Here is a 259948-nt window from a genome sequence, read left to right as displayed (position 1 = left end):
TGGCTTTCAGAGTGCTCAATTTAGAGTAGTCTCAAGACCCGGGTTCAAATTCTGCTGACTAGCTGTGTGACTTAGGCAAGTTATATGACCCCTGAGGTCCTCTGCTTTTCAACCCTCGCAGAGTCATAGAATGTCCAAGCTAGGAAAGGATCTTCCAGATAACTCATTTTACAGCAAAAGAAACTGAGGTACAGACAAGTGATTTGCCCAAGGTAACAATGGATCAGTAAAGAAGGGACTCCACACCAACTCAAAACTCCTTTCAATTCAACAGACATTTATAAAGTATCTACTGAGTGTAAGGCATTGTGGCTACTAGGCAAAAGCAGCTCCTGTCCTCAACTCCTGTAGCACACACTCTATTGGGTAAAGGAGGTATGCCTCCCAGCTCTTGGGAAGGACCTTAGATCATATCTCACACTGGGGAGAGGAGACCTTGTTCTCTTTCCATTCTCTTAACTCATCCATTTGGAACAGGTTTTGCCAGGCTCATTTTTTTTTTGGACAAGGTTACTAAACTAGCAGATCAGGGGAATGTTGTTCATATAGGAGTTTATCCAGAGTTTAGTAAAGTCAAGTCTCTTATACTAGTCTTGTAGGAAAGATGAAGAAATGTAAACTAGACAATAACACAATACAGATGAAATTGGAAAATAGTTGACTGGAGACGCTTGGCCATTGGTCACTAGGGAAGGGCCTTTTGGATTTGTTCTCAGTCTTGTGCTTTTTAACCTTTTTATCAGTGGTTTGGATAGAGGCCCAGACGGTATGGTCTTTGACTTTACGGATGACACAAAGCCAGGAGGGACAGCTAGCTCACTTGACTGACCCATAGGATCCTTGGCTGGATCCTCATAACAAGAGCCGGCCTTGGCCAGAGAAGAGGACTATAGAGGCCATTGCTCCCAGAGCTGTGATTTGAGAGAAGGGCCTCCATCTGGGAGATTGTGGGTATGTGGGGGCAGAGTATAAGAGGAATGTACTTCTCTACTTTGTACAGATATTCTATTCTTGGACTATCAAGGAGGAGATGACAGGATGCCAAAAGATCTTGAGGTTAGGATACTGGATTGAATCTAATAAGATGAAATTCAAAAGACAAAAGCAATGTCAAAAGTATAAGATGGGGTGGGGGTGGGGAGGAGGCGTGGTTAGACAACTATGTGTAGGAAGAAGTTTTGGGGTTCTTGGTGACCTGCAAGCTCAGCATGAGTCAGCAATGTGATGTAGAGGCCAAACAAAGCTAATGTGAGCTTGGGCTAAACTAAGACATATTCTCCAGAAATATGGTGATGATAATCCTTCTGGCCTCTGCTCTGGTCAAATGACAAGCTAGAACATTGTGCTCAGCCCCAAGGGCCAGTTTTTTACAAAGTTATTGATGTAAGCTCCTTGAGAGTAGGGACAGTCTGTTGCCTCTTTTTGTATCCCCAATGCTTAGCACAGTGCCTAGCACATAGCAGGTGTTTAATGTTTATTGATTGATGAGGTAAAGAGTGCCCAAAACAGAGCAAATTCACCTGAAGGAACTGAGTTTAGTCTGGAGAAGTCTCAAAGGCAAAAGGATAGTTGTTTTTAGGTATCTGAGGGCTTGTCCTGTGGGAACTGGCCCCAGAGGGTAGAATTAAGAATAATAGGGCAGAAGTGGCAAAGGGGCAAGTCTAGGCAATACCAACTTCCTAACAATAAGAGCCGTCCCAGTGGATAGAGCTGGCTTGGGAGCTTGGGATCCCTCTTGTTGTTGTTTGTCCTTCATTCCTGAAGAGCACCATGACATCATGGTGATGTCATGACTTGCACTGAATTGGATTTAGGTGAAGGAGGGCTGTGCAAAGTCACCAACTTCACTCTCTCCTCCAGAGCCATCTGGGTCCAGTGGTGAGATATCTATCAGGATGACTGGAGATGACTCCAGATGTTTGAGGCAATCTGGGTTCATTGACTTGCCCAGGGTCACACAGCTAGTAAGTGTAAGATGGATGAGTGAGAGACCTCACTCTGAGGTGAGATATGAACTCAGGTCCTACTGACTCCAGGGCCAGTGCTCTATCTATCCACTGTACCATCTAGCTGCTCTAGGAGAGCTCTAAGGAGAAGCTGCTTGACCAATGGACTATTTCACAATGGTTGTTCCTTTTGGGTCCAGGTTGGTCCACAGGGTTGCTGAGGCCTCTTTAGACTTCAATTCTGATTCTCCTTTCAGCCTATCTCAGCTAGAGAGCTCTTTAAGACCTCAGCATTTCCAGCTGTCCTCATCTGACCCCGAAACCACCAAAGCAGGCCTTCCCTGGAGAAATCCAATCTCAGAAAACTTTTTTTGTGGTGCCCTGGCTATATCCTGAAACTCCTCTAGGGTCACCAAAGATTACCTAGTATGCAGACATACTGACAGGATGGACAGGGGTGTCTAAAGTGGGCTTGATATGTCAGTGGCCTTTTCTGGACCACCAACTGGTATTTTGTTGCAGCCTCCTTTATCCTACCCTCCTCAAAGCTGGCCTACAAGGTAAAATTTGAGGACCCTGGATATAGGGTGCTGCTAGTCCTCCAAAGACCTTGTGTTATGGTAGAAAGGATATAAAACAGCAGTTAGGAGCTGTGGGTGTAAATTAGCTCCCCCAACCAACGAAATGTGCCATTTTGGACATCATTTCACCTGTTTTGCTCTGGGCTTCTTCATACAGAAAATGTTGGGGTTTAGGCTAGACAACTTCTAAAGATCCTTCCAAGCTGTAGGCAGATTTCAGATAAACCTAGAGAGACTTACATGAACTGATGCCAAGTGAAGTGAGCAGAACCAGGAGAACATTGTACACAGTAACAGCAACATTGTGTGATGATCAACCGTGATAAAGTTAGCTCTTCTCACCAAACAATGATCTAGACAATGACAAAGTATTCATAATGGAAAATGCTCTCCACATCCAGAAAATAATTATGGAGTCTGAATGCAGACTGAAGCAAACCATTTTCACTTGTTTTTTTTTTTTCCTCCTGCTTTTCCCCTTTTGTTCTGATTTTTCTCTCACATGACTAATGTGGAAATACGTTTAACATGATTGTACATGTATAACCTATATCAGATTGCTTGCTGTCTTAGGGAGGGGGGCAGAAAAACTTGGAACTTAAAATCTTATAAAAATGATTGTTGAAAGCTATCTTTACATGTAATTGAGAAAAATACTATTACATTTTTTTAAAGATCCTTTCAGCTCTAACATTTTATGAATGAGCTTAATTTGCCTATCGTGGACCTGAAATTTTATCATTTAAAGATTGATTCCTTTGAGTCCTGCTATCTTTGGGCTCTTTCAATACCCCTGGGAGGGCAAATACCCTGGAAGGAATTAGTTGAAAGCCAGCTGAGCCCAAGGCCCTGTAGAAATTGGAGATGGAGATGGAAAGTGGGAGAGGGCCTCTAACACCAAATGTCAATCCCATACCCATGCCAAGGTCCTCAGGTGGCCAAACATGGTCTGAACCCAGCATCTGAGAACCCCATAACCTCTGCCCCCAGGCTTTGTGTCTAAAAAGTTTTCAACCACAGGAAGAGATGAAATGGGGTCTCATGTCGGTGTTAAATTGTTGAATTTGCTCATTGGTTAAGTGCATACCAAGAGCTAGGTGTTATGGGCACATCTAAGAACCTTGTCCTTGAGAAACTAAACCAGAGGACAGACACACCTAGAGAGATAAGTGGAACCAGATCGGAGGACCCCCACCCTTCATTCTAGTCTCCTTCAACCCTGGGGCGATGGGATTGGGTGTGGCTGCTTCCTTTGTATCCTAAAGGAGATGGCTTGAGAGATCTGCAGCTGCCCCTCACCCAATTCCTCCAGCCACCACCAGTGGGGGATGGTCCTCCCTCACTAAGGGAACTTTCCACAGTCAGAAGGTCACCCCCATCAGTCCTCTATAAAAGTACCTGCCTGCTTCCTGCTCAAGGAGATTGGTATCTCAGAGCCACTCTCTCTGTGCCATGCCTTTCTCCCCATGAGAAGTCCAAGGACTTCTTTCATAGTTTCCCTTCCTCAGCCCCGAAATAAACTACCAAATTATTCTAATTGCTTTTGTGTGCAAGACGGTGTAATTCTTTAAAGAGGAATTCCTAAGGACCCCAAACCCCTATCCCTTCCTAAACCCCTTATCCCATTTTTGCCATGACATAGGGATGTACTAGGAACTGAAGATACAAGCTGGCAACAATAAACATTTATTAAGCACACTCGGTCCTCTGTGGAAAGCTACACCATAAACACAACAATTCTTAAGAATGTGCAAAGTTCAACTCCAGCGTCAGACTTAGAGCTGAGGGGCTCCAGAGGTCATCTAGTCCCTCATTTTTTAGATCGGTGGTTTGGCGGGAGTCCCACAGGGATCCGGGGTCGTGGATTTAGGGCTGGTATGGACCATAGAACTCATCTAGCCCGTAGTTTCTTAAACTGTGGGTCGACCCCGTATGGGGTCGTAAAAAATTTGGCAGCAAATGTTTGACTTATATACTTATTTTATATACCTATATACCCGGGGTCCCGAGTGGAAAGAGTTTAATAAGGCCTGATCTGTTCCATCGCTTTCGTTATTACAGACGAGGAAACTGAGTCCCAGGGAGGTTCAGTGACTTGGCGGAGGTCCACATTGCAGAGCACAAAATCGCACCCACGTCCTGTGGCTGTACGTTCCTCCCGACCGGTGTTCGGGCCGCTGACCCTTCGGAAGGCGCTTATAATCTCGTGGGGGGTGTGGGGGGGTCTTCTCTCAGAGCCCACGCAGCGCAGCCTAGAACGCCGCCGCCGGCTGCCGCCCTCGAACCCGACGTCGGCGGGGCTCCCCACACCTAGAACCCGGCGTGAGGGCAGTGGGTCGTTGGTCCTCGGGCTCCAGCCGCCGCAGCGGCCGCCCCGCCCCGGGGGCGGAGCCGGGCCTTCGGGCCTGCAGTGTTTACATCCGCCCGGGACTGGGACGAGGAAGGGCCGTGAAAGGGAAGGGCCGTCGCTGTCTTCGCCGCCGCCAGAGTCTTCGCGAGCCCCCGCCGAGCCCGAACCCACCGGGTCATGAGCGCCCCGGGCCATGGACACCAGCGATCTCTTCATCAGCTGCAAGAAAGGAGACGTTTGCCGAGTCCGGTGAGGGGGCCGGGGGCCGGGGGCCGCGGGGGAGGGCAACCTGGAGGCGGGGCAGGTGTGCAAGGACTGGGGGATGGGAGAAGTTGGGGGATAGGGGACGAGGTGATGCGAGGGGAAGTAGGGGATGAGAGGAATTGTGCAGACATTGGGAGACGTGCGGGATGGGAACAGTGGCGAGGTGGGGGATGGGAGATGTGTAGGAATGAGCGGAGGTGGGGGATGGGATCAGGTGTGCCGGGAGGGGTGGATGATGCGAGTGAGGGGGATGGGGGGATGGGGGGATGGGGAGAGGCGTGCGGAGATCGGGGAGCCTGGGCTTGGGAAGGAGTGTGTAGATGAAGAAGCGGAGTGTGCAGAGGACAGGTGGGGCATGCCAAGGTGCAGAGACTGGAGAAGTGGAGAGTTGTGGGAATAGTACGCAAAGTTCAAGGGGCTTCGGGGAGGGGGGAGGGCCGCGGAATGAGGGTGGGGGCCGTAGAGCCCTTTTCGGTTGTGGCCTGGAGCTCTGGGGTGCAGAGCCAGGTCGGAGAATGGGGGTGATGGGCACCCTGGTACCTCACCGGAGCTAGAGTTTTGTTCTGCACGGGGCAAACAAAGAGGGTCACGGGCGTCTTCTTCCCCAGAGCCAGTTGCAAGGTGGGGGGCTGGGGCGGGGAGGGCAGGCAGAGGGCAGGGGATGAGCTCCCTGACCACATTCCTGCCCCGGGCCCTTCATTCTCCACACCTGCACCTCATCTTGTCTTCAGGGGGAGCAGTGTTTTCCTTACAGGGAATTCAGGATCCATTTCCCTTCTTTTCCCCCAGTGTAGAGGTGACCACCTGAGTATCTAATGGTAGGACTAGGCCTGTATGTAGGTGAGATTGTCCACCAGGACAATCCCCTTTCCTTCCTCCCTCTGCTGGCCTCCCTGAGCATTGCGTGAAGCTGATGAAATGAGGACGATCTCTGACTTTGCCCTTAATGCCCTGTTCACCGCAAGCCCACCCACCCCCATGAGCCAGGTACAGTCCGGACAGAGCCTCTCCAGCCTGGGGCTGGGCCAGACCTCAAGGGAGGTACCTTTAAGAGGGACCCAGTTCCTGGGGGTTTGGGGGGGTGATATATCTGGAGCGGGGAGCTGGGTCGGCCTTTTGGGCACAGGGCAAGACAGTCCCTTGAGCAGATAAACGTTGGTGTTCAGAGCCTGAGACGGGAGAGACCCTAGAGGAGACCCTTCACCCTAGTTCTTGTCCAATGGGTCCATCCTTATGGCCTCACTTCTCTGGTAGCTCTAACCCAGGCAAAGCCACCACAGGAACCCTCCGCGAGCTCAGGCCCTAGGAACGTGGATCATCCAAAACTGGGGACCTGGGGTTGGGGGGATGCCTAATGCATTGTACCCCAGGAAGAGATTTTGTTGACGTGCAGATGTTCTCACCTCTTGCTTCCCTAAGAGGAAGTGGCCATTGGTACAGACTTCATTTCCTCACCTCCTTTCTACCTTAGCACATTTGTCTTTCTTGCCTTAGGGGCCCTCCCTTCAACCTGCATTCTTGCCCATGTCTTCGTGCACCTCCTCTTAGTAGTCGGCTCCATCTCTCTCTCTCTCTCTCTCTCTCTCTCTCTCTCTCTCTCTCTCTCTCTCTCTCTCTCTCTCTCTCTCTTTCTCTCTTTCTCTCTCTCACTATAGCAAATCCAATCACTCCCTCTCCACTGACTACTTTCTCCAAACTGTCAAAAGTCTCTATAAAGAGAAAAAAATGCTTTCCTTCTATCTATTATTTCTCTTTCTAGCTACCACCCCATTTCTTAAGGAATCCTGTACCCGCCTTGCTTCCACCCACTTTTTTACCCCTTACAAGCAGGGCTCAATCACTGGACTTACAAACGGTTTTCCAGGGCACCAATGACCCACCCAGTCGATGGATTCATTGGCTTTTTCTCAGGCCTCATCCTCCCATATTTTTTGGCTTCATTTGTTGCATCCTTCTTGAAACTGTTGCTCCTCTGCAGTCACTCGGTTCTACTGTTACCTTTGGTGTTTATTTCCCCTTCCTGGCTTCCCTTCTTCCTTTTGGTCCCTAACCATGTGACTTCCTTTGCCCACTTCTGTCTCTTGGTTCCCTGAATTTCTGCTCCTATTTCCCCAGGCTCCAACCCTCCCCTGTATGTAGATAACCATGTAGTAACTGCTTGAGATATTGAGGCTATAAAGAGAAAATGAGACAGCATTATGTGGGGAAGAGATTTCAGACTCAGAACCTGGGGACCACCCAGTTCACATCAGGCCCTGATTTGGGGAGACATTTAACCTTTCTGAACCCATTTCCGCATCTGTAAACAATGGGAATAATAGTAACTAATACCTTGCAGCCTGCTTTCTGTACCTTAAAGCAGTGGTGTCAAACTCAAGTAGAGGGGCAGCTAGGTGGTGCAGTGAATAGAGCACAGGCCCTGGATTCAGGAGAACCTGAGTTCAAATCCAGCCTCAAACACTTAACACTTAGTAGCTGTGTGACCCTGGGCAAGTCACTTAACCCCAATTGCCTCACCAAACCCCCCCCTCCAAAAAAAAAACCAAACAACCCTCAAATAGAACTGGGACCACTGAACTGTACATAGAGATCCCTTCAGGCTACATATTATTATTATTTTTTAAATTTTTTTTGCGGGTCAGTGAGGGTTAAGTGACATGTGGGAAGGGGTGGTCAGGAAGGCCCGGCTTTAAATCCTGCCTATGACACACCTGAGGCATCACCCTGGGCAGGTCATTTCCCCCCAGCAAGGCTTTTAGCTGCAGGGAGAAGGGGCCAACCTGCACTGGGAGAAGGGCTCTCCTCCCCGACTCTCCTGAGATGCTGCCTCTGCAGCTTTTATTATAACCCTGTCTTTGGCACCATCCTCCCTCTGCCACTTCAGGCCTCTTTTTCCATTTAGCTTCTGGGAATTTCCTACTCAGCATTCCTCCAGGATTGTAAGTTCAGCATTTCCCAAACCAGGCTTATTTTATCCTCTGATATCAGCTCTTCCTTCTGCCTTCCCTCTTTCTGTCCTTGGGTTCCCTTCCTTCTTTCTTGTCCCCCATAGCTAATCAGTCACCGAGTCTTATAGAGTCTTTCTTCAGAATCTCTCTCTCAAAGGGCCACTTAGGTGGCGCAGTAGATAAAGCACCAGCCCTGGATTCAGGAGGACCTGAATTCAAATCGAGCCTCAGACACTTGACACTGACTAGCTGTGTGACCCTGGGCAAGTCACTTAACCCTCATTGCCCCACCAAAAAAAAATAATTCTTTCTCTCATCCTCCTCCATCCTTTCTGTTCCCAGGACCGTTATCTGTCCTGTGAGAAGAGGCCTAATCTCTAGTGGTTTTCTACTGGGCCTCCCAGTCTCATGGATCGGCGGAGTCCCCTGTTTTCTCGAGGAGATGGATGACTCCCACTGAGGAGGCATGGCTCCAACCTTTGCTTTCTTCTTTCCCTTCAGCTACCTTCTGGAGCAGAGAGATGTGGAGATCAATGTCCGGGACAAATGGGACAGTACCCCTCTGTGAGTATCCCCGCCTCCCCCAGTCTCCTATCAATCAGTGATCAAGGGTGAGGTACCGAGGATGTAAGTACAAAGGATGAGACCAGCCCTCCTCCAAAGAGCTCACGTTCTCACGGGGCATATGTGAACACATACTTTACACATATAAGGTGAATAAATAGAAACATAGACAAAGTAGTGTGATGCAAGGTATTGTGGGAAGGAACTGTACTACTTGGTGGTGGGTAGGGAGGGGGTGCTTGAGCAGTGTCTCTTTTGTGTGTGTGTGTGTGAGGCAATTGGGGTTAAGTGACTTGCCCAGGGTCACACAGCTAGTAAGTATTAAGTGTCTGAGGCTGAATTTGAACTCAGGTCCTCCTGACTCCAGGGCCCATGCTCTATCCACTGTGCCCCCTAGCTGCCCAAGCGCCACCTAGCTGCCTGAGCAGTGTCTTAAAGGAAGAGGAAGAATGGTATGAAGTCGAGGAGAGTCAGGGATGCACTGCAGGCATGAGGAACAGGGAACAGGCTGAATTGCAGAGTGTGTGGGAGAGAAAGTGATGGCTGATGGACTGGAAGGATGGGTTATGTAGGGCTTTCAAGGCTGAAGAGCAGAGTTTCCGCGATATTAGAGTTGAACGAGTAGGGGAGAAACATACTTTGGGGAGGAAGGATGGGAGGCCAAGCCAAGAGCTGGGGCCTTAAAGAGGGGGCTGGCCACAGCCCTGATAGTATGATTCCAGGGCAGCTAGGTGGCGTAGTGGATAAAGCACCAGCCCTGGATTCAGGAGGACATGAGTTCAAATCTGGCCTCAGACACTTGACACTTACTAGCTGTGTGACCTTGGGCAAGTCACTTAACCCCCATTGCCCCGCCAAAAAAAAAAAGATAGTATGACTCCTAGAGCACTTTACAGCTTACACTGCCCTTTCTGTGACAATCGTGAGGTAAGTTGTTTAAGGGCGACATTTCCTCCCTCTCCCACTGCACCCATTTTAGAGATGGGGAAACTGTCACCCAGCTAGGGAGTGTTAGAGCTGGGATTTGAAGCCCCAGACTCCTTGAGCCCTCTGCTCTTTCTAGTACTGTAAGGGTACTGTTTGGCCCTAGGATGAGGGGAAGGAGGTACACATGCTATAACTTGCTCTCCAGAGTGGATATTTTTTCCCTCACAGATATTATGCCTGCTTGTGTGGACATGAGGAGCTTGTACGTTACCTTCTGGCCAATGGTAAGCCCAGGAGGGGATGAGAGAGAGAGAGAGAGAGAGAGGGTGGGGATATGGGTGTGTGTGTGTGTGTGTGTGGTTCTCCCTTGAGAGAGGGGGACACCTTGAGGTGGGCTGGGCCTAGAGATCAGTAGGGGGCCTAGTGGAGACCCTTCTTTGTGGTCCTTCTACCAGCCTGAGGCCTTGGCCTGGGGAACTGTTACATGCGTGAGAGTTCTAGCTCTTTCTTTTTGGTTTTCACCCTGACAGCACCACCTCCTGCTCATCCTGTAAGCTTGGTTGGGGTTCCGTGGGAGCACATGGTGTTTTATATGCTGACCCGGTCAGCATTTCCACTGATGGGTTTAGAGAGGATGGGGTCCCAGGGAGCATTGGAGCATGAGGTGGTGGGGCTGGGATGGGAGTCTTGGTGTTGGTGGGCCTGGGGTGGGACCAGTGAACTAAGAGCTGGGCTCAGTGTTGGGCAGACAGCAGAGAGAACAGGCCATGCTTATCTCCCATCATCCCTCAGGAGCCAGGTGTGAAGCTAACACTTTTGATGGGGAGCGCTGCCTTTATGGGGCACTGAGCGACACCATCCGTCGGGAGCTGAGGGATTACAAGCAGATCACCTCCACCCGAATGCAGAGGGATTATTATGATGACTTTCTGCAGCGGTGAGGGGCTGGGGGAGGGCCTGAGGCTGCTGGTCTCCCTTCTTCCTTCCTTAGGGAAGAGGAGGAGAGGAAATTCTGGGTCACCAACTCATTTGGGGCATTTTAGTGGGCATCCCTTTATGCCTCCCAACTGTCCCCAGATAGGCCAGAGCTCATGCCATTTCCCACAGCAATGAGGAGGCCAAAGGGTGGCAGAAGTTCCCATGCCAACTTGAGATTGTTTTCTAGTGTTATCTCAAGGCATAAAATTGGACATTTTACTATCTTCCCTTGCCCCCCCCCCCACACACACACACATCAGAGATTAAACTGTACGGACTGAAAAAGAGCCAACTCATGGGCCCAGGAGTGTTGGGGGGAGATAAGCCGTGTCTGGACATAGCTTCTTTCGGCTGCTGTCCTGTTTATAGACCTCGGGTCTTGGCTCTGAGGAGAAGGATCCGTGGGGCCTGGAACCCAGGGAGAGGACAGGGAATGGGGTAGGGATGAGATGATAGCATTTCCCCCTCATGGCCCATGGCCCCTTCCCCTCCGTGCCCCTGCCCACCCAGCCCCCTCCCCCCAGGCTCCTGGAGCAAGGCTACCAGAGCGACATTGTTTTCATCGTCCATGGGAAGTCCTTTTGTGCCCACCGATGTATCCTCAGTGCCCGGAGCAGCTACTTCGCCAACATGTTTGATACCAAGTGGAAGGGGAAAAGCGTGATCGCCCTCAAGCACCCACTGGTATGGCCTGGACCATGGCCCTGAAGAATTACCCTCTGGGCCATGAAAGGGTCTGTCCCTAGTCCTCAGCCCCCAGGAATAGGCAGAGTCACATTGCCCAGCCTGGGTGGACGTTAGCTATGGATGGGACCTTTGGCACCCTGAGCTAGGCATGGCAACCCCCCACCCCCCCAGGGCCTTGATGGTTAAGTACAGGGAACAAGGATTAGAGGAGAACAGTCAGTCTGGACTCAGGGGAGGGAAGCCTGAGGAGGTATGAGGTATCCTTGCCAGGGAGGGGGACGGAGCTCTGCCTGGGAATGCCACGGTTCTCTCTGACATTTCCTTTCTTTCCACAGATCAATCCCATGGCCTTTGGCTCCCTTCTGCAGTATCTCTACACAGGTGGCCCCTCTCCTGGGGGCTGGTGATGGGCAGGGCTGGGGTGGTTGGGGTGGGCTGGTCATAGCTTAGTGATCTCCTGTGACCCGCTTCATTTCTGTCCGTTGAGCCCGTGCAGGAGATGGGCATCAGTCAGAACTCATTCCAAAGTCCCCAGTAACCTTGGCCTTCGATTGTGAGAGTTTGGCATTGTCACATAGGGGTCCTTTCTGGGCATGGTGAGACGGTCCTCTTGGATCATCTGCCGCTGAGAAGGGTGCCCTTCCTTCTCAACCTTGAATGAGGCTTTTGTGTTGAGAAGGGGTTCCATGCATTATGCACTCATGCAGTCCCTTGCCCGAGGTATCCCTGGGCATGTTTGTCACTGCAGTCACACTCCAGGGGACACATCTCTCTCTCTGTGTCAGGGATGACTCGGTTTCTTCTTTGGTCTATTAGGGTCAAGTCCTAATCAAGCTATGTCCTGCCTCCAGGCACCTCAGGAGTTAGTTTCTGAAATTTACTGATGGGGAAACAGGCAGCAATCTGCCTCTGCCGTATAGCCTACATTTGCACAAGTTAGAGGAAGAGGCCGGGAGGCCTCGTTCTGAGGCCATCCCTTGCTTTCCCCCACATCCAGGACAGTAACTACAGCCTGCCCAGTGAGGAAAGCGGAGCCCCTCCCTGACAGCCGTGCTGCTCTTCTCTCTGCAGGCCGCTTGGACATCGATGTGGAACACGTGAGTGACCTGAAGAGGCTGGCCAAGCAGTGTCAGCTGCAGGAGCTTATCACCGGCGTGGAGACCAAGTGCAAGAAGGCCTATGAGTTTGGTGAGCCCTGTTGCTTTGGCCAGTAGCTGCCCATTGACTCTGGGCAGTGGGCAGAGCTGGGGCTTCCCCAGGTTGGGCCAGTCTGGGCGGCTGGAGGTGAAAGGAGCCTGCCTGAAGCTGCGCTCTTCCCTTGGCAGTGGCCTCGAAGCCAGGGACATGTGTGAAGGTGCTGACCATTGAGTCACCCCCTGCCGACTGCCGGCTCCGGGAAGACCTGGCGTTGCTGGCGGACTGTGCCTTGCCTCCGGAGCTCCGGGTATGCTCGGGGTCCCAGCCCAAAGCCCTGTCTTTTCCAGCCCATCCCCATGCCCAAGGGGGTGGTGCAGGGGTGAGGGTGGGATGTCGAGGAGGGCTACTTCTGACCCTTGCCTTTCTTCTGAGGCCCATACTGTGGCATTGGTGGCAGGTGCTTTGAGTCAGGCTGCCCCCCCCCATTGTCCCCCTTCTTGCTTCATTCCCTAGGTGGGCTTCGGAGAATTACCTTTTGATAGTACCGACAATTTTAGCAGCTGTCCTGATGTCTGTTTCCGTGTGGCCGACTACAACTTCTTGTGTCACAAGGTGCCTGCCCTCGGCATTGCCGTCACCAGTGTTCATTAGCCCAGTCTAGAGCTCACCCTATTCCAGTTTCCAGAAGCTGTCCCTGTCCTCCCAACCCCTTCACCAGACCCTACTTCATCTCTTTCTCAACCTCACCTTATGTCTTGCAATTCTTGCCCCTTCCCAGATCCCTCACACAGATTCCCTATCATTAGGTCAGTGGGATGTGGGCGCCATTTTCTTGGAGGTCAAGGAGGCAGAGGTGTGGAGTTTTAGTGAAGGCCGTAGAGAAAAGACCTTTGTTCTTAGGGGGCAAGGAGAGCCAGTATGGAGGGAAGTGCTGGCCTTGGAGGTAAGAGGTCCTGGTTTCAGATCCTGCCTCTGACGTTTAAGTGGCCATGGGCAGATCACTTAACTGGAGGGTGTTAGACTGGGGACCCTCTAAGGCACCTTCTGGCTCCAAGTGTATGTGATTATGTGATGGAGCTGGTGACACCCCCCCCCTCCCCCCCGCCTTCCCTAGGCCTTCTTCTGTGGCCGTAGTGACTACTTCCGGGCTCTGCTGGATGACCACTTCAGCGAGAGTGAAGAGCTGGCTACCTCTCCTGGCCTCCCTGCGGTCACACTGCATGGCATCTCCCCCGACATCTTTACCCGAGTGCTTTACTACGTGTATAGTGACGACACCGAGGTCAGCTGCCTCCCCATGCTCTCCTAGTCATTCACTCACTTCCTTTCACACGTATTGAGCATTTGTGATGTGTATGCAGGACACTCTCTAGCTGAGTGTTAGGAAAGAGACAAAAATGAATAACAGGCCCTAGCCTAGGAAGTCACCGCGGGGAGGGAGGGAGGGAGGAAGACACACTGGTGTGTGTAACAGAGGAGACTGGGACCCTCTATGAGGGATAGAGACTGTAAGAGAGAGTGGGTGTTCACACTAGGCTTTGAGAAGGGGTTGGACCATTACAGAATGACAGAACCTCAGAGCCCATCTGAGCCAAATCCATACTTGACCAATTCCCCTTCAATGACTCCATGCAGCCAGCCTTTGCTTGAAGCCCTCTGGGGACAGGGAGCTCATTGCCTATAGTGGTGACATCAAGCTAAATACCCCAGGACCTTTCACAGGTCTTCCTTCAAACGGCTTGATCTCAAAACCTGTCCTTGTCCTCCTTTCTCTCTGCTGGATGTTCTCTTGATTATTGACGTCTTTCTGAAAATGCAACACTCAGGGTTGAGTATGACCAGTCAGGTGGCCTGGTACTGCTTGTCCCTTCCCTGTATTGGATGCTGCTGACCGTGGTTGGAAGGCCCCAGATTTCCTCTTGCTGCTCTACTCTCATCTTGTTCTTGTGAAATTTTTTTCTGAACCCAGTGTGATTCAGCGAGCATTTTTTAAGCACCTCTGTTGTGCTCAGCACTGTGCCGGGCAGCAGATACAAATACAAAAGAGGCCATCCCTCTCCTCAACGAGCTTACCTTCTACTGGATTGAAAAACAGACTTTTATTGTCCTTTTCTTTTCTTTTCTTTTTTTTTAATGAGGCAATTGGGGTTAAGTGACTTGCCTAGGGTCACACAGCCAGTAAGTGTTAAGTGTCTGAGGCCAGATTTGAACTCAGGTACTCCTGAACTCCAGGGCCCGTGCTCCATCCACTGTGCCACCTAGCTGCCCCTTTTATTGTCCTTTTCAATCACCAAGCATTTTTTGCGTCTCCCACTGACTACAACTCCCAATTAGAAGAAAAAAATCCTTGTAAAAAGTTTGCATTCTACTTTACATTTAAATTTCTCCTTTTTTAAACTTTAAATTTAACGTCATCATCTTAGATGTTACTCTATCATAGGACCATAGATCTAGAGCTGGAAAGGACAGTAGAGGACCAGCCTCCTCATGGTACAAATGAGGAAACTGAGGCCCAGAGAGGTTGGGCAACTTGCCTATGGTCACACAGCTGATAAGCAGTAGCAGATCTGGGGAATAAACTCAACTCCTGCTGTTCTTCCCACTGTACTTTGCTGCCCTCTAGTGTTCTAGCCTGTCATGACTTTTTTGGATCCTAACTGATATCCAGTGAGTTTGCTATCCCTCCTGCTTTGTGTCATCTAAAGATTTAATGGGCATGCCATCTATGTCTTCCGTCAATCTGTAAAATGAAACATGTTCCAAAAGCGCAGGGCCAAGCACAGAAGGAGGCCTCACTCCCAAGTTGTTGGAACAGCCCGTTGGCTGTGATTGTCCTGCACCTACCTGCACTATTATCTGGCCCATGTGACGGTCAAATGCAGAGCTGATATCTGGACAAACTTCTCCTGATTGTCCAGGAAGCCTCTAAGAAAAGGAGATGGAGTTGGTTTGGCCATCCCTTCAATAATACACTCTAGGGGGCAGCTAGGTGGCACAATGGATAAGGCACTAGCCTTGGATTCAGGAGGACTTGAGTTCAAACCCAGCCTCAGACACTTACTAGCTGTGTCTGGGCAAGTCACTTAAACCCCATTGCCCTGGAAAAAAAAAATAATAATACACTCTAGAACGGGGAGATTTTGATGAGTGAAGATGTGGAGGTGGAGATGGGGGAAGGCATTCTGGGCCAGGGGAGTCATGTCAACAGCTACAGAGGAAAGAAAGCCCGGGATAGAAAACCCGGAACGGCCTGCCTCTCGTAACCCCAGCTCCCTTCAGGACTCAGCTCAAGAGGCCTTCCCATTTTCCTCCGGCCCACCATGTTCTCTGAAATTACTTTGGCTCTAGTCGGGCTGTATTTTGTGTTGATTTATCTATGTACTTGTTTCCATACCAGTCTCTGTGCCCCTAGTAGAATGTAAACTCTGGTTGGGCAAGGACTGTTTTCATTTTCGGTTTTTGATCTCTAGTGCCTAGCGTTGAATCGGACTGAGTCAAATCTAAGGCATGTGAGAGGGTGAACTTAGCATTTTCCGTGCCTGGCACATGCTAGGTGCTTTGTAAATGATTATTGATTGGTTGAGAGAAGTCTCACCAGGTAGCTGAGGCTAAGATCGTAGAGTTTTAAGTGCCACAGTAAGGAATATGATTTCGTTCCACTGCTATTTGTTTTTTGGGTTTTTTTGTGTTTTTTTTTTTGGGGGGGGGCCAATGAGGGTTAAGTGACTTGCCCAGGGTCACACAGCTAGTACGTGTCAAGTCGTCCTGAACTCAGGTCCTCCTGAATCCAGAGCTGGTGCTTTATCTACTGCGCCACCTAGCTGCCCCCTTGTTCCACTGTTATTAAAGGCTTTAGAGGAGGGGAATACTTCTGTTGGGGATGTGCTTTGGCATCACATCCCCCCTCCTCATATGTAAGGGAGCCAGTTTGGAGGATCCTTCTGTGATCCCCGTGTAGGGGCATGAGGTCCTAGACCAGGGTCCCCAGCCAAGAGGCCATGCCTTCCCTGTCTGTTCTGCAGCTGTCCCCGGACATTGCTTATGATGTGCTGTGTGTGGCTGACATGTACCTGTTACCTGGCCTGAAGCGGCTATGTGGCCGCAGCCTGGCCCAGGTGTTGGACGAGGATAGCGTGGTTGGAGTCTGGAAGGTTGCTAAGCTGTTCCAGTTGACCCGACTGGAGGACCAGTGCACGGAGTTCATGGCCAAGGTCATAGAGAAGGTGGGAGCCAAGGCTGGAGGGGTTGAGGTTGGGGCCATAGAGAAAGGAAGGCTGGGGCGGGTGGGAGAGTCAGATTTGGGCCCCGATGTGGAAGGCTCAGTCCGAGCTTCCTCTACGGACAGATCAGTGGAGGGGGAGGCTCCCCAGGCTGGGGTTTCTGCCCTACCCCTGCCCCCTGGGACTCCTGGTCAGACCTTTGCCTTGGCTTCCCCTCTAGCTAGTGGAACGGGAAGAGTTTGTGGCGGCTGTGAAGGAAGAGGCTGCAGCCGTGGCTGAGCGGCAGGAGACAGACTCCATTCCCCTGGTGGACGACATCCGTTTCCACATCACGAGCAATGTGCAGACCTACAGCGCCATTGAGGAGGCCAGCCAGAGGCTGCAGGTCCTGGAGGAGCTTCTGGCCAGCATCGGCCTGGACTGTTGACTTGTAGATGCCGATAACTGGGGGACCGAGGGACCCCCTCCCCTTTCCCACGAGGGCTTGGTGTGGCTTCCCCCTTGCTGCAGAGAGGCACCAGCCCGAACACAGGGCTCTGGCCCAGCTGGACGCCGTGGCATCTGGACAGCTTTCTCTAAGTGGCTTTGACGTCGGCTTCCCCCCTTTCCCCGAATCTGGGGGAAGCACTGATTATATCCTTGGGGTCGGAAGCCCCAATCACTATAGGTCTTGAATCTTTGTCTGTAGAAGCTAAGAATGTATTTTTTTGCTAGGCAAAGGAGAGAAGCATTGACAAGATGGACTTCTCTTCTTGACCACATACATATGTGTGGGCAAAGCCCTCCCCCCCAGACCCTCCAGCCATGGGGCAGATGGGCTTTTCACTCCTATGGGACATGGGCGGTGGAGATCATTCTTCCCCAGCCTGCCTTATGCCATCCAGGTTTCCCCTCACTGTGGGGGAAGAGAAGGTGCAGGGATCCAGATTGTTCTCAGCTCATCTCTTGAGGGGAGGGGTCTTTGCTTGTTGGCCTCATTTTCCTTTCCTCTGCTTAGAAGGATCAGAGCCTGGTCCCAGAGGATGCATTGTCCCAGTGAACGTCCCTTCCTTCACCACGTGGGCCCTTGACCACACGTGGGCCAAGAGCCAATCACGTCGTGGTCTCTAGCTCAGGCTTTGCATGTAATGGAGAGAGGCAGGTGGCTCTGTTGGGGGCATCCGAGGCTTCCCCAACTGCCCCATGACACTATCAGAGTCCAGTTTGGGGCCAAACTGGGTACTTTTGGTCCCTGGGGCCCAGCCATGGGTGCTTCCCTCCCCCCCCTCCTCAAAGCACAAACAGGTATCTCCCATACTCTCCTGGTGGGGATGTGGGAGAGTGATTTTTGTTTGGGGTGACGAATCCTGAGAAAGCTGGGGTGTTGGGCAAATGGGGCTCCCCCAAAGGACCCCAAGGCTAGATAAAGCCTGGGAATTGTGCTAAGGCCAGAGAAAACCGATCTGGGCTTGTGAGGAGAGTTGTTCTCCCTCCCCCTCAACTCCCCCCCAGGCTGATTATGGAGGCCTCCCCAGGTAGCCTTGCTCAGAGAGGAGAGGGGAGGGGCTGAGAGCTGCCCAGCAACTTTCCCTCAGAAAAAACAAATGCCCAAACTGCAGGTTTTCAGAGCTAAGATCTATTCTAATATATACTATTTAAAAATAAAACAGAGGAGCATGTGTGCGGCAATAAAAATATATTTCCCTATGATTATCTCGGCGACGGCTTGTTAATTATCTGGGGTTTATTATATCTGGGGCTTGGCTGCGTTTTCTCATCTGTTTTATTTTGGAAGCTGCTCCCTGGGGCTCTGTCTTCCTCATTTCCCAGCCAAGATCTGTTTTCTCTGCCTCCAGCAAATCCACCAGCCTTTGGAGGCATTGCTTTCTCTGCTCTGAGGGCCTGTTGAGACATCAGCTCTGGGGCTCTGGGTCCTAGGCTCCTCCTTCCTGGGCCCCACAGAGGGACTTGATGGGGTTGTGGGGAGGTCGACCTGGCTTCCTCAGGAAGAAGCTGCCCCCCTGACCCAGGACTGTGGCAAGTCCAACCAGGGAAGAGCAGAAGCATCACACTGAGGGAAGGATGGATCCCTGACAGGAGGAGGGGGTGTGGCCGGCTCCACGGCCAAGGAGTCCTGGGATAGTTGGAGAGAGCTGGCTTGGAACTGAAGCGCATATCCCTCCATACCTTGCTGGGATCTGCCATCAGCCCAAGCCGCTGACCTCGGAGGGGTGATGCCTTTTTGTGTGGTGCAGGTGATGGGGGAACTGAGCCCTGCTCCCATCGGGGCTGGAGTCAGGTTTCCAAAGCCATGACCTTGGGCTTGGGAGTTAGACTCCAGAACCCACCGCGTGGCCTTGGGCAAAATCACTTCACTTTGAAAGGGGAGGGGCAATATCCACTCTTACCTAGTCACTGCATCTTTGTCAGGAGAGCTCCTCCTGGGAAACCATCAAGGCCTAATAGAAATGTAAGTTATCGATATCTTCCTGCGAGTCCTTTGGCTCTGTCTCCAGGGGAACTCGCAGAGGGAGGGCATAGTCCTCTTGGCTCATCATTCAGACAGTCTGCGTTTGCCTTCTGGCCCCTTCAGAGGCCAACAACCCTTTCCTGGGTTATTTGTGCCAGAATCTGAATGGATGGGCCTCCCAAGACCCCATGTGATCACTGAGGCTGAAGTCCTTTCTCACCTGTGCCTTCTTGGAATCGCTGGATGTCACCTGGCTAATTCCTTAGCTGTCAGCTCCCCTGCAGCAGCGTGGCTTCACTGGGCATGTGAACCTCTCCTGTGGGGAGGAGCTGGAAAGAAATTCTTCAAATGAGAAGGATGTTATGTGTTCAGACGAGTTAATTATTCAGTCCCTTGCATGAGGCGTCTTTGAAGTCACCAAACCTTCCTTCTTCCTGATCCCAGGTCTCCTCTATCCTGCCCTCTTTTCCCATTCTGTCACCTGCTTCTAACTTCACCTGCCTCCCTACCCAACCAGGAGGAGCTCCCGGGGAATCCATATTAGTGATACTCTCTCTCCCACTAGGATCTTAGAACCAACCCCCCACTGGGGCTGTCATGACGATTCTGCCATCTGCTTTCTCTGCTTGGGCTGCTGCGTTCCTAGAGAAAGAGACACAACTGTGCTTATTGTCTCCATTAAAAATTCCGGCTAGCCAGCCTCAGCTGGGTCTTCACTGCAGCTTCCTAATGGGCTTACTTACCTTGGGCTAATTCCCTGTACCACCCACCAGCTGCTGAGAACCTTCTCCCCTTGAGGCCCCACTCCCTCCAGCTCCGTCCATCACTGGCTCCCCTTCTTCTTGTCTTTGGTAATTCTATTCTCAGCCAAGGTTTCAGAATTAGGGAGGTAATTCCTGGATCTCCACTTCTAACTCCAAACTCTCAAGCTCCAAGACTTCAAATCTTGGCTCTGAAACTTACTAGTTATATGACCTTGGACGTCTCCTTTATCCCTGTTGGAGGCCCAGTTTCCCTACCTATAAAACGGGGCTGGACTTCATTGTGGATGTTCAACACTGAGCACAACCATCTCTTGCAAACCAGTTCCGTTTTCTGGTTTTTCTTTTTAAGAATTAAAAAAAAAAATCATTTCTGAATCTATCCCTCCCCCTTTCCCTGCTCAGCAAGCCTATCTCTGGTAACAAGAAACAAAAAAGCTTTTCAGCAACACTAATCAATCGAGCAGCTAAGTCTGCTCATTTATGCAATATTGCACATCCATAGTCCCCTTGCCTCTGCAAGGAAGGGAGGGAGGGAGAGAAGAAGGAAGAGTGGGAGGAGTATTTTTTGTATCTCTTCTCGTATTTCTGCTGATTGGATGGTAGTGATTCTGCTCCACCATCTTCCTATAGTCTCAAGGCCTTACCTTCTGTGATCAATGTCTTGCTTACCTCCCACATACCTTCAGCAGCCTAGCCCTCTAGTGTTCACCTTTGCAGTCTCTGAAACGAGCCCTTTTGTTTCCAATTCCCACTTCAGATCCTGCTCATCCATCACCTGGACTATTGTAATCATTTCTTAACATGTCCCAACCTTTAATATCTCTTCCATGTTTCAACTCTCAATCTCCCTACCTTCTCAAAAAAAAAAAAATCTGTCCTGTATACCATAGCCCAAGTAACCTTCCCAAGGCAGATCATGTAACCCCACTTTTGCTCCCCTCTATCTTCAGCAGTGGTGTCACACTCAGAAATGGGAGCCATTTAACTTTGTGGACCGCATCATGACTTAGAATATCACATATCAACATCGTCTATGTTTTATTGCGCTTTTATTTATTTTTGTTACATATTTCCCAATTACATTTTAATCTTGTTCAGATTGTGCTGGCCACTGGGTATTTGACACCTCTGCTCAAAACAATAAGATTATAAATTTCAGAGCAAGCACCAATCTGCATTGGTAGAGAGAGTTAGCTCATGCAGGAGTTCTTTATACCAATGATATTGAAGGTCCGTTCCCTATCCCTTCTCTCCTTTCCTAGATAGTGAGCTGCTGGAGAGCAGAGATATCTATTGAACCACTACTATATCCAAGGCCCCAATATGCTTAGAAAAAAATAACCACAAAAATGTAGGTAAATGGCTATTTGGAAGTAACTCCTATATTGCCCCATGAAGAGATTTAGTTAAAGGGACACTCGGCTACTAACATCTGCAACATCTCACATCAGAAAGCTGCTTTGGAGCCTCCACCTGGGGTGGGGAGGGGGACTGTCCCTCCACTGGGATACTTTTTCCCCCAGAATGTCCATCTCTCTGGGTAGACGAGTCCCTGGTTCAGAACTCCATTTCCTGAGGGCCAGATTCACCTCATTTCTAGCTATTGTTGTTGTTTGGTCATGTCTGATTCTTCGTGACCCCATTTGGGGTTTTCTTGGCAAAGATACTGGAGTGGTTTGCCATTTCCTTCTCCAGCTTATTTTACAGATGAGGAAACTGAGGCAAACAGGGTGAAGTGACTTGCCCAGAGTCACACAGCTGGTAAGCATCTGAGGCTGCACTTGAAATCAGGTCTTCCTGATTCCTGGCCCAGCTGCTATCCTCTGTTCCACCGAGCTGCCCTCACTCCAAATCTCCAGGTTTTTCTACCTCCTCAGCAGTAGCCTTATTCCCTGAATGGGCGCACTCTCCCTTCCCAGCTCCCTACTTCCAGCTTCCCCTATTTGAATGTAAGCTCTCTGAGAGGAGAAACCGTTGTTTGCTTCTATTTGTATATCCAGCACTTAGCACAGAATCTAGCATACAGTAAGCACTTAATAAATGCTCTAGCTACCTAAGTACCTCCCTATATATGTGCTTGCTCACTCCCTCTCTCTCTCTTTTCTCTCTGTCTCTTCTTCTCTCTCAGTCTGTCTGTCTGTCTCTGTCTCTCTCTGTGTCTCTGTGTCTGTCTCTCTGTCTGTTTCTCTCTTTCTCTGTCTCTGTGTCACTGTGTCTGTGTTTGTCTCTCTGTCTGTCTCTGTCTCTCTCTCTTTCTCTGTGTGTGTGTGTCTCTCTCTCCAGTCTATCTACCCACCCCATGAACCCATGGTCAACACCCTGGGGGCTCTTGTTGCCATCCATATACACTCTTGTAATATCTCCTTGATGGACAAAGTGGAAAGAACTCTGGATTTTGAGCCAGAAAATCTGGGTTCAAATTCCTGCTCTTCTTTTTCTCTTATATGAATTTGCATGAGTCCTTGGACAATAGAGCTAGCACTGTAAGGGATCCTTAAGGGATTTAATCTTCCTGGGTCCTGGTTTTCCTCATTCACAAAATAAGGGATTTGGACTAGGTTATTTCCAAGATTCCTTCCAACTCTGAATCTATGACTTCATAGTTCTGCTTGTCTTCAGCATCCTGGAATGGTGATGTTCTTATATTGTCGACAGTTCAATAAGAGAAAGTCTCTTAGAACAAACACTGGGGGTGGGCATGATGGGGGAGGGTCTGAAAAAACCCTGTCAAAATCTTCTTAGTACATAGTCTTTCAAACTCCTTTGGGGAATAAAGGCTGGCCATCAAGAGACATGCATTTTTTTCTTTACAATTTATTTTTGAAATTTAACATTCATTTTCTCTCCCTACTCCCTCTACCTCCTTCCCCCAGCTCCTTGGGGGAAAAAAAAGGGAAAATCCCTTGACAACCCTATGCATTGTCAATTGTCCCATATTGGTTATCTTTGATAATGTGTGTCTCATTCTGCCTGGTTAGTTCATTTCCTCTGTCAGGGGATGAGCAGCATTCTTCACTTTTAGTCATCTGGAAATAAATATACATCTTACATGGCTTTTATCACTCTAAAAATTCTAATAATCAGGATTTTTTCCCAGGATTTTTTCTAGGTGGTGGTGGTGAAGTACTTGGATTAAAACAATGCAGAGAGGGGCAGCTAGGTGGTGCAGTAGATAGAGCACCAGCCCTGGAGTCAGGAGTACCTGAGTTCAAATTTGACCTCAGATGCTTGACACTTACTAGCTGTGTGACCCTAGGCAAGTCACTTAACTCCAATTGCCTCACAAAAACAAAACAAAACATTCCTTAGTGTCATGTTCTTCTCTCAGCCCTCAGACACTTTACTAGCTCCAGGTTCTGGTCATGCTTCTGGGGCAGTCTTAGAAGCTGATGCAACAGGAGTCCTGGTTCTGTCCTAGCTCTGCCATTCATTTATTGTATGACCTTGGGCAAGTCACTTTGATGCTGTATGACTTAGATTCCCCATTTATTTATTTCTTTTTTGGGGGCAGGGCAATGAGGGTTAAGTGACTTGTCCAGGGTCACATAAGTGTCAAGTGGCTGAGGCTGGATTTGAACTCAGGTCCTCCTGAATCCAAGGCAGGTGCTTTATCCACTGTATCACCTAGCTGCCCCTGGTTATTTTCTTTTCAAAGGACAAGAGCCTAAAAGTGGCCTTCTCTTTTGCTATTTGCTTGAGTTTAACATTGACCCTGTCACCCTTTCTGGGCTTCTTTTCCTCAAAAATAAAATGCTCCACTTCCTCTGAGCCTCAGTTTCCCCATCTGCAAAATGAGGGAGTTAGACAAGGTCCAGCTAAAAAACCAATGCAGAGGGTTTTCTTTCTGATCCCCCCTTCTGATCTCCACTTATCTCCAAGAAGTAATTAGGCTTAAATGACAAAGTCAGGAATTCTGACACCTCCCAGGTCCAGCTTGAACACTCTCTGATCCTGTGATCCATGGTGAACTCAGGCGAGGCCCATGAAGGCCATGCCCTGGAGAGGAGCCAGGTCCATTAGGTGGGATGGTTTTTATCCCATTGCTGTTTATAGTATTCACAGAATTTGGGGGTTGGAAAGCATCAGGTTTGTCCAGTCCATGCAGGACCTTAAATGTCAGAAAAAGGAGTCTGGTCTTTACTGGGCCCCTGGACCGGGATCTCCTATAGTCAGCTGCAAAATGTGGTCTAGCAGAGGCACTTAGCAAGGAAGAAACATCTGTGTTAAATTCTGTTTTCAATCAGTTTCCTGACTAAGCTGTCTTTCCCATTCCCTTCCCCTTCTTCCCCTTATTCTCCTGGTTCAGCGGAGACAGAAAGGGTTCCCAGATTGAAAGCGGGACTCCAGAGGTGTAAGACAGAGCTGTTGGCTTCTGAGGTTTGGATTCTCTGCACAGGGAAGCCATAAAGTGCTTACATAAATGCAAGCTAATGGCCTGAGGCAGGAGGGGGAAAGAAACACATTATAAAGCTGTTGGATTTTGGAGAGACCAAACATTTGGCTCCCTTGCCTTTTCCCTTCAAAACAGGGAACATGTATGACAGTTGAGGCAAAAAATTAACAAATTAAAAGATCCTTTTTTAGTTTCATGCAATGGTAGGTTATGGGAGAAAGAATAGAAAAAGAGAAAGAATGAGAAGGGAGAGAGAGGAGAGGGAGGGAAGTGGGAAGGGAAGAGGGGAAAGTTAAATTCATCAAATATCAAGGAGACCATAGAAGCATAATCAGAGGCGATCTAGTATGACTCTTTCATCTCATAGATGAAGAGACTGAGGCCTAGAGAGGAAGTGATTTGCCCAAGGTCACACAACCAATAGGTAGCAGCTCTGATTTGAACCCTGACTCAAGTCTAGCATTGTCTATACTCTACTGCACCAGGTTTGTCTTATCATCCCAACTCTCCTTTGAACTCAATTGTTTTGGTTGTCCTTGATGGTGAGGAGGCTGGTAGTGGTGATGGATATACATACATATATATTATATATGTGTGTGTGTGTGTGTGTGTGTATATATATATATATACACATATATATATGTATACATACACATATGTATATACATGGAGAGACAGAGACAGAGAGACATATATATACAGATATATATATGCACATATAAATACAAGTACATAAAAATATTGCTAAAAACACTAACTTTTTAAATGTCATGGGTCAGGTGAAAGTAGGTCAGTGGCCCAGGGGGTCCCCCACCTTTCATATGAAGTTGAGCTGTTCTCCCACCCCAAACAGCTCTCATCAAGCCCTGGACCAGAGGCTTGGGGATTTAGCTAGTGAAAGAGCTGTGATGGGGTTGGGGCAGCAGCTGGAACTGACTCTTGTCTCCATCTTGTCACAGAAGACCATAATTTTCCAGTCTTGGGGAGAAGTGTTCAAGAGCTGCCCACACCAGCATCCAAGCTCTGCTGAAGGAAGATACATGCAGAGACAGACACAAACAAACAGACCCACCATTCAGAAAACATAGGCTTTATTATTGATTAGCAGTAAATCATACACTGTGTTCCTGTAATAGTTCTAAACTTGTACACATTTGCCCCACTAAAAGTCTATATGAGTATATGTCATTGAATTGCAATGGAACATGGCAAGAGGAATGGGCTGGGAATTACTTGAAGGTCTTGGTAGGTTTTGTTAACAACAGGTTAAAGTGCAGGGCTGGGGGGCAGGATAGGGGAAATAGCCTTGAACAGAAAGTGCTTCTGGCCTTTTGTTACACAGGGCCTTTGGGTTCTAGAGTGAGGGGGGCAGGAAGGAGAAAGGAAGCAGGCACAGAGGACTATTGCTCAATCGCTATTGGGCTGTGTTCTTCTTTTAAAGGAAAACCCAGTTTCATCAAATAGTGCCCAAGGCAGGCAGTGCCACTGATGGGTGGAAGTCCACATGGTTTGGAATCAAGACCTGAGGATGCCACCTGCCACCTCCCCATCACCACTGGGGACAACGGGCTTGGTGAGAGGTGAAATTCCCAGGGGACATGGGACCTTCACTAGCAACAACTGGTTTCCATCCCTATACAAAAGCTTTGTATGCACATCCAGTCCAACCTAATCCATTCCTATTCAGTGCAAAACAATCAAGAGTTTATTAAGCTCTGACCACGCTCAAGGTGCTGGGCATCACATGCTCACAAGCATTTATTCAGTGCCAGCCACAGCGCTAGGTGCTGGCAACACAAAGATAATTGAGAGACAGTCCCTGCCCTCAAGGAACTTACATTCTAATGGGTGGATAACATTTCTTCACAGATAGGTCTGTCCTCTAGCTTGGTGGTATCCTTAAGACCTAGTATACTAGCCAAAGATCCCTCTGTCTCTGTCTCTGTCTCTGCCACTCTGTCTCTGTCTCTCCCTTCCTCCTCTTTTTTGACCTTTATTTCCATCTCACCTTCCAGGTGTGGCTGGCTATATCAGTTTGCCCGGATTTGTTTTCATTTCCTTCTTACAGGTTTGGGGATCCTTGCTCCTTTCTGTCCAGTAATAAGCCTGATCTCAGTCCAAGGGGGACTGTCCCTCCATTGGCAGTTGGATGAAATAGCCTTAGCACCTGGATCAGTTTCCCTCTTATACCTTGCTTCAGAAAAATTTGCAGGACATAGCTAAGGCCTCAAAGTGTCCAGTGAAAGATCGGGTCCTGCCTCCCAGGACTCTCTGGGCCCTGGCTTAGGAGGGCTGGCTGGTGGGGGAAGGGGTGCTTTTCAGAGGAACTGCGGAGGGAAGAGAGAGGGTAATGAGTGTGATCAACTGTCTCATCCTAAAGACTAGCTACCATTCATTGCTTAGAAGGGCCGAGGGCCCTACTTAAGATTTTTGCTTTTTTCATCAGCTAAAAAAAAATGCTCTTTTGTTGGATTCTTTGGTCCTGCTAAGCATGTGTGGGTTAATCTCTTGCCCAGAACTCAAGCTCTACCTTATTCCCCACCAAGGCAACTGACTCTAAAGGAGAGAGAATCACATAATCTAGACACGTGAAACCAAATGGACTATGGTGTCTATTAACCCACAGGTGCCTGTCTGCCTCCTGCCTTTGGTAATGATCTGGTTGAGGTGGGTGTGAAATTACTATGTGCTCCTGGTCTCACCAGGGGTCATTTGTCATTCTCTGGATCTTGGTGGAACTGAGCTCGGGAGTAAGACCCTCCTGCCAGCCTAGGGGGTGGCCTTTGAGCTAGGTGACCAAGGTAGCCTAGTCTTGCAGGAGTTGGGTGAAGAGGTTCCCATCTCTCTGAGGTGGCTCATGTCATTGACTCTTCCCTGAGCCTGGGATCTTGTGGCCAAAGCAGGCTCCTGGAGGCATGGGTGAGGCTATACCAGAGTAGTTCTGTTGGTCACCATAACCTAGGCGTATATACTGGTGCCCCACAAAAGTGGCAATGAGCTGAGCTGGAACAGAAGCAAGAAGCACCTTTTTTAGCTCCTGGGAGGCATGGCAGGTATATTTCAGTAAAGGCCTTTTCCGAGGCTCCTCCTCACCTTCAGATCTACAGTGGGGTTTGAGGCCTGGAAAGGGAGGGAAGAAGGCATGTAGCCAAAAGCTCACTTTTCAGCAGGGTGGTAGAAAGTTCTGATTTTCCCTCTCTGTTGTGAAACAGGTGTTGGCATTTCAGTGGGTGAGGTTGGAGTTTTGGAAACCGAAATGAGTCTTGTAGGCTGATTGATGGGCAGGAGGGACCCTGGTGGTGGGGGTTTGCTCCTTGAATTGTCCCTTTCAGAGCTTCATAACAGCTGTGGAATTTGTGTCTGATGAGCCATGCAGAGTTTAAAAAAAGTCCATTTTGGAAAAGACAGTACTGCAGCGTTGTAGCCACATGACCCCTGTTTATTGCTGGCATTCACTGAGGGGAAGAAAAGAGAGAAGGGAGGCAGATGGGAACACCTGAGAAGAGGCAGGCCACTGGATTGGAATCAGGGCAGGAGACCTCCTCTTTCTACCTCCTTTTCCTGGGCTGTCATGGGCCCCAGAGAGAGATGACAAGTTTCCCTCGCTGGCTTAAGGAAGTGATTCCCCCCTGAATTCTGCTAGTTAATTATGCGAAACTCCAATCTGCTTCTGCCTTTCCCACATTTGTATTTTTAGGGCTATTAAATTCCCCTGGCTGCGCTGGGTGGACTGGGGAAATGAGGCAAGTGATTCTGCCACCTCTTCTCTGAGGTCCATTCCCAACGAGCCAGACAGGACTGGGGAGAATGTGCTGGCCATTTGGAAGCACTCAGATCCCTCTGCCAGAAGTCACTGTGTCCTCAGTACTGGTGACTTCTCCCAGAAATGTTTGGTGGCCCTCGTTTCATTCTGAAGGCACCAAATGGAATTTAGGGGAGCAGTTACCCAAGCAGCAACACTGCTGAGTCAATTTTTCTTCTATGCTCTCATATAAGTTCAGGGACTGGAGATGAGCTGAACTAGATCTGGCAAAGCCAACCAGTGCCCTGTACACCATGGACTTCTTGGGAAACCCTGGGGTGAGAAGTGCCCTCCATGCCAAATTGATGAAGGAAGGAAGACTTGTCTCCAGGGTTTGATCATTGCACACACCAACATCACCTTGCAAGCTTCTGCTTTCTCTCATTTTATCCTCTGATTATCTCCTGGGAAGTTCAGACTTACTTTAGCTTCCTTGATGCAGGCCACCCAACAGGGCTCTTGGTACCACTAGCTCTCCGTCCAAACTATCCCATCTCCAATGCTTATATTTCACAAGTCATGCTGGTTCTTACTCCAAGACACAGTTGGGCCTTGGCTGGTGATGGCCATGGGCATAACTGCTCTCTTCCAGAGAGTCAGTCTGGGGGATATGGGTGGGGGGAAGGACCCTGTGGAGGAGCCTCAGATTTTGTTCTTCTTCAGAGTGATAAACATCTTCCAAAGAGCAATGGAACACCTCTGGGCCTCCATCAGCAGAGTCCACTCTTGTCTTCCCCCAAGGCTGATGGGCAAAGCTGGGGGCAAAGATAGCCATCTGGGGCCATGTTAAGAGATATAAGCAATCCCAATGGCACCCTTTGAAGAAGACAGAGACACGAAGAGCTATGCTGGCCAACTGTCTTGGGTCTTGATGGTTTTACCCATATCCACTGTGGACTTCTTTTAGCAAGGTTCTCTCAAACCCTCCTTGGTCTCTGATAATTTAACTTCTCCCACTCACCAAAATACTTTGTCTTATAATATGTATGCATCATATATTAAACATTTTCTATTAAATATGTCTCTTTCCTTCATAGTGTCAGTGGTTAAACAAGTCGAGGCAGATTTTTTGAAAGTATAATAGCAGATCTATCTGTTAACTCTGGGGCTTCTGTCCTTTGAAAGGGGAAGGGTCTATTTGGGGAAGTTAGAGAATTGTCTCTTGGTTTGTTGGTTTGTGTGCTCTTATGTTTCACACTCCTTTGGAGTATTTCATTCTGATTTCCCCCGAAAAACTGATTGTATTGACAAGGAGCTTAATATGCCCCCATGTCCAGCTTTTCTGTGGGATGACAGCCTTGTCCTGGAGGCTCTATGATCCCAGCCAGCTGAGTTAGCCATGAATTAGATCATGGAATGACTTATACTGATCCCATGAGTAGCCAGATCTCTTAGCTGGCTCCTCTGGTTATAGGACTCATTTTCTGTCTATCAAACATCAAATGGGGGTGGGAAGTGGGGGAACAGGGCAGGCAGGAATCCTTCTGCTATATATATTATCACATTAGGAGGAGAAACTCAAACTGTCAGTTATAAAACCACTGCAAATATTATTGCAGCATAGGTTGAGAGACAGAGCCCCTCCCCCCGTGGCATGTAATACCAGGCTTCCAAGAGGAACCACACTGAGGGCTGGGAGAGTCAATGCAGAGGGGCTCCTTCTTATGATCATTGGTATATAGGCCCTATCTTGAGATTTGCCTGTAGCTCTTTCCCCACCTGGTACCCTTTATCCATAAAGGGTTTCTCCCTCCCACCCCCCTCCCCTTAAGGGAAATGTTCAAATAGCTGACAGGAGGGGTCATCCCATGATAGGAACGTCTACATATTTTTTAAAGCAAATTGTGCTAGGAATCCCTCCAATTTGAGAGTTTGGTAAGATGAAGCCAAGAGACCAGCTTCCACCCCTTTCTCTGCCTATTTCCCACAGACCGTGACATGGTAACCAGGTTGATAAGCTTAGGGTTGGGAAGTGGCTCCTTCTGTGGCTACTCTATGGGAGAACCACATTTTTATTTCGTGGAAGACAGAGCTTGTCACTTCAGGGAGTTCTTTGTGGAGGACGTGGTAGGCACCTTCGTAGATCTGCAACCAAGAGAAAACAGAGAGTCAGAACCATTGAGGATAGAGTGGAGAGGAGATACCCTCATGGGCACCTGACATGAATGGGAGGGCGGACACCAATAGTGATAGTCCCACCGCAGACAAAGCCTGGCACGTAGTGGGCTCCTTAGAGACGTCTGCTGAATTAGAGTTCGAATCTTCAATCCGTCTACAACAGTGGCACTGTAAAGACCAGCGGATACTCAGTAAAGGCTTATTGATGGTGATGAATACCAATAGGACGGCCATTAGTGGGTGGCAGCTGGGTATAGGGTAAATGGCTCCGGACTGGGCATCAGAACGCTTGGATTCTCACCCCAGCTTGGAAACATAAGAATGGGGTGACCCAGGATCAATCATGTGACCACCTTCCCTCTCTGAGAATCTGCTTCCCCATCTATAAGATGGCCATTATATATGTATATACATGCAAGCACTTATATACCCAATATGTGTCCACACATGTATAAGTTTCTATAGGTGGGCAATTCTATAAAATATAACATTATATATTGATATAGACACATACATGTACATACAGGCACACTAACAACAATACATGTGTACACATGTGTTGTGTGCACGTGCACACGCACAAGCACAGAGGTGTGTACACTATACACATATGTGCATGTGAATATATGTGTCTGCATATAGATATATAGACACATCTATGTACATGTATATGCATGTATATGTCTATACACACACACCATAGATGGTACTCTCTCCCTCACAGGGTTGTTGTGAGGAAAAATGCTTTGTATACCCATATAGGGCTCTAAAGATGTAGGCTATTATCCCATAGCCCCCTTGTTCTTTTCTTTGGGGCTGTTGTTGTCATTTTCAGAGTCCATCAAGGTTTTACTTTCTGGTCCAGGTCCTTTTTTTGTCTGAACCTTTCCCCTCCCAGTCTATGCCCAGGTCTGCTACAACTACCCCTACCCCCACACCCCTACAGTTCAGCCTCTCTGGGTCTCTGGTGTCTTTTCAGTTCTACCTTACCAGAGTAAGCAATAATCTCTCAGCAGTTTCCATAGGCCTGTCTCTTAGTGTCTTAATGACATTTGTAGCTTGAGAAGAGGATAACATTATTGATGTCAGGAGGGCACAACTGCCCGGCAGGGAGAGACAGAAGGAGGAGACCAGGAGCATCAAGGGGACTGGATCTGGGCATCATCTTCTTTGGTAGGTGCTCTGTAGCCACTGTCATTTTTCCTTTCAGTCACTAAGTGTAGGCCAATATACCTTACATGCACAGAATGACCCAAAAGCCAATTTGGAGATTCTAGAATGCAGTGATGGCTTCTGCCAGCCTCCTCACCTCAAGCTTAGAGTCCCTTTGCTCAGTCAGAACCAATCTTGGTCCTTCCTCACACTGCACTCTCCTAAACCAAGACTGATCTTTTTTTGGTGGGCAATGAGGTGGGCAATGAGTGACTTGCTTGGGGTCACACAGCTAGTAAGTGTCAAGTGTCTGAGGTCAGATTTAAACTCAGGTCCTCCTGAATCCAGGGCCGGTGCTTTATCCACTGCGCCACCTAGCTGCCCCTAAGCCTGATCTTCTAGCCCAAAGACAGGCGGTGTCCCAAAAGTCTTAGTGCATTTTAAAACCTGTTAAAGATGGGAATGGAACTAGTGATGGGGGAGGGGAGAAAAGAGAAGGTGTGGAGATTAAAGGAGAAGAGACAGAGACAGAGACAAAGAGAGGAGGAGGGAAAGAAGAGAGGAAGAGGGAAAGAAGGAGAGAGAAAGAAAGATTAAGACTTTTGGAATACCTTGTATGTCAACATCTCCAACAGGGGTTTCAGGAATACATGCCCCCCCATTTATTCTCTCCTTCCCCCCTACACACATGTACACATATGTGTGTATAGTATATATTTATTTATTCCCTCCTTTCCTATTACACATATAATAATATATAGTATATATAAAAATATGTGTTTATTCCTTCCTTCCCCTATACACATGTATTTCCTCTCTATTATATGTGTGTATCATATGCACACATTCATATATATATATATTTATTCTCTCACATATATATATAAAGAGAGAGAGAATACATTTATATATAAATGTGTATGTAGGGAAAAGGAGGGAATAAACATATATGTCTTAATATAATGTGTGTGGTGGAGGAGGAGGGAATAAATAATATATACTATACACTATATACTGTGTATGTGTGTAGAGGCAGAGGAGAGAATATATATATATGTATCTCATCCATCCATCCGTCTATCCATCCATCCATCGATCCATCCATCGATCCATCCATCGATCCATCCATCAATCCATCCATCCATCCATTCATCCATCCATCCATCCATCCTTCTATCCATCCATCGATCCATCCATTCATCCATCCATCCATCCATCCATCCATCCATCCATCCATCCATCCATCCATCCATCCATCCATCCATCCATCTATCTATCTATCTATCTATCTATCTATCTATCTATCTATCTATCTATCTATCCATCTATCTATCCCCTCCTTTACCTCTACACACACACACACACACACACACAGAGGGATGGACCATGCCCATCAGAAAGGGCTGTAGTTAGTGGTACCCATGTTTCAGACCTCGTCCATGCTGTGGCTCAGAGGTGACACTGGGCTGTGCATCCTCTCAGGCCTGACACAGGACACAGTGAGGTGCAGTAGAGAGAAGGCTTTGGTTAGAATCACAGGACCCAGGTTCAAGTCTTGGCACCTCTGGGCCTCTGTGACATTAGAAAAGTCACTTGAGTCCTGTGAGCCTCCGCTTCTTTCTCTACAAAATGATTGAGGCTGGACTTGACCTCTAAGGTCAGTTCTAACTCTAAATCTAGAACCTCTCGATGGCCCGTAGCAGCATGGCTGGTCCTAGCACCAGTGAGGTGGGTGCAGACAGTCAGAGAAGGTTTACCTTCAGGGTCTTATCCTGACTTTTGGCAGCTTCCATTAGGACGTAGGCTCCCTTGCTGTCACACAGCTTGTCAGCGGACCCCTGCAGCAGCAGAATGGGCAGTGTCAGCCTGGGGAGGGCTCTCTCCACCCTTGACACGGCGTTCAGCAACTGGATGCCAAAGCACACCTTTAGTCCTGTATGGCAGATCAGGGGGTCTGAGTTGTAGGAATCGACCTGCATAAGGAAAGAATTCAAGGTGAGAAGATTCCCTTGGCTGGGTGGGTGCAGTTGGGCTAAGTGTCATTTCTATGGTCTTCAACTCATGCTTTGCAGGCAGCTTGTATTTAGTGAAAATCTAAGAGCTCAGACTAAGCTTCTTGTCTTCTTGACCCCGAGATAATAGCTGTAAAGTACTTAGCACAGTGCCAGGCACTTAGTAGGCACTGTAAAATCTGCATTTTCAATCTATTATTTATTTGTTTCTTTTTAAAGAATGTTTGGTGAACAATAAAAATGGAGTGAAATAAACATTTGTTGTTGTTCAGTATGTGTGTTTGATTCTTCGTGAAGCCATTTGGGGGTTTTCTTGGCAAAGATCCTGGAGTGGTTTACCATTTCCTTCTCCAGCTCATTTTACAGATGGAAAGACTGAGGGAAAACAGGGTTAAAGTGACTTGCCCAGGGTCACACAGCTAGTAAGTGTCTGATACTAGATTTAAACTCAGGAAGATGAGTCTTCTTGAGCCCAGGCTCAGCACTCTGTGCACTATGGCGCCACCTAGCTGCCCCAAATAAAGGAAGATTAAGAGGCCTGGGAGGGAGAAGAGTCTGTGAGTTGTGGGGACAAGACTAAGCCCGAGATAATAAGGGTCAGGACTGTGTTGGTGACAGTGAGAGAGGCTTTCAGGTCGCTCCTGTACACATGATGCTCTAGGCTTTGTTTCTCATTAGCAATTAGCAAAAAGCCATTTAGCAAATGAGCATAAGGCTGTTGTGTGGCTTGCTAGCTGAAAAATCATGGGTGAATCACCCAAGCTCCCCAGGCTTCTATTTCTTCATTTGTAAAATGAAAGGGTCGGGGCAGCTGGGTGGCGCAGTGGATAGAGCACTGGCCCTGGAGTCAGGAGTACCTGAGTTCAAATCTGGCCTCAGATACTTAACACTTACTAGCTGTGTGACCTTAGGCAAGTCACTTGACCCCAATTGCCTCACTAAAAAAAAAAAAAAAAAGAAAGGGTCGACTTGGACGCTCCTGAGACGCCTCCCAGTTCTGGGCTGGTTGTAGTCTGTGCTCCTCCTTCCTGTCTAGAGACAGCTGGGAGGCATGAAGTCCATTAGCCTTGGGGACAGAAGACCTGGGTTCTAATCCCCATTTTGCCACTTGCTAGCTGTGTGACCCGAGCAAAGCCTGCCCCCTTCTCTGACCCTCAGTTTCCTAGTCCTGTAAGATGGAGCTGTTGAACTAGATACTTTCTATGGCCCTTCTAGCTCTAGATTGCTACAATCCAGCTACATTGACTTACTTCCTGTACCTCCATCCATCTCTGGCCTCAATCTTTGCACTCACTTTCCTCCCTGCCTGAAAGAGTCTCCTTCACTCATGACTCCTGGCTTTCTCCAAGTCTCAGTTCAAAGCTCACTTTTTAGAGGAAGCCTTTCTCAGTGTCTCTGTCTCCCTATCTCTTTTTCTCTATATATATCTCTGTGTCTCTGTCTCTGTCTCCCTCTCTGTCTGTCTGACTCTCTCTCCCTCTGACACCTCCCAGGCTGGTGAGAAAGGTGCAAAGGTCCAGTAACACGGGACTGGGAGGCAGGGGTAGGCTTGGGACAGCAGAACTGACTATAAGAGGCTTTACTGGGTTGAGTGGGTGACATGAAGAGGGGATGACGTCAGAACTTCAGAGTAAGAAGGGACTATCTACATCTAGCTAGACCGCACTAGTGGCAGTAGGGCTTGCTTGCATACCTCCAAGGAAAAGAACAAAGAGCTTCAGTGGATTGCAAGCCCAATCAGACCCACATCAAAGGTATGACAGGGCAGGCACGGAAGCTAAATGGGGTCATAGGCAGCATCAACAGGTGTCCAGTGCCCAGAATAAAGGAGACTAAAGTCCTGTCATCCTCTGACCCAGTTCATAAGCATACTAGCTCACTTATTATTTGTCCTTTTTTTTTGAAGAGGACCATGACATTGGACAATATCATGATTTGCAGTGAATTAGATTTAAGTGAGGGAGGGCTGTGCAAGGTCACCAACCTCACTTTCTGCTCCAGAGCCGTAAAATACCTTTCAGGACGACTGGAGATGGCCCCAGATGTTTAAGGCAATTGGGGTTACACAGGTAGTAAATGTCTGAGGTGAGATTTGCACTCAGGTCTTCCCAACTTCAGGGCCAGCGCTCTAACCACTGCACCACCCAGCTACCTGCTAGCTCATTTAAGACCTCACAGAGTATCCTCTTCACAACAATCCTGGAAGGTAGCTAGTACAAGCCTTCTTCCCATTTTACAGGTAAGGACACCCAGAAGCTGTAATTTGCCCAGGGCCGCACATCTAGTGTTAGAACTAGGACTTGAACTTAGAACTTCTGACCCCAAGTCAAAGGTTTCATTTCCCCAGAGAACATCTGGACTGTCATGTTCAGTTTGGCCGTTTTCCTACGTTTCTTTGGTCTTGGTATCCTCAGTGCATAGCACAGGGCCTGGCCCAGAGGAGGTGCTTCATAATCACTCGTAGTCTGATTGAACTCAGGGCACTGCAGTTGAGGAAAAACTTTCATGAGGTCCAGAGGAGGGGACTAGAACAGCAAGAGCTGTTTGGAGAAAATCAGAGAAAGACTGGCTTGGAAACAAGATTCAGCAGGGGCATGAAAACCGTCTTTGGGTGTCCAAAAGGCTGTTGACTACTGACCTCCCTGGCTTCCTTACATTCCCAACAAAATCCCACCTTCTGCATGAAGTCTTCTCCCCTCAATTCCAGTACTTTCTTTTCATTATTTCCTACTTATCCTGTACATAGCTTGCTTTGTATTTGTTTGTCTATTGTCTCCTTAGATTATAAGATCCTTGAGGGCAGAGATTGTCTTTTCCCTCATTTTTGTCTCCCCAGTGCTTAGCATAGTGACTGGCACATAGTAGGTGATTAATAAATGTTTACCAATTGATTCTTGGTTCCAGAGGGCAGAACTAGGAACAATGGATAGAAGTTGTTGAGAAGTAGACTATAGCTCGATAAGCTTCCTAACAATTAGATCTACTTTTTTTTCTTTTTTCTTTTCTTTTCTTTTTTTTTTGCAAGGCAATTGGGGTTAAGTGACTTGCCCACGGTCACACAGATAATAAGTGTCTGAGGCTGGATTTGAACTCAGGTCCTTCTGACTCCAGGGCCAGTGCTCTATCTACTGCACCACCAAGCTGGCTCTAACGACTAGATCTAATTTCTATAATAATAACACTAGTAATAATAATAATGACCAGAATTCATAAATTACTTCAAGATTTGCAAAGAGTTTGGGAATTTCTTTGATCCTCACAACAACCCCAAGAGGTAAGTGCTATTATAAGCCCCATTTTACAGGGAAGGAAACTGAGGCAAACAGGTTAAGTAGCTTGCCCAGGGTCACACAGCTAGGCAGTGTCTGAGGCCGGATTTAAACTCAGCTTTTCCTGACTCTAGGTCCAGAGCTCTATCCCCTGGGCTTACCTCGAGGCCTCTGTCCCAAAGTGGAATGGGGGCATTTTAGGAGGTAGGTAGGTCCCCACTTTGGAAGACATTTCGAGCAGATGCTAGATTCCCGGTCATGTGCCAGGGAGAAGATTCTGCTTAGAAAAGGGTTTGAAGAGATTGACTCTAAGGTTCCATCCAGCTTGAAATCTCTGGCCTTCCTAGGGCCACAACCTGCGTAGCAGATTTATCCCGCGTCCCTTGCTGTGCTTGGAAGTGGTGGAGAAGAACGGGGCTATCTGTGACTTTCCAGGGAAAAAAGAGAGGAGCCACCACTAAGATGATGCCTGTCCTGCTTCCTGGCCCAGGGCTGGAGCCAAGCCATCCATGTGGGGACCCTCCAGAGCTGAGCAGAGCACTTGGGATGGAAGATGATGCTGCATAGACTGATTGGTCCTCTTGTTACAGAGCCTTCCAAGGTCAAGTTCCTAACCTCCCAGGCTGGCCTTCAAAAAATCTCCTCAGGAACTTTTTAATGTCCCAAAAGAGATGCCAAGGGTCCCTCGGGAAGGCTGCTCCCTAGGTTAATGGTTCCAACAGCTTAACCGTTTTCCTGAGAGGCAGTTCAAGTGGTTTCTCGCCCTTGCCTACGTTGGCCACTCCAGACAATGGCCTATTTTGGGTCTGAGTTCCTGCCAAGCCAGCAGTGAAGTCAGCAGATGTAGGGGAAAGGGCAGGAGAGGAGATGGGAGTCGGACTTAGGGCTGTGGGTGAAAGGAGAAGAGAAGAGTGACGTTGCCCAGGACTCGTGGCTTAGAGGGAAGTTAAAGGGTTTGGGAGGAGTTCTTCCCTTACCACATCATCGAGTGCTCTTTTGCTTCTGGAATGGGGGATGACCCCTGGCCTTGGAGTCAGTGCACCTGTCTGTCTGTTGCACATGGCTGTGCTAAGAATGCTTTGCATACCTTAAAGGGCCACCAATATGGGAATTGATCTTATTTCCCAGGGATTTTCAGTTCAACAAACCTTTATTTTTGCAAGGTTTTGTTCAGGCAAGTTTGCTAGTGGGTAGTGTCTGGGCTTTGAGGATTTAAAAAATAAAATTTCTTCGGAGAAAGAACCTTTGAATGATTTAAATGGCAACCAATGATAAGGGCAACTAGGTGGCGCAGGGGATAGGACACTAGGCTTGGAATCTGGAAGACTCATCTTCATGAGTTCAAATCTGGCTTACTAGCTGTGTGACCCTGGACAAGTCACTTAACCCTGTTTGCCTCTGTTTCCTCATCTGTAAAATGAGCTGGAGAAGGAAATGGCAAACCACTCCAGTATCTTTGTGAAGAAAACCCCCAAATGGGGTCACAAAGAGTCAGACACAACTGAAAAGACCAAAACCCAGTGATAATAATACTGTTTCAGTTAATATTCTAGAAGTTTTCAATATGACCTTGACTGAACTCATATAGCTAAGGCATTGTCCCTGCTGTTAAATCTTAGGACTTTCCTTTTTCCATCTTACTTTATAATATAAGGTATAGTATAGTGAATAGAGAGTTGACCTCAGACTAGGGGAATGCAGGTAAATATTTAACATCCAGCTCTCCAAAAGCAAGACAACACACTTTTAATTTTAATCTGCATTATTAAAACTTTCTTTATCACTTTCTTAAATCTCTAAAAAATCAACAGAACAATTAAATCGAGCCTTGATTTATAACTTGTGATTTCTGGGGTGTAAATGCTCACACCCAAAACTTAACATCAGCATGAGCCGGGGACACCTGTGTTCAAGTTCCATCTCAGAATTCTCCCTGTTCTGCCATCTCATGTGCCAGATTCTTCCAGTACTAAGATTCTCTGTTCTAAGGCCCCTCCCAGCTCCGACATTCTGTGATTCAAGTTCCTTTATTATTATAACGTTCTGTCTTTTCAGATTCCCCTTCCAGCTGAAGTATTCTTATTTTAGGGCCCCTACTAGATATTACATGCCTTCCAGTTCTGATATTCTTTGTTTTCAGTTTCCTTCTACCCATAATCTCTGTTCTAAGATTTCTTTTGACTTTGATATTCTCTGTTCCAAGGTTCCCTTCAGCTCCGACATTCCATGTTCTAGGGTCCTCTCCAGCTATAACTTTCCATGTTCTAGAGTGCTTCTAAGCTCTGACATTCTATCATTCTACTTGGAGAAGCTGGCTTGACAAGCCTTCATAGGCATCAGCCGTACTTCAGTATTCACTGGAGTGCTCAGCTTCTGGATGGTATATTGGCAGACAGCCCAGTCTTATTAAAGCTCGCTTTACATTTTTCATGTCGGTGAGTCTGACTTCCCTCTCTGGTGTACAAGAGACAAGAACTAAAAAAAAAAAGAATTTAAAACATCATACCCCAGATAAATTGTGTGAAATATAATAATGACATGGTTTTTTGCAGAGAATTACATTTCCATATTCATGTCAAAGGACTTTGGGTTGTTTCTGGGGGAGTGGGATGAGGATATTCTCCGGGCTGAATTTACCTATAGCCTGAGGACCTAACTTGACACTTAAGAAAGCTCCTTCTACTTAAACAGCAAAGAAAATGGAGTGAAGAAAGCTCCCTGCACAGGGAGAGAAGGTCAAACCTCATGGTTTCCAGGCAGTCTCCAATCCAGAGCAAGGTATGGAATATGCTAACTTGATTGCTCTGCTCCCTCAGCCAACACCAATGGCAACAAGTGACCATAATCCATGGATATGGGATCTTGGGATTTAGAGTGAGAGGTCATCTGCTCCAATCTTCTAATTTTATAGATAAGGAAACTGAGGTCTGGCAGGGTCAAGTGAATGGTCTGGGGTCACACCACTAGAAAGCAGCAGATTTGGGATTCCAAACAATGTTTTTACCACTGTGCCCATGGTCTTTGGTGAAAGAACATCCATTATGAACAAGAGATTTGGCCTGAAAGAATGCTACAATTTGATGGAGGAATATCTGGTCATGAAACATTCCAAGTGTTGATTAGGAAATTAGACAGGGGGGCAGCTAGGTGGCGCAGTGGATAGAGCACTGGCCCTAGAGTCAGGAGTACCTGAGTTCAAATCCGACCTCAGACACTTAGCTGTGTGACCCTGGGCAAGTCACTTAACCCTCATTGCCTCACTAAAAAAAAAAAAAAGAAATTAGACAGGACTAATGTAAACTGAGGGCTTGGTTTTGAAGACAGATCATTTGATCAAACACATAGAATTCATTTATGATTTGTGCAAAACATTGCTTTTTGAAGATTAAGGTTAAAGCCACTGGATAGGCTTATGTTTACTAGAAGGCATCAAGATTTAGCAAAATGCATAGTAAAAACCTGTCATGGAATACTCCAAATAATCTCCTAGAAAGGGATTGTTGAGAGTTGTCTTACCCACAGAGACACAGATCTTGGAGTTGGACGGCTTGTAGATTTCAAGTTGGAGGAGACACTAGACATCATTGTTCAGCTCACCTCACTCCCTTTCTAAAGAGGATGAAGCCTCCTCAGAGAGGTTAAGTGACTTCCCCCAACATTTAGGATTTGAACCCAGGTCCACTAACTGAAAAGCCAATGCTTTTATCACCCTGCCAACCTTTTTTGTTGTTGTTGTTATTGTTCAAACCTATGCTTTCATCACCGTGGGGAGCTCTCGATGAGGACACTTCCTTTACTAATGGAGACCAGTGATTCTTATGCAATTTATCATCTTAAAGAGGTGTCTGGGAAACTGAAAAGTTAAATGGCTTGTTCAGGGTCACACAGACATGTTTTGGAGATAGAACTTGAACTCAGGTCATCCTAACTTTGAGGTTAGTCCTCCATCAATTATACATGAAGTCTTCTCACTTTTCCTTAGAGGAATCTTAAAGATCAGCTAACCCAAGCTTCCATTCCATACAGGAATCCAACTCTGCCAACATTCCTAAAAGCATCTGACCTCAGCTCGAATACTTCCAGTGATGGGGAGGTCATTACCCATTGAGGTAGCCTTTTTCATTATTGGGTCACTGTAATCATTATGGCCAGCTAAGTGGTGCAATGGATAGAATGCTGGGACTGGAGTCAAGAAGACTCATCTTCCTGAGTTCAAATCCTGCCTCAGACGCTTACTAGGTGGGTGATCCTGAGAAAGTCACTTAACCCTGTTTGCCTCAGTTTCCTCATCTGTAAAATGAGCTGGAGAAGGAAATGGCAAACCCCTCCAGTATCTTTGCCAAGAAAACTTCAAATGGGGTCATGGAAAGTCAGATATGACTGAAACAACTGAACACCAACAAAAATCATTAGAGAGAAATGTCTTATACTGAACCAAAATCTGATTTACTAATTAATCCTCTTTCTGACCTTTTGCATTACTCCTTCTTTCATCATGTGGCAGATCTTTCACTCTTTGAAGACAGCTATCCTCCCTCCCCCCCAAGTTCCTGGCCAAACCCCATTGACCGCTTCCTTCCATTGCTCTTCCTTTGAAAGCCTGAATAACTCCTTTCTCACTGAGGCCATTGCTAAAAGTCAGCTGCTCCTCACAATGAATGGTCCCTGATATTTTACCAAAGATACAGAAATGAACAGCTGATGTAGCACCAGCTTAACCACAGAGGACAGGGAAAAATCAACTGCTTGGTTAGTGGACAACCATCTAGGGTTTCCAGCTGTAGTCAGTTGCCTGAAATTGTTCTGGGAATTTATATTACAAACCAAGTGAGGAGCACGGTTTCCCTCTTTCCTAATTCTTGCCCTTAGAATCCCCAAATCAAACAAACCCCAGTTTCTGAATCACGAATTGGTGAAGGACATTCAGGGAAACGATCATCAAGCTATGGGGCTGGGGAACAGGGAGGCCTGGCTTTTAATCCTGGTTCTTTCGTTAACTGGCTATGTGACTGTGGGCAAGTCATTGCTCCATTTTTAGAACCCAGTTTCCTTCTCTCTAAAATGATACAGTTGGTCTAGATGCCCTCTGTGGTCTTTTCTAGGCCTAAAATTCTATATTTTAGGGTCCCTTCCAGCTCTTACATCCTGTGTTCCAAAGTCTCTTCCAAATCTATTCTATTCTATCCAGTGAGCATTTATTAAGGACATACTATGTGCCAGGCACTGGAGAGACAAAAATAAAAATTAAACACTCCTTCTCCTTAAAGAGTTTCCATTTCATGCGGGTGGAGAACAACATGTACAGTGAAAATTCATTTTCACAGGGAAAAAAAAAATCTATGCACCATACTTGGGGGCAGCTAAGTGGCACAGGGAATAAAGCACCAGCCCTGGATTCAGGAGGACCTGAGTTAAAATCCAGCCTCAGATACTTGACACTTACTAGCTGTGTGACTCTGGGAAAGTCACTTAACCCTCATTGCCCTGCACCCCCCCCCCAAAAAAAAAGAATCTATATACCTACTTCCCACTTCTAGACACACCCCCACCAAAGTATCTAACTTGGATGAATCTCATTTTTAGCCTCTGACCCTGTGGACTCCCCAAGTTATTCAGTTTTCACTTGCAATTTTGTCCCAAACACCAGCACATGACTAGAGAATTATGCTGTTATGGATGGAGTATTGAATTTGGAGTCAAGGAAGACTTGGGTTCAAATGCCAGTTCTGACTCTTGCTCTGTGACCCTGGGTAAATCACTCCTGTTCTCTGAGCTCCTCAGATAAGGCTGCTAAGTGGTGCAGTGGATGGAGTGCTGGACCTGGAGTTCAGAAGACCTGAGCTCAAACCTAGCCTTAGACATTTAGTAGCTGTGTGACCCTGGGCAAGTCACTCAATCTTTGCTTGCCTTTACTTCCTCAGGTGTGAAATGGGGATGATGATAATAGCACCTACTTCCTAGGGTTATTGTGAGGATCAAATGAGATAATATTTGTAAAGTGCTTTGCAAACTTTAAAATGCTATGTAAATGCTAGCTGTTATTATCAGGTTACAGAGGCAAAGAGCTTTTCAAACCATAAGGCACTGAATAAATGGGAGCTATTGCCATTATCTGGCCTGATCCACTTCTTCCTTGGAGTTTGTTCAGTTCAGGGAGCAGCAGAACTCAAGGCTGGCTTCTATCTCTTTGATAAAGTCAATAAGGGAAAGGCTCTGGGGGGAGAAACATCAAAATCAGGCAGGTGACTGCACTGACAGACACTCTATTCCCATGGAGTAAAATAATGGAACTCAATTCACATTAGCTGTCTCCCTCTCCCCAACTCCCAATCAGTCACCCCTGTACAACGCAGCACATGCCTGAGATGTTCTGATGGGCTTCAGATTGTGGGACTATGGGTTTTTTTTTTTAAGCAACAAGGAATTTTTAGCTGCAGCAAACAGACAAATCTTTTGTGCGGATTATAAAATATTAATGATGGATGTTTATAAGATCAAAACAACTAAGAAAAATGGCCTTTATTAGAAAGGTAATGATCCTTGCATGGAGGGAGTCTTTCTCTAGAAAGCTTGTGTGAGAGGGGAGGGGTTAGCTTTAGCTGCTGGACTTAGTTGGTTTTCAATATTCCCAGTCTTTCCAATCCACAGCAGAAGCCTTTCTGAAGAGAGTGAGCAGTGACCAAACAGGCCTGAACCCAGGTCTTTGGAAAGTACCTCGTGGACTGGTCTGCGGGAGATGAGGGAGAAAGATCTGTTCTGTGTGGCTGGAAACCCATCCCAGAATGCATGAAGACTATCAGGGCCCTTAGTCTTTTTCACTGGGACCAGAAGGAGGAAGGGGGAAATTTGAGATGGAAAACAAAGTAAGCAAAAGTTATTGACTTATGACTGTAACTTGCATACATAGAACTAACTCACCATATGGCCTGCCTGTTGTGAATATAAACTAGTAAGAATGCTCTTGGAGGACATCCCAAAGATATTTATAGAGGGCAGAAAGTTAGTTCTGGAAGAGGAATATATTTGACATGTAAATAATGGATGTCCCTAGGACACCATGCACTCAGAAACTGTCTTACTAAGCTATGACCAGAGAGCTTTAAAGTCTAAGCTAAAATATCTCAGCTTTGAAACAAAAATTTTAAAAATCAGCGCATCTGACCTTAAAACACTTGGGTATATATTGATTGCTTGAGGCGGGGAAAGAAGCCTTCTCCTTCAAAAGCACCCTTCCTCCAATAAAGTTGACCAGGGTCACCCTGAAACAACCTCATGGGTTCCCAGAAAGAGGAATCGGGCCATTTTCCCCATTCATTACATTCTGTAGCCTGTAAACTCCCTGAGAGCAGAAACTGTTGATTATTTATATATAACCCCCCAGGGACTGGTTCAATATCCTTGTATGTGACAGGTGCTTATGAAATTTATGGTGAGAAGTAAGGCGAATTCTGAAGAACACCCCTACAAACAGGATGCTTCATCCAGGGTCCTATTCTATCTTTCCTGCATTTTAAGAAATGTGAGAGCTGGATGGGATCTTAAAGCACAAAATGCCTGCCCCACAGGGGACTTTATAATGTAAAATGTTAGAGCTGGGAGGAGCCTTGGAACATAAAACATTTGAGCTGGAAGGGACCTTAGAAGACAGAATGTTAGAGTAATGTTAGAAGGGACATCAAGGGCAGCTAGGTAGTGCAGTGTATAAAGCACCAGCCCTGTATTCAGGAGGACCTGAGTTCAAATTTGGCCTCAGACACTTGACACTTAATAGCTATGTGACCCTGGGCAAGTCACTTAACCCTCATTGCCCTGTTAAAAAAAAATTAAAAAGGGACTTCAGAGTTCATCTGGTCCAACTTTCACATTTTACATATCAGGAAACTGAGGCCTATAGAGCTGAATGTTTACCTAGGGTCATATCTTACCTTAAATGTGGAGTCTAATTTTAAAATAACCATGTGGATCATTGTTTATGCAGGGAGACCAGGCTCTTCTCTGGATCCACCATTTTGGTTCTCTCCCACTTTTGATGACTGTTGTTGTTCAGTCATGTCTGACTCTCCATGACCCCATTTTGGGTTTTTGGGCAAAGACACTGGAGTGGTTTGCCATTTCCTTCTCCAGCTTACTTTACAGATGAGGAAACTGAGGCAAACAGTGTTAAATGATTTGCTCAGAGTCACATAGCTAGTGTCTGCGGCTGAATTTGAACTCAAGTCTTCCTGACTCCAGGCCCAACATTCTATCCATTGCACCACCTAGCTTCCCTTTTAGCTCCTATGGAGGCCACAAATATCATTGCCAAGATTTTAATTGAGCCAAGCGGGTCAGCCTCTCTGTGGGTTGGCAGGTATGAGAGCAAGACAGATCACCACACTTGGCTGGATCCCTTAAGTCTGTTGCAAGGTTGCTTGCCACAGAGTTCCCAAAAGATCCCACTTTTGACATTCAAATGACAAAGCAAAATCTGGTCACAAACAGATGGATTTCTAAACATCTCTCTCCTATTTGAAATACCCTCACATCCTCTTTGAGACTTTTGCTTCACTGTGGTGAGTGAGTAGGAGAAACATGTCCTTCTCTTGTTATTTCTATGATCTCTGGGAAGTCTGTCTACAGGTGAGTGGTAGGCTTAGGGAAATAGTGATGAGCGCTTACTTGAATGAGTCTTATTGTGACCTAGTGTTCAGAATGAAAATCCTGGCTATCAGACTTTCCCTGGAATAGCTTCCTTTTCCCATATTCATTCCCTTCAAAGCTAAATCAGAGAATGTTCGAGGGAGACACAAAATTTACAGCCTACTCGCTTACCATCTAAGCTAATGAACAAATTGACGTGGAGGAAGATTCTACAAGTATACAAATGTCCAAAGAGGGGTCTGGGCCAGTCTTGGTGCTAATCCTACTTGGTCCTAATCCTATGCTTTCATGCATAATCACAACTGGGGGATTCATCGGGACGTCTGAACTAATGACACTATTTACCTGGCCAACCACAAAACTTGAGGTGCAGTATGAAGCAGTAGCAAGTGGGGAGAGAGGGATCGATGGAGGATGGCAGAACTTGCCTGCCACACTAATACTTTCTTTCTTTTCTTTTCTTTTTTTTGGTGAGGCAATTGGGGTTAAGTGACTTGCCCAGGGTCACACAGCTAGTAAGTGTCAGGTGACTGAGGCCGGATTGGAACTCAGGTCCTCCTGACTCCAGGGCTGGTGCTCTATCCACTGTGCCACCTAGCTGCCCCCACACTAATACTGTAATTTTACTTTCATCATCATCGTCACCAGCACCACTTCCACCAGCATCATCATCATTACCACCACCACTACCATCATTGTCACTACCACTATCCCATCTTACTCCTGCTCCTCCAGAATTTGAAAGTGCTTTTTGAAGTTCTACAAAGTACTTTCCCTGCAATAGCCCTGTGAGTTAGAATCGATGAAAGAACACTGAATTTGTAGAGGAAGTAGGTTCTAATTCTGTCTCTGTTAGATGAACTTCCAACTTCATAATCCATAATCCTCTAATAACTGAGGGCACCTTCACCTCAAAATCCCATGAAACTAAGAATTCATGAAGTCAGAGGACTTAGGTCTGAGTTCTTGCAAACTTTCCTTTCTCCAGCTCTTGGTTTCCTTATCTTTCAAACAAAGAGATTAATAGGTGATTATTCTAGCTCTAAATCTGATGATTTTCTTATCCTAATTTTACAAGTGAGGAAACTGAGGCTCAAAGAGAGGAAGTAATTTGTGCAGGGTCTAACAGGTAATAAATGCCAGAGCTGGGACAAAAACTCAAGATTCCTGATTCTGAGTCCAAAGGTCTTCCCACTATACTGCACTGCCACTCTGGCTTGCTTCATCAAGCCCGCATTTCATTTTACTTCATGTTGTTGTTCAGTTGTGTACCTTTTCTTCATGACCCCATTTGGGGTTTTCTTGGCAAAGATACTGGAGTGGTCTGCCATTTCCTTCTCCAGCTCATTTTACAGGAGAGGAAACTGAGGAAAACAAGAGTAAATGACTTGCCCAGAGTCACACCAGCTAGTAAGTGTCTGAGACCAGATTTGAACTCCAGGCAAAGCACTCTGTGCACTATGGCTCCACTTAGCTGCCCTTGCCATCACTTGATGTTACAGGAAGGTAAAATCCAGATATGAAGCCTTTTAGTAAGACTACTACAGCTCTTTCATTTTCTTATCTCACCCACATTAAAAAATTTTTTTTTAATTTTTTTTTTTTTTTTGGTGAGGCAATTGGGGTTAAGTGACTTTCCCAGGGTCACACAGCCAGTAAGTGTCAAATGTCTGAGGCCGGATTTGAATTCAGGTTCTCCTGAATCCAGGCCAGTGCTCTATCCACTGCGCCACCTAGCTGACCCCCCCCCCCCCCGTTTTTTTTTTTTAGGTGCAGAAATAAACAACCCTTAGTCTACACCTGGATGCTTCCTCCTCGAGGGTAGGCACTTTTGTCTTTGTGGTGCTATCAGTGCTGTTGCTAAGATAATTGGCTTTAATAGAGATTTTCCAAGAAAGAGCCATTATTTTGAACATCTCCAGGTGGGCCTCCTTTCTTCCAGGGCTCCAGATATGGTCAAGATAGCCAAGTCATACAGATGGAATGACATTTCACTCCATAAAGCTGATCCAGGAGATTAAAGAACTCCGCAGTGGATTGGATAGGGCTGTGCTTCGACTGAAAGGAATCAGAAATATTCCCAGGACTAAATTGCCTCATGTTTCAAGCTCCCAGTTGTATAGCCCTTCAAGAGTCACAAAAGGCGCTTTCTGAACAGTGGTCCGGTAAGGGGGACAGTGTGGACACTCTTACCTCCATTTGACACCGGAGGAGATTGATGCTAAGACGTGTGGAAAGACTTGATTTGCCCACCATCACCCAGATAGGAGTCATTATTGGAGCCCAAGTGTCTATATTCCAAGTCGAGCATTCTCGAAGCCTAGAGTTGAATACTCGCCAAAAAACTGGGCAGATCAATTTAATGGCATTCCATAATGAAACTGGGGCTCAACAGGACTGAGGCACCTGGGAACTTGGGTTCTCTCATTCAAGCTCAAATTAAAAGGACCCTATGAGTTAGAGCTGGAGAGAAGCTCAGCTATCACGCCGTCCAATCCTCATTCTACAATGGAGGAAATAAGCCTGACGAAATAATGTGATTTGCCCAAGGTCACCCAGTGACAGACCCAGAACCCAAACCCAGAGGTCCTTCCATTATGGAATGTGGTAACACTGCTTTACATGTCTACGCTAGCTCACTATATTGTCCTAGAAAGGTAGGAGCTTAGTCTATGGAATCAATCATTTATACCCGGAGTATATATGTGATTTGTAGTCTTCTGCCATAAAATGTAAGTTTCTTCAGAGCAGGGACTATTTCATTTTTGTATTTGCATCTCCAGAGCCTAGCTCAGTTCTGGGCATATGGTAAACACTTAATAAATGCTTACCCATGAGGAGACTGAGGCTCAAGGAGATTAAGTGATTTGCCCAGATTCACACTGTAGTAAGAATCAGGGATGGGATCTGAATCCAGGTCCTCTGATGTGAGAATCAGTGCTCTTTCTGGTGTACACAAATGGTGTTTCCCTCACTAATAGCTAATTATAATAACTACAATAAGAACAACAACAATAGTAGATAACATTTCCATGGTGCCTATTATTTGCAGGGGTTTTACTATTATTATCACATTTGATCCTTACAATAACCATGGGAGGTAGGTGATATTACAATTCTCATTTTACAGATGAGGAAACTGAGATAAACAGAGGTCACAAAACTAGATAGTGCCTGAGGCTGGATTTGAACTTAGGTCTTTCTGACTCTAGGCACCACTTAGCTGCCTCAGGATATAAGCTTCCTGAGGGTAGGGACCATTTTTCCTTTTTCTTTGTACCCCAGCACTTAGCAATGTTCCTGGCACATAGTAAGCAATTTGACAAATGAGAATGGATTGACAGAGCCAACTAACAAGTCAGAGGTAGATGGGTAATTATCTACCCTCATCTATTATCATTATAATTATTATTATTGTTATTAGCAGGGCAATGAGGGTTAAGTGACTTGCCCAGGGTCACACAGCTAGTGAGTGTTAAATGTCTGAGACCGGATTTGAACTCAGGTTCTCCTGAATCCAGGGCCAGTGCTTTATCTACTGCACCACCTAGCTGCCCCATCTATTATCATTATTAACAACCCACAAGCCATCCTCATAAAAGATTCTCAAAGAAGCTCACCTCAGTCTTATTTCGGGAAATCACATTGGAGTCGATGGACCCCAGGGACAGGTTGGGGAGAACAAGGTTGAGAACTTTCGCAGCGAGGACCTGGGTGGGAAGAAACAGGTCAGGGTGAGGAAACAGTGGGACTGTGGCAGGAACAAACATCGCCAGAGTGGCAGTTTACAGTAAATTGTGGAAAATGCCACCAAAGCTGAACATCTGCCAGGTTCACGTCCTGAGACTGAAAACTCTGCAAGCAATGTTCTCAAGGGCTTGGCGCCTTCTAATTCACACAGCTGCGAACCAGCTTTGGCTCTTGGCCACTGTGGGTGAGCTGAGGAGAGAAGCTTTTGCCTGACTTGCTGCAGTTAAATACACACACACACACACACACACACAGACACACACATGCTCCTTGCTAAATTTATTTTCCGTGGTTGCCCTTCCTACAGTCATTCAGCGATTCTACAACCATGCCTGGTCTCTGTGGCTGTGCTCTATATGAGAAGCAATTTCCCGTGGGAGCCTGGCCACAAATAGCAAAAGGTGCATGACCTTGATTTGAGGAATTGATTGACCATGGATCACCCAAGACCACTAAGAACCAGATACCCATAGACCGCTAGAGCTGGAAGGGACCTTAGAGATCACCCAGTCAAACCACCACCTCATTTTATAGATGAGGAAACTGAGATTTAGAGAGATTTACCCAAAGTCTTACCGTTAATATGTAGTTTGCATTTGAAAATCCTGCCCTGAGAAGGGATGACCTTTCCCCCCCCCCCTCCCCATTCTATATAGCCTTGTAGATTAGAGAAGGCAGAACTGTAATGGCCATCTTGTCTAATTCACCCATATTACAGATCAGGAAACTGAGGGTCAGTGCAGGGAAGTGGCTTATCTGAAGTCACCCAAGTAATGAGTTGTAGAGTGACTCACTGAACTCAGTTCCTCTCTGGCTCTAAAGTCTCTGCTTTTTCCACCACTCCCTTGCTGCCTCCAATAACCTCATTTTACATATGAGGAAATGGGATTCAGAATAAAGAAGCTCTAAAATACATAAGTAGTCCTATACTCTTTTTCTTTCTTTCTTTCTTTTTTTTTTTTTGTGAAGCATTTGGGGTTAAGTGACTTGCCCAGGGTCACACAGCTAGTAAGTGTCAAGTGTCTGAGGCCGGATTTGAACTCAGGTCCTCTTGACTCCAGGGCCAGTGCTCAATCCACTGCGCCACCTAGCTGCCCCTCCTGTACTCTTTTTACCAAGCCTTCTGAATCCCTCATCTAAGTCACAGCTGGTCTGAGCATCTCTGACCTTGGGATAGTGGTTTTCTAATCAGATGGTAGTAATGTTGTTGTTGAGTCATTTCAGTTGTATGTGCTCCTCATGACCCCATTTGGGATTTCCTGGTAAAGATACTGGTTTGCCATTTCCTTCTCCAAATTATTTATAGATGAGGAAACTGAGGAAAACAGGATTAAATGACTTGCCCAGGGTCACCCAGCTAGTAAATGTCTGAGGCAAAATTTGAACTCAGGAAGATGAGTCTTCCTGACTCCAGGCCCAACACTGTACACTTGGGTGCTACCTAGACAAAGGCAAACATCTCACTGCTGGTTCTTGGTCTTTTACTCTCCCTTTCCATCACCTCTTGTTTTAAGAAGGTGAAAAAGCACCCTAGCTCTAGATCAATTTTGTTCACATTTTCAGACAGAGGTTGTGTTTAGCTCTGGAGGGTTTCTAGGCTCTTGGGTATGAAAGGTGCTATTTCAAAAGTGAGCTGTGAGAAAAGGAAGCTGTTTTGCTGAAATTAGAACAGCTCTAAGGGAGGGGCATGAAGGAGGAGCAGTGACATTCTTTGCAAATGTCATCAGCCCCCTCTCCTGGAGGCAACCTGCTGTCCTCACTAATCCAGGGAACCTTTCCCCAATCAGGGACCTCAGGGGGACCTTGGGAGAAATAAAATTACTCATGGCTGAAATTTGAATCTATTTCCAGTATTTTCTGCTTGAAATGAGCCTGTATATTTATTCGTGAAAGACATTATGGTGTAGGGGACAATACACTGACCTTGGAATTAGGACACATGGGTCTATGTCCAGTTCTGTTTCTTGTTGGAACATCAGCCTGGTAGCTGGAACTATATCCATCCCTCAGCCCCACCCCTGCATGTCACATCTCACTTATGCCTAGAGCCATCAGTACCCATCAATCAACAAAATAAAGTAGAATTAGGAGTTTACAACATGGATTTTTTTTTTGTTTTGACACTACCTGATTTCCTTTGGATCCTGGGCCCACAGACACTGTGTAAGATGCATACAGAAATATATACTTACCTATTTACTTGTACCTAGGCATGAATGATTCTTAATTGTTCCTTTTTAAAAGCCAAAATGTTTAATAAAGAAAAGTGCCAAAGAATAGTGTCATCTTCCCAAAGGATAGTAAATATATGTGAGTGGACAAAGATGATAATGATAACAAGTCTTAAAGTGATGCTTAACTTCTGCTAAGGTTCAGAAGTGAAGTTGCCCAAACCAAACCATCTGGCTTGTGAATAAATGGGAAAGTGAGTAGGGACATGTGAATGATGACTAGAGAAACATTTCTACTCCCATGAAATTGATTTACTCCCTTGTTTTCCTTTTATTTTATGCACAGGGAAAATTAAAAATGGGAAAATTTCTGCACCACAGGATTTTTTTTAAAAAAGAAAAGATCTTCATAGAAAAGAAAAAAAGCTAATTTTCTTAAGAGAGCTACTGCCATCTAATTCTTTATTACAGCAGAATTAATAATGGGAAGCCTCCATCCCCTATGGTGAGGATATATGAATCCTCATCACCCCAAGATTTATTAGGCTCTGAACAATCCCACTGCTAGGTGGGACATTCCAAGCTCCTTATGGGTGCTCTAACTAGATCTGCTTTCAATGGTCCATTACTTTCTTGAGCACAAACAGAAAGGATAATTATGATAATGCATCACTTGTAGTACGGCAGGGAGAAGGTGGATGGGTCACTGAATCCATTTAAGTACTATATCTTTTGAAAAAGACACAGAGGCAAGTCATTTTGTCTCCTCCCAAGGTGGCGGGTGTGAGCCAATTCCTGGGGGGTGGGGGGTGGGGAACTGCTGAAAGAATTCAGGGCTGCTTCCTTAAGAATGAGGTCATAACAATGAAACTACAACCACAGCTCTTAGAGTTAAAGACTGATGGAAATGCTGGTGTCATAGCAACAAGAACTGCATACTCAATTATATATGGATATGAGAGCTAGCAGCCCTCCATGACTGCAACATGAATGAAGATGTTACAGTATTTGTTACAGGTCTTTCCAGGCAGGGCATTGGGCTGGACAATTCACATGATACATCAGATAAAAGGAAGGAAGGAAGCAAGGAAGGAAGGAAGGAAGGGAAGGAAACATTTATTAAGTTCCTACTATGTTTCAGGCAACATGCTTTACAAATATTCTCTCATTTGATCCTCACAACAATCTTGAGAGATAGATGTTATTATGATCCCCATTTTACAAGTGAGGAAACTGAGGCAGATAGAGGTTAAGTGACTTGCCAAGGTCACATAGCTCATAATCTGAGGCTGGATTTGAACTCAGGTGTTCTTAACTCCAGGCTCAGTATCCTATCAACTGTGTCACTTGCTGCCTCATGATAAGAGAAACTGCTTATCTTCAGAAGAACTCAAGTTTTCAGAGGGAGGGCTCAGTCCTAGAGTAGAATGTTTTTGTCAAATGCAACCAGTCTCCCCCTCCCCTATTTTCCCACACCATTTGAGATTTTATTCTCATAATGTTTTATCTGTTTCATTATCATCACACTCTGGGTAGAAAGCAAATGGATGAAAGTAGAGAGGAGGGAAACTTAAGTGGAACGAGCAGAAGATGCTAGGAGCCACCAAATGGGAGGAGAGACCAAGGAGGGGGCAAAAGATCCCAAGAGGTGAAGAGAACAGTGAGGCAGGATACCAAGAGGCAGGGGGGAAGAAACAGACACCAATGACATTGTTGGTCAGTTTTTCAACAGGCACACACCGCAAAAAGATGAAGTGAACTGAAATCAGATGCAGCTGCAATGAACCCAGTGGTCTTTGCTGCTGCTCCTCTCAAATCATCTCCCTCTGGCTCATCAGTTCCCAATTCAACAGCTGTCCCCCCAGGAGCTCAGCTGCACATTTAAAGAAGAAGGAAGTGTGACAGAGAGGGAAATGATAGAAGGTTTTGTTGTTGGTGAAGCTCACCCAAATAATGATCGGACTCCAATGAGCTGCTTTGGCTGTTACCGAATGCAATATTCCTTTCAAGTCTTGCAATGATTCCTGGAGGAGTTGTGGAGAAATCCCAAAAATCTAAGTTCAGCAAGTGGCCAGCACCATGGATAGGTACCATCTCCTTGAGAAGAGAACCTATCCATAAGGCCAGCTAAGAGTCTAATACAAAGAAATAATAAGGAAGGCTACACATCTTCCTGATTATATCTGTTCATTTCTAGGATCAATTCTCTCTGCCTATTAATAATGTAGACAAGGTAAGAACTGATGATGAAAATGTCGAGATCATTTAGAGCAGCAGCTTGGCGGGGTGGCAAGAGATGTTGGACTTATGTCATTATACCCAATGAGGTCACATCCAGAAGAATCTAAATGTTTTCTTGTTACCCAATTTGTGTATAAAAGGACTGCCATCCATGGAAGGAGAAAAAAATTCCCAGAAGTTACAGAACATATGATTTAGTAAACTACTCCAGCTTTCTGATTAGTGAGAAACTCCAGCATGGTGGGGAGCCCTCATACAGTACATGTTTGAGAAAATGAAGACTAAAAGGATGATTCAGTGGCATGCTAACTTGTTCATGATGTCAGCGAAGCTCCTGCCACTCCAGGAACTGTAGACATTCACAAAAGCCTATTGATCCAAAAGGTTTTAATAGCTCCCTGAGACCATTTTTAAACCTCTGATGGTGAAAGGCTTGACATGAGAAAAGGTAATTACAATAACTATAATTCTAAATGGAGGGGATAGGAATAAATGGACAAGTTACAAAGATGACTATAGGAAGCTCAAGATTTCAAAGGATCAAAGGATCTTGTAGCCTTTGACAGTTATAGCATCATGTAACCTACTATATTATCAGCATTGGAATATCTCAGCATTGGAAGGGGACTTAGAGATTATCTAATTCCATCCAGGAAACTGAGTCCTAGGGAGAGAGATAGATGGTCAGGCATTGAATTCTAGACATGCAAAGAACTGACCATCCAGATACAGAGAGTTAGTGCCAGAGGGTTCCTTGAGAGGTCTTAGGGGAAATGGAAGGCATGGTAGACGCCTTCAAATATTTGAAGAGTTGCCATGTAAATAAGAAATTAAATTTGTTTTCTGCTTGGCTACAGAGAATAAGACAAGGAGCAGTGGGTGAAAGTTGCAAAGAGGCAAATTTAATTTAGAGGAAAGAAAAGATAAAGCAAAACAAAAAAATTCCTAACCAGCCATTCCAAAGTAGAATGGGCTACCTTGGAGGAAGGAGAGGTGGTGGGTTCTCTCTAACTGGAGCTCTTCTTGCAAGGTTGGATGGAGTTCTTATTCAGAGCAGGTTGGAAGAGATTGCCTGGGAAATCTCTTCTAACTTTGTGATTCTATTATAGAATGTCGGAGCTTAAAGGACTAATAGAAGATAGAATTTCAGAGTGAAACAGAGCCATATATCTATATTTTAGATTGTAAAGAAATTGAGATTGTAAAACAGAGTATCTGAGTGGGAAGGATTTCAGAACAGGGTAGAACAGTCAGGGTAGAAAGAGACATTTGAATGTAGAATGTCAGAGTTAAAAGATCTTTCAGAGTCATCTGGTCATCCCCCATCATTTGATAGATGAGAAAATTGAGGAAATTTTTGTATGACCACATAACCCGACTCAGTCCAGTGACCTTTCCATTGGAACTCTTTCTCAATGGAATGGATTACCAGATAGCCAAATTATATGAGAAGTCAAAGTACACTTTGGACTCAAAGCAACAGTTGTCCATTAAGTATGTAGTCCTCAGGAGACGTTTATGTTTTTAAAAGGTCCAGCTACATTCACTGGAGAACCAAGTTGAAGAAAAAAACCACATTCATGGAGATTGTGAAAGCTATATTCAAATCTCAACCGATCAGGACAAATCCTTAGAAAAATCATATTCAAATAGCCCTATACTTAGGAAAACTGGGGTCTAGGTTATAAAACAGGCTCCTAAGGTGAGAGATAAGAAAAAAAATTGTATGTCTCAATCACTTGCACAAAGAGGCTGCCAAAGATGAAAGGTCATGGCCACAGCTGGCCCACTGAGATTACTGTGTCTGAATTCATTGGAAGAGCATCATAGATTGGCAAAGCTCTTGGGTGAAGGCCAATCAGAGGCACAGATCTCAGTGGAGAAGTAACTGACATAGCTGTTCCAGATGGAGTCAAATGGAGTTTAAGTGGGGATAAGAGAAGATGGTTGTGATGAGCATGAAGGTAAAATGAGATGTGTGTTCTCTGCTATCTTTAGGAGCTACATCGATGCTGCTTTTATGGGAGCTTTCAGAGAGTGAACCCACTTTACCAAAAAAGCTCCTAGGCTCAGCCTATCAGTAGAGTGCTGGATCACTGTTCTTCAGGTCATGTTGTAAAACCAAGGTAGAGAGCTATTCCCCAAATTTTCAGGCTGAACACCTAGACTTCTCTGGTCCAATGGCAAAGATTAGACAAAAATAAGGGAGAGACTTTGCATTTGAATGATGAGGAGACTCAAAGCCATATTATATGAGGACAGAGATAGAATCAACCAGTGGAAATTACTGTGAGGCAGCTCAGTATAAAGAGTTTATTGGAATTGTCCAACAATGAAATGGGCTTCCTCAGGAGATGGTGGTTCCTCTATCACTGACACTTGTTGGGGATTTTGTGGAAGGGATTCTTGAATTAGGCAAGGAATTGGATTCCATGAGGACCCTTCCAATTCTGCACTTCTTTTTTTTTTTTGTTTGTTTTTTTATTTTTGTGGGGCAATGGGGGTTAAGTGACTTGCCCAGGGTCACACAGCTAGTAAGTGTCAAGTGTCTGCGGCTGGATTTGAACTCAGGAACTCCTGAATCCAGGGCCGGTGCTTTATCCACTACGCCACCAGCTGCCCCCCTATTCTGCACTTCTTGTTAAAGATGCTGAAAGAAAGAAGGGCCACCAGGAGTGTGCTAGTAAATGTTTAACAACTGGCTAAATGTGTACATGACACACTTTAGAATTTAAACTGCATTATTAATATTTTCTTCATCACTTTTTAAAATCTAGACACCCCATAAAACAATAAATCAAACTCAAGCTTTTACAATCTAGAAAGGTCAACAACACTTGATCTTCCCAGAATTGCATAAAATATATTGGTCTTCTGTACTAAACATGGATGTATATTAAAGGGATTGGGCTATTTTTCAGCCTATGTTTGATAGGTGGAACTGGAGGGTGGATGGCCAAAGAATTGCTTTCTGTTGTTGTTGTTCGATTGTGTCTGACCCTTCATGATCCCATTTGGGGTTTTCTTGGCAAAGATACTGGAGTGGTTTGTCATTTCCTTCTCCAGCTCATTTTACAGATGAGGAAACTGAGGCAAAAAAAGTTAAGTGACTTGCTCAGGGTAACACAGCTAGTAAGTGTCTGAGGCTGGATTTAAACTCATGAAGATGGGTTTTCCTGACTCCAGGCCTGGCACTCTAACCATTGCACCACTTAGCTATTGCTGTATTGTGTGCTTAATGCTCTAACACAGTGGTGCCAAACTTATATAGAAATTGAAGGCCACTATACCTTAAATAAAGGTCTCTGCAGGCCATATATTGTCTCAGAACACCACATAAATGTTATCTATATCCTATTGTGTTTTTATTTATTTTGTTAAATATTTCTCGGTTACACTTTAATCTGGTTTGGGTAGCACTTGGCAATGTTACAGGAGTTAAGAACCCCAGGGGTCCAGGTTCTTGCTCTTCCATTAACTAGCTGCGTGACAGTGAGTGAATCACTGGGGTTTCTGTTTCTGCTTCTTCCAGATGAGATCTTTTAGATCCTTGGAAGCTCACACCTTCTTTATCCTATGAAATGCTAGAGCAAGGAAGGAGTTGGCAGGCATGACTGACAAATGTCTACACAATAAGAAGATAGTCTGTGAGACTGCATGAATAATAAAATCCCAAAGCTGGAAGGGACCTCAGAGGTCATCTAGATTAATCCCCACAGTGAGTCAGAGCTAAGACTAGAACCCAGGGAGATACTGTACTGCCTCATTATTGATATTATCACAATTAATGGATTAAAATATATTTATTCCATCAATAAACCCTTATGAATACCTATATTTGCCAAACCTTGTTCACAAAGCTTCAAGGGATATAATAAATAAGAGTATTCTAGTAATTGTTTAACAATCAGCTCTCAGGATTGGGGGGGGGATGTATGTGCAGGATACTCAAATTTAATTTGCATTACTAACTTTTTCTTCATCACTTTCTTAAGTCTATAAATCAATAAAACAATAAACCAAGCCCAGATCTGTAGTGTTGGCTGACTTCTGAGGTGTACATTTAACAGTTGAACTTCATGAGTCAAATTGGCATGAGCTGGCTTCAGTGTACCTCTGGATACAAATATAGGTCATGGTCCTTGGTCCTCAAGGAGTTCATGGTCTACTATATAATTCAATTCAATAAACATTTATTAAGCACCTACTATGTACCAGGCACTGTGTTAAGTGCTGGGGATACAAAAAAAGAGGCAAAAGAAAGTTACTACCCTCAAGGAGCTTACAATCTAATAGAGCTTACAAAACAGGTAACAAGAAAGTACTATGAAAATGGTAAGGAGGGAAAAATTACATTTCACTGGGGGAGATCAAGGAAGGCTTTACATTTAAATATGGGGAGAATTTGAACTAGCTAAGATAACAAGGGGATCCATCTTCAGTAGAAAGCCCCATGTATGCAAAGACACAGAGACAAGAAAACAAGGGAAGACTATTAGTCCAGTTGGGCTATAGTTACTAGCCAATATAAATTTTGAGGATCCTTATTCCTCCCAACTCCCATTCCTACTGACTAGCCAGGTCCCCACAACTTAGCTATTAACTACCCTTCAGGGTTCTGTGAGTACCCCATGAAGAATCAGGAGTGATTCCCTAATGCCATTGACTCTAGATCCTACTAGGGTGCCCCCTCCCACGATTATCAGTTGAAAATCAATTTAGTCAGTATAATTTGAGCAGCTTTTAGAAAGGAGTATTTTAGAACAATGGGTACCAAATATCTGCCAAAAGTCTATGACAATTTCCCAAAAATACCTAGTCAAAAGGAAAGTGAACCCATGTGACAAGGGGTGACTTGAAACTCTGGATTGCTAGACCCATTGTCTCCCATTTGTGGGCTCCTCAAGAAGTTTCCCTTAAAACTGGCAAATTTGCACTCATCTTCCTTGGATCCTGATGTAGACACTGCTGTTAGCTGATATGAAGACATGGTGAGGGAATTTATGGGAAGGTCAAAGTCCTCTGTAGCAGTCTTTTCTTGGGCACTGTCCTTCCCCACCTCTAAGCAGTTCTTTTTCATGGAGTTTGGCCAAATGCCATGCTTATTCCAACCTTTTGAAAGAATCCAGTTCCAGCTTAGCTTTGTAATTTATATATGACTCCTGGGGCATGGCCAAGTTTCCTTGGACTATACAAAACACATTTCTTATTTAAAGGACATCTTTTGCCCTTAGGCTAAAGACTGATTGATTGATTGACTGAGTCACCTTATTTCCTAGTTAAAGTATTAATGCTAAAATGGGATGGAGAGGTTTTGAACCCACCATATCCTTACAAAAGAGTCTATTAAATAGAGTGGTGGAAAATAAAACTAGAATGGTAGATTGGGGCCAGATCACCAAGGGCCTTAAATTCCCAGCTAAGGATTCTGGGTTTTATTCAGTAGGCAAGGGGTGCCATTGCAGGCTTCTGAGTAGAGGGTTAATTAGGGCAAACATTGACATTTGAGAAATGAATAGGACCTACAAGAAACACCAGATTTTTTTAAGTGAGAAAAATGATATCTTCTGGATCTCTGTGATCTTCTTCTTCTTCTTCTCTTCCTCACAGGGCAATGAGGGTTAAGTGACTTGCCCAGACCTAGTAACTGTCAAGTGTCTGAGGCCAGATTTGAACTCAGGTCCTCCTGAATCCAGGGCTGGTGATTTATCCATTGCACCACCTAGCTGCCCTGTATCAACCCTTTTAATCTAGTACTAATATAGAATACAATTCTGTAAGTCATTAGTGATTCTTTTTAAATGGCACAAAATTAAAAGGAAATATTTTTTCAGATAACATGATTTTTTTTGGTTCTTTAATAAAAGTGTCAAATAATCTGGACCGTGTCCATTTTTTTTCTTCCAGACTCTTTCACTTGAACTGGAAAATCAAGATTTTACAGCATATAATGGATACCCTATATGCCAGGCTCTCATTCTAACACTAATTACTTTAGCACAGAACTCAATATAAGACAGGTTTGCCTTTGGGTCTTTCTGGTGACTGCAAGCATCATGACCTTGTTATAACCTCCCTTCATTTACAATCAAATCTCATCCCCTGGGCCCTGAGGCTCCAGTGCAATACTTGGTCTTTTGAAAGCATTAACACATCTTCTAAAATGTCTCAACCATGAATTCTTAGCATGCCCATGAGTAGGCAGGTGTTGCAATTCATATCACTGGAGGGAGTACCAACACCAAGAAAGTCATAAATCTATTGACTTATGCCACAGGACCAGCCTAACTTTTCTTTCTATCACATATCTTGCCATTGACATCCTTTAGTTACCTTGACTATCCTTCCCTGGTTATATGATGTAACCCCCTCACAAATCTCATTAATTTCTTCATATGATGCTATCTATTCAATAATCATTTTTAATTCTTTGGAATCTACTGTGTTCTATGTCTTGCTGCTATGCACTAAAAGTGGTAGAATGGTGGTATTTACAAGACAGGCCTTTGTTTCCATGGGAAGGTTTGGGTCACTAAAGAAACTTTGCAACTTCCTAAAGGCGAGCCAGGCTGCTTTTCTCCTCCAGTTAAGCTCTGGGTCCAACTTGTTGCCCATCTGTGCTGTGTGTCCTAATAAGTAAAGGCTTTCCAAATCTCCCTTAATTCTAGTGAAATTCTCTGTTAATTACCTCCAGTTTGTCATGTATGTAGCTTGTTTGTACATGGTTGTTCACACTTTGTCTTCCTCATTAGACTGTGAGCTTCTTGAAACCAGGGATTATCTTTTGCCTTTCTTTGTATTTCCATTGCTTAGAACAGTGCTTGGCACACAGTAGGCACTTAATAAATGTTTATCGACCTGCTGTGTGGAATCAGGTACTGAGGCTTGTCTTATTCTGTTGTCCTTCTAAAGAGTTTAACATTACTGCAAAGGCCTACTCAGATTAGACTCAGTTTTGCTAATCTGATGGAACTAAGGGAACTCTTGATGCCTCCAAATAAAGCAATGAAAGGCTTGTTCTGCTTGCTGGTATAATTATTGATTATCCATTGTCTGTGGGGTTTTTTAACCTTTCTCAGAATACTCTGGAGAATTTTGCTAATGGTTCCCCATTGAAAGTATCTATTAATTTTGTGAATAGTTTTATAGATTAATTATTCTCCCCAACTTCTTGATATAGTCACCCTCTACCACATATCCCATTGTTTGATTCTGTGCCTCCCATTTCCTGATTCTTCTTACCCCAAGATTACAAAAAGTCTTCTTTTGTTACACTTATTGAGAGATTTTTGTTGTCTAGACCAGACTTGAGTAGACTGGATTCTCTGATAAAGCTCTATGTATAAGTAATAAACGAAATATTCCATGGCACCCAGTCTTCATAGTACTGGTGGGTTATTTTTCCCACATCTAGACAATAGACAGTCTTCATCCACTTGGAGTTTTCTTTGTGGATGGTCAGAACAAACTCTTTTAAATGGTTTCTGTAGGTATATTGGTTGGTAGCTGCTGATATTTTCTCTATTATCTTTTTTGAGTATTAAGAAGTACTGAACATTTTTTTCTATGACATTTGTTATCTTCCCCTGGCATATTAGTCCCTTGATTCCTTCACAATTGTGTCTTCTCCATCACAGATATTCTCCATATTGGATACTTGGTCCAATAGAGCCACTTTCCCCAGCTTTGTTCTCCTCAGGGTCATTTGTACCTCCCCAACAAGCAAATCTGGGACTGTGATATTGGGGCAGAAGCTTGATTATCTTTAATGGTGAAAACAATTTGTCCTATGGATCTTTATAGATCTCTTTGATTTTCTTCCATTTTATCTTTCAATTCCTTTGGGATGATTTTGTTTACTTTGACCTCATGATAAGCTTTGGCAGGGCCAATCTTTTGCCTTTCTTTGTATCTCTAACACTTAGCATAGAGCCTGGCACACAGCAGGCACTTAAAAATGTTTGATGACTGATTTTAATAACCGTGCCCCTGCCTCTCATTACTTAATGAGATAGGACTGATTATAGCTGTCTATTATTATCCTTCACAATTAAAAAAAAATAAGTTTATGCTCTAAAATGGTACTGCCTTAGGCAGTCACTTCTCTCCACTTCCCAGGCAGGTCAAATGTTTTTTGATTAAGGCTTGTGTAGAAGTATTGACCATATCAGTGTCAACACTATATTTCTTGTCCATTTCCCAATTTTCATGCCAATTACTTACTCAAATCATTCAGATCAAGTTGTTTCCATTATATGCCACATCTTTTCCCCATTGTAATTTCTTCTTGAATATTAGCTTATTGAGGGCAAGGACTTTCCCTCTTAGCACAGTGCTACATTGTGGTTGTTCTGTCTTGTCTGACTCTTCTTGACCCTGTGGACCATAATGTCCATGGGGTTTTCTTGGCATAGATACTGGAGAGGTTTGCCAATTCCTTCTCCAGTGGATTAAAGCAAATAGAGGTTCAATGACTTACTTAGGGTCACACAGCTAGTGTCTGAGGCTAGATTCTATATACCTCCAGTCACTCTAATTCTCTTTTCCTAAATCACTTTTTACCACTTACTTCTTGACATTTTGACATTTTCCTACTTGTATTGAAGTTATGGAGTATCACACTGTATACTGATTTAATTTGGAAGGTCCCATTCAGTTCTGTGTAGAAATCCTTTACTTCCTCATGCTTAGAACATATATCTATGCACATATAAACATGCATAGGTTTATATGAATAAGTCTGCAATTTCATTGGTTTAGGAACCCTTGGTGATGGATAGAGCACCGGCCCTGGATTCAAGAGGACCTGAGTTCAAATCCGGCCTCAGACACTTGACACTTACTAGCTGTGTGACCCTGGGCAAGTCACTTAATCCCAATTGCCTCACCAAAAAAAAAAAAAACCCTTGGTGAGAAAACTTTTATCAGTATTGATTGGGAATTAATTGTTCCAGAACATATAGTCTTAGATACCTAGAGAAAACATTTATTAAGTGCTTACTGTGTGCCAGGGTGCTGGAAGGTTAAGTAGTGACTTTTCTTTCTTTCTTTTTTTTTTTTTGGTGAGGCATTTGGGGTTAAGTGACTTACCCAGGGTCACACAGCTAGTAAGTGTCAAGGGTCTGAGGCTGGATTTGAACTCAGGTCCTCGTTAATCCAGGGTCAGTGCTCTATCCACTGTATCATCTAGCTGCCCCAGTAGTGACTTTTCTATGGTCAGATAGCTAGAATGTATCAGAGGCATATCTTGAACCCAGGTATCCCAGATCCCAAGGTCAGCAGCTGTTTATTCACCATGACTCACTTGCCTAGGTGACTAGGTGGCATAATGGATAGAGTGCTGAATCTGGAGTCTGGAAGACCTAGGTTCAAATCTGATTTCAGACACTTACTAGTTATGTGACCCTGGGCAACTCACTGAAATTCTATCTGCCTTAGTTTCTTCAACTGTAAAATGGAGATAAGAGTAGCACTTACTTTTCAGGGTTGGTGTGAGAATCAAATAAGATAAAATCTGTAAAGCACTTAACACAATGCCTGACACACAGTAGATGCTTGATGAATATTTGTTTCCTTCTTCCTAAATACAAAGTTTGGCATTTGCCCTTAATTAGTTAGGAACTGGTTCACTGGGAGTCAATCTATTAATAGTTAATAATATAATTAATTAATCAAGCATATATAGCATTTTCCTCCTTTAAAAAACAGGCACCAGAAAATAATTTTTCTTTAGTCTTTGAAAAACTTACTTGGCCTTAGACATCTCGGGATCATAGTAGTAGCAATCTAGAATTGCATGTAAAATCAAAGTAAATATGAATGCCAAAGATATTTTTGATTACTCCATGAACCTGCAATAGAGTAATGTTTTACAGAACCATATGCTCTTTTACCTTGAAAGTTGTTGCTGATTCTGGGCTGGCAACCACCAAAGGTGAAATTAACACCATGCCAGAAAAATTATTTGGTCTCTCGGAAGCAGTTAGGATGGCAATGGCTCCTCCCTGCAACAAGAAGTTAACAGGCACCATGAGTTGCTCATCTGTTTTAGGCAACAGGCAATATTTCAAAGGGATGACATTCATGACACCTCTCCCCTAAATCACAGTGTTTACCAGAAGCACTGAATGAGGGACATTACCTTTCACTGGAAGCTGTGGAATGTTGGATAAACTAGGACTACAATTATTTTATTACAAACGTTTTTCTCTGGGTTTTCCAAGAGCAAACACTTCAGCGAGATATAAATAAAGTTCTTGCTTGTGGGCTGCAAGTTAAACAATAACACATTTACACTTCATTTCTAGCCCAAAGCTGGCATGGACCCAGTCAGGGTGGTGTGAGATTTTTAGTAATCAGATCAGAAAAGGGAGGTGCTTACATCGCTCGCTTAGTAAAGATCACAGAAGCTTAGTTCCCAAGGAAAACACTTGGTGAATTTCCTGCTACTTAAGGACCAATGCCCAGTTCGTCTGATGAAATGGAAAGAGGATTCCAAGGGGGCAGGCACTTGGTAATTGGCACAGGATTTTAAAGTGTAATGTACATTTATAACGTGTCAAGGGCTTTCCACTGGTCCAAAGGTCTCCTTGGATCAAATCTGAAAAGTTCCTACAAATGGTCCCTTTATTTCTAGCTCCTACTTCTACTGGGCAACTCCACAATGCCCAGATTAAAAACAATTGCTACATTTAATCTTCTCTTTATAATCAAGATACTTTTCCTTTTTGGTCTGGAGTGATCAGAAAGTATTATCTGATTACAACTCGAGAGTCCTGGTGACTTAGTGGAACCAAACTGTTTTGTTTTTTTTAATGATCTGATTATTCCCAAACAACCAAATCCTACCAGCTCAATGGATACTTGCTGGCAACCTTGTCTGCAGTTTCTGCACTCGAGATAAATAAGCCAGACATTAAAATCCTCTCCTCCTTCCATAGCCAGGACTCTGGGCTCCAGGGCTGTGAATCTGGCACTGACTTACAAGCATTAAACTCTCTGGGAACACAGAATACTAAGGATACAAAGAGAGCTGTACAAGCCAGGAGGAGAGAATTTTGGGCAAGGAGGCGAGGCCTCTCCCTTTCTACTTCATTCTTCAATCCATTTTGTTTTTTCATACAAGGCTATTGGAACCTAGATGCTCCTAGGAGCACAAAACCATACATTCCGAGTCGAGAGGAGGCATACAAGCCATCTAGTCTCTTATTTTATAGATGAGGAAACTGGCATCTAGGGAGGTTAATTGACTTTCTCCTAGTGACAAAGGATTTGGATTTAGGTACCCTGACTGCAAGTTCAACATTCTTAATCCCTATCCCTAATCTTTTCTTAATCCTTATGCCTTGCTGGAGAAAAGAATAGCTATTATATATTGTGAGATAACATATATAAAGCACTTTGTGAAGCCTAAAAACTCTATACTATCTCTCCATCCATCCATCATCTATGTATGTATGTATTCATCCATCCATCCATCCATCCATCCATCCATCCATCCATCCATCCATCCATCCATCCAACCATCCAGCCATCCAGCCATCCAGCCATCTATCCATCCAGCCATCCATCCAACCATCTATCCATCCATCCATCCATCCATCCATCCATCCATCCATCCATCCATCCATCCATCCATCCATCCATCCATCCCATCTATCTGTCCATCCATCCATCCATCCATCCATCTATCACCACCACCACCACCATTATGATCTCAGAAACAGCTTACCATGGAATGCCCAAGAAGGAAGATGGGAAGCCCAGGGTGATCTTTCAGCATGAAATCCACATGCTGGAGCACATCTCTGACGAAAACATGGAAATCAGACACGATCATCCTCTCGCCTTCGCTCTGCCCATGGCCAACTAAAAAGAAAGGGAATAAAATGGAACACAACTGAGTCCCATGAAATTTTGTGGAAAGCATAGCAGCCTTGCTGCTGACTGTGGTGGGAACTGAGTTCTCTGATGGTTTCCTCACTGAATAATATCAGTTGAATAATAATACCAATGAGGAAGCAAAGAAGAAGTTCAAGAGTTTCTTGAAAATACTGTATTGCTGATACAATGTAAAGAGAAAAATGGATTATAGTGTGAACAAAGCATTCTTATCTTAATACATTAAGGATTTATGGTTCTGTGGATGTAGGCATCTCTTCCACCAATACAAGTGAAAAACCCTTTAGGCCTTAGGAGGTGGTTATAGGATCTTAGATCTAGGGAAGAAAAGAAGGAAGGAGGGAAGGAAGGAAGGAAGGAAGCATTTATTAAGTGCCTAACTGTGCCAGATACTTTACAAATATTATCTCATTTAATCTTGACAACAACCTTAGGAGTTAGGTGCTATTATGATGCTCATTTTACATTTGAGGAAACTGAGGTAGATAGCAATTAAGTGACTTGCCCAGGATCACACAGCTAGTTAGTGTTTGAGGCTAGATTTGAATTCAGGTCTTCCTGTCTCCAGGCCCAACATTCTATCCACTGCAGCACCCAGCTGCCTAGGGACCTTTGAAGCCATCTATTCCAACCCCGTCATTTAAACAGATGAAGAAATGAAGTCTACAAAGATGAGGCAACTTGCCCAAGGTCACCCAAGTAGCAGGCTAAAGAGACAGGATTTGAACCTGTGTCCTCCGATTCCCAAACCAGTACTCCTTCTTTTCTTTTCCTTCCTTCCTTCCTTCTCCTTCCTTCCTTCCTTCCTTCCTTCCTTCCTTCCTTCCTTCCTTCCTTCCTTCCTTCCTTCCTTCCTTCCTTCCTTCCTTCCTTCCTTCCTTCCCTCCTTCCTTTCCTCCTTCCTTCCCTCCCTCCCTTTCTCTTTCTTTCTTTCAACAATCAGAGTTACACGGCTTGTCCAGGGTCACACAGCTAGTAAGTGTCTGAGGCTGGATTTGAACTCAGGTCTTTACTGCAGTGATCTATCTACTGTGCCACTTAGTTGTCCCAACCAGTGCTCTTTCAACAATCTCATGCTGCCTCCCAGAGACACTGGTCTTGGAGAGTTCTGGCTAAAGATTTCATCACTCAGTGGACAACCTGATATTGAAACTCTCTGAGTTTAGCTAATCTTGTCCTCAGGAGACAGGCATCAAGTTCACATTCAATGCCTTTGCAGAGTGGCATAGCCTTCAGCAACCTAAGGTTACCTTCCTATCAAAGTGAGACAAGCAGAATGTGGTTTTGGTTATAACAAAAACAACAACAACAACAACAATAAAACATAGTATAGTGGATAAAGAGTTGGTCTTGGAGGAAGGAAGAACTGGGTTCCAATTCTACCTCTAACATGTACTGGCTTTGTAACTGGACTCTTAGTGTCCGGAGCAACTCACTAAGACTAGAAATTGTAGAGAAAATGCCAGTCTTCATTGTTAGCAGGAGGGCCTCCCCAGGAACTCTCTTCCAGTGAAATCACAAGCATGGTACAACATAATAGCAATATCAAGGTCTCCTATGTAAGTCCTAGTTTTCCACCACACTGTGGCACAGTGAAGACCCCAGGTCACCTGAAAAGTTCTACCAAAGAAACACAAACTCTGACAGGTCCTAGCGAGCTGCAAAGGTTTTGAGTAATGGCCAAGCAATAAACAGTGGACATGTGATTTGGGGCTCAGAATACAAATCAGGAATAAGCTCAAGAAAGCGAATTATCCAGACATGGCCAATCATGAAGCATTTGATAGGATGATGGAGTAATGGTTTTTTTGAAGTGCTAGGCTGATGGTAATGATGATGATAACAATAATAATGCTTAAAATTACCTTGAATCTTTCCCTTTGCTTACTCCCAATAGTCCTGTTAGGATATTAACCTCTCACCAGGAGAGGACTCAGTTCTGCCTGCTCACTGGGCAGCTTTAGATGAAGATAAATGAATGAATGAATTAATGAATGAATGAATCAAATAAATAAACACATATCAAAGCATATATACACACATATATGCTTTAATAGTTATATATGTACATATGTATGTGTGCGTATGTATGTGTGTCTGTATATATATATATATATACATTTGCCTTTTATAAAAAGCACATATATAAAAGTGCACATTTGTTTGTTTGTTTGTTGTGCACATTTTTTAAAAAGGCAAGTGTGTTTGAGAAAAGTCTTCCCAAGGAAGTGGGCATAAAACTAGGCTACCCTCTGTCCTACTCAGAGGTTTCTTTTTTTTGTTTGTTTTAATGTCACATATTTGTGCTGTTTTTTCCTCTTTGTCATCTCCCTCTTTTCCCTCTACTCTCCCCCCTTTGATGTACATTAGTTGCTATAGAAACAATGAGGCTGCGGCTGCCTCCCGGTGCCACTGGAGAAAGCCAGTTGATAGGATGGTTTGAAAACTGAAATATGCGAATGGAGAGAATGCTTTTTGGTGAACAGGGGCAACATCTGGGAGAAATCATCCCTTTCTTCGGAATCATTCATTCAAAGATCTTAGAGGGTTATTAACTAATACACATGACATCCCTGGAGGGAGGAATTACTTTTATCATTCTTATTTGCAGAAAAATAAATAAACCACATGAAGGGTTAAAAGATATTTCTAGCCCAGGGGGGTTCTCTGTGTAGACTCTGTATAAACCTCTCTCTCTCTCTCTCTCTCTCTCTCTCTCTCTCTCTCTCTCTCTCTCTCTCTCTCTCTCTAGTATTTCAATATATTCTGTTTCCACTGTAATAGTATGTATTTTATTTTAAGCCTTTAAAAACAATGCTCACTAGACTGCTAGATAGGTTCATGACACAAATTGGGTTAAGAACCTCTGCTCTGGAACAGTGGGTTGGGAGGTGGGAGAGGAAACATTTTCATTCTCTTATAGTTGTTCTTATATACACATATAGACACCTTGTTTCTTATCATGTAAACTAAATCTAACCCATATAACCCATAAATGTTAAAACCCAGAAGAGGTCTCACAAATCGTTTAATCCAAATTCACCATTTTACAGATTAGGAAACTGAGACCCAGAGAGAAGAAGTGATTTGCCCCAAGTCACAAGCTTAATAGACCATGGTAGAGACAGAATTTAGGATCATAGGATTAAAAACTAGACAGAACTTTATAGATTATGTTGTCAAACATCCTCATTTTTTAGATGAAGAGACTAAAATCTAGAGAGGGGATATTACTTGCATAAGGGCACATAGTTAGTAACTGACTGAGCCATGATTTGAACCCAGGTCTTTGAGTCCAGACCCAGTGGTCTTTCCACTAAAGCTAACATTAGTTCAACATAAGCAAGGGGAAACCTTCTGCACATTGTTTTAAATAACTACCAATTTAGCACTATCATAAGTCTTAGATCAAATTTTGTTGGTCCTACCCTCTCAGTCAGCCTCAAAGTCTGAGTACCAAAAAATAACTTTCTTTTTAAAATTTTATTTATTTTTATTCTGAACTTAACAAATACCAATTTAAATAAGCATTTCCATATATGTTGTAGAACAGAAGGGGAAGATTGCACATGAAACTGTGAATCTCTTTTATAGAGAACTTGCTTTTCTTTTTAAGTACATGATTAATTCAATATGTCATTTGCAAAGCTGTCCTGCTCATCTGTGATTCCTTCCTTCCATTCTCTTCTCTTTTTTTGGGGGGGGGGAGTGGGGGTAAGGAGAATGCTATTCCTTGCCTCTCTCTAACCTCCCAACTTTCATTAAAAATAAAAACAAAACCCTTGCAATAAAATTTCATAGTCAAGTAAAACAAAATCCCATATTAATCATGTTCAGTATGTTTCACTCTGCGCTGTGAATCTTTTACCACTCTATTGGGAGGTAGGTAGCATGTTTCAAAGTTGGCCTTTTCACTGATTAGCATTCCTGAGTCTTCCAAAGTTATTTGTCTTTACAATGCTGTCATTGTATAAATTGTGTTCCTGGTTCTATTCATTTTACTCTGCATTGCTTAATGCAATATAGTGCATATATCTTAAGCTCTGATATTATTTTCATTGTCTGTGATGCTTTTAAGCATAATGTAGTTTCTCTATTTATCTTTTTAAATCAAGTCTATTTTTACTGTTACCTTGTGTGAGAACATGATTACTATCCTTTTTTTAGTTCAGCTAAAGCATAATAGATTTTGCTCCAGCCCTTTATTTTAACTCTGTGTGAATCTTTGCATTTCAAGTATATTTTTATTAACATAATCCTCTATTGTTTTATGGGTGAGTTCATTCCATTCACATTCATGGTCATGATGGTTAATTGTGTATTTCCTTCCATCTTATTCTCTTACACTTTTCCCTCTATTTGCCCCACCTTTTGCAGATTGGCAACTCATCTTCATTCTGGAGCCTGGGGCACTAAGACACATGTGGCTTTTCTACTATTACACAGGTAGTCCTTGTATCCAGGTCTTCTTGAGACCTTACCCATTATACCACACTGCCTCTCAAAAAGGATGGCAGTGAAGTGAAAAGATAGCTCCCATGGTTTGCTTCTCACCATGTTCCTTTCCATCTAAAGCTACCTCATGCCTGAAGTGGAATTCTTGATGAATTCAACTAGGCATTTCACACTGAGACTAATTTGCACTTATCATATGGTTTTACACTTTTGGCAGATCAGCTGATGTGACAATTGGTGGTACCATTTTGTAGTTTTAATACATATTTAAAGAAAATAGAACCATAGAAGCTTTTAGCAAAGTGTCTAGCACACAGTAGGTCCTCAATCAATATTTTTTGATTGATGGATTCAATAAATGAATGAAAGCACAAAGAATAAACAGATCTGCTTCAGAACGAAACATCACCTTTCCTTCTTCTTCTTTCCCAAATCATTATTTTGGCATCCTCTGACATTAAATTGGAGCTCATCAGGATAAGGGCTCAGTTTCCTTGTCTTTAAAACAAGGAAGAGGTATGTTGAGGGGAACTAGATGATCCACGAGGTCCTTTCCAGCTCTAAAGCCTTTGGTCATACATAGCACTATGGATTTAGATCTGGAAGGAACCTCAGAGGCATCTATCTAGTCCAGCCCCTTCACTTTACAGATCAGGAAACTGAGACCCAGGACCAACCTTGTCATTTCTGTCTTCATAACATCTTGTCGCTCCAATCACACAGTCACTACCCTCATTCTCTCATATAACATCCCCCATTCCTATGCCTTTGGACTGGTTGTCCCCCCATGCCTGCAATGCTTTCTCTCCTTATCTTCACCTGCTGGCTTTGCTGGCTTCCTTCAAGACTCAGCTTAAATCCTATCATCTGCAAGAGGATTTTCCAGGTGTTCCCCTCCCCAATACGACAAACTCTCTGACATTACCTCCCATTTACACTATATATTGCATCTTCTCTCTCCAATTAGAATGTGAGCTCCTCCAGGTTAAGAGCCATGTTTTTGTCTTTCCATCTATCTCCAGTAAATAGTATAGGACCTGCACATAGTGAGCACTTAATAAATTTCCTGTTGACTAACTAACGCAATAGGAGCTTACTCATTGATTGATGACCAGGTGCTCTCTTTTTGTTTGTTTGTTTGTTTTTGCAGGACAACGAAGGTTAAGTCACTTGCCCAGGGTCACACAGCTAGTAAGTGTCAAGTGTTTGAGGTTGGATTTGAACTCAGGTACTCCTGAATCTAGGGCCGGTGCTTTATCCACTGTACCACCTAGCTGCCCTCGACTAAGTGCTCTCTTTCAGTAGCCTGACTTATCTTGATCAATGTTCTCCTTTGTTTGTTCAACAAACTTCCTAGTTTCAAGACTTTTATTCTTGCTAGGGAGTTAAAAAGCAAAATGGGGACTGAGTAGCTCATCCTTCTGTCACCTGATAGTGACACCTTCCCTGTGGAGTAGTCCTACCCCATTCATGATCCTTTTAGCTACATAGTTGAAAACTACCCTTTCTTTGTAGTTTTTAGAACTATCAGGGAGCTTCAGCTCATTATGGGTTTTAACCTTTCCGACATTCTTTCAGACTAGTGTTGGCTTTATATTTATCCTTGTATGTACATGGTCTCTTCCTCATAGTTACACATTTGTTTAAAGCCTAACCTCTGACACATCTCTGTGTAGCTATATTCATTTCTTTAGATACTTCTCCTTTTCGATTGGAATAGAATTTCTCTGCTCAGATTCTCCCACGTGAGCCACATTCCCACTGAGAGATTCTGGTTATAGGGTCATACCTATTTTTTTCTTTGACCTTTTAGAAATATACCTTTCTAAAACCAAAGTTATAGCCCCAATTATTCCCAGCATTCTTTTTGTTTTTGTTTTGGTTTTGGTTTTTGCTAGGCAATGAGGGTTAAGTGACTTGCCCAGGGTCACACAGCTAGTAAGTGTCAAGTGTCCGAGGCCGGATTTGAACTCAGGTACTCCTGAATCCAGGGCTGGCACTTTATCCACTGCACCACCTAGCTGCCCCTATTCCCAGCATTCTTTTTTTTTTTTTTTTTTGGTGAGGCAATTGGGGTTAAGTGACTTGCCCATGGTCACATAGCTAGTAAGTGTTAAGTGTCTGAGGCCGGATTTGAACTCAGGTACTCCTGACTCCAGGGCCAGTGCTCTATCCACTGCACCATCTAGCTGCCCCTATTCCCAGCATTCTTAATGAAATCCCTTGCTTCTCTTACTACTCAGCTCAAATGTCACATTCCATAGGAAGTCTTTCCAAGTCCTCCAGGTGCCAAACCTTGAATGTTTTTTTTTAATTAAAAAAATTTAAAAATATTCAGTTTCAAATTCTCTCCTTCCTTCCATTCCTCCCCAATCCATGAAGAAGGCAAGAAATATAATACCCATTATACATATGAAGTAATATAAAATGTATTTTTGCATTAGCCATGTCTCTAAGGTTATTTTCCAGCTACCGTGTATTTACCTTATATGTGCCTATTTATTTACATGTTGTCTTCCCATTAGTCTGTGAGGTCCTTGAGGGCAGAGATTGTTGTTATGGTCAGATTTCTATTTTGTTTCATTTGCCATTCTTGGTATCCTTTACACGGGGAAAGCCCAGGACCTGGCACACAGTAAGTCCTTAAATAGATGACAGTATGGTCATATTCTCCCAAGATGGCTGTCACTTCCATGTCCCCAAATCTATTCATCCCAGCTGGCCAGAGGCAATTTTAGAGTGGCAGTTCCCTGAATAGGATAATTCCCTGAATGAGAATCATTTAGCGTCATCCCTTCATTTCACAGAAGAAGCAAGTGAGATCTACAGAGATGGAGTGCCTACCCCACATTCACACAGGTGGCAAAGAGAAGAGCCTAGATGCTAACACTGTGCTAACACAGTGCTCTTTTCTCTATGCCATAAAGTCACAGTGGCTTCCTCTGTCTTCTGAAAGATAAAATTGTGAACAAAGCAAGTATCAGATATTGTGCTTTGAACAAATGATATTTCCAGCAGAGTTCAGGGATGTTGAAACTTCCTATCACTACTATATGCTCCCCCTGCACCTATTTTGTCAACTGTACTATAAAAGAATCACCCATCCCTTCCATCTGGCCAGGTGATCTCTATTTATACTTCTCTGGCAATATTCCATCTGTTTCTCTCTCCTTTAACCCTAATCCAAATTCTTTTTTTTTTTTAACCATCAGTCAGATGCTCAAATTTCCAAATAGTTCTCTGCCATCTCTCATTCCATTAGATTTATTTCTATGGGACAAAGGAACACCCCTCCAGGCACACATTCTTTCCTCCCAAGTGTCAATAATACCTAGAAAATCAGATTTATCTTATCTACTTGGGTGGCCATCTCAATTCTCACCCCTTTAATTCATACTCAAGTTTTTGATCAAGATAAAAAATTAATTAATATTTTTAAAGGTTCTGCTCTTTGAACTTTGTTCAACCCCCTCACACCAGAATAAATCAATGGCATAATTATCGGCTCCTTACAAGGCTGTTTATTCATTTCAGTTGAATGGACAATTCTTTTCCTCTTTATTTCAAGAGGGATTTTTTTCCCTTCAGGGTGAAGGGCCACTGAAGAAAGCAAAGCTACAGCAGATGGGGTCAGAACTGACTGGAACTTGGGCTTCAAATTTCATTGGGGAAATCTGGTTTTAAGAAGGAAGAACCTTCTTGTTGGCTACATTGATTATTGGGTCCTGTATGCTCACTGGGACTCACATGACGACTGAGAAACCTCCAGAAAGAAAGGCAGGAGAGAAGAATCTTGTGCAATACTGAAGGGGAATCTGAATGTAAGGGAGAGTCCCGGACTGCCTGACCTGCAGAACTTTGAGGGGGAACAATGCAGGAACAGAATCTGGACAAATAAGGAAATAACCTCTCAAGTTGAAAGTGAAATTACAAGTTTTCATGAGGTCATGAGGCCATGTTCTAGCTATCCCTGTAGGGTCACAGGGTTCAATTTGATCTCAGTGCCAGCAAGAAATGAGATATTCCAACCTGACATTCAAAGTGGGAATCAAAGGGGGAAATTCTCCATCCTTACCAACGCCTCAATTAACTCATATGGCCAAGTAAGAATTGCTCAAAAAGAAAGCCCACTTAAGGGACACATTAATTATGTTAGAAGAGGCTGTCAGCAAGATGGGAATCACACATAGTGCTGTCATGGCAGATTTAATAAACTGAAGAGAAAGGAAAGGAACTCATTTTTTATTCCCTGCAGGATCTTTGGGAGAATCGGAGGCATAGAGTTTCTCTGTTTTTAGCAGGTGCTCCCAGAATCACAGAAAGTTAGAGCTGGAAGGGTTTTAATTCAATCTCCTTGTTTCCTAGGGGCAAAAACTGAGGGCCAGAAACAGGAAGTAAATCATTCCGGATCATACAGTAAGAAAGTAGCTGTAGGGAATTGGACTCAAGGTCTCCCAGTGCCAAGGCTTGTTCTCAATATACCACATCAGGGGGCAGCTAGGTGGCGCAGTGGATAAAGCACCAGCCCTGGATTCAGGAGCACCTGAGTTCAAATCCGGCCTCAGACACTTGACACTTACTAGCTGTGTGACCCTGGGGCAAATCACTTAACCCCCTTTGTCCCACAGAAAACCCCAAACCAAATTAAAACATACATATACATACATATATATATGTATATATATATATATATATATATATATATATATATATATATATATATATATCACATCACAAGTAGCTCAGAGGGTCAAATGATGATTTCAAGGAATGAGAGAAATCAGATGGTAACCTCCGTGAGGGCAGGTACTATGTGTCTTCTGAATTTTGTATCTCCCCCAGTACTTGCCACAGAAGTCTCAAACTTATCTTAACAATCAAGGATCTGTAATTTAGGCAATGTGGGTGCTCTGGGCTAATAAAGGCAGCAATCTCTCTACATTTTAGTAAATGGTCTTCAGGAAGTGCTATAGCCAAAATATAGCAGTCCCCTTGGGACCACTCAGGTGACAACTGTCTCTAAACTTAGCTAGGCTTACTCTCAGGGATCAGACACACTGTCTATTACCAGGCAGACCCAAAGTCTTTCTAGCTTGGTAGCACCCACCACAGCTTAATCCACTAGCTTTGCCTTGCCCATGACATAATGGGGCATCAGAGGAAGATAGGGGAGGGGAAGGGAAGACTATGTACACAGTAGGTGTTTAATAAATAAATGTCTGTTTTCATAATTAAAGTGTTTATCGAAGTCTATAGAAACACCCTGGAGGCACTTTATTTGCCAGTCTTTACTTACTTTTAAAAAAAATAAGTAAAAGTATTTTATTATTTTCCAGTTATATATAAAGATAGTTTTCAACATTCGTTTTCATAGGATTTTTAGTTCCAAATTTTTCTCCCACCCTCCCTTCCCTCCCTCCTCCCCAAAATGGAAAGCAGTCTGATATAGGTTATATATGTATAATCACATTAAACATATTTCTGCTGCATTAGTCATCTTGTGAAAGAAGAATCAGAGCACAAGGGAAAAACCTCAAAACAGAAGGAAAAAAAACCCAGCCCCCAAATAGAAACAGTATGGTTCAATCTACATTCATAATCCACAGTTCTTTTTTTCTGGATGTTGAGAACATTTTCTATCATGAATTCTTTGAAACTGTTTTGAATCATTGCACTGCTGAGAAGAGCCAAGTCTATCACAGTTGATCATCACACAATGTTGCTGTTACTGTGTACAATGTTCTCCTGGTTTTGCTCCTCTCAGTCAGCATCAGTTCATGTAAGTCCTTCCAGGTTTTTCTGAACTCCTCCTGCTCACCGTTTCTTACAACACAATAGTATTCCATTACATTCATATACCACAACTTGTTTAGCCATTCCCCACTTGATGGGCACTCCCTCAATTTCCAATTCTTTGCCATCACAAAGAGAGCTGCTATAAATATTTTTGTACATGTGGGTCCTTTTCCCTCTTCTATGATCCCTTTGAGATACAGACCTAGCAGTGGTACAAATGGGTTAAAGGATATGAACAGGCAGTTTTCTGATGAAGAAATCAAAGCTATCTATTGCCATATGAAAAAATAATCTAGATCACTATTGATCAGAGAAATACAAATTACAACAACTCTGAGGTACCACCTTACACCTGATTGTCTAATATGACAAAAAAGGAAAATAATAAATGTTGGAGAAGCTGTAGGAAAAATTGGAACACTAATGCATTGTTGGTAGAGCTGTGAACTGATCCAACCATTCTGGAGAGCAATTTGGAACTATGCCCAAAGGGCTACGGGACTGTCCAATCTTTACTTTCAAGAAGGGACAATTAACTAGTGCAGTGGATAGAGTGCTGGGTCTGGAGTCAGGAAGACTCATCTTCCTGAGTTCAAATCTGGTTTTAGATAACTGGGTGACCCTGGACAAGTCACTTCACCCTGTTTGCCTCAGTTTTCTCATCTGTAAAATGAGTTGGAGAAGGAAATGGCAAACCACTCTGGTATCTCTTCCAAGAAAACCCCAAATGGGATCACAGAGAGTTAGACACAACTAAAATGATTGAATGACAACTTTCAAGAAAGCTTTCCTCGGAGTCTATATAATCTCTTTCAGGTTCTTCTTTCAGTGCTCCTGTCTTGGAATTTTCCAACGAAAAGAAATCTATAATAGGCAAATTACCATCTCATCCAATCCCTTATTTGATTAGTTTATTTCCCCTTTAGTCTCCTCAAATAAGTGAGCACTGGATAGAAAAGGGTTTGGGGCGTACAATTCTGGTTTGGAGTTATCAACAAGCATTTATTAGGCTCCTGTTGTGTACCAGCCTCTATGCTCTCTCAGAGACTCTATAGAGAGAGTAAGCTTCTTGAAGGCAGGGGTCGTTTCATTTTTGTCTTTGTATCTTCATTGCCTGGCATGTAGTAGACTTGCTAATTGGCTGATTGATGGTAGTACAATTACCCCTCTGTAAAAACTGGAAGCAACATGGTGCTGTGGAAAGAATGCTAGACCTGACGTCAGAACTCTCTGGCTCCAACACTTACTGCTTGTTCAACCCTGGACAAACCACTTCTCTTCTGTAGTCCTCCATTTCCTCACCTGTGAAATGGATATATTGATACATGACCAATCTTTCAAGGCTCTTTTAAAGGGAAAATGTTTGGAAAATCATCAAATTCCACTTGGGATGTGAGCTCTTCTTTTCATTCAATACCATTGGACTACTTCTGCAGGAGAGTTTGGGCCACCTGCTTGTAGAATTCAACCAGATTTCAGTTGCTGCCTTTGTTTGAAGGGCTTGTTTCTGAGCCCACTAATGAACACATTGGTATAGTTTGCCAGGACCTTTCACCTCCACTGGCATAGATCTAATTCTGAAGTGAGCGCCTGAGTTTCTGCCTTGCATTCCTGAGTAGATCACTTCATTCTGGGTATTGCATTTCCAATGACAAGGATGGAGTAGGTTCGTTGGAGTTAGTCTTTCATTACGGTCGCTTCATTTTGAAATGTGTTTGAATGAAGCTTCCTTTTATCCCCAGATTTTTGGCAGGGAAAACCCGCATCTATGGGCAAAGGGATAAGGGGCTAAGACAACAGGAGAACAACACTGACTGGGACTCTGGCCCAGTGGGGAAGTGTTCATTCCTCTGGGGGTGGGGGATATTTATCTGCTCACATGAAGCTAGTGAGTGCTGTGTGCATATGAACCACATTGGAATCCAGCTCTCTCATATTGTCTTATTTTCCTAATCTTCTATAGGAGAGCACCACTTGCATCACCCATTATTACTCCAAACAAAATAAAATATCTAAAGCAGGGACTAGATTGCTCCATGACAATATCTCCTCCTTCTTAAACCTCCCCATCATCACTGTTTCTAATAGTTAGGATAAAGGTGGGTAGCAGAAATGTGAAAGTTCAGGGAGTGTTGGGTGTATTGAGTGGCTGCAGCATTGAATGTATGATGAGAAGTAGTGTGAGACAAGGCTAGAGAGATTGGATAGCCTTACATTGTGGAGGGTTTTGCTCTTCCTCTCCCAGGCAGATCTAGAATACTTCAATAGTCTCTTGGACTTTGGGGTGGGGGGTACAGGGAAGCAGTAGAGCAGAAAGAATCTGTACTGGAATCTTCAGACAGATGTGCAGATGATACAAAGCTAGGAAGGGATAGCCAACAGACTGGTTGGCAAAATCAGGACAGAGAAGATCCTGATAGGGTAGAGCACTGGACCAACTCTAGCAAAACAAAATGGAATACTTCAGTAGTGATCAATGTAACCTATACGTGGGTTTCGACAATCAACTTCACAGGCTCATGATGGGGGAGGCAATGGCCTGACTGTTGTTTCTAGGGGGAAATCTGGGATTTTTAGTGGATCACAAGCTCAATAGAGATCAATAGTGTGATATGATCTCCAAGAAAGCTCATGAAAACTTGGACTGTATCAAGAAGTGTGTGCAGCATTGTTGGCAGTTTTAGGGGCCACCTTTAAGGAAAGTCATTGGCATACTGGACTCCATTTAAAGTAAGGCAACCAGGATGATGAGGGGGCTGAAGACCATTGCATATGAGGTAACATGAAAGGGACGAAGGATGTTTAGCCTGGAGAAAAGAAGATTGGGAAGGGGGGTAGGGAGAACATAATCCCTGGAAGTATCTTTTTTTTTTTTTTTTTTTGGTGAGGCAATTGGGGTTAAGTGACTTGCCCAGGGTCACACAGCCAGTAAGTGTTAAGTGTCTGAGGTCAGATTTGAACTCAGGTCCTCCTGACTCCAGGACGGGTGCTCTATCCACTGCGCCATCTAGCTGCCCCTCTTGAAGTATCTTAATGGTTGTCTTGTAAAAAGGCTAAACTTGTTTTTATAGCTTAGATAGAACTTGTTTTTATAGCAGATAGAACCCTAGTCCTGGAGTCAGGATGGTGAGTTCAAATCTAGCCTCAATCACTAATGAGCTGTGTGACCCTGTGCACATCATTTAATCTCTGCCTCAGTTTTTTCAACTGTAAAAAGATCATAACAGCACCTACCTCACAGGTTTGTTGGGAGGATCAAATAAGATATCATTAGCAAAACACTTAGCAAAGTGCTGGTATGTGGTAGGCACTTAATAAATTCGTGTTTGTTTTTTGCTTAGATCCAGAGTCCAAAACTAGGAACAATGGGTGGCCAGGGGGTGGGGTGGGGGGGATAGAATTCAGCTTGTTAAGTTTCTAACAATTAGAATAGATGTACAGATGTGGGGAACCATGGGGAGTGTTTGGGGCTCAGAGTGACTGAAGCATTGAATATGTGTGATGGGGAGTAGTGGGAGATAAGACTAGAAAGACAGTATGACATTCCTTTGTGGAGGGCTTTTGAAGGCCAAAGGTGTCTGAATTTTACTTAGGAGGCAGAAGGGAGTGCTATAAGAGGTTGTTGAGCAGAGAGGTGATAAGGCCAGATCTCAGTAGAAGGGGAATTCTAGGAGAAAAGAATCAGCTGAGTAGGAGCTTGGGCAAAGAAGTGAGTGATCCGCTTCCTTGGGAGACTGAAGGGATTCATCCAAATGGCTCAGCATGACCTAAGGGTAAAAGCAGAATGGGACCAGCAAGCTGGGCTCAGGTAATTAAGCAGAGCAATCCAGGATCCAGGGATCTCTTAAGATCATACAATTGCCTTCTTCACTGGAAGTGCAAGGTCCACAGACAAAGGACAGGGCAGCTTACAAAGTGAATTTTGAGTGAGAAAAAAATATTATTTCCCAACTCAAAGAAAGATCGAAAGCAGAATTTGTTTGGGATGTGTGGTGACACATTACTGGCTGCTCTTACTCAGTTATTTGGAATAAAAGTACTAGTTGAAAAGAATGGGTCAAATGGTAAATAAAGTTCACTTTGGAATCGCACGCATGAGGGGGGTGAGTGGCATTTAGTCTGGGTTGTTTGGAAGCTGCACATCCTGAGCCTGCCTTTGTTGAACATGCTTTTAGATGGAAAGTTCACATTTCTCTTCATTAGGTAGTGACATTGCAGCAAGCTGAGCTCTTTCTCTGCTCTGGCACATGAATTCCTTCTAGGAAAAATGAAACCCTCCGATTTGGGAAAGCACTCCTTGTTGTTTACACAATTCTTCTTCATGTTTATTTTGTCTATAGCCTGTGTTTACTCATTGGGGAGATAGCTCCCCCCCAAAAAAAACCCATAAGCTTTTTGAGGGCAGGCACTGTCAATGTAAAGACAACGGCATAGGGTTATTGATTGGTATAAACTGGCTTTCCTTGATTAGAACCAGAGGGCTCTAATGGAAAGAGCTTGGGATTTGGGATGAGATGACGGGCTGGAATCCCAGCTCTGCTATTTTTGTGTGTCTTTGAGCAGTTCATTTAACCCTCTCTTGGCTTCAGTTTTCTTCATCTGTCACATGAATAGGTTGGGCTGGATGACACTGGAAGTCCCTCTGGGCTCTAAGTCTAAGGTCCCCAAAGCCTGTGAATTTCATCTTTCTAGGCCGCCTCCTCTGAAAACAAAGGGTGGTGGGTGGATGATATCTGATGTCTTCTAGCTCTCAACCCCTAGGATCCTCCCTTTCAGAAAACTTTACAGATTCATTGCTTAACTGATTGTCTCTGGGGAAACCTGACCCCAGCCTGGAGGATAATTCTAACTCTTGGCTGAAAAGGAGATTTTTCCTCCTACTTTTGGCAACAGCTTAAAAAAATAGCTCATTGGCCAGCAATCTAGAGGTAACATCGTGTGCTGTAGTGCAGAGGGGAAGAGGCTAGAGTTCAGAGGCAGCAGACTTGGGTTTGGAGACCAGCTCCGATACTTAGGAGCTGTGTGACTATGGACAAGTCACTTAAATTCTCTACGCCTCAGTTTTCTTATCTGTAAAATATGACAACATATATGCTTTTTTGGAGGGTAGCTAACAAGAAAAGTGTTTTGTCGATTGTAATGAACAGTATTGCTGTGAGTTGTTATTACAATCTAAAAACAAACTTTTCCATGTAAAGAGGAGGCAAAGTCATACCAAGCAGAAAGTCAAATTGAAAAACCTGTGCTGGGGCCCTCAGTTTTAATCATGGGGGGGTGGGGGGGTTGGGGGGGCAGCTAGGTGTCGCAGAGGATAGAGCACCAGCCCTGGAGTCAGAAGGACCTGAGTTCAAATTCGGCCTCAGACACTTGACACTTACTAGCTGTGTGACCTTGGGCAAGTCACTTAACCCCAATTGCCTCACCCCCCCCAAAAAAGCTTTAATCATGCTGACATCCATTTCCAGAAAAACCCAAATCCTTGTGTGTTGAAGCAAATAAATGAAAGCTCAAGACAGACTCTCATTCCTCTTCTCGGTCCCATCTGCTGCAGAAGGCACATTGGGCATGTAGTAGATAGCCGGGGCACACCTGGGTGATTTGGGACAATTCCTGGGCCTCTGACCTAGGTTTATTTCTTTATACCCAGGAAACCTTGGAGGAGGCTTGCTTGGGAAGACATTAGGAGAAAAGGATCCCTTACGGAGAAGTTAACTTTCTTGCAGTATTTTGGGGGGGAGGGGCAGGGCAATGAAGGTCAAGTGACTTGCCCAGGGTCATACAGCTAGTAAGTGTCAAGTGTCTGAATCTGGATTTGAACTAAGGTCCTCCTGAATCTAGGGCCAGTGCTTTATCTACTGAACCACCTAGCTGTCCCCCTTTCTTGCAGTATTTTGCAAACAATTTCCTCATTTCTCAAGGCCAGGGCATTACCCAAGCCCTAATCAGCTTCTCCCAAATGTCTCCCTTCTCCCTCCCAAGGGTAATAGAATGGAAAGGGTATAAGAACTGGAGTCAGATGACCTGGGTTCAAACATTCACTGTTGTTTACTATGCTTGAGGTCTTGGACAAAGCACTTCCTCTCTGCTGGCTTCAGTTTCCTTCTTTGTGGAATGAGGGGGTTGGGTCTGATGGGGCTGTGGATCCTTCCTTCTCTAAATCTATGACCCCGCCCCCCCCCAAGGTTCACTTTTCTAGAGCAGCCTTACACAGGTCCAGCAGTGCTGACCACCCTCGCTTCTTCATCACTCACAGAAAGCCCCTGGGCTCAAATGTCAGCTCCAACCTTTCCTAACTGTGCAACCTTGGGCAAAGCTTTGGAGTCAGGGGACCTGGGTTCAAGCCTTAGCCCTGCCCCTTCTGCTTGTGTGACCTTCATAAGTCTCTTTACCTCTTTGGGCCTCAGTGTCCTCATCCATAAAATGAGGGGGTTGGACGAGATGCTGTTTATGGTCCCTTCCAACTATAAATCGATGATGCCGTGACTGTTCTGAATTTCTTTATTTGTAAAATAGGAACAATAATGTTGTTTCTGGGTTGTTTGGAAGCTGCCAAATATAATATATAATATATATTAATATATAAAATATAATACCTGCCAGGTATTATAGAACTTTGTAAACTTTAACCCCTATATAGTGTGAGTTATTAATAAGTACCTAATAAATGCTTTTGATTAATTGATAGATTATAATGATCATTTAAAAAAATCCTTATTACCTCCCTATCTTATTCTACACACATATTTCTTTTTTTTCTTTTTTTTTTTTTTGTGAGGCAATTGGGATTAAGTGACTTGCCCAGGGTCACACAACTAGTTAGTATCAAGAGTCTGAGGCTGGATTTGAACTCAGGTCCTCCTGAATCAAGGGCTGGTGCTCTTTCCACTGCACCACCTCTCTCTCTCTCTCTCTCTCTCTCTCTCTCTCTCTCTCTCTCTCTCTCTCTCTCTCTCTCTCTCTCTCTCTCTCTCTCTCTCTCTCTCTCTCTCTCTTTTAGTATCTCCTTTCTTCTGAAGCCTCAACCCAGATACTCTCAGTAGATGAGCTCTCTTTCTGTTTTACAGAGCCCATGGCCATCTGACCAGATATCCTTCTATTCCCCTCTTCCTTACATCAAAATCTCTGAGTCTTAAGCATCCACCCCTTTCCTCCTCCTCTCTCTAAAAGAAGTTGCTTTCTTTCCTTCTGTCTAAAGCAAACCCTTTCACCTGTGTCCTTGACACACTTCCCTCTCCTTCCCTCCTTGACCCTGATCCCACAGTCATTTCTTCTCTTTCTTGAATCTCTAATGCCTGTTCTCTATTGGCTCCATACTCTTTACCTGTAAAAATGCTCAGATATCCTCCTCTTGGAAAAGAAACCTAACATCTGCCTATCTATCCTGTTGCCCCCTTAAGCTACCATCCTGCTTGAAGTTCCTGAATGAACTAGGAATATTCAGCCTAGAGAAGAGAAGATCTAGGAACATAAGTGCTAAAAGTAGGAATAATAGGCAGAAGTTACAAAGATGGAAGCAGAAATTCCCTAGCAAATTCCTAACAAAATTATGGAATGGCTGGCCCCAGGAACTAGTGGGTTCTCCCTTCTTGGAGGTCTTTAAGAAGAGACTGGATGACCACATGTTGGGAATGTTGTATAATTCTTATTTAGGTATGAGTTGGACTCAATGGCCTCTGAGATTCTTTCAAACAATCAATCAACAAACATTTATTAAGTGCCTACTGTGTGCCAGAAACTGTACCAAGTCCCGAGGAGACAAAGACAAAGATGAAACAGTCCCTACCCTCAAGAAGCTTATATTCTGTGATTCTGTACTAGATGTTGACAGGTGCTCAAATTCATTCTCCTCCAGGCAGGACCACACTTAAAGCCCCTCCTAGACAAATAATACTTATTGAACAAATGAAATTAATCTACCCCGGTTTTTACAGAGACATGCCAGACAGGGTGCTTTCACATTCCAGCCTTCCACAGCCTTCACTGTCAAGAAGGCTTTCAGCGTCTAGCCTCTCCGTTATTCCTAAGCTGTTTTTACATCACCATTGCCTAAGCTACCCCATGAGTAACATGGGAATTGATTGCACAGTGCTCTAGGAGTTATACAATATAGAAATCAAAAGATAAGACCAAGTCAACAAAAATCTAGATTTTGTTGAAATGGTGTCAAGCAATACTTTTTAATCAAGAAGATATACAAGTTGTAAGTCTGGGAGCTAGGAGGGGAGAATGCAAATGCTTCCTCTTCTAGGATATGAAGGATTGTGTGTTTAATTATTTAAACGAATGGAACATTCAGTAAAACTTACAGATGCAAGCAACTGGCAGATGCTGAAGTAAGGAAAACACAGCTTTTTGAAAAGACAAGCAAACGGTCAGCATTTTCTGGAAGGAAGACAGCAAATAGATCTGCTCACAGAGCAGACCCATGCATGAGAAGGCTCCTCTTGACTTCACACTCCCTCATCCACACTTTTATCCCACTGTGTGATGGAGATGAGAGTAGAGTGTTGGGAGGGGTGGAGTTGTCTCAGTTAGTTTAAGGACACTGTGGAATCTTCTCAGATGTCTCGAAACAAAACAAAACTCATTTAAATTCATTTTAGTTGAACAAATAGACTCCCTCCAGAACTTCTAGGTGATGGGGCAGATGGTGTTACTGAATAAAGCAACAGTATGTCCCAATTCCAAAAGGGCTGGAAGTTATTGAGCTCTTTGGGCCTAATTTGGGCTGCAATAGGAGTAATTATTCACTCAGTAAATTTGACAGGCTGGTCAAGGGGAGACCTCTCCTTTTCTTCATCCCATCTTCTGGGATTCCTCTTTCTCCATTTGGAGGCAGGAGCTTGATCTGGGCTTCTGGGGAAAAAATTAAGCTTAGCACTTAGATACCATTTTGAGGTTTACAAAGTGCTTTGCAAATGTCTCATTTGATTCTTAACAGAAACCCTGGGAGGTTGGTGGTATTATTATGTCTAATTTTCAGATGAGGAAACTGAGGCAGACCAAGGTCAAGTGACTTCCCTAAGAACATACAGTGTCTGAGGTCTGATTTGAACTAACATCTTCCTAATTCCAGGTCTAGTATTCTGTTCCCTGTACCACTTAGCAATCTGGACAATGAGAAGGATAATAAATCAACCAGTCTCCCATCCACTCAAGACTCATCTTGAGCCAAATTGATCTTCCAGGATTCACATGTTAATAGACTTAGAATTGGAAAGAATCTTAGAAATCATCCATTTCAACCCTCTCATTTTGCAGATATATCAACTGAGACCAATAGAAGGCAAGTCTGCCACCCATAGTCATGGTAAATGATATAACCAGCATTTAAAGCCAAATCTTCTGCCTTTATTTATTTATTTATTCATTTATTTATTCATTTATTGCGGGGCAATGGGGGTTAAGTGACTTGCTCAGGGTCACACAGCTAGTAAGTGTCAAGTGTCTGAGGCCGGATTTGAACTCAGGTACTCCTGAATCCAGGGCCGGTGCTTTATCCACTGTGCCACCTAGCTGCCCCCTGCCTTTATTTTGAATACTCTTTGCCTAACATCATACTTCCTTTTTGGCTCCCCAGGACTATTAGTGACCCTGTGCTTGGCTAGAATATAGGATACCACCCTCCTGGGTAGAATGAATTTCTTAGGTCCTAGCAGTAATTCATGGAAGGCAATGTTTTCTGGTGAATTTACTTTTTTTTTTAATTTACTTTTTTTTATTGTGGGGCAATGAGGGTTTAAGTGACTTGCCTAGGGTCACACAGCTAGTGTCAAGTGTCTGAGGCTGGATTTGAACTCAGGTCCTCCTGAATCCAGGGCCAGTGCTTTATCCACTGCGCCACCTAACTGCCCCTTAATTTACTTTTAGTGCTTTGTCATGTACCATGTCAATTTCAAGAAACCTGTATGTAATGTGGGTAATATTGGAAAGGCAAATATAGTCAAGGTTATTAAAAATCTATTGATCTACTTCTCATAAGACCATCAAATAATGTAATTAACATGGCTGTTCCATCGATGCCCATTATCTCTCTTTATTAAAGATCACATGGGGATGGGGGCCTGCGATTCTTCATTATTTACCTTTTGCACAATGACAAGGAAGAACAGAATGTACTTTGAAACACTGTGCTCTTTGAGAAAATAAACTCTGCATCTTCATGACACCCCTAATGGTCAATGGAGAACAGCACAAGACCTAGGACCAATAAGATCCCATTAGGGAAGATGTCTTGAACAGGTACATCTTTTTAAGGGCAATATCTAAATGACCCCCAAAACACATCCTTGTGAGAAGTAGAACTGGGCTATTGTGTCCCAAAGAATTTACAGTTGCTGACCTCAACTGCATTGTCTGGTAATGTCTGGGAATCAGGTTTTGCTGTTCAGACATTAGCACTCATGAAAACTTAAATTTCATCCTCCTCTGACTACAATGCCAGGAAAAGATGTTAATGATGTCTAATTTCTGGTATAATCTCTCTCTTTTCATTCGTTGTCTCTCTATTCCAAGAGGACTGAGTACATCTGGTGGTCAAGTAAAGTTTCTATCATCATTTAGACCAACACTGTCACTCTGATCAAGTCTGGTAAGATTCCATTAAATCTAGAGAGGAGGGAGTAGAATCCTAGACTATTAGAACTAGGAGGAATCTCAGAGGTTAACAAATCCAACACCCTCATTTTACACACATATGGAAACTGAAACCCAGTGATTTTAAGTTACCTGTCCAAGGTCACACAATTAACGATAGAGCTAACATGATATCTAACACTAGATTTTGTCTAATGCCTTTTCCCAAATGAAGCTAACAGAATTAAGAATCTTAGAGGTTAAGAGACTTGCCCAAGGCCATCTAGCTAGTGAGTGGTCATATCTACATATGTCAAGAAGGACAATCTGCCATAACTCCAGTGAACCAGCATAAGATTTCAGTTGCAACTGAACAGATGTTTAAAAAAACCCCCACCCATCTACCTTATTAGACTTTGCCATTTCAGAATTAACTTTTCCAAGAAGGTGTCATTAAGTCAAGATGTTATAAAAAATCATTGCATTTTATCCAAGTCAATATAAACTAACTCAAAGCTTAGTGAGAGAGACATTTTAGTTTTTAGTATAATTAATTTCTCTTTCCCTGATACAGAAATAGATTTTAGATTTTATACATAAACAATATCTTTAAAAGTGATCTAGCCCAGGGGGGTTGTTTGCTTGTTCTAATGACTTAATGGCTAATTCTGGTCACAAGTGATTTGTACAATCTTCCTCCTGGATAGACAAGACCTAACAGTTTGGATAACAAGTTTCTTGTATAGAAATAGGAAATGTCTAAATCAATTAACAGAGGAAGCAGAATTGTAGTTAGAGTGGGTCAATAACTGGGAGGCTCTAATCTAGAATAAGTACCACTATGTCAGAGAAAGGAATAAAATGGGAGCAAAGGAAGTGAGGCAAGGTATGGGCTGCTAACACCTCTCCTCCTATGCCGCCCCCAAATGACCTCACGCTCACTTTGTATGTTTTGTATATACTTATTTGTATCTACACGTTGTTTTCTCTGATAGAATGTAAGTTCCTTGAGGGCAAAGATGGTTTCACTTTTGTCTTTGCAGCCCCACTGTTTTGCAGAGTGCCTAGCACAAAGTAGGCACTTAATACATTCTTATTGATTAATTAATGGGATCCAAGGGCTAAAGTCAAGTCAAGGACAATGACAACAAAAGAGGACCAGGCAAGGAAACAAAGGAAATGGGAGCAAATGGGCACTGTACATTTCTAGTCTGTCTACTTTTATAACACGTGCTGGGCATGTCTCTTTTAATTCCTAAAAGAGAAAGCGTCATTACAATATCAGAAGCAAACAACAATCACAGTGTTAGGGGAATGCCCTAGCTCTCAGAAATACAGCTATTGTCATCTGACAATTCATTATGTGTACCTACACTCTAACCTGGCTCCTGTCAAAGCAGGGGTGCTAAGAAAAGTGGGCAGCAATGGGCCATCTAACTGGATTAAGAAGATGGTATTCTTACTGGTCCTGGGGCAGTAACACCTTGATTAAAAACTTGACATGTTCCTTTAAAAGGGACCACATTTTCCAAATTGGCTGTCAGCTATGACCTAATGTTTGAAATGCAGACAGTATAATTTTTGCTGTCAACCCTCAAGAGCAGGCTACAGTCTCTTTCAAGAAGGAAGATAATTACTCATGCCCTGAACTGACTGGAAATAATAGAAAGGATGCAAAGAAGCCATATAGAGAATTTCTACACCCTCCATCTCTTTTCTTTCTTCTCTTTTGGGTATGGTAGAGCCCCAGTGCACCTCTTCCCCCCCCTTTTTCTGGCTCTGTGCCAGAGGATAGAGCTCTATTTTCAGGAGCACTGGCTTTCTTTTTTTGTGGGCAGAGCAGCAGCTGGCACTAAGAGAAATAATCTAATTCCAACCTATTTTCAAGAATGTCCATGTATCTTTGTCTTTAGGGTTATTATTAAGAATTATATCTTCAAATTATAGAAGCCATTTTTAATAGATCTAGATATTTATACTGAGCTCGAAATTTTCCTGAATGTCCATCACGTGCCAGCAAGTCCTCATTAAATAACCCACTCTGATTCTGATGGTCTTGTCTGTTTTATTGAGTGAGATTCAGCCTACCACAGAGTTTTAGTCATCATTTGCTAGAGATTCCAGTTGGGAAGGGGACTCAATTGCACCCTGAAATTCCTTCCTGTAAGAATGCTGGTAACAACAGTCAGTGTTATTGATTATACCCCTTTCACATGGTTGAGGGAAAAAGAAATTTGGTAGAAAAACGAGCTGATTCAATGACCACCTACAGGCCATTCTGAATGATCAAGTTTCAGGAGTTGTTTTTTTGTTTTTATCATGATCATTTCCTGTTTATGATAATAGACTGAAATTATTTCCTCATTTGAATAAGAAGGGTTGTGTTTCCAAATTTCCTTTTCTACTATAAGCTCCAATTTGATTGTGGGTGTGTATAAAATCTCCATACAGATAGATATACACCTATATGTATATAGAAAACTTAGTTGTCAAATTGAGGCTTTTCAATGAAGTAAAGTTTGTTTCATGATACAAGTCAGGGATTCTAATTTTCTCTAGCTGTCCCATTAGCTCAAGCAGAATCTCTCTTGACATCAACAGATGCTCCATTTGCCAAAGAGGGAGGAGGAGGAAAGGAAGGGCCACGACTTGCTCACTGCAGTGCGGTTAATGGAAAGCCCTGAATGGAGTCAAGAGGACCTGTTTGAATTCCATTTATGGTACATCCACACCATGGGACCTTAGGACAGTCACTTGCCTTTCTATGTATGGGCTTCAGTCTTCTCATTTCTCAAATGAAGAGGTTGAACTTTTTTGTGTCATGGACCCCTTGGAAGTCTGATGGAACCTATGTTCCCCTTCCCAAAATAATGTTTTTAAATGCATAAAGGAAGATGCACAGAATTACAAAGAAACTCGATTATACTGAAATACAATGATCAGAGTGTAGATTTAAGTCCCTGGATGTCAGGTTAAGAACTAGTGGAACAGATGATTTCTTTCTTTCTTTTTTTTTTTTTTTTGGTGGGGCAGTGAGGGTTAAGTGACTTGCTCAGGGTCACACAGCTAGTAAGTGTCAAGTGTCTGAGGTCAGATTTGAATTCAGGTCCTCCTGAATCCAGGGCTCGTACTTTATCCACTGTGCCACCTAGCTTCCCCTGGAACAGATGATTTCTAAAACCCCTGTGGTTTCATGGAAAGAGTGATGGCTTTAGAATCAGTTGATTTGGCTCTGTCATTTAAGACCTATGTGACCTTGGGCAAGTCACTTGTCCTCTCCATACCTCAGTTTCCTCACCTGTAAAATTAGGGGACTGGACTATATGACCTCAAAGGTTTCTTTCACCTGTATATCTGTTTATGATCCTGAAATTCTATGTCTTTTTTCTTTAAAATTAAAGGGAAATTTCTTCTCTAAATAATCTCTCTCTCTCTCTCTCTCTCTCTCTCTCTCTCTCTCTCTCTCTATATATATATATATATATATATATATATTTCCTACTTTAATACCCCAACATGGCAATAAAAAATTCATGGCAATGAATTCTTTTTTTTTTTTTTGCAGGGCAATGGGGGTTAAGTGACTTGCCCAGGGTCACACAGCTAGTAAGTGTCAAGTGTCTGAGGCCAGATTTGAACTCAGGTACTCCTGAATCCAGGGCCGGTGCTTTATCCACTGCGCCACCTAGCTGCCCCCATGGCAGTGAATTCTCAAAGGTTATGCCAGTGGGACACAACTTCTGGCAGATCCTGGTCTTAAACTGTGATTTTTTTGTTTGTTTTTTCCCCAAGGACAAACCTCAGTAAGTAGAAAGCATCATTACTTGTAAGTTGACCACTAGGTGACTACATTCCTTGGTGATGCCAACCCACGGAACAATGAAAATAAATTCCTTTGTTGCCATAAAGGCAGCCAGAGTATTCTTTTATAAGCACACAAATGCCAGTTCTGTTATCAAATCCCGGCTTTCTGTGGTACACAAATAACAGAGAATGATTTGGGAAAACAGGGCACACATTCCCCGAAAGTCAATTTCATTCGGGTTAAAGAGCTGGGCTCTTTTCCCACTCATGATAGGCTAATGTGCAATCAACCATGGGTGACCTCTGAGTTCTTGCCTTTTCTTCTTTCTTTAAAACATACTCACACACAAGCAACCCCGGGCATATGGCAAAAAGTCCAAGATTACAGCTTGCTCACCTGGAGAGCGCTTTGTTTCCCTCAACAAAAGCCATTTCCTTTTCCTCTGTTTGCTTACTCGAGGTCCAATTTGCCATCCGTGGACGTTCCGTGCAACATATTTCATTTTCTACAGCTACCAGTTAATGGTTTACCTTCGCTCTATGAAAAAGTCTTCCTTGTGTTCCGTGACTATCTATGCATGAGCGTTATTTTATGAAGGGGATAAAAGACAAATTAATTTTGTTACTAATTGACAGCAGCTTGAAAAAGGTATGAGGATGCCAGAATTCAGCATATGGGCTAGGGAAACACATTTCAGCTTGAATTTTTTTTTTAAAAGCTGTTACAACATGCTTTATAATATAACCAACTAAAAGGCTGTTAACGGTGCGTGCAACGTTTTCAAAGTAATGCATTCTCGGGATTTCATATTTAGACGATTTATTTGAAAACATCCTACTTTCCACTGTATAAATATGAGGAAACAGCGTGACAGAGTGCCACAGCTACAGTTCTTGGCTCCTGGTGAGACTATCTTCCCGTTGTCTCATCACTGCTCCGAACGCGGTGCAGTCTCGAACTTAGGGTGCAGAGCGCCAGGGAGGGAGGGGTTTGAGATCCTGCCTCAGCCATCACCTCCTTCAGGCTGGAATCCTCTTCCCCGGTTCTACTTCTTAAGAAGGTAATTCTAGTTTCACTATTACTGGTCACAGGCATCATCAATCACTCCCCCCCAAAGCATCAGCTTCTTCATACCTAGCTACCTTTTCAGAAGAACCTACACCTGGCTTTCAAGCAAGCAACAGCTGTAGGGAGCTCACATCCCGTTCCTTTACCAGAGACTTGTATACATAAAAGATCCTAGCATGAAAGTGTTGTTAGATACTTTGTCAACTAACTTGTCCAACTTCTCCGTTTTACAAAGGAGGAAGGTGAGGTCACGATAGGGAAGTGTTTTGGCCAAAGGGTGCACAGAATGCTTGCTAATGGCAGATTCAGGTCTCGAACCAAGACCCCTGAATTAAAAGCCAGGGCTCTTTTTAATATCATAAAGTGGCTGGTCCCAATCTCGGATATAATATATAATGAGAAATACAGAAGGAACGAACCAACTAGTCAAAGTCCGAGGTGAAATAACAGGGAACAGGGAGAATGTAACAGTGCCTAATGTTATTATTATTTGTAACTGTTAAAATGAGCCAACTGTTACACCGGGAAGAGCACTAGGTTTGAAGGTGGAGAATCTGATGTGGCTCCCTGTGTGATCTTAAATGATTCATTTCACTACCTCTGAACCTCAGTTTCACATGAGTAAATGGAAAGAGTCAGTCCTCTGAAGTTTCCTCCAGCTCCAGGCTCCAAGTATGAGTTTTTTCAAGTTCACTGTAAAACTTAAATGTAAGACATTCTATTCACCATTAACAGAGCTAGAAAAATGAGCAAAATGGGTAAAGCTGTGTGAGGGAAGTGTGTGGCACTGGCTGGAATATGTCTAACGTTATTTTTTAAAAAAAACTCTGCAGGGGGCAGCTAGGTGGCACAGTGGATAGAGCACGGCCTTGGAGTCAGGAGTACCTGAGTTCAAATCCGGCCTCAGACACTTAACATACTAGCTGTGTGACCCTGGGCAAGTCACTTAACCCCAATTGCCTCACTAAAAAAATAAAAAATAAAAAATAAAAAAAAAAACCTCTGCAAGTTGTTCCACCTCATTTTTATCTGAGATCATTCATAACGGTTTGCATTTAACAGGCACTTTACATTTTGCAAAATGGGCTACTCACAACCACTATAAAATGATTGCCCTTTCGGGTCTCTTAACAGCTTTGACCTTCAAACAATCTGAGAGTCCTTCTGGCTCTCACATTCTATCTAAGGACCCTTTCAAGTTAAACGGATGAGGTGGGTAGTGAGAATAATATGATTCCCACTTTATAGATGAGAAAACTGAGCTTTGTTTGGGGAATTGACTTTTCCAGGGTCACATGGCTAGTGTCAGAAGCCATACTTGAACCCCATTCTTCTCACTCCAAAGCTAGAGCCCCTTTCCCCTCAAAACGCCCCCCCTCACCAACTAAAGTGAGTATGTTTAGATAATTAGATTTATGCTTCCATCTTTCACCAGCTACACAGGCTTCTTCTACTCCCTTTCTTTGTCCTCGGGATCAGCAGAAAGCAGTGACCAAACAGAACAACATTTTAAGAGCCAGGAATTTAAAACATTTGTCTCAATATAGAATTTATAACCCAGGCACAATGAGGGGTTTTAAAAGTTGCACTGGACATGCTGCTGGCTGAAGAATAAATCCCAATATCTGAAATGCTTTTGTCATAGAAGATTTTCCCTGTGAACTGGAGCAGACAACTTTGGGAAGAAATGAGCACCTTTGGGCATGGCAGGGAGGAGGGGAACATTAGGCTATATGGTTCACTGACCTCTTATGAGGCATTTTGATAAATTCTGTGTGTGTGTGTGTCCTGTGGTTTATACAAGTGACTTTAATTCACCAAAGAAGAGACAGAAATTAGAATGACTTTCTACTTGGTGGTGGCCCAGAAAAAGAATGAGAGAAAACTCAAAACCAACTGTGTTCTCCCAAGTACAACGAGGACCTTGGTCTTTATGGATTTCCATGGCATTTCAAAATGATTGTTAGTCTCCACAGGTAGATTGGCAAACAAAGCATGAGGCCAAAGAACAAGAGAATGCTGATGGTAGCTACCATGTGACACTGGATAGCATGTTGCTGGTTTCCAGTTTGAAGACCATATCCGGAGGCTGCTGGGTACATGAGTGTCCCTAAGTGACCACCAAATTGTTGACAAGGACCAAATGCAATTGGACATCACTACTGCACACAGACTTGAGTTCCCACATAGGGTACTTTGGTTAGGTAACATTCAATAGGCAGTGACTGTGGGCAGAGCACTTTATGGGTCTTATTTAGAAATAGAGATAGTAGATGCAAACTGTTTATATGACAATAAAATTGCCAGTTAAGATAATGGGGTCTCATAGCTGGACCTGGGATCAAAGCCACCTAGCTGCCCCCAACAGTATAATTTTAAAAAGATGATTTTACATGAAACTACAACTTTGGGGGCAGGTAGGTGGCACAGTGGACAGAGCACTGGCCCTGGATTCAGGAGGACCTGAGTTCAAATCCGGCCTCAGACACTTGACACTTATTAGCTGTGTGACCTTGGGCAAGTCACTTAACCCTCACTGCCCCCACCAATATATATGTGTATATATATATGTATATATATGTATATATATATATGTGTGAGGGAAATGCTTGTTTTATTCCATAAATCATAAAATAAAATAAATTTTTTTTAAAAAGATCATTATACATCTGGAGCTGGATGAGATTAGATATTATCTAGGTCTAACCCTTACATTTTACAGATGAGGAAACTAAGACCCACCAAGGCTAAGTGTTTGCTCAAGGCTCAAAGACAAGATTTAAACTGAGGGTATATTGCTCCAAGTTTAGCTCACCAAACTCTTCTCTTCCCCACCCCCACCCCCGAGTTCGATGGAAAATCCCTTATAGCTTTAAATCTTAAGATGTCATGATTTAATCAGCTAAATGAGGGAAGTTTCAATGGCATTTATTTGTCTGAACTGATCAGTCAATTCAGTCATAACGATTGTATCCATCAGCATCCCTAGCACAGCTGCCTCCCACAGGAGGAAAATATGGAGACATACTGGGGCCTCCCACAGCAGCAGACCATTAGAGATATTAGGTGGGTGGGACCAGCCCTGGGCCCAAAGCTCCCAACCATCCCCAGCTCAGTAAGGGCCATAGAATCATGACTTAGAATTGGAAAGAAATTAAGAGGCTGCCTCATCTCATCCAAAACTACTGTCCCAATCAGGAATACTGTCTTCAAAGGAAGAATAGGGAGGGATGGGACTTGAAATAATGCTATAATAGAAGCAGAAGGATCAGTTAGAGGATACTTAGCATGGAGAAAGGAAGATTTAGAAGGAAGCAACATCACACAGCAGAAATGTTAGATTGATTCTGCTTGGCGTCAGAGGGCAGAAACAATGGTAGAATTTACAGGGAGGCAAATTTCAGTTCAATATGATGAAGAATTTTCTAACCATCAAAGGTTGTCCAGGAAAGAAACTGACTAACTTGAAAGTGAGTTCCCTGGTATTGAAGTCAAACCCATATCTACATTAGCCTATGACTTTGCCCCAGAAAACCAATATTCCAGTACAAGCTTAACTACAAACCAGCCGTGTGACTTTGGGCAAGTCACTTAACTCTTCTGTACCTTAGTTATGAAATGGGGACAGAGATACTAGTCCTATATCTTTCACAGGATTGTGGTGAAATGATTTATGTGAAAGTACTTTTTAAACTGTGAAGTAGTACATTGATCTAAGAGATTGTTGTAAGAGATAAGAAAGTTTTGAAGAATCCTAAAGTGTTATGGGACAGTAGGAGATAATTGATTGAATCTTTGCTGCTAGGCAACTCTACATTTAAAAGTCTTTAGAAAAGTCCTTCGGAGGTGTGTGTGTATGGGGAGGGAGGGGGGAAGCAGGCTAGGTGGCAGCTAGGTGTCAAAGTGGATAAAGCACCGACCCTGGATTCAGGAGGACCTGAGTTCAAATCTGACCTCAGACACTTGACACTTACTAGCTGTGTGACCCTGGGGCAAGTCACTTAACACTCATTGCCCTGCAAAAAACAAACAAACAAACAAACAAAAGTCATGCTGGACTAACTTTAGACTCCTGCTTGCTTTTTATATGAAAGGCAAGCCCATAGGTATGGATTAAAATATGCAAAATTATGTACACTGTAGAATCCACACATGTATCCATGTCAAGGTTATGAAGAAAAAGAATTATATTGGTCTGCTGCCATTGGCTGCCATCTTTTCCTTACTAACCTGTCCTATGGGGTACTTGTGACTTCAAGTCAAAATTAGTGTCACTCAAGAATGAGCCCAGTAACGAGACTATCATTAAGAGTAGTATTACTATTACTGGAGAAAGGAGATGAAATTTAGTCAGGATAAAGGATTACTTTGGTCAAGTGGATTAAACCCTCAGGCTATTTCTTCATTTTTAAAATGGGGGATTTTGAAGGGATGATCTCTAAGCTTCTTTCCCATTCTATTTTTATTTATTTATTTATTTTTAGTGAGGCAATTGGGGTTAAGTGACCTGCCCAGGGTCACACAGCTAGTAAGTGTTAAGTGTCTGAGGCCGGACCTGAACTCAGGTACTCCTGACTCCAGGGCCGGTGCTCCATCCACTGCGCCACCTAGCTGCCCCTTCTTTCCCATTCTAAAATTCTAGGTTCTTCTATCCCTTCCAGCTCTGACATTCTGGTTTTGTTTTTTTTTTTTTTTTTTATGGTGAGGCAGTTGGGGTTAAGTGACTCGCCCAGGGTCACACAGCTAGTAAGTGTCAAATATCTGAGGTCGGATTTGAACTCAGGTCCTCCTGAATCCAGGGCCGGTGCTCTATCCACTGTGCTACCTAGCTGCCCCCTGACATTCTTTTTTTTTTTTTTTTTTTTTAGTGAGGCAATTGGGGTTAAGTGACTTGCCCAGGGTCACACAGCTAGTAAGTGTTAAGTGTCTGAGGCCGGATTTGAACCCAGGTACTCCTGACTCCAGGGCCGGTGCTCTATCCACTGCGCCACCTAGCTGCCCCCTACCCCCTGACATTCTGTTTTAAGGTTCCTTTTTGTTCTCCTTTTATTCTTTATTGTTCCTATCTTATAACAACAATCCATGGCAGGCTCTAATGATTTGGGGCTCAGGGAATCAAGAACTGAAACAAACGTTTCACTGCATCATTTTTATCCTGTTGAAAAACATTTCTAATTCCAGTGGAATTTCAATAGGCTTCAAGGGAAGATTTCTCTCATCTTCCCTGCATGCCTCTGAAATTTCTCCATGTGTATTCATCATTCCTCTGCAGACAGAAATTGTTCTCTCTGCTGCTCTGATGATGCAGGATTTCAGTATTTTATGTCAGGCTCAAGTTTAACTAATATACCCTTGAACTTTTGGATTAGTGGGGTCATAAATACAACCTAGAGCTAATTGATAGAGAAACACAAGTCAATTCCTTCCAATATCCATTCAATGCTATGTGAAATAAGATCCCGGTCAGATTCCCAGAGGATAGCTCCCTTGATTATGAGAAAAGTTAAAACAAGCATCAGCCAACATAGAATCACAGAGCTGGAAAAGACCTTAAAAGTCATTTACTCCAACACTCTCATTGTACAGATTAGGAAACTGAGGTCCAGAGAAAATAACTTGCCTGAGCTCCCAGCTCAGTGCCAGCTAAGCGGCAGAGGTAGAACTTGAACCCAAGCTCCCTGATTCCCAGACAAGTGGGTTTTAGAAGATGCTGATTCCCAGAATGGATTAATTTTAATTTCCCCCTCTGCTCACCAAGGCAGATCTTGATAGGAACTCTGGGTCTTCATAAGAAAGCAAAGGGGAGGGAAAGAAAATAAATGTCAGTAAGAACAGTTAAGTGCTTCAGAGGCATCTGGCCAGAGGTTTTTTCTTTTTAAAAGTCTTTATATTCTTCACACAGACATAGCTGAAGCACTCCTGGAGAATGCAATGTTCTAGACAATCCCAGATTCCACATAATTGAAAGTTTAACCCTTTAAGAACTTTTTTTTGCTGCCCACTAGATGAGATTAGGCCATTGTTGAAAGATTGCCCTTTCTCAGCTATTTTCTTTACAGGTAAAACAGAAGTTGTATTAGTCACTGAATAATTGGTGGTCTGAATCATATGGGTACCTGATAAGTGAGAGTGTCATTGCATTTGTGCATACTCACTTTCTTTGAGGCCCTCATTAGTGCTCCCTCATAAATTATCCAGCAACCTCCACCTGCTGCCCTAGGCTCCCATTCATGCCTGACCTTGTAAACAACAAGCTGCTTCTTCATGGGAGGATTACATAAGTCCCAGGAAAAAAGCTTTGTCCCCAGAGATTGTTGGTTTTTAAAAATGATAAGCTGGGGGGCAGCTAGGTGGTGCAGTGGATAAAGCACCGGCCCTGGATTCAGGAGGACCTGAGTTCAAATCCAGCCTCAGACACTTGACACTGGCTGTGTGACCTTGGGGAAGTCACTTAACCTTCATTGCCCCTGTAAAACAAAACAAAAAACAAAAAAAAATTTTTTTTAATTTAAAAAATAAAAATGATCAGCTCGGGGTTGTGGCACTAGGCAAAGCTGAAATTAGCACAAACCAAACTTTTCCAATATCTTCCAGAGAATGGAGTAAACAAGATAGCAGCCTTCTAAGGTATTTCTTCCTTGGTTCGAATCCCACAGTCTTCAAAAGCAAAACCAAGACATTCATCTCCCTCCAACCAAAGACCACTCCAACAAGCCAAAACCACTTTCCGTTTGGTATGGGCGAGGCTGCAGAATGGCTATGGTGACTATAAAATATTATGAACTTGGAGCCAGAAGCCCTGGACACTTACTAGCTGTGTGACTGTGGGCAAGCTCTCTGAGTCTTAGTTTCCGCAACTGTAAAAACAGCAGGTTGGACTCACTGGCCTCCAAGATCTTTTCCAGATCTAAGTCTTTGATACTTTGGATGAAATGTAAACTAATATTGTTATTTTTTTTCAGTTGTGACCTCTTTGGGGTTTTCTTGACAAAGATACTGGAATGGTTTGCCATTTTCTCCTCCAGCTCATTTTACAGATGAAGAAACTGAGGCAAACAGGGTTAAGTGACTGGTCCAGGGTAATACAGCTAGTAAGTGTCTGAGACTGGATTTGAACTCAGGAAGATGTCTTTCTGACTCCATGTCTAGCACTCCATCCACTGCACCACCTAGGTAATAATAATATTGCTTTTAGGGGCTCTGAAATCAGAATGAAAACAGGCTAGCAAAGTGAGAGACAAAACCTGGAGATACTTTCTTGGAGCTAGATTTATTCCCTGCCTTTTTCCTAAGAAATGGGGAAGTGGGAGGGCGGAGGGCAGAAGCACACTAGCTTTTATATTGTCAGTTTCTCCCAGTTTTCCACCCCCTTTCTCCAAGTGCTCCCGGCCAGCCTCCCCACACTTCCTCCCACTTAGCAGCTGAGGGAACTGAACGGAGGGAAGGGAGAAGGGATGATAAAATTGGAAAGCTTTTTTTTTGGTTAGCCCTGGATAAAATGCCTTTTAGCATATGTCCATGCGAGTACAATTGACTTCCTTTATATGGCAGGAGTCTTTGGAGTGTTTGCATATTCGGTTCTAAACATTTGCCAGGCCCCCAAGCTTCTTGAGGGTTAGAGACTTTTCGCTTCTGTGGCATTATCTTGGCCAACTCCCTGCAGTTGTGGTGGGGGTGGAAGGGGTCTTGGACTTGGAACTCAAAGTTCTGCATTCAAATCTGCTATCTCCTAAGCACTGGATGACTAGTGGGACTGAGTGTGCAGATCACTGAGGCCTCTTTGAGCTTCATGACTCTACTGCATCCCTCACAGGGTTAGTGTGAAGAAAGTGGCCTGCAGACTCTGAAGAACTACAGAGATGCCGCTTGTGGTGCTGGGTTTTGTCAGTTTTCACTGAATTCTCCAGTGTCTTGTACTGCTTGCATTCCTAGCCAGCCTAAGAAATGTAAGCTAAATGTAAGCTCTTTGAGGGCAGACTCAGTTTTTGTCTTTCTTTGTATCCCCAGTGCTTAGCATTGTGCTTGCAACATAATGGCACTGAAGGAATCTTGGATGTTCAGGGCTGCAGCTCTCAAATATACACCAATGTCCCAGTAGTCATTGAGACTTAGTCAATGCCTCTGTAAAGAAACAAGCCAGGAGCAGAAACCTAAAGACTTCCAGATCCCTGTATCCAAGGCCTCTTAAATAAATCTGAAGATTCAGTTGTGGAAGTAGAAATGGATATAAAGGTATCTAATATTGTTCAGAAAGATTGGGCATCTAGCCTGGTACTTGAAATCCCACAAGAATTAGGTTTCTTGGACTATCTCCATTCAAAGGAAAGGCTCTGTTATTGGCTCTTATCAATAATGGCTGACTCTCCCAGCTGACTCCCTTTACCAATAATGGTGGAAGCAAGAGAACTATCTAGCATGCATTGAGGAAAGTCCCAGGATGTTAGAATCCCATGAGGCTTGTGCTGGGATGCAGATATCTTTTGAGGAGCCATGGGCTATTGTGAAAAAATTTGGAGGCACAGAAGAAAGGTCCAATAGTGGCAACAGAGCCTTCTTGCAGACAGAATCCTGAAGAAAAAGATAGGTCCTTGGCCATATTGAGGAGAAGGAGGAGGGTGGAGTGGGCAATGCTACAAAGGTGTCCCAGAACCCAGGAGCCCCAGAATAACCCTGATGACTATGGAGCCAGAGAGATAGGAATGACTGTACCAGAGAAGGGTCTATAGATCTCCATGGCAATCACTGAGACCAAGCTGAGAGGAGATGGGGAATGACTAATTCTTTCCTCACCCTGTCCATCCATGCACAGAAGGGATATTTCTCTACCCCTACATGAGTACCCTAGAAGTTGCTATTTCCCCACCAAAGCCTGTAGGAGGTTGCACCCTTTTTGTATAAGGAGGGGGAGGTGAAGTGGGAGGAAAAGGACTGAGAATTATTCTGTTGCCCATTTATTTTCCTTGAGTTGCTTTGCCATTCTGTCTCAAATACTTTATTACTTGATTTGTGGTTCCTGAATTGTCTACAAATAGCAGAGGCACCGAGTGAGGATTCAAGTCATGACTAGTATAAGCAATTACCTATAACATCCTGCATTAAACCTAGACATAGCTAGGAGTCCCCAAATGGAAGAAGGATCATGAATTATGGTTCCACAGATACAATGTTTGGTACATAGCAAGCACTTAATAAATGCTTTCATCCATCCACCATCCATCCATCCATCCATCCATCCATCCATCCATCCATCCATCCATCCATCCACCTACTTCCCTACCTACCATCTACTACCTAATTTATCATCTCTCTACATCTACTATCTAATTTATCATATAGATCTCTATTTATCTATCATCTGTCTACTGTCTAATTTGTCATCTATCTATCCATCTATCCATCCCAGAGACTATAGAAGACATGAATCTAGTCTGAAAGCTAAGGTTGTTGTTGGTGGCCATACATTCTCAGAAGAATTCATACAAGGCAGATGGTGCAAGAATTATTATCCTCATTTTATAGATGAGAATCTGAGGCCCCAAGAGACTAAAGTGACTTCCACAGAGTTCCACTGGTCACTAATAGTTGCAGCTCTGACTGCACCCAGCATTTGACCCATTTCCAAGAGGTTCTGAGGGAATGATCCTTTTCTCTATATGGTGAGCTCCACACCATTTCCAGCAATAGAAGAAACACTGGAAATCTGGGTTGGATTCTTAGCTCTGATACTTTTGAGCTCTATGTTCACAGAAAATTTGTTCCATCTCTGAGAGTTTCGGCTTTGTCTTCCAAACACTGGAAGTAATAGTACCTACTCTACCTATCTCACAGGTCTGGATTTCCATTGTAAACTTCAAACCACCATAGAAATGGAGCTGTTATCTTTTGCCAAGTTGCTGTTAGTTTCGTGGCAGTCCCTCAGTGACTCCTTGAGATCTGGGATTTGACTGACTCTTCTGGAGTCTGCAATTATGCATATCACAACTGGTCAACCCATTCTTGAAGATTCAACCACTAACTATTTACAGATGGTGCTCATTTTCTATAGTTAGAGCAAGCTTTGTATCCAATTTACCATTCACTATGGCAAGAAGCATAAAACACAATGGTAGATGTGTATATAAAGAGAATGGGAAGGGATACCTACAAGTTTCTTTTCTCTCTTAAAATGACAGATTTGACAAGGAAATAATGGGGGAAACCCACTGTTTTACTACAGTAATGAAAGGTTGTTGCTAAGGGTGGGGGGATAGGGACATCCTTTTTGGAAATGTCAAAGAGAAACACTGTAAGATTATAATTCTTACCATTGGGAAATAACAGAGGATAGTGATTTCAAACATTTGTCTCACGATGTTTGTTTGTTTGTCTGTTTTTTTACATGTTCACTTCAGCAGCACATATATGATTTTATTTTTACCAAGTCCCATTTCTCTCCTTCACTCATACTGGTCCCTCTCAGGGCTCCCCCATTGCTGAAACAATGTTAGAGAGATGTTTGAGTGAAAAGAGAAATACTGTGGGATCATTCTGTTATATGACACAACCGTATCTTCACAGGTGGGGACATTCCCCAGTTAAGAGGGCATTTCCTAAGGAAATGCATTTGTCTCAGAAAGGTAAACATTCATATTAAGGGACTCTTCAATTAAGGCTGAAAAGCTCTGGAAGGTAGGTAGACCCCACCAGCCTGATGTCTCCATATCTTACTGAATGGGAAGCAGCTGCAGGCTGTATGCCGATGGACAACACATTAAGATTGTGGTGGGTGGGGGGCGGCTAGGTGGTGCAGTGGATAAAGCACCGGCCCTGGATTCAGGAGTACCTGAGTTCAAATCTGGCCTCAGACACTTGACACTTACTAGCTGTGTGACCCTGGGCAAGGCACTTAACCCCCATTGCCCCGCAAAAAAAAAAAAAAAATTGTGTTGGCTGATTAATTCAGTTCCATCAATGTAATCTATGCTCTCCCCACTTCCCCACCACTACTGAATTTTTCAAAGCATGGGGTTATAGGACTAGAGCTAGAAGGGACCTTCCAGATTATCTGGAATCATAAGATTTAGATACCCAAGATCATCTAGTACAATCTCATTTTACAGATGGAAAAACTGAGCCCTCTTCCCCAAAAGGTTAAATAGTTTGCCCAAGATCACATGTTAGATAAATAGCACAGTCTAGATTTTAATTCAGGTCCTCTGACAATGAACTAGTGTTGCTCATCTACAAATGACAATTCTTTTCTCATCTATTCTAATGTCCTCATTCTGCAAATAACAAAACCGAGAACAGAAAAGTGAAAGGATTTACCCAAGATTGCAAAGCTAGTAAGTAGCAGAGCCCAGATTTTAACCAAAGGTTAAGCAGTTAGTAAAAAAAAAAAAATAACAACCCAATTTTAAACCCAGATTTTAAAAATTCCAAATACATTTTTCCCAAAATCTAATCAAGCCCCTCATTGTTGCAGAAGAGAAAACTGAGGTGCAGAAAAAAGTAACTTGAGGTCATACAGTTAGTAACAGAGTTAGTAACAGCTTGAAACTCCTTCCCTCCCTAGCTCCTCTGACTCCAAAACTGAGTTATCTTTCCACTATACTAGGTGATGCAGTAAATAGAGAACAGGACTTGTAGTCAAGAAGACCTGGGTTCAAATCCAGCCCAGACACTTACTAGCTGTGTGATGCTGGGCAAATCACTTTAATCTCTGTTTGCCTCATTTTCCTCCACTGTAAAATGAAGATAATGACAGTATGTACCTCCTAGGATTGTTGTGATGATAAAGTGATATGATAGTACTATATAAACATGAGTTGTTACTATCCTTTGTCCTTATTATTACTATTATACCATGCTGCCTTCATGCTGGGATTAGCAAGGAACAAGCCAAGAGACTGGCCTTGCACATAAGCTAGTAGGTAGGGAGAAGGACCTTCTTCAACAAAACCACATCCGATTTGCCATATTTTATGACATTACCCTTATCACTGTAAAGAATTAGTTGTTATTTGAGATTTTTATGACCCCAACTTTTGGCTAGAATTATTTTTAAAAACCTCGGTGTACGCACTGGCCTCTGGGGCTCTGCAAACTGCATGGTGCTCCACCCACTGGTTGTAGCTGTCACCATGGCACTGGCACTTCACATCATCACCATTCGCTGATGCCTACATGGGCCTAGCAAAATTATAATGATTGGAAGCCTAGTGAGGGCAGTTATGTGACTGTCAGAGCGGCCAGCCAATTGGCTGGGGGCTGTCTGGGGTCTGCTGGGAAGAAGGGAGGAGATTCCCTACTCTATCTTGAAGCTGGAAGGCAACAGGACACTGCTGTGTGTTCTCAGCTGATTCCTGGGCGGTGGTGTTATTCAGGTTGTATAATTTCCCTTTTCCCCATTTTATTTCCTTTCCCTTGATCCTACTGATCCTGTTTGTGTTTGTTTTTTTTTTTAAGTTTGTTCTTGTTAAATAAATTCTGCTCTGTTTTGAGGGAGGCTGCTGGTCTCCTTCCTTGCCCCAATATTGTGGCGAGCCACTTAGCTAACACTCCCCAATAAAAAATTGGTCCCCACATCACCTTCTGGTAGGAATCCTAAAAACAGCCATCAATGTTCCCACTTCTTTTTTGGGGAAAGGAGAAAATTCACACCAATTAAACCCTCCAAATGATTTCCCTAATAACGTGACATCTGCATGATGACCAAGGAAATAAATTATCATCATCACCATCACCATCATTATTATTACCAAAGCAGAAGAACAAATTCTTTTATTTTCAGCTCCAGGAAAAGAAACATCTGGCCCTTGTCTTTCTAGCTCTGACAGTCTTAGCTCATGGGCGAACTCCCCAAACACCCTGGTCTTTTGGGCAGAAGAAAGCCAGTAAAATGTATATTGACTCTATTTTACCAATGGGAGTGTGAGCTTTCAAATGGGAGATGAAGTAAGAGAGCTCTTAGCTTTGGGGGATGGTTATATAACAGAACGCCCACAGGATGGTATGGAAACTGAAGCCAACAACACGAGGTTCACTGTCCTATCAATTTGCTAAACAAAGTATGTTTTTTCCCACAGGACTGTGATTTATTACTGTGTCAGCTGTCTAGGGATTCAGAGGGGAAGGTTGCCTTCTAAGGGGAATGTGCTGCTTTGCAGAGTGTTCAATCTGTCCCTGAAAAAGAAAGTCAAGTTGTCTTGGCTGGGTTTTTTTAAGCACTCTTTTTGGGAACCAGAAAATCTCCACTTGAGGCTCCAGGGACCTTTGCATAAGGAGGGAAGGCTGTTTCAGCAGGCTGCTGTTGGCACCATTCATCCAGACTGCACATTATGATCTGTTCACAGGGAAAGCCATGACAATGCTGCTGTTCTTGTCTAGGTTTTTGTGATTCAGGAAACCAAGATTTACCTGAAGAGCAAAGCTATATAAAGCCAGGCTCTTCAAAAATAGCTAACATGGGAGCTTAACAAATATTTAAAATATAAGCTAGATCTTGTCCAAGAGAGAACAAGTGCCAGTATAGTCGTATCATGTTTGAACTGAAGGAGACCTTAGGACATAGAATGTTTGAGCTCAAAGGGACCTTAGAATATAGAATGTTAGAGCTCAAAGGGACCTTACTACAGAGAATATTAGCATATAGAATGTGAGAGTTAGAAACGACCTTAGCGGGGCAGCTAGGTGGCACAGTGGATAGAGCACTGGTCCTGGATTCAGGAGGACCTGGGTTCAAATCCGGCCTTAGACACTTAACACTTACTAGCTGTGTGTCCCTGGGCAAGACACTTAACCCCAATTGCCTCACCAAAAACAAAACAAAAAAATAAGAAACGACCTTAGGTACCATCTTTTCAACCAATATCATTATATAAATGAGAAATGGAGGCTGTGAAAGGCAGACTGGTATCTAGGTCTCCTGACTGACAATCCTGTGCTCTTACCACCAAGCCAGGCTAAATCCTCTAAGGAACTAATTACAGCTTACAAAGCATTGCATCAGTTTTTCCAAAAGAAAACAATTTAAAATCTACTTGAGTTTACATTATGACCTGAATGGAAATTGTCCTTTGACTACTTAGATAAGTAATTCTCTCTCCAACACAACTTAACAGAATCACATAATCTCAGGGTTGAAGCGACTTCAAGGACTTTTTGGTCCAACCTATACATGAAAGAGAATTCCCTCTAAACCATACTCAACAAGTAGTCTTCCAGCTTCTGTGGGATGCCCTCAAATGAAGGGGATTGCACTATTGCCAAAGGATGCCCATTGACTTCACTTTTTGATAACTTTAATTGTTGCAAAATTTTCCCTTACATATGTCAAGCTTCTCAGTCTGCCTTTTGGAGCCAAGCAGAAAAAAATGAACATCACTTCAACTACTTAAAGGCAGCTACCATATCCCTCTTGAGCCTTCTCTTCGATAGGTTAAATACCCACATAATTTCTTGAGACTGGGTCTCCTTTTCTACCCCAGGTGGGAAGTGCAGCAGCCATCACAGGCTGACCCCATTGCTAATGGACTCAGAAGCTTTGACCCATTCCATTTCCAACTTGGGCTGGTTCACTCCTCTTTATGCAGCCCTGGTTCTTCACCATAGAGGTGCTGGACTCGGTGTGAACACTTAATATGCTCAGAACTCAGCTCTTCCTGGATCCAAGTTCCCTACTGTACCACTGCTAAACCACAGTAGAAGAGATAGATAGATAGATAGATAGATAGATAGAGATAGAGATATATACCTATGAACTGCATATGTACTAGAATAAACATATGATCCATAGATATAGAGAACACACATAGGTTCTATAGATGAGTTATCTATAGAACGTGTGTTTATTCACATACAAAGTAAATATAAAAGAAGCAGTTGGCATAGTGGATAAAGAACTCTCCTTGAAGCTTAGAAGACCTAGATTAGAATTCTGCTTCTGACATTTATTGACTGTGTGACCTTGGACAAGTCACTTCAGCTTTGTAGGACTCTAGGTAACTCTCTAAGTATAAGTTGCAGAGAAGATGCCCACCTGGATTGATAGAAGGGGATTTCTCACCTTAGAGTTCCCTATACCAATGAAACCACAGGTCTTCTTTCTTTCTTTCTTTTGGTTTTGTTTTTGTTTTTGTTTTTGTAGGGCAATGAGGGTTAAGTGACTTGCCCAAGGTCACACAGCCAGTTAAGTGTCAAGTGTCTGGGGCTGGATTTGAACTCAGGTCCTCCTGAATCCAAGGCCAGTGCTTTATCCACTGCACCACCTAACTGCCCCTTCTTTCTCTCTCTCTCTCTCTCTCTCTTTCTTTCTTTCTTTCTTTCTTTCTTTCTTTCTTTCTTTCTTTCTTTCTTTCTTTCTTCCTTCCTTCCTTCCTTCCTTCCTTCCTTCCTTTCTTTCTTTCTTTCTTTCTTTCTTTCTTTCTTTCTTTCTTTCTTTCTTTCTTTCTTTCTTTCTTTCTTTCTTTCTTTCTTTCTTCCTTCCTTCCTTTCTTTTTTTCTTTCTTCCTTTCTTTCTGTCTTTCTTTCTTTCTGTCTGTCTTTCTTCCTTCTCTCTCCCTATCTATCTATCTATCTATCTATCTATCTATCTATCTATCTATCTATCCATCCATCCATCTGGAGCAGGACACTAGCATCTTTGCCAAGAAAACTCCATGGATGTCATTCACAGGATAACAGAGTTGGACATGACTGAACAACTGAACAATAACAACATATGTATGTATATATATTAAGTGTGCACATGTATATGTATATTTGTATATACATATAAATATGTTTATCCTACTGGGGTCCTTCTCTAAAATCTCCTCTTGGCATGGAGATGACCATGGCCTTTCAAAGGCTAGGACAGTAGGGCATAAGGTCTGCCATTTCCTACCAAACTGGAAAGGTTTTGAGCACAAACCCAATGACCAACTGTGTGCCCATTATCCAGACCAGCCTAGTTATGTTCAGAGCTGCTCATAACCTATAGATTAACTTTGACCACAGAAATTCAGACTGTCTACAAAGGCACAGATTTGTGTGGATTGATGGAGGGTCTAGGCTGACTAAATCATGCTTTCTCCAGAAGTATGGAAGTATAAGTATTAATTAAACACTTTGAACACAGTACAGGCTTAAGAAATTATTACATACAATATTGTATTACATATAGTATTGGCAATGAAGCTTATGAATAAAGTATGACGTGTGTGTAATAGAAAGAGTTTTAGTCACCGAGTCAGGAGAGCCAGGCTCTCTTTTCAGCTCAGCCATTAAACTGTGCTGTGATGGACTTCTAGCAAGTTGCTTTACTTCTTTAGGCCTCAGTTCCCCTATTTGTAAAGTGATGGGCTTGGACTAGATGGTTTCAGAGGTTCTTCTCAGCTCTAAGATTTTATGCTATAAGATCCTTTGCAACTCTGAAATTCTTTGATTCTCAGGTGTATCTGTATCTGTATCTGCCACAATGAGGGTTTTGGTTTTTTTTCTGGTTTGGTATAATTTTTAGGATCTATTTCAGTATAATCTCACCTCCTCCCCAATCTCCCTCCAAGAAATCAGCAGTCTTCTGAAGGACAGTCCGGGGAAACTGATACATGCAGGAAGACATGACTCCTGATTGGCTGAGAGAGATGAAGCAAGGCAAGGAAGAAATGTGGGGAGGAGCTAATATCTGGATATGATTTTCCACACTTGCTCCCAGAGACAGTGAAGCCCAAATTTCTTGAGTGGGATCATTTTCTTTTAGGTGAGCTAAAATTTGATCTCACTCTTGGGTCAAAGAGCCCTCTTTACTCTTGGGTATTCTATTGCCTAAACTAATGTCCATAGTGTCCCTGATTATTGTTTTACTTGTTTACTTTGACAAATATTTGCTTGCTCTATGTAATTGCCTTTTGTAAAATAAGTATATGGTGGAAAAGAGAAACTAAGACCCTGAGATTAAGCTGTTTCCCTCCAGATCTGGGGCAAAGTTACTTCCCCTTACCTCACAAATGACCAGAGAATGATGCCTTTCTCTTTAACTCCCCCAAAGAGTTGTACTTCTAGACTGCAAATATCTGCTATTTAATAGACAGATATGATTCTAAGGCCAATACATTTCTTGAAGATAGGAGAACAGGGGAGTGATCTCCCAACCTGGCTAGCCTCCTGTTTTCCAATAAAGTCTTCCTTGGATGTGGAGTGTTCCAAATCAATCTAGAGATAGATCCATTTTACATCAATGTTCATCCCCCTTCCTTGAGCTTCCTTCCCCAACTTGGTATGCTTAGGATCACAAGACTTGATAATAATAGCTAACATTAATATAGCACTTTAAGGTTTGCAAAATGCTTCACATATGTCATCTCACTTGACTCTCATAGCAACCCTGTTAGAGTAGGTGCTATTATCATCCCTATGGTATGCACAAGGAAACAGAAGCCTGGAACACTCTCCCTCCTTATCTCCACCTCCTTCCCAGCTGAAATCCTTATTCTGCAAGAAGTATTCTGTATGTATGTGTATATATATATATATATATATATATATATATATATATATATATACACACACACACACACACACATACACACACACACACATTTTATTTGTGCTCAGCAGTCTGCATGTTGTGTCCCCCATTAGACTGTGATCTCCTTGAGAACAGGGACTATTTTTATCCCTTTCTTTGTATCCTTAGGACTAAGCACAGTGCCTGGCACATAGTAGGTGCTTAATAAATGTTAGGTGACTAACTGACAGAGGTGATGTGAATCATGCAGGGTCACAACACTGATGAGTATCTGAGGCAGGATTTGAACTCATTTTTCTTTTTTCTTTCTTTCTTTCTTTTCTTTTCTTTTTTTTTTTTGGTAAGGCAATTGGTGTCAAGTGACTTGCCCAGGGTCACACAGCTAGTAAGTGTCAAATGTCTGAGGCTGGATTTGAACTCAGGACCTCCTGACTCCAGTACCAGTGCTTTATCCACTGGGCCACCTAGCTGCCCCTTGAACTCATTTTTCTGACTCCAAGCATAGCACTCCAATGCTTTACAACCCAACTGTCCAGAAAGAACTTCTGAGATCTTCTGGTCCAACTCCCTCATCATAAAGATGAGGAAATGGAGGCCCCAAGAGACTGAATAATTTGCACATGGTCACACAGCTAGTATTAGGCAAAAATAGGCTTTGAACCCTAGGTCTTGGGACTCCAACTCCTACCGCCTACTTAAAAGTAAAAGACTCATTTGGGGCTTTCATTGATGGTTGGTGACATGGCATTGAACTGTCTTGGTGCCTCTTTATTTTTAGTTCTCTGTGGGCTAGCTGTTTCCTGGTCACATGCTGTTTGATCTCTCACTTCATAAAGGTCTTGACTCACAAAATATAAAACACGCTTATGTTTCCCCAAAGGCGGTTTCCTCTAGCGTGAGTCAGGCTTTTGGTATTTGCTTTCAAGTCTTAAATGTCCATGTAGCCTTTCTTGTAGCAACTTTATTGGTAAGTGTTTTACAAATATGGGCTCCTCTACCTCTTCTATCAGCCTTAGAGGAAGAAGAACTTTAGTCTTTAGCCAGGAGTTATTTTGATTCTCCATTTCTGGGATGGGTGGGGCAAAGGTCACATTCCCTAAGTTTCAGCCTTTTGTTTTGGAAATTTTGATATCCCTATCTAACCCATGCTAGAAGTATGGTGAGTGATGAGGGCCCAGCTGCACAACAAAAAAGAAACCTTGACTTGCTCTGTCTCGGACCTGGGCCCTTCTTATCCAGCCTGGTGCATCCCTGCTCCCTAGGGCTCACCAGATTGGTGCCAGACAACACAGACGCCCAATCTGCCTTAGCTTTACTGTAGCTCAGATCTCCTGTCCCCAAGTAATCCACCAGGCTCAGCCTCCCCTGGTAGCAGGGATTACAGACATTTGCCATTAGGCTCAACACATTCCATGTTCTTTTATATGAGATCTGATGTTCCATATTCTAAGATTCCTTCTAGGTCAAACATTCTTCAAGAGCCTTTCCATTCAAGGTTCTCTAATTCTAATCGACAGGGGGTAAAAATAACAAAGCAGCTTCTATTTGTGATAAACCATCTCCCTCCACCTCCACCCCCATCCCCACACTCAAGTCAACCTGTATGTATAGAGTGAAGATTTTTAGACCATTAAACTACAAAACTGTTGGGGGGGGGGGTTTCCCCCAATGGATTTTCTAGCTTATATGAAGGAGCTTTGTGAAATAAAGTCAGTTAATCATTATGTAACAAAGCCTCCCAGATTGTTTAAATTTAGAAACTGTCTAGAGCTCGGCAGATGTGCCAGGTTAATTCAAGTGTGTTTTGCAGCTATCTGATGTCACCACATGATTGCTAAAGACATTCCTGAATTCGGAACAAGCAGGACACCAAGTTCAAGTTTTTATATACCCAGAGGCCCTAAAACAAGGTCCATTCCCTGGAACAGGTAATAAACTCCAAGGAAGGATGAATTATGTTGGAAACAGATTTTGTTTGCCAGTAAGTACATTTATTACTGCATCACATACAGGAACTATAAAAATATTTTTAGATTTATTGCTTCTAAAACAACAACAGGCAGGTAGGTGGTTCAGTAGATAGAGTACTGGGCTTGGAGTCAGGAAAACTCTGACTTCTCTGGCCCCTGCCCGGCCAATTAGGCAAGGGAGGTAGAGGAGAGAACAAGAGATGCAGAAATACACCTCTGAAATTACATTGAAAGTCCCTGAGAAGACAGGATTGTTTTAATGGGCATTTTCTTTACAAACAGCCAACTTCTCAGACATATGTCTCTTTCCTTTTCTTTTTTTTTTTTTGGGGGGGGCAGGGCAATGAGGGTTAAGTGACTTGCCCAGGGTCACACAGCTAGTAAGTGTCAAGTGTCTGAAGCTGGATTTGAACTCAGGTAGTCCTGAATCCAGGGCCGGTGCTTTATCCACTTCATTACCTAACTGCCTTTATATGTCTCTTTTCTAAAAGGAAGTATGTCTGTTGGCTGTGATGCCTACAGGACTAAAGGTGAAAAGGGTTCATTCTATCTATTTCCACCCCACTGAGAATTTATAAGAGGCATCAGAGTGTGTGTGTGTGTGTGTATGTGTGTGTATGAATAATATAGGGGTGGGAAATTTTCTTTCTCTATCTGTCTCTGTCTCTCTGTCTCTTTATCTCTCTCTCTATCTGTCTCTGTCTCTCTATCTCTCTTTCTTTCTGTCTCTATATGTCTCTGTCTCTCTCTCTGTCTTTCTGTCTCTGTCTCTCTGTCTCTCTTGGACCACACCTGTGATTTCATCATTATGGGAGCTCTCAGTGTGAAAGCTCCTTCCACTGATGAAAATCATCAACTCATCCGTAATTTAGTCTTACACAGTTGCCTGTGCTACTGTGAGGTCAAGTTATTTGCCTTTGCTCACCCAAAATGTGCCAGAGTCAGGATTTGAACCTTGTTCTTCCTCAAATATCCATCTCCTCTGTAATTAAAGCAACACTACTTTGTACTTAAAAACTTAAAGAGGTCAAGGAATGGATATGCCACCACTTCAAGAGGTACTATAGAGGACTAACCAGCTTCAGGTAGAGGATGTCAAGTCAACATCCATTCATCAAGCACCTACTAAGTGCTGGGGATAAAAAGAAAAACAACAAAAAAATAGTCTCAGCTATTAATAACACAGAGTCTAATAGTGGAGACAAGATTCAAATAACTATAACTATATATAAATAAACATGACTAAAACGTTAGAGCATAGAATGTGTTGAGCATAGTGGTGAATGGCTGTAATCCTTGATAGGAGAGGAGGTGGGGGCTGGTGGCTTGCCTGGGCACAGGAGTTCTGAACTGCAGAAAGGCTAGGGCAGATATACAAGAAGGATATAGACAGCATAAATTAGAGATAATCGACCAAGGGGAGGCACAAGCATCAAGTAAGGGGCATCAGAAAAAAAAATGTATTGATAGAAGTGAGATTTTAGCTGGAAACCAGGGAAGTCAGGAGACAGAGATGAGGAGATAATATTTTGATTGTCATGGGGGACAGCAAAAGCAAATGCTAAGGAGACAAAATATTGCATATGAAGAACGTCAAGGAAGCCACTGTCACCAAAACACGTAGTAGGAGGGGAATCAAGTGCAAGAAGACTGGAAAGGTAGGAAGGGGCCAGGTTACGATGGTAGTGCCAAATAATACCTAAGACTCCTTCCAATTTTGAGATTCTGTGTTTCTATGAGTCTCTTGCCCATTAGCAACAGAACTGAGAATAGTAACAATGATCACCATTGGTTAGAGAGACACATCTTTCAGTTTCCAGGTCTCAGGAATTGGGACTGTGCCTAAGAATGCTTTGATATAAAGAACTCTCATGTGAGGAAAATCCCTCTGCTAATGCTGGTCAACACCTTCTCTGTAGTTTATAGTCTCAGAGGGTCATCCAGGGCAGAGACATTAAGTAACTCGCTGACATTCATGTAGCCAGCGTATGTTAGAGGAAGAACTTGAACCCACTTCTTCTTGGTTTTGAGGCCAACTCCATGTCACAGCTGCTTCTCTGGGCTGAGCCACACTACGTTTTAACCAACTAAGAATAATTAATGCTTATATATTTCTTTAAAATTTACAAAGCGTTTTCCTTTCTTTCTTTTCCTTCCTTCCTTCCTTCCTTCCTTCCTTCCTTCCTTCCTTCCTTCCTTCCTTCCTTCCTTCCTTCCTTCCTTCCTTCCTTCCTTCCTTCCTTCCTTCCTTCCTTCCTTCCTTTCTTCTATCTTTACATCTTTTCTTTCTTTCTACTGATGAGGATACTGAAGTTCAGTGAGGTAAGTCACTTGCTCACAGCCACCTGGTAAGTTTCAGATGTGTGATCTGAACCCAGGTCTTCCTGACTTCTGCACTGATCTCTGCCATGCTGCCTCTCCAGTGTCCATGCTCTCTACTAAGTACTGGGAAGAAACACTATCCTTGGCATCAGCCATTTCCCTCCTTTCACACTCTTCCCAAGATGTAAGTAATTTCAGATTCTTCTCTACAAGTGGCTCATTTAAATATTTCAGAATGAGGACAAATTGATTCTTCCAGAGATATGAAATGACCCAGATTTCCTTCCCACCACAGAGCCTGAAGTACTTGGGTACTATGGACCATCTGAATCACTGTAGCCTCCTCATTTGGGGCTGTGTCTTTCTGATAACGAACCAGGTGACAAATTGCCAAGCATCATCATTATGGGAACAAAGGAAACATGGTGCTGACTTCACATAAGCCTTCATTTTGCTTTCAAAACTTCTAACATTAATTCATGGCTCAGTATTCATCCTGCAAACTTGACTACGGTTCTCAAAAGAGCTACAAGTTTTTTGTCACTTCAACGTAGCCAAGTAAATAATGTGCCTGATTCATAAATGAATAACACAATGTTCATATTGTAACTTCTAAAGCAATCAAGTGCTTTTATGAAATCCACGGTGAGCAAGAGAAGGGAGGCAAGCATTACAGACACCAGGAAAAGCCATATCCCAGAATTCTGGGAAGAAGCTGCTTCTGGAAAATTATGGGGGAGTAACCTGAGGAGCTCTAGAGTCATCAGATCTCACAGACTGACTGGGCCAACCCATCTCTGAACAGGCATCTCTTCAACAAACTGATTCATTTCAATTCAAACATTGATCAAATGTTTGATTAAATGACGGGCACTATGCTAGACACTGGGATACAAAGATAAAATAGGAATATTCTCTGTCCTCAAGGAAGTTACATTCTACTTACAGCCCAGATATGTGTTTGAATACTTTTAGTGAGGGGAGACCCACTCACTACCCACTTCCTTAGGAAGCTTATGCCTGAGGCAGCTAGGTGGCACAGTAGATAAAGCACCAGCCCTGGATTCAGGAAGACCTGAGTTCGAATTTGACCTCAGACACTTGACATTTACTAGCTGGGTGACCCTGGGTAAGTCACTTAACCCCCATTGTCCCCCCCAAAAAAGAGCCAAAGGAAGCTCATTCCTCTTCAAGGTAGCTCTAAGTGATAGATGATAGATAGATAGATGACAGATTAGAAAGAGAAAGGGATAAATTGGTAGATGGATAGGTGAATAGATTAGAGAGAAAAAGAGGATAGATTGGTAGACAGATGTATAGATAGATGATGGATGGATACATTAGAGAGAAAGAGATAGATTGGTAGATGGATGGATCAATGGATGGACAGGTTAGAGAGAAAGAGGGATAGATTGGTAGATAGATGAGAAAAAAGAGAGGAATAGATTGCTAGATAGATGCATAGATGGATGGATGGATTAGCGAGAAAGAGAGAGGGATAGATTGTAGATAGGTAGGTAGATACGTTGATAGAAAAAAGAGAAAGGGATAGATTGGTAGAGTGAGGGAGTGAGCAAGCATTTATTAAACACTTACCATATGCTAGGCTCTACGCTAAATCCTTGGGATATTAATAAAAACAATCAAGACATTCCTTGCCCACAAGGAGCTTACATTTTAATGGGGGAAGATGGCACATAAAGGGGGAAGTGGAAAGGGGTGTTGGAGGGGCAGGGAGGTGGAAGGATACCTGAGGGAGAAATGTGGCAGGCAAAAATGAATGATAAGAAGCATGGCTGGGCCCAGGGAGGGAGTCATGAATGAGGTAAGGAACACCCTAGGGAAGAGGATTCTCAGGGTTAGTCAGTTAACAAACATTTATTAAGTACCTACTATGTGCCGGGCTCCATCCTAAGCACTGAGGATACAAAGAAAATCAACTCCCCTCCAGAAAAACCCCAGTCCCCTTTCTAGGAACTCACAGACTAATGAGAGAGACAACAGGCAAACAACTCTAAATAAAAAAGGTGCAGCCAGGATAAATTAGAGGAGGTCCCCGAGGAAGGCACTAAGATTAAGGAGGACTGAGAGGGTTCTTGAAGAAGGTGGGAATTTAGCTGCCTCCAGTACACACTGGTAGCTTGAACGCAGTTAAGTCCCTTAACCCCTGCATGCCCTGGGCAGCTCTCTAGGAGTTGCAGAGTTGGTGGAAAAAGTTTTCTCATCTGGAGCTTCTCAAGCAGATGAAATCATAGGTTCAGGCCACCCCTCCCCTCAATAAAAAAAAATAGGTACCATAATTAATTTTGTGTCATTTCATGCCAATCAAATTCAACAGACGTTGGAAAAGGGCCTACTGTATACCAGACCCATCTTTGGAATGGTCCATTTTAAACTCTTATGGAGTGAATTTGAACCACGCAGAAACTTATTTCCTACTGATATCAACACTCCTATGGAAGAACTACTCTGATGCTATTTTGCCAGATGTTGTCCTTTGGTGGGATCAGGAGATTTACAAAACAAAATCGGGTGGGGTAAGCCTGTATTGCAAGCTAAAATTCACAAGGCATATCTATGCTGCCATTGAAATATGAACAAAATACCTGTAAATTCTTTTGTTAAAAGCTAAACTTGGTCCATCTGTGGGAAGTATTTATACTCCCTTCCAAGAGCCTAGAGATAAAAGTGACCCCAGAGGTCATTTAGTTCAACCTTTCATTGAGTAAACTGAGGCCCAAGAGGTCATGTGGGTGCTAAGTGGTTTGCCTATTGTCATAAAAGTGATAAGTAGCAGAGCTGGCATTTAGCCCTGAGTCTTTTGCCTCCACAGCTCAGGGTTCTTTTTCTAAAACGTCTAGTTCAAAATACTGTGTGTTAAATTTCAATACCATCTTGCTCATATTTATTCATTTAATACTAAAACACATGAAAACGCCCCATCCTGGATCCTCCTAACACCAGCTTCTTGTCTCTAAATGCCCCCTTCCTCCAGATCTGTCACCCTATGCTCTCTCAGGTCATACTGGGGTATTTTGCCTAAATTTGCTGCTCAGACACAGCTGTAGCAAGACTTATTTGTCAGCAGAAAAATCTGTGGGCGTTACAGCAGGAAAGGCCCAAGTGTCTATGTTTGGAATAGGAAGGGAATCATAGATTTAAAGCTAGAAAAGCCTCAGAAACCATCTAATCCTAGCCCTTCATTTTACAAAAGAGGAAACTGAGGCTCAGAGGAAGTCAAGTGACTCGCCCAAAGTCACGGGGGTAGAAAACAATGGAGCCAATATTTGAACCCAGGTCTTGAAGTCCAGGTCTACTGTACAGTAGGAGTTGCCCACCAGTAACCAGCAATCTACTGGCAAATCTCAAAGGGTTCACTGCTATGTTCCTAAACTAGCTGTTGGCAAACCCACATCCTTCTTTGTTCATCAGGAATCCTAAGAGGAAGGGAACAGAAGTAGTACTGTTAAACACCCCAAAGTGGTCCCCAGATTTGGGGAACTGGACAAGGGAACCCTCTTTTTAATTAATTAATTGATTCATTTATTTATTCATTCATTCATCCAATCCATTTATTTTTTATTTGTTTTGCTGTTCATCCATTTATTTATTTTTTTTCAACAAGGGATCTGCATTCTTGTTGGGGAGGGGGGAATGTGTACCTGGATTAGGTAAAAGTAATCAGGGATGTGTTGGCACAGAGAATAAAGTTCTGGCCTTGGAGTTAAGAAAACTTTGGTTCAAATTCTGACTTTAACTCTATTTCTGGGACTCTGGTGTAGTCACTTAACCTTTTGAAAAAAAAATTTTTATTTAAAGTTTTGAGTTCCAATTCTATCCCTCCCTTCCCTCCCCCTTCCCTGAGACAATAAGCAGTTAGATACAGGAAACTCTCTTTAAAACAAACCAAAACCAAAAAACCCAAAATGTTTGGGGACTTCTGTTCTAGAAGCTGAAAGACATGGAAAGCCAAGAAGAAATTAGGAGATCTGGTCTCTGCTCTGTTGCTCTCTGCCTTCTATTGGCTTGAGACTATTTATCCGTAAAATGACAGAGAACTTCACCTTGTACTCTGCCAGGGGGAGGGAGGCAGGTGTCTTTGAAATGTTCTGAGAAGCCTATAAGAACCCAGCATCACATGACAAAGGACCTTGAAATCCAGTTGCATATTAATTAGTGCCCAAGCAGATGATAAAGACGTCCTTCACAAAGGTTTGTGTGTTCAAGCCTCATTTCATTCAACCACAAAAAGCCTCCCTTCCTATTTTAAAAATCAGTTTTCATTGTGTTAACGCTCCCTGCAGAGGAGTGGAGTGAACCAGATACCCAGCTGGAGAAGTGACTGCTCTCTGCTCTCTGCCTCAGGTGCGTAGGAGACAATGCCTGTGGGTCCAACCGGAAGTTCAAAGCCTCTTTGGAAATGGATGCGTGAGCATCCACATCTCAGTGGGTGAGGTGTGTGCCATGGGAACCTTTGGCTTGGCCGTAGCACCAGGAAAGAGCGACCCAGCTAATTCTAGGCAGAAGGCCCCAGCAGATAGATGAGAGGTAAAGTGAAGGAATGGGCCCTTGGCCCAACACCGCTCCTGCCAAGTGCCGGGCAAGTGAGCATGAGAGATCTGCTCAGTTGCTAAGGAATGAACGGGAGCAGCCGGAAGAGAGTTAACTGGCCATACTAAAGCACTCATCTGTTTTCCACCTGAGGCCCACATCTGTTATATAAGGTGCTTGTTGTTCGGTCATTTTTAGTCATATCTGACTCTTCATGACCGCACTTGGGGTTTTCTTGGCAGATACTGGAGTGGTTTGTCATTTCCTTCTCTAGCTCATTTTACAGATGAGGAAACTGAGGTAAACAGGGTGAAGTGACTTGCCCAGGGTCATACAACTGGTAAGTATCTGAGGCAGGATTTGAACTCAGAGAGAGGATTTGAACTCCAGGCCCCAAACTCTAACCTCTGTATCACTAAGCCCTACTTTAAATAAAGCCATATTTTCAATTCATTTATTGATGTAGTAAAGTGTTTTTTTTTTGAAAAAGAAATTCTGCAATAGGCCATATTGTAAGCTCCTTGAGTTTAGGGACTCTGCTTTTTTTTTTTTGTTTCTCCAGAACCTAGTGGCACCAGGTAGGGATGCAGTGAATAGAGCATTGGGCTTGGAGTCAAGAAGACTTGAGTTCAAATTTGACCTCAGACACTTACTAGCTGTGTGAACCTGGGCAAGTCATTTATCCTCTGTTTGCTTCAGTTTCCCTGACTATAAAATGGAGATAATAACAGCACTTACCTCTCAGGGTTGTTGTGAAGATCCAATGAGATACTATTTGTAAAAACCACTTAGCACATGTTTATTCCCTTACCCTTCCCTAAAAAACACTTAATAAATACTTGTTTGTGTATTGGCTCATTGAACTGTGTTTGGGGCCAAGCAATTGTCGGTTACTCGAGGTACACGAAGCTTCTTTCAACACAACATCTCCTCATTTTTAATTCACTCCCTTAAAATCTGTTGATTTTTAAAAGCCATATAATTTGTTATAACAGCCTGACAGGTTGATCTCTCCACCAATGTCACTGCCCAGAATTATGTCACATCGGACATTTTCCAAATTCACATGAAATATATAGAAGGAAATCTTCCCTCTTTTCCAGTCTCTACGATAAACAAAATACTACATTAAACTCTCTCCTCCCTGTCTAGATGCCAAATCCCCTCCTGAATATGGCAAGAAGGTGGGCAGCCCAAGGGCTTCAGTGCTCATGTCTCCCAGCAATCATCCAATTCCCAGGCTACCATTTGCCAACGATGGGGAGGGCTACAGCTTTGTTGTTGGCAACTCTGCCCCAGAATGATGCATCACTACCCTTCTGCCCCATCACAACCTTGTAGAGCTGGCCCTTGTAGAGCTGAAATTGTCTCAGGGGCATCTGCTCCAAAGCCCTATCTGCTGCTCATGCTCATGCCCCTAAGCCTTTACAGCAGAGCCCTGCCCATCACTCCCTATCAGAGCCCAGTCTATCTTCTCTCCCTGCTCAAACAAGATCCGTTGTCTTTGTAGCTCTCTTTGTAAGGCCCCCAGCACCAATGCTACTGGAATAGCCTGTGAGGATCTCCTCATACAATCTCTGCCAACAGATAGTAGAGAGCTGGACCAAGAAGGAGGAAGACCCGAGATCAAATCCTGCCTTAGATATTGACTAGCTGTGTCATCCTGAGCAAGTCACTTAATTTGTCTCAGCTTTTTTTAATCTATAAAATAAGGATAACAATAGCATTGGTCTGACAGGATTATTGTGAAGATTGGATGAGATGACATATAAATAAACGCTATCTAAGTACTAGTTCACTATGTTCTACCCATTGTCCCAGACTCAGCTCAAATAACACTCCCACCATGAAAGCTTCCCCATAGCTTTCATCCCAGCAGGAAATCATCTCTCCCTCATCTGACCTCAAAACTCTTTGTTCTTCTCTTATGCACTGATGAGTTTTGACCATATTGGTTATACGGCATTTCTCTACATTTATTTCTCTACAGGTTTTTAATCGGTTCTATTAGAATAGAATTCATTGAATTTTATTTCTCCTTGTGCTTTTCCACCACTGCCTTGCGGAGAATCTTGCACAAATACACAATCAATATTTAATGGATGAATTGCTTCTTTCACAACATGACTAACGCAGAAATATGCTTAATGTGATTGTACGTATATAACCTATGTTAGATTGTTTGTTGTCTTGGGGAGGGGGGAGGGAAGGGAGGGAGGGAGAAAAATTAGGAACTAGAAATCTTATAAAAACAAATGTTGAAAACCATCTCAATATGTAACTGGAAAATAAAAATATATTTTTATAATAAAAAATGGATGAATTGATGAAATGCTTTTTGATGAGGAGGAGGAAGAGGATGGTCCAGGTTAATGGAATTAACCTTCACATTAGAATCTTAGAACATCTATCATGAGAACCAATGCTATACACTGGTAGGTCTTAACTCTTTTGTTCTTCCTCTTTTTTCTCTCTGTATCTCTCTCCGTGTCTGTATCTATGTCTATCTCTGTCTTTCTCACATAAATGCACACGTACACACGCACGCACGCACACACACACAAAAGAAAAGAGGTGCCAGATGCTCACTCCTTAAAACCCTAAGGATAGGACAAAACTGTGCTTGGGAAACCAGAAAAAGTCAGGCAGATATTTATTGGGTACCTACTATAATTATAATAATACTAGCTCCCATTTCTGCAGCACTATAAAATCTACAAAGTGTTTACCTTCACAACAACCACACGAGGCAGCCTCATGTTAGAGAGAAGGCAACTGAGCCTTACACAACTTAAAAATATTGGAAATCTGTGTGTGACTTGCCTATAGTCACACAGCTAATGAATGTCCAAGGCGCTGTTCTCTATTCTACAATGAACAAGATGACCACTTGCTGCATCACCATGAGATTTCAAACTCAACCGTGAAGTACCTGGATCTTCCAAGGGGGCCAATAACAGAAACCAAGGTATAACATGCCAAGATATTCACAGCATCGTTTTTTGGGGGTGGTGACAAAGAACTGGAAAGAAGGTGGGTGTCAATTGAAATGGAAAAAGTTGATAAACTGTGGCACATAAATGTAATAGAATTAATCAGGAAAAGACAAATATGAGAAATTCAGAGAAAAATGGGAAGAGTTGTACGAAGTAATACAAAGTAGAATTATTAGTGCTCCCAAAGGTAGAATATAAACAATGCAGATGAAAAGAACACTAAAAATTAGCCCAACTCTGAGTAATTAAAAAACATTAAAAAACAAACAAACAAACAAAAACAACAATGATGGTCCCAGAGAAAGGATAATGAAACCTATTTACCCCCTCTCCCCAGAGGCAGAATATTGTATAAGTTGTCACACATGGTCATTGCATTTGTTCTTTTTTGTCCAACTTTTTTTCCTGTTACAAGGGAATGGTTATTTCTAGAGGAGGCATATTTATATAAATGACTATGATGTAAACACAGAAGATCATTAAAATGGAAAAAAAATTCAGTTCTAAAACAATAGGACCATTAGAGTTAGAGTACTGGACTTGGAGTCAGTTAGACCTGGGTTCACTTCCTGTCTCAGATATGTATTAGCTGTGTGACCCTGGACAAGTCACTTACAATGAGGGAGTTGGAGCAGATAGCTTCTAAAACCCCTTCTGGCTCTAAATCTATGATCCTAGAGCTGTCAGAATTTACCTTAGAGATCATTTAGCCCAAGTAACCTGTCCAAGGTAGCAGAGATAGGAACTAGCTGAGCATGTATTTGAACTCAGATCTCCTGACCCCAAGACAATGTGCTTCCATCATTTAATAGTGCTAGGACCCAGATCGTTAAAATGTGTTAGCACAGGTTTTATCTGAGTTACAGGTCCCCTTAACTCTCACATTCCACATTCCAAGATCTCTCCAGGTTGTGACCATCTGTGTTCTAAGGTCCCTCCCAACTCTAATAATCTATGCTCTAAAGTCCCCCCAACTCTGATGTTCCATGTTTTGTTTTGCAGAAAATCTTAATAGCTTCCATTTTATTTTATCTTCATGGTAACCCTATGAGTCGAAACCAGCATTTTCAGTGAAATTAGCCAAGGCAGTTTATTTACCTGGCAGCATTGTGATGAGCAGGGGCCAGGAGGTGGCAGCTCCTGAGAAGAGCATACCCGGCATGAAGCACACTAGCTGGTTTTGCTCAACTAGGGATAAAGTCACTCTCTGAACTTTCTGTTGTCTAGTCCATAAAACAATTTAAATGTAAAATGACTCCTCCAGCAGTGTACCTGGGAACCTGTGCAGTAAAGACTAACATCCATAGCATAACCTGATGGGATAACAAGCAACTCAATCAAAGATGCAGGTGTTTTCTGCAATCCCCAAATCCCAGGATGTCAGAACCATAGATTTGGAAAGTACCTCAATAGACATGTAGTGTTGTTTATGCCTGACTGAGACATCCCCTCTCCAACCCTGACAAGTGGTCATCCAGCCTTGGCTTTGAGTGTGTGAGTGGGAGTCTGCCACCCACGGAGAGGCAGCTTATTCTTCAACTTTTGACTGAGAGCTGTATTCGATCCTGTTGTGTTCCTGACTCACCTAGCACACACAATGTGAGGGCTACAGAGGACCTGAAAGTTCAGAATGTCAGAGCTGGCAGGGACCTTAGAACACAGACTGTCAGAAGTGGGAAGGATCTCATTTATTTAGAATTTTTCCCCACCTTACACATAAAAACAAATTGTAACATCGATTTTTAAAATTTTGTGTTCCAAATTCTCATCCTTCCTCCCTATTCCCCCCTTAAGAACTCAAGCAATTCAATATAAATTATATATGTACAGTTGTGCAAAACATAGCAGGCAAAAAAAAATTTAGAAAAAAGAACTAACATCAACAACAACAAAATATACTTCCATCTCTATTCAGGTACCATCAGTTCTTTGTAGATGGTTTGCATTTTTTCATAAGTCCTTCAGAGTTGTCTTGGATCATTGCTGGGGGAGATCTTAGAACATGGAATGTCAGATTGGGGGGGGGGGCCTTAGAGCATAGACCAATCGAGTTGGGAGGGACCTTAGAACACAGACTGCCCAAACTGGGAGATTTTAGAACACGGAACATCAGAGTTGGGGGGACTTTAGAGCAAAGACTATTAGAGTTGGGAGGGACCTTAGAACACAGATGGTCAGAATCCAGAGAGATCTTGGAATGTGGAATGTGAGAGCTAGGGGGACCTTAGAGCATAGACAGTCAGAGCTAGAAGGAAATTTAAGGATCATCTATCTTCTAGTCCATATGCCACATTTTAGGGGTGTTTACTGAGGCAAATTCATGGGTAGTGACTTGCCCAAGGTCATACATGGAACGTGTCACAGAGGGTGTGTGAAAGAAGCTGGGTCTACAGAATGTTTTTCAGAACCTGGCACTGGATGAAGTGCCTCTAGATGAGATCTTCAATGATTTTTTATCTCGGGTTTTACAACCTCAGAGAGCCTCCAATCATCTCAAGCAATGCTTGTGATTCTCAAATCCAAATTAGTTATTATTTCACTTTAAACATAAGCCATGAAGCGGATTGGGAAAGGGGGTTAAATGGAGCAGAGTGCTACAGACCTAGGAATTCCTTGGTTTAAAGGACTCCTACTTTGGATTCTTCTTCTGATGCAGACTGGCAACTCTTCTGGTACTAAGAGTTTGCCTGGGGCTCTGGGATGCCAAGACACTTGCCTATGCCTAGTATATGTGTCAGGAGAGGAACTTGAATCCAGATATTCTGGACTCCAAACCCAGACGACACCACTACAACCCAATGTATCATAGCCTTTTTTAAAAAATATCCTACTTCTTTTATAAAGTTTGTTATTATGTGTCACAAAATCAAGAAAAACCCAAACGAGATGTGTCAGACTCCACAAAAGGGCAAGAATCTCTGCCCAACAACTCTGGCCATACAACTCCATTGGCGACAAATTAAAATTTTGGCACTGAGATGATGACAGGACAATGGATTCTCAAATAACTGAGATTTCTTGGCAAAAAAGAAACCAAAGTTCTTTGACCTCCAGTGGTCACATTTTCTAGCTCAAAGGCATTCAGAAGACCCACTGAAATGCTCTTCTCCTCAGCTCCTGCCCACTAGGAAAGCAACAACTATCCCTCTTCTATTCACAACAAAAGGCTACACACAAAATGAGAAAAAATCGGCTGAATCTTCCCTTGTTCATTTCTTGAATTAAATCCCATCCTCATGTTGTTGGCAAGGGGATGCAACTTGGTAAAGCAAGGGCTTGAACAAGCAATGAGGGGTACTATATTTAGAATGCCACAGAAAGCAGTGTCTCTACTTTGGATGTTGTTCTGGAAACCTCAAAAAGTGGTGTTTGGGGCTTTTTTCTTCTCTCCTGTAAAGAGCCTGATACTGCAGCTCTGCCATTAACAGTTTGTTCTAGGGACATCAGCCTTCCTCGGCCTCCTAATTAGACAGATGAGAATACTGAGGCCCTAAGTGGGGGAGGGTGAAGTGACCACAGCCAGGTTTACTTGATTACTATGAAATTGGCCAAGGCTGCCTAGGATGCTTGCCACAATATTTCAAAGGAAGCTTGACATGAGATTTAGCTGAATTTCTTCCCTAACTTAATTCCTTCCAGTCTCTGGTATGTTTTGAAGGTGATCTCAGATTCTCAAAAGTGTACTTATGTCAGTGGAGGGCAAGCAGAGATTTCCAGTCAAGATGGAAAGGCTTTTGGGACAGGACTGGTGATTAACTGGACATCTGTCATCAGAGGAACAGCCGAGCTAAGTTTAGCAAGGCGTGTCACCAAAGGGCAGCCACCGGCTGATGAGTATTCTCTGCCCCATCAAGACCATTTTTAGAAGAACCAGAGAATTGATTTCTTTGCTGGTGGTGGAGTTGACTTCTCTGCTAGTGGTGGGAATACCTACAATGATAAAATGATGGATTTTTTTTGAGGTATCTGAATTCTAATTGGAGATGCTTAGGCTTTTTATGACATAGGTGAGAGGCAGAATGATATAGAGTGCTGAATTTGGAGTCAGGAGACACAGGCTCAGATCCTATCTTAGATACTTATTAGCAGTGTGATCATGAACAAGTTCCTTAGCTAACTCTCAGAGTCTCAGTTTCCCCATCTGTAACATGGGGGATAAATAGCTAGCACTTTAAGGTTTACGAAGCACTTTACATATATTGTCTCATTTTGATCCTGACAATAACCCTTTGACGTGGGTGCTATTTTTTTTGAGGCTTCTCAAAGTTTATTAGTTTCTGTTGAGTACAAAGTAAACAAAGTTACTGAGGCTGCTGGAAAGCACACAGGTGATTTGGATAGTAAAAACAAACAAACAAACAAACAATAAGTGTGGTTTCTTTTACTTGTTTTTTTGTGTTTTGATTTTCTTTTCCTTTTTAAAAAAACCACACACACACGATACAACTATTTCTACACTTAAGCAGCCTGTCTATTCTAAGGGAATAGGTGGGAGAGGGAAGGGAAGGGGAAATGGGCTCCGATGCCTAGCACACTTCAGAAGCGGAGAAGCAGTACAGAGGATGCTGCTGCTCAAGCAGAAGGCCCAGTGTTGCTGGGATCACTGACATGCCTATTCCTCATGGCCTCCTGAGCCATGTCACAGGTGATCGTGCCATGAGCAACCTGGAAAGTTCTCTGGGGATTCCAGTACAGTTGTCATGAATGGATGACTCGACTTCCCGAAGGAGAAGCTCCCCCACCAGTGGCCTGTGTCTGATTTGGGAAGACCAGGATGGTGGGGGATCACTTCCCCAGAGTGCTCAGCACTTTCCACAGGAGCTGTTGCTGGAAGTGGAGTCCAGACGTCTTCGGTAGGACAAGTGAACCGCTGGATGGGATTGCTTCCATGTTGCTTGTTTCTTCTTGTGTTGATGTAAACCTTAGTGGCAGCTCCTGTCAGGCAGTGGGCTGCGGCGGACGATCACGGGTGACCTGGCTCCGGGGAAGGGGGCGCTGGGCCACAGAACCCATTTGTAAAGGAGATAACGGGAGGATACTCCACGGCAACGGAAAATGCTAGAGTTCTTTGGGTTTCGGTGGGTGCTATTATTGTCCCCATTTCCAGTATAAGAGGAAACTAAAGTTGAAAAGAAATTCATTGACTTGCCTGGAGTCGCATTGCAAGTGTCTGGGGTGGAATTTGAGCTCAGGTCTATCTCAACTCCAAGTCAAGCATTCTATCACCTGTACCACCTCGCTGACTCAAATATATAGGCTGTTGTCATTGTCGTTGTTATTTTCTCCCTCTCCCTCTCCCTCTCCCTCTGAGCTGACAACTTCCGCAAATAAACTCTATTATGGTAAGGGTAGACTTTTCACAAGGGCTGCTCTTTAATGTTTTGTCACTGTGTTCCCAACATCTAGCACAATGCCTTGTGCATAGTTTAGTTTTGTTCAGTCATGTCCAACTCTTCTTCTTCTTTTTTTTTATAGTATTTTATTTTCGAATTACATGTAAAGATTTTCTTCAACATTCATTCCCCATTTGGGGTTTTCTTGGGAAAGATACTGGAGTGGTTCACCATTTCCTTCTCCAGCTCATTTACAAGATGAAGAAACTGGGGCAAAGAGGATTAAGTGACTTGCCCAGGGTCGCACAGCTAGAAAGTGTCTGAGGCTAGATTTGAACTCAGGAAAATGAGTCTTCCTGACTCCAGGCATGGAATTCTTTTTCTTTTTAAGTGAGGCAATTGGGGTTAAGTGACTTGCCCAGGGTCACACAGCTAGTTAGTGTTAAGTGTGGGGCTGGATTTGAATTCAGGTACCCCTGACTCCAGGGCCACTGCTCTATCCACTGTGCCACCTAGCTGCCCCAGGCATGGAATTCTATCCACTGTACCACCTAGCTTATCCTTGCACATGGGTATACAATAAATTCTTATCGAATGGAATTGAATGGAATTGGACTGAACAGTGCTGGAGAAGCCTTTGCAACATTGATAGGTGCCCATTTTAATAAGAAGACAGTCCTCATATTTAATGCTAGATAACTACCTCCTCCAGCCTTATATTACATCCTGACCCAAACTTAGATACATCAATGAACTATTGTACAAGTAGCCCTGGTTTATGCATTAAAGATAACATGGATTTAGTCAATATTGCATTATCTATTACAAGAAAATTTATTAGCATCTGGACTAAAAGATCTCTTAGTAGAAACAACCCATTTCCTAATCTTTTATGTGGTATACCACTCCTGACCAAGCTTCTTAGTTGCCAAGATCAGCATCTGTCTCCCCTAATGCACCTTTTGCTCTCCTATTTAAAGTCATAAAATCCCTTATCTCCAGGCCCCTGAAAGCTCCTTGGCACATTACCACTTAGTACTACATTTTAAAATTGGATCAAACACAGGCCTCCTTTCTCTGGATGAGAGAGAACCATGTTGAAGCCAGATTGACCTGCTTTCAATGCCAGCATACCAATTGAAAGCAACCACTGGCTAAATCTCCAGAGGAAAAGATGGGTGCTCATTGACTTTGGGGACCTTTGGGAAAACATTTAAGGACCCCAGTTATAAGATGCATATGTGCCAGATGTCCTCACACAACACGAGAAAGTGTTTCAAGACAAAAATTCCATCCATTCTAAATGAATTGAGCTAGGGTTGGTGTGTCTATTGCTTTGTCTTTTACATGCCTTGAAACACCAGCTATGGAGCCAGTGAGGGATAACAGATGGACAGCCTAGAGTGCTGTGCTGGCACCCACAGAATTTTAAAGAGCTTGAAGGAAAGCCCTCAGCATTTATGGGGACCTGTGGGCTCTCCCTCCACCACCCTGGAAAATTACTTGTTACTTACATATCTGTATTCCATGTCATTCCCTGTTCTAGAATATCAATTCCTTGAGGACAGGGACTGTTTCCTCCTTTTCTCTTTGTATTCCTATTGCCTAGCACAGTGTGTGGCATCTAGAAAGCACCCATTGAATTGATTGCTTTTTTGTTTGTTTGCTTAATAGAAGTTTAAGCAAGTTTTGGGATAAAAATCATGCAGGATCAAGGAGCACCCACATAGGTGAGATCAATCAGCCAATCAATAAGCATTTATTAGGCAACCACTGTGTTCCAGGCACTATTCCCAAATCCTCACCTTAAAAGTGATTACATCATGGGGATAAAGGTGTGTGGGGAAAACAACTTGTGTACATGTAATTATGAAATAATTACAAGGTTAAAACAAGGTAGTGTGTGTGTGTGTGTGTGTGTGTGTGTGTGTGTGTGTGTATGTGCACATGGCAGGGGAAGAGATGGGGATAGTAAAGGTGGCAGCCTTGAGCTGAACTTTGAAGGCAGCAGGGAATTCTAAGGGGGAAAGGTGAAGTGGGGGGAGTACAATTCAGGCATGAGGCATAGCCTAGGCAAAGGCACAGAGGAAAGGCATGGAGCATTGTGCAGGAGAAGCAGGAGGTGGGCTAGTTTGATTGTACTTGCAGAGGGTGTGAAGGGGAGTGATCTGTCGTAAACCTAGAAAGGGAGCTTGTTTTAAATACCACACTCAGGGGTTTGTGTTAGATCCTAGAGCCTATAGCATATCACCGGAGCTCCTTGAGCAGGGGAGGCATATGCTCAGACCTGTGCTTTAGGAATAGAGGTGGCTGTGCAGAGGACACACTGGGGAGGAACATGTCTGGGGGCCAGGAGACAAATCAGGGAGCTTTTCCAATATTCCAGACAAGTAATAATGATTGCCCAAAGTAGGGTGGCAGCCAATGAGCCAGAAGGGAAGAGGTGGTGTAGAGGCAGAGTTGATGAGACTTCCCAACTTATGGGGCATGGGGGAGGGGTAGTAAGAGACAGTGAGTAGAGTCAAGGGTAATTCTAAGGCTCTGAGCCTAATCATAGAACCATGAAAGGATTGCTACACTTAGACATGGCTTCTTTGGCAATATTTGCAATGGAGAGAAGTTACAGAAAAGCAAAGTTAGATTTGATGTCTAGACAAAAACAAACCCCAAACTCCCTAACAATCGGAACCATAACAAAGTAGAATGGGCTTCCGTGAGAAGCAGTGGACTCCTTCTCCTCCTTGGGGGGTCTTCAAACAGGGCCCAGATGACTCCTTGTCAGAGAGGTCAGAGTGGGGAATCCCCTACTCATGTAGGTTGGATAAAATGGCCACTAAGATCTTTTCCAGTTCTCAAAATCTGTGATTCTGCATAGGGGCATGAAATGAGAGAGCAGCTCGTCCCACTTAACTATGATTAATGGGAACAGTGCTTTCTCCTACTTTGGGAGAGACATGGCCTTGGCCGGTGTGGTATTATCAGCACTAGATGTTTCCTGAGCCTCTGATGTTTTAAACTCAGCTATATCCTTAGTGTGTCCTTGAACTTGTGACCACATTAATTTGAAGTTTCAAGGAAGAGAAAGTCAAGGTCTACTGTGGCTATTACAAGTATTTTGAAAGCTACGAAAGCCTATTACACAAGGGGAGATTATTATTTGGCTTGTGTGAAGCTAAGCAGATGGTCTCATATGGCCCTCTGACTCAGTGCATGAGCCCGGCCTTGTGGGATCACTTATGAATCTGTTCCATAGTAAGCAGGCAGTAAGATTTTCCTTTAAAATTTTTTTGGAAACTTCACACTAAGAATGTCCTTGTGTTTTCCAACAGGAAACAGAAGAGGGAAAGAAGTCAAGAAGGGAAGACAGAGGAGGTGAGATGATATTGGAAAGGGAAATCCAAACCTTGGCAAACCCACCACCCTGTCCCAGGGGATGGCTCCACAGTACTTACCATGATCATGAGAAAACACCAAGAAGTCAAGTTCAGTCAGCATCTGGGCCAAGTCATCGTAGCGGCCGCAGTGTTCGCCAGCACCATGAGAGATAAACACGAGGGCCCTGAAAACAAAACAAGGAGATATGGTGTGAGGACAGAATTCTGGCTGGTTTGGAATGGAGCTCAACCAACATCTAACAATTTGAAAAGATTTCAGATGGGAAACAGAGAGAGAGGATTCCTGGATAGTTTAGCAGATGATGGCCTTAGAACAAGTGGAAAAAGAACATAATAGAATATTACTGTGTGTAAGTAATGACATATGAACAATTTAGAGAAACAAGGGAAGGCCTAAAAGTAAAAACAAATAGTAAAGCCAAGCAGAGACCAAAAAAAAAAAAAGAACCTTATATAAAATTAAATACATCAGTGTAAAGAAAAGTCAATGTGGAAAAGCAACATGCATCTGGTCAAGGTCAATGGTCAATGTTAAGACCATCTTATGAAAGTTAAAGATGACATCATTCCTATCTGCTAATAATCAATAAACTCACTATTTTTAGAAGAAACACTGTTTTGTAAGGGGTGTTGGGTGGCTATTGTTATAATCTAGGCAAGAGGTGATCAAACCTGAACTAAGGTGGTGGCTCTGTAGAATTAGAGAGAAGGGGCCAACAATGAGAGATATCATGGCAGCAGAATCATTGGATTGGATTGGAGAGGAAATGATGAAGAGAGAAGTCTGTGAGGATCACCACAGGACTGTGGACCTGAGTGATTAGAAAGATAGTGATTAGCAAAGTTTGGAAAAGGGATGAATTGTTGGTTTTTTGTTTTTTTGGAAAATAGAATAAGTTCTTTTTCGGTATGTTAAGTTTGAGAGACTGATGGAGGGGGGAAGGAAGGGATGGAAATAAGCATTTATATAGCACCTACTATATGCTGGGCACTGTGCTGAGTGCTTTACAAATATTATCTTATGAGATCCTCACAATAAGCCTGTGAGGGAGATGCTGAAATTATCTCCATTTTACAGTTGAGGAAACTGAGGGAAACAGATATAATGACTTGCCCAGGGTCATACAGCTAGTAGGTGTTTGAGGCCAGATTTGAATTCAGGTCTTCCCTGACTCCAGGCCCAGCTCTCTATCCATTAGGTGAATGATGAGACATTTGGATGGAGATGTCCAGCAGAAAGATGAACAGTGTTCAGAGGGCAGGGAGCAGTACAAATTGAAGAGTCGTCACCTTCCATTTCCAAGAGTGGCTTTTATTTATTGGGACATATTCATTATGGTAAAGCATGATTTCTAAAAGGTATTTGAGGATAAGATGATAACAGGCATTTTATTCCAATTTAATTTAAAAATATTTATTCAGCATTTACTATATACAAGACACTGAGGAGGAAAAGATGAAATATGACATGGGCTCTGCCCTCTAGGAGTTTATAGTCCATGAGAGGAAATCAAAATGCTTCATGAAAACCCAAGGAGGAAGAGACCACTTTCAGCCTGGGGAAGTGGAGCAGTGGGCAGAGAAGGTGCAGATTTTACACTTGTAGAACACGTTATAGTTTCCTCACAAATGAGCTTTGGGAAAATGTGGTGAAGCCTATCGCCATTGAATTAGTGAGTATAAAAGCTAGAACTTCAATAGCCGCTGCAGAGAGTTTGCAATTCAGACTTGCTGACAAATGATTATGAAGAGAATTTAAGGTTAAAAAAACTAAACCCAATACCAAACATTTATTAAGTGTTTACAGGGGCAACTAGGTGGCACAGTGGATAAAGCACCGGCCCTGGATTCAGGAGGACCTGAGTTCAAATCCAACCTTAGATACTTGATACTTGCTAGCTGTGTGACCCATGGCAAGTCACTTAACCCTCAATGCCCCCCCCCCAAAAAAAAAACCAAACCAACCAACCAACCAACAAAGTGTTTACTATGTGCTAAGCACTGGGGATGCAAAAGGAGGGAAAAGTACCTAACCTCAAGGAGCTTACAATTTAGTAGTGAAGCAAGTAAGCAAACAAATATGTACAAAAAAGCTATATGAAGGATAAATAAGAAATAATTAAAAGACAGAGGGTTGGGGAAGGCTTCCTATAGAAGATGGGATTTTATTTAGGACTTAAAAGAAGCCAGGGGTGGGGGGGTTACTTGATGGAACAGAGCTAAGAGATGGAGTGTCTTGTTCATGGAACAGTCAGGAGTCCAGTGTTACTGGATCAAAGAGCACATGTCAGAAAGTAATGTGTAAGAAGACTGGAAAGGTAGGAGGAAGGTAAGTTATGGAGGGCTTTGAGTACCTAATGGAACATTTTGTATTTGATCCTGGAGGTGATAGAAAGTCACTGGAGTTTATTGAGTGGAGAGGGAGGAAGGGTGACATGATCAGACCTCTGCTTTAATAAAAATCACTTTGGTATCTGGAGGATGGATTGGAGTAAGGAGAGACAAAGCAGGCAAACCCACCAGCTGTTGCAATAAGCCAGGTGTGAGGTGATGAAGGCATGCACTTGAAGGGTGATAGCATCAGAGAAGAAAAAGGGGTGAATTGGAGAGATGTTGCAAAGGTGAAACTGACAGACCTTGCTTGATTGGATATTGGTGAGGGAGGCAGGGAGATAGGAATTAAGGATGACACCTGAGTCATAAGCCTGAAGGCCTGGGAGGATAGTGGTGCCCTCTACACTAATAGGAAAGGGGAGGGGAGAGGGGAGAGGGGAAGATAATGAGTCCTGTTTTGGACGTGTTGAGTTTAAGATGTCTACTAGACATCTCATTTGGGATGTCTGAAAGGTAGTTAGAGATGCCAGATTAGAGGGCAGCAGAGAGGTTAGGATGGGATAGGTAGATTTGAGAATCATCAGCATAGAGGTGGTAATTAAATCTGTGGGAACTGATGAGATTACTGAGTAGCATAGAAATTCCTTTCCAGCATAAATAACTCATCCATGAGAGGTGAATTCTAAGCTTCCTTTTAGTGCCCAGAAAGAAATATGGTAGATTCTAATTTATTGAGGCACTGCTTTTAGAAAAAACAATGATCATTTATAAGTACCTATGAAGAAAAACATTATACATATTCCAATGGATATTGAGAGGCAGAATGATATTGTCAATGGAGGGTTGGATTCAAGTCAAGAAGACCTGGTTTCAGAGCTTGACTCAAACTCTTACTAGCCGTGTGAAGGTTGGGTTCACACTTAACCTCTCTGATCCCCTGTTCTTCCTCTATAAAATAAGGAGGTTGCACTAAAAGGTCTCAGCAGTCTCTTCTGGTTAGAAATCTATGATCCCTCAATCCACTCTTCACTGTGGATGTTCCCTCTAACAATGCAGATCACAGTGCATCCATAGCTGCCCATCCTGTAGGACTCTTGTTCATTTCCTCCCCCTAAATTCTTTCATGGTGGTTCTACACAACATACTGGGGGCTGTCCTTATAGGACTGGTGGTAGGGGGAGAATGAGAAGAGAGATGTAGCCATAGTTCACAAGGTAGAAGAACTTCAACAGGATGGATTTGGGAAGCCTGCCTCGGATGCTGGCTGTGTGACTTGGGCAAGTCTTTCGGTGTCAGTTTCTCCCTCTGTAGAATGGGGATACCTGCATAACCTATCTCATTGCAGGGACACTGGGAAGTAAATGCTTTAAGAACCTTAAACTGCTCCAGAAATGTGAGCTATTATTGTTATGTAAATGTTAGTTATTATTATGAGTGGGTCATGATCTCACGGTTGGAAATCATTGCTTCAAAACTTTATAAAAAACCCTTACATTTAAAAACACCCACTGCAGCTCTCTAAAAGTACATGACCAAGTAAATGCTAGGGTCCTCAGAGACCAACTGAAAAACTCACTGGCACTAATGGGTCATTCTGCTAACTCTGCAATGAGCTGCAAAAAGTTATTAGAGCCCTCTGTTCAAATAATACCCAGCTAAGCAAAAAAAAAAAAAAAACCTACAATGTGGGAGATGTTTGCCTTAGATATTGTTTCTAGATCTTCTCTTAACTGACTTAGTCAGGGAAAAGAATAAAATCACCATCACCCAAAGTAATTCCAGTAAAAAGGATTTCACAGTAAAAAGTCATCAGACACAGGCATAGAAGCAGATGGACCAATCTGGCACCTACCACTCTGTGACTGGGCAGTTCACTGGGCTAATGCCTAAGCTGCCTGTGAGGGGGTGAGCCAGAGGCTCTATGGAGGCTGGGGGGTGGGCAAACCAGAGGACACACAACAAGTGCACTGAGTTTAAAGCAATCAGTCATGTGGGTGTCCTCCTCCTCTGGCTTTGGAGCCAGAAAGTATCTCAACAGCAATGCTGTCCAACCCCCTCATTTTCCAGATGAGGAACATCAAGCTCAGAAGGTGAGGTGACTTGCCCCAAGACACACAAGTAATAAGAACCTTCCTTCAACCTCTCTCACACATGGGATACAACTGCTGTGAATCTCAAAGCTGAAAGGGACCACGGAGATAATCTGTTCCAATTGCCTTATTTTATAGATGAGAGAGCACAAGGCATGGAGGAGTGAAGGGATTTTCTCAAGGTCGCATAAGCAGTTAGTAGGAGAGTTATGTTACTAAGCCAGGTTTCCTGACTCTCAATCTGGTTATTTTTCCACTATATACCATATATAGTCCAACATCTCATTTTAAAAACAAAGAACCTGGGAAGAAGTGATGTGATGTATCTAAGGACAAAGTCCCTTGTATGAAAGCCAGAGGTGAAGCCCGCATTTCCTGTGTTCCAATCTAACACTCTTTCCAGCACACAATTGAGCCTTTTTGTTCTTCTCTCAGGTAGTTAGTATAATCTTTAAGGCTAACTAGCCACTCAGGATAAACTTTATGACCTTGGTCTTATTAGTTATTATTAATTTGTTATTAACCATTATTATTATTAACCAGGCCAAGTATAGATCTATGAAACCACACTTAATGAATGTTTAAGAACACTACAAGAAAAGAAGAAGGAAGGAAGGGAAGGATGAAGAAAGAAAAAACAAGAAAGAAAGAAAAGGAAGGGAAGAAAGAAATAGAAAAGAAAGAATGAAAAAGAAAAGAAGGAAAGCAAGGAAGGAAGAATGAATGGAAAGGAAAAGGATTAGGAAGAAAGAGGAAAGAGAGAAGGAAAGGGAATAAACCTTAATCACCTACCATGTGCTAGGCACTGTGCTGAAAACTTTAAAAATATTCTCTCATTTGGTCCTCACAATTACCCTGGGAGCTAGGAACTATTATTATTCCCACTCTACAGGTTAGGTAATTGAGGCAAATAGAGGTTGTGGTTTGCCCAGGGTCACACAGCTAGTGTCAAGTTTCTGAGGCTGGATTTGAACTCAGGTCCTCCTGAATCCAGTGTCAGTGCTTTATCCTCTGTGCCACCTAGCTCCCCCTTCTGCACATGATCTTAATCATGATCTGAACTCAGGAGAGAATGGGAGGATTTGCATTTCCCTCCTCCTTTCCCCAGGAAGATGTTGCTGTTCATTGTATCACATTATGATGGGTTCCCACTCCCTCCAATGGATTTCTGGTTCTGTGACTCCAGTACCAAAATTCTCAGGATTGAATTTTTGCTAAAAAGCAATTTAAAATCTCACAGCCAGCTTCTGTTGAAGAGCCTGCATGTGGGTATGTGATGGATGGACCTGCTCCATTTCCCAGAACTGAAACAGAAGCAGTGGAACTCTGGGACTCTGGAAATCCAAATTTAACTTTTTTTCCTCCGCTTTCAATTTTGTAAGCAGATTGTCTTTCCTTTGCATCCACGGCTCCATCACATTCTGAGGCCCTGATAATCTCACGACTCAACAATTATTTATTGACTGCCTTCCACAACAATATTAGACTCACCTTCCCACAGAACTGTAAGGTTATAATGCACTTTGCTCATGTTAAGCCTGAAAGCAGGGAGTGGAGGGACTAGTTAAGTCCATTTTTATAGATGATAAAGCTAAGAGAGAAGTGACTTGCCCAGGGTCATATAGTTAGGAGTCAGAGACAGGATGAGATGCCAATGTTGATTCAATACTGAGCTGAGCACCATGGAGGATAAGGAAGAATGAAGAACACAATCTCTGCTTTCTAAGAAGTTAAATTCTCATTGAGAAGACAAGAAATACATGGATTAGATGGCAAGACAATAACCAACTGCCTGCTAGATATTCAATTGGCATCTCGAGCTCCCTATGCTCAAAGCAAAGCTCCTTCTCTTCCTACCTATGCCTGCCCACCTCTCAACTTTCCTCTTTAGAGCTCTATTGTCCTTCTTTCATTTGTTTCTGTTTTTGTTGTTTTGGTTTTGGTTTTTATGGGGCAATGGGGTTTAAGTGACTTGCCCAAGGTCACACAGCTAGTAAGTGTCAAGTGTCTGAGGTCAGATTTGAACTCAGGTCTTCCTGAATCCAGGGCCAGTGCTTGATCCACTGCACCACCTAGCTGCCCCTCTATTGTCCTTCTCAACAGCCAGGTTCCCCACCTCAGTCTTATTCTTGTCTCCTCGTCTTCACCCAAACACCAAGCCCAGTCAGTTGCCAAGTCTTACCAATTCTCCCTCTACAACACCTTGTAGCCATCCTCTCTTCCCTACTTAGATAGTGACAGTGAGGCAAGCCCCTCTCCAATCCATCCCTCCCTACAGCCTAGGAAAATACCACCACCCCCCTCACCACCACCACCCCCAGCTTCCAGAGCTCTCTGCTGCCTCCTGGACCAAATACTACCTCCTCTGTCTAGCATTGAAAGCCCCTCACAACGTGGCTCCACCCTATCTTTCCTCATTGACTTCACCTTATTTCCTCTCATGTACTTCGTATGCTAAACAAAGTGGTCAACATGTCTTCCTTGCGCCTGACACTCAGCTCCCACCTCAGTGGAATGTGCTCCCTCCCACCTGGCTCCTGCCTCTTAGCACCTCTGGCTTCCTTTAGAGATCACCTCAAGTACTACCTCATACAAAAGACCTCTCCTAATCCTTCCAGTTTTTAGCTTTCTCCCCTTCCCAAAATGTCTCTGCTATGGACGTTGATACACTTTAAATGTACTCATCTGTGCCTGTGTTGCATTCCTCAGGTAGACTATAAGCTCCTTGAGGGCAGGGACTGTTTCATTTTGTTTTTATTCCCAATGCCAAGCTTACACTTAGCTGGAGCTTAAGAAATACTTGTTGAATTGAACTAACCAAGGATTGTTTAAGTGGTGGACAGTAAGTACTACAAGGAGGAGGCCATGAGAAGAGAGAGATCATTGTGGATTAGCCTGGCTAAGGGAGACTTTCTGCTGAAACCTGCTGTGCAAAAAGGGATGGGGGTAGGTTTTGTAGTCAAGAGGAAAAGAAGAGCATTTGAGGGATGATGATGATGAAAATAAATAAAAGTATTAAGGTGTAAGCATATAAGTGTAAAGTATATATAACATATAAGAGATATATGTATAAATAAAAGTATAAACATGACTTATCAAGGGGGAAAGTGAACAGGCTGGCTGGGCTACTGCAGAGATTTCATGAAAAAAAATAATAAGAGAGAAGCCTGGACATATCCAAAAGGAACCAGATCATTTTAGGGCTTTGAATACCAAGAATGATATGGGTCTGGGGTAACTCAGAGGTTTTCTCCTTGAGAAGCTAAACTAAAGGATGACACACCTAAAAAGTAAGGGGAGATAAGCCCATTAGGTGTGGCTTTTACCTGAGCAGTGCCAGGGGACAGAGTTAACTCTAGAAGTCAGGACCACCACCCCTCATTCAAGCCTTTCCCACCCCAACCCTAAAGGGAACTTTCCATTGTCAGGTGGTCACCCCATGTATTGTCCATAAAAGCTTTTGCCTTTCTCCTGTTCTTGGTGGAGAATGTTTCTAAGCCATCTTCTTCCCTTAAGGGGAAGTCTTCAACTTCCCTCTTGGTCACTTTCTCTAGGGATCAAATAAAAGACCATTTTATTCTCATTGGACTGTGTTGAGAGTTGTAATTCTTTACAGAGGAATACCTAAGGACCCCCACCACCTATTTCCCCGTGACAAAGAATATAGTTAATAACAGCTAGTATTTTTATGGCACTATCAGGCTTGCAAAGCACTTTACAACTAGTATCTCATTTAAGCCTCAAAACAATCCTGGGAGGTGGGTGCTCTTGTTATCTCTATTTTATAGGTGAGGAAACGGAGGCAAACAAAGGTTAAGTGACTTGCCCAGGGTCACAAAGCTAGTAAGTATCTGAGGTAGGATGTGAACTCAGGTCTTCTTCCAATCCAATAAACTTTAATTAAGTGCCTACTATGTGCAAGGCATAGTGCTAAATACTGGGGATATAATTAATAAAAAGAAAAACAGTCCCTGACCTCAAGGAGCTTATAATATCCATATCCAGCACTCCATCTACTGTGCCACCTAGCTACCTCTGAATTTAGTATAGGAAGAAATCTTAATGATCATGGAGTCCAATGAGGAGTCCCGAGTAGTTTTCTACTCTTTCCACCCTCCCTTCCCTCATAGCCAATCTGTTGAGTAAGCCTGCTGAGTTTACTTTTGCATCTTCCCATTCCTTTCCACTGCCACTTTCACCACCAATCCTCAATGAGGCCTTCATCACTAGCCTGAACTATTGCAAATAACTTCCTAATTGTTCTTTCTTCCTCAAATAAAGAACTTCTCCAATAGTCTTCACACGACTTGCTCATTTAATGTTCTTAATGCATTGAACTGTACATATCAGTCCTCTACTAAATACCCTTGATTAGAATTTACTTAATATAATGAATTTTAAAAATTAATCTATGTGTGTGTGTGTATGTATGTATGTATGTGGAATTTGTCCTTAACATTCAAGGCTTTCTGCAATCTAGCTCTAATCTACCTTTCTTTTTTTAAAATGTAATTTAATTTTAATTTTTAATTTTTCCCAATTACACATAAAGATATTTTTTTGAGTTCCAATTTTTTCTCCCACCCTCCTATCCCTCCCCCCTACTGAGGCCAGCAAGCAATTTGATATAGGTCTAACCTACCTTTCTAACCTAACCTTACACTACTCCTCTATGACTAGTCCTAATGGGACTGCTCACACTTGTTCATTCCTTCCTACCCTCTCCTTTCCTATCTCTTTGCCTTTGGTCATACCTTATCCCATGTCTAAGATGGATTCCCCAACTCATCTCCACCTGTTTATGTTCCTTCATTTAAGTCCCTGCTCTAGTTCCTCCTCCAGGAAAACTCTGATCTCCCTTCTCATCCCCCACCTCCTCCCCACATCACCCAATAGTTCAAAATATGAACTCTCCCTTCTCAAATCTCTCATAGCATTTTGTCTGAGGCTGTCCATTCCTTGGGTCACATTTCACCTGGTTTCACTGTTCTTTGTGTAAATGTCTTATCCCTCTTCTTAGATTATAAACTTTTAAGAGCAGGATCTGTATCTTAATTCACTTTGATATCCCTAGCATAATGCCTTGCATTTATATAATAGGTACTTAATGGATGTTTGTGAAATTGAATTGAAAGTTTTTTGAGCCTTGGAGGGCCTTGATAAAATGGCAAATCTAGGAGGAGAGAAACCCAAGAGAAGGGAACAAAAAGAGAATTGGTCTATTTGTCCTTAAAATATGGCAAATAGTTTCATAAAAAGCAGAACAGTCTCCTTTAAGAAGAGAGTTTCAAGATTATAATATAAAAAGAACACTTCTGTGACAGGTGGCCAGCATCTTGCAAATTCATTCCATTATATAATCCACCTTTTAGAAATGGCTCATGACCCAAAGTAAAGGACTGCTTCACCTGCCATTCAGTTTGAACTCAAATATTTGAGGCTGCCCTCAGTGTGATCCAACACTTCAAAGACAGAGAAAGACAAAATAAAGGACCTTGGGCAAGTCATTTTTGTAAGGTGACTGAAAGAATTTGTACACCCAACAAAAAGGGAATGTGGAAGAAAGGAATCAAATGTTTTCAGTCATGTCTGACTCTTTGTGACCCTCTTGGGGGTTTTCTTGGTTTTACTTGAGGGGGTTGCATTTCCTTCTACAGCTTGTTTTACAGATGAGGAAACTGAGGCAAGTGGGGTTAAGTGACTGGCCTAGGATCATACAGCTAGTGAGTGTCTGAGGTTGGATTTGAATTCGGGACAAACCGATCACATCCCCAAACTATCTTTCACCTTAAAATTGTTTCTCCCTCTGACTTCACTATTTCTGTCTGTGACATCATAATTTACCCCGTCTTCCATTTTTAGAATCTTCATCTTCATTTTTACTATTCCCTCTCCCTTATTTCCAAAAACCAAACAGTCACTAGATCCTTTCAATTCCATCTCCAAAATATCCCTTGAATCTGTCCTATCCTCAGTGCCCTTTTGCCACCATCCTAGTTCAGATCCTTACTGCCCCTTACACAGACTATTCACAATAGCTTCCCAGCAGGTCCTCATGCCACCACTTTTTCCCTCCTCCAATCCATCCCTCACATTGCTACCAGAATGATCATTCTCATTTAGAGAATTGGTCATGTCACTCCTCTGCTTAGAAGTCTTCTTGGGCTCCCTATCCCTTCCAAGTCAAGTTCTAATTTCTCTGACATTTAAGACCCACTAAAACATGGCACCACCCAACATTTATAGTTTTATCTCAGATTACTCTCCTGATGCACTGGCCAAACTGAACAAGCCTCTGTCCCTGAACCATTGGCCTTAGAGAGGTCAATAGGAACATCTGGGCAAAATAAGACCACAGTGGGTCTCAATCACCCTTGGGAGCCCTCCTGGAGTCTGTTTGCCCTGATCTAGTATGAACCTATCCTCCAAACACATGACTTATCATTCTGTTCACAGATCCTTCACTAAGAACAGAAGGAATCCTACATAAGCTGGAAAGGAAACACTTTGGAGGAATTTGATCCTTTGCAGGGGTCAGTCCAGCTTTCTCTGTAAGCCACATGGTCAGTAGGTTCCATTGTAATAGAAATCTAAATAGTACCAAATGTTGTAGACAAGATCAGATGTCCATGCTAACCACTCCTGCTGAACACAAAACAAAACAGAACCTGTGGGAGCCAAGAGATTATGAGATTGCTTCGCTCCTCCCTCCTCCATTATATAACTCTGTACTGCCACTTCTTATTAACATAACCTACAAGATCTCATGGCAAAATTGTATAACCACAGACTCCCAGAGCTAATTAGACTAGAGGTTGTCTAAGCCCTCTCATCTTACAGAGGAAGAAACTGAGTCCCAGAAAGGGGAAATCTCTTGTCCAACATCACACAAATAATAAGTGCAGATGAGCTGGAATTTGACTTCTACCTACATCTTCTGGCTCCCAAGTCTAGTGTTCTCCCCCCTACATCATAGAGACCACTGATGTGCTTTACTCTGTGAGTCCCATACATGGCTTAACATCCATTACAGACACATACTTAGGGTGATGGGGAGAGTCTCAGAACAATCTGAGTCAGAAAACTGGCCCCGATTGTATCTGAATGGTCTTGTCAAAACAGGCTGCCCTCACCAGCCCAAATGAACACAGACACCATCCCAAACATAAGAGAGAGACCGTATCACACATGATGTCAGCAGAAGAGAAATAAAAACATCTCCCATCTCATTTAATCTTCACAATAACCCTATGAAGTGGGTGCAGTTATTATTCCCATTTTACAGATGAGGAAACTGAGACAGAGGTTAAATAACCAAGGTCATAAATCTAGTAAGTGTCTGAGGCTGGATTTGAACTCAAGTCTTCCTGACTCCAGGCCCAACACTCTATCCACTGAGCCATCTAGCCATACTGGAAAAGATCCAATGGCAACCCACGTCAGAGAAACTTCTCAGGTGGCCCTGACAACATAGCTCTCCCTGAACCCGAGAGGCTTGCCTTTGTCAGACCACCCAAAAACATGCAACTAAAGAAAATTCAACTGTGGCCAGCCATAATAGCATCCCTTCCTCCTATGTGCCCCAGTTAAAATCACTTCCATGTGATGCCAGCATGATGATGCAGTTGTTCACAATGTATTTCACCTGACCTCCAAATCTCATTGGTACTTTCCTAATTACAATTTCAACAGATTTGTTCTCATCCTCTGCAGCCTCTCCCCAGCCCATCTTATACAGCACTCCTGGATCAACTGACTTCATACATAAATCTGATCACATCTCTCTGATGCCCCAAACTCTTCAGCATATCCCCATTGTCGAATGAATTAGATCCAGATTCCTTAGGGTAATACCCAAAGTCCTCCATAATTGGACTCCAAATGATCTTTTTTCAAAGTGGTCCCCTTCATATACTTCCTGCTGTAACCAAACTGGTTTGCTAGCTGCCCCCCCAAACATACCCCAAGTTTCTCCATCTCTTTGTTTACACTATTCCTTAGCTAGCATGCATTCTTTTGGTCCCTCTTCTCCCTCCATTTCTTTTTTTTTTTAATTTAGTGAGGCAATTGGGGTTAAGTGACTTGCCCAGGGTCACAAGCTAGTAAGTGTTAAGTGTCTGAGGCCAGATTTGAACTCAGGTACTTCTGACTCCAGGGCCGGTCCTCCATCCACTGTGCCACCTAGCTGCCCCCCTCCATTTCTGCCTATAAAAATCCTACCTGTCCCCTAATTTCTAGCTCACATGTTCCTCTTTCTTAAAGCCTTTCCTGATGTCCTTGACAGGGATTTCCCCCCCCATCTAATCTAATAACACTTTCCCTATATACTCATCTTATTCAGATTTGTATTCTGGTTATGCATGGCTGGTCTCCCCTATTAAATGACAACTCCTTGAGGAATGGAACAGTGACTTATTTATTTTTGAATTTCCCTCAGTACCTGGCACAAAATATTAAAACCATACTAAGTGCTTAATAAGTGTTCGTTGAATGAACAAATTCACAAACTGTGTAAGTCAAACATTCACAAGCTAAAGAGTGTCTTCCGTGCATATGGGAGCTTCTTATTAGAAAGGAACTTCATGGTGAATTCCCAACCAACCCCCCCCCCCCCAATGTCAGGATCACAGCTGGAAGGGACCTCCGAAAATAATCTAGTCTGATTCCCTCATTTTACATAAAGAGCAACTGAGGCTCAGAAAGAAGTGACCTGCTCAGGGTCACAAGGGAGTGGCAAAGTTGATAAACAGGCATTTCCTAATCCATTCTGTGTCCATCTGAGCCTTTTCTATATCAGCTTTTCCTCTATTCTAGCAACTGACTAGGCTAATGTGTATGCTAGGGTCTGCAATCAGAAACAACTTTGTCTGCAGCAGTAACTTTGCTTCCCATTCAACCTAACTGGGTAGGACTTCTTAGCAGATGAGATGCTTTCTGATGGAAAAGTGGCAATTACAAAGGATCCCGTGATAGAAAAAAAGCAATCAGAAGGGAATCGGGACCACAGGACAAAACAACAGCACTGTGATCTCTGCTTTCTCAATAATCACCGGCAGTCAGATTTTGGCTCCTCTTTGCAAACATGAGTCCCTGAAGAAGGAACGGTACATCTGGCCTTGTAAACATGTACAAAACTTTGGGGTTTTCCCCCCAATAGAAAAAGCACTTATCAAAGGGCTAAACAAATCATGTATTTTAAGCATATGAAAATGAGTAGTAATGGTCACTTCAGAGCAATCTCTTTTTAAATATTAGGTGTCAATCGGTAAAGAAGGTTTTTCAATATGATCCATAATTTTTTATATATAATTTTCCCTCACTAAAACAGATTACAAACATCCTTTCATAAATGAATCATCATAAAAAGCCTGCTAACAATCCCAAACAGCAATGTAATAATAACAATGATATGAACAACATTTATAGAGCACCCAGACTTACCAAGTGCTTTTATCATGACAACCTGGTGAGGCAGATTAATAGTATTAGCAGCAACAACAACAACAACAACAACAATAATAATAATTAATGTTTACATGTAGCTTAAATACATTATTATTTCGATAGATTTTTTATTGATTTGATTGATAGATGGTTGATTGGTTGATTGATTTTTACTTAGATTTCTTATATTTATTTTTAGAAATAAAGGTTGTTGGATTGAATTGAAATGAATGTTTACAAAGCATTTTCCTCCAACTAACCCTGTGAGGTAAGTAGTGTTAGTATTCTCATCCCTGTTTTACTGGTGGGGAAACAGATAAAGAAAAAGGAAATGTCTTGTGCAAAGTCACTGCTAAGAAATGTCTCAGCTGGAAAGTAAGCCCAGTGTTCTGATACCAAAAGTTCTTTCTATTCCAGAAAAGAATCCTGCACTAGAGAGAAATCAAGAGACCTGGGTTTTAGGTGTGGTTCTACTATTAATCCACTCCATGACCTGGCCCTTTCTGGGCCTCAGTTTCCTCATCTCTGAAACTGCACAATCCCCAGGATTTCTTTCATCACAAATATCCTTTGATCTCTTCCCTTCAGAGCAGACAACTACCAACATAGAGGACTAGAAAAATGTGGCATCCTATTCATTTGAAAGCTCTTCCTACAGGCTTCAGTTTGGCTGACGCTGGCCTCTTGCCATCAGTCACCCAGAATCCCTACTAGAGCAAAGTGTAGACAATTAAGAGGCAGCATCGACTGTTTTGTAGGCCTGAGGCTGATCTGTTTCATCATGGGAGGTCCTGTTGTGGTTAGGGCTTGAGTCTCCTAGTTCTCTGAATGTGGTCCAAGAACTTGGGCAGGGGGGAGGTTCCCCAAAACCCTTTAAGGGGTACTACAGTCAAAACTATTTTCATAATAACACTAAGACATAATTTGCCTATTAAAATACTGTGTGAGGCCATATTTTCTTCAAATATTTCAACCAAAACAACATTATTTCAACAGTCTGAATGCAAAAGCAGACACAAGAAACCAGCTGTTTTCTATTAAGCTAGGCATTAAAGAGATTTGCAAAAATATGTAAAACAATGTCTCTCTTCTCACTAATTTTTTGTTTCAGAAAATATAGTTATTTAATTGTATTTATGTTAATGCGTAATGGGTTGATTATTGCTACTTCTAAATTGCTGCTTCTACAACTGAAATAACTCAACAACAGCAAAACCAATCTTTTACCAAATTGGGCCCTGGATCTGAAAAGGCCAACCCTGAATCTAGTTCTCTATTCATGCCACACCCTAGGGATGTTGTTATAACTACACAAACCAAAATGTTTAATGCCTCGTTTATCTTTAGGAATTTGAAAATTGTATTTTTCTGTTATACTTTTGTTGTTCAGTCATGTACGACTCTTTGGGATCCCATTTTGGAATTGTCTCACCAAAGATACTGGAGTGGTTTGCTATTTCCTTCTTCAGCTGGTCTTACAGATACTGAGGTTAACAGGGGTAAGTCACTTGCCCAGGGTCACACAGCTAGTAAGTGTCTGAGTCCAGATTGGAACTCAGGAAAATGAGTTTTCCTGATTCCAAGCCTGATTCCATAGTCAATAGTTCTATCTACTGACACACTTGCCCATTTAACTAAGACCAAACACAAACAAAAACTTCAGAAAAAAACTCTTGAAGTTAAAAGGCTGGGACCATGTACATTAGGATCTCTGTAAGCCACACATTGACTTAGTTTTAAAATCACATATACTATTTTATTTTTATCTAAAATAGATAAATATTTCCCAATTACAATTCAGTAACCTCTTTTTTTTGGTGGGGTAATGAGGGTTAAGTATCTTGCCCAGGGTCACACAGCTAGTTAAGTGTCAAGTGTCACAAGGCAGATTTGAACTCAGGTCCTCCTGAATCCAAGGCTGGTGCTTTATTCACTGCACCACCTAGCTGCCCCTTCCAATTACAATTCAATCTAGTTCTGCTGCACCTGGGACTGTTGTGGGCTACACAGGTCACATGTTTGACAACTGTAGTGTAATGGAGAAAGAACCAACCTTATAACCCAGAAGACCTGAGTTCAAGCCTTGCCTTTGATGTAGAATGACTGGCTGGCTCTGGGCAAGTCATTTAACCTTTCAGTGCCCTAGGAAACTTTCCAAATCTGGAAATTGGAGAGGAAGTGCCAATCTGCATTAGTAGCAGGAGATTCCTCATCTGGAACTCTGTACTAAGTAAATCACAAACTCTTTCCCTGTGTGTGTATACATTTATATGTATAACATACGTGTGTGTGGTGGTTAGTTGTTGTCCTTCATGCTTGAAGAGGACCAACATGCTATCACTATGTCAAGGTCAAGGTTCAGTGTGTCCTACTGTGACTGGTTAGACCAAGAGAACTCAGAAGACTCTACCACAGGTTCGGAAGTCACTAAACCCTGTTTGTTCACCTCAGTTTCCTCACCTGTAAAATGAGCCAGAGAGGGAAATGTTTGCTGAGTCATGGAGAGTTGGACATGATTGAAAATAACTAGATAACAGCAACAAAATAACACAAATAGCTCTTCCAGCTATTTACTGAGCAGAACTGAGTATGAAACAGGTCCATTTGGGCTCTTTACAAGTTATTAAAGTACTCAAAGGATTTTGTTCTAAGTCATGTCCTCACCCCACAAGAATTCCAAGAGCAGTCTGTGGATATAGCAGGAGAGCTGTATCATCGAGATTAATCCTTTTCAGAGCATGTAAGGGACCTTTGAGATCATCCAGCCCAACTCTCTCATTTTACAGAGGAGGAAACTGAGGCCCCAAAAGCATATAAGCAAAGTAGCCATGTCTGCGTCTGTTGACTTCCCAAGCAATAAGCCTTTCAAGTTCTCTCCTAATGTAAGGATATTAAATTCCAAAGTTGGCCAACCCAGAGTTATTCAACTAGAAAATTACAAGTTGTAGCAAAGATACACTTTCATAGAACCTCCAAAGCCAGTCCTAGCACCAACCAGCATGAAACAAAGTGGCAGAGCAAGTTTTTAAACAATACTATGCATAATTTATCAAGGCACTTGCAAAATGAAACATTATTAAGCAAAAAGCTGACAGGGGTTTGCTCTCTCCTGGATGACTGTTCACTTTATTTTTCTTTTCTTTCTTTTTTTATGGGTTAAGTGACTTGCCCAGGCTCATACAGTTAGTAAGTGTCAAGTGTTTGAAGCTGGATTTGAACTCAGGTCCTCCTGAATCCAGGGCCGGTGCTTTATCCACTGCACCATCTAGCTGCCCCTGACTGTTCATTTTCTACAGGATCCTGCTTATTTCCAGCTGTGTAGAACTGATCTTTTCTCCATGCTCATTCTCTTTGAATGGCCTGAAATACTGGACACTACTGATTGTCTCTGCCTTCCTGAAACCCTCTCTCTTGGCTTCAGTGACAAGCCCCCTTCCTGGTTCTCCTCCTACGTCCTTGGCCAGTCTCTCTTGGTCTAATTTGCCCAGGCTTCTTCTTTTTCCCACCCAGCCAGCTTTAAGCATCAGCTCTCCTCTCTCCTTGAAACCTCATCTCATCTACTCTCAAGGCCTCTACTGGTCACCACTATGATGATTGCTATCCCAGTCCCTGCATTCCTGACCATACTGGATTAAGCTCTTGTCCCTCAAATGCAGTTGTCCACTTGACATTTCCATGGGCTATCCCAGGACTTAAAATTTTACAAACAAAATAGGCAAAACTCACCATCTTCTCTTTCTCTCCCTAAACCGCACCCCCAGCTTCTTATTTCTTTCTTCTTTTTTTTTTTTAGTGAGGTAGTTGGAGTTAAGTGACTTGTCCAGGATCACACAGCTAGTAAGTGTTAAGTGTCTGAGGCCAGATTTGAACTCAGGTACTCCTGACCCCAGGGCCGGTGCTCTATCCACTGTGCCACCTAGCTGCCCCTCAGCTTCTTATTTCTAACAATGGCTCTCAGCCTGTCTTCTCCCCCATTTTACAGATAAGGATCCTGAAGTCCAGACAGGAGAATGACCTACCCCAGGTGAAATAGCTAGTTGATGGCAGGGCTGGTATCTACACCAAGTATCCTAAAAAGTCCAGTTTTCTTTCCCTTAGACCAACTGCATCCGTATTTATTTCACTTTTCAGAAGCAAACATTTCATTATGAATTATTAATACCACCTTGTTTCTAGTGTCACATCAGAACTCTATTTATACAGTACAAAAACCTATACCTGGATTCGAAGCCTTTGGAAACCCAAGTAAGTCTCTAGCAGAGGTCGAAGGAAATATTCCCTCAACTTGGGCTATTACTCTTCATCAGGGTCAGAGGCAAGCTTTTTATTCCCAGGAGAGAAGGGAGAAGAAAACAGCTATGCTGGGGGGTCAGCATGGGAAAAGTGGATTGAGTGGCTTCCCAGCTCAGCCTGTCAGGTGTTCTCAAAGTGGCATTGCGATTTCCCTTGGAATGACCTGAGATACATTCATTCATACATAACTTTCAAATAAGATGATAAACTAAGGGCAGCTAGGTGGCACAATGGATAGATAGAGAGCTGGGCCTGGAGTCAGAAAGGCACATCTTCATGAGTTCAAATCTGGCCTCAGACACTTAACTAGCTGTGTGATACTGGGTAAATCACTTAACCTTGTTTACCTCAGTTTCCTCATTTGTAAAATGAGTGGGAGAAGGAAATGACAAAACTACTCCAGTATCTTTGCCAAGAAAACGCCGAATGAGGTCAATGAAAAATCAGACACAAGTGAAAAATGCCTGAACACAATGTATACTAAGTGCTTTGTAAGCTGTAAAAGTATGTATTCAAATGCCACTTCCTATTCTTTGTCCCTGGATCTGGGGCATTCAGCAAGTCTTCACAATTCTTTCTCTGGATTATCTTAACACAGCTATTCCTTTCTTTCCTTTCCTACTAACCCCACGCAAGTTCAGATCCTTGGACTCTAAAGGATGAATGGGAAGGATTCCAAAAGGTAAAAAGGGGAGTCAGCTAGGTGGTACAGTGGATAAAGCACCAGCCCTAGATTCAGGAGGACTTGAGTTAAAATCTGACACTTACTAGCTGTGTGACCCTGGGCAAGTCACTTAACTTTTATTGTCCCGCAAAAAATTTAATTTAATTTAATTTAAAAAAACACATAAGTCTGACCTGACCCTGGGCAAGTCACTTAACCCACATTGCCCTGCAAATAAATAAATAAATATAATCATGAGTGTGCTATAAAAATGAAAGGCATCAATGAAAACAAAATGTTTCCCCTGATCCGTCACCTTCTGTGTATTTTCTGATACTACCTGGCTTTCTTTTTGATGGCCACTTGTCTTGTGCATCCCTCTGGTAATTGTGTCCTTCTGGTTCATGTCTGCCAGACTGATTTCTGTCCTGGTGTTTGGCCTGACTTGTTTTTATCAGTATCTGTCTTGACTCTGGCCAAAGTATTGGTTCTGATGGTCTTTGAAGACAGCTAGATGACTCAGTGGATAGAGTTCTGGGCCTGGACTCAGGAAGACCTGAGTTCAAATTCAGCCTCAGATACTTACTAGCTCTAGGAAAAGCATTTCAACTCTATCTGCTTAGGTACTATCTGTAAAATGGGGTTAATAATAGCACCTGCCTCCTAGGGTTGTTGTGAAGATCAAATGAGATAATGTTTGCAAAGCACTAAGCACAGTACCTCGTACATAGCAGGTGCTTAATAAATGCTTGTTTCCCTCCATTCCCCTTCTAAGGTCCTTTCTGTCCCCAAGAACTATTTTTAAAAATACTAAAATAACTTCCTCAGTTTGTGTGTCTGTTCCATAACATATATAGTCTCCTTGAAGTACCTTCTTTAAAAAAAATTTTTTGTGGGGGGGCAATGAGGATTAAGTGACTTGCCCAAGGTCAAACAGCTGGTAAGTGTCAAGTATCTGAGGTCAGATTTGAACTCAGGTCCTCCTGAATCCAGGGCCCATGCTCTATCCACTGCACCACCTAGCTGCCCCTTGAAGTACCTTCTTGTAGGACGGTACTGTATAGTTTTTGTCTCTGAATTCTCAAACACAGTGCACCTGCACATAGTAGGCACTCAACGGATACTTTTGAATTAAAGTCTAAATTCTACAAACTCAAACAGGATGCTTCCCAGAGTTTATGAGCCAGCTGTGAGATTGAGAAGGAAGTTACTCTTGAACTCAGGATAGGACAAAGAAGGCACTCTCTGGGAGACAGTGGGAGACTAGGGCAATAGAATAAAATGCTGAAGTTTTGGGAGAGAGATTAACTGTACGCAAGGGGTCAGAAGGCTTCCCGAATGAGCTACAGAAAACCAAAAGACATTTTCTATAAAGTGACATATCCCTCAAAACCAACTAAAATTCTGTCCTCCAAGGGCCGTTGTGAACAAAACTACAACCAAAGGCATGAAAAGATGGCAAAACTATGCTGTTATGAAATCACTTCCCTAGCTCTGATTTTCCCCCTTTCTGAGAAAACTCAGAATTGTTACTTATTCAAGTAGGATGATTGAGAAGTCTCAAGAACTCAGTCAGTAACTTGAGGTAAGTATGGAAATATCTCTTTTAACAATGCAAAACTTATTCACATAAAAACCACCAACCTACAAAGGAGATTAGGACACAGGTACATTAACACCATCATCATAATAACAAGAATGATGATGGCTATAGTGATGACAGTGATTAATGCTTTGAGGCTTATACCACACTTTACAAATATTATTTTCTTTAACACTAGCTTGTACCTGGTATGAATCAAAAATAGGACCTCTTTATTTCCTACTTAAGCTCAATTATCTCCTCCCAAATTTTTCCACCTTCTATTAGGTTGGAATCTCTTATTACTATTAGAAATTTTTGTCACTTATGCTTAAGTGAGATGGTCAAGTTGGTATATATGAAACGGGTTAGAAGCACATATGGTAATACTTCCTAAATATTAAATATTTTCAGCCTTAATATCAGAAGGAAATGAAGTCATCCCATGGATATGGAGGGTAAAATCTTATGGGATTTTTTTTTTTTTTTGCTGCTTCATAAACTCCTGCGTATCCTGAAATGAGATTGAGAACAATTAAAAATGGGCAATCCTTTCTTCAGCACATTTCCAACCCATGTGATGGTACTGACCCACTATAAAACTGTTCTTTATGGAAAGAGGTTCCTTTAAAGGCCAGTGTTAAAACTGATATTGGTAGCTAGTCCACTGGGATATTACCAATGCTTTGAATAAAGCATCCAATAAAACCCATAGGAAGGTCCAATGAAGGGAATACTTTCCAACTGTCATAGGATCCAGCAAAAGAAAACAGAGTTGCAGGCAGTTTAATGGGACCAAATTCCATCATAGGAATGATTACTTGGATACTGAGTTTCAAGAGTGAGTCACTTTCCCCTGGTAGCAATAGGAGACTTGTTTTGTTCGTCTACTCCACGTGGGTTTCAGAAGTCCACACCTCCAGCCAATGTAAAAGTTGACAAAGGTTCCTGCATTCCTGCCTGCAGCTTCTCTGACAAGAATAACGATAAGAATGGCTAATATTTATATAAAACTTGCTATGTGCCAGGCACTGGGCTGAGTACTTAATAATTATGATGTCATTTAATACACACAACAACATTGGGAGGTAAGTGCTGCTATTTCCCCATTTTACAGATAAGCAAAGAGAGGTTCAAGTGACTTGCCCAGGGTCACAGGGCTAGTTAGTGTCTGAATCTGAATTTGAACTCAGGTCTTCTTAACTTCAAGGTGAATGCTCTGTGTACTATAGGGACCCCTGACTGTAGTTATCAACATGCAAGTAACATGGGGGCAAGTTGGAGTTTGCCCAGTGGCACTAAAATGTGGGGTGAGGGCAGCTTTCTCCCCATGTGACTGAACTCTCTGCACCACACTTCACTATCTTCTGCCAGCCCATGCCAGTTCAAGGTACAACTGCCTCCAAGTCACAATGCCACCTTCCCTTCACCCACCATTGTCCCTTCTCCTTGCTGGGCCACATTTGTGCATGCACTGTCCTCTGCACAGTGGTCTCTCTCTTTCACCCTCTCCCTGACAGGCCCCAAGTGATGATATTACTAGTCACAGCTCTGTTTGTCAGTCAGATTTTGCAGCAAGCTATAACCTATCTCAGCAGAGTTAACACCAATCTGGAATGCATTTATTGCACCAAAATTTTAAATAAAAAGGGGGATTAACACATCCATTTAGAGAGTAACTACTGAACTAAGTTTTCCATGCATGATTTGGCCATGAGCAAGGCTGAAGGGGCCACTTTGTCCAGAGCTCTGCATTGGGCACTTTGGAAGAAGATATGGTGGGGGTACAGAGGAAACAGCAATGGATTTGGAGTCAAAGGACTTGGGTTCAAATATTGGCTCCAATAGTGGCATGAATACCTAGGTGGCCTTGGGTAAGTCTTGGGGCCTCCATTTACCCATGTGCAAAATGAGGAAGTGATCATCTCTAAGATCCTCTCTAGCTCTCTCTCCACGATCCTGTATCACACAGGTTTTCCCACAAAATGTCACCTGGTTTCACTCAGTGAAGGAAGCCTTTGTCTGAATGGACATGGGGCATGTCACATTCTTGTGGAACTCCTTGACCTGGTCAAAGGAAGCACATCTAAGTCTAAAGGTCCAGTACTGGAGAAATTTAAGTATCCTGCTAACAAAATCACACTTTGACTAATCATTTATTCACGTTAACTTGGGAAGACACTTGAGAGACAGTGTCATTTAATGAAAAGAACTTGACTTTGAATCTCACTTCCAATACTTAACAATAACAACAGGAGCAGCCCCAACAATAGTCGGTGCTAGAGATAACCCCATTTTACAGATGAGGAAACTGAGGCCCACAGAAGTTAAGTGATTTGACCAGGGTCACACAACAAGTAAGAATGTGAGTCCAGGTTTGAACTCACAGGTCCAGTGCCCTATCCACTGTACTTAGCTACCACATTTATTCACTGTGTATCCATAGGCAAGTCATTTAACCTCAAACTTTTCTCATCTGTAAGATGGGGGAAATAATATTTGTAATATTATCTATAATGGTTGTTGTAAGAATCAAGTACTTTGCAAACCTTAAAGTTCTCTCTAAATTATCAGCTCTTATAATTATTTTCACCACCCTGCCTACAGGGGTGCAGATCTGATCATGTCCCCCCCTACTCAATAAACTCCAGTGGCTCCCTATCACCTCTAGGATCAAATATAAAATCTTTTGAGTGGAATTCCATTCTTCTTTTTTTTCCAAGGCAATCAGGGTTGTGACTTGCCCCAGATCACACAGCTAGTAAAAGCCAAGTGGCTGGCTGAGGTTGAATTTGAACGCAGGTCCTCCTGCCTCCAGAACCAGAACTTTATCCACTGCACCACCTACCTGCCCCACCTTTCCATTTTTCTTATGCCTTATACCTCCATCCCAAACACACACTGTGATCCAGTGACACTGGTCTCCTTGCTGTTCCTTGAAATAGACACACCATCTCCTGTCTCTGGGTATTTTTACTGGCAGTCCCCCATTCCTAGAATGCTCACCCTCCTTAACCCAGCCTCCTTGGTTTCCTTTAAGCACCAGTTAAAGTCCTACTCTCTCCAGCAAGTCTTTCCCAATCTCCCTTAATTCTGGTGCTTTCTCTCTGTTGATTATTTCCAATTTATCAAGTATATAGTTTGTTTGTACAGAGTTGCTTTGCAAGTTATGCCCCCATTAGACTGACCCAATTGAGAAAGACACTGTCGTTTGCCTTTCTTTGTATCTCCAGTTCTTATCACAGTGCCTGGAACACAGATGCCTAATAAGTGCTTATTGACTACCTGACCACCTATAGATTGCTTTGTCCTCCACTATTGCTCTAGTTCATCTGATCCCTCTTTGGCAAGGAAGGAGACAGGACACACTCTGAAGGATCATCCAGTGCCATCCCCTTTGGGAGATCTCTCATCTTCCTCTCCTCCCCACCAAAGGACAGCACATGTCAAGAACAGGATTCTCCTGGATCCCCTGCCTGCCTAAGCCATGATGTCTACTACATCACCTTGACTCTTGAAATAATTTCCAACTTCATCTTTTGTGCCTCTCCTCTCCCTGGGCTGGTCCTCCTCTTTCTATTCCTCTATTCACTCTTCCTTTGTCTTTTCCACTTGCTCCCTATGTACTCATTTAGGATTTATGAGGCCTCTGTTCTTTTATATGTAGCCCCTCTATTAACCCATCAGCCCTCATTAACTATCCCTTCCATGTTGACTTCTCTTAGATTTACCTCTAGCTCCATTTTCATGCCTCCTACTACATACACGACACCTCCATTTGATTTCTACTCCAAGTGCTATCAAGGTCCCTAAAGTCCTAGTGTAGTTTTTTTTGGTTTTGTTTTGTTTTGTTTTGTTTTTTTAGTGAGGCAATTGGGGTTAAGTGACTTGCCCAGGGTCACACAGCTAGTAAGTGTTAAGTGTCTGAGGCTGGATTTGAACTCAGGTCCTCCTGACTCCAGGGCTGGTGCTCCATTCACTGCACCACCTAGCTGCCCCCCTAGTGCAGTTTTAAGCTTGCTTTAAACTGTACACAGACTTTTGAGATGTCTTGTATGTCTAATCCAAAACTCATCACCTTTACCTTCCTTTCAATTCTACCCCCATTGACTCATCTGCCTTCTCAACTTCCCCTTTTATGTCAATGATACCTCCCTTAGGATCAGAAATTCCAGGGTCATTTTTGACTCCAAGCTTTCCTTCCCAGTGTCCCTCCCCAATCCCAGAATCCTATATTAAGCTAGACACCAGATCCTAGCATTTCTTCCTTCACAAGCTCTCTCCTTGTTCCCATTGGCATCACCATAATCTAGGTCCTCATCATCGTGCCCCTGTATTACTACAAAGTCCCCAACTGACCTCCCTGACTCCAGTCTTTGGACAGGCATATCGTCTGCACTCCTGTGCCAAAAGAAACACTGGAGACAAGTTGCTGAGGTGTCCATGTCCTGGGCAAAGTTCCATCGTTGAGAAGTTTCTCTTGAGTACAATCCTACCTCCCTTCCTACGCTCCTATCCCATACCTTCCAGGTTCTTGGTGCCTTCATTCTGTCTGGCTAGCCCTACCTCCTTTTCCTTTCTTTTCCTTTTTCTTTTCTTTTCTTTTCTTTTCTTTTCTTTTCTTTTCTTTTCTTTTCTTTTCTTTTCTTTTCTTTTCTTTTCTTTTCTTTTCTTTTCTTTTCTTTTCCTTTCTTTCCTTTTCTTTTCTTTTCTTTTCCTTTCTTTCCTTTCCTTTTCTTTCCCTTCTCCCCCTCTCTCTTTCTTTTTAAGACAAACAGTTGTTTTGGTTTTGATGTCTTCAGTTTTTCTTATCTGTCCACAGGGTTGGATTTCAACCACCAGAGGGAATAATATTTGGCACTCTAGAGGAAGACTTTCTTTTTTTTTCATTTTTTCATTTTATTTTCCAAATTACATGTAAATACAAATTTCAACATATATTTTTTAAAGACTTTGTGTTCCAAATTCTCTTATTCCCTTCCTCCCCCGAAGAATTCAAGCAATTCATTATAAGCTATACACGAACAGTCATGCAAAACATTTCCACATTAGCCAGTCCAACCCCCTTTTCTAACCAATCTTATAAACTATAGATAGACTCAATTTCCTAAAACAGTTTGTGTGTGTGTGTGTGTGTGTGTGTGTGGCATTTGGGGTTAAGTGACTTGCCCAGGGTCACACAGCTAGTAAGTGTTAAGTATCTGAGATCAGATTTGAACTCAGGTCCTCCTGAATCCAGGGCCAGTGCTCTATCCACTGCGCCACCTAGCTGCCCCACTAAAACAGTTTTTTAAAATTATATTACTGCTGTGGTGAGATTATTTCCAGTTTATCCTATTAAATATCTTGTTTGTACATAGTTATTTGCATGTGGTCTCCCCATTCAGCACAGTGCCTGATACATAGTAGGTACTTAATAAATACTTGCTAGGGGCAGCTAGGTGGCACAGTGAATAGAGCACTGGCCTTGGATTCAGGAGGACCTGAGTTCAAATCCAGCATCAGACACTTGACACTTACTAGCTGTATGACCCTGTGCAAGTCACTTAACCCCAATTGCCTCACCAATAAACAAACAAACAAATAAATATATACTTGCTGACTTGATCTGACTGCCTCCTATCTAGCTAATCGAGTCCTACAATTCTTCTATGGCCTGGACTTTTATATCCTCACTTCAGAATTCCAGTTCCCTCCACTAAGTTGTTAAGGAAACCTGGAGAACCTCATAGAGGCAGCAGCGCTTCTTGGCTCCTCTGACCCAGAGAAGCCCAGCTCCCTCAATCAAGAAGTAAAGGACTCCGAAGGAAGTGCCTCACAGAGAAACATAACAAAATGCTGATGTGTTTGTCAACTCTATTTGTCATCTGCCGATGTGGTAGCCATATCAATCCACTTCCCGTTGTGCTAGTTTCCCAGTCCTGATTAACCACTCTTGCAGTCTTAGGTGTAAGTTGCAAGCCTTTACTATTTCCTCCTGAAAAGTCATTTCTTTCCTCATTTATCCTCCTCCTTCTCCTAAGGTGAACTCCAGCCTGGCTCACCCATCAATTGCCCAATCCATTCTGTTGCACCCTTGGGTGCCCTTACTCCATTCTCCACAAGCTGCCCTGAATTTCTGACCTTTCAACAACATTCCTTCCCCCTTCATGGCTCTTTCCTGGAGACAAGTCACCTCTTGCCATCATTTCCACTGGTGCTCTTGCCTTCCCCCACCTGCAAGGTCAGCAGGAGGGGTGAGCACATTTCTTGGCCCAATAGCTACATTGAAATTCTTCACATGCAGAGAGCTAGGATCTTCTCATTTTTCTATTGATATCCCTAATGCCCAGTAATGTCAGTCTTCCTTTCCTTCCTTTTTGTCTCCTGAGTTTTAAATTTATAGGATCAGGGCAGCTAGGTGGCGCAGTGGACAGAGCACCGGTCCTAAATTCAGGAGGACCTGAGTTCAAATCCAGCCTCAGACACTTAACACTTACTAGCTGTGTGACCCTGGGCAAGTCACTTAACCCCAATTGCCTCACCAAAATAAAAAATAAAAAACAATAAATTTATAGGATCATAGATGTAGAGCAGGAAAATCACTTAGAAGTAATCAGATTTTACATTCCAATTTTACAGATGAGGAAATAAAGGCACAAAGATGTTAACAGAGACTTCCTCAAGGTCACACAGGTGGAAGTCAAATCCAGGACTTTCTTAGTTTAAGTCCAGTACTCCCCTCAGTTGACAACACTCAGGTGAAAACAGGTTAAGTGACTTACCCAGGGTCACACAGTATGCATGTTAGTCCAGATTCAAACTCTAGCTTTCCTGACTTCAGGCCCAATGCTCTATCTTCTTAGTTGTCTTTTGAAGGCAGCTGCTTCACTGCTTTGTCATGATATCTAAAGGTTCCAAAGGAACTCTCAGGGTGTCCACCTATCAACTCTTGCTCTTCCCATGTGACCAGCCCATCCTTTCTCCCAGCTGTACAGGACCTTGATGATGTCTTTTATTCCTGTTCTCTATTCAGAGTTCCTCCTTAGTGAGTGACCCACCCCCTCTTCTCTCCCCCAGCCATGCACCTCTCCATTGCCCTCTTCATAATATTTCTCTTCTCTGGCACTAACATACTACATCTTGCTGCCATATGGCAATGAGGGTGAAATGTTGGTATTGAAGGGATAGGCCTTCGCTTTCATACAGAGCCTGGGGTCGGTAAAAGAGCTTTGCAATTTCCTGAAAGCGATCCAGCCCGCTGTCCAGCCTTGGGCCCAGCGAGCTGTCCATCTGGACCGTCTGTTTCAGATATCCACAGATGACAACAAAATTATTCTAAAATGTTTAACGTTACCTCATTTTGCCTTTATAGAGATCCCACAAGATGAGTAGGACTAATGTTTTCCTCATCTTAGAAGGGAGGAAACCTAGGTACAGTGACGTGGCTCCAGCAAGCAGAGCCAGACTAAACAGCCTTGCCTCCAGACTCCCTGTCCAAAGCTTTGTCCTTTACACCATGCTCCCAGTTCACAGGGTTGCTTAATGACCAGATGGCGTTCTAAGTAACAGTATTAATGACTGGATACAGAGAAAGAATTCTTAGATTTACAGGAAGGAGGGATGGTATAGGGGAAAAAAGCCATGAGTGAAGAGGAAGTGGAAGGAAGATTGGGGGTGGGGCAGGGCAATTGAGGGTTAAGTGACTTGCCCAGGGTCACACAGCTACTAAAAGTCAAGTGTATGAGGCCGCATTTGAACTCAGGTACTCCTGAATCCAGGGCCAGTGCTTTATCCACTGCACCACATAGCTGCCCCCTGGAAGGAAGATTATTGAGAAGGGTAGAGGATAAGGGAGGGGAAAGGAGACCTCTACAGTGAGAGGAGAAATATCACTTCTACTTTCCTTGTAATATGACCTTTCAATACAATGTTAAAACATACATGTGACAACATGAAAAACCTTAGATGAGGGCTAAAAGTCCAATGAGTCACAATTATGGAGCACTTGACATTTTATAAAAATGCTGGCCTCACCCAGTGCTTCTGATAAAGGCCTCATCTCTAAAATATATAGGGAATTAAATAAAATTTATAAGAATCCAAGTCATTCCCCAATTGAGAAATGGTCAAAGGATATGAACAGGCAGTTTTCTGATGAAGAAACCAAAGCTATCTATTCCCATATGAAAAAATGCTCTAAATCTCTAATGATTAGAGAGATGCAAATTAAAACAACTCTGAGGTACCACCTGACACCTATCAGATTGGCTAAAATGACAAAAAAGGAAGATAATAAATGTTGGAGAGGCTGTGGGAAAATTGGAACACTAATGCATTGTTGGTGGAGCTGTGAGCTGATCCAACCATTCTGGAGAGCAATTTGGAATTATGCCCAAAGGGCGATAAAGCTGTACATACCCTTTGACCCAGCAATCCCACTTTTAGGTCTTTTGCCCAAAGAAATCATGGAAGGGGGAAAGGGACCCACATGTACAAAAATATTTATAGCTGCTCTTTACGTGGTAGCAAGGAATTGGAAGTTGAGGGGGTGCCCATCAATTGGGGAATGGCTGGACAAGTTGTGGTATATGAATACAATGGAATACTATTGTGCTGTAAGAAATGATGAGCAGGAAGAGTTCAGAGAAACCTGGAGGGTCTTACATGAGCTGATGATGAGTGAGATGAGCAGAACCCGAAGAACATTGTACACAGTATCATCAACATTGAGTGTTGACCTACTGTGATGGACTATATTCTTCTCACCAATGCAATGGTACAGAAGAGTTCCAGGGAACTCATGATAGAAGAGGATCTCCAAATCCAAGAAAAAAAAAGAAAGAAAGAACTGTGGAGTATAGATGCTGATTGAACCATATTATTTCTTTTGTTTTGGGTGCTGTTGTTTTTTTTTTTCTATTTTGAGGTTTTGCATCACTTCTCTGATTCTTTCTCTTGTAACAGGATTAATGCAGAAATAGGATTAATGTTATTATGTGTATATATATGTGTGTGTATATATATATCTATATGTATATGTATAGAGATATATAAATATAACCTATATCAGATTACCTGCTGTCTAGGGGAGGGGGGAGGGAGGGGAGGGAGGGAGAAAAATCTGAAATTGTAAAGCATGTATAAACAAAAGTTGAGAACTATCTTTACATGTAACGGAAAAAATAAAATATCTCATAAAAAAAAATGCTGGCCTCACAATAAGTTGGTAGGGTAAGAAATGTTATTGTTGTTGTTATTGTTATATGGATTTGGAAAATAGAAGCTCTGGGGAGAGAAGAGGTCTGTCTATGACCGCCTGGCAAATTCTGGTCACAGTAGTAAGGCTCTTTCTCCACCCAGATTTATGGTGGTGCTGATGATAGATCGAGGTCAAAGTGAAGATCAAGGTCAATGTGGTGATATGAATACCAGGAGTCACACTTGGGTTTTTGACTCCACTAGACCATGCTTCTTTCTTTAATTTACTTCCTAAGTAATACCCTTTGTTCACCATGACTATGAATGTTTTACAAACTGGTTTTATCAGCCCATTTCTAGTCCTATTAGATTATTATGCTCATTTGGCAGTCAATAACAATGCTACAACTAATGTCAAAGAGCTTTCAGATAAGATAAAAAACAAGAAATGCTTTTCATTAACTATCTTATCTCAACAGCAATTTAATTATCTTTTTTAAAATCACAACTCCTTTTCTTTATAACATGGAGCAGTACAAGTTGGTGTTGGTGAGTCTGAGGTCTCACAGAAATTTAAATATTTTTTAAGTTAAATTTTTTTTAGTTAAAACTTTAAAGTTAAAAACATGAGAAAAAAAATGAGGCATCATGGTATAGCATAGAGAGGGCCACTTTGGAGTCAGGAGGACTTAGGTTAAAATCCTACCTTTTACATCATTCTAGATATGTGACAAAGGGAAAGAACCCAGGCTTTCCTGGCCCTGCTTGTGTTTCTATCTATCATTCCACAAAGGGAAATACCTGCTTTCTCTTCCTCTACCATCTCCCTTTAACTTAATCTCTTAGTGCAACAGTCTAAGCCTACAAGTTACAGATGAGTGGCTGATGTGCATCACCGGAGGGAGTTTCCACACCAGGGAATTCCCCACATTGATTAAATTACAGATCTGTTCTACCACCCTCTCCTCCCCACTCCCAAACCACGAGAAATTTTTTTAAAATTCTTAGAATTTTATTACATGTATAGACAGTGCTTTGCATTAATGAAAGGCAATTAAAACACATACATATATACGTATGTGTAAATATGTGTGTGTATATATATATATATGTATACACACACACACATTTTTTAATGATGTAATTGTAAAGTCCCTCATATTCACTGTATTTCCTGCCAGGGTTAATGGATTCAGTCAATAAACATTTATTAAACACCTTCTATGTGCTAGGCACTGTATTGTGAGTGCTAGGGATACAAATGCTCTCAAAAAGCTTTAAGTCTAACAGGGAAGACAATATGCAAACAACTATGGATAAACAAGCTATAGACAGAATAATCAACAGAGGGAAAATACTAGAATAAAGAGGAATTGAAAAAGGCTTCCTATACAATATGGGGTTTTAACTGAGGCTTGGAAGAAGCCAGAAGGCAGAGAAGGAAGAGAAGAAAGAATGGATGAGGGACCACCAGGGGAAATGCAAGAATCAGGAAATGGGGTGTCTGGTGCAAAGAACAGCAAGGAGGCTTGTGTCATTGGATCAAAAAGTACATGGTAGAGGGTGTGAGGTGTGAGAGGACAAGAAAGGAGGAGAGGAGCAAAGCAGGTTATGAAGGACTTGGAATGCCAGATAATTTTTTATTTTATCCTGGAAGTGATGGGAAGCCATTGGAGTATATTGAGTGTGTGTGTGTGTGTGTGTGTGTGTGTGTGTGTGTATTGGGGGTGAGGGTGAGGGGTATGATAGGAGCTAAATTTTAGGAATATCACTTTAGTGGCTGAGTAGAAGATGGACAGGAGTTGAGGTAGGCAGACCCACGGAGCAGCTATTGCCAAGAGTCCAGGCATAAAAAATGAGGGCCTGCACTAAGGTGAGAGTGGTGTCTGATGAGAGAAGGGGGCGCATTTGAGAGAGCCTGCAATAGTTCGGATGGAGGGCGGGGTTGAGAGGTGGTGACAAGTTGAAGATGACACCTCAGTTTCAAGCTGGGAGACCCAACGAGCAGTAGAGCACTAGACAGTAATGTGGTAGTTTGGGAGAGGGGAGGGCTTGGGGAAAAGATTGTGAGTTCAGTTTTGGACATTTTGCATTTAAGATATGTATGGGACATTTGGTTTGAGACTTCTAATAGGCAGCTGAAGATGTAACACTGGAGGTGAGCAGAGAGGCTAGGGATGGCTAAGTCAGTCGGAGAATCACCTTCATAGAGATGATACCCTCTGAAGCTAATGAGATCTCTAAGTGAAATGGCAAAGACAGTGCCTTGGGGGACACCCATGGATAGCAGGCATAACCTAGATGACAATCCAGTAAAGGAGACTAAGAAAGGTCAGATTGGTAGAAGGGAATAAAGAGAAGAGAACCACAAGGAAAAGATGGTGATTGGCAGTGTCAGTGGCTGCAGAGAGTTTGAGAAGGATGAAAACTGAGAAAAAGCTACCACAGGGGATGATATAGGCCTTGGGGATAGGGAAAGGTATTGTAAGGATAATCTCTGCCATAGCTACTTATCCTTTACTTGTATAAATGTGAGTTATGTTATAGAGAAATTGCTGAATAGCCGAAAACAAGTTAGATCTTTAGTGTCCTTAATAGACTAATTTTTCCCTGTGTGCAGCATGTTTGGTCAAAAAAGATAGAGTAAAATGCCTAATTTGTGTTTGCAAAACACAGTACTCTATTAAATTGAGATTTTTAACTATTTAGATTATTATTAAGTTCTTCTTTGCCTAGAGCTCTGAAATGGATCATGGTGGTGTAGAAAGAACAATACTACTACTACTAGACTACTAGAAATGTTCCCAACTCTGCCACTGACCAATTATGTGACCTCAGAGGAGTATTTTTCCATCTCTGGGCCTTACTTTACTTATCTGTAAAGTGGGAGGATTGGCCTAGAGAGACTCTTAAGGTCTCTTCCATTTCTAATATCCGATAATTCTATGTTCAAGGTTGAAATTCCCAATGAATAGAAAAACAGCTTTTAAAAATTATGATTCAAATGCAGTAGCTTTTCTGTTGCCCTCTTGTACCTATAAAGAAATACAAGGAGAGAGCTTCTCTGTCAGTGGGGTAGCACTCTCCAAATATTAGCACAGGCTCCTCACTTAACTCCTATCCAAAGGTTACTTCTCCCCCAAACACCTGCTCTCTAGAAAAGAAAGTGGGTTGGGAGCAAAGATGGAGCATCCCTCATAGGTCTGATTCTTCTAAATGAGACTGAAAGGAGGTTTCACAAAATCTACCTGTGATCACTCCCAATCTTATCTATGGGATTTAAAAACTTTTCTTGTGTTAAAATCCAATTCCCAGAGGAGAAAAGGGATGGGGAAAGTAGTATGCTGGTGATCTCAGGAAAGTCCATTAGATTGAACTCCTGTGGAGAAGGTAAGGCATGCTTTTTAACCACGTCACCCAAGATGGCCACTTATAACAGGCACCAGGAACTGGTGATCAATTGAAGACTGAGACACACAAAAATTCAGAAGAGCAGGAGGTTGGGTCTGGAACTAATAAAAATGAATAGGTAACACCTCCATCCCATCCCATCCCATTCCTTGGCAGAGGCAAGAGGACCACAAGTGTTGTACATTACACATATTTTCAGACTTTTTTGATGTACTGATTGATCAGCTGTGTTGATTTCTCCTTCTTTCTCTTTAAAAATTTTTGTATTTGTTATATGGAATGGCTCTTTGGGAGGGGAAGGGAATAAGATACCAGGGGAAATCATGATGATATAAAAAGACAAATCAAGAGACACCAATAAAAACTTATATAAAAATAATTGTTATGCATAATTGGAGTCACCAAAACAAGTATACCTTGAAGGCTTGCCAAGGAGACTTTCAAGCAAGCTATGGGAGGCATCCTCTCCTCCACCCCTTCCCTTGAACTGATTTACAAGATTCCAAGTAAAGCAACTTTACTGTCAGTACCACCCCACCCCTTCAAGGAATCCAGACTGTGGGGAAATTTCCTCATCTGTAATAATGATACCTAGAACACCTACCTCTTGAGGATGGTGGAAAGGACTGGGTAAACTGGAAAGTACAGTAGAAATGTGACCTAGTATCACTAGACCAAAGTTTTCCCAGTTGAATTGAATTAAATATTTATCAAGTGCCTGCTATATGAGTAGCATTGGGAAAATGACAAAATAAAACAATCCTCACTCTTGTGTGTGTGTGTGTGTGTGAGAGAGAGAGAGAGAGAGAGAGAGAGAGAGAGAGAGAGAGAGAGGTAATTGGGGTTAAGTGACTTGCCCAGGGTCACACAGTCAGTAACAGTCCTCGATCTTGAAGGGCTAACACCCTATGGAGGGACCAGGAGGGAGGGGATTATAAATTGTAGAAAGAGCATTGGAATTGGAGGCAGAGGAAGGTTCAAATCCCAACTCTGCCATTTATAACCTCTTCGGTCTTATCTATTCTGGGCCTCATTTTCCTCATGTGTAAAACGAGAGGGTTGAACTAGCTGTCCTTTACAATGGCTTCCAACTCAAAATCTTTGATCCTATGATCACACAGATAAGTAAATACAAAGTATATATGCCAGGTGATAGAAAGTGATTTCAAGAAATAGATGGTACTAACAACTTGGGGTAGGGAGGAGTCAAGGATGTGTAGGATACCCTTATACTGGGCAGCTGGGTGGTACAGTGGATAGAACACTTTGGCCTGGAGTCAGGAAGACCTGAGTTCAAATTTGGCCTCAGACACTTCCTAGCTGTGTGACCCTAGGTGAATCACTTTACCTTGTTTACCTCAGTTTCCTTGTCTATCAAATGAGCTGGAGAAGGAAATGGCAAACCACTCTATTAACTTTGCCAAGAAAACCCCAAATGGGGTCATGTAGAGTTGGATAGGACTGAAAAGACTCAACAACAACAAGGATATCCTTTCTTAGTGGAGTCTTCAAAGAAGACTATTAGGGGTAGAGGTGAGAAAGGATTGCATACCAGGCATGGGGGAACCACTTGTGCAAAGGTGGAAAGTTGAAGATTAAACACTGTGTATGGGGGATGGCTACTAGGATAATTAACTGGGTCAGAGAGGCATCAGATGGAGGAATAGAAAATGAAGCTGGACAGATAAATTGTGGAGGGAACAGAGGAATATATATTTTACCCTGGAGGCTAGAAGGAGTCACTGAAGATTTTTTTAGAGTAGGAATGATATGGTCAGGTTGGTGTTGGGGGGGGGGGATACCAAGTTAGTAGTTGTATCAAAGACAGATCAGAGAGAGAGAAAACCTGGAAACAGGATGACCAATTAAGAGGCTATTTCAATACATCAGACAAGAGGTGATGAGGGTCTCAACTATGGCAGAGACTACATGAGTGAAAAGTGGGGACCCATGTAAGGGACCATTATTGAGGCCATATGAGGTCACTGGGGCTAGCTGATCCCTCGTACCCCTTCTAGCTCTCAGTTCTATGAGCTGATTGCTGTGACCATGAATACAAAAAGGTTCATTGCTTACAAAAAGCAGGACTCATAACCTCAATTACAAATCATGTGTCACTTTAAGAATCATTCACTTAGACAGGGATCCATCGGTTTGTTCTCTGAACACAAACAAAGTGAGTCTGGGACAAGGATCAAGACTTACAAGGTAAGAGGCAACTGATAAACAGAAAATTGGCAACAATAGCTTCTATTCATTGAATAGCTTATTTTGCTATTTTTTCCCCTTAGGCTCCATTGCAAAACAAAGCCAGATTTGTATCTGCAGAACATTCTTGTGGTAACTGGAAGAAATTATCACACCAACAAAACTGTCGGAAACATCTACTGCAGTGATGGCAGCAGTCCTCCTGTCAAAGAGCCTCTGTCATTTAAAAATTCTTGTAAAAAGAAAAAAAATGTGTGAAGAGATGCCCCCATTTAGAAATCAGACTGTGGTCCTGTTGAAAGGAAAGTATTAGCACCAGAAGCGGCCTAGAGAGTTGCTCGTGGAAGAGAGAAGCTTTTAGGAATGCAGTGAGGGGAAATCGGGACAATTTGACTTCAACTCAACAAGCCTTTAGAATAGACGCCTAATGACTTCGTGGTGGCTGAGCTCTGAAAGGTCAGTAGAGAATAACCTCTGACAGGTCCCACCAAATGGGAAGGGTCGCAAGTTCAAGGCCAGGGATGAACTGTTGGCCTGCCATCCAAGGGCCAGTCTAGCAAAATTTGGGGAAGTTCATCGACAAATGGCTGTCCATGAGAGGATGGGCAGTGAATCGTAGGGGCAGTCTGCAGAGGCCCAGAAGAAGCATCCGTACCAAGGAAACTGTAGAACCCTGGAGGACTGAAATGTACACTGAGCACTGTGTTAGTGGGGAGAGACAAAAATGACAAAGAAATAGTCTTTGCCTTTGCTAGCAGAGGGGACTGCCACAGAGAGAGAAGCTTCTGGAAAAGCATAAGATTTGGAGTTCAATCTCAGTTTCCTCATCTGTAAAATGAAAGGTTGGCTTCGACTGCCTCCAAAGTCCCTTTCAGCTCTAATTCTATGGTGCTAGGAACAAAATAACTATAACCCCGCCCCCCCCCCCCAAGGCTGGATCTTATAAGAAAGGAACAAACAAACAAAGGAAAAAACAAAGAATTATTCAAGGTCCAAGGAAGGAAAGCTTAGCGCTGATCTCTAACGAAAAAGTCTGTGTCACTTCTATAAATGGGATATTAATATAAATGTCCACTTCTCATTCGATCCTAAGTCAGCATAACCTTTCAGTTTTGCGAGTTATTATCTCAATTAAGAAGCAGGAGAAGTCAAGGGCTCTTAGTACTCAGGAAAATCTGGCACTTAGTGCTCTGACAATATCTGAGTGGCAAGGCTGAATGCTAAACATGATTTCTGTATTACGTTTCGTGAAAAAAAAAAATATTCCTTGTTTACTTTGCTAGCACCTAGTTTTTGTTGTTTAAAATAAAATTATGTTTGGTCATGCTGTGCTGTAAGCACATTGCCAGCTCCCCATCACGCAACTGCCAACTCCCCACCTCACATAACACATACACACAGTATGCCAGCATTGTTGCTTAAAGTATTCAATAATATTCCCATTTGGAAAGGGGAGGAGAGAAAGGAATGGAAGTGGTTTTGCCCCCACGTCCTCAGTGTATTTCCAGTCAGCTATCAACGTGAATAAAGGTGTTTAAAGGAGAATGGTGTCTAGTCAATGGTGAGTAGGAAGAAATAGGAGATTTTTCCTGGGCAAAACAGTTCCCAGAGAATAGGGAGGCCCTGGGATGTAGGGTTTCTGGTAACCAAGGGAAGAATCAGAGGGGTTGAAAGGAGGACCTGAGAATCCATATGATCTCCAAATGGGATTGGGCAAAGTTGCTATATAATTCTTCTGAGTTAGAGTTGAGGCAATAATCCACGTATTTCTATAGTTTTTATGTCACACAGAGTAATAGAGTAGCAAAGTTGGAAGGAACCTCAATGGTCACCTAGTCCAATCCATTCACAGAAGAAATCCACACTATGACATCCTCAATCCTAGCCTCTGCTTGAATGTCTCAAACAAGGGGGAGCCCACAACTTTCTTTTTCTTTTGCTTTGTTTGTTGCGGGGCAATGAGGATTAAGCGACTTGCCCAGGGTCACACAGCTAGTGTCAAGTGTCTGAGGCTGGATTTGAACTCAGGTCCTCCTGAATCCAGGGCTGGTGTTTTATCCACTGTGCCATCTAGCTGCCCCGAGCCCAAGACTTTCTGAGATAGCTCATTCCATTTTGGGGCCACGATATTTTTGGGGAGTTGTCACTGACATGAAGTCTAAATGTGTCACTTTGTAGCTTCCACTCCCTGCTCCTGGTCCTGCCCTCTGAAACCAATTCAGTTCTAATCCCTCTACCCTGTGATAGCTTTTCAAAGGCTTGAATTTCATTCCCACTCCCTGAGTCTCCTCTTGTCCAGGCTAAATGCCCTTAGTTCCTTCAACCAACCTCCCTATGGCATGGATTCAAGGACCTTGACTGTCCTTGTTGCTCTTCTCTGGAAGCCCTCCAGATAATCAGTATTCTTCTTAAACTATAGCATCCCAAAACTGAAAAACAACACTCCTGATGTGGTCTGACCAAGCAAAGGACTGTGGGATTGTCACCTCTCTAATCCTGGAAGCTAGGCACCATGGGAAAGAAAGCTTTTCAAATCCTTTCCCTTCCCCATTTGAATTTATATCCATATAATTTATCCAGTGGTTGCTTCAAAAGACCATTTGAATATCTGTCATGTATGTGAGGCATACATAGAGGTATTGGACCCAGTGACTGGCCTCAAGGGGCTTACTGTCTAGTTGTAGAAATTAAACTGAAAAGTTAAGCAATACCTGAAATGTCACAGGCAGTAAGAAATTAAGTGCTAAGTGACTGGCAAAAAAGGGAGAATTCACTGTTTGCTTAGTGGGAGAAGTTTAAAAATGCCTCTATTTCTTTGCATTCAGATTGTTTTTACATTTGATTATAAACTCCAATTGGGAAAAAACATGTCATTTTGAACAAACTGTTGTACAATAACACCTCACCCTAGAACTGTGTATAAGTAAGCTCCCTATGTGCTGATTTAGAGCTTTTTTTAAAGGAAAAAATACTGCTTGATTCTCTAGTATTAGCTTCAACAAGGCAGGAAAGACATAAAACATACCAATGTGGACATATAAAATTCTTAATCTCCTTCTGCATAAGCCTGTATTTATCTTTTCAAGACATAGCCATAGCAAAATCCATTATCTGCTGGGCCCCCGAGAGAATGTCTCTTTCTGTGGTACATCTAAGAGTAGGAAAGACAAAGTCTTCTTGGCATAATTCAAATTTGTGCTCCATTTGGATAATTAAATTCTTCTCGAGGACAGGGACTGTGTTTTATTCATCTTTGCATTTCCCTCAGTATTGAGAATAGGCTTCTCCACATAGTAGGCATTGAATGACAAGAATTGCTTATGTGTTTATAGAGATGCAGTTTGTCATACTAGATAAAGGGCTAGCCTCAAAGCCTGGAAGATCTGGGTTCAAGTCCTACATGTTACACATGACTGTGTGACCTGGGACAAGTCACTTAACCTCTAATTCCAGACAATCAATCAAGCAATTAATCAACCAATCAAGCAATTAATTAATTCCAGGCAATTCTCTAAGGCTGTAAGCTGCAGAAAAGGCATGAAATTCCCCCTTACCCTCCCAAGGGAGTTTCTTCACACAGAAGTTCCGCCACCTATGAAATGCCAAATCTAGTTCCTATCTCTTATGCGTATATGCATGCAGTCACATTATGCCATTTGGTCCTCTCAACATTGCTGTGAGATAGAGAGTATCAAGATTTCCAATAGGAAGGTAAGAAGTCTGAGAAAGAGAGAAATTCAGTGATTTTGGTCAAGGTCAAGGTCACGCAGCAAGAAGGTAGACTCAAGTCCACAGTTCTTGCCATTCGCTAATGTTTGCTGAAAGGACCGATCAATTACCTAATTAATGAAGTGCTCTGGAACATATACTCAACAGAACTCTGAAAGGTAACCTACTCAGCTCCATGCTGAATTTCCACATCTTTAGGACTTAGGAGGGAAGTTGGCAGCAGCTACTTAAAGGTTTTTTTCCGTCCCTGAATCATGCTTGTTTACAAACACTGATAGTTTGTTACCAGAACATCAATTGATTGAAGAAAAACATTTTCACTGCTAAAGCAAAACTAAACACGGGCGCCAGAAAACCTGAGCTCAGACCCCACCTCTGACACTTCGTAGCTGTCTGATGTTCAACAAGTCATTTCAACGCAACACGTCTCAATTTCTTTATCTTTAAAATCTGAACAAGAATATTTGTATTACTTATCTGGAGGGGAAAGTCACAAAGGGTAAGACTGGATCTGGGACCTTGCCTTTCACTAGCCCCCTCTTGGTCTTTGTGATTCCTGGTTTTTGACTCTGTTTCCATTTCAGACACTAGCTCTGGACTCCTGTTCTTTCGGCTCCCCTCTTCCCCCTCTTTTCTGACTCCTGCTAGCCTCGTTCACCCCCATTTTGTGTTGAAGGGCTCAGACTACAGGGTGTAGGTTCCTTCTCAGTGAAATGAATTGAATAATGGTACTTGAGTGACCTGAGATGGAATGTTAAATTTCCATCCTACGCACCAGTGAGATTAGGCTGAAGCAGTTAAGCTAGCGTGTCAAGCCTCTTCTACTGCCTGCAAAATCGAGAAACACGGCAATTAAGCAAATTGCAAGGCCGGAGCAGAGCAGGCGGGCTGATAATGGGCCAGCCATCATTCTGAACCAGGCCTGCTCTTGCCCTCTCTTAGGAGAGAGACAGAGAGAAAACGTGTGAGCATCATCCTGACTTCAAGTGTGCTTTTTGTTTCCTGCTTTTAATCTAACACGAGTCGTTGAGGGCTCTTTGCTCTGATGAAGTGAGCCTTACTCCAGAGTGTGAGAGTTTTAGTAAAATAATTGCCCGGCTGGGTCAGACATAAATCTCCACATGAAGTTGATTATTCAGTACTTGTTCCCGATGTCATCATTGTTTATAGACACTGATAGCTCATTAGTAGGACATCAGTCAATATAATGAAAGGCCTGGACAAGCATGGATTTGCCTTGATGTGTCCAGCCAAAATTGCTGAGGAGACAAGGAGAAGTGTAACCTCCGGCCTGACACATCGGAACAAGATCACCATCATGCAAGTGGATCGTTTTTCCCTGACAATGAAATGCCCTCCCTTCCTCCCCAGAGGCAGAGTCGCAAAGGTCTGTGTGTTTGAAAAGCTCATTGCCACAAAACCGGTTAAACAAGTCCTATCTGAGGGTAGCCTGTAACACTGTGGTGAGCTTATCTACCAAAACAAATGGTAGGCACCGGGTAGCTTACTAAGGGACAGTATCAGACACAGAAGACAGAGGCAGGCCCTTGTTCAAGCAGTTTGTCACCTAGCTGGGGAACTAACAGCTCAGCCTAGAGGTCTCCTAAAGCAGTGCTAATCACTATGTGAGAATTCATTGATACTGGATAAAATGGGTGCCAAAGCAGGTGTCTGAAGTAAGTAGCCTTCAAGGTTCACTAAGGCACCACCCACATAAAACTTTCCCTACTCTCCTCCCAGCTATTAGGGCCCTTTCCCTCTTAAAATTATTTTGTATTTACCTGTATGTGTGTATGTCTGTGTGTGTATATGTGTGTGTGTGTGTGTGTGTGTGTGTGTGTGTGTGTTCTGCCACCACCTTGCCCAAATAGACTATAAGCCCTCTGAGAGAAGGGTTTCACTTTTAGCTTGTGAATTCCCAGCATCTAAGACACTGGCTTGTATGTGTTGTGTATTTAATAAATGTCTGTTGAATGGAATTTACTAGATTGATGATGTAAATGTTTTTCTTTTTTTTTTTTAAACCCACTAAGATTTGGAGAAAGAGAAACATTAATCTTCGTTGTATAGAAGAGGAAAATTCTTATCTATTGCACAAATGGAAGAAATTACTAGAGACAAAACAGATGGATAGAATTATATAAAAATAAAGAATTTTTGAGCATGTGTGTGTTACCCAAGGGCCTGTCCTTGGCCTCTTCTCTCTACATGCTGTCCCCTCGCAATCTCATCTACTCCCACGGCATTAACTATCACTTCTACACAGATGTCTCCTGAACCTATATCTTATGCCATATTCTAAATTTCAGACCCACCTCTCCAACTGCCTTCACCAGACCGACTTGGAATCCTGGGATCATTCCACTGGAAGTATGTCTTATGACTCGATCCAATTCAATTCAACAAACATTTCTCCAATACCCACTATGTGCTGGGCATCACACTGAGCATGGCAGGTACAAAGACAGAACCACAACAATCTCAGGGAAGGCCTCTATTCCACATGGCCAAAGCTGAGCTGTTTTATCTTTCTCCTCAAATTTACTCCTGTTTCTAACTTCAAGCCCCTGTTATTTACCAGGTCTCTCATCTGTGGAAGCTTGCTTTTGGCTCTGACTCTTCCCTCTCCCTCACCTCTCATGTGATTTACCAAGTCCTAGTGATTCCATTTCCATTTGTCTTCTCTGTTAGCTTTCTCCTGGACTATGCTCCTACTACAATAACCCTACTAGGGTAAGACCTCAAGACCACCCACCCAGTCCATGGTAATAGCCTCTTAAACCCCCTTCAAACCATCCTTGACACTGCTGCCACAAAATCTTTCCCGTATTTAGATATGGTCATATAATTCCTCTGCTTCCTATGGCTTCCAAGGAAAGTTCAAACTACTTTGCCTAATATTCAAGGCCTTCCACAATCTGAAATTACTCTGTTTCCTTCCTTTTCTTATGTTAGTACCCTTTGCATATACTATATTCTAGCCAAATTGGTACGTTGCCACCCAACTGTGTCATGTTCCCCCTTTCTACTGGTTCAAACATTATTTTTTAAAAATATGTAATTTATTTTTATTTTCAAGTCATGGAACAAAACAAGCATTTCCATAACACAATACAATAAAAAAGATGATTGCACATGAAACTGCAAATCTACCATGTACAACTTGCTATTCCTTCTAAATATACAACAAAGTTATCATGTACATTTTTCCATTTTTTCTTTCCTCCCTCTGCCCTAGAGATGGCTACCATTAGACACAAATGGATATCTATCCATCCATCCATCCATCCATCCACCCACCCACCCATCATCTATCTATCTATCTACCTATGTGCATACATATGTATATATATATATATCATTATTCTATACATACTTCTACTTATCAACTCTTTCTCTGGATGCAGATAGCATCTGTCTAATTTCAAACATTGTTTTCTATGTTTATACCATTTTACACCTCCTCTCCTTTTCCTCTTAAATTCTGATCCCTTCTTTTTTGTTGTTGTTGTTGTTGTTGCAGGCAATGGGGGTTAAGTGACTTGCCCAGGTTCACACAGCTAGTTAAGTGTCAAGCGTCTGAGGCCGGATTTGAACTCAGGTACTCCTGAATCCAGGGCCGGTGCTTTAACCACTGCACCATCTAGCTGCCCCCTGATCCCTTCTTTAAGGCCCAATTCATTATGCCACCTTTTCCAGGAAGTCTTCCCTAATTAAAAATTACTGTCTCTCTCAGGTCTGTTTTGAACCTCAAAAATAGATATCATGTAATATTTTGTTTTGTAGTTATGTGTGTTTGTGTCTTATCCTAATCACAAACTGTTTCTAGATTATGTTTTATTAAAACTCAATATTCCTTTCAGGCCTACCACAGTAGTCTGTACACAAAAGATGTTTAAGAAATGTTTTTAGAATGAATGATTGAATAAGCAAAAAATCATGTACCAAAAAGAAAAAGAAAAACTGGGGAAACATTCTGTGGTAAACTTTGGATACAAATCTGATATCCCTACTCTATAAGAATTTGATACAAATGTATAAGGACAAGATCCATTTCCCAGGACACAAATGATCAAAGTAAATGGATGGATCAGGCAATTTTCTTTTTTGTTTGTTTTTGTTTTCAGACAATTTTCAAAGAAAAAACACGTTAAGAATTTGTCATTGAAAGATTTCTCATACTCCCTAATAATCAGAGAAATACAAGATGAAACAATTCTCTGGTATAGCCTTACTTAAACCCACCAAATTGACAAAGATAATTAAAAATGATAAAAGCAGGGCTGACAAAACCAAGCTAATGGTTACCCTGCTGATGAAACGATGAATTGATGCAAAGTTTTTGCAGTAACCAGCCAAGATGCAAAAGGCATTTCAAAAGTTATCATGAGCTTTGACCCAGTGATCCTATTATGAGGACTAATATCCTAAGGAAGCTATTAAAAGATAGAAAAATCCCATCAGTTCTGTGCTAAAATATTCATAGCAGTGTAATGCACAATAGCTAATAACTGGAGGAAAATGATATAGCCATTGACTGAGGAATGCCTGAACAAACTGCATTTTATCAATGAAATAGAATGCTACCATGCAATTTAGAAATAAATAATATTTTTAAATGGAAAGACATTAATGAAAACAAAATTAGAGTAACACATGACTACAAACATATGGATATATACACACATAAAATGTATATGTACATATATAAAATGTATACATGTATGTGTATATGGGGGTGTATCACCCTTACTGGGCATGCCCCTAATATGCACTTGCAGGTTATATACCCAGGAGGTGACTATTCCCAGGTTAAAGGTAACCTGTGGGTTTGAGTTCTTAAACCTTTACTATTCCGAGGACATGATTAGCTCAAAGCAAAGGCATTTACTGAGATGGACTAGTGAGAAAAATAGCCATATGACATTTTCCCCACATTCCTGGGAAACACTCTATTATCAGTACACTCAGCATTAGCAGGACAAGTGAGCAGATACATCGAGTACACTGGTACTAACTCTTTGTGGCCCTATGGAGTTCCAACGGTCTTTCTCTTCTTGTGGGGTCCTCTGGGCCATTTCCTTGCTGGGAAGTTTGCTCATCTGAGCTCCATGGGCCTATTCCTTTCCATAACTACACTGCTGACTTCCAAGGCTAATTCTCAAATCTATAGCTTTCTCTGCACTGTTGTCTATGGTCCAGTCCAGCCCCTCCCAGCTGTCTTTGGCTTTGATTCTACCATTCCCCTCTGCTAGAGGCATGAGAGAAAAGGCAGATAGAGGATCCCACACCTCTCCACAGCTGGGTTCTTCTTTAATAGCTGGCTTTCTTCTCTGCTTCCAGGGGTCACACTCCTTAAGGCTGCCCAGTGTCTTAATGTTTTTTAAAGAGTCACCAGAGATGTGGTTGATCCTTTAGAGTCAATAGCTAACAAGTCATCTAATTCAATCAAGCTTGAAGACTTCACACTTTGGAGTAACAAACATGCCCTTATTCTATGAAGTTAATAATAAACTTCTTTATTCTTCATTCTTATCATCTGATTGTTTCTGATACTTGCCCCCCTTACCCCTGTAATTACATCAGTGGAGGTTGGAGATAATCAGTGTGCAGATAAATTCACCTCCACCCTCTACACTATATGTAGCTCACACTTATTGATTTAAGGTTCACAAGGCATTTTCCTCAGAGCAATCTCATGAGGTAGTTAATGTGAGCATTATTATCCCCATTTTAGAGATGAGGAAATCAAGGCTTAGAGAAGTAGTAAAGCTAGAAAGTGTTATAGCTGAGATAGCTCTTCTAACTCTGAGTCCAAAGGTCTTCACCTCACACCAAATGATGCAAGGCTTTCTAAGTACACAAATGAAAAAAAAATCAAAAAGAGACACAAAGCAAATAAAATGTTGTCACTGTGTTGGTAAAACATGCTTTTTTCTGTTATCAAAATGTAAACAGTTTGGAATTTGTGATTTTAAGGGTAATTTTATTCTTCTTTTTGTTGGTTTAATTATTCATTCCATTTTATTTTATTTCATTTATTGTTTTTAAAAGTTTAAAAATCAATATTTAAAAGGGGATAGGTTCTAGAGATTTCCAGGAATAGGGGAATCTGGAACTATCTGCAAAGGAAGAAAGATTGAGAGGAGAACTCAGACCTGCTTTTCCTCCAATTGTAGATAGCTTTACTCATTCCTAACAGTAACAACTATTTTAATATAACACCTATGATGTATAATGTATATTACATAATATAATATGTAATCAATGGGAGAACTCCCATTTTTATAGTGCTTTAAGGCTTATAAAGTATCATATTAATTAAAGTTATCATGATTGTGATCATCATCAATATTATTATTACTCCTATCAGCCAAAGCTCCTTTCCCAAAACCTAAATACAATAACAAAAAGGTTGGATTTGCTATCAAAAGACCCTGGTGCCACAAATTATCCATAAGGTCTAGGGTTCATCACTTACTTCCCTGGACCTCAGTTCCCTCTTCAGAAAATGAGGGAGTTGGACTAGGTGACACTTGAAGTTCCTTCTAGCACTTAATTTCTTTGTCCTGTGATCGTAATAACCTGGGACATCAGCTACAAAAACTCTATAGATGCCGACAAACCTTGATAGCTATTGGCCAGATTAACTCCCCTTTGGGGAGGACTCTTAAGTCCATATTTCCAACTGTGACTCTTCTTCTGAGTTCCAGACAACATTTCCAAACCCCTGTAGACCAGTTAGCCTATATGATCCCAGAGATCCCTTCTGAATCTCTGTCAGTCTCCATACCTGGAGAAGCTATTGACTCCTCAAAATTGGGATGTTCCCCAAACAACCTCCCCACTTTCTCATATTAAAACTTTCTTCTCTTCCTGAGTTCCCTATTTCTGCCAAGAGTGCTACCATTCATCCTCCCAGTCAACCATGCTCACACCTTCAGTCATTTTTAAATTTTTCTTTCCCCCTTGACTCCTGTAACTAAATCCTGTTGATAATTGCCTTCCCAGTCTCTCTCAGATTTATTTCCTTTCCAAGCTACTACCAGAGTTCACTTGCCTTTACCTGGATGAGAATTTCCTCTCAGGACAAGTCTTGCTTCTCTTTTTTTCTTTTTTCTTTTTTCTTTTTTTTGCAGGGCAATGGGGGTTAAGTGACTTGCCCAGGGTCACACAGCTAGTAAATGTCAAGTGTCTGAGGCCGGATTTGAACTCAGGTACTCCTGAATCCAGGGCCAGTGCTTTATCCACTGTGCCACCTAGCCGCCCCCCTTGCTTCTCTTTAATCCACCCTACACAATTCTGCCAGGTTAATTTACCTAGATCAAGCACACATTACTACTTAAAAACATCTGTTAGTTCTCCATTCCTTACCAGATAAAGTCCAAAGCTCTCATCCAGGCATTGAGGGCCATAATCTGTCTTGAATAGTATTTTCCATCCTTATTTTAATATTATAGTTATACATTATATTTACATATGATATTACCACCCTTCACATACCCTCTACTATAGTAAAACTAGGCTTCACACCATTCCTCAAGGTGTGAAAATTACCAAATTTTCCTTCTGAGCTCAAAAGAAATGAGATGCACAAATGTAGAGCCATCTCCACTCCAAATGTTCATATGGAATATTTGTATGCAACCTGTGACAGAGCCTTCTGAGATCATATTGGTCTTACCAGTCACAGTCAGACACACCATATATTGTCCCCAGTACAGTGAGGTCATTTTGATGGTCTTAGAGAATGAAGGACAACAACCAACCAAGTTTTTCAAGCTCTACATTTTTGTTCATGCTGTTCTGTCTACCTTTTGTTGTTGTTATTGTTGAGTCATTTTTCAGTTGTGTCCGACTCTTCATGACCCCATTTGGGGTTTTCTTGGCAAAGATGACTGGAATGGTTTGCTCTTTCCTTCTTCAGCTCATTTACACATGAAGAACAAGGTTAAATGACTTGTCCAGGTTCACATAGCTAGTAAGTGTCTGAAGTCAAATTTGAATTCAGATCTTCCTGACTCCAGGCCCAGCACCCTATCCACTGCACCACCTAACTGTCCATCTGTCTACCTAAAGAGCATCTTATCCTTTCTGTTCCCCACTGCTGTCTTTGCCTATTCAGACTATGCCTATCCTTTGAGGCCCAATGCAAATATGTCTTCTTCCATGAGGCTTTCCCTGATTTTTCCAGCTTGAATTTTCCCTGATGACCACACATAACACTTTGTACCTCTCTTAGGCACCTAATATGTTCTAGTTAAGACTCAGAACCTGAATTAAATTGTAATATACTTGAGGGCAAGGATCACACCTTATCATAAGACATAGCATGGTACTATGAAAGGAGCACTGGACTTGGAATCAGGAAAGATCTGGGTTCAAATCCTACCATACCAGCCATGCTACTAACAGCAATCCATCTCTAAGCCTTGTTTCCCTTATCTATAAAAACAGGCACATCTACCTCACAGGGTTTGCTTAATGATGAAATAAGATAAGGTATGTAAAGCTTTTTGTGTGCTCTAAAGCATTATATCATTGTCAGCTACTGTTATTGTCTCTGTCATCACCATTATTGTTGTCATCATCATCATCTTCCCCCATACTGGGGTAGTGCATAGAGACCTGAGTTCAAGTTTCACCCTGGACACACGCTGACTGTGTGACCCTAGGGAAAAGCTTCTCAGTGCTCCAAGCAGCTTGCCAAGACTAGACGATGCGGGCCTGCATGGGCGGAGGGAGTTTCCTTAACGGCTAGTTCTCTATGCTATTGGACATTACAGGTTCACTCCCCGTCATCAACATCATTGCCATAGTCGTTATCGTTTTTATTGTTCCTTTTTCTATCCCTCTCAGCACATGGCAGTGTACATAATGAATGTTTGCTAAGGGCACGGCCTCCAGACTCCATCCCCTGAAGAGATAGCCACACAGGAGAACGGAAATGAAGAATGGAGCCAAAGCTTCCATGCATTTAGACAGTATAGAAATCTCAGAGGTTCTGAATCTGGAGTCTGTGAACTTTAAACAAAATGTTTTGATAACGTTATTTCAATATCATTGGTTTCTTTGTAATTCTGCATATTCTAGTTTATGTATTTAAAAATCTGATTCTGAGAAAGGGTCTATGTAAGTTTCACCAGACTCTCCAGGGAGACAGAAAGAACTAGATCATTCAGCATAGAATGTTGGAAGAAGCTGTGGACAGAAGGTCAGTCAAGAACATGTCAGAGTCTCTTCATTACAATCCTGGTGCTGCCATTGACTAAGGTGGATGAGCTGGGGTAGATTACATGCCTCTCTGCACTCACGTTCTTCATCTGTAAAATAAGGCTGTTGGAATAGACCATCCCTCACATTTTCTCCACATCTCAGTCCTTTGGTCCTGTGATCTGGGTTTGAATTCTGGCTTTGCTGTTGACCATCTGGGTTATTCTGGGCAGATCATTTTTCCCCAGCTGGGTTTCAATTTCTTTATCTCTAAAATTAGGGGAATAAGCTAGTTTCTAACTTTCTTTCCTGTTCTAAATCTTATTAATTTCTCAGCCATGTTCAGTGATTTTTCTGGGAACTTAATACAGCCCAGGAAAACTGCAAGGAGACTGATTGTGCCCGTTACTAACTATCCTTGCCCTACCGTCATCCCATCAACCCAACACACTTATGATTGAATAATACTTTTGCTGTTTATATTATTGTGCTCAAACCAGAGCACTGTCCCTCTCAATGAACTTCCTAGCTAATAGAACTCTAAGAGTTTGCCACCAAGAGATGAAAAACTTTTCCTTTCATTTCTTTGCCATCCTTTCATTTGTGGATCAAAGAACTCACCGGCGTATTACTAATTTGTACGGACACTAAAACCAGGGCATTTAATTCTCTAATCTCCAATGCAGTGGAACTACAATCTAGTGGACAGTTAATGATTAATTAGTATTATACTCCCTGACAACTTTGTTTCTCTCTCTCTCTCTCTCTCTCTCTCTCTCTCTCTCTCTCTCTCACACACACACACACACACACACACACACACACACACACACACACACACACACACACACACACACACACATTTCCTGTACAGGAAATCTTTAGGCTGGTGCCAGGACTGGGTTAGAAAGGATGCCAGACTGTTCCTCGATTTTTGGAAAATGTTTATAGAGATGGAAATAGCCATTCTTGAACAGGTGGTCTCAGCCTGAACAGCTGCCTTAAAAGTTCACACCTCTAAGGAGAGGGATAAATGCTATTCATTGAACCTGAGTTTTCATACACCTAAACACAGAGAGCAACCAGAGGCAATGTATAGCAATGCTAGCTGTAATGCTGAAGGATATATAAGAAGAAGCCAAAACAAAACAGAAATGGGGCAGGGGGCACTTATGGGTGGTTTGACAACACTAGACCAGGTGATGAGTCCACCAGATAGGAAATTTTCCCTTTCCCCTTGTCCTTTGACCAATCAGACTTCATAAATTATCTCTGCTCTGCACAACATAAACAAACAGAGTTTTTCCTGTTTGCCTTTAGAGGAGACAAAATAGCACACCAGCTGCCTTTTCATTTAGAGAGGAATGTCCATTTCTTTTGGCAAGATGAATCTTTAATGGAAAAGGCAAGAAGTAGTTGAGCTAGTTTGAACAAGAAGGAAATAAAACATGCCAGGCAGTTTCCCCTCACAAATAACATATTTCTGCTTCCTGAACCACGTAATCAAAGAGAGCAATACAGGCAAAGGATTAAGAAGAGGGAAGCCTTCCTATCCCCTTAGCTGATTAGGTGATTACATCCAATCAAGGGATTTGATTTTAAATTAATGTCAATGTGTGGCAGGGAACCCACTCAAGTACAAGAGGGGGGGAAATTCATGAACATGTGGAATATTTTTTTAATTGGCAGATGGTGGAATTTGTATTCTTGTTGTTACAGTGAAAATAGATTTTTATTTCCTAAGTTTAAAAATCCCCTTAGAGTATTAATTTTTTAATATTTAATCCCTGCCTAAGAGTTGGAAGTATCACTGAATTCTGATAACTTTAAACCACCCCAGAACAACAGTGTAAAACTCCTTAGCCTCTGTCTACTTAAATTAAATGGAACCAGAAGTTAAAATGGAGCAGACCAATAGCTTTTATTTCTACATCATCCCAAACATATCACTTAGCAGCACTCACCTTGGCATCCCTTTGGGCTTCCAATATCTGCAGAAGAGATACTGCCCATCTGCATTGACCAGATGGGGAAGGCCCTCATAAGGGACATTCTGGGGTGTCCGCCTAGTAGAACTTTCCTCGGGCATTTTGGCAGCCTCTTCAGGACCTTAAAAGAAAAAAAAAAGGCACGCCTAAATGAAGAGATCTTAGCAAAACACTCCTAAGCAGGGGAAGGGGGTCCTGTCTACATAGATTCAAAGTCAGTAGCATTTTAAGGAAATCAGTCAAAAAAAAAAAACACAAACCAAAACAAAACGTCACTCCATTTCAAAGATGATGGGGGGGGGGGAGATGATGTCCCCCTCCGACTGCTAAGACAGAGGACACATTTGTTTTAAGAAAATGTTCACTTTATTTAAATTTTCAAAAAAAGTCGTTACATCTCCCCCCCTTCCCATCTGTGTTTATTTTTAAATCATTTCAGGAAACTTAATCTTAAAGGGTATTTTAGCTGTAATCAAGTGGCAATTATAGGCACCGCTATGGATGCAAGGACCCAGCTGCATCTCAAGATTCATCTCTCTTTAAAAAAAATCTCTAAAGAACAGCAAAGGGACAAAATAATGAGGTGAACGATACTGTTATTATCATTTCTACCATCCGACACACACACGGGCTAGGATGACAAACCTGTTTCCATCGTGTGAGGTTTTGCATTCCAGAGAGAAGACAGCACCAGGAAATCAAATCCGAGCAAAGAAAAAGCTTTCCCCCATCACTGCTGTCACACGGTAACACCCAACCAAATATTTAGCGCTCCCTCCAGCCCCCCTCCCCCCACCCCACCCCCAAATCATGCCTTTCTGTTTCTTGGAGTGTACGCCTTAAAGCCTGCTCCAAGCTCAGCTCCCGGTGACAGTCTCTCTCTCTCTCTCTCTCTCTCTCTCTCTCTCTCTCTCTCTCTCTCTCTCTCTCTCTCTCTCCCCCTCCCTCCCTCTCCACTTTCTGCTCTCCCTCTCCGTCTCTTCTCTATTTCCCCTCTCCCTTCCTCTATTCCCCTCCTTGCTCCCCTCTTTCCCCCCACTCTCTTTTTCTCTTTATCCCCTCTTCTACTACTTGTTCATCTCATCACTTTCTCTGAACAAATCCCCTTGTTTGAAAAGGGAGAGGCAGGGAAGAGACACTCAAGGGGAGAATTAAGCTTCTCTCCAGCCCAAAAGGTGCCTTGTCCGCACACACACACACACACACACACACACACACACACACACACACACACACACACACACTCACACACACACACACACACACACACACACACAGCTTTCTTGCCCCTGTAAGAAAGTTCTCTCTGCAGGTTGCTCTGCAAACTTTACTTCCTTCCTGTCTCTGATACAGGGGGAATACAAGTGACTCCTGTAGCTGTCATTCGAAAATTCAAAAAGAAGTGGGGGAAAAAGTAGGGCCAAGCCCGGAATTCGTCCAGTGCCTCAGCAGCGGGTAGCTATGAGAGCGGCCGGCGTCCAGAGGGCAAGTTCATCCGGTAGCCTACAAGGATACCGGGCTGAGCAGGAGAGAGGGCAGGAGGAAGAGGGGGAGAGAAGGCTAGGAAGATAGCGCTTGGTTTGAAAGGCAACCAGGACTCCAGGCGTCAGATGCAGCAGGCTGCCTGCCACGCTTAGCAGGCAACCAGGCTTGAATGCAATGCAGTCTCGGAGAAGGAGAGGAGGAGGAGGAGGAGAAGGCGCCCTGTGCTTGGCACTGGTATTGCTGAGCCGCGGAAAAGGGAGTTTACCCGTGGCTGGGCGGCCGGGCGCGCTGCGGCTGGGCTATGCTGCGGCTGCTGTTGCTGCTGCTGTTGCTGCTGCTGCCGCCGGAGCCGGGGGCCTCCTTCTCCGCCGGGCGGGCAGGCTGGGCTCGGGCAGAGGCAGAGGCAGGGGCGCTCGCGGGCTGGGCTCTGCTCGCCGCTCCTCCGGGCTGCGGCTGCTGAGGCTGCGGCCGCTGCTTCTGCCGCCGCTGCTGCTGCGCTCGCTCGTTCGCTCGCTAGCTCGCGTGCATTGAGGGGAGGCGCTGTCTGCGGCCGCTACTTTATTCTAGGGCGAGGGCAGGGCAGCGCCAGCCGCTCTGCGGCCAGGATCCTAGGCTTGGCCAGCGCACAGAGGAGGCAGGCGCACTGGGGCCCGGCCTGGGGAAGTGGGTGGGGATGAGTCCGAACCTGTAGCAAGCCGGGGCCGGGCCGGGGCGTCTGGCCGCCCTCGAACCTGCAGGGGAGGGAGGCGAGTGGGGGAAGCGGGGCCCGGGGCCGGCGCAGGGGCGGCCACCCCGCCTGCGGTACCCACGTTCTGTCCCGGAGCCAAGCCTGCTCTAATCCAGCGCGATCAGGAAGCCGGGGCTCAGGCTGCAGCAGCTCCATCCCAGCTCGGGTGCCCGGCTCCTCGGGGTAAAGCAACCTCCCTGCTGGCGGGGGACAATGCCCATGTGAGTCACTCGCTAATTAATAGAAGAGGATTCCGAGCTTCTCTTAATTAAGCCTGGGCCCTCTCGGTGTCTTAAAACACACATACATGGAGCTAAAAAACATAATTTAATAAGCATCAGGGCCGACCAATCCCAGGCAGAAAGGGTGGAGGCAGCTGAGCCATCCCTACAAAGATACAAAGCCTCAGCCCCCTTGCATCCCTCCTGGTGCCGAGGGGGGCACAGAAAGCACAGGAGAGTATTTCTTCCCTAAGTCCGTCCGCACAGGCAAAGCATCAGAGAACAAGGATTCAGGGAATTCAGCAAGGTATGTGGTCATGAGAGTGCAAGAGAGGATTGCTTGTTCCTTACTGGCTGCTTCAAACCAAACCAACCCAAACCAACTCTTGATATCAGAGTAGATGGGCCGAATACTCAGTTTCTCCTCGTCCTGTATAAGAAGAGGCAAGATCTGATTTTTAAGACCTTAAAAAATAAGTTCCATAAAATCCACCTCAGGATTTTTTCTCTATGCAGCACAGTCTTGTGACCAAGTAATGGAAAGAGCCCTGAACAGGGGAGACTTGGGGTCCGGGCCCAGCTCTGCTTCTGGCCTCCAGTATAACCACAGGCAAGTCCCTTCCTCTCCCTGAGTCCTAATTTTCCTCCTTTCTTAAATGAAGGAGTTGGTCTAAATAATCTCCAAGTTCCCTCCAACTCCAGTCCTAAAATAACATCAGAACTCTTCCAGCTCCAACATTCTGGATTTGAAGGTTATCTCACAGCTTGTTCTCTGCTCAACTTGATCATAATATCTTGGAAGGTCCCTTCCAGATTTAACATCCTATCTTCTAAAGTCCCACTCAGCTTGAACATTGTATGTTTTAAGGTCCCTTCTACCCCTGACGTTCTATGTTCTAGGACCCTTTTCAGGTGTAACATTCTGTATTCTAAGACCTCTTTTCAAATCTGACGATCTACGTGGTAAAGCCCCTTCTAATATTAATAACACTCCAAGTTCTTGAACCCCTTCAAGCTCTGACATTTCATATTCTAATGTCCTTTCCAGCCCCGACATTCTATGCTCCTATGTTCTAGGTAGGATCCCTTCCAGTCCTGGCATTCTGTATTCCATGGCTCCTTACAATCTAAGGTCCCTTACAGCTGTGACAGTCGATGTTCTAAGATCCTTCCTAATGCAGACATCATGGGTTCTAGGGTGTTTTCCAGCTCTAATATTCTATGGTCAAAAGTCCCATCCAGATCCAACATGCTGTGTTCCAAAGCCCCTTCCAATCTTTGTGTTCTAAGGTCCCTCACAGTTCTATACATTCTTTATTGTATGGCCCTTTTCAGCTCTGCCATTCAATGGTTCTGGGGTCCCTTCCAGGCATGACATTTTATGTTCTAAAGTCTCTTCTAGCCTTGATATGCTCCATCCTAATGTCCCTTCTAGCTCTGACAATGTTTAATTGGCAGAATTTTACTCGATACATTCAAAAGAGAACTCTAATGATTTATCTTAAAGTGGGATCTCAGAGAAGACGATAATTAAGCACTTGATAAAGTTTTCTACAGGGATTACATTTAAAAAAAAAATCAAAGTATAATCTGGTGGATAGGGAAGGAGCTTGAGTCTCAAGAGACTGAATTTCCCAACTAGACTCTGTATTAAATTTGATAAGTCACTCTCTTGTTTGGTGCCTTTAAAAAAAAAAAAACTATCCATAAAATGAAGGGAAGAAATGTCAGCACCATGAAAGAAAATGGATTTGGAGGTTTCAGACTTTGAGCAAATGGAAGCTTCCATGGGCCACAATGGCCTAATTTGTAAAATGAAAGGATTAGATTAGACGGTTTTCAGGGTCCCTTATGGCTCTAAATCTATGATCCCATGATCTCATTAGAATAAGGTGAAAGAGAATTTCCTCAGGAAAAAAAAGTGTTATTTTCAAGGCACAAAGAAGCAACTAAATTTGCTAAAAACCTCTGCAGTTTGCAAGACACTCTAACCTTCAGCATCAGGTTGGTCCTCAATACCCCTGGGAGGTAGGAATACTTTTTATAAAGAATTCTCCTTTGTACAAAGGATGAGAATTTAAATTCATTAACATGTGTCATCACAGAAAAGAAGGCTTTCCTTTATAAATTTTCCAGGATGTTCTCTGCCTATAAAGACAGACACCATTATTTCAAGGCAAGAATATAATACACTGGCAAAAGCTCTGGGATTAGAAGTCAAAAGACCTGAATTCTGGTCCCAGTAATTTACTCTATGAACATGGGAATTTAAGTCACTTGCCTTCAGTGGGCCTCAGTTCCTTCCCCAATAACATAAAAAGAATTAGGCTAGATGATCTCTAAGGTCCCTTCTCATTCCAGTCAGCTATGAATCCATAATTGCAACTGAACAGTGTAAGTCCCTGGAGCCTAGACAATAGCCAAAGGTACTTTACTGACAATCCCCATATACCAGGGATGAGAAGAAAGTAATTGGTTCTCTGTAGTTATTTGTGAATTATGAATCTTTTATTAACGTGGTCCCTGGAGAACTTGCATTGGTGGGATTAGTCTGTTAGAAACAGAAAGTTTTAAAGAACAGAAAGATAGTATAGAGTAGAAGCCTAGAAGGCAGTAAATATGCTCTCCAGCTTGGACACTGACTAACTACATTAACTAGAACAAATTCCTTCTCCTTGTGGGTTTCATTTTCTCCCTTGTTATTCACTTACATTTATAAGGTCCTTTAGGGTTTGGAAAATACTTACCACTCTGTGTGGTAGCCACTATGAGTATTGTTATCCCTTTTGCTGTTGTTGGTATTTTTACAGATGAAGAAACAGAGACCCTGAGAGATTAAGGAAATGGTCCGTAGTTTGGTGTCTAATTATGTGAATTATTATGCCTAATTATTATTTTTGGAGGCAATTGGAGTTGAGTGACTTACTCAGGATCACATAGCTAGTAAGTGTTTGAGGCCAAATTTGAACTCAGATCCTCCTGACTCCAGGGTCGGTGTTCCACCTAGATGCCCTATGCGGCAGGATTTTAACTGTAGTTTCCTGATTCCAAGTCTAGCACTCCTTCCACCACACAATTCTACCACCCATAACAAAGAGGTTGGATCTCTAAGCTTTCACATTTTCAGTCCCTTCCAGTTCTCATGGTCTATGTTTTCATATTCCTTCCAGCTAATATGATGTGTGTTTTAATATTTCTTCCAGCTCTTCCAGTCTACCTTTTAAAGTCTTGTCCAGCTTTATATTCTAGGTTTTAAAGTCTCTCCCAGCTCTGATATTCTCTGTTCTCAGGCCCTTCCAGCTCTGACAATCTTTGTTCTTACATCTGTTCCAGACCTGACACTCTTGTGATTCAAAGTAAATTTATACCATCGTGTGTGACAACCACGCACATATTGTGAAATCACTTTAAATAATGTAAAATCTACAAAGAATTCCAGCCTCAATGTTACCTTCTCTAGATAAATTTGGCATGTCAAAAATGTCAGGTAATTAATGACTAAGATGAATCACAACAATAGGAATCCTACATGAGGAGTGGAAAGGCTAATAATTACTTGCTAGTGAGAAAGAGATTCTTTCACTGGCGAACTTGTTCTATGGTGAACCTAAATGTAAGTTACCGTACATGCATCAGTGTGATAGAAAATATTGTTTAAGGTGGGGGTGGAAATGAACCACAACAGGCTCACTGGGTTAGCAGGTAAAATTATTGGTTCATACTCATACACATCTTCCCATTTTGCTTTGAGTTAAATTAAAAAAAAAACAAAGCTCATTTAGGAGAAGGTTACTTAAACATCAAGTTTAGGTCATTTTATGGCTAATAGAGGCTTATGCCTATGCAGGCAAATTATAATAAAGGGATGAATAATTAGGGGGGGAAAGCAACATCTTTTAATAGTAACAGCAATAACTGCCATTTTCATAGCACTTTAAAGCTTACCAATGAATTTCCTCACAACCACACTGTGAGGTTCTCAGCAGAAGTATGATTGTCTATTTTACTTTGACACTAGGATGGATTTATAATCTCAATGAAGCAAGTACTCCCTCCAGTGATGCAGGTTGCAACCCCTCCCATGTATCCTTCATAGGGAGTATAGGCAACAGGCTGGGGCTTTCCCCAGAATTTTCTTGACACTGCACTGGAGTCTGGGGGGATTGGAGGGTCGGGGACAGGGACTGGCCAATAGCTATCACTGGGTCACACAGCAGAAACAATCTAACTCCTTTCCCTATATTTATGCTTCTCTCTTTATGCCACTTCTCCCACACAATTTTTGGTTAGTAACACATTGCAGTCTACTCAAGACCCACCAAGGACTTCTACTTTGTCCTTTAGGTTACCCTCCAATTCCATTCCTCAGAGATTGTAACGTTCAATGCCTTACAAACATCTAACATAAGCAAAAGAACATCGGTTCTAAGTTGGGCCTTTTATAGCTGTATTTCAATATAATAAACAAACAAACAGATGAATGAATAAGCAAACAGATAGATCAAAAGTTTAAAAGTCTTTGATCCAAAGAGAAGCTTGAAGTCATTAAAAGCATCACATGAGTTCCCAAAGGCCATTCAGCCTGTTCTCCTCCTGTTGAATTCTAGGTCCAGTTTGTTGTCCATCCAGTGTCTTTCCAAGACATGGGTGCTCCTAGACCAACTCTATGGTTTATCTATGTATATATGTATGTATCCAGCAATATCATAGTTACTTTGTTTTTTCTTTGAGGATCGTTAGGACCAATTCTTTTAAATGATTATGAATTTTATTTAGGAGGTTCTACAATATTCCAGAGACTGATGCAATCAATAGGATGTCATTCACAAGGAGAAACACCTGGAGGACTTCATCATTTGTGCAGAATTCCTCTTTGGTTTGGACTCTGAGCTGGACATCCTCTATAATGATGGGGGACACTTTTGGACAGCATATACCTCCCCATTTTATGCCTGGCCTGAGATTAATAACTCGTAGGTAATCAAACAAAATTATTCATTATTACAGCCTTCAAGGAGTCTTATAGGCAGCACATATGTAAGAGGCGTCTTGTTGGAGGACAACTTTTAAAACAGTGCTTGCTCCATGGCAGGGATTCTTAACCTGGGATCTAAAAACTTGCCTTTTAAAAAATCATTAGGTGTATTTCATTATATCTAGTTTCCTTTGTAACCTTTTAAAAATTATTCTAAGAAGGGGTCCATAGGCTTCATCAGACTACCAAAAAGGAGTTATGACATACAAAACATCAAGAACTCCTGTTTTATGAAACCAAATATTATATTCCCTTAACAAACAATAAGTGTAGTGGGATCTTGACTACAATTTCCCTGAATTTTTTCATCTATAATGTATTGATAAAGAGCCTACTGTTGCTGTTGCTGTTCATACTTCATTTTTAAAGACCAATGACATCATGAGCATGATGTCATGACTTGAATAACCCTCACAAAACCCAGCATGATCCCATTTAATACCCTCATTAAGGATTTCTTCCATGCAGATGTAAATTATTCTTTTTAAAATTTCCTACAGATGGGAAAAAAAGACATTATGTATCAATAGTTACTGATGCTCTCTCCAGCATCATTTTTTCTTTTTTCTTTTTCCTTTCCTTTTCTTTTTGGTAATAAAGTCTGCAATTTTCACCAAGACTTTTGGTATCTTTCTTTCTAACAGATATCTTGATAATGAGTCCTTCAACACCCTACCAATTGTATCACCACCAACCTGGACATCTTGAGTATAGCTTCAGTCTAGTTTAGCTACTTTTCTCATCTTTGTTTTCTTTTGGGCAATTTCCATTTCCTTAAGAGAAGTCTATCTGGGATTTCAATGTTAGAAAACAAACGTGGTGGTCCTACTATCTTTAATAGCAAGAACAGTTTGTTATAATTTTTTTGGTAATTTTTCCCCATTTTTCATCCATTTCTTGAATAACCTTTGAATGGTTTTGCTTAGTCGAGTCTCTAGACTAACTTACAACTTCTTCCTTCAATCATCTTTGATGTTATAAGAAAATAATTTTTAAAAAGACAATACTGATTTATAATCTTTTAATATCATTCCAAATTGGATCTTGCAATTGGGTTTATACTGTAAGTCAGTGTTGTCCTTGACTGCCATGTCAATCTGCTTAGCAACCAAGCCAAATGTTTGCTGATTTGGGGTTTATTTTCGTTTCCTCATTTTGGCAGTTGATTTTCTTCCATATGATAATATTATCATTAATGTTGATGTCCTTTCATTTTTCCATTTCCCATTTTCCAGCTTCAATAACTAACTTAATAGATGAGCTTGGAGTTGATTTAGGGAAGCTAGGTGGTACAGTGAATAGAGTGTAAGTCCTGAAGTCGGGAAAACTCATCTTCCTGAGTTCAAATGTGGCCTCATACTCTTGCTAGCTTTGTGACCATGGGTAAGTCATTTAACCCTGTTTACCTCAGTTTCCTCATCTGTAAAATGAATTGGAGAAGAAAATGATAAACCACTTTAGTATCTTTGACAAGAAAACCCCAAATGGGGTCACAAAAAGTCAGACACAACTGAAAAATGACTGGAAAAAAGGATCTGATTTAATTGCAAGCCATATTTTTTCTCGTTTTTATTTTTTCTTCTATCTTTGTATTTATTTAGATTTTTACTCAGAGTGAGTATCAACCATATACTGATTCAGGGATGACTCTCATGTTAGAAATTAATTATTTTCTCTCTGTTAAAATACATTCATTTTCATTTTTTTTTCTGATGTTGTTTGGTGCCACCTAATTCTTCCCAAGAGGAAAGCATTCATGAGTGTAGGCATGATCCTTCTGGGTAGTATGCAAATCTTTGGCCTCTTTCCTTTCTTCCTCCTGAACCACATTTTCTTTTTAAATTTTTTATTGATCTTCTCTTCCTTGTTTCTCCTTTTCCCCCCTTCCTCCTCATAGTGGCATCATAATGGTTTAGCTATGTTAAATTGTATGTATGGGTTAGTGACTTTTTAAAGTATAATTCTAATTGTTTTCCAGAATAATTGGACCAGTTTCCAGCTCCACCAGCAGTGCATGAGTGTACCAGCCCCACCAAGCATTACCAGTTTTGTATTGTCATCTTTGCCAATATGATGGGTGTGCTGTGAAATCTAAGAGTTGTTTTAATCTGTGCTTGTCCCATTAATGATTGCAACATTTTTTCATATGATTACTATTAGCTTAAATTTATTTCTCTTTTTGAAACCTGCCCACATTTTAAAAATTATAATTCTTTTTTTTTACTATGTATAAGGTATTTTATTTTTTTCATTACATGTAAAGATAGTTCTCAACTTTTGTTTATACAAGCTTTACAATTTCAGATTTTTCTCCCTCCCTCCCCTCCCTCCCCCCTCCCCTAGACAGCAGGTAATCTGATATAGGTTATATCTATATATACCTGCCCACATTTTGATGATTTATTTAATGGGAAATTACTCTTGTTCTTATACATTTGTATCAATTCTCTATCTTTTAAAAAAATTCTCTATATATCTTGAATAGTAGACCTTTATCAAAGATATTTGCAGAAAATTTCCCTCACTCTACCCACTCCCAATTAACACCTTCTCTTCCAATTCTAGATACCTTGATTCTGTTCAGAACCATATATTACAGCATGTTTTTCCTCCATATCCTCATGGCCACTTTTGCCTTGAAGTCACCAGGTATCAAAGTATTTCTTCTTTGTTTTGGTGAGGATCTATAATTTCATTGGCGTACACAGCTCCCACTGGTCCCAGAAATTCCCTAAACCAATGAAGATCAGAAACTGTTCTGCAATTCAATTGGAGCATTGAGAGGTTAAATGACTTACCAGGGGTCACATAGCTTATATGTTTCAGAAGCAGGACCTGAACCCAGGACCTTCTGACTTAAAAGTCAATTCTCTAACCATCATGATGTCTCTCATCCTAATATCTGCTGAATTAATTTAGAAGGCATTATCAAATTCTTCATGGGCTTTTACTACCTTTTCATCATGCTTAAAGATTTTGATCCCACTTCAAGCTGCTGTTCTTTTCAGGGTGGTATTTTTGAAAATAATTCCCATATGTACTGCAATATAAGATGACCTAATGGTCAAGGAAATAATGTGTTTTTGTTATCTTTGCTTGAATGATAAAACCAATGCTAACAATTCTTTGCCTTGACTTTTGAGGAGAACCTGAGTCATCTTTTGATTTAAGCTGCAACTTCCTTTTGTCTTCTGGTTTCATTTATTGTGAGAATGTCAAGATTGATATGATTCAGTCCCTCGAGGGTTATTTCCATTTCTTGGTTGCTGGGCAAGGCTCTCACATTTGGAGCATCAACAGCTTTGTTAATGTTATTAGTGGTCAAAAACCTGTGATTCTTAACACCCTTTGTCCCCTTTTCTGCAATTTTGCCATAGTCACTGTGAAAGCAGAAATAGGCTGTACAGAAGCGAGGGCCATTTTGTATTTTTGTTTGTTTCATGGGTTGTCATGGCCAAGGAATTCATCAAAAAGTGGCCAGCCAACTGGTGGTTTGCCTCTCCCTTCTTAGCCAGGCTGATGTTTGGAAAATACATAGCCTGTTTCTAGGATTATACTAGAAAAGTTGGTTCTTCCCTAGTATAACTTTTAGGAACCTGAGATCACTGCCACACCATGAGGCAACATCAGAGTTGAGTGTTGAGAGTATCACTCAGAAGACTAGAGTTCCTAGAAGCAAGCTTCACAAATGACTCCTTTCCCTTTCAAAGTTGTTTGCTCTCTACACTGGATCCTCTCTGAGATCCCTTTTATCACTGCCATCCCAAGATTCCAAATGAGCATACAGTCTAAAATAATGATGCATTCACTACTAACCAAAGTGATCGGACAATTCCTAGGTGGAAAAAGAGGGCTTCCTTTATGGGGAAGATGTGGGGGACCTGCCCTGGGGCTGCCTAGGGAGGAGAGAAGGAAAACACCTCATAGGGTAAAGGAAGCCAGGGAAGAGCTAGCGATCAGCATTAAGAAGGGACGGATTTCGATTTTTTCTTCTGTTGATATAAGCCAGGAACCTGGAGGGTTGCAGCTGTCCATCAGGAGAGGAAAAGAAATAAACAGAGAAAGTGCAGCCTGCTGCCCCGGAGGACTAGGGATTAGAAAAATCAAAAGCAGAAAGGGAGAGGAAGACTGAGCCAAGTACTTCAGTTTCTCCTTCAGTAAAGTTTCCATAAGCTCTTTTAGGAGAAAGGTAAACTCTACCCTCAGTCCCAGGAATAAAACTTGGCTGGGGCAAGATAGCCAGCCAGCCTCATAAGGTGGCAATATGCAGGAGGATGCAATTTACTTTTTTTATAAATGACCCTGGGCAAGTCACTTAACCCCCATTGCCCCACAAAAATAAAAATAAATAAAAATAAATAAATGTACCTATTTTTAGCAGCAGCTAGGTGACACAGTGGATAGAGTAATAGACCTAAAGTCAGGAAAACTCATCTTCCTGAGTTAAATCTGTCCTCAGACACTTATTAGCTGTGTGACCCTGGGCAAGTCAGTTAACTCTGTTTACCTCAGTTTCCTCCTCTGTAAAATCTATTGGAGAAAATGGCAAACCACTCCGATATCTTTGCCAAGAAAAGCCCAAATAGGGTCACAAGAGTTGGATACAACTAAACAGCAACAATCTATTTTTAAAGGTTAAAAACTCCACTCTGGACCCTTAGGTATTTATTACATAAGTTGTCATGTGCTACTGTGAAGAGCAAGTCTCAGGTGAGCTGTAATACACAAAGGGGCAATTTTCTAGTGTGTGTGTGTGTGTGTGTGTGTGTGTGTGTGTGTGTGTGTGTGTGTGTGTGTGTGTGTGTGTGTGTGTGCGCGCGCGCGCGCTCAGGCAGTTTTCATTCCTTGCCTAGGCTATACAGCTCCTTTCCTTGGATTCACCAAGACCTTAAAAATAAAAGAATACTTCAGAGTACCACATCCCAAGGAAGTTTTGTCATCATGGACGGTGATAACCAGTGATAAGTAAGACTTCCCATCCGAGAAGAGCAGTAAGGAGACTGATTTCTAAACTTTGCTTTGGAGTCAAGGCTAATTAATGGCCACCAGCACATTAATAGATGGAGCCTATGCTGAACACTCTTTATTTAGCCCCATAGCTTATGTTAACTAAAGTCAAGTAACCTCATTCAAACTCTTAGTTCTGGAGAAAGTGTTGAGCTGGGCAGAGCTTGCTATTCATAGTTAATTGTAGGTTTGTTTAACTTATTCTCCAACTCTACCCCTTAGGATACCTGAAGAATCCCTAAGGAAACAGTAAAACAAACACTGAAATTTAGAACAAAAGGGGCCAACACCTGGTGCCCCTTTAAATATGGATCAGTGATCTACAGTTGCCAAATAATATTCCCCCTATTGCTGGGGGTGGGGGTGAGAGAGGAAGAGCCTTTTTTTGGGGGGGGGCTCTTCTATGAGCAGTCGCCTAAATAAGAACACATTTACACAGGCTTGTGAGGCAGGTAGTACAAATATTATTATTCACATTTTATAGTTAAAGAATTGGAGGTTCAGAATGGTTAAGTAATTTGCCCAAGGTCACACAATCAGTAAGTGACTGAATCAGTCCTAAAACCTAAGTCTTTCTGACTTCCAGTCAAGCGCCCTTTTCACACCAAACCAACCACGATCACTTAGCACAACGCCTGGTCCATAGTAAGTATTTAATAAATGCTTATTTTCTTCTTTTTTCTTTCCAACCTCCCATGATAAAGACTCATAGGATTTCAGAGTTGGAAGAAAATCTGGATATTATAAAATCCAAAGATTCTTAACTTTTTTTGTGTCTCAGAATTTTTTGGCAGTCTGATGAAGCCTCTGGATTCCTTCTCAGAATAATGCTTTGAAAAAAATTGTAATTGAAGGAAATGCTAAGTTTCTGTTGGAAACCACCATACATCACACATAGAGGTTAGACTAGGTGAGACTGAAGGTCCTTCCCAACTCCAAAGGCTGTGATTCTTTTAGAAAGTCCTTTTCTCTAACATGCCTGGTTCAGTCAGAATGCATACAGACATACATACATATATGCATACATAGTATATGCGTATATATGTGTATATACATATATACATAAATACACATACATACACAGTGTGTGTATGTGTATATATCTCCCATCCAGTTCACAGACATGCTAAAATCTATCCACAGACCTCTTAGGGGTCCATATAACCCCTATTTAGATCTTGTCTAGTCTAATCCATTTGTTTTATACATGGGGAAACTGAGGTCCTGAGACAGGTCCAAGGTTACCCAGAAAGTTAGAATATGAGGAAAACTTAGAAGAATGAGAGGGCAGTCATTCATTATATGTGTGTGTGTATACATACATATATACATATACACACATATATACATATATACTTAGACATATACAAATACATACATACATATATGTGTATATTTGTGTGTGTATACACACATTGAAGTCATTGGCAAAGGGAAATATTTCAGGGGCAAAGATTAAAGCCACAAGAAATCCAGGAGTGATCTTCTTTAGCAGGAATAGGTACAAAACTCGCTCCATTCCTAATTACAAATTAAACTAAAATGTGTATAGTTTTATGGTTAAAGTGCTACTACATGATGGCGGCTAGGTGGCACAGTGGATAAAACACTGGCCCTGGATTCAGGAGGACCTGAGTTCAAATGTGACCTCAGACACTTGACACTTACTGGCTATGTGACCTTGGGAAGTTTGGCATGTGAATGGAATCAGTCTAAATTGTAAGGTAAGAGAGGTCAACACTTGCCAAGGTTCTTCCCATTGGACACAAAATTAGGGGAAAGAGAACATTATGTAATTCAAATTTAAGGGTACCTCTAAGAGCATGCTGGACTGGCAGTCAAGAAGCTAGGAGTTCCAATAAAACTCCACCTGTCTCAACAACTCCTTTCCCATTAACTGAATAAAGCCAGAAGTCAATGACATTTAAAACTCTAGGTTCTTTAAATAACAAAAAGTAAACATTAAAAAAAAAACTAGCTCAATTTGCCCAGAACTGCCTTCCTGGGAAAGAAGACAAGGATGCAGTCCCTTGTCCTTCACAAGCCCTAAATGCCTCAAGACCAGAGTAACCCAACAATAGAAAGTTTGGGTCAGGGACCATAAGCAGAGAGGCAGGGTCATTTGTGTCCTTACTACCCAGTCATAGATGTGATTCCCCCTTTTTAAATTGTTGGGTCCATCCCATCCCCTCCCTCCATCTAGATATAGAGAAGGAGCATTTTACTGTAGAAAGAGTTCTCCTTACAGAATCGGAGGATACGGGTTCAAGGACCAACTTTCTTATTGATTACCTGGGTGGCCTTGGACAAGTCACTCGATCTCTGTGAATTCCAATTTTTTCATTTGCAAAAATGAAAACGTCGGACTAGGAGGCCCCTGAGGGGCTTCCCAACTTCAGATATATGACAAGAAGATTACTAAAGTGGAGCAATACAAGATGCTCTCTAAGAGCAGATGTTCTTTTTCCTGTGGAGTCCCAGCAACAAATGTTGAGAAAGAGAGGATGAAGAAAGCCCAAGAAACAGCTGGAATAATTCTAATGAGCCACTACCCCTGAATTAACAGGAAAGGACTCAAACTACCAATAGCCAAATACTTCCTGAATGCCTCCTGCATGCAAAGCATCCCCTAAGGTTTTCAGTGGTCTGCCCTGAAGGAGCTGACACTCTCAGTGGGAGACATTATGTGTGTGTGTGTGTGTGTGTATGTATACACACATAAAAATACATATACACACACCCATACCCATATACACACATATATACATACGCACATATGAAAATTAATATCATAATTGCCATTGGAGTAGTACAGACCACAAGTGCTAGACTTGGGTTCTCTGTTTTCAGTTACCCCAACACACACACACACACACACACACACACACGCGCGCGCAGTCAGGTAGTAAACTGGGAAACAAGACGATTAAAACTGGAAAGTGGCCCCCTGGTAGGAAACAGAAACTTTCCAGACAGAGATGCTATAAAGTTAAACCTTAAAATGGTATAAGGGGAAACAACATTGAATCAAAGAGCCCGGGTTCAGATCCCAGCTTTGCTATTTATCATCCATGTGACATTGAACAAGTCACTTTTTCTCTCTGAGTATCAGTTGCCCAATATGGTAAAAATGAGGGGGTTAGACTAGATGAACCTTTAGGTCTTTTCCCACTCCAGAACCAGTGATCCTTTCAGAAAGATTTCTGCTCCAGGATGATTGGTTTATTGCAGGTTGCATCCCCCATGCCTGAGATTCTTGTCCAAGAAGCTTTACTAGCACATAATGCTTTCAAAGTGCCAGAATGTCTCATTAGCCTACCCAGTAGATGATGAGGGTAGGATATGAAAGGCTACTTTGAAATGCACACTTAAGAGCATTGTTCTTCTGGGGCCAGAGAGAGAAGATGTTCCAATGGCAGCTAACCAAAGTTGAGCTCCTAAAAACAGCAATCAGGGACTGCTTTTTATTAAATCAATCCTTGACAAGGAAGAAAATGCCTAAGAGAAAAGAGACATGGATGAGGATGCTGAGAACAGAAGGCAAAATGTAGACTTGTTGTAAAAGCACTGCAGAGAGTCCTGTTCTTTCTCGACATTCAGTTATGTTGCTTTCTCATGGTTACACAGACAGCCTATTAGGCTGGTATTATTCTTGCCCCCTGACACCAGTGTTAGAGAAGAAACTGATGAATGTTAATTTTTGCACTTTGGTAAATGATGCTGACTGCTGGAAGGCAAATGACCTGATTTAGGAGGTGTGGGGTTTTTTTACTATTACAAATCATCTTTGAAAAATCTGGATGTATCTGTTTTCTCTATGAATATATAAACCCTCAAGATGACCCACACCATAGATTTCTTTTGGTTTGGTTTTTTTGTTTTGTTTTGTTTTGTTTTGTTTTGTTTTGTTTTGTTTTTGTGCCACCACAGATTTCTTAAAAGTTTATAATTGGGGGCAGCTAGGTGGCGCAGTGGATAAAGCACCGGCCCTGGATTCAAGAGGACCTGAATTCAAATTTGGCTTCGGACACTTGACACTTACTAGCTGTGTGACCCCAGGCAAGTCACTTAACCCTCATCGCCCCACAAAAAAAATCTCCCCTACCCAATAGCACAGTGTTGGAAATGCCACCACTGGTGAATAATCCCTTTCTTCCATTTGAGATGTCTTTCCCCCAGCCCTTTGGCAGAGGGGAAGGACAATCCACACCTATTTGCATAGAGCAAATATCCAGAACAGGTTGGTACCCAGGTGTCTGTGGAATGCCCTAATTTAAGGTTGGTAGTGGATAGGGTCAGGAAGACCTCAGATCGAATCCTCCCTCAGACATTAAATGACTTGCCAATAGCACCTAAATGGTTAATGGCCGAATTCAGACACTTTTTAAGCTTTGTGAGTCTGGGCAAATCACTTAGCCTCAGTTTCTCTATCTGTAAAATTATTAGGTTAAACATGACAACTTCTAAGGTCCCTTCCAATTCTAAATCTGTGATCCTATGATTTTATCTTCCTAGAAGAAGGAATATTGGTTGCTAGGCAGAGGTTCAGGCCAGGAAGCATTATGAGTTCAGCAAGCAAAATCACGGGGAGGGAAAAGAAAGAGGCTCTTGGTCTGGCTCAGTATATCTCCCCAAAGTCTCAGTACTTTGATAATGCAGCTGCCAATCAAGTTAAGTAAACAAGCCTTTGTTAAATGCCTATGTGCCTGGGGATATAAAGTGAATTTAATGCTGCCCTCACAAAGCTTACAGGACAACATGCACAGCCTGCTCCTAGAGTCAGGGGCAGTAGTATTTGCCTTGCCCACAAGGCAAGAGACACAGTATCTATCTTGCTTGTGCATTGTTGTTTGCATATTCTATTTCCCCATTACATTCTGATTTCTTTGAGAGTAGATTCTGTCTTTTGGCCCTTCTTTGTAACCCCAGCCCTTAACCACAGTGCCTGACACATAGTAGGTACTTAATAAAAGCCAACTGACTTGCCTTGACACCCCATACTTGCTCCCCTTCCCCAACCTACCCCATTTATTTTGCCTCATCTATCATTGGGCAAAAATCAAGTCACAGAATGGTGTATGTTAAGTGGGAATCTATCAATAAACTACACAAGGAGCCAACTTTTAGCCCTAGCACTGACTCAACTAAATTCCAGGAAAAAGGAGATGACAGGATTACTGTACCCTATCTTGGTCAGATCAGTGCCTAGAACATCATATGCAGTTCTGATACCACACTTTGGAAATTATCTATCCCAAAGACAGCAACTAGGATAGTGAAGGATTCTGATTCCATGTCATCTGAGGGCTGGAGGAAAGAATTGGGGCTGCTTAACCTAGACTACAAAAGATTTATAGGGGACACGATCACTGTCTTGGGGGCAGCTAGGTGGCGCAGTGGATAAATCACCGGCCCTGGATTCAGGAGTACCTGAGTTCAAATCCGGCCTCAGACACTTGACACTTACTAGCTGTGTGACCTTGGGCAAGTCACTTAACCCTCATTGCCCAGCCCCTCCCCCCCAAAAAAGCAGTCTATTAGAAGTGGGTTCAGATTTGTTCTACATGGTTCCAAACATAAGAACTAGGAGTTATGAGTGGAAGTTGTGGAGATGAGTTGAGTCTTGATGGAAGGAAGAACTCCCTGACAATTCCAACTACCCCAAAGAACACTGAGCTACCTGCTATTTGTCCTTCATTAGAGTTCTCATGGTAAAGGTTATTTTTTTTTAATTTTTAAATTTATGGTAAAGATTAAATGGCTAGTTTGGGGGAATGCTGTCAAAGAAAAAAACCCTTTCAGGTATGGAGTAAGCCAATTGTTCCCTTCCAATTCTGAAATTCTTCATGATTCTGTATTTTAAGTCTCCACTCTGACATTATTAAGTATAAGACTTAGAGTAAAACATAATTTTCCTGAGCCTATTTCTTAAGGCAGCTAGGTGGTACAGTGGATAGAGTGCTAGACACAGAAAGACCCGAGTTTAAATTCTGATTCAAACATCTGTACTATGTGACTCTGAATAAATCACTTCAGCTGCTCATTCACTCACTCAACAGACATGTACTATTTGATCTCTGATAGGCACTGTGCCAAATATTGGAGATACAAAGAACAGCAAAAAACAATCCCTGCCTTCAAGCTGCTCACATTCTAATGTGGAAGACATGTCAATAACTATGTATGTATGAGGTCAATACAAAGTAGAAAGATGGTAACCTTATAAGGGAAAGTTCAAGTGGTTGGAGGGGGTTGGAAAAGACCTCTTGCAGAAGGTGGGATTTGGGGAGATTCCTGAAGACAGCCAGGTATGACAAGAGGCAGAGGTGAGGAGCAAGAGAATTCTAGGCCTGAGGGACAGCCAGCTCAAAGCTCAGAGATAAGAGTGTTGGATGCAAGTAGGTTAGTATGGCTGGATATTAAGGTGTGTAGAGAGGAATAAGGTATAAGAAGACTAGAAGTAAAGATTGGAAAGGACCAAGTGGTATAGAGCTATAAATGAAAAAAAATGACTTTATATTTGATGCTCAAGGAAATAAGTAGTTCATTGAAGAAGGGATTGGCATAGGCAGAACTACACTTTAGGAAATCAAAATGGAGAATGGATCAGAATAGAGAGAGACTTGAGGTAGGAGACAACTTCAATGGCTATCACAATAGTCTAGGTAAGAAAGCTTAAATTAGGATGGTGTCTGTGTGAGTAGAGAGAATGGCACATATATAAGAGATGTGAAAGTAGAAAAGACAAGTTTTGACAACAGATTGGATATTCAGTACGAATTTGGGTAAGGAGTCAAAGATGACATTATGGCTACTCTTGTTTCTAAATGTCGCAGTGCTCATAAGTGCAGGGGGTGAGATGGAAATAATTTTTGATATTCAAAATGTGACCATCAAGGAGCAAGAATTATTTTTATACCAGGTACAATCACTTAAGGTTGTCATTTTTATTTTGCCTTTTGACCTTACCTGAAGAGAACACACTGGGATGAAAAAGTCACTTGGTTTTTATCAAATCCTCTCTTCAGGATGCTGCAGCAGGAATATTCACAATTCTCTTTGGTTGCTAAGATTGTTTCCTGGCACTTTGTGGAAATTGCTGGCTTTTAGATACAAAGCAGACGGATCCAGGCTGAAGGGAGGAAGAGCTGCAAATGCAGCAAGGACAGAAATTCAAAATGCAGCAGGAAACAAAGGAACTGGGAAACATGTTCACTGAGGCAAGTAGCCAAAGAGACCAGTGAATTCTGAAGAGCCAGTTTTTCAGCAATGCATATTGAATCAATTTCCTGGCTTATAAATTCTGCAACAGTAAATTTCAAGGTATTAAATGACCATATTACCATACGGGTTGCAAATGTTTCCCAGTAAAATAGAAAGACAAAAAGAAACATTTTTAAAAAGATGAACATCCAAAGCTAAAAGGGAAAAGGCATCCCTATAATAATGTCAAATTTAGTAACAAAAGACCAGACTACACAGAGTACGGGCTATCTGTGGTGTTCTGTCATGGCACCTGATAGAAGAAGCAGTTTCCTGGAAGTAAACAACTAATGCTGCTTTTGGGGGGGGGGACTTTAAAACATTTTCCAATAGGAAAAGCTGAATGCTTTTTTTAAGATACCATATTTTAGTAGTTTAGTTATTAGTTGAGTTCATTTGAGGACTTGGAGGTAGTGTAACATAGTGGCAATAACAGTAAGGGGGAAAAAAAACTCAACAGGTTGAATCCCAGCTCTACCACTTGCTACCCAAATAACCTTGGGCAAATCAGTTAACAACTCTGGACCTCAATTTCCTCATCTGTAAAGCAAAAGTATTGGAACTAAAGGATCTCTAAAATCTCTCTTGCCCACAAATAAATGTTCCCTCTTCTTTTCCTGATCACTCATTCAATAAACCCTTTTTAAGTCCCTGTACCATCCTCAAATTCAATATTTACAGAGTATCTGCTACGTGTGTTGGTTGCTAGATGGACTGAAGTCAAGTATGAGGCAGAGTCCTTGCCATTAAGAAGCTCAAAGGCAAGATAATATTATTTGTTCTATACTTCTACAAAAAGACTTGGGCAAAGCAAGGAAAGAATACATTTCTCATGATGCCTGGGCCCATGGTACATATGATTTGGGGAGAATGAGGACTTCAATTCACATGAGACATGAGAGCCAAGGATATAGGTCAATTACACAGAGGAAAGATTGCACAAAATAGGGAAAATGGAGGTCACCAAGGGTGGGTTCATAGCCATGTGGAACAAAGGACCAAATTTCACAAACTATATGTGATAAAAGAAGGAAAGAAACTATGTTCATTCATCTGAGGTTGATCTCTATTGCTTTCTTATTCATTTCTATCTCAATTAAATGCTTTATTTATCCACAATTGCTTCTCGTTTATTCTGTTAGGGTGGAGCACAACTGAATTGCTAGACCTAGAAACTTCAGATGTCTCCATTTTCTAACTGGATGGGCACAAGCAAGTCAGATGAACAAACTGTCACTGAAACTTGGTCCCCTCAACCTGAACCCAAGTTTGTGAAGATCTAGAGCAGGCCAGGCCCTCAGGCAACACTTGAGCATAGGTTTCAATATTTCAATGGATGTTTTATTTCATCTCTGGGGGTATTCCCTCCATCAGGATAGATCATAACCTATCCATGCCTTCTCATGCTGGGTTATTCTTGTCCATAGAGTTCCCATAGAGACTCCATAAAGAATCTACACAATGAAGTGAGCAGAACCAGAAGAACATTGTGCTCAGTAACAGCAATATTCAACTGTGAATGACTTAGCTATTCTCAGCAATACAATGATCCAACATAATTCTAAAGGACTTAGGATGAAAAATGCTATCCACCTCCAGTGAAGGAACTGATAGAATCTGAATGCAGATAGAAGCATACTTTTTTTAAACCTTCTTTATCTTTTTGGGGGTTTTTGTGGGGGGGGGTTTGGTCTGTGTTTTCTTCTGCAGCATAGCTAATATGGAAATGTTCTGCATGACTGCACACATATAATCTATATCAAATTGCCTTCTCAAGGAGTGGGGAGAGAGTTTGGAACTCAAAGATATTTTAAAATAATATTACAAATTGTTTTTATGTGTAATTGGAAAAAATATATAAACTTTTTTAAAAAAGAAGAATCTCTACAATTTGCAGGCCTTCCTCTAGCTTTAATTCCCTGATCTTCATCCATGACCCCTTCACCTCCTTTTCTGATACTACATTTCCTGAATGACATCTTTTAGCAACTTCTTGTACATAGGTCATCATTGGAAATGTATTTTGGTAAAGCCTTTTCCTGTAACTCTCTTCCTACTATTGTGTTGATGCTTGTCTTGGTTTATAATCAGCTCAAATCTCTTGTTTCCTCCACTTTGACACAATTGCTTACTGATTAACCAGATCCTCTATTTACACCTACATGACTTTGGGCAAGGGACTCAACCTCTCTGGACTTCAATGGCCTCCACATAGAAGATGGCGGATATGAGTTCTAAATTAAAGTCTCTTCCAGCTCTAAATTATATATATCATCCTGTGTGAAACTGGTTAGGAGATAGGTCTTTATACATGTTTTGTGAGCAGATTCTCAACAATGCTCCTAGAAGTAATCATGGCTATTTATGGAATGATAGGAGTTCTGCCCCTTGACCCCATTTATCAGACCCAAATCATGGGAAATAACTATAGTCACCGCCCTTCCTGACTAATTAAATTTAAAAATCATGAGACTTCATATAAATGTTTACTAGTATCTACCATAATCCTTCAGCTACAAGTCATTCTTTAGTCCAATTAGGTTGTGAGTTCCATAAAGACCATGACTATTGATTGTGTCTTGTCTAAACTATGTTATCATCATCATAATAATGGTAATAATAGCTAATATTTATATAATGCTTTTTATGTGCTAAGTGCTTTACGATTTCATCTCATTTGATCCTCACAACAATCCTGGAAGGTAGGAGCTATTATTATCCCCATTTTGTAGATGAGGAAATTGAGGCAAACAGAGGTCAAGTGACTTGCCCAGGGTCACACAGCTAGAGTTGAATTCAGTTCTTTCTGACTGGTATGCACACAGCAGGTACTTAATATGTATTTGTTTAATTGATTATTGTCAGAGAACTCAGAGGAGAATAAACCTTAGAAATTAGATGTGTGCAGAAATTAATTTTAGTTAATTGTCAGAGGACTCAGAGTGGAAAAAAACTCAGAAATTAAATGTTTTCCAAAAAAAAAATTAAATGTTTTGGGGGCAGCTAGGTGGCAAAGTGGATAGAGCACCAGCCCTGGAGTCAGGAGGACCTGAGTTCAAATCTGGCCTCAAACACTTGACACTTACTAGCTGTGTGAGCCTGGGCAAATCACTTAACCTCAATTGCCTCACCAAAAAGTAAAAGAAAAAAGGAAAAAAAAAGAAATTAAATGTTTTCAAGAAATAACTCATTAGAGGTCATTGAAATCTTCCACTGGAGAGTAGCTCTGGGAATTGGAGAAAGCAGTGTGGACACTTAGATTAGAAGTCAGAGAACCTGAGTTCAAATCCCCACTCTGACCCTTCCTTGATTTTTCTGAGCCTCAGTTTGCCCAACTATAAAAAAGGAGGGGATTAGATTTCTAAGTTCCTTTCCAGCTCTCAACCCTATGATGCTATGAGGAAAAGGCATTTGTTAAATACCAGAATGGAGATGTCGTTTTACTTCCAGCTGTAACATTGTTTGGATCTCTGCTTAACGTTCATATTTTAAGGACCCGAGACTTCGTTGGTGGAGATACTCTCCACCCATTTAAGTTACTATTGCCCTGTGCCTTAAAAGACTGTATTCTAGAACTGTTGTGGCCAAGGAAACTCAAAACCAGCTTGGATGATGAATGCCTCCAAACTTAGCTGGGCTGCTCCTCAGGTGACAACCACACAGTCTGTCACCACGCCTCTTGAAGTTTTGCCCAACTTGGGAAGGCCTGCCAGAGCTTGTGTTTTGCTGGCAGAGTCTTTGAGAAAGTTCCTGTGCTACTGGTGATAGAGAGCTGGACTCCTAGTCAAGATAAACTAAATTAAAACTGCCTCCAACACTTACTAGCTCTAGTTCTCTAAGGGGTTGATCTCTTGGAGGACAAGTGAAGATGGTGGCAAATATAAGTGATAGAAAAATAAGAGATAATCCATTAAAAAAAGTTACCAGAATGTGTTACTTGTGCAGAGAACTGTTTAAAATGAGTGACTTTTAAAAGCACCTTTAGTGGCAGCATGATTTGTATTGTACTTTATATGAGGGCAATCTACCCTTCCTCTGATATCTCATCATGGCGGGGTCACCCTAGATGATCATAGCTATTGCACTGAACCTGTGATGACTCTACTGCAGGGTCACTTCATGTCACTGAGGTAACCTTGAACCCTAAAAAGCTCTAACAATCCCTCCCAAGCTGGAGAGACCTGGCAACAGAAGCCATACCTGCCCTCCTAGGACGAACACATCCCTAGGTATTAGACCATGTCCCCCCCCCCAGGACCTCAGTCTCCACTTTGAAACTACTACTCTAGGAGGCCCATACCCAAATGATTAAAATCAGGAACTTTCAATCCTTTGTAGTTTAGTCTAACTGACTCTTTATGACCCTGTATGGAGTTTTCTTTTTTTTTCTTTCTTTCTTTTTTTTTTTGCAGGGCAATGAGGGTTAAGTGACTTGCCCAGGGTCACACAGCTAGTAAATGTCAAGTGTCTGAGGCTGGATTTGAACTCAGGTCTTCCTGAATCCAGGGCTGGTGCTTTATCCACTGCACCACTGTAACCATTGGAATGATGCCATCTGCTAGAGAGCTACTATAAGAAAGCTCCACCATGAGGAGAAGGCATCTGAGCTTAAGCCATGTGGTCAAGGTCCTTGGTGTCAGGGAGTGATGTTTGCTCGTGGGTACTGTCTATCAAGGCTACCAGCCAATCAACTTGAGGAACCTCCCATTTCTGGGAAGAGGACACGAAGTAGGAAGTGGACACTGGCAGAGGTTCTTTTTCCTCTTTTGGTTCCTGACCTCACCATGGTAGGTCAGATGATGGGGTCTCTTAGAAATAGTTAGATTTTTACCTTTCTCTCTGATCCTAATGCTCTTTGATAAACACTTAAACACTTAAATACTCTTGCTAAAGCTTATAATTTATTGGTGATCACTTATTAGATTTTAGATAGTATAGCTAGAATTTTAGCCCCTTACAGACACCTAACTGTCCCCTGAAGTTTTCTTGGCAAGGATACTGCAGTGGTTTGCCATTTCTTTCTCTAGTGGATTAAGGTTAAGTGACTTGCCCAGAGTCACACAGCTGGTGAGTGTCTGAGGTCATATTTGAACTCAGGTCTTCCTGACTCCAGGCCCAGTGCTCTATACACTGAACCACCTTTAGGACCTTTCCAACATGAATGGAAAAAATATTCTCAAGAATCTTGGTCTCTGACCTATGCTCAGAAAAGGAAACAGAAAGGCAGAGAGAAGTAGGCAGAATCTGGAAATCCAGGACCTCCCCTTTCAAGTTCATCTAGATGAGGGGTCAGTAAGCTACAGACCAAGGGCCAAATACAGCATCATCTATTTCTGTATGGCCTGATGGCTAAGAATGGGTTTTATATTTTAAAATGGAATAAAATTTTATTTTATCATGTAAAATCCATTTTTAGTTCACAGGCCACAAAAACAGGTAGAAGGCTAGATTTGACCTACAGGCCATACATAATTTGTTGACTTAAGACAAACATAGGCCACTTGCCTTGTGCTGCTTCTTCAATCTTTAATCTAGAAGAGGTACGGAGGGGAAGGGAAGATACTCTCCCTCTACCCTTGCTGAACTCTGGTCTGGAAATCCAGTGGAGAGAAAATATCTAAAAAATGGAAGGAGCAAGACATTTCACAGTTTGTTTTTACAGGACAAGGAAGAAGGAAGGCTCTTCCAACAAGAGTCTGTCTCCCCCGAGACTCTGTCATTGGTTACCTTGGAGAGAGCCACCAGCTATCACAGAAATTCCCTGTATTCTCTAAGTAAGGTGCTATACTGCAAGTGTACATCTATAGGAAGTACTTTTCAGGTAAAGATCCTTGTCCTCTAATCTTATTCATTGATGACCACATGATTTTTTGGCAGAAATCATCAAATTGATCAGGGAGCTTACCTGATTAACCCTCATGATAGTAACATAAATTTACATAGAATTAAGTCATTTGATTTAGCCACAAATACATCTATTTTTATTTATTTATCCATTCATTCATCCATTTATGTATTTATTCATTTGTTTGTTCATTCATTCATTCATTCATTTATTTAGAATTTCCCCCACCTTACATGTAAAAACAAATTTTAACATCAATTTTTAAAACTTTGTGTTCCAAATTCTCATCCTTCCTCCCTGTCCCTGCCCTTAACAACTCAAGCAATTCAATATAAGTTATACATGTGCAGTCATGCAAAGTGTAGCAGACAAAAAAACTTTAGAAAAAGGAACTAACAACAACAACAAAATATACTTCCATCTGTATTCAGGTACCATCAGTTCTTTCTCTGTAGATGGACTGCATTTTTCTTAAGTCCTTCAGAGTTGTCTTGGATCATTGCATTGCTGAAAATAACTAAGTCATTTGCAGCAGATCATCTTTCAATGTTGCTGTTGTTTTGTATACAGTACATTTCACTTTGCATAAGCTCAAAACACATATATTTTTCTTTCTTCTTTTTTTTTAGTGAGGCAATTGGGGTTAAGTGACTTGCCCAGGGTCACACAGCTAGTAAGTGTTAAGTGTCTGAGGTCAGATTTGAATTCAGGTACTTCTGAATCCAGGGCCAATGCTCTATCCACTGCACCACCCAGCTGCCCCTAAAATACATATATTTTTAAAGGTTCATTTAGTTTGTAAAAACTATAATCTAGTATCTACTGCTCAATATGTTTTTGCTCCATATACTTGGAACCAAGGCAGAGGTATCCTATGTTGTACTTCTGCACTCAATAAGAACTTCCAAAATGTTTGATGCATTGAAAAAAAAGTGAATACTTTCATAAAAATCATTTGGTACATCCCATGAGAGTGGAATGTTAAACAAACATTGCTTCAAGTTGTAATGAAATCAACTGACTTCTTTTGGGACTCAATGACATCTGGACATTTTCTGCCTCTGACAGATATGCTTTCAGAATATTCACTCGTCCAAGCCAGGAATGTCAACTCAATTCTTGGGCCAAAGCAAAAATGTCAGTAGAAGTCCCTTTAACATTGGCTAAGAGCAAAAGAAACAGATCTCTCATGAAGGGCTCACAAGGGCAATACTTTTGTATAAAGTCCCAGAGCTTCTTCCAATTCTAGCCAAACAGACAAAATAATCTCACTGCTTCCCTGACATTTCTCCTTTGTCTAACACTCAGGCAGCTGTTGTGTACTGGCTGTAAAATAAGCCTTTGTAAAACTCATCCTCCCTCCCTATTTGCATTATCGTTAATGTCTTGGTTTATTAATAGTGCATGTTATCAGGAGTAAGTTACTTTTTGGATATGCAAATGATGGATTAGTTTGATGGGCTACTTCTCTAGTAGCATATCATCACCTCAACAAAATGTACTTTTCATCCACTTTGTCATTTCACTGTGGATGGCTAACTAGTCTCTTTCACATTGCCATGAATTTCATTGAGGAAGCATTTGATTGGTTGTGCCATAAGTATCAACAAAAACTATTGACCTTTTGTGGCATTGTTTTTATTTTCACATAAGGAAACTGAATTTTTCCCACAATAAATGGCATCTCCAAGTGAGGTGATATTTAAGTAATGAACTTTTTTTTTTGAAAGGTAGTAGTACAATACAAGTAGTTGCTTTATCAATGAATGGACTTGGTCACAAAGGTGATCCAAGGAAAAGTAAGGAAAAGAGTCTGTGAGTTAGGAATAGTCCCATATCTAGGGTTAATCAATAAATGTTTTTTAAGGACCTATTATGTGCCAGGCACTGTGCTAAGCAGCAAGCCCACGATTCTTCTGCCTTAAGAGGCCACTCTTATGATTCCATTCCTCACACTTCCTACCTACCACTCTTTCTCTGCCTCACCTCTTTCCAGGGGTGAGAGACCAGAGATCACTGGCTGGACTCTGAGGAAAGAGCTGCTTCTTCTCCTGGAGTGACTGCACCCAAGCAAGGCATACTGTCCTTTATCATCTCCCTTTCTTCATTCAACTGATTTTTTTTTATATTTTTTTAGACTAGATTATTTTGGGGGGGGGCAATGAGGGTTAATTGACTTGCCCAGGATCACACAGCTAGTAAATGTCAAGTGTCTGAGATCAGATTTGAACTCAGGTCCTCCTGAATTCAGGGCCAGTACTTTATCCACTGTGCCACCTAGCTGGCCCCATTCAACTGAATTTTCCTCAGGCACCCAAATTCTTCTAGTTCTGGTGTTGCCAACAGCTCGTTTAATCATTGCATCTCTTTTTTCATCATGCAAATGAAGAAATTGAGGACAAAGGCACACAGGTAGCAAATGCCAGAGCAAAGATTTAACCCTAGTCCTTGGATCCCCAATCCCCTCTTTCCAATGTGCCAGCTGCAGTCCATTTTTTGTCACACACAGACCTAGACACTTTCACAATCCATAAAGACCACACAACAGGATGAGCTCTGCCAAGGATGACCATTTCAAGTCACCCAGAAATGACAGCCTTGTGCAAAACACAGCAGCTCACTTGCCACAGAACACGAGCTGAATGACTCCACCTGGGTTCCCTGGCAGCTCCTGTTTATCCTGAATGCCCAGCACTGACAGGCCACCATGACAGTCACTTTGCCATACATGTCATAGTTAACGAGTAGACTAGGGAGGCTCTTGGAGATTGTTTAATCCTGCAGTAGGTCATGGGCTTTAGAGTGGGAAGGGACTCTAATGATTGTTTAATCTCCTCATTTTACCTATTTATCTATTCATTAAGTACAGTCAGTTCCTTCTATGTGAAAGGCCCAAGCTCAGCACTGGGGAAATCAAGTTGTTTTTCAAATGACAAAGTTTCTGCCCTCAAGGACTTTATATAAAACCTACTTGGGTAGTAGGAAGGGTGCAGTGTACAATATATGCACAAATAAGTGAATGATGGGGGCAAAGGAGAGACCAAAGATGAATGTTCTAAGAAAATTCAGATTCATGCATAGATTTATAATGAAAAGAATCCTTAGAGATCTCCAACTCCAACTTCCTCATTTTATGGTTGAGGAAAATAAGGTTCAGAGAAATTCAGTGTCTTGTCCAAGGTCTCCTAGGTAGTATCAGAGTCAGGATTCGATCCTAGGTTCCTCTGACTCTGGATGTGGTATTTTTTCCACAGCTTGAGGTGGGAGAGAACATTTTAGCTGAGGAAACCTGAGAAGGCTTCCCAGAGGAGGTATGGTACCTGAGGTGGGCCTTGAAGGAGGTGGTGGAATCTTAAAGTCAAAGAGAAGGAATGATTGAATTGGGAAGAGGGAGAGGAGAAGACCCTGCTGAGAAGTAATTGATGATGAAGATGTATAATGCAGTAATGTGAAAGAAGGCTGGAAAATGGAAACAGGTGAGACGAGGAGACAGAAGCCCATAGAAATGAAGTGTCTTGTCCAAGGTCATACAGGTAGTGAGTAATAGAACTGGGATTCGAACCCAGTTTGCCTCAAACCCCTCATTTTTACAGATGGGGAAACTAAGGCACAGAAGCATACTCATTTTTCTCAGGGCCACTCAACTAATTTGTAGCAGTCAGGGCTGGAACCCAGCACTTCTATCTCCCAGGCCTGTGCTTTTTTTTTTTTTGGACTCCTCTATCTCTAAATTCCTAATAGTTTTAAATAATATCCTCCAAGCCTGACTCTATCTTCCGCCCCCTCAAGGCAATTGAAATCCTGAGTCACTTCTTATTAACTCCCCATATTCAAATTCAAACCAAATTTGGGTAATGGCTTCCCCATTGACTACCTTTATTTTTTAAAGTGTGATTTCCTTACTGAGCCCAGAGAGCCTCTATTCAATTGCCCATAAAAGCCTGCCGCCCAGTGGTCTCCTCTATGGTCCTATTCCAATCCAACAATGACATCAATTACTTCGCTAAAGGAGAACGCTGCCAGGGAGTTACTCTGGTCCAGATCTTACCTGGTATTTAGGAGCAGTCTGGTGCGCAGATTAAGAGGTATAGGAATCTCCTGAAAAGTATGAAGTGAGTAAAGAATCACTGACAGACCAACAACGCAGAAGGTGGAAACGTCAAATGGAACTTCGGAGATCTTTGAAAAGATACAACCTTGGGTTTCTACAGCGTTTTTTCAATAGATTTCAAGCCTTTACAGACCATAGAGTGATAGAGCTGGGAGGGGTCTTGGGATACAGAATGTCAGAGCTAGAATGAACCTTAGAACAAAGAGTGTCGGGGTAGGAGGGGCCTCAGAGCATGGAATGTCAGAACAGGAAGAGGTTCTCAAAGTGCTGTCTGGGAATCCTGGGAGGTGTCCCTGAGACCATTTCCACAGGTCCATGAGGCGAAGACTATTTTTACAATAGTAGCAAGACATTTTAATTTCTAATACAATAGATATAAACAGATATAACAACAGATATAAATATCAACAGATATAGCCCACATAAACAAAAGCTCTTGGTGGGGTGGGTCCTCTACTTTTTAAGAAGGTAAAGGGGTCCCAAGGACTGCTGATCTATTTCAGGCCTTTCTTTTAGCTCATCCTATACTCCAATATTTTCCCATAAGGAAGTTATTATGACCCTCATTGTAAAAACAGTGAAAAAAGTCACTAAAATGCAATGGAATCAAGTTAACACAAGAACAGAGCCTTAATTCTTTTTTCCTCCAAGTTATTGTCAGTCTGTGAACCTTCTATTAAGCATTTAAACTTACTCTTGTACAATAAAAATGACTTGTAGCATTTTCCCCACAGTAGGCCACAAGTTAGGTAATGTTAAGTATTATTCTCATTCCCATTTATAAAATGCAGAAACAGGACTTAAATGATTTGCAACTGTTCCTATGACATCAGAGCTAGAATTCATACCCAGACCCAACAGTCTATACATCTGTCTTGGCTAGTATGAACTTCCAATGGACTTTCACCTGCCCTTTCGCCAGATGCATGAAAAATGCAAGCTAAAAGAATTTCATCAGAAACTTCTCTTCTCTAGCAGATTGCTCCCACTTTAGTACCAGTCTTTCTAGTTTTCAATCTTTTCCAATCTACTGTCTCCTTCATCGGTTCCTACTATTTGTAGTAGCTTCTCTACTAGGCATCATCCTCTCCTTAGCTAAACTCCTTGAAAAGCCATCTATACTCAGTACCTGAACATCCTCTTTTCTTAAACCTTCTGTGATTTGGCATCTGACCTTATTCAATGGAAACTTCTGTCTCCAAAGGGAACAGCAATCTCTTTTTTGTCAGATCTAATGGCCATTTTTCAGTCTTCATGCTTCTTGAACTCCTGACATCATTTGACACTGTTGATTACCTCCTCCTTCTGGATAATCTCTTCTCTTGAAGTTTTTGTGATACTCTTCTCCTTCCTGTCTGACCAAGCTTTCTTAGTCTCTCTGGCTTGGTCTTCTTCATCCCTTCCATGCTCACTAAGCATGGGTGTCCCCTGAGGCTTTGTCCTGGTCCCACTTCTCTTTCCTTTCTATACTCTCTCACATGATCATCATCTCCCGTAGGTTCCATTATCATCTCTATGCAGGTGCTTTCTAAATCTCTATATAGAGCTTTAGTTTCTCCCAGCTCCAGTCTTGTATCACTATATTGGTCTATATTGGACATCCAGGACTGGATGCCCCATAAACATCTCAAATTCAATATGTCCAAAACAAATTCAAGATCTTGCCTGTCAAACCATCTCTTCTTCCCAACTTCTATACTAATGTGGAGGACAGCACAATTCTCCCAGTCACCCAGGTTTGTAATGGTGTCATCTTTTCACTCACCCCACACATCCACTTTGTTACCAGATCTTCTGGTTACTGCCTTCACACCTATTTTATACATGCACTTCTTTCCTCTCACACGGCCACCATCCTAGTACAGACCATGTCATTCCTATTCCAAGTGATATCCTATTACCTCTAGGAGATTTTACATACATGAATGCATACATGCATACACACATGTCTGTATGTGTTTATATGTATGTGTGTATAACATATCTGCATAGATAGATAGATAGGTAGATAGATAGATAGATATCAGCTAGGTCAAAGCAGTGGATAGAATGCCAGGCCTGGAGTCAAGAAGACTCATCTTCCTGAATTCAAATATGGCCTCAGACATTTACTAGCTGTGTGACCCTGGGCAAATCACTTAACCATGTTTTCCTCAGTTTCCTCATCTGTAAAGTGAATTGGAGAAGAAAGTGGAAAATCACTCCAGTATCTTTGCCAAGAAAACCTGACTGAACAACATCTATCTAACCATCTATCTATCTATCCATTTCTCTCTCATCTATCTAGCCATCCCTCCACCCACCCACCCATCTATCCATTCATCCATCTATCTACCTATCTATCTATCCATTTCTCTCTCATATATCTAGCCATCCCTCCACTCACCCACCCACCCACCCACCCACCCATCCATCCATCCCATCCACCCACCCACCATCCATCTATCTATCTATCTATCTATCTATCTATCTATCTATCTATCCATTTCTCTCTCATCTATCTATCCATCCATCCACTCACCCACTCATCCATCCATCCATCCACCCATCCATCCATCTATCTATCTATATCTATCTATATCTATCTATCTATCTATCTATCTATCTATCTATCTATCTATCTATCTATCTATCTATCTATCTATCTATCTATTCCTCTGTCTATATAAAGCTCTTCACTTCTTGGCTCCTTCTTACCTTTCTGGTCTTATTACACTTAGACCTATTCTATACACTTTCTGACCCAGATATATTGGTTTACTTGCTATTCCTTGCACAACATTCCCTCTCCTACCCCTGTGCATTCTACTGGCTTACCCTCATGCCTGGAATTCTCTTCTTTCTCCTCCTTGGCTTCCTTCAAAGACTCAGCTCAAATGCTGCCTGCTGCAGGTGACCTATCCCTGTCCTTCTAGCTGTTCAAACTTTCTCCTCTCAGATGACCTCCCATCTACTCTTCATGTACACTTATTTATTTACATGGCTCCCCCATTAAGATGTAAGGTCCTTGAGGGCAGGGCTTGTCTTACTTTTTATTTGAAGCCCTAGCACACTGCTTGGCACAAGGCACTTAATAAATGCTCACAAACTGACTTTTGCCTGTCTGTGCTCACAATTCGCTTTACTCTAACTATAGATTGTCTCTGGTCTTGTTACCCAAAAGCATTTTTAGGATTTTTATGACCAATCAAACCCAAGAAATCAGTGAGGTTTAGCAGAAAAATTCTGAACTAGACCTTTACTTCTGTTCTTTTCCCTCCAATTTTGTCCTTTTTTCTTATTCCCTTTTACCTTTTTTTCTCTGTATCTCCAAACTACATTAAAACTCCCTGAGTTTGAATTGGTCCTTAAGGATCTCTGCCTTGCAGAGAAGGAAGTGGAGACAGATGGATAACAGAAGAGAAAGAGACCCTTCACCATCCTTAAAAAGCCTTCCCTCCACCATGCTACCCTTTCAAATATGTATCCACTCTCCTACCCTTCACTGCTTGAGTTCTAGAAAGAATAATTTTTGATGCTCTCACATCCTCTGCAGCCCGGCTTCTGATCCCACCACTTTACTAAAACTCTCTCTCATGCCATCAATGATCCAATACCTCTTCCTTGCCCAAGTCAATGGCCTTTTCTTCAGTCCCCACCCTTTCCTTTACAGTGTTTACCCTTCTTTTCCTGGATACTCTCTCCTCCTCTGGTCTCCTTGACACTGCTCTTGTCTGTTTCTTTTCTAGTTCTTTTTGGTTCTCTTCATTGTTTCATCTTACTTCTTTTACTCCCTCAGTATAGATGCCCCTCAGTAATCTTGGGCCTTTTCTTCTCTCGTTACTCTTCCCTCTTAGGTAATTTTGCTCACTCACATGGTTTTAGTTGTTAAATTATTCCAACATGTGATGGTTAAAAGAGTCACAGACTTCAAGTGCAGACAGCTAGTCTAAGTTCTGATAATGACTAGTTGTGTGAACACATCTTGACTTTTGTCTTGCCACTGGACTTTGGTGACTCTGGAAGAGGGAGCAAGGCTGACAACTTTGTGTGGTTCTGCCTCACTTAAATCCAACTCACCTGCATGATATCATATCACTCTTCAAAATCCAACAATAACCTTGGATAAGTTACTTCATGTCCTGGACCTTCAGTTCTCTCACCTGCAAAACAAGGACAAAAATATTTGGGCTGCTTACCTCACATGTTTGTTGTGATAAAAAGTCATTAAAGGATCTTGTAAATAAATGTAAGTTACTGATCCAAATCTACATATCAAAGGCCAAATCTCTCCCTTCAGTTCCAACCCCAAATTTCTCACTGTCTCATAAATATTTCTGCCTGCTTATCCCACTAGTGCCTCAAACTCAACATGTCCAAAGCTAAACTCATTGTCTTCCCCTAAATCTGCTCTTCCTTTCAACTTCTCTCATTCTTTTTATAGCATGAATGATCTCTCCAGCATCCAGGATCAAAGTCTATGAGTTCAATGGAGGGACTGGACTTGGGATTTCATTTGTAAAGAGAAGTCCCTCTGCCAGTTCAGGCATCATCTTAGAGAGCTGCCTTAAACTGTGGTGTCAAACTCAAATAGAACCATGCAGAAGGATCCCTGTGGGTGGCATACTGACTCAGAAAGCCACATATTAATATGGTATATGCTTTATTGTGCTTTTATTTATTTTTTTAAATACTTCCTGATCACGTTTTAATCTGGTTTGGCTCTCACTCAGAAGGGTTGAGTATTTGACACCTCTGGCCTAGAGCACAGAGAGGGTAAGTGACTTTTCCCTGAGTCACAGCTAATATATCTCAAAATTAGAACTTGAACTTGGGACTTTTTGGTTTTAAGGCCAGTTCTCTATCTACTATGCAGAAGAGTTCATTTGATTCCCTTTTTTGTGTATCATGAATCCTTTTGGGAATGTAGTGAAACCATGGACCCCTTCTCAGGATGATTTTAAATGCACAAAATAAAGCATATAGGATTACAAAGGAAGCTAATTATATTGAAAAATAGTAATCAACATATTTTTAAAGTAAATGGACCCCAGATTAAGAACACCTGATCTAAAATGAGTTTGTTGTCCAGTCATATCCAACTCTATGTGATTCCATGAACTTCTCCAGGGGATTTTCTTTTTTCTTTCTTTCCTTCTTTCTTTCTTTCCTTCTTTCTTTCTTCTGCTTTCTTTCTCTCTCTCTCTCTCTCTCTCTCTCTCTCTCTCTCTCTCTCTCTCTCTCTCTCTCTCTTTGCAGGGCAATGAGGGTTAAGTGACTTGCCCAGGGTCACACAGCTAGTAAATGTTGTTTCTGAGGCTGAATTTGAACTCAGGTCCTCCTGAATCCAGGGCTGGTGCTTTATCCACTGCACCACCAACCTGCCCCCCCCAGGGGGTTTTCTTTAAAAAATTAAAAAGCAAAGATACTAGAGTAGTTTTCCATTTCCTTCTTCAGTGTGCCCCCATTTTATAGATGAGGACCTGAGGCAAATAGGGGTAAAATGATTTGCCCAGAGTTACACAGCTAGTAAGTATTTGAGGCCTGATTTCAACTCTTTCTAACTTCAGGCCTAGCATGCTCTATCCACTGTACTACCTAGCTTCCCCTAAGGTAAGTTGTCTCCTTGATGAAAAATAAAAATAAAAAGGTGTTAACCTCCTTAAATTTTTTTTGTTGTTGTGAATGTAATCATCAACAAATACAAATGTTTATATATATACAGTATATATACAATATATATGGAGAGAGAGAGAGAGAGAGAGAGAGAGAGGAACAAAAAGGGGGGGGTATTTATTTATTCTCTGTAGATTTCTATTATGAAATCTGTTGGTGCCTAGTCCACCCCTGGTGGTACTAGAAAGTCCACTTGGCATGGTTTAGTGTCCAATCCCACTTCTGACACTATTAATATCAATGGACCAGAACCAGTCTCTAACATGTGAATGGCCAGAGCCAAACAGAACAGGCTAGAGACAGGAGAGCAGGAAATAAAAGATAAATTTAATTTTCAAAGCGAGGAATATGGCTTACAAGCAAGGACACATGTGCTGAAGCCCCACCCCTAGTGGGGAAGCCAGAGGCAGTGTGGGGAGAGCTCAATGCTAGTGACTGCACAATGAGCTGTAACCCTGATAGTGGTGGCGGGGGAGGAGTTAACAGCAAGAATGTGACAAATTTGATTCATTGCAGGACTTCCCTAGTTTGTCCTGTGCTTATCCAGCTCAGAGAACACCTGGAGATTTTGCCAAAAGGTGAGATCATCCAGAGGGTGGGTGCAAAGGATTGTTGTTTTGCCAAGTTCAGGGCACAGCTTGCTTATTGGGCCTTAGCTCTGGAAAACTGGGGAATCTTCTAATATTTTCTCTCTCTCTCTCTCTCTCACACGCACACACACACACACATTTATATATATACACACACACACTTTTAAAGATTACATCTATTTCGGGGGCAGCTAGGTGGCGCAGTGGATAGAGCACCGGCCCTGGAGTCAGGAGTACCTGAGTTCAAATCCAGCCTCAGACATTTAACACTTGCTAGCTGTGTGACCCTGGGCAAGTCACTTAACCCCAATTGCCTCACTGAAAGGAAAAAAAAATTACATCTATTTGCATATATACTTCAACTGGCTCCCTTTCCCACACCACACCCCATTTAATCATTTGCCTAATTCTGTTGATTTTGCTTTGGCAATATCTCACACGTTCATCCCCTTTTCTCTACTTACATTGATTGCAATCCTAATTCTGGCTCTCATGAACTTTCACCCAGCACAATAGCTTCCCAATCAGACTTTGCTGCTTCTAGTTTCTATTTTCATTAATTCTTCTTTCGTACAACTTCCCAAAATAATATTCCCACTTTGTGGGTTTGACCATGTCATCCCTCTGCTGAAAAATCTTCATTAGCTCCCTAGTGTCCACAGGATAAAATATCAACTCCTAAGTCTGGCATTTAAGGCCCCTTCCCCTCTTTTTTTTTTTTTTAAGTAAGGCAATTGGGGTTAAGTGACTTGCCCAGGGTCACACAGCTAGTAAGTGTCAAGTGTCTGAGGCCGGATTTGAACTCAGGTACTCCTGATTCCAGGGCCAGTGCTCTATCCACTGAGCTTTATTCCACTTGACTCTTCTTCACATGCTTTGTTCCAAGCAAATTGAAAACCCTCTGTTTTCCCCTTGCCCCTCCTGTCTCTACGTGTCTCACTGCTGAAATATCTCTCTTCTTTCAAGGGCAACTCAAATGAGACCTTTTCCAGGAAGCCTCCTATGAGCACATTAGCTATAAGTGATCTCTCCCTCTTCATATTTCTTAGGGTATGTTGCCTGGATTTCTCCTTCGTCACATTCCACATTGAATTTCACTCATTTCTGTACATCTCTTTTCCACTCCTCTTAGAGTGCAAGCTCTCTGAGGGCAGGAACTATGTTGTTGATCATCTTTGTGTTTCCAGGGTCTATCACAGCACTATGCACATGACAGGTGTTGAATAATGACTGTTGAATTGGATTGACCGGAATGGGAACCCTAGAATGGGTTCCAGCCCACAGATGGAAGGGATCCATTTCAGTAATGTAAAGGCTAAGCCTTGATTTATGACTGTATCAAAGTTGGAAAGCTTAACCGTACCACTTAACCACAGGGATTGAAAGAAGAGTAAACAGGGGAAGGCTACAAAGTGAATGCTGACACCCAATTACTTTGATCTTTTTGAGCAATGACATCAGAAAGGCTTCATCTGTGATATTAAAGTCCTGGTGCTGATATTGGCAAAGTGGGTAAGAATTAAGTGATGACCTATTCTAGGATTATGGATGAACTATCAAAGGCCAAGGAGTCCAGTGTCTTCATCTTCCAGGTGAGGAAACAGAGAGACAGGAAAGTTAAGTGACTTGCCCAGCGTCATCACATACCAATACCAGCATCTAACGTGAGAGTTGAACCCAGGTCCTCCTAATCAAGTCTAGTGCCTGAATCTGCTCAACTAGAGTTTTTGTTGAAGAGGGAGATACAGTGCAGTGGAAAGAACATAGAGGACCTGTGTGTCAATGGTACCTATGGATGAATCAATTAGCCTCTCTGAGACTGAGTTTCTTTATATGTAAAAGGAAGGGCTTAGGGAGCAGCTAGATGGCACAGTGGTAAAGCACCGGCCCTGGATTCAGGAGTACCTGAGTTCAAATCCGGCCTCAGACACTTGACACTTACTAGCTGTGTGACCCTGGGCAAGTCACTTAACCCCAACTGCCTCACCAAAAAAAAAAATAAATAAACAAACAAACAAACAAATAAATAAATAAAAGGAAGGGCTTAGACCAGATGATCTCCAGGAACCTTTCCAGCTCTTAGTCTGTGATTCTACAAAGATGAATCTTCAAGAAGTTGGTGCAGCTTCTGAACATGGGCAAAAATAACCCAAGGTAGGGGTCGTCAAGAATTGCATAAAATGGACATATATGAACTCATGTAGAATGACCTGAGAAGAATCAGGAGGATAAAATCACAACACTACAAAAATGAAGAACTTTGCAAAACTTGGGAACTCTGATCAACACAATAGCCAACCAATAATGAAGAATGCTGCCCATCTCCTGATAGAGAAGGGATGGACTTAAGATGCAAAATGAGACATAGGTTTTTGGACATGATAATGTCCAGATTGATGTGGGAATTTGAATTTGAATTGATGTGGGAATTTCTTTTATTTAACTGAATATATGTTACAAAGATTTTGTTTTTCTTTCTTTCTCAATGGTAGGGGAGGGACTAGATGGAAGGGAAATTAAATGCTTGTTAATTTAAAAAATCTAATTCAAAAAGGATCGCATAGGTAAAGGAGTAAAGTCAGTAGGAAGCAGGTTGATCTTGCCTTGTGAGTGGCAGAACTTAGATGGTATCATCTTGGATCTAGAATTTGAACTCAATAGCTTAATCAGAAGTAATCAGGCCCTAGGAAAATGGCTTTATATTCCCCTATACTCAGATGAAACTGATTTGTACCAGCAGAACAATTTATTAATTTATGGTCATAAATACAATATAGTTATAAGTACAAATATAGTTGCAATGTTCATATCAGTAAGCTGGCATATTTACTTCCAAGTCCTACCTGGGGAACTGAATTAAGACCAGAATGTTTCTTGGTGAGCAGTGATTCAGAGCCAGGTTGGTTAAATTATATTAATGGGTAGTTTCATCATCAACTCGTCAAACCTGATGAGGCACCCTTCTCTGCAATAGTGATGCACTTTCCAAGGGGACCAGCATCTTCATGTGTGCTCAACACACCTAAACAATCTCTTCTTCCCTACCTCTCATCTTCCCTACCTCTCATCTTCCTAGACTCCCTTTTGGCCACACTTTCTGATTTTCATATTTATAATACCTTCATGACACCCTTGCAGATCCACCACCCTCTTTGTTGTTTTTTTTTTTGTTTTTTTTTGTGTGTGTGTGGCATTTGGGGTTAAGTGACTTTCCTAGGGTCATACAGCTAGTAAGTGTTAAGTGTCTGAGGCTAGATTTGAACTCAGGTCCTCCTGACTCCAGGGCTGGTGCTCTATCCACTGTGCCACCTAGCTGCCCCAACCACCCTCTTTGTTATCAAGGTCAATTCAGTGCAGACTATCTTCTCATTGTCTCAGTGGGAGGAACTCAGCCATCATTGGGGAAGAGCAGTTGAACTGACCACACCTGCCCTTCTCTTAGTCCCTCCTTGAGCTTTAGATACCTATCACCTAGAAATATCAGAGGTTGGAGGTGGTATGGCAAGTTTGGGGTGGGAGGAGCTCCAAGAGCCTACAAGGTGCTTTCATGAGTTCCTGGACTTGTGACTCTGGAAGAGGAGCCCTATTTTATATCCTTTTTATTCTAGAACTGTTTGCTTTTAATGCTTAATTAGTAAAGTTGGGTTTTAATTGGATTTTACAGTTCATGAGCGCTTATTGCATATTAGACCTCAAAACCTGCTGTACTAGTCTAATTGAAGGTCTATAATAACCTCACAGAAGTATTCCTCAAGCAAGATAATCTCATCTTGGCTCATTACATGTGGAATGCTGTTTCTCATAAGCATGAGCTAACTTCTGGAATATCTGACTTCATAATTTCTTACTAAAGGCTACCACTGCCAGCAAACATACACACTTATCATATCCCTGACCTTTCACACACAACATGGTGTAATTTAATTCAACTCCACAAGCATTTATTAATCACTTCCTTTGTGCCAGGTATCATGGCAGGGACTGGATATCCCCAAAATCCAATCGTCCCTGCCCTCAAGGAGGTTTCATTTTATTGGGAGAAGACATGAATATATAAGCATGTAAGGGAAAGGGGAGGCAGAACTAGTGAGCATGCATAGCGCAGCTCTTAGGAGTATACACATTCTGTTAATTGGTCCACTATCCATATGATGGAGAGGAGCCTTCTTAATTGGCTTTGGAGGCAAGGTTGGTGAATCCAAAAGGTACTAACAGGACAAAATGGGTCTCTTGATCTGCTTCTTTTCCTTTCCAGCTAGAGCTGGAGAAGGAGGATGAGCTACTGTGAGTTTCTGGATGGAAGAAGGGCCTCAGACCCTCTCTTTATGCACCTGCCATTGCTTCTGTCTTCTTTGTGTCTGTTCTTTCTTACCTTTTTAGGTAAAAGAGACTGGAAAGGGCTATGACCTTGGGAGATTCAAAAGCTCAGGATGACAAACCACCAGAGGGCTGGGAATTAATGTCCAAGCCAGGATTTGCTGGAATCTAGACAGTGAAAAGCAATGTCCTAACTAACTTGTTTGACCCAGCCTCTAGAAATAGCAAAAATATGTCCATCCATCCATCCCTTTATCCATTGGGAATATAGCATTTGGAAGTGAAGTTGGTGAAACCAATGCTATGTAGAAGCTGCTTTAAGTCTGGAACCATATATGTCTTCTCTCAAAGGGGGAAACCAGAAAGACCTTCCCCTCTTTGAATAACTCCATCCCTCACACAGGCATGATTGAGTGAATTATTCTCTGTCAATAGGAGAATCTTATGCAAATAGACTTGAGCTCAGGATTAAATTCAAAATAATTACAAAATAATTCAGAGGCTAGCGCACTTGGAGAGATCATGAAGGCCTCATGGAGCAGGTGACACTGGAACTGAATTTTGAAGGAAGCTAGGCATTCTAAGAGGCAAGGTGAGGAAAGAATACATTCCTGGTATGACAGGTTGGCATATACAAAGCAAGCATGCTCTATGAGGAATAACAGTTGATTGAATCAAAGAGTGCGTGAAAGGGAGCAATGATGAATAAGCCTGGAAAGGTAAATTAGAGCCAGATTGTGATGAGATTTAAATGACAAACAGAGAAGTTTATATTTTATACTAAAGGTAATAGGCAGCTTCTGGAGTTTATTGAATTAGGGACTAACATGGTCAGATCTGTGATCGAGGAAAATCACTTTGTCAGAAGCATGGAGGATGATGAGAGACCTGAGGCAGGGAGAACGATTAAGACATCACTGCAACAGCCCCAGCAAAAAAAAAAAAAAGAAAGAAATAAAAGGGGGCAGCTACGTGGCACAGTGGATAAAGCACTGGCCCTGGATTCAGGAGGACCTGAGTTCAAATTCGGCCTCAGACACTTGACACACTTACTAGCTGTGTGACTCTGGGCAAGTCACTTAACCCTCACTGCCCCTCAAAAAAAAAGGAGAAAGAAGAAGAGAAGAAGGAGGAGGAGGAGGAGGAGGAGGAGGAGGAGGAGGAGAAGAAGAAGAAGGAGAAGAAGGAGAAGAAGGAGGAGAAGAAGAAGAAGAAGAAGAAGAAGAAGAAGAAGAAGAAGAAGAAGAAGAAGAAGAAGAAGAAGAAGAAGAAGAAGAAGAAGAAGAAGAAGAAGAAGAAGAAGAAGAAGAAGAAGAAGAAGAAAAGGGCCTGGATTGAGGTGGTACCTGTGTGAGTGAAGAGAATATGCCCCATGGGAGAGATTGGAGGTAAAATGAACAAAGTAGGATGAGTGATTAGATTTGGGGGGGTGAAAGAGAGGGAGGTATTGAGGACAAACCTGAGGTTGCAAAGTTTGGTGTCTGGAAGGAAGACGATGCCAATGACATAAATAGAGAAGTTTGGAGAAGACTAGGTTTGGGGAGACGGATAACGATTGCTCCATTGGACTTGCTAAGTTTAACACGCTTACAGGATATAGAGATCAAAATATCTAATAAACAGCTGATGGGACAGGCCTGAATCACAGAGGAGAGACTAGGGCTCTCTATCTCTACAACATGTAATTTTTATGTGAATTAAGAACAAAGACCAAAGCTAAAATGACCGATGCTCTAAACACTTCCTGTTCCAAATACAAAGATATGACAATTCATCCCCAGACTCCTTTGTGGAAGCCAATTTCTGCCCCTGTAATCATCCTTTTGCACTAATTTAGAGAGAATGACAAGCTAATTATCTTACCACTCAGTAACTGTGGACTTAATCCCTCTCACGTGTCCTCTTGGAATGCCCATATTAATCGTGGGTTTTAACAGCAAGGAAGGATGGGGTCAACCTGGAGTCCAGGCTTGTGGGTTTAGTCAGATCCCAACTCTGTGGTTTACTACCCAAGGGGTGTTGGGTGAGTGAGCTCACATCTCTGAACTTTGGTTTCCCCATCTGTAGGGTGAGGGAGTTGGTCTCAATGACCGTTAAGCTCTTCCAGGTCCAAATCCCGAGATTACATATTTAAATGCCAAATCATGATTTTTAAAAAGTGAAACATACCAGAACCTGGCTCAGACATTACCCCTCAAAATAGGGGTATGTATGGTTTTTCATTATTGACGTATTGCAGCTTTGGGCACATGGTAGGATAAAAACAAAGAGTTAAATCACCTAAATCTAGTTAAGTTAAGGATCCCTTAGATACTTCTTTACCTCATTTAACCCAGTTTGAATCATGAAAGATCTATTAAATGCCCACAATATCAATACGATGGGGACTAGAGGCAGTGAAGTGAATAGAGCAAGAGACCTGAGTTCAAATATGGTCACTTATGAGCTGGGTGGCCCTAGACAAGTCACTTTATGTGGCCCTGAACAAGTCATTTTACCTCTGTCTGCCTCATTTTCTCATTTGTAACAGGGAGATAATGATAGTACCTTTGTCCCACGGTTGCTGTTAAATGAGATATTTGTAAAAGCATTTTGCAAACCTTAAAGGGCTTTATAAAAGAGGAAAAGGAAGATTTCTGCCCTGCCTTCGAGAAACCTACAGCACATTGGGGATTAAGAAAAGTATGTCTTTAATTTTCCCAAATCTACTCTTATTCCTAGACTAAGGTAATTTCAGAGGGAACATGCATACCCCCCCCCCTTGGTAGGGAGAGACACTTCTGTGTATAGGTACCAGGGAAAACTTACTGAAGGAGGTAGAAAGGCAAGGCCAGGAATGGAATGGGTTTGGGAAAGGGGAGAAGTAAAGGGAGAATTGGGGGATGTTTTCAAGGAATACAAAGAGCTGTCATGAGGAACACACAGAGGTGGGAAAGTTCTGGAAAAGGGAACCACATCATTGGGGAAGTTTATTCCACATTCTAGGCATTCAAGATAGTTAGATTTTATACAGGGCTGAACTTGGAATCAGGAAGACCAGAGTTCAGATCCTGCCTCAGATGCTTTCTTTGCTATGTGTATGACCCTGGACAGATTACTTTTCTTTTTTTTTTTTCTTTTGGTGGGGCAATGAGGGTTAAGTGACTTGCCCAGGGTCACACAGCCAGTAAGTGTCAAGTGTCTGAGGCTGGATTTGAACTCAGATCCTCCTGAATCCAGGACCAGTGCTTTATCCACTGCACCACCTAGCTGCCCCCACAAATTACTTTACAATCTTAATTTCCTCATCTGGAAAATGGCACTAATACTAGCAACTACTATATGAACACCAGTTATTATTATTATTATTAATATTATTAATATTCTGGGAAGTAATGAATCTATCTAGGATTAATCCCCTTAATTCTGCATATCATCAGCTATTATATTATCAGCTATTATAAAAACTGCAAAATAACTCCTCATATTACTTTTTGAGGGAAGAACTCTCCAAACCACAATATTTTGCATAATTTAAAAGCAGGGTAGTGATTAATAATTTTTAATTTAAAAATCTATTTGTCATGTTCTTAGAAGTTTTTGGTTTCAATGGATTTTGTATTTTTAAAAACTGTATGAAGGTAATTTTAATTTAAGAAAAATTAAAATTTAAGGCCATAGTAAAAATCATCATAGAATAGGGACTTTAACTTCCAATTACTGACAGAACAAAAATAAGTTCTACTCCAGCTTAATCACTAAGCCTTTCACATTGTATATCTGTTTAGAAATAGCATTCAAAGGGGTTGATTGATTCTGACCATATCAGAAGTATTATTAAGTGGTTCCAGAAAACACTTTATGTTCCTTTGTACATGGTGTCAAATTTGTATATCAGTCCTAAAAATGGTAGCTGATAATTTCAGAATATTTAACAAAAATGTTTAAGTGCCTATACCATGCCAGGTAATTGGGGATGGGGGAGGATGTCAAAGATTAAATAAAATCTAGCATCTACCCTGATGGAGTTTTGGACATGTATTAGAAATAACCCTAATACAAAATGGAATGTGACAAGTGCCTAGGTACAGAGCACTATGCCAGCAGAGCCATAACCAGGGTACGGCAACCAGAGTTTGTCCTGGGTATCAAAATTTAGAGTGTAAAAATTGTAAATAATGATTTTTTTAAGTTGCACATTTTTTTTTAAAAAGTACTATATTTTACGTGTTAACAGCACTTGTATACCTCCAGTAGTATAAAAATAACTGATCTTAGTATCTAGTTAGCAATAAAATTAAACAAGCAAGCTACCAAAAGATGATTCTACCTTCCCTTAATGGCTGCCCCATTGATAATCTGGTAGTGTCCCAGGGCCTCCCTCATAGAGGGTGGTTTCAGTGGACTCTCTGAATCCCTACCTTGGGGTGCTGGCCAGGGTTTTTTCCCCTGTGGGCAATATTATTGGGTCTCTGCTCCAACTCAACTAAATTTACATAATTGCTTATTGTATTATTTTCACAGCATGAATCACAAAGCCGATTTGAAGGCTCATTTAATGCTGCTTGCCTGGAGTATATTTCTTGATGCTCTGCCCAGGGGGTCAAAATTGTTAGTTAGGCACTGAGGTCTTGAGGGCTGAGGAAGGAAAAAAAATCATTCCCAAACATTCCATGTTTGCTCAGTCAAGACTATAGTTCAAAAAACCACTAACATTATACATTGACATATATACTATTTATTGAGCACTGTTGGGGACTAAGGGATTCCATATAAGTGGAATAATTCAAAGATAATTCAACCTCATTTAAGAGTCAAATCTTCCCTCCCCCCCCCATTTTAACCATTTTTGGTAGAAATCTTATTAAAATATATTTTATTTTGCCCTACCTTCTTCTTTTTTTTTCTTTTTTTTTTTTTTTTTTGGTGAGGCAGTTGGGGTTAAGTGACTTGCCTAGGGTCACACAGCTAGTAACTGTCAAGTGTCTGGGGTCAAATTTGAACTCAGGTCCTCCTGAATCCAAGGCCAGTGCTGTATCCACTATGCCACCTAGCTGCCCCTTGTCCTATCTTCTTTCATTCTTTTTCTTTTTTTTGAGGGGCAATGAGGGTTAAGTGACTTGCCTAGGGTCACATAGCTAGTAAGTGTTAAGTGTCTGAGGCCAGATTTGAACTCAGGTCCTCCTGACTCCAGGGCCGGTGCTTTATCCACTGCACCACCTAGCTGCCCCAGAATTAGCCATCTTATAATGGATTAATTAATGATTATTATATTGATTAATCAATACATAAATAATCATAATAATTATAATTGATGTTTGGTCACCAATATGCAGGGAAAGAGCTACAAAGTAGAAAAGGAAGCCATGGACTTGATCTTGGGTTCACCTGGCCAAGAATATGTACCCATTACATGTTTAAGCAGTCACCATTATTGTGGGAGAAAAGAATGAGGGGGAGAGAATCCCCACAGATGATGAAAAAATGATCTTGAGATGAATATGTATAGCATTGGTGGTAATCTTTTGAACTTGAAAGGTCAGGATCTCCTAGTTCTGGGTATTGGTTGTTCAGCAAGAGATGAATTCTGAAACAAATTCTCAGAGGGTGGAAAATGATTATCATCAAAAGAATACTAGAGATGATGAGGCTAAGAAAGACCAAACCATACCCTGTCTCAACAGAAGATATGGACCTTTAGGGAGTTGTTTACACGGTGCAGATCAGAGATGAAAATGAAATGCCTACTTAGATGTCCTGCAGAATGTGTTGTATTTTGATGGCCTAAGTATCACTCTCCCTGGGAACTATAATATGAGTTATAGGTTACCATTTTATGTAATCCATACTAAAAATCTGGGGTTTTCTTCTATGACATTTCTGGGGGTTTTCATCTTGGAGTTTCTTTCAGGAGGTGACTGCTGTCACCTCGACCTTGAAGTATTCTGATATCTTCATTAGAAGATAAGAGAGAGTGTGAGAAACTGTAATCACTGCTCTTCAAGACAACTAAGGGAGCACCCAGAGAGCAGGTCTTCCTCTCTCAGGAGTCAGTCCTCATGGATGCAGCCACCATCATGGGCACCAAGAAGAACAATGAAGGATTACTGAATCATTCCAAAGTACAAGTCTTTTAGCACTGAGCCAGAATACATGTCTCTCAAGAAGTGACCTGGGACATAGGCCCATATTCATATACCTGCCCCTCTGTGTGACTCAGGCTCTTAGGCCAAGGAGAAGGGGCTTTAATCTTAATTACCTAATTAGTCTATACATAAAATAAATGGGAATCTTAGAAATGAATGTCAAGAAAGTCAGTGAAGAAGTTAAAAGTATTAAAAGGGTCAAGTTTCCTTTTAGACTAAGACACAACAAAATCTAGAATGACTGTAGTAAGCTTTTCTTCCAACTCTAAAAACAATCATGATAAAATAGAAAAAGCACTATTTCTAAAGTCAGAGGGCTTGTGTTCAAATTTTGTCTCTGATGAATATTGTCCATGTGACATTGGGCAAGTCACTTGAACTCCCTATATTTCAGTTTATTCATCTATAGCATACAGGAATTGGAAAAGATAGCTCTGAGCCCCCTGTACCCTAGGACTAAATTAGCTTTCTTGGATGACATCATGCACTATTGATGCAAATTGAACTTGAAGTCCACTAAAACCTCCAATTTTCTTAAACAAGCTGGTATTTAGCCATATGTCTTTTAAATTATATTTGTTCAGGCTCTGGGGCTCACTCTTCAAATCCTACTTAGACTATCAGGGAGTCCCCTGAGTGAGACTGGCTACTTCTTCCCTCAGGGTTCAGTGGAAAAACTCTGAGGAGGTATTTCTTTCTCTAGTACTATAGTTCATAAGGGCAGCTAGGTATTACAGTGGACGAACCTGGAATCAGGAAGACTCATATTCCCGAGTTCAAATCTGGCCTCAGATACTTACTAGCTGTGTGACCCTGGGAAGATCACTTAACCCTGTTTGCCTCAGTTTCCTCATCTGTCAAATGAGCTGGAAAAGGAAATGGAAAACCACTTCAGTATCATTGCCAAGAAAACCCCAAATGGGGTCACAAAGAGTCAGACACAACTGAAACAACTCAACAAATAGTTTACAAATTCCCACTAATGTACTTCTCCATTAGTTACCAGTTCATATAAACAAATCATCTAGACTTAGCATTTTAAAAGTTAATAGGTATTTACTAAAGTGGTACAGAAGCAATAGTTAGTACAAAAGATACCTCTGAAAGCTTGATATGCTCTCTGCCCCTTCCTGACCCTCTCACCAAGTGAGAGGTACATGTAGAGTCCAAGGGAAAGTGAGCTCAATCTTAGAGAGTACATGTGACAAAGGAGTAAATCACAACTCCTGATTTTTGGAAGTATAATGTGCTCCTGAGGTATGGTATGGTTTTCTGCGAGGTTCCTTGAAAAGTCCTGAAACTACTTTTCTTCAGGGTGTCTAGTTAGTATTTGACATCCGATGCAGATGCTGCCACAAGCTGTTCTGGGGACACTGTTTAGGATGCTGATGAGAAATCCAAAATCTTCTGATCTTTCAAAGTTCACAAGGTCATCCTCTTGTGAGTGAGAGGGGTGAAGAGGATAGGGGCTCTTCTCCTCTTCATACCCGAGGTGGCTTGTCTAGAACTGTTCTTTCTGTTGTGTTAGCCAGAGAGTAGAATAACTGGGTTCCAAACTAGCTTGCTAGTTTATAGGAAGGAAGGAAGGAAGGAGGGAGGGAGGGAAGAAAAAGAGAGGGAGGAGGGAGGGAGGAAAGTGAGAGGGAGGAGGGAGGGAGGAAAGAGAGAGGAAGGAGGGAGGGAGGAAAGTGAGAGGGAGGAGGGAGGGAGGAAGGGAAGGAAGGGAGGAAGGAAAGAAGGAAGGAAGGAGGGAAGAAAAGAAAGGAGGTAAGGAAGAGAGGGAGGAAAGAAGGAAGAGAGAAATATAAGGAAAGAAAGAAGGGAGAGAGGGAAAAAAGAGAGAAGGGAAGGAAGGAAGGAAAGAAGGAAGTTCAGAGAGCGTGACTGCATCGTGTCAATCCCAATACACTTCTTTGGTGTCATTTCATTTCATCCAATGGTTTGCCTATAGCTATACCCTCTCCCCATTTTATTATCTAGATTGTTTCCATCTAGTTTAATGCCTTTGATTGATTGTTTTAACAGAGGTGTTCGCACCTACTTCAAACCTCTGATTTATTGATTCAATCTAAATGTCTGAGCCCTCTGTAATTATTGAGGTAGGGGTGTGGAACACCCCTCTTATACTTGTAAAGGAAATGTCCTTGTTGAATTGAATTGTTCAAAGGAAGGGGAAGGGCAACGCATGGACTTCAATTAATTTTTAGTGAATAAAATAACCAAGTCATCACTTGTGTTTGTTTTAATCTAGTTATAGAATTAACCTAAAAATAGAAATAATCTAAAAAGAAATGAAAACAAATCACTAAATTAAAATGATTCTGTGCTCCTTCTCTCAAGCCCTGCCATCATGCAGTGGGAGAGATGAGGCAACTGGCCAAGTGCCACAGCTAGAGGGAGGAGGCAAAGTGGGCTGAGGTCAGCATGAACTGTGTTTGTAACGGAGGAAGCCAACTCAAGGGGAGGGTGACAGGATGTCAACACCAAGGGAGCAGACAGAAACAAACACCAAGACAGGAGCCAGGTTGGAACAAGACGAGTGGGTCAGTCGAAATGCAGCCAGACAACCAGGGAGCCAGGTTGGAAACCAGCACTTAGCTAGCCAGGAGTCAGTCATGAGTTCCTGAAGTTTCAGGTATATAAAAGAAGTCAGCCTGCCCTGATCTGCATCTTGAGTTTCTTTAACTAGGTTGAAGATGATAGATCTCACCCTTTTTTGTTTCTTGAGGGAGCTAGCACCTAAGGAACAAAACCTTCATCTACATCAATAAAAGCAGGTACTAATAAATGTTTTTAAGGGGATTTAATTGACTCAAACAGGAATTCACATATTCCAGGAAACAAGTAATAAATTCTTGATCAGTGATTTAAATTGAACCTTCCTGACTACAAATTAAATTAACTTCATTGAAATGAAATAGACCCTACCTGAAAGCAGTATATCAAAGGATGAAGGGCTGGCTTTCAAATAAAGGATATAAGAAAGAATTCTATACAGTTTCCCAACCTATCTAAAGAGGCAACAGGAAATTTCTGCTCAGGGGGACTATAACTTTGTACTTCAAAACAACCTATCCTGTTAATTTTCATTATTGATGATGATGCTGTCTACATTACAAGCCTCACATAATTATGTCAAGAATAAATACAGGGCAAAAAGATATGGTTTGCTTCTCCACTTCAGTTTGCCAAATTGGAAGAGGGGAGAGAGAGAGAGTTATTATCCAGACTTGCTATATTGCTGCATTTCCAATTGACAAAACATCATCCATCATGCTTTGCATTCCAATTTTTCTCTGCCTTTTTTTCCCAGCTCATCATAACATAATTATGTTCCATTTCTTCCAGCCAGGGGCCTGTATTTTCTTTCATATAGGACAACAGCTGCACAGCACAACCTTGATGCAACCTCATAAGGGTAAAATAAAATGTATTTGTGGTTGTTTTAGTCTTGGCATTTCAAATTTCCATGCTCCCATTTGACAAATTTTCTCACTGCCAAAATGCATTCAACCCTGAAACTTTCATGGTGGTTTGTATGGGGGTACCCATAATACTTCATGCTTGTCTAGGCCGTAATTTATACTTGAGCTAACTTGTTTGGGTATTGTGTTTAGAAGATTAATTCCGCTCTCATTCTTTTTATAGGCTGATAATTACTAATGGAGAATTGTCTTTGTGTCAAATAGAGCTGAACATTTTTATTCTCAACATCTATTTATTTCTATTCACTTATGCTTGCATTGCAATATTCAGAGGATTAGGTACACTGGGCCAAATTATCCTCAATGAAAACTTGGTGCACGAAGTCTAGGTGGGGTAGGGTTCAAATACTGTATGGTCCCATGTTAATCCAATCTAATCCAACAGACATTTATTTTGTGCCTACTACTTGCAAAGCACCATGCTAGGCACTGAGGGTGCAATTATAAAATGAGAAGTGGTCCCTACCTTCAAGGGGGTTTACTTTATACTGAAAGGGTATATCAGATAAATAAAGAATATACACAATACTTTGAGGAGGAGGGACTGAGCCCCAACAGCTGATATAGTGGCTGATAGTGATAATGACCAAGGTGAGTTAGTGACCCTTCAGGATGACCTTGGGTAGGTCACCTCCTCTCTTGTGCCTCAGTTTCCTTATATGTAAAATAAAGGAAGGGGGTTTACAGGATCATAGAAACAGATCTGGAAGAGACTATTTTACAGTTTCTAAGATGAAAACCATCATGCAAACACATAGGCAGGCTAAATGTGTCCATACAGAACCTTCCAGGGAATGCTAGATAGTAAACCCCAGACTCAAGAACCCTTACCGAGCAGTCAGCCCATCCCTCTCATTTTGTAGTAGAAACCCTGAGAAGTTAAGGGACTTACCCAAGGTCACACAGTGCCTTAATGGCTGGAGAGATTAGAACTCAGATCTCTCAGTCTAAGCAGGCTTTGCATGCCATCATTCAGCCTTGCTGACAGTCACAGTTACTACAGATGTTAAATTGTCTTCTGTTTCTTTATGAGCATTCTTTTCCTTCCAATGAAAACATTTTTCATGATGATTCACTGACAGATCATTATAAGCTAGTGATGGATCATTGTGGCACATGGAAGGATCCCTGGAAATTGATTAGAGGAACACATCGAGTCCCTTTTTGAGATGGTTAGTCTTCTTTACTGCCTGTGTCTATTCATGTGGAACTGGATGTCTCAGAGATATACAGAGAAGCCCAAGGCATCCTCAGGTACTTTCACATGGGGAAAAACCAGTCTCTTGATTCCATCATTTTTAGCTCTGAAATTTCTGTCCATTCTATTCCCTTCTTTCCATTCCCACTGCCATACCATACCCTCATTGCCTCTACCCTGAACTATTGCATGAGCACCCTAATGTTAAGGGGGCAGTGCAATATATTAGAAAAAGCCCTGAAGGGGCAGCTAGGCGACATAACAGATAGAGCACCGGCCCTGGAGTCAGGAAGGCCTGAGTTCAAATCTGACCTCAGACACTCACCAGTTATGGGATCCTGGGCAAATCACTTTACCCTGATTGCTTCAAAGAAAAGAAGAAAAGAAAGAGCCCTGGAGACAGAGGAACTGGAATCAACTCTTACCTCTAACATTTACTATCTGTATGATTTTGGTCCATCACAACCTCCCCAGGCTTTGATTCCCTCATCTACAAAATGAAAGAGTTGGTTTAGATGGCCTCTGAGTTCTGGATTCCTGATCATTTCACAATCATGCTTAAAAAGCCTTCATTTTGTCCCCATTGTCAACTAAAAAATAAAATTTGAACCATTTAGCTGGTCATTTCAGACCCCCCCAACCCTTATTTGGTCCCGATGTACTTTTTCAGTCTCATTCCCACTAAGTCCCTTCACATTCCCTATTCTGGGGTGTGCTGGAGCCAGCTCCAACCTGATTGAGATTGTTGAATTTTCAGTGTGAGCATTTACCCCTCAGAAATCAGCAAAGGCTACAAATCAGGGTTTAATCTGTTGTTTTGTTGATTATCTAGACTTAAGAAAGCAATAGAGAAACGTTAATAATGCAGATTAAACCTAAAAGTGTGCTGAGCCTTTTTGGAGAGCTGGTTGTTAAATATTTACCACCCTACCAATATTTTTGCTCTTCCTAAACTGCACCACACACTGTCCCTGGAATGTCTCCCTTCTCTTCCTACTCCGATGCCTTTGCTCATGCTATTCTGCTTTAACTGGATTTCCCAACTCTGCTCCATGCACCATTCTTTAAGCCCCAGTTAATATTATAATAAAGGCAGCTGGTGTCTCAGTGGATAGAGTACTGGGCCTGGAGTTGGGAAGACCTGAGTTCAAATCTAGCCTCATACACTTAGTAGCTATATGACCCTGGGCAAGTCATTTCACCCTGTTTGCCTCAGTTTCCTCATCTATAAAATGAGCTGGAGAGGAAAATGGCAAACCATTCCAGTATCTCCGCCAAGAAAACCCCCATTGGGGTCATGCTCCTTGAGGGCCGAAACCACCCCTGCTTTTATATTTGTACCTCCCCCTGTCCCCTGCTTAGTACAGTGTTTAATAAATGCTTTTCCATTCATTGTCAGCTACTCATCCACATAAGGAGAAATCAGGGTAGCTATTATCTCCTCCTTTTGAGGAGGAGCTACCCTAGGGATTCAAGAGCATCCAGGCACCTTTCACTTTACAGCACAGCAATGTCAGGGTTATCCTTTGAGGCTTTCCTGACTCCCCCTCCCAGCAAGGCTCCAATCTGCTGATGCAGCTCTGTTTCATATTGGCATTCCATCCACCGACTTTTGTCACTGAAATCTCCATCCCGCCACATCAGGCCCAGGTGTCTTTGTTGCTATCATAATTTTTAAAGAATTGTCTTTGCATCTTAAAAAAACAGTTTATCAGAGATCACCTCATTGAGGATGACCTCCAGATATGTGTCCCAGCCCTACTGTGTGCAAAAAAAGTCTAGGACAGTTCCTGGTAACCTTAAAACTGAAGAGCCTGTCCCTGAAGGGTTACCCCCCTCTTTTTACAGGGGAGAGATCTAACCCAGCTGGGAAAGGGATTTGCCCAAAGGCCTGCACAGCTCATTTTTAACACAGCCAGAAATAAACCTAGCTCTCCTGGGTCCCAGTGTTCTTTCTCCCTACACTGTGACAGCCAATGGTAATATTGGTGCAGCGTAACACGGCTGCTGTAAGACTCAAATGAGGTCGGTCAGCAAGCTTTTTATAAAGCAGCATATAAATGTAGGTTCTTGTCCCTGTTGCTTCTCTTTTTTCACATGTATTTATTTTATTTTTAATTTATGGGACAAAACAAGCATTTCTATAACATAGTATAATAAAAAAGATGATTGCACTTGAAACTGAAAATTGATCATGTACAACTTGCAATTCCTTTTAAATATACAATAAAGTTATGTAAATTTCTTCTGTCTCTCTTTTTAAAAATCTGTTTCCTTGCTATGGCTTCCTACCATGTAAATTATCATGCTTATACTTACTTATCTTCCCTTCTTTCATGCCTATTCTCACCTCCAGTGATTTTTCCCTGTACTCCCTCTTTGAGTATGGTATAGTACCTTGGATGTGGAATCAAGGACTGGGGTTTGAATTCTGGCTCTGTTGCACTTTACCTCTATCGGCTCCACATTCCCAATCCATGAAATGAAAGGGTTGGGCCACATGGTTGATGAGGTTATTTACAGTTCTAAATCCTTCTCTGACCCTCTCCCTCATTCCAGTAAGTTACAAAACTTAAGGGTATTAGTTTAATGAGAAGACTTGTATGAACCCGAACTGAGTGAAGCAAAAGGAAGCAGAACAACCTACAAATGACAACGAAAATATAAAGGAAAGAACACTAAAAGGCAGCGGAACTCAGATGAATTGCAATGACTAATCTTGGTCCCAGAGAACAGATGATGAAAATACACATATCTCAAAACAATATACACAGTGACTTCAATAATGTAAATGGAGAGAGAGAAAGAAAGCAAAACTAGTCACTGTGTAATTCCAATGACTGAACATGGATCCAAAAGAAAGACAGCAGATGCCCCTTCCTCCCTTATTGCAAAGGGTGTGCAAGACTTCCTCTAATAACACATGCTTGCTATGTCAGTTTACTTTAACTGTTTTTCTCTTTCTTTTTTATTATTGTCATAATGGATACCTTTCTGGGAGAGTTATGTTGGGAAATGAAGGTAATGTGAAAACAGATGATATCATTATTTTTTTAAAAGAATAAATAAATAACCTTTTCAGTAACAAGGTAGGAGATTATGGTGTGGAATGTTACCTGCAATGTTTTGTTCACCAATTTTGCTTTCTTGTTTTTCTTTGTTATAAGGGAGAGTATAATAGGAGGGGTAATAGAATAGGAAATTACTGAGCTTAAAAATATTTTAAAAGAAACATTAGTTTAAGGGCTTTGTTGTGCACCCCTGGGTTTTAAAAAAGAAAATGTAGATTATCAATCCAATAAGCACAGCAGGCTCCTCCCCCAAATCATAAAATGTTATACACTTCAAATCCATGATTTCCTCAAGATGGGTAGTCCTCCACTGATGCTGATTACAACCCCTCTATAACAGTGATTTTCAGAAGTGGTTGCAGCAATCAATCGATCAATTGATGGATAGAGAAATGAATGAACAAATAAACTAAGATGTGAATAAATAAATAAATAAAACCAAGGCTGGTGTTCAAGGCTGTAGTGATAAGCTTCTTCAAATAAATGGGGTGTTAGCCTTTCTAGCTTAGTAGGAATTTCTGCAGATTTTGTTACATTGGCAGGATCTATGAAAACCAGAGACTCCTCCAGACCATAAGAAAGCATCAGAAGAAGACTTGAGTAGCGGACAATGATCTATCCATTAAAAGAAAGGCTAGGGGACAGATAGGTGGTGCAGTGGATAAAGCACTGGCCCTAGATTCAGGAGGACCTGAGTTCAAATCCAGCCTCAGACACTTGACACTTACTAGCTGTGAGATCCTGGGCAAGTCACTTAACCCTCATTGCCCCTCAGAAAAAAAGGCTAATGGCTTCTAGACATAATTTTCTTTTCTTTCGTTAATTAAAAATACAGAGCAAAAAATAAATTTTTTATTCAATAGTCTTTGAGTAGGTTGTACACTTTCATTGCTTTCTGCACCTAATTATTCAGCTCAGGCCCCCCCACACCCCACAAGAAGGCCAGGGATAATCTAAACCAAAGAGAAATACAAAATTCATTTATTTTTGGAGTTGAAATACATAATATTATGGAGGAGGGTGATGGAAATCTACTTTCCTAATTATCGTTTGTTAGTACTAATGTTATAAGAAGTTACTGGGTTTGGTTTTTTTTGTTTTTTTTTTCCTGAAATAAGGACCAACTGTCACAGCTCCTTCCTGGGGATAGTTATTTCCACTATAAAATAAATGGTAAAACCAGTCAAGGCATTCCAGAAGATTTGGCATTTGGCAAAGTTGACTGAGAGTGGGATTAACATTTTTCAGGAGATTATCTATAAATATCATTACCAAATGTGACAGCTTTTTCTCAGCCCTCTCTTCTCTTACCATATTATTTCTCCTCTCTAGGTTCCATGACACTTTCCTCTCTGCTTTCCCATTGGCATCTTAAGTTCCACATGCCCCAAACAGAACTCATCCTCCTCCTTTTCTGAACTTCTTTATTTCTACGGAAGGTACTACCACCTTCCAGATCACCCAGATTGCAATGTCAGTATCAGCATCAATTCCCCATCCTTACTCACCCCACAAATCTATTCAATTGCCAAATCTTGTGGCTTATATCTTCAGTACTTCTCTTGAAACCATTTCTCTCTATTCTCATAGTCCCCACCTTAGGTCACCCTTATTATCTCTCACCTGGACTGTTGAAATCATTTCCCCATTGGTCTCTCTCCATCAAGCCTTTCCCCTCTCCAAACTATCCTCCCTTCGGTTACCAAAGTGATTTTTTGAAAGCAAAGGTCTAACTATGTCACTGCCTTTCTTAGTAAATTCCAAGAGCTCCCTGTCATCTCTAGAGTTGTTTGGCATCTAAAGCCCATCACAATCTGGCCCCCAATTACTTTTTGGGCCTTATTATACATTACTCTCCCTTATACACTCTGTGGTCCAGCCAAACTGCCTTTACTATTGTTCTCCCATATAAGACTTCATTTCCCATCTCTGTGCTATGCCTGGAAATTACTCCCTCCTCACCTTCACCTCTAAGAATTCAAGATTTAGATCAAATGTCATTTTTCTTTTGTTACCAAGTGACTAGTACATAGCAGGTGCTTAATAAATACTTGTCGATTAATGAAATAGATGATATGGTCATGGATAATTGAGTTATTAAAACACCACCAAATATTTTAAAATATATCATAATGTACCCTTTTGTTACTTATAATTGTTTTCTTATTTATTTTTTTTAATGTTAAACTCAGACAATAATTCTCATCTTCACATCTGGTTTCTGCACCATCAGCTTTCTCAATCTGCTCACGCCCACTAATGTTTGCCCATCAGACTCAAGCATTATTTTGGATGCTGGAGCACTTTGGCCTTATAACATGTGTATAGCTGATTTTTTAACATAAGAAACCCTGCATGCATATTTATTTTTAAATAAATATATACAATTGTTAAATTTTATGTTTCTTGGGTTTTGTTTCTCCACAGCTGACTGGATACATTCCCAGCCATGAAACAAGGTCGGCAAAACAGCTGCAGTGGTTAAAAAAAAGGGGGAGGGAGGATGATGGTGGCTAATGGAGGCCATCGTGGGGAAAGAATAAAAGAAACTCAGCTATGGATTAAAGTCTGATGCTGGGGGCAGCTAGGTGGCGCAGTGGATAAAGCACTGGCCCTGGATTCAGGACCTGAGTTCAAATCTGACCTCAGACACTTGACACTTACTAGCTGTGTAACCCTGGGCAAGTCACTTAACCCTCATTGCCCCGCTCCCCCACCCCCCAAAAAAGTCTGATGCTATGGAAGCTTCCTCCTGAGAAATAAGCATGGAGGCAAGATGTTGTCTGGATAAAACTGGTCTGAAATTTTCATTATGCACGTATTCATCATATTCATCTACATATAACCTCTGCTTTCTGCCCCCCCCCAATAAGTATGGTTGATACAGTATAAGACCTGAGTTTGGCCTATATTCAAGTTCCAGCTGCCTCTTATCTCTTCAGCCTCTAACTTCCCATAGTAAGAAGCAAGGGTCATATGTGGAATTTGCAATAGCTACCCATTAGGGTTTTTTATTCTCTTTGTTAAAACAGAACTTGAATCTATGAATTTGCCAATGGAGTTCATTTATACTGTGCCCACAAGAGGTCCTAAGTTCCCTCCCCTTGGTCCTGGATAGGGCAAGTTCAGAGGAGGGTACAATCCTATTGGCACATTCACCTTTCACAGTAAATATATCTTTTGCCTGGTGATTTTGTGTAATTATTTGTAATCTATAGCCCAGAACCACTGCTCTAGATTCATACAGACTTGGAATAACTTTTAAGTCATACTATTACCAGGGTCTCTCTTTAGGAACATTAGAATCTAGCTCATGTCTAGTTTGCCCTTAAGAAGTAAAGGTGTGGGGCGGCTAGGTAGCTCAGTGGATAAAGCACCGGCCCTGGATTCAGGAGTACCTGAGTTCAAATTCGGTCTCAGACACAACACTTACTAGCTGTGTGACCCTGGTCAAGTCACTTAACCCCCATTGCCCCGCAAAAAAAAAAAAAAAAAAAAAAAAGAAGTAAAGGTGTAAGACAATTCCAAAGGACTTGTGATGGAAGATGCTCTCCACATCCAGAAAACAAAGAACTGTGGAATCTGGGTACAGATTGAACCACTTTTTTTTGGAGGGGTTGAGGTTTTTCCCTTTTGTTCTGATTCCTCTTTCACAACATGACTAATGCAGCAATATGTTTAATGTGATTGTACAGGGGCAGCTAGGTGGTGCAGTGGATAGAGCACCTACCCTGGAGTCAGGAGGACCTGAATTCAAATCCGACCTCAGACATTTAACATTTACTAACTGTGTGACCCTGGGCAAGTCACTTAACCCCAATTGCCTCACCAAAAAAAAATGTGATTGTACATATATAACCTATATCAGATTGCTTGCTGTCTTGGGGAGGGGAGAGGGAAGGGAGAAAAATTTGGAACTCAAAATGTTATAAAAACAAATGTTGAAAACTCTCTTTACATGTAACTGGAAAATAATAAAATAATTTTATGATTTTAAAAAAAAAGAAGTAAAGATGCTCTTGACTTTTATGCAGGCTAACAGATGGCAAATAAATTAACTTGACAGAAAATGCAAAGGACTTATACCCCCGCCCATAAACAAGATAACTCATCCACTAGCCGTCCTACCTTTCCCAAGTTCCTAAATAGTCCACATGACAGACAGTGGCAACAAAGGATTCTTGATCCTCAATGTAGAAGAACCACTTCCAATGGAGCAACAAATACTTTGGAAAAGACAAGTTCATATCTTGTCAAAGAGTTTACCTTTTCTAGGAAATTTCTCACCTTGTTCAGGTGAAAGCAGAATAAAGAGAGGCTTAACCAGTTCTTCTGGGAAATGCCTAGGTCTATCAGCAATCTATTTTTCAACAGACGCTTTTTTTTTTCCTTCCAAAGAGATATCATGATGGCAAGGGAAGAGTTGAGGAAGGAAGAGGGCAGCTTATAATTGAACCAGTACAGCATATAGTTTGTTTGTTTGTTTGTTTGTTTGTTTGTTTGGGGTTTTTTGGGTGGGTCAGTGAGGGTTAAGTGATTTACCCAGAGTCACACAGCTAGTAAGTGTCAAGTGTCTGAGGCCAGATTTGAACTCAGGTCCTCCTGAATCCAGGGCCAGTGCTTTATCTACTGCGCCACCTGGCTGCCGCCCCCCCCCCCCGCCCCAGTACAGCATATAGTAAAGAATTCTACACAAAATCACTTCCATAAGACACCTCTTAGAGGTGTATCATATTCTAGACATTATACTTTGGTCGTTTCAGGTGTATTAACACTGATGCATATTCTCTAAAATAAAATATATCTTAAACTAATCCTGGATGGTGGCCAAAAGAGAAAAAAAGAAAATTAATACCCTCTCTTAAGAGACAGTACATTGTAGAGGAAAGTATGTTGAACAAAGGATCAAACCTGGGTACTGGTCCTGCCCATAATTATCTGCAGACCCTTGTATAAGTCACTTTCCCATCTTTTTGGGGGGGCAGGGAGGGCAATAAGGGTTATGTGACTTGCCCAGGGTCACACAGCTAGTAAGTGTCAAGTGTCTGAAGCTAGATTTGAACTCAGGTCCTCCTGAATCCAGGGTTGGTGATTTATCCACTGTGCCAGCTAGCTGCCCCCCTGGTTTCTCATCTTCAACTGATTTACACTAGAGATCCTTTGCAATCCATGCTTCTATTCTCTTTTCTCTCTCTCCTTTCTTTGCTTTAATGGGAATCCATGTCTGCAAGAGACTCCATATATATTTGCTTCAAGCAGATGTCCTCTTAATTAAATAAGGGGTCTCCTCAAATAATAATAGGGATGGTCACCAAAATTAGTGTTTGTCTAAACAATTCATGAACCAATGTCCTTTTAAAATTTCTTTTGTCAAGGCTGACCATTTCTTTGGCTAAGATATTTGACCATTAGGGAATATAATAAATGAATCCACAAGAATGTTTGAATTTCACACTTGCATTTCACAATAGGGATCCAGGCTCAGAAAATACTTTCATGTTCTGTTATCTATTAACACAAAGGATTTTAACTAAGTTAACTATTGATGATCTTCCATCAAAGGATAAACAGGAGCCTGATTCATGAATTTGCTGATTGTTCTTCCTTGGTACAACCTGTGACTTTTTATCTGTAAGTGGAACTGGGAGCATTTATTTGATTACTGTAGGTAGGAGTGAATGTTGCAAAACTTATAAACCATGGGAGTTTTGTGTTCTAATGATTTCTGAGAAGAACTTGCAAGACTGCTTTAAAAGATTGCTTTGAAGAAACTAAGCTGCTTTGAGAGCTGGAAGTTAAGCTGCTTTTGATGAGAGACCATAAACTGGTTGGTTTGTTTTACTTGTTGAAATGCTTTTAAAAATACCTCAGATTATTTTTCATATGCTTAAAAATAAAAACAATTTCAAAATCCCTGTTGGAGATAAGTTAGTCCATGGAAAATTTTAGCCATAGTGCTAAATGTTTGAGAAAAATATGTAATGGAAAGCAGAATTACAAATTAAACTGTTCACATTAACCAAGGCCTCAGTTATAATGGGTGCCTAAATTTGGTGTGAGTATAAATGAGTCATTTTCTCCCTAGTTCCTGAGAGTACATTAATTCTTTCAGCCCACTAGCTGCTCTGCCTCAACATCTAGCAAAGCTACAGAATAAAATCTATCACTCAGGAATTTCTGGGAGCCCTATTAAAAATCTTCAGACCCCTATTTGTACAAAAATATTTATAGCAGTTCTTTTTGTGGTGGCTAAGGGTTAGAAACCAAAGAAATGCCCATCAATTGGGGAATGACTAAACAAATTGTGGTATATGATGGTGAAGGAATATTATTGTGCAATAAGAAATGATGAACTGTTGCATAGTGAAGTGAGCAGAACCAAAAGAACATTGTGCACAGAGATAGCAATATTGTTTGATGAAGAACTGGGAATGACTTGACTGTTCTCAACAATATAATGATCCAAGACAATCCCAAAGGTCTATTGATGAAACATACTATCCACCTCCAAAGGAAGAACTAATATTGATGGAAAAGACTGAAGCATGGTATTTTTCGCTTTCTTTCATTTTTTCTTTTAATCAAGTTTTCTTGTACAAAATGACTAATATGGTAATGTTTTACATAATTGCACATGTATAACCTATATCTGACTGCTTGCCACCTCAGAGAGAGGGGAGGAGAGGGAAGCAAGGAGGGATAAAAATTAGAATCCCAAACTATAAATAAAAATGTTTATTACATTTTTTAAAATCTTCAGACCATCAATTAAGCTAGATTAGATCAACTTAAATAATTAGAGGTTTCCTTGTGTTTCCAGAATGCTGTTGTTTATTTACCAGTTGGTAGGGGGAAAGTTAATCTCTTTTTCTAAGGTCTATCATAGCTTTCATAAACACTTAAGTCTTGGAAGGAAAACTTTCAATCAACATTCATTGAGCACTGACTGTGTACTATAGTTGTCTCTTTACACTTTATCAACATTGTATTCCCTCCCTCCATGATGTTTAAAGAAGATAGTGTTTAAAGAAGATAAACCTGTGCAGAACGAATAGTAGATAGAAAGAGAATGAGTGAGGGACAGCTAGGTGGCACAGTGGATAGAGCACTGGCCCTGGAGTCAGGAGTACCTGAGTTCAAATTCGGCCTCAGACACTTAACATTTACTAGCTGTGTGACCCTGGTCAAGTCACTTAACCCCAATTGCCTCACTAAAAAAAAAAGAAAGAAAGAAAGAAAGAAAAAAAAAAAAAGAAAGAGAATGAGTGAGACAAAAATATCTAAGAAGCTATTGTTGTAACCAGATATTGAGGCTTTGGACTGGAGTCGTAGTAATGAGGAAGGAAAGGAAGGATGGGTATAAGAGACATTTTAAATGAATATGCCCGATGAATTTTGGGGATCAACAGGATTTAGGCAGTGAAGGAAATAAATGATTGAAGTATGATTTATCAAGTGGGTGACTGGAAGAATGATCATACTATGGGCAAAGAAAGGGAATTTGGAAATGGGAATTAGCTTGGAAAAGAGGGAAAATGTTAAGTTCAGTTTGGATCATAATATATTTAAGACGATGACAGAGCAGGTAGATGGAAATGTCCAAATAGAAATATGGAATAGGAGCTCAAGAATAAGAATACAGATAGATAGATAGATGGTAGCTGATAGATGTGTTTATGTATGTATATATACACACACATTTGAGTCATCCACATAGAGTTCAATAATAAGCATTTATTACTATGTGCCAGGCACTGTGCTAAGTATAGGCAATACAAACGCAAGCAAAAAGACAGTTTGGGACCTCAAGGAATTTAAGTTCTAATAGGAGAACACAACCTATAAAGGGAACTGAAAAGGAAGGGAAAGGACAAGTAACCTGGAGGAGTGGAGGGGAATGGGAAGCCATAGTTGAAGTCCATAGGAAAGGAGAGAAGGTGTGAGAATGGATGGCCTGGGAACTTCCTCAAAATGGAAATCCCAATGGGAAAATGGAGGCCATGGGGACAGCTGGATCTTCCAGGGTAAGAAGGCTAAAGCACAGTAGAGAAATCTATAGAATCGGGAGCTGAGCCGGACATAAGGAGTAAACATGGCTGGCCTGAGATCTTCCAGGAGATACTAAAAATTATTTCAGAGCTATGATTTGTGTCATCCACATAGAGCTGATAGTTGACACCAGGAAACTGTATTATTTAGAATTTAGGGGAGGGTCTATTGATTTCCCATTAAACTCTCTGACCCAAAGACATATCATTTTCCCAGATCTGATTTCATAGACTTTAGGAATAAAAAAGTTAAAGTAAACATTCTATGAATCGAGCCTAAACTCTCCAAAGACCCTTCCAGGCCAAGGTAGAAATTCTAATCAACATAGAATATTTCATAGGGAGATTCACTCTGATTCAACTTCCGATATCTTCAAGGCAATCCTGGTTGATGTTTACAACCCTAGTTTAGTGCTTTCCCATACATTACACTATCATAGATTTAGAGTTGGAAGGAAATTCAAATGTCATTTAGCTTTTAACTCACTCATTTTACAGATGCAGAAAATTGAGACCCAGAGAAATAAAGTGATTTCCCCCAAGGACACACAGCAAGTAGTAGAGGTGAAATTTGAATTCAGACCCTTGGATTCCAAGTCCAGTACTCCTGCACCACAGTAGCAGCATCTGCTCACACCTTTCTAGTTCTTTCCTTTCTCTGATCCTGGAATGAATCATATCTCTCCCTCCCTTCTGTCACCCACTTACTTCCCCACTTTGTAAAGGAGTTTTTCCTTGCCTCTCCAATTTGTCCTCATCCACACCCACACCCTCCCTTAACCCTCCCTTCACCCCATTCAGATTCTCCTAGCACTAACTTTTAGCTTTTATGACCAGGTATCTGCCCTAAAACTGCAATAATGATATTTAATTCATTTCAACACACAGTTATAAAGTGCTTTCTACATCTCAGGTACTGTGCTAGGTTCTGAAGGAAAAAAAGATTAAAATGCCCTCAAGAAGCTTACACTCTAATGGGGAGAAACAACATGCACAGAGATGAGTAAATATAAAACATATGGAAAATAAATGAAGAATAATATCAAGGGGCAAGGAGAACAATGACAACTGGGGGAATCAGGATGAAGAAAGACCTTGTATAGGAGTTACCCAAGCCTTGAAAGGAGTTAGTGATTCCCTGAGGTAGAGGTGAAAATACTCCAGGCATAGGGCAGAACCTGTGCAAATGCAGAAATGTGGGAGATGGAATGTCTTGTACAGGGAATAGTAAATAGACCACTTTGTTGATGAGGAAGAATAATGTGAAAAATGGGAAATCAGTCTGGAGAGACAGGTTAGAGCTGGCGTGAAACACACCTCTCTCTCATGATGCCTGCTTCCTTCCTCATAGTAATCAGGCTTGCATACTTAACCATGCCCACCCAGCCTTCTCAGAAAAATGCCAAGGACTAAACCAGATCCAGCCTCATCAGTTCATCCCACCCCTAGTAGAGAGATAAAAGAAGTCTTAGGGAATAGTTATAAAGAGGATGAAAAGCTTTGGTCATGGTCAACTGGTACATGGAGACTGGCAAAGTCACACAATAAGGCACAAAGACAGGACAACTGTCCCAAACCAATGACCAAGGTCCCTTTTCTAGCTTCTAGCTTCAGGAGCTGTGTTCTTCAGATCTTTTACTATTGCCAGATAGTTACACAGCAAATGCAGTCTAAAGTCAGCACCAGCAGACTGGTTGAGCTCAGTGAGTGAAGGTTGACAGATGCATAGAGGTGATAAGCAGCAATGGGTAGAATCTATATGCTGGTTTATCTGCCAGCCATCAAGTGAATGAATGGACAGGTGCCATTTTGCAAAGCTCTGTGGATTATCTGACCCACTCGGCTCCTTAGCACTTGGGGCCAACAGCTGCAGCGGAATAGGTAATGGATCACTTCCCGCAGCCGGGGAGGTCAGGGATACAAGGAGAACAGTATGAATCTACCGGGGTTACAGTATCTACCCGACAATCGTAGCCTAGAGGTACTGACCATCAGCACAGGAAACACGTGTAGCAAGAGACTTAGAACAGATGTAATGTCATGGAAGCCAAGAGAGGAGAAAATTGTAACAAGGCAGGGATATGCAACAGTTTTAAGGGCTTACAAAGGTCATTTGCAGATCTTAGGAGAAACTGCAAGGGGAACTGTAAGAGAAAGACTACCTGAAGAATTATCTCACCTAATTAGAGTTTTCAACTATATTCAGGGAGTCCCCATTCTCTCAATATGCTGGCTAGCACAGCTTTTATTGTGCCACAAAATGACAGGCACTGGGGAAAACATAAATCAATTATTTACTAATTTAAATAATTAAAAGTGTCTGAGATACTGCTTAATATCCTGTCTGTTCTGAAGAGGTATCCTGCTTACACAGTTAGTTTCTTAAGTTTCCTCAGTAGGAAAGTTGGCCAACCACTTGAGTTTTGAAACAAAGAATCTGCATTGGCAAATAGTTGCCTCCCTAATTAGGAGAGAGCTACTTGAAGGCAAGAAACATGGGTTTGCTTTTTTTTTTTGATCCATAGCCCTTAGCACAGTAATTGGCATATAGTACAGGTCTAATAAATTCTTGTTGACTGATTGATCTTTTCTGTTGCACTTAGTGAGAGCAGCAGTGGCCAAGTGGGTTGTCCACCAGCGTCTCAGCACTGGGTTGTTGCTTTTATTCCAGCTGAGCTTTATGTTAAAAGCAGACAATGTGGTGAAGGAGAAATAAATACCCTTGGCGGGGAGGGTTCTAAGGACTTAATCTCAACTCTGCTGGGTGGCCATGGACTGGTCATTTCTATTCTCTAAATCTATTTCCTGATGTGCTGTTGTTGTTCTTCCTTCATTCTCAAAGAGGACCAATAACATCATAAGGGTGATGTCTTTGCATGCTTGTGAATTGGATTCAAGTGAGGCAAGATTGTGCACAGTCACCAGCCTCACTCTCTTCTCCAGTGTCATCAGAGTCCAATGGCAAGACAAGAATCAGGACAAGTGGCAATGGCCCTCCTGAAATGTAAATTGATAGAGATGGTTCCTAAGGTCTCTTCTAGCTCTAAGATTCTATAAGGAGTAGAAAGAGCACTGCAGTCTCTAGACCTGGGTTCAAGTAGATGTTCTGCTACTTACTAGTTGTAGCATGAGCATTGGAGCAAGTTATTAAATCTCTGAGCCTCAGTTTCCTCATCTGTAATAATAATAATAATATTGGTCATACCCTCACTTATTACATTTTTTGTTCTTTTCTGGTTTCCAATAAGTTTTGCTTCCCCAAACAAATTATGAATAAGTTTATCCAAAACTGGGATTGGGTCTTCTATTCCTCCTCACTTTGATACGGTTCCTTTTATGGAGTTCTGCAAAGAGGAACTCCTCAATAATTATTGAATGAACAAATTAATTATTGAATGAACAAATGACAATAATAATAGAGCTATCCGCCTCATAAAGTTGTTGTGAGGAACAAATAAAATCACTTATGCAAATCAATTCATAAAGCTTAAAGGGATAAATAAATGTGAAATTATTTTCCAGGGATAACAATGGAGTGTTCAATGCTATCCACCCTCTTGCCTATCCTTTGATTGGCTTGAAGTCATAAAATAAAGTTGGGGGTTTGTGGAAGTTAACAGAAGTATATAGTCATCAAGCTCCTTACTTTCCAGGACAGATGTACAAAAACAATGTGCTCTAATTAACCAATGACAATATTAACACATTGGTAAATAAATTTCACATCAAGAGGATAATTAGCTCATTAATTTTCTCATAAACCCTTATATAATGTTCCAAAAGGTTTGTCATGGCGGGGTGGGAGTGGGGATAAGTTCCCGCTCTCTATAAAATGCTCCAATGGCGTGTGTCTCAAATAGCCTCTGACAACCGAAGCCCAACTCCTGGCCTTCTCATGGCAGAACTGTTTCCACTAACAGGAGAAGGGGCGAAGGCGAGTCACTGGCGCCTTAAAACGGGTGGGGCTCATTAGCCTTGGCAGGCAACCGGCCTAGGGGAAGGAACCCTGATTTTAAACCTCTGTTGCCTTGTGGCTATACCCATATATGGGAAAGGCTTCGGGAGTTAACCCGGAGGAAAAATCAGGAGTCGGAGTCCCTTAGGCAGTTGGATGTTGGTCATCACATAAGTCCTGCAGTGGCACTGGTTCCAAACTGTATTGACTCTTCCTCTCCTTTGGATCCACCAATGTCGCAGAGAAGAGAAACCTGCGGCAACAGCTTGTTTTCCATTTGATCTGCCCAGGCCAGTGCCCTGGAGAGGACACTCCAGCTACTCCATATGGGGTAGATACAACACGGGATGTGGCAGTTACAAGTTATAAGTCACTCAGGAGCTGCGGCTCCCACATCAGACTGCACAACCACGCTGTGGCCTGTGGCTCTTCAAGGTGCTGATCCATGGTCATCCCTGACTGGTGGAGGCCTACTAATGTTCCAAACTTCTCAACTCAGTGTGTTTTCTCTAGAAAAACCTATGAGTGGTAGGCTATCAATAAATCAATGAATTCATTTGTTCATTCAATAATTATTTATCGAGGGACATCCTCTTTGCAGAATACCATAAAAGGAGTCATGTCAGAGTAGGGAGGAATAGAAGACACAATCCCAGTCTTGGATAAGCTTCATAATCTAGTTAGGAAAGTAAAACTTATTGGAAACAAGAAAAGAACAAAACAATGTGTAAGTGAGGATGTGGTCATAAAAGATACAGAGCCCAGAATGATGGAGGTTCCTATGTCAGACCACATCTGGGATTCTATGTTCAAAACTGGACACCATATTTTAAAGAAGACATTGATAGGCTGGAGGGTGTCAAGAGAAAGCTAACAAAGGGAGTTTGAGAACACGGCATTGGTTAAAGGGATTTGGGATGTTAAGATTAAGATTTGGGAAGTATGTATTAGTTGCCCTAAGGATTTGAAGGGCTGTTGGACAGTTTGAGAAAACCTCTTAGAGATCCATAAGATTGGTTTTTTGCAGGGTATCTCTGCTATACTTATACTCTATCCTTGTTACTTCCATCTGTCTTCTACACGCCTCTATATTTGGAAATTTCTAGATAGCCTCATGATTGATGATGGTGGGCCACTTCTTCCTGGCATATCCTGCACTCTGGCCCCCATTTTTCCTTTTCCTTTTGAGATCAGAGATGGGAAACCAATCAGACATGCTTACTAAAAACCCTACCTGCTAGAAAATTTCCATTGCCCTGGAAGGGAAAATGGAGCCCAAGAATCTCCCATATCCATTGGAGGAGTGACAAGAACTTCAAAATCTCTGAGAGTTGGAGCTATAAGGGACCTTAGAGATTATTTACACATCACTTCTCATTTTACTAAATAATCTTTTGCCTCTTCTTACAGGGGCAGCTAGGTGTCACAGTAGATAGAGCACTAGGCCAAGAGGCAGGAGGACCTGAGTTCAAATTCAGCCTTAGATACTTTTCTTATTAGTAGTTTGGTACTGGGGAAGCCATTTGACCTCTGTAAAACAGGAATGTTAATAGCACCTGTATCCTGGGGTTGTTTTGAAGATCAAATGAGATATTTTATGTTCAAAGCACTTTGCAAATCTTTTTGGGGGGGGATGAGGCAATTGGGGTTAAGTGACTTGCCTAGGGTCACACAGCTAGTAAGTGTCAAGTGTATGCAGCTGGATTTTAACTCAGGTACTCCTGACTCCAGGGTCAGTGCTCTATTCACTGGGCCACCTAGCTACCCCATGCTTTGCAAATCTTTTTTGGGGGGAGGCCAATGAGAGTTAAGTGACTTGCCCAAGGTCACACAGCTAGTAAGTGTAAAATGTCTGAGGCCAGATTTGAACTCAAGTCCTCCTGAATTCAAGGCTGGTGCTTTATCCACTATGCCACTTAGCTGCCCCATGCTTTGCAAATCTTAAAGAACTATATAAATGCTAGCTATTGTTGTTATTACATGAAGGAGGTGAAAGTCCACTTGATTCTTGAAGTATTCTGTAAGACATTCAAGAAGGAAGGCATTCCAGACATAGGGAAGGATGGATTGAGCAAATGCATAGAGGCCATGCTCAGAGAATTGTCCAGTTTGACTGAGTCTTCTTTGCCTCAGTTTCCTCATCTGTAAAATGAGCTGGAGAGGGAAATGGCAAACCCCTCAAGTATCTTTGCCAAGAAAACCCCAAAGGGGCTCATGAAGAATTAGACACAACTGAACAACAACCTCATTTTACTGATGAGAAAACCAAGGCCCAGAAAGCTAAGGTCACAAAGCCGTGCTTCTCACAAGACCATCCCTGGTCCTTCTTCTTCCTGCTATGGCCTGAAAAAAATCACTGTGGCTGAAGTCCAGGAACTCCCTCCTGGAAAATGAGACCCTATCTGAGGGCTCTTCTCCCATAAGGAGACCTGCATAATTCTCCAAGCTTTGACTAGAACAGTTGTTTCCCCTGCATGTGGACATTTTGGTTGCTAAAAGGGGCAAAAAAGAACATTTCTATAAAGAAAACTGGTTTTTAGAAACACAACCTCTAATATAAAGCATTAAGGAGAGACACAGACTGTTCTGAGGACCTGAAAGAGAACTGCTTCTCAGATAAATGTATTTAAGGGGAGCTGTTTACAGGCAGAGCTATGACAGGTAACAATGGCTGAAGGATGGTGTGTTTGGTCCATTCACCCCATTTGCAAGCAACTGTTTTCAGAGTCTTAAAGATTCAAACTGAGAAATTACAAACCAAAGGAGCCATTTGGAGACTAGGCTGAGTGGCTTCCCTTGTTTGAGCTAAAATGTAGCAATAATGAAGTCCTCCTGCTTTTAGCACGACCAACTGATCTGTCTCCTTTGGGCAATCCTCTAAGGCCCAAGGCAGCTGTAACAGACAGGGACAGGCTATTGCGGAGAAGAGGGATCACTTTTGCTTTGCTCGGCTCCAGAGAACCATGAGCAATGGGGGGGAAATCAGAGAAGCAAATTTAGACTTGACGTCAGGAAAAACTTTCTAGCAATTAGAGCTGTTCACAAGTATCTCAAGCTGAAGTGGGTTGGGGGCTTCCAAAGGAGGCTGTCTGGCCACTCAATAAAGAATGTTGTAGGAGGGCTTCTGGGCTACGTGATCCCTGAAGTCTTTTCCAAGTCTGAAATTCTATTAAAAACCCCTATGGGTGTATAAAAGCAGAGAGGAGTGATCAGCGTAGGGGAGGGTTAATCAGAAAAGGCTCTGTTTTGAGGCAAAAATTCAAGCAGAGGAAATAGCTTGCTTGCCAGACTGGAAGAGTAGATTTTCACACTATTTTTAGGCTTAAATTGAATGGAATTTCACAGGCTCTCAGAACTGGCACCCTGTGTTGGTGTAGGGAGAAGGCATTGCCCGACGGAGGAGGTAACCAGGGGGCTCAAGTATAGGCAATCATACACCCTTAATCTCTCAGGAAAGCATCACTAACAAGACAAGTAAAGCAATGTTCTTCCTTACTGATTTGAAGCAAAATTACATAAAGTGCTGGACCAGGCATGAGAAGACCTGGGTGTTAGTCCTCCTGGCTCTGCTATTGACTGACTTCATGACCTTAGGCAAACCACTAAACTTGACTGATCCTCAGCTTTCTTGTCGGTAAAATGAGGGGCTATGACTAAGCAATCGCTAAGATCCTTCACAGCCCCAATCCTCCATGATTCTGAAATATTCCCCTCAGGAAATAAAAGCTTCTTAGAAGTATTTGCCAGATTTCTCTAGGTGGCAAAGCAGATAGAGTGCTAGGTCTGGAATCAGAAAGACTTGAGTTCAAATCCAGGCTCAGATACTCACTAGTTGGTTAAGTAAACTTAGTCTCTGACTGCCTCTGTTTCCTCTTCTGTTAAATGCAGCTAATAATACCACTTATGTCCAGGATTATTATGAGAATAAAATGAGATGTAATTTGCAAAGTACTTTGCAAACCATAGAGCACTATTATTAGTATTCTCTGCATCTCCTCACAAGCAGAGGAGCCAAACAACATATTCTTAGCTGGTATGAGAATGTAAACCAGCACCATTTTCTCTTTTGATTTAAACTATTCCTCTATGGAATATCTCTAAATAGATATCATAGAAGCAACCTTGCAAAGTCATACACTAATGCAGGCTGTCTAGTGAGTTATGAAGATAGTGACGTCTACAGTGATCGATGACGAATGTTCATGAACACAACCTCTTCTCCAAAGGAACTAATTCTGCCATATCTGCTCAGCCTAAGGTTGGTGCATTTGTAAAAGGCTCCAGCCCGGGGCAGCTAGGTGGCACAGTGGATAGAGCACCGGCCCTGGAGTCAGGAGTACCTAAGTTCAAATCAGGCCTCAGGCACTTAACAATTACTAACTGTGTGACCCTGGGCAAGTCGCTTAACCCCAATTGTCTCACTTTAAAAAAAAAAGGGTTCTAGCCCTCTTGGTCCACCTTGGTATAAAACTTGTGTATTTGTTGTTGTTGTTGTTTTTAAGCTTCTGAGGTATCATATGGGAGCTGCTTGACTTGCTATCTTGTACCTGTAGTCCTTCAAGAACCAGCCATTTGCTTGGACCAAACTGTTTTGATTGTATGCTGCTGCCTCTATTCACTTGTAACCCCCCTCATCTGGCCAAAACCTTTTCAATGACTATGTTACTAATGGTCACATGCTATAATCAATAAGCCTCATCATAGCCTTAAACTTTAAGGCTGATTGTGGCTCCACCCTTCTGTTTTGAATTCTCAGAACCTGTCTGGCTTGTATATAAAGCAAATTCCCAGTGTAGAATGCTATTTTCCCCTAAATCACATTACAAAAGCAGGGAGTTTTTCAGGAACAACTCCCTTAATGTGACCTCTCTCAAACTAATTTGCCCATGGAACATTTTGGGGTTTGAAATATAGTGACAGAATCTGAATGTGCTGGTCCAGGGCAATTCTAGGGTGTGGGTTTGCCAAGAACTTAATATGGTCAGGGATTTGAGGAAATTGGAACAAAACAAGGAAATTTAACCCTTTCTTTCATACCCCTCAAATGCCACACATAGCAATTTAAAACATACATAATTTCATATTTTAGAAGGGAAAATATCACTTAAATTGACATTTTCTCATAGACCTCTTCATTACCATTGCATGTGAAACAAAGGTTCTGCCAAACACAATTCAATACACTTTAACAGCTCAGTGAAGCAGTAGAGTGCTGGACTAGAAGTCAGGAAGACCTGAATTCAAATCCTGCTGTTTGGTCCTGGGCAAGCCATTTAACCTCTATAAAATGGGAATAATAATAACACCTGCTTCCTAAGGTTGTTTTGAGGATCAAATGAGATAATACATGTAAAAAGCTCTTTGCAAATCTTAAAGCACTATATAAATGCTAACTGTTGCTTTTTTTTTTTTGTGAGGCAATCAGGGTTAAGTGACTTGTTGAGGGTCACACAGCTAGTAAGTGTCAAGTGTCTGAGGCCAAATTTGAACTCAGGTCCTCCTGAATCCAGGGCTGGTGCTTTATCCACTGTGCCACCTAGATGCCCCCCAGCTGTTGATATTATTACATAGAAGAGGTAAAAGTCCACTCGATTTTTGAAAGATTCTGGAAGGCAGAAAAGAAAGAAGGCATTTTAGGCATTGGGAAGGATTTGAGCAAATGCATAGAGGTTATGCTCAGGGAACTGTCCAGTTTGACTGAGTGCTTTTGGACAGGAGAAACAGAATAGAATTAGAAAAGTAGGTCAGAATGAGATTGTGGATAACCTTAAATGTCAGGTAAACAGAGTTTTAATTTTTTTATTTTTCTCAATTACATGTAAAGATATTCTTTGAGTTCCAAATTTTTCTCCCACCCTCCCTTCCCTCTCCTCTCCTGAGGCCAGCAAGCAATTTGATATAGGTAATACATTACTATCATGTTAAACCTATTTTCACATTAATCAGAACAAAAGGAAAAAGAACCACAAGAAAGAATAAACAATAACAAAAACAAGCAACAACAAAAGTGAAAATAGTCTGCTCCAGTCTGCATTCTGACTCCATAGTTCTTTTTTCTGAATGTAGAAAGCATTATCCACCATAAGTCTTTTGACATTGTCTTGGATCATTTCATTGCTGAGAAGAGTTAAGTCTATCATAGTTGATCATCACACAATGTTGTTGATACTGTCTACAATGTTCTCTTGGTTCTGCTCATTTCACTCAGCATCAATTCATGTAAGTCTTTCCAGGTTTTTCTGAAATCCATTTGCTTATCATGTCTTACAGAACAATAGTATTTCATTACATTTATATACCACAACTTGTAAACTGAGTATTTATCTCATCTTATGGGCAAGTGGGAGTCACTGAAAAGGGGAATAACAGTAGTGTCAGAACTCTGAATTAGCAAGATTATTTTGTCATCTAGGGAACAGTCAGTGAGGGAAGTCGGTGAGGAGTGGAATTCAGTTGAATGAGAACACCTTTGAGGAAAGTTATTGCTGCTTCATTTTTGTCTTTGAATACTCAACACCTAGCCCCATCCATCCCTGACACATCATAGGAGCTTAAAAAATGTTTATTGAGGTGGTGCAGTGGATAAAGCCCCTGGCCCTGGATTCAGGAGGGCCTGAGTTCAAATCCAGCCTCAGACACTTGACACTAGCTGTGTGACCCTGGGCAAATCAGTTAACCCTCATTGCCCTGCAAAAAACAAAAAGTTTATTGAGTTGAATTGAAAGTAAGTTATTACCAACCATCTAGACAAGAGGTAATAGGGTCCAGAACCAGGGTAGCATCTGAGTGAGTGGAGAGGTAGGGAGACAAGAGATACCATGGAAATAAGGTTGATAGGACTTGGCAACTGATTGGAAGTGATTGCAGTGAGGGAGAGAGAAAATCAAAGGTGTGCAATGTTTTCTAATCAGGGTCACTGAAAGGGTGATGGAGCCATCAACATGAATGGGGAAGGTGGGAGGCAGGGGGACAGGCTTGGCAAGAGGGGTGGAGGGAGACTATTTGAGCTTAGTTATTTTTGACAAAGGAGTTAAGATGGGGTCTAGGGCTGGGTATTGCAAAAGACCAAGTAACGGTTCACCTTGGGTAAGCTCCATAAAACTGGGGTTTGGTTGTTGTTATGTTTTTAAGCTTCTGAGGTATCATATGGGAGCTTCAGTTGCTGAGTTGCTATTTTTAGTCAGCCCTGCATGGGACTGAGCTAGCCACCAGGTGCTGAAGCTAGCAGACCGGCTGCTGCTGCAAGGGACATTTTTAGCATGGCCAGCCATGAAACACACACACACACACACACACACACACACACACACACACACACACACGGGTACAATGAGAGTTTATGTAACATGTAATAAATTCTTTTCCTAACATTATACATTTTGTAGAAGAAAATGTCTCTACATGGGCAGTCCCCAACTTACAGACAGGGTCACATTCCAAGCATTCATTTCCATGTCAGTTGTTAGGAGCTGGGAATTTATTTTCTCATAGAAACAATGCCAAATTATCCAAGAGGCAAAGTAGGCACATACCTAGGGGCCTCCAGTTCCTAGGAGGCCTTGAGGTTAGCAAAAGCATTTAACATGCATCCCTGCTCATCCTGGGGAAGAACTTTGCCTCTTCTGGCTCCAAGTTTCCCAAGATGAGAGCATGGGACCCACAGATCTATATATTTTATTTATTTATTTTTTTAGTAACTGGAAAGAACCATATAGATCATCTAGTCCAGGCTTCTCATTTTACAGATAAGGAAACTGAGGCCCACATAGCTTAAATGACTTATACAGTATCATCTCCTTCTCTGTCAGCTTGTGCCCCACAATGACTTGAGTATTGGCATTGGAACCAGGAAGACTCAAGGTCAAAACTGGCATCAGATACTAGCTGTGCAACTGTTGTTTGCCTCAGTTTTCTTTTCTTTTTTTTTGCAGGGCAATCGGGGTTAAGTGACTTGCCCAGGGTCACACAGCTAGTGTCAAGTGTCTGAGGCTGGATTTGAACTCAGGTACTCCTGAATCCAGGGCCAGTGCTTTATCCACTGTGCCACCTAGCTGCCCCTTGCCTCAGTTTTCTCAACTGTAAAATACAGTTAATCATAGAACCTAGCTCCCAGGGTTGTGGTGAGGATCAAATGAGGTACTATTTGTAAAAAAAAAACAAAAACAAAAAAAACACTTAGCGAAGTACCTGGCAAACAGTATATAAATGTATATTCTTCTTGCTTACTCTGCCCAGCCAGGAACCCAGACCCACTTGAGTACTGGGGAGAGATTACTAACCAATGAGGAACCTGTGAAGCAGGGTTAGGTAAGGGATATGAACCCTTCCCAACATTCAAAAGGACCAAGTCTAGAAGAAAAAATGGCAGTGAAGTGTCCCATCTCTTTGTTTCCAGGGAGTTAGTTTGGATAACTTGACAGGAACCAGACCGGTTTCCTCATCCTTATGATCTTGCCAGCCAGTTTAGTCAAGGTAAAAGGGTTTCATGGATAGGGGCCCAAAGAGGGGTTAATTTCTTCCTTGATGAACCAACTTTAGGTCCCCAGGTTAGCCCATAATTTAAATATAGTCCTGATATTTGGGAGGTTTGGGGGGGTGAGCAGAGAGGAGATCAGATTCAATGTCTGCATAGACCCAAACCTCACCCCCTTCACTCCCTCCAGAGAAGAGGAACAGGTGATCAAGGCCTGGCACCCCACCAGACCCAGAGTTCTACTTGTCCTTGCCTGTGTTCCACATTACCTGCCAAGCTAAGAGGAACAGAAGACCTCCCCACTCCAATCCATCCCCCACTCAGCTGCCAAAATGATTTTTCTACAGTGAAAGTCTGACCATGTCACCTCACAGTTCAGTAGACTCCAGTGGCTCCCAATTACTTCCAGGATCAAATGTAAAATCCATTTTGGCATCTAAAACTCTTCATCATTTGGACCCTTTCTGTCATTCCATACTCTCCTCCAAGGACTCTGCAAACCAGCCATGCTGGCTTACTTGCTCCTCCCCACACGGGACACTCCATCTCCTGTCTCTGCCTTTGTCCGGGCTGTCCGTCATGCCTGGAATTCTCTCCCTCCTCACCTTTCCACTTTCCCAACCCCCCAGCTGCTAGTGCCTTTCCTCAGTTTATCTCCCATGTGCTCTGTATGTATCAATTATAATCAGAACATAAGCTCCTTGAAGGCAGGAACTGTTTTTTAATTTTCTTTGTGTCTCAAACACTTAGCATAATACTTGGCACACAGTAGGAGTGCTTAAGCAATACTTTTTGATGATTGATTTAATAAGGTCTACTGCCTTTCAATACCACCCAGTAGAAGCCGAGTACATTCTAAACACCCACTGCCTGTTTATGAATGAAGCAAGAGATTTTGTCCTTAGCCAAGAGGGAGGGAACAGGGGGAGGTGTGGGAAGTTATAAAATTATTTAATTCCTGGCTACCTAGGAATAAACTACACCTAGACTCCCATGTCTTGTTCTGTTACCCCCATCTTCTTCAACCCTTCCCTATCCATGTCCTATTCCACCTCAGTCCACATTGTTCACTGTGCCCTCTGGAATTCCCATTCCATAATGAATAAATCTTTCTTACCTCTATCTGATAGTCCTTCCATTTACTTGTACTCACTAAGACCTAGATTTCCACAGATTACATTGAATCTCTGGCAATCTTTTCTGTATCTTCTCTCACTCCCCCTGACACACTGATCCTGGAGGGAAAGTTAGAATATTCCTAACTCCCCACCATCACTTCTAAACTCTCTTTTTTGCCACCATCACTCTTTTAAGGTTTATCCTATTGAAAATGTTCACTTTATACAGATCATAGTTTCTATTTTCTATCAGGAACCAGTCCATTCTTCCTCTTTTTTTTCTTTTTTGTTTTGTTTTGTGTGTGTGTGTGTGTGTGTGTGTGTGTGTGTGTGTGTGTGTGTGAGGCAATTGGGGTTAAGTGACTTGCCCAGGGTCACACAGCTAGTAAGTGTTAAGTGTCTGAGGCCAGATTTGAACTCAGGTCCTCCTGAATCCAGGGCTGGTGCTCTATCCACTGCACCATCTAGCTGCCCCCTCTTCCTCTTTTTTCAAGTAGTTAAACACCTGATCCACTATCTTTCTCTTACCCAACTCTTATCCCTATACTAGTAGATTTTTACTAGTGGAATTTAGTGGAATTCATTGATACCTCCGCACCTCTTGGTTTCTTTTGTTGGAATCATTACAGTAGTATCTGACTCGTCATGACCCCATTTGGGGTTTTCTTGGCAGAGATACTGGAGTGGTTTGCCATTTCCTTCTCCAGTTCATTTTACAGATGAGGAAAATAAGGCAAAACAGGGTGAAGTGACTTGCCCAGGGTCACACAGTTAGTGTCTGAGGCCAGATCTGAACTCACAAAGAGGAGTCTTCCTGTTTCCAAGCCCAATGCTTTATCCACTGAGCCACCTAGCTGCCCCCTAATTTCCAATTTTATGACTTACTCCCACACTTTTCCTCAGCCACACACAAGAATAATCACACCCTGGATCTCACTATTTCCCCCAAGTGTTCTACTTCCTTGATAAAAAGTAAATAAAAAATTAAAACTCTGACATTTTTCTATCTCAAAACATCTTTAACTCTGGGTTGCAACCCCATATGGGGTCAAGTAACTGGATGTGGGAGTCGCAAAAAAAATTGGCAACAGTAAAAGGTTATGTATACCTATTTTATATACCTATATACCCCAGATGGCAAAAAAAAATCTCAGGTGAAAAGGGGTCTTGAGTGGAAAAAGTTTAAGAAGCCCTGCTCTATCTGCCCATAACCTCTAATCACTCATCTCTCCCTTTTCCCCAATCTTCTTAAACCTGTTCTTCACACTCATTATTGTTATTTCCAACTTCTCCCCCCCCCCATCCCTTATTACATTCTCAGGTCTATGCCCTTTGTTCTGATTTCCCTTTCCTTCCTTCTCAATCTTGACCCTATATTAAACTAATTCAACCCTGCTTGTCTGTGAGATAGATAGAGCATTTATTAAATGCTTACTGTGTGACAGGCACTGAACTATACTAAGCACTGGGCATACAAATATAAGTAAACAAGGCAGTTCCTGTCACCTAGGACTTTACATTCTAATGGGACAAGACATGAGGGAGGAGGAGGGGGCCTGATCAGGGTAGGAGCAAAAACAGCAGGGAAGTGAAGTGGAATCGTGATTCCATACAAGATAAGACAAAAGGTTATTTAAGTTCCAGGAAGGTTTCAAGGTGCTCTCTCTTCTCTCTCCCCCCCCCCCCGCCCCTTCTCTGTCTCTGTCTCTGTCTCTCTCTGTCTCTCTGTCTCTCTGTCTCTGTCTCTCTCACATCCAATTACCACTCATGCCTTACTTTATAAACCCCAAGCCTAGATCTTCTCCTACTACCTACCTCTTCCACTCCCACTAACAGGCTATTCAATGGAGCAAGAAGTTACACAACCATGCTGGCTGGCCACACTACAAATCTGTGTATCTAATTTCACAAGGGCTCTCACTGTAGCAAGATAATCCTTCCTAATTGATTCCCTGTCTTACTGCTAATAAAACTGTTCTGAACATTCTCTTCTTTCTTTGTACTTTCTGTACCTCCCCCTATCTCCACCCTCTCAGCTAAGGACCTAAACTTTTACTTCACTCAAAAATTTAAGATCATTCTCTATAAGCACATCTTTCTCCCCTCGATCGTCCTTCAATCATGCTTCTCTCTCTAATCTTCAGGCTATCTCCATCTGCTGGTTCCTTCCCTTCTGCCTTAAAACATGCCAAAGTCTCACCTATTCTTTAAGAAACTTTCACTAGGTATTATCATCTCCTCAAACTATCATCCTCTATCTGCTCCCCCCACCCCCACCCCTGCCTCAATCAAACTCTTACCAAAAGCTGTCTGTAGTTGTGTCTATTTACTTGCTCCTCACTCTCTCCTTGAACCTTAGTAATCTGGCATCTGACCTTATCAGTCAACAGAAATTTCTCTCTCAAAAGTTACCTACAGAGTAGCTAGGTGGTGCAGTGAATAGAGCACCGGCCCTGGAGTCAGCAGGACCTGAGTTCAAATCTGGCCTCAGACACTTAACACTAGCTGTGTAAGCCCGGGCAAGTCACTTAACCCCAACTGCCTCACACACACACACAAAAAAAAGTTACCTATCAATGATCTCTTAATTACCAGGTCTGTTGTTCTTTTCACTGGCTTCATCTTTCTTGACCTCTGTTGAATTTTACAAGGCTAACCACTTTTCTCCTTGATACTGTATCTTCCCAGGGTTTTTATGGTATTACTCTCTCGTCTTTCTGAGTGGTCCTTTCTTAGTCTTTGCTGGCTCATCCTCCATATCCTGCCCCATAACTGTGAGTGTTTCCCAGAGCTCTGCCTTGGCCTCTCCTCTCCTCTCCTCTTCTCTCCTCTCTTCTCCTCTCTGTTTCTGTGTGTGTGTTTCTCTGTTTCTTTCTGTGTGTCTCTGTCTTTCTGTCTGTTTTTATGTCTGCCTCTGTCTCTCTCTCTGGTCTGTTTCTCTCTCTCTCTCTCTCTCTCTCTCTCTCTCTCTCTCTCTCTCTCTCTCTCTCTCTCTCTCTCTCTCTCATCTCTTGGTAACCATTAACTCCCATAAATTTAATTAGATGATTCCCAGATCAAGCCCCAGTCCTTCTCCTTAGTTTCTGCCCCACATCACCAACTGCCTGTTGGCCGTTCCAAACCAGATGTTGTGGAGGTATCTTAAATTCCACTTGTCCAGAACAGAATTCATTAGCTTCCCTCACCCCACACACCCACCTCTCTTCCAAAGTTTCCTATTTCTGCTAAAGATGCCAACATACTTCCAGTCTCCTAGGTTCATCACTTTTATTCTCGACTTCTCAGTCTCCCTTTTGCCATATATCTAATTGTGTGCCAGATCTCACCACTTTGTGCCTCCACAACAGCTTTGCTCTCAGCCCCATCTAACCTTTTCTTTATCCCAACCAAATCACAGCCTTACTTTGAGCCTTCATCACCTCTCACCCAGATTAGTGTAAAGACTGCCTAGTTTGATCTTCCTGCCTCAAACCTCTTCCCACCCAATATGTTCTCCACATTCACCTTCAGTGAAGGTCTCACCATGTCATTCTCTCCTCCTCACTAAGCCCTAAGGGACTCTCTATCATCTCTAAGATGAAGTATAGAGTCTTCTGTTTGACTGTCAAAGCCTTTCCTCCCCGGCTACCTTTCCAGCCTTGTTATATACTGCTCTCCTTCCCGCACTCAGCAGTCCAGCTAAACTGGCCTTCTCTCTGTTCCCGCCATGCTACATCTCTGCTGTGTTTTTGCACTGGGTGGCCCCAGATGACGACAATGTACTCTCTGCTCACTTCCACCTCAGAAAATCCCATACTTTCTCCAAGAGGAACCTTACTCCCCACTTTCAATACAAAGAAAGACTTTCCTGACCCCTCCTCTTGCCTTTCTCCCTAATTACTCTCTTTAACCCACGTATACTTATATAGTCCCTTTGTCATTTTTATATTCATAGCACCTGGCACATAGTAGGTGCCTAAAAATACTTGTTAATAGAGCATAGAAAATATCTTCTGCCAATTTAGAACAACAACTTAGTCACAGAGAGTTATGTGGGGCACCAAGAGGTTGGACCCAGAGTCACACAACCTGTATATGTCAGTCAGGGCATGAGTCCAGGCCTTCCTAATCCTTGACGCTAAAGTCAGCCCTCTCCTATGTCTCACTGCCTCTCAGTCTTAATGGTACTATTACAAAAACAGCACTGGATAATGACAGGATCCTTAATATAATTTCAGCTACATTATAGGTTAAAGGGGCATTTGTGGACAAGTCTAAGCACCAGACAAGCCTTGTTTCTATAGGAAAATGTGACCGGAGACAAACTACAAGAAGGGAGCAAGACAGCTCTCTGAATGTCTCCCCTATTCTGTTAAAAAAAAAAAGGCACTGGACTTTAATTTAGGGGATTTGGGTTCAAATCCTGCCTTTGATGCTAGCCATGTGACCCTTTCACTCTAATGGGGCTCATTTCCTCCTCTGGAAAATGAAAGGGGAGGTCTAAATGTTCTCTGAGATCCTTTACAGCTGTCCATGAATGCATGGGTATGAGGTACAGGCTAAGAAAAAGCACATAATTATTTGCATATTGTCTCTCCCATTAAATTATGAGCTCCCTGAGGGTGGGGACCATTTTTACCTTTCTTTGTATCCTCAGCTCTTAGTATGCAGTAGGTGCTTATTCGATACTTGCTAACTTGTCATTGAAAATATACTTCTTCCTCTCTGTGGCCTCAGGAGCTGGCTCAGGCCAGACATTCATACAGATACACACACACACACACACACACACACACACACACACACACACACAGTATCTTCACCACTCTGACAGTACTTATAACAAATTGGTAACTGAACTGCAAGAAGGACATATTTGATATGCAAAAGTCAGTGAAAATGACCAAAACATTTTTCTCTAATCTAATCATTCAGACATTGCCTCAAGTATTTATTTTCCTTTCTTCCTTTTGTTTAATTAGCTTCTTCCTCTTGTCTAATTTCTTCGCTGATATAATTCCTTCTTTCCTGTGTTCACTATTTTAAATGTAACAATGAGGAATACACTGAACCATGGCATCCACTT

General features: G+C 42.2%; 2 protein-coding genes across 4 annotated transcripts; one reads left to right on the top strand and one right to left on the bottom strand.

Annotated features, from left to right (window-relative positions):
* Positions 1-4885: 4885 nt before the first annotated feature.
* ABTB1 (ankyrin repeat and BTB domain containing 1) lies at positions 4886-18294 on the top strand. Its single transcript, XM_043975951.1, has 12 exons — positions 4886-5126; positions 8591-8653; positions 9809-9864; positions 10373-10517; positions 11083-11242; positions 11581-11626; positions 12317-12433; positions 12571-12689; positions 12896-12994; positions 13497-13664; positions 16405-16605; positions 16823-18294. The coding sequence occupies exons 1-12, from the start codon at positions 5071-5073 to the stop codon at positions 17027-17029; spliced, it is 1437 nt and encodes a 478-aa protein (XP_043831886.1). The 5' UTR covers positions 4886-5070; the 3' UTR covers positions 17030-18294.
* A 6988-nt stretch (positions 18295-25282) lies between these two features.
* Positions 25283-181851, bottom strand: MGLL (monoglyceride lipase). 3 transcript variants are annotated; one of them, XM_043982062.1, is made up of 8 exons: positions 181449-181851; positions 179131-179275; positions 129076-129182; positions 65095-65231; positions 63257-63367; positions 48822-48911; positions 33038-33253; positions 25283-30095 (listed from the first exon to the last, which is right to left on the bottom strand). In XM_043982062.1, exons 2-8 carry the CDS (start codon positions 179253-179255, stop codon positions 29970-29972), a joined length of 912 nt encoding a protein of 303 aa, XP_043837997.1. In that variant the 5' UTR covers positions 179256-179275; positions 181449-181851; the 3' UTR covers positions 25283-29969. The 3 variants fall into 3 exon arrangements, with proteins under 3 accessions (XP_043837997.1, XP_043837987.1, XP_043837978.1); XM_043982052.1 differs by lacking the exon at positions 181449-181851 and adding an exon at positions 180905-181346; XM_043982043.1 differs by lacking the exon at positions 181449-181851 and adding an exon at positions 179800-179954.
* Positions 181852-259948: the final 78097 nt, after the last annotated feature.

Source organism: Dromiciops gliroides, chromosome 1 (genome assembly GCF_019393635.1).
Source record: "Dromiciops gliroides isolate mDroGli1 chromosome 1, mDroGli1.pri, whole genome shotgun sequence".
Taxonomy (NCBI): domain Eukaryota; kingdom Metazoa; phylum Chordata; class Mammalia; order Microbiotheria; family Microbiotheriidae; genus Dromiciops; species Dromiciops gliroides.
Note: the sequence above shows the minus strand (reverse complement) of the source record. Positions and strands in the feature narration are given on the sequence as shown.

Excerpts from the sequence above, each read along its gene's own strand:
- ABTB1 (XM_043975951.1), top strand. The coding sequence starts at position 5,071 with ATGGACACCAGCGATCTCTTCATCAGCTGCAAGAAAGGAGACGTTTGC. Across the intron at positions 9,865-10,372 it reads ACGTTACCTTCTGGCCAATG|GAGCCAGGTGTGAAGCTAAC; the intron begins GTAAGCCCAGGA and ends ATCATCCCTCAG. Across the intron at positions 16,606-16,822 it reads TGGCCAAGGTCATAGAGAAG|CTAGTGGAACGGGAAGAGTT; the intron begins GTGGGAGCCAAG and ends CTTCCCCTCTAG.
- MGLL (XM_043982043.1), bottom strand. Across the intron at positions 63,368-65,094 it reads TCCTTCTTGGGCATTCCATG|GGAGGAGCCATTGCCATCCT; the intron begins GTAAGCTGTTTC and ends TTCTTGTTGCAG. Across the intron at positions 33,254-48,821 it reads TTTCCCGAAATAAGACTGAG|GTCGATTCCTACAACTCAGA; the intron begins GTGAGCTTCTTT and ends TTCCTTATGCAG.